The sequence below is a fragment of the Panthera leo genome, chromosome C1, assembly GCF_018350215.1.
Source record: "Panthera leo isolate Ple1 chromosome C1, P.leo_Ple1_pat1.1, whole genome shotgun sequence".
NCBI classification, from domain to species: domain Eukaryota; kingdom Metazoa; phylum Chordata; class Mammalia; order Carnivora; family Felidae; genus Panthera; species Panthera leo.
In genome coordinates, this window is record NC_056686.1 from 159,976,172 (window position 1) to 160,219,964 (window position 243,793).

The 243,793-nt window shown below is 41.3% G+C and overlaps 2 protein-coding genes and 1 long non-coding RNA gene across 5 annotated transcripts; 2 read left to right on the forward strand and 1 right to left on the reverse strand.

The window, feature by feature from the left end:
* Positions 1 to 77,983: 77,983 nt before the first annotated feature.
* ITGA6 (integrin subunit alpha 6) lies at positions 77,984 to 155,131 on the forward strand. 2 transcript variants are annotated; one of them, XM_042949142.1, is made up of 25 exons: positions 77,984 to 78,376; positions 116,232 to 116,356; positions 117,790 to 117,869; positions 119,082 to 119,337; positions 121,465 to 121,596; positions 124,716 to 124,926; positions 125,661 to 125,854; positions 126,001 to 126,089; positions 126,788 to 126,906; positions 129,750 to 129,848; positions 130,301 to 130,362; positions 134,384 to 134,544; positions 134,933 to 135,076; positions 136,678 to 136,793; positions 136,917 to 137,106; positions 137,195 to 137,278; positions 137,376 to 137,455; positions 137,605 to 137,682; positions 137,769 to 137,871; positions 139,164 to 139,337; positions 140,871 to 140,969; positions 141,070 to 141,180; positions 141,280 to 141,378; positions 147,658 to 147,783; positions 153,247 to 155,131. In XM_042949142.1, the coding sequence occupies exons 1-25, from the start codon at positions 78,195 to 78,197 to the stop codon at positions 153,406 to 153,408; spliced, it is 3,276 nt and encodes a 1,091-aa protein (XP_042805076.1). In that variant the 5' UTR covers positions 77,984 to 78,194; the 3' UTR covers positions 153,409 to 155,131. The 2 variants fall into 2 exon arrangements, with proteins under 2 accessions (XP_042805076.1, XP_042805077.1); XM_042949143.1 differs by lacking the exon at positions 153,247 to 155,131 and adding an exon at positions 150,988 to 151,095.
* On the reverse strand, positions 149,981 to 209,509 carry LOC122226249. Of its 2 annotated transcripts, XR_006205528.1 has the most exons (4): positions 208,871 to 209,509; positions 208,558 to 208,644; positions 154,055 to 154,176; positions 149,981 to 153,354 (listed from the first exon to the last, which is right to left on the reverse strand). It is a non-coding gene; the product is annotated as an uncharacterized LOC122226249 (long non-coding RNA). The 2 variants fall into 2 exon arrangements; XR_006205529.1 differs by lacking the exon at positions 208,558 to 208,644.
* Positions 209,510 to 209,711: 202 nt separating this feature from the next.
* On the forward strand, positions 209,712 to 243,244 carry PDK1 (pyruvate dehydrogenase kinase 1). Its single transcript, XM_042949146.1, has 11 exons — positions 209,712 to 209,974; positions 211,850 to 211,991; positions 214,860 to 214,931; positions 217,062 to 217,246; positions 217,527 to 217,622; positions 218,849 to 218,926; positions 220,731 to 220,807; positions 222,619 to 222,717; positions 233,623 to 233,733; positions 237,790 to 237,903; positions 240,625 to 243,244. Exons 1-11 carry the CDS (start codon positions 209,773 to 209,775, stop codon positions 240,763 to 240,765), a joined length of 1,317 nt encoding a protein of 438 aa, XP_042805080.1. The 5' UTR covers positions 209,712 to 209,772; the 3' UTR covers positions 240,766 to 243,244.
* Positions 243,245 to 243,793: the final 549 nt, after the last annotated feature.

Sequence of the window (243,793 nt, forward strand, 5' to 3'; positions counted from 1 at the left end):
ACTTGGTCAGGTATCCTCTCCTGGTCTGAATAGCCATGGCTGAGGTAGAGGGTAAGCGGTGGTGTTTAAACATGGCTGCGGGTGCAGTATCTAAGGGAGGAGGCAGTTCTCAGAGAAAGCAGGTTATTGTGGGCTGAACAGATATCCCAGATATGTTTTCTATAGCTGCTCTTATTTTCTGTGTAACCTATGCATCCCTTTTCCTTTCTCTGTTAATATCTATGTTAATTATTTGTGCAACTGAGTTCTCCTCCATGTTGAAAGTTCCTGGAGACCAGGGACATGGTCCACCCAGTTCTATAAACCAACAGGTTGCCTCATACCATGTCCTGTACCTTATGAGGGTTTCAGTAGAAAACATAAGTAGAATACTTAACATTTCAAACTTGTGTTTCACCAAGATTAGACACACTCTGTTCTAAGACTTAGAATCAATAGAATTTTCAGAGACTTGTGATCAACAGAATGAGAGTTGTCCCTATTCCAAAGGTAAAATAATACTAAGAGAATCTATTTACTGATTTAATCAAATTAAAGAGAGTTTCTTTGATATTAACTTAAGAAAAAGGGAGAAGCTCTTAGTAGAAAGACTTTTCAAGATTCCTTCCGGTGGCCAGATTCATGGATCTCACATAAGAATTTATACATAGAGAAATTAAGTCATGGAGAAATTAAGAGACATACTTTTGGAGCAGTTGTGGGAAGAACTGAGACACAGGTGAGTTCCTCTTCTCAAATCCCCTGCTCCAGCCTTTGGTCTGTCCCTAATGGCTGGTAGTATAGATGTGTGTTTGTGCTGTGTGATGTTCCGGGTAGACACAATGCCCTCATAGGCAAGAAAACAACTTTTGGGGTTGCTGACCATTGCAAAGCATATGACTTTTCCAATTCCATACAACCAGGAAACAATTGGAGTTCTATTTTTATTTTTAATTAAAAAATTTTTTTTTATTTGAGAGAGAGAGAGAGAGAGCATGCCAGTTGGGGAGAGGGACAGAGATAGAATCTCAAACAGGATCCATGCTCAGCGCAGAGCCTGACACAGGGCTCAATCCCATGACTCTGGCATCATGACCCAAGCAGAAACCAACAGTCGGATGTTCAACCGACTCATCTATCCAGATGCCTCTGGAGCTCCATTTTTAAAAAAGAAACCAAATCATTACAGCTTCACTTACTGAGTTGTTTTGTGCATGGTGTTAGCAATATTATATCACTAAAATTTACCAAAATGATTTGAACTTTAAATATTTTTTCCCTAAAACCGCTTAACAGAGCAAGATAGTGGAGGAATGAGCTAAACTCCACTTATCTGAAAACAAACTGGCAAATTTGCTAATGGCCATTTTTCTGTCATTGATTGCTCATCTTGCAAGTTTCTTGTGTCTTAAAAAAACATGCTTTTGAATTCTAGAGTTTGAATGGTAGGTTTGGCATATCAACCCTATTGAAGGGAATGAATATTTATTCCATGGAAGGCAAATTTAAATTCATTTAGACTCAGGTCAGATCACATCCCTTGAAACATAACTATATATAGCGAAGGCTGACATCAAACCCTTCACTGATAAGGCGGGTATCTGTTCTGTCCCTTAACACCACTCCAGCATCTGTGACCCCCGAGGACACCAACCTTGGAAAATGATACTTCTCGCTCCTTCCATTACCCAGCTCATCTATGTGGCCCACGTGGTGGTTGCTGAGCAATCGTAATGAAGATTCCTGCCCTTGTCTGTCCCCATGGCACACTGGAAAGCCACAAATAGGCTTCAAAGTAGCAAGAGGCAGCAAAGGAGCATCACCGGAATGTTGTCATCAGATCTTGGTGTCTTAGGTTCTCTCTATCCTTGGCCCCTCTGGTCCAGGCTTGGGTCCTTCACAGCAAGTCTCATGTTTGACCCCATTGATAAAAGCCAGATGCTGTCTTCATTCAGGCAATTTTAGAGTACGTTAAGAGCGATTCAGACTGTTCTTGTTGACAGGAGATAGTGAGAGAGCTGGTGAGGCAAGTGTGTGGGGTGCTGACCTTGGGGGTATCCAGAGTAGGAATGTCACACAGCCGGTGGGCTCAGGCAGCAGAATGAAAGATGAAACAGAGAGGCTCCAGTGATCTTCTCTGACTAGTCTCCATATGCATCTGTGTATCCTCTGCATCTTGAGGAGGTGGGGAAGGGCCTGAAATGTAATAGAGTCCAGTACTCCACCCACTCCCCCAGCTGTGTCTTATCTATTTCATACCTGTAATGGAATATTTTCAAGGGTGGAGCTTCCAAACCATACCATTATGTATCTGGAGAAGATGGCTATAAAGTTCTATAAAGCTGGAAATGACGTCTATGTCCAAGAGTAGAGGAATGGTTGAATGTGGAACAGCATACGGGATATTACGCGGCTGTCGAAAATTATATTTTCCAAGAATTTCAAGATGTTATGGAAAGATACTGAAAATATTAAGTACAAAAACAAGAAATAAAACTACATATAGCAGCACTCTCAACAATAGCCAAATTATGGAAAGAGCCTAAATGTCCATCAACTGATGAACGGATAAAGAAATTGTGGTTTATATACACAATGGAGTACTACGTGGCAATGAGAAAGAATGAAATGTGGCCTTTTGTAGCAACGTGGATGGAACTGGAGAGTGTGATGCTAAGTGAAATAAGCCATACAGAGAAAGACAGATACCATATGGTTTCACTCTTATGTGGATCCTGAGAAACTTAACAGAAACCCATGGGGGAGGGGAAGGAAAAAAAAAAGACGTTAGAGTGGGAGAGAGCCAAAACATAAGAGACTCTTAAAAACTGAGAACAAACTGAGGGTTGATGGGGGGTGGGAGGTAGGGGAGGGTGGGGGATGGGTATTGAGGAGGGCACCTTTTGGGATGAGCACTGGGTGTTGTATGGAAACCAATTTGACAATAAATTTCATATATTGGAAAAAAAAGAAATAAAACTACTTACAATATACATCTGTGAAATTTTATATGTGATCATATGTGTTTATATGAGCCCACATATATTTGCATTAAAAAGACTAAGACAAACTATTGGTGGTTGATTCACAGTGATTTTTTTTGCGGCAGAAACTCCTGAGAGCTACTAAAATGCCATTTTCTTCTCCTTTTCCAGCCTCACAGTTTATAGGCTAGAAAGACTAGATGTTCCTTTCCCAGTCTCTTTTGTGGGTAGAATTGGCCATATAATCCAGTATGGCCAATGAGATTTTTGAGGACATCTGAGATATTATTTACTTTTCTGGTAAAAGAACAGCACCAATAAGGAAAAGGTCTTTGTTACATTGGCTGCCCCTTCACCATCACCCTGCCCCCTTGCTTTGAATGCGGATTTGTGTTGCTAAAGCTTCAGCAGCCATCTTGGGACCACAAGGCCACGGATAGGAGGGTGAAATGAACACTCTGAGGTTGGTGAAGAAGAAGGTTGGAAAAAGCCTGAGACCTTAACTGTGGGATACCTTTAATTGAGTGATGGGAAATTTTTTTTTTGTTTGTTTAAGCTATTATTAATTAGGTTTTCTATTACTTCCTATTAAATAAATCCTAATGGATACATTTGCTTTCTTTATTATACATTAGTCCAGTGTCTCCCTGAAGCAGCCACTTACCATCTTGATTTCATCCTCAGGGCTATACATTACAAACCCAACCTCCCATTCCTGTGGTGGGATTTTAGATACTTGTAAAGAATTCTTACTTCTCAGGCTTTGACTTTCAAATGTCTCCTCTCTGTAAAGAGAGCTTTCCTACTATTCTTCCCTTCTAATCTTATACTCTAATAAACTTTTGTCTGCTGCTCAAAAAAAAAAAAAAAAAATTCTTACTTCTCTCCCGATGCTTCTTTTCTCCAGGAAAACGGCCTTATTCCTGCCTTATATGGATTGGAGTTCCCTGATCACACTGGGTCATTCATTCTGTCCCCTTTGCCTCCTGCTCAGTGTATAGTGGATAGGCCTGAAGTTGATATCACAGGGGTCTAACCAGGAAGAATGAACCTCCTTGTCTACTTCCCCCACTTCATGTCCCATTTTTCTGCTATAATAGCCTCAGTTCCCATCTGCTTTTGGGGTGCCTCCGTCTGAGTCAAACCCCTGACCCACTTCCATGTGCCTTGTACAGATAGTTTGTTTTATTATTATTTTTTATCTCAAGTGCAGGACATTCCCTTTGTCCTTATTAACTTTCCTCTTATTAAATTCAGGCTGGCATTCTAGCTTGCTGAGAATTTTGTGGATTCTAATTATGCATTTGCTGTTCCTTTCAGCTTCCTGTCCTCTACAAATTTGATAAGCATGCCTCCTGTGTCTTCATTTCAACTCCTTGATAACAAGTGTAACCCAGATGTCAGTTGACGTCACCCTGTGCTCTGAGATCTAAATAAAATTAGCTCAAGCCCCCTATCACACATCCTGTGGGAAGTCAGATGCCCTCCCAAAGATCTTTTGGAAACTCCCAGGGCTTTCGTGGTCACTTGTGGTTCCACATTCCTCCTCCCGCTATCCTCTGGCTCATAAACATCCCACTTCTGTGGCAGGTCTCTCCTCTTAGGTTCGTGCGGACCAGGCCCTTCCCCTGGGCTGTTTTAAAGAAATCGACATTTAGAGGTGTGGCAGATTCTGCTCAAGACATGCAGAGATGGTATGTGTGTAGGGGTGGGTCACGGTTGCAGAACAGGTACTCAAATAGATTTAATAGGTCTCCTCATTCTGTCCTTGAAAGTCCCTCAGTAACACTACCACGGGGACTTTCTTCCTGGCCTCCTTTCCCCATGTACTCCTCAAAACTACCCAGAGAGCAAGGCCTTAGGGTCTCCCATGAACAGCCCTTGTTGTGGAGGGGAGTAGGGGATGGGGAGACCTAAGGCAGGTCCTGGGCAAATTTGTGAGGAGTCAAAGTGCATTTAAGATGTCCCCACCTGAATGCAAACCAGTGCAGCTGCTCTGGAAAACATTATGGAGGTTCCTCAAAAAATTGAAAATAGAACTACCCTATGACCCAGCAATAGCACTACTAAGAATTTATCTAAAGGATACAGGAGTGCTGATGCATAGGGGCACATGTATCCCAATGTTTATAGCAGCACTTTCAACAATATCTAAATTATGGAAAGAGCCTAAATTTCCATCAACTGATGAATGGATAAAGAAGATGTGGTTTATATATACAATGGAATACTATTTGGCAATGAGAAAGAATGAAATCTTGCCACTTGCAGCAATGTTGATGGAACTGGAAGGTATTATGCTGAGTAAAATAAGTCAGTGAGAGAAGGACAGATATCATGTCTTCACTCATATGTGGATCTTGAGAAACTTAACAGAAGACAATGGGAGAAGGGAAGGGGAAAAAAATAGTTATAAACAGAGAGGGAGGGAGGCAAACCATAAGAGACCTTTAAATACAGAGAACAAACTGAGGGTGGATGGGGGTGGGGGGGAGGGGAAAATGGATGATAGGCATTGGGGAGGGCACTTGTTGGGATGAGTACTGGGTGTTGTGTGTAAGCGATGAACCACGGGAATCTACCCCCAAAACCAAGAGCACACCTTACACACTGTATGTTAGCCAAGTTGACAATGTATTAAAAAAAGAGAGATGCCCCCACCCTTCCTTTTTAGTTTATTTTTATTTTTTTTTAATTTTTTTTAACGTTTATTTATTTTTGAGACAGGGAGAGACAGAGCATGAACGGGGGAGGGTCAGAGAGAGGGAGACACAGAATCTGAAGCAGGCTCCAGGCTCTGAGCTGTCAGCACAGAGCCCGACGCGGGGCTTGAACTCACGGACTGTGAGATCATGACCTGAGCCGAAGTCGGCCGCTTAACCAACTGAGCCACCCAGGTGCCCCAGTTTATATTTTAATAATAGAGTCTATTCAACCCCCAAATAACCAAAATATTATTTCACTGTTTATTATGAATTAGATTGAATTGAGTTCCCCCCAAATTCATGCTGAAGCCCTAACCCTTATACCTCAGAATGTGACTACGTTTGAGGATGGGGCCTTTGAAGAGGTGATATTAAGTTAAAAGAGGCTCCTAGGGTGGGCCCTCACTCAATTTAACTGGTGTTTTTTATAGGAAGAGGGGATTTGGACACACAGTGACATCCAGGATGTGTGGGCATAAAGAAAAGACCGTGTGAAGACGCGGCAAGAGGGCTGCTATCTGCTAGCCAAGGAAAACTATCCCGGAGGAAACAAACTTGGCTGGCATCTTGGCCTTGGACTTACTGCCTCTGGGAGACTATGAGAAAATAGATTTCTGTTGTTTAAGCCACCAAGTCTGTGTTTTGTTGCTGCAGCCCTAGCAAATTAATATACCATGTCATCAACGTGAAACAAAACTAAGAATTATAGTGGGTTGAAAGGTGGTCCCCCAAAAGTTATGTCTGCATCCTAACACCTGGAACCTGTGAATGTGACCTTATTTGGAAAAAAGGTGTTTGCAGATGTAATAGACTTAGGGATTTTGAGAGAAATTGTCAGATTATCTGACTGGGCCCTAAATCCCATGACAAGTGTCCTTATGAGAGACAGGAGAAGAGACACAGACGCAAAGAAGAAACCTGCATGACCACAGAGGCAGAGATCAGAGGGTTGCAGCCAGAAGCCAACCATGTGGCCATCCTTCTAAGTGACTGGCTTTGCTCACACCTGATTTCAGTCTTCAAGCCTCCAGAAAGGTTACTAGGAAACTAATATAAGGAGGCGCTTTATGTTCTCTTTTCATTCTTTGAAAGGTGGTGCATGTTTTGTATTTGCAACACAACTCAGTTCAGAATAGCCAAAGTTCATGCTGGTTTATATGGAAAGTCATCCCAGATAGCTGGAGCGAGGGCAGGGGTAGAGGAACAGGGAAGAGGGTCGTGATGCATTCTCAAGCTGGTCACCACTATACCCACCCTTCCTTTGACATGTCACATTTGTATTTCCTGTGCCCACAATGCTTCAGCACCTTCTGGGTATAAGTTGACTCCCAGGGCTCCCACTTATGCTGGGGTTCCCTTCTAAGACAGTGACCCTTTTATCCACCTGGAAACTCCAGACTACCTGTGCGGTCTCTCCCAGGGTGCTGGTGCCCAAAGCCGAGCAGAATGACTGGTATACTGTGGAGTTTCTCTGGTGATGTTCACATGCTGCTCCCTCCCATCAGTAAGGAATCCATGTCCATGCTTCTCCATAGTTCTTTCCCTCTTGTATTGATTGCTAGGGCTTCCGTAACAGAGTACCACAAACTGAGTGGCTTAAACATCAGAAAGTAATTGTCTCTCGGTTCCAGAGGCTGGAGTTCTGAAATCAAGGTTTGGCAGCACTGGTTCCTCCTGATGGCTGTGATGGAGGGCTCTGCTCCTGGGCTTGTAGACGGCTGTCTTCTCCCCATGTCTCTTCACATCGCCTCCCCTTTGGGTGTGGTTGTCCGTGTGTCCAAATTTCTCCTTTCTATAAGGACAGCTCTCATGTTGGATTAGGGCCCTGCATATGACCTCACTTTAACTTGATGACCTCTGCAAAGACTCTATCTCCAAATAAGTTCATATTCTGAGCTTTGCGGAGTGAGGACTCCAACATATCTTTTGGGTGGGGTGTCAAAATTCGGCCTACTGGGGAGCCTAGGTGGCTTAGTTGGTTAAGCATTGGACTTTGGCTCAGGTCATGATCTCGCGGTCTGTGAGTCTGAGCCCTGCGTTGGGCCCTGTGCTGACAGCTCAGAGCCTGGAGCCTGCTTCAGATTCTGTGTCTCCTCTCTCTCTCTGCCCCTCTCCCACTCATGCTCTCTCTCTCTCTCTCAAAAATAAATATTAAAAAAATTTAAAAATTCAAAATTGAACCCATAATAGATGACCTTTTTAGTTTCACTTTATTATCAGGCCCCGTATCTCTGGATTTTACTTGACATCTATGGGTCATTGTATTTCTCTAAATCTAAGTTTGGTTTCCTCCTTTCTAACGTGGGAACAATAATATTTATTTCAAACTATTATAAAGGTTAAATGTGATAAAAAAAATGGAACGTTATACAGTATGAGCTGGTGTTATTATTATTCCCTCCACTACCTCTGCCCTCCATATACCCTGATCAAGGAGTGGAACAATGCCAGCTGGTCCCTGGACTCTGTCACCAAAAGTAAAATAACCCAGGATAGGTAATATGACACAAATCTGAGACAAAACTGGAAATTTTCAAAAGGAACTTTACCAAGGAACAAAATAAAACACAACAAGACACAAAATCATAGAAACAGATCAGTGTATAGAACACCTATGATGAATTTAATATAACAAGGGTAACCCTGGACTGGCTTGGCAGGGATGCGGCTTATAAAGTCCCACGTGCCAGCCCTTTCCCTCTACCTCTGTCTTACCGGCCTCATCACCCCACCTACCACATCAGAAGTCCTTGGCAATGCTAATGGCCCAAGATAAGCCCAGTTATCCAGTCCCATGCTGTCATTCATGACCTCCCCACTGAAGGGAGTCACCTTAGTGTGGATTGGTGCCCCAGCTTGGCTCATTTTTCACTTCCTTCTCTGCATCAGAAGCCTCGTGGTCTAGCCCAAGGCAGTTTCAACCTAGGATATTTTCTTGAGTGAACGGGGAAAATAAATCATAATTTCTTAGCTACTTACAAGTTTTACTTCACCAGTTTTGTTGAGAGTGTACCTACATATGCTCCCTGGGGTGGGGAGATGAGAGCCATCGTTGAGTATTAATAGATGAGGGTTGGACTATTTTCTAATAAAAGTACTGAGGGGAACTGATTGTCATGCTTTCGAGGATTTATTTTTACTGAGATGAAATTCATATAACGTGAAATGAATGTTTTAAACTGAAAAATTCAGTGGCACTTGTATATTCCCAATGTTGTACAGCTACCCCCTCTGTCTTATTCAAAGCATTTTCAGCACCTTAAAAGGAAACCCTGTACTATTAGGCAGTCACTTCCATTGTCTCCTCCCCCCGACACCCCCCCTACCCGTCACCAGCCTCTGTTAGATAACAATCTTCTTTCTGTCTGTATGGATCTTCCTGCTCAGGATATTTCGTGTAAATGGGACCATACCATATGTGACCATTGTGTCTGGTTTCTTTCACTTAGCATAATGTTTTCAAGATTCAACCATGTTGTAGCATGTATCTGCATTTCATTCTTTTTTAAGGCTGAGTAATATTTCATTGCATGGATATGCCACCATGATTTTATTTAGCTAAGTGAGATATGCAGACTGAGCACCAGAACTGACTTCCCCTGGAGTTTTAGAACCTGTGTGAGGAAAAAGAGAGAGGAAGGAAAATGAAATGGGGACCCACAGGGAAAAATGTTGAGAGAAATTATAAATGTTTGAAAAAGACTTCTATGGAGGTTCCAGTGTGTGGTGTAAGGTGTAAAATCCTTTGGCCTTTCTGTGAAATCTTCATTGAAATTGACATCACTAATGTTTTGTGACTGAGATTTATTATTTTTTCCCATATGACAGATTGCTAAGTACAACCTTGAAGTATGGTCAGGGCAAGAACTGAAGTTAGTAATGCCAGTCCCAAGTCATCTGACCTTTTTCTAGAAGGTGACTAAAGCCTTAGCTTCTCAGTAGGGTGGGCACAGATGCTGATTTTGCCACAACGTGCATTCAGCTTGCTTGAGAGCAAAGTCCAGTTTTGGCACATCAGGACATAATTTGACTGCTAACCAGACAAAGAAAACAGACCATCAAATAAGTCAGCTGATCTCTAAATTGAATCTTCTTTTAATCTGTGTAATTGGGCCCATTCTCCCCACCCTCAGCCTCCATATAAATGACCAAGGTGGTGGTGGGGGACATCTGATATGTTCTTTTGCATGAGGAAGGATCTTCTCTGAAAGCAATGGGTTGCTTGACTTCCTTCCCTGAGATGGGTTAGAAAAGAAAGAACTGACTTTTCAATTAAGATTAGATCATGAGGAAGTTCACTGTAGCACAAAAGACAAACCTTTGGCTAACATGAAGGTTTTCTTAATCTGATTAGGTGCCTGGCATTCAGAATCATTTATTGCCTATTGTACAAAATGAAAATGTGCTGAACTTCAGCTGCTTAATAGAACAAATAAAATTATAATTTACTAGGCAAATATATCACAAGAAACAGGCTGTTTTCCTTTGGGGAGCCTGTGATTCAGAGTGCTGAGCCTAGAGACTCATTCAAATTTTGAAGAACCCATAACAACAGATTACAAACAGGTCAGAATCTAGAAAACAGAGCACGCCCTTTCCCAAATTCTTCCTCTGCCCCAGTATTTACCACATCTGGAACACACCAGTTCTGACAGCATTTTTATAGGATTGTTTCAGAGGGCAATCACCTTAAAGCATTCAACTTTTACTATCCAAATTATTCCATCTAGAATGTATAAGAAAGCAGGGGAAGCTGCATTCAACCCCACCTTCCCAACTCTACTTTTCTCCCTTTCTAGGCAGTTAACAGGTCCCAAGAGGTTGCTTTAAGACAGTATGTTCAGAAGCTCTCCGTTTTGTTCATTCTGCTTAACATCTGTTTTCTCTTATCCACAACATCACCTTTCCACTAATACACACACACACACACACACACACACACACACACACACACACACACACTAATTAAAACATGGCTATGGCTTTTCTTTAATAAAGAGGAATAAAGTAGGAACAATGGTGGGCAGAGAGCAGCATGTGGGCTTGGAACTTAAGTGGAGATATGTGTCACTGATAAGGATGGAGAGAGAGGCTGAGTAGGATCTGCCTGACACAATCCAGTCTCTCCCTATCAGTGCCACCTACCTCTGAGCACGGGAGAAGAGATATGAATGCCTGAGAACCATACCCAAAGGGCTATCTTGGACTTGATGCTGATTGAGTACTGATGTTGATTTTCCAGCATCACTCTTCAGAGAAGGAGCATAGAGAAATGAACCCAAGCATAGAAGTGGGTTTGAACTTTAGTACCTGGCTGCTGCACACGGCACTCATCAGTCACAAAGATACCCAGGCAAAGGCACCATGTGCCATATCAACAGTATGGATTTTGTAGCCTTGGGCAGCCATTGAAACCTGTTGTTTGACTAAACCTGTTTATTGACTAAACAGGCTCTAACAACTCCCACATCGTCAAACCTATTTGAATGTTTGCTTTCTTCTTGGGTAAATCCAACATCAGAGGACATCTTCTACCACTCTCCCCTTGGGTGGCCTGCACCAGCCACACTGGCATCCCTGCTGTTCCTTGAACATACCAGGGAGGCTTCTACCCCAGGACCTTTATACTTGACCTTTCTTCTATCCAGGAAGCTTCTATCCAGAGACTCCCTCCCACATAGCTATATATTTGCTCCATTACCTCCTTAGTTAGATCTTTGTTCAAATATCACCCTCATAAAGAGTTCCATCTCTCCCAACTCCTGGCATCTCAAGTTGCTCTGTTTTATCTTTTACTTACTAATTTGTCTCTTGTCTCTTTCTTTGTCTCTGTGAGGGCAGGGAGTTTTGCCTTTTTTGTTCACTGTTGTATCCTCATTACCTAATTTGTATCTGAAATATAGTAGGCCACTAAAGAAGTATTTGTACAATGACTGGATAAATGACTGAAGGTCCTCCTAGAGCCACTTTCCAGGGGGAAGAATGGCATTTCTTCATATCATTAGCACATTTTAAGGAGATTATCACCTAGGACCTCTAATGTGCTTTTGTGATTTCTATAACCACCCAAGTAATGCTTTTTAAAGATATTTATTTTCTGGATGAAAATAACAGAAATATAGGAAATTCTTTCAAGCATTTAGCAGTGCTTCACTGAGCACTCATTTTATGATAAATCCTGTTCTAGGTGCTAGAAATTCCAAAATTAAGACATAATTGTTGATTTCAAAAACCTTCTAATGGGGAAAGAAGAACAAGTGAACAAAAGGGAAAAAGCAACACATATAAGTGTTATAGTGGAGAGTGTGCTATATTGGTCATGGTAAAAGGCTAAGCAGCTATAATAAACAGATTCAACAATTCTGTGGCTTAAAGAAAAACTGAAGTTATCTTATCATCTCACATCACAGCGAGGGTGGGTAGGCAAGATGCTCTGCTCTATAGACTCATTGACAAATCCAGTTTCCTTTCATATTGCTTCCCCTCCATCCTAGGACTTTATTCTTATCTGTGTGCTTGAGGTAGATTAGATTATGTCTTTCCAAATCTCTGTGGAAGGTACATTCTGCTCTTCTTGAATTCAGACTCCATTGAGTGACTCACTTTGGCTAAGGTTGGAATGTTAGTAGGTGTGGCTCAAGCAGAACTCTGAAATGCTTTTGCATGGGTAGGCTTGCTCTCGTGCACCTGTGTCACGATGATGAGAGTTTCCCCTAGGTACTTGCCGCCCTTCCAGCCTGGACCCCAGAGTGAACCCTGTGGAGCAGATCGTATCTCAACCCCAGCAAGGAGTCAGGTCCTGCCAGACCAACAGCTTGAAGTAGGATCGTGTAGCCAACCCTCTGAGAGATCAAATGATTATTGTCTTAAGCCTGAGCTTTGGGGTGATTTGTTACAGAGATAACTCACTGATACAATGGTCAAAGCTGAGTCATTCTGCGTTCATGTTCCAGCTCATGTGAAGGGGATAGAGCATAGAGGAACAATGCATTAAGGCCAAGAAATGGCACAAATCACATCAGCTCAGATTCTCTATTTGGTCAAACATAGCTGCAAGCTAGGTGCGGGCTGGGAATGTTAGTCTCTGGCTGGGCGGCCGTATGTCTGTATTAAAGAACAGGATAGGAGGGCGATGGGCTAGATGGGTGATGGGGATTAAGGAGGGCTTGTTGGGATGAAAACTGGGTGTTATATGTAAGTGATGATTACTGGGTTCTACTCCTAAAACCAATACCACACTGCATGTTAACTAACTTGAATTTAAATAAATACATTTAAAAAAAAGAGGAGAATGAAGTTTAGGGGACAGCTGGCAGTATCTACTGTATGCAGACAATGGAGAAATGCCTTACTCTAGAGAAGGGAGAGGAATAACTAGAAAAGATTCCCTAGGAAGGCAAAATATTGAGCTGAGGTTTTAGGGGATGAGTAGGAGTTTGCCAGATGGAAAAGGACCAGGAAAAACATTCCAAGCAGAAAAAAACAGTGCATACAAAAGGGAAAGATGTATGGGAAACCTTGGCTTGATCATGGGGCAGCAAAGAGACTGGTGTGATTGGAATGTCCTCAGTGCCCCTGGAAGAGGGCGGATGTAAGCATAGGCATAGAGTGACTGACACTTGAGTAGCCAACAAAGCATATAGTTTGTTTGATTTGACTTTCTGTCCCAATAGATCTTTGTGATTCTGACATTGTTACAGGGAAAATTAGACCTGAGGCATATCTTTACAACTGACAAGAGCTGTATGCACTTTTTCCATTCTGATCCCACCCCCACCCCCCACCCCCGCCCTAGCAAATGGGGGATTGGACGTTGCTCCCAAATGAGTGCCACCAGGAGGCTTTGACATGATCCTCACCCTGGGCTATCAGGGAACCACAACACACCTTTTCCAAACCTCCGCATTCCCAGTTTAGACTTCCCATCTCCCCTTCCCCAGATTTTTCTCTCCACCCCTTAGCTCCTGACTTCCACGCAGAAACTAAACGAGGCTGAAAGAGTATCCTTAAACCAAGAAATGGGGCTTGAGATTTTCAACACCTTAATTCCTGGGCAGCACGAACATGTTAAAATGCAGCCTGTCACATGGGATTTGTTGTACGGGAATCATGCCTCTAATAGCTGGATGGACTAACATTTCAGTCCATCATCAAGATATTAGTCCTGTCTCTGGTAAGTCCCTTATAATGGGCTCACTCTGTTTGGGGCTCCGTTTCTGCTTGCTCCCTCTCCCAGACCTGGCTAACAGAAGCTGGAGCCCACATTTTATAGGGCTTCCTGATCTTTATTCCTTTTAAGTGCTCTCCACGGGGGAGAGCTTTATAGAGAGATGAAATTTATGTAGTGTCAGCAGAATCCGGCTCCAGATGCCCCAATGCTGAAAGAATTCTATCAGGCAGGTGCTGCTATGTGTCTGCTTCACTTAGGAGCTGATAAATCGCAGATGTCTTAAGATCTGCGACCATCAGTATCAGGTCCGGATACGATCCTAACTCAGAATTCCTATACTCATCTCCCTGGTGATCTTATAAAACTGCCCAGCTTTCAGAATACTAAGCCAGCCAAATGAAGTAAACTGGGGAAAATTAAAACGCCTTACAAGTCCAGTGTTTTCTACACGACAGCTCATTCTCCTTGTGAATGTTTTGAAAAGTACCCCCATGGCATACTATGCCTGCAGCTACGGCAGGAAGAGAAGGTAGGGAAATATCCCTGCCCTCGGTGCATTCTGTGAGTGTTCGGAAGAAACTCTTGGAACCCGGCTTCCAGACGGCATGATCAGAGGGTTCCCTTTGGGCATTCTGGGCAGCACCTGAGGAACCAGAACCAAGGCGGTGGGCTTCTGGGGCTGATATGGCTGCGGTGGGAAGACTAGGCATGCATCCTGGAAATGTCTTGATTGCCCCCCAGGGTGATGAGCGTTTGCAGCCCAAGGTGGTCCCCAGCTCTTCGCGGACCAGCTCTGCCACAGGTGAGAGCTGAGTGGACCAGGAGAGGCCCCATCCCAGGGCTGCTGCTGTATAGGCTGGCCAGGTAACAGCGTTTATCCAATAGGGATCATGATGGAGACTAACTGGACCAACCTGAGCCTTCTCCTCTCAGGATTTGAATATAAGACACAGCCAGAGAGTAGAGATCCGGCAAAGAAAACAGATCTGAAGAGAAGAGACGGAGTGAGTGGATGAATTTCACGACTGCTGGCATCCTGGAGTAGGAACCAATGAACCTCCAAGACCCAATCGACAGATAGATGATCTGACGCCCAAGACCCAATCGACAGATAGATGATCTGACGCCCAGAGCTGCACTGTATCCCAGTCCAGGGCTCCGTCCACAAAACAAATGCTGTCAGTCAATTTTTTTCTTCTTACGAAGGTACTGCATACATGTTTAGCAGACAATATTCTTTCTTTTTTTTTTTTTTTTTTTTTTTTTTTTTTTTAGCAGACAATATTCTTTGAGGCAAGCAAAGAAAATAATTCTGCCAACTGGAACCAAAAGAGATTTGTCTGCAGGGATTGAGGTAGCTCAGAGAACGTAAGGAAACACTGAAACTCAGGTTTGCACTGCACAGAAGCCAGGGTAGCTTGGAGCTCTTGGTATCAACCAAATGGGGGTGGAAGGCACCCCAGCACTCTTCTGTTCTTGCACATCCCAAGGTGAGAGCCCTACTGGTCCAGCCTGAGTTCCACACGATTCTTGGACTTGGGAGAGCTCGGTAGTCAATGGATGGTCCCTCTAAGACCATACACATTTAGGGAGCAGAAATTTCCCAAAAGGAAATTGGGGAGGGTTTCCTCTGGGAGGAGAAAGATGCTGAGTAGGCAAAACCAAATGATGTTCACTACAAGATTCACTGTGGTGAAGAGGCTTAACATTAAGGACATGAAAATCTCTTGAAATACCACCATCCAAAGATAATCAGCTTGTCACGTTTTGGTCAGTATTTTGCCAGTCTCCTAACGCCCACGTGAAATTTTATAAAAATGGTCATCACTTGTGCCCACCCTCCTCTTTTCCTCTTTTGCTCTCTCTCAGGCCCAGGGCCTCACACACACTGCTGACTTCTACAGTCTTTCCTCATCACTGCCCCTAGCTCAGTGTTTCTCCAAAGATCTGTAATGAAGAGCCAGGTGGGGTTTTGCATTTGTTTCAAATTTTCAATCCGTCCTAATAGTGTTAATAAAATGCAATAAAATTAATTACCAGGGAAACTAAAATTTTAAATTCGGACACATAAAGTACACTCCCCAGTTTTTCATGATTAGATCAGCAGGCATAAAATTACTTTGTTAAACTGTTGTAAAATTTTCTAAATGCTTAATTCTCAATTTGGGTACTTAACCAGGAAGACCGTTCACAGACTTTGTGGAAACTTCTAGAAAGTTCATTTATTTCAAGTATAATTAACATATGGTTAGTTTCAGGTGTACAATATAGTGATTCAACAATCCTATATATTACTCAGTGCTCATCATGATAAGTGTACTCTTAATCCCCTTTAGCTATTTTTTTTTAGTTTATTTATTTATTTGAGAGAGAGAGGGAGAGAGAGAGAGAGAGAGAGAGAGCAAGAGTGGGGGAGGGGCAGAGAGATAGAATCCCAAGCATGCTCCACACTGGCAGCATGGAGCTGCTACGGGGCTCAGACCACAAACCGTGAGATCATGACCTGAGCAGAAATTGAGAGTCAGACGCTTAACCAACTCAACCACCCAGGCACACTCGCTTCACCTATTTTACCCATCTCCCTACTAATTTTCCCTCTGGTAACCATCGTTTGTTTCGTATAGTTAAGAGTCTATTTTTTGGTTTATATCATTTTTTCTTTGTTCCTTGGTTTTATGTCTTAAATTCCACATATGAGTAAAATCATAAGGTACTTGTCTTTCTCTGACTTAATTCACTTAGCATTATGCTCTCTAGATCCATCCATGTTATTGCAAATGACAAATTTCATTATTCTATATGGCTGAGTAATATTCCATTATATATATGTGTGTGTGTATATATATATATATATATACATATATATGTATATATATATATACATATGTGTATATATATATATACATATATATGTATATGGCATGTCTTCTTTATCCATTCATCTGTTGATGGACACTTGGGTTGCTTCCATATCTTGGCTTTTATAAATAATGCTGCAATAAACATAGGAGTGCAGATACCTTTTTGAATTAGTATTTTTGTTTTCCTTGGGTGAATACCGAGTAGTGGAATTACATGTGGTAATTCTATTTTTAATTTTTTGAGGAAACTTCATACTGTTTTCCACGGTGGCTGTACCAGTTTACCTTCCCATCCACAGTGCATGAGGGTTCCTTTTTCTTCACATCCTCTTGGACACTGTTTCTTGTGTTTTTGATTTTAGCCATTCTGACAGGTATGAGGTGATATCTCATTGCAGTTTTGATTTGCATTTCCTGATCATGAGTGAATGCTGAGCATCTTTCCATGTGTCTGTTGGCCATCTGTATGTCTTCTTTGGAGAAATATCTATTCGTGTCTCCCACCCATTTTTTAATTGGATTATGGTTTCAATTCTGTTCTTTTTGGTTTTGAGTTCTTTATAAGTTATTTATATATTTTGTATATTAACCCCTTATTGGATATATCATTTGCAAATATATTCTTCCATTCGGTGGGCTATCTTTTTGTTTTGCTGATGGTTTCCTTCACTGTGTAAAAGCTTTTTCTTTTGATTTAGTCCCAATAATTTAATTTTCCCTTTGTTTCCCTTGCCTGAAGAGACATATCCAGAAAAATTTTTCTACAGCTGATGTCAAAGAGATTACTGCCTATGCTCTCTTCTGGGAATTATATGGTTTCAGGTCTCACATTTAGGTCTTCAGTCCAGTTTGAGTTCATTTTTATGTGTGGTGTAAGAAAGTGGCCCAGTTTCATTCTTTTGCATGTAGATGTCCAGGTTTCCCAACACCATTTGTGGAAGAGACTGTCTTTTTCCCACTGCATATTCTTGCCTCCTTTACTGAAGATAATTGACCATATAATCGTGGGCTTATTTCTGGGCTCTGTACTCTGTTCCATTGATCTATGGGTCAATTTTTGTGCCAGTACCATACCGTTTTGATTACTACTGCTTTGTAGTGTATCTTGAAATCTGGGATTGTGCTGTCTCCAGTTTTGTTCTTCTTTTTTCAAGATTGCTTTGACTATTTGGGATCTTTTGTGGTTCCATACAAAGTTTTGGGGGTGTTTGTTCTAGTTCTGTGAAAAATGCTGTTGGTATTTTGATCGGGATTATATTGCATCTATAGATTGCTTTGTGTATATGGACATTTTAACGATATTTGTTCTCCCAATCCATAAGCATGGAATGTCTTTCCATGTGTATGTGTCGTCTTCAATTTCTTTCATCAATGTGTTATAGTTTTCAGAGTATCAGTTTTTCAGCTATCCTATTGGTCAAAGGAGGTAAGTCTATGTAAACCTGTTTGTCTAAATGAAAACAGAAGTGCCATGTGTCATTAAATTGAAGATACCATAAATTGTAAGATGCATCCTTAGTTCAGCAATGTGAAAATAAGAACTTTAAGACACACCCAGATTTCAGAAATGGTAAAATGCAGCAATAAGAGTCTTTGAACAGATGAAATGTGGTTATTAAAATATCAGTTGTCTGTCTTTTGAATAATGAAAGTCTCCATTGTCTCTGGAGGGAAGATTTTATAGAAATGAAGAATATACATATAACTTGTGTGTTTATATTAGTTACATACACATATTACTCTGTGTATATATGTATCATTATGTCACAGCATATTGACTTTTCTGGTCGTGAATATTTTTACCAAAAAGAGGCTATTTGTGGCTTCTTGTAGTCCTTTGCAGATATTGTCACTGATCTCTCCTCCATTCCTCCAAATTATGTATGTATTTGGTATTCTTATTTCCTCATCTTCACCTTATCCCTGGGTGGTTGAGAATGCTACCCAAGATACTACAGTGAGTGACTCAGTGGAGAATGGCTTTTCTGTCCTCCTCGCCCCCAGGGATCATTGCCCTAGAGCTATACTGGGAGGATCACCCTATAAGGCCATTCAGGAAACTTAACTGGACAGGTCTCACCCTGACTCCATTTTTTTTTTCCGCCTTCATATGGACAACTGATGAGTAAGGGCTGTGACAGAGGAATCAGTATTGCCTGGTCTGAGAAACAATGTCTTTGAAAAGCTTGTAAATTGATTTATGACTATTATCAATGTTCCGAGACTAAACAAAAGCTGCAGCCACAGACTCTAGTGATATATAAATGTGACTCCATGTTAATATCAATGTGAAAGTGCCTCGAAATCTCTTCATGGCCAAATTTATATGTTTTTTCCCCCTAATTGTGACATCTGATCTTACAACTTCTTTGACCTACTGGACATCATTGTGTAGTAATCAGAGTGTATTTCTGTAGATTAAAATATCTATTACTTACAGATTTGGAATTTACCTAACTTGATCCAAAATCATGTTTGACCAGGGCAGGGGTAATCCAATCATACTAGGGATATCAGTATGTAAGGAGTTCGTAATAATGTTTAATAAGACAACAAATGCCGGTAATAATGCCAAGTCTCTCAGGTAAATTAGCAATGCCAGAAGCAATGGAAGACATAGAGCAGTGGAACATTTAGAAAATGGTGGGTCCAGAAAACGTGTCAATTCTTTGATACTAGAAACCATTGTTGACATAAAAACAGTACTAGACCATTAGTGTTCCAGGCCTTCCTACAAACACCTGTGTAGCTGACAATGAAGCCACCCTCTTATCCCGATAGCACTAACCTGATTTCTGGCCACTGGGATCCAGGGATAAAGAAGAGGAAGGAAGAGAAACAAGGCATTTGCCTCAGACCTTCCTCTATTCTTGTCTTTTACTTCCTGGAGCCCCCCCCCCCCCCCCCCCCCCCCCCGGGGCAGCAGTTCTCTCAAGCTGCTTTATCAGGATCCTCCTCAGACTTGCTCAATTTCACTGTGGGCCTTAAGCATTTCAATTACTTTCCTCTTTTTCACCCAGGCAAAACTTTCACTCCCTCTTGGCAGCTGGAAAGCAATCTGATTGAACTGATTGGCACTAGTTTGTGTTTGACTGACCATCCCTATATTGGTCTATTCCCCATGCCTGCCTAACAAAAAAACTCCTCCAAATTATGTCCATGAGGTGGATTGCAGGTATTGAAACAGACAGAAGTGAAAAATATTCAGTTGTGCAGTAGGATAATGTTTAAACACATACCCATAAATATGACATATAAGTAACTATAGTGTAAATATATATTTATATTGTATATCAATTAGATTCTTAGGTGCCAAGCAAGAGAAAGAAATTCTGACTGACAAACAGAAAAAGCATTTACTTAATGGCTGTAGATAAGTCACCGAATCAAAAGGGAAGTTCAAGAAGTCGGTTTTGGACAGGCAGGAATTATGAAGTGTAAGTGGAAGTGGAAGGCATTTTCTAAGCAGCGGAATTGGTGGATGCTTTTAGGAGAAATAGATTCCAACAGTCATGTTATCACTTTGCTTAAAATTCAGAGTCCTGGTGGGGCACCTGGGTGGTGGCTCAGTTGGTTAAGTGTCTGACTTCAGCTCGGGTCATGATCTCACCGTTCGTGGGTCCGAGCCCCACGTCAGGCTCTGTGCTGACAGCTCAGAGCCTGGAGCCTGCTTTGGATTCTGTGTCTCGCTCTCTCTCTCTGCCCCTCCCCTGCTCATGCTCTGTCTCTTTCTGCCTCTCAAAAGTAAATTTAAAAACGTTAAAAAAAAAATTGAAAATTCAGATTCCTGGGAGAGATCAAGAGTCTTGCTTGGGTCGGAGACACTCTCCTTGGCTGGATGTGGGCAAGGTGCCTTGACTGATGGTCCCAACCAAGGAAAGAAGCTAGTTCACTATGATAAAATCAGAGTACTGCTTCCAGAAGAATGGATGGACACCGATGAACTTAGCAGAACCACTGTCTGCTAAGTGTTATAGGTGCCAACTTCCTTGACCAGTGATGCCTGGGAGTGTGTCCTTGGGTTCAGTGCCATATTCTCTAATTTTCACAGCTTCTACCCGTTCTTATTTTAGAACCCACAGCTTCCTGAAAGATCCAAATCAGTTCACACAATAGCTCCTGCAGTAATAGCAGCTCTAATAAAGTGCCTGGTCAGTCCGTACCGCCCTTAGTTCCCTGTTTTTAGTGTGTACAGATCATTGGAAAGTCTGACATGTTCCTGTAAGCGTAGGGAGTGTGGGCTAGGTTGGTTTCCAGATGCAGCACTCTTCATTTTGGGCCTCTAGTCGGTGTTTTAGTTAAAATGAGAAAATCAGGATTAAGTCCAGTGACATTCCCATCCCCCCATAAAACTATAGAGTCCTTTATTTGTGACTGTCGAGTATCTGGCCCCTTAGAATGTGAAGAAACCCTTGCCTTGCTTAAGATAGCTTTCCTGGCAGGTGCCTATTGGAATCCTTATTTAAACAAAGTCTAATTAAGGACCAAGGCAGGAACAGTGCTACAGATTAATATTTAACCAATTGGAAGGGGTAATTGAATGTATATGGGGTTTAGTAACAGATTTGCTGCACAGGTTAACTTGGTCTCTGCCTTGTCAGCACTCTTGGGGCCTCTGTTCCCTAGACTAACTTCTTCCCTTGCCTTCTCACCCTCTTTCCCTATGAAGAACCCAGGAGGAAACATGGAGGGTGAAGCATCAAGCTATGACTTGCTAACCAAAGGCGTAGCTGAATTTAAGTTTAATATTTACTCAGCCAGGAAATGCTCTAATTAAGATTAGCTCTTTAAATCTTAAAGCCCCACCCTAGAAGCACAGAAAAGAGCTCTCCCAAAGGGCTCTGCCCTTAGGGGTGAGTAATTCTTTTCTGCCCTACACCCAGTGTCTTAGAGATCTTCCTTCCAAGCTCAAGTAAGAGTGCAACCAGAATTATGGATTGAATTTTCATGGGATGTCCAGTGGCTTCCAGAATAAGAGCTGGCTCTGTAGATCTCCAATCCTAGATGGCAAAAAAAGAAATAGCTTAATAACTGGGGAAAAAAGATTTTCAATCTAGGGGGCAGTTTTATATAGGAGTAAAAGCAGGAGTCAGATGTCCTGGTCAAATGCTGGTTCCACCAGCGTTTCCTGTGTGACCTTAGAGTGACTCAACTCTTTAAGCCTTGGTTTCCTCTTGGGTAAATTGTAATAATAATATCTACCTCATGGGGTTCTGGAATAAATTAAACAAAATAATCCAGTAAAGTGCATAATAAGTGTGTAAGAATTTATGCTACCATTAATTTAATCATTCCTTCAATCACTCCTTCAAATACTATGCCAAGTCCAAAGTGCACCAAATAATGAGCTAGGTAATGGTAATACAAGGAACTGTCCCTTTGCTGAAGGAGCTCACAGCTTAGTAGGGAAACAATCGTATAAATTTTTCTCCTATGTTGGGATCATTGCAATTGTAAAAGTATGAACTGAAGTGTTATTAAAGGGCAGAAACGGTGTTCTTTCCATAGGGAATTTCAGGAAGGCTTCCCAGTGACATTTAAACTGGGTATTTTAGGAAGTTTAGGACTTTTTCAGGAAGAGGAAAGAGGAAAGGTTATCCTGGAAAGAAGGACATCACAAATAGGAACACAACAGTGAGAAGAAGCCCAGTGTGTTTGGGAAACAACAGAAAATTTGGCTGGAGTGCTAGGGTATAAGGTGGGCATGGTGAGCAAAGAGGCTAGAAAGCCAGGGTCAAGGATGTCATGGACCATATCAAAGTATTTAGACTTTATTTGCATTATGAGATTTCCACTTAGGAAGATAATTCATACAGTAATATAAAAATTGGATGAATAAAGAAGAGACTGGAACCAAGAAAACAGAGAGAAGAATATGGCCACAGTCCAGGCAAGAGAATGAAGACCCAACTCAGGGCCACCACAAGGGGAAAGGAGAAGAAGGTAGAATCAAGAGATATTTAGATGCAACACTTGTCCAGTTTCCTTATAGTAACACTATGAGAAAATCACTTCCCCTTCTACTGCTCCTGGTTCCTTATATCCAAAACTTGTGTTAAGAAGGAGTTTGAGAAAAAATATCTGAAAATGGTTGAGTGTTTCAGAAGATTTGTAATCACTTTTTTTTTTTTTTGGTAATGATTCATAAATATTTACTCCCAAATAATCAAGAATCTGTTAGGTATATCTCCCAACTACCTCTCACACATAGATGTATCAGTTAAATTTGATCCTCTCTTATTCTTCTTATTCCTTCCTCCCTTCCTCCCTCCCTTTTCCCAGGGATTTTAACTAGAGGTTTTTTGTTTTTTGTTTTTTTAACCTGTTCCAATCTCTTGATTAGTTAGGACTCTTGGCTGCAAGTGACAGAAGAATTAGGAGGAGGAAGAAGAAAAGGAGGAGGAGAAAGAGGAAGGCAGTGTGTGTGTGCGTGTGTGTGTGTGTGTGTGTGAAGTTCGTTAGCTTATGTAATTGGGAACTGAAATATCCAGGGGTCTAGTCTCAGCTAGATCCAAGGAGTCAAACACAGATGCCATGAACCAATTATTATTCCCAGAGGGGTGAAATACTCTAATTTGGCAGCGCTGAATCATAAACCCACCTCTGTGGTCTGGAGGACTGAATCGGTTACCAGAAAAATGGGTGTGCGTGAAGTTTTTAGACCAAAAGACACACGTATGACCACAGTCCACTACATGAAGAAACTGGTCAATGAGAATTATGGCAGCCCCTTCTCTTATGCTCTCTGATCTACAATCGTGGATATTTTCAGGCTACAGAAATAAATTTTCTTTGCTAAAAGTTCACGTAGTATAAATAAAAACAGTGTCCTCAGAGTAATTAGCTACAAGTATTGTACTAAAATACTGGGCCATGGTGTGGGGTCAGCTAAGGTGGAAGCACCATTTCATTTGCAACCTGACATTCATGTCACCTACACTCTTGGGGTGTCTTGAATTTATCCTCTGGCTTTTGATGTCAGTCTGAATTCCTGATCATGGCCAACTTTTGTTCTATTTACTACGCATTCTGCTTTACTCTGAAGTTCTTTTCAAACTCAGAGGGAAAGGTTCTAGTACTGACACACTCTTTAGCCTATAGATAAGTTTATACTTTTTCCTGACCTCAATTGCATTCCACATACACACATACACACACACATGCACACACACATGCACACATGTTGGTGTGCTGGAGCCAGCTCCTGAGAGACAATTGTTAAATTTTCAAGAACTCTGAAAGCCAACGGCTAAACACAGCCATTACTAAAATTGATACAAATTTCATAATTACATAAATTATTTTAAAAGCAAAGATAATAGGGGCGCCTGGGGGCTCATTTGGTTAAGTTTCTGACTTCGGCTCAAGTCATGATCTTGTGGTTCATGAGTTCAAGCCCTGCCTCGGGCTCTGTGCTGATAGTTCAGAGCCTGGAGACTGATTCAGATTCTGTGTTTCCTCTCTCTGCCCCTCCCCTGCTCGTGCTCTGTCTCTCTCTCTCTCTCTCTCTCTCTCTCTTTGTCTCTCTCAAAAATAAATAGACATTTAAAAAAAGCAAATATAATAAAAACTCAAAATCCATCACTTCTGAATTATTTACATCTATTATATCTGTATGCTGGGAATACTATATAATAATATACCATGGTATATTTCTTCCCAACTGTGTTTGGTGAAGTCAGCCATTGGTGGCTTGAAATCAGCTATGATGGGAACATTGACATCGTGGAAATCTGAAAATGCTACAGACCAGGGCTTTTTATTTCCCACGGCTGGTTGTTAAACATTTACCAGCACACCACTACACACACACACACACACACACACACACACACACACCCTCTTCTGCTGTAGACTTCTTCTATACTTTTCTTAGCACTGGTCCTTTATATCTCAGGACAACATATCAAGACAACTCTTGTCATGCATCAAAATATTGCAGTATATGCATCATTCACAATTAGGATTATTTACCAAGATAAATACCAAGATATTTATCTGCCTGCTTATTGGGGCAAGCAGATAAACATTATTAGATACCACAGCGCTCAGATTTCTCCTCAGCTCTGTTTAAATTTTTTTTTTTTTTTTTTTTAACGTTTATTTATTTTTGAGACAGAGAGAGACAGAGCATGAACGGGGGAGGGTCACAGAGAGAGGGAGACACAGAATCTGAAACAGGCTCCAGGCTCTGAGCTGTCAGCACAGAGCCCGACGCGGGGCTCGAACCCACAGACCGTGAGATCATGACCTGAGCCGAAGTCGGACGCTTAACCGACCGAGCCACCCAGGCGCCCCTCCTCAGCTCTGTTTAAAGAATTCCATATTGCAAGAGGTCTCACCCAAATAAGATTCCTCCACGTCCTTTCTTAGGCATCACATTTTTTCCTCTAAGACCGCATATAAGAATACTGTTGGCACAGAACCAGCAGTCTTGCCAATTTCCCAAGTCCTTGAAAGAGGGTGTCCTTGGCAGTAGCCAAGGATAAATTTACATTGGATGGCTCTTTTGGCCTTTCTCACTAACAGAAATATATTTATGAATTCAGTGGCTTCACTGTCATATTATTTCCTTGCTTTGTGAAATTAGCCAAGTGTAAGTTCAAAATAGAACCAAATCCTGAATAAACACCGTTTTAAGGTTGATGCAATTTCTTGGTCTCTTTTTGCAAGCTGCAGTTGAAAATATGTATCTAACAGATCAGCCATTTAGGAGGCCAGCCAATGCTATAGACTTTTAATCTACTTAATGGGATAGAGGTTAGGCATAATTAAATATCTCTGAGCTTGCATCTCTCAGTGCAATAAACAAATGACTGAATTGAATCCATCCAGGGGCTAAAATAAGAATCTTTATCAAGGTGGTGGTTTTGAAGGAATAACTCTCCTGGTTGAAGTTAAAAATGGCTTGGCACTTTGGCCAAATGCCTGAAAAATACATACGAATTTTAGCATATTCATAGTAAAGGCACTCCGAGAGAGAGTAGATAGAAAGATGAATTCCCTCATCTTAGTCTTCTCAGAGCCCCAGGAGTTTTCCTTTGTTTGTTTTTGTTTGTTTGTTTGTTTGTTTGTTTTTGGTTTCCATATTGTCCTGTGAACTTTTTGGAATAATGTTGGAGGCCCTGAAGCAGCAAACATCTTGGAATAGCAAACGTCCCGCAAACTCTGACACACTGAAGATTTTCCTACAACTGATTGCTAAAAGGAAGCACTGAGGACAGGCAAAGACTGTGCTTTGAGATTATCTTTTTCTAGAAGGAGGGGGTGCCTAACTCCTGAAATGGTGATGGATCCTCAGGGTCAATGAAGTAGAATTCCAGTGAGGAGCTCACAAGCATGACATCCTACTGTCTCAGATTCTACTTAGAACCGCTGCTCCCAGATCTTGGTGCCAGTTCAACATGGAATTCTCTGTGCTGGTGACATTAGTGACATTAGGCACTCCTGTATGCTACTTTACCTGGGAAGGCTGTGGTGGGAACCGCTGCCTGTGCAGATGTAGCCTTGCATCCCAGATCAACGCTGTTCTCTCCTACCTGTTGACCAGAAAATAATTCATCTCCTTGCTGTCCAATAAAACAGGTAGACAGGATTCCTTGCAGATAGTTCCCTAAGAGAGTCTGTACTGTGTCTGCATAGAGACCTGAACTGCTATGGGCAGTGATCTAAAGGCCAGAGGAAGGGAGTGAGTGAGTGAAGGGAAAGGAGAAGAGGGCTGGGTAATGAGGGTCCTGTGTAAAGACGGACCACGTGAAAGTAAAAAGAACTGCCAAGGGCACTGATGCCCTTGTCTCTAATGTCCCAGGGGTCCCTTCTAAAGTAAAAATGTAACCTTGAGGGCCATTTGTTTGCTTTTTAGAATTAGGGAGTGGAAGAGAGGTGGATGGCCAAGAGATCTTTCCTCACTTCCCCCTTCCTCTCTTTACACATACACATGCGTGTGTGTCCATACGCACACACACACATACAAGTGCATGTGCACACACAAACCTGCACTTTTGTGTAAATACGTGTAAACCCTGAGGTCAGAGCTTGCTTCTGACCATGATTTGCATTTTAGGATATTTTTCTGCATCTCTGCTTTAAGGACACTCTATTGTAAACTTTCGAATTATAGCCTATGTCTGGCGGTCTTTCACCTCTATGTGTCTTTTAAGCCACTGATCCTTGGCACTAAGGCTTTAATATTCTTTTAAATTCTATCCGTGTACTCTGTGTAACAGAACTTGCTTGGGCCCAATACCTATAAAGAGTGAGTGCTTAACAATCGAATAGATTCTGTTTCCTGGTTGACTCCCTTCAAGCCCTGGAGAATGGAATGCCTTGCCCTCACAAGCTGCCTGATAACCCTCAGAGTGGCCCTGTTTGACTAGGGGGATGGGGAGTGGATGAAAGAAGATGGTATTTAAGCTGTGATGACCAAGTCAAGCCCTTGCCTCAGCTCAAACTCTCAGAAAAAATTCTCCCTGAGGAAATGTAGGGATAGGAAGTTTTTGTGAGATCCAGAGGAAGAGGGGACAAGTTCATGACTGACAAATGCGGAGCGACCGACAGAATTGCAGTCTGAAGGAACTGGGCCCAAGACCAGGGCTTGATGGGTGGGAGCCAAGCACTGCAACTGTTCCTTTCACCAACCCGGGGCGCCTACGACGCTTCCTTCTGCCCACTCCTGTATCAAGTACTTCCTACAGCCAGCCCCCTGTGATGGCGCCATCTTTGAAACCCTGGAAGTCCTACTTCTGGGATATCTTCCCAGTTTCCTGGGGCCTGGGGCATGTCTTTCCCTGTGTTGAAGAGGTAACCCAACCCAGTCACACTTTTTAGCATTGTTTCTGAGGTAACAGAGATGAAAGTAGGAAATGGGCGTGACCAACATGGTGCAAGAAGGTCTCTAGGTTACGGGTGCCTTTGTCCAAGCTACTCCTCCCCTGAGGCCTGAGGCTCTCGTGAAGTCCTCAGGGTGGGACGTCTAAGGCATGGGCCCGGAGTCTGAGCTGCTTAGGAGAATTCAGGCAGGGGCAAGCTGAGAACCTTGAGTTGGTTCGGAGCCTCTGAGGTAAAGGCTGCTTGTCTCCAGCTACAACTCTCACAGACCCACTGTGTGTCTTTAAAAAATAAAAATAGCAGGTGAAACCCCAGCTGCTGGGCTCTTTCATGCCACAGCCCCCCACACCTGTGAGACCTTTCCCTGCAGTTTTCCCCACCGCAGGACTTTGTGCTTGGAGGCGATGCCCCTGAGCTGGCATCATCTGCGATTTCTATTTAAAGGCAAATCCCAGACAGTGAAGTATTTGCTGTAAATTATTACAGCAATGTGACACACGGCTTTTCTGCCACTAAGGTCACTCTGCCACAGGCCTTTCGCTTCCTCCTCGATTGCTGTTCATTCCAGGAGGTTTCCTCAATTTCAGCAACTCTTGTGCAGAACCGCCCAGCCGTTTATCACTGGTAATAACCAGGAGAGCTGTGATCTTTTACATCTCCATCCAATGACCTGAGTCTTGGAAGGCTTCCTAAACTCCTTGATCCCCTCGGCCTGGTCAGGGCCTCTCTTCCTTTCTGAGTGCAACAGATCGAGTTCAGATGCAGGGCGCTCCTGCTGCGTAGGAGCTTGTGGGTCACAGCAACGTCCGACAGATTCATTAACATAGCGATCTAGCAATCGAAGGAGAGAAAAGACAGCTGGGTGATTCTGGTGAACGCTGAGCTTGTTCTAAATCCTCATATAGAATCTTGATAGACCCGCCGGCGGAGGATTTGAGGCACTGTTTTGCAACAGAATTTCAGAGAGCCAAAAACAAGGGAATGGAGCCATCAGGACGGAAAGCCACACATTGCAAAGCTTTACTGCAAACAAGCTCAGGTCTGGCGAGAGGAGAGGTCTTAACTCAAATAACTGCATGCAGCTGCCAACTCCGTACCAGGAGGTCAAAGTATTTTTCAATGTTGAATGAAGGCAAGAATTCCTTTTCTCTCCACCAGTGGTTCCCGTTACTTACTCTCTTACGACACAATGACCACCCCCCCCCACCCCCATCCTATCTTTCAGACCCAGAGGAACTTCCTCCAACTTGCAGACATTTCCACAGTTTTTGAGGGACCCACCCTGGCTTTGAGGGTGAAAGCAGGGTGTGTCAATTAAATACAACCTCCAGGTCATGCATTTCTTGAGGAAGCAGGCCTGGGTGTACCTAAATCCATCCCAGTTATTTCCTTGGAATTGTCCAGCCTGTGAGTGCCCTTTTTGACAGGCACCCCTAGCTGGCTTGCATGGTGGCCTGTCAGGTTTGGCCTGTCAGGACACAGGACTCTGGGGTAATTCATAGCCAAGAGAGAACATCAGCATGTAGGGTCTGACCAATGAGCCATCTTGAACTCATAACTACATTTTGGGAACCAAAAACCGTGCATAGAGATTTAAGGAATCCAGCATTCAGATAAAAGAACAATGCTATGAGAGAGGGGAGGGGGGCTGTTTTTTGCCCCACCTACTTTTCTTGGCTACAAATTCTAGAAAACTTTTGGGATTACTTATTCTAAAAGTCTCAGTTGGAAAAAAAAAACCCTGAAGCCTCTCCCCACCAGTGTGTATCTTGGCCAGCCACTTTCTCATACATGAACAAATACATTGGACAAGCATTGGATTTGGGACCTAAAGAAGAACCCAACAAACCCATCACCTTGCCCTACTCTGTGACCACTTATAATCAAACACACTAAGTTGCAGTTTTGCTTTTGAAGTTGTCCTATTTCTCTCTCTTTACAATTTATTTTGGTAATGAATTGCTGTGCAGGAATTTTAATGATAGATGTGTCTGCTCTGTACTGGTCTTCCCTCCTTAGCAGCCCCTGCAGGCTTCTTTTTATCAAAGAGCAAACTGAATACTCATGGCTGCCCTGGTCCCTCCCTAGGGAATCCTGCATCACCTGCTCCTTACTCAGAAAGAGGAACAGTCGCCATTTGTTGGCGGCTGGTAGTCATGGCTGCCTCATGTTAATGATCTGGGTTCTCTTTTCTGTCACAGCAAAACGGGCTGTAAGGCAAGCACAAAGGGAGGCTGAGCAGGATGACTTTGGTGTTTGGAAGCGATCAAGTTGGGGCTGTCTCTTGGAAGCACAATGAGATGGCACAGGTTGGAGGCATAGGGTGGGGAGGGGTGGGCACAGGAGGTGCATGCTTTCCTGCACTGATCCTTCTAAAGGGCTACCAGGCAGGGCTGACTTTTGTACTAACTCCGGGGCTCTCATTCACCTTGGAATTGTGTAAGGCTGGGTCTGGGGTTTGTGGCTTCCCAGGCTTGTGCCTGAGGGGAAAACACTAAAGGATTGGGCAGACCTATGACTCTGCCCCCGTTCCGCCCTCGGCCCCAGCATGCTGCCGTTCAGACTTGAGCCAGGGCCCATCTCTGAGGGCCAAGGTGTGTCCCACGTGGGAGAGAATCTTCTGGTTTTGCCACATACTAAACATCTGGCGAATTATTATATTGTCCCAGTAGAGACCAATGACCAAAAGAAGGCTCATGATCAAGTTTTCAGAACTTGGCCTTTTAAATTGTACTTCACATCCTATGGATTTTCCACCAGAACTTCTACTCTCATTGCTTCCCTGTTCGGCCCAAGCCCATTCATGTGATATCCAAGGTGTAGTTGTGGCTCTGGGGTAGGGGTTGGTTTGTCAGGCTGTCTCAGGTAACGGTGGTGGGGGGGTATTGTAAGAACAGACACAGCAATGCAGGAGATGAGGATTCCACGAGAACCCAGACTAGGGGACAGAGGGTCCTCATGGAAGAGGAAATAGAGTTCAGGAATTGGAAAGATCTAAAATTAGCCTAGGGCCTCTTTTGTTGTTCATTTTGAACTTCCACCATTACAGGGGTAGAGCACTTCTTGTCTTTCCTTGGATTTTCCCAACATCAACACCTGCATCATGGTCCATCCTATGTATCTTTTTCCTATGTTAACAATTTCTGCTAGCCCACAGAGCAGACTTCTCTTTACTTTAGACTTTGGTTCACTCGTAGACTCTCACTGCTCACTGCCAAACAGTGCTCTTACACCTTATCTTCAAGAATCTACAAGAGACAGAATGTGACTGGTCTGGGTTTGCCACCAGCAATCCTCTGGGCCACTCACCAGACTGTGGATTGCCTGCCTAGTCCTGTCTCCTAGCAGTGGGCTTGGGGGTTTTCCCTAGTGGAAGACTGTGAGCTTATGGCACGTGGTGGTTCCCTCCAGAATGTAAGACCAAATGTAAAAAGGAACAAATGAAATTTTCTTTAATTCCACAGCAAGCTGAGAGCACCACTGATCACAAGGCATTTTGGGAGCCTGCTCTTAGCGAGGTTCCTATTACGTATTTCTACCAACAACAGAGCCTGCAGGTTGCTGGCCTGAAAGCAAGGGCCAGCCATTATCTGCCTGCCATTTTGTAAAACAGCAACAACAAAACCCCCAAAGCTTTGCTCAAGGCTGTGAATACTAAAATTTGCCAAAGGAAGCGGTGGGAACTGCATTACTTAAATCCTTTCAAAATTGCCTGAATAAAGCACTTCACTCAGACATAAGGAGAATAGACTGGCGCTGACCCTGCAGGGCATCCATAAGATGACCTCAGAGTTTCTTTCCTGTGTCTGGTTTCTATGAAGGAGAAAGACTGGAGCTGAACCATGAAACAAAGACGGAAGTTCATACCCTCTCCCACCCCCACAACCCCCACAACCTTTAGTCTTTAGCTGGGTTCTGATTCCAGACTGTGTCCACCAAAGAAGTTTTAAAAGCGTCCACACATACTGCCATCCTAAAATATTGTAAGATCATCCTTTCCACTTTAAAGAGAGAATTCATTGCAGAAAGGCTTTCGGGTTCCCATTTCTTCTATAATTCGGGCAGACATCCTCATGAGTGGGCTCGGCCTCATTTTCCCAATTCCTTCCGCTGCCTCAAAACCGCCTCCACCTCATAGCCACCAAACAGTAACAGTCCCCTCACGCCGCTCTACCATATCGGTTAGAAGTCAGGGTTGTTTGCTCTTGGAGATCCAAATAATCACAGGGCAGCTTCTCAGGCAGCAACTGGAATCCAGAAAAGTGAACGCAGAAGGAAACGGATAGCTTTTGCAGGAGGTGTAGTTTTGCCTTCTTTTCTTCTTCCTTCATTCATTCTTTGTTTGGAAAGCAGATAAGGAGGCATTATTTATTGGGAAGGAAGTGTGCGCATTAGCTACCATGGCAACTTATGTAACTATTGGCACTGTTCAGGCCAATTAAGCCCCTTTCATAATGCTCATTTTCTTTCTAGGGGCTGAGAAAGCCACTTAAGTAAGAGACAGATAAGTATCTTACAAGCTCTGAGCATCAGGCTTCAAATGTCCCTCTACTGACTTTCCTGGCAAATCTGTGCACAATGGAGTTTCATTCACTCCAAGCCTCTGGGAAGACCCTGGACCGTAGGCAGCCCTCACCTGTGCTCTGTAGCTCTGGGCAGGGGTCAGTCTTGCTGCCACACCCTTCTGCACCTGCTGCTTCCTCACTCTGCAGTTAGATTCCGAGACTCACTTGTTTGTTTCTATGGAGATCTTCCTTCCCTGGGCTCTTTGCCCAGGCCCTTGGTCCCTGCCATCATACCCCTTTGATGCTAAAACTGTTGGTCTGCCATTCATCTACCTATCAATCCATGCATCCATTGGTTACCTTTCTACTACATTCGAGGTGCTGCATTTGGTGCAGGGGATACTGAGATGAAGAGGCCATGGTTTCTGCCCTCAAGGGACTTGACAGTTTAATGGACAAGGCAAAAAGGCCTGTGATTTTTTACATGAACATATAAAATTCACATCGTATGGAAGATTTATAGTCAACCATTTAATTCCCACTCCTATTGTGCAGATTCCCAGTTCCCCTCCCCACCGACTTCAACCAATTAACTGAAATGCTTCCAGGGATATGCGCAAAAGCACATGCAGGAATCTGGTGGGGGGGGGGGTGGCACACAGTAGATGCCTTCTGGACGTGAGGTTCCTGACAAGGGTAAGTGTACTGAGTCACCCTAACAGTGTCCCCAGCCCTGGTACGCTGGCATACACACTTTTATTCTTTTTGGCTCTCATTTGTACAACTATGGGTTCATCCTCCCAGGCTCCCATACCAGTCCCTAATTGCCTGCTGATCTTGATATATAACTGTTTCCTTAGCTACTTCTTTGGAGGTGGCAAGAGGTCTCCTAAGATTTGCATTCCAAATCACTTCCATTGCTTCTGGGGAGGCCCAACTCCATCATTTCACACTTTATTGGTCATGATGGGTGTTCACCATAAAGTAAAATGTTGGGCATGGAGAAAGGCCACATTGGGTTAAAAATATGGTCATTTATTGAAGAGAGTGTGTGGCTGAGGGCTGGTGGCATAGATAAAATACACACCAATAGAAGATTTCTAAGGTGGATAAATTTTGGATAGGCAGTGGATATTCAGCTCTTACATTCATCCAGTATGCACCAGGACAGCTACACTGGTTGTTAATAGCTGGTGTATTTTCTGATTAGTTGGTGTTATGCCATACAGGTTGGAACTATTTCAGTGATTAATAGCATTAATGTAAATAAATACTTCATGGTACAATTTTAAATGAAGAATGCCTGTATTTTATGTATAATCAATCACATAGATCAGGCCTTGGATTTTAAAAGCATTTCTGAGCCTCTTTAACCTTTCCTTGGAAATTTCTTGGGTAAGAAATGGGGCCAAGCAGGCAGGGCCTTGGGTCTTCCTTTCTCTTGCTTCCACATCCTCAGAGGACCTGCTCTTTTGCATTGAGTTCTGAGTAAGATTTCTTTTCCAGAAAATACTCTGTTAATTAGGCATAAGGTTGAAACCCTATGAGATATATAATTCCAATACTCTGGCAGTGTTTTTATGGGGGCCATGGAGGTGCATGGGGAAGAGCACCTCCTCCAGTCTTGGGGTTCAGGCATGGATCAGGAAAAGCTTTCCATAAAATGTGAATTCTAAATGTGTGTGTAGGGTGAGGTGAGGAGATTATGTACCTCCCAGGCAGAGATAGTAGTATGTGGAATGTCCCAGAAGCAAGGCAAACAAAGTTTAGCTTCTTCAGGACAGTTACAAGGTGTTCAATACGGCTGGAGTGTTTGGTTTCAGATGAGACTGAGAGGTGAGCTAGGTGAGCAGAAGTCAAACCTATGTTCCTGCCTACTCCACTTTGTTGATTTCACATCCTTCAACCAATGATGTCTCTCAAAGTTTTGAACTTCAATTTTTTTTAATGTTTGTTTATTTTTGAGAGAAAGAGTGCAAACAGGGGAGGGGCAGAGAGAGAGGGAGACATAGAATCTGAACAACCTCCAGACTCCGAGCTGTCAGCACAGAGTCCGATGCGGGGCTCAAACTCATGAATGGTGAGATCATGACCTGAGCCGAAGTTGGACGCTTAACCGACTGAACCACCCTGGCAGCCCTCAAACTCTTGAACTTCAAACCTCGTGTGGGTACCATCTGTTCCTCCCTATCTTTTTGACACTGTTGAACTTTGACCCCAACCATGTTCTCAGACCACATGATCCCACCTAAGAGACTAGTCATTGAATCCAGTCAGCTCACCTTTAATGTTTGCTTTTTTGCAGTCTGTGCTAACTCATCAAGTTTCCAGATTCCTAAGCCCCATCAAGCCTAAGGTCTGATTTGTCTATGCCAGGTCCTAAACTTCCTTCCAGTGGCCATGATCTCACTTTCTGGTTCTCATTTGGTTCCTTAGTCAAATCTTTGGAAAAAAGAACTTGCAATGGAACGATAGAGTGACCTCCCAAACACTCAACACCCTACAGCAAGCAAGTGTGGTGTCTTTTGGAAGCCAGTCTTTGGTTACCTACAGTTTCAGTCTGACTAACATTCAAGAATTATTGTGTTCTCCCTTCAGCTAAGATATTTTTTGTACTAAATTGTAGTCCAGGCTACGACACTTTAGCTTATGATCAAAATTTTCATTCGTGGGAAATGATCCATCCTTTCTTTATCACATTGGACTTCTCTTAGTGAAAAGGGATCTCCAAGTTGTGAGAACTGAAAATGCCAGAAATTTCCTCCTGCTGAGCACCATGATGGCTGCCAGCAAGAGAACTTTGGGCTCATCAAAATCGAAGAGCTCAGTTGAAGGTCTTTAAGGAGTTGTGCTTGCTGGTGGAGAAACCATCAGGTTCTGCACTGCTTATTATGGTCTCCAAGCTGTTGATTGTGACAAAGCAAATTTTGTGTACAGGAAACAACCACTTCCCTTCTCCCTTTGGAGGACCGAAAAAAAAAATGATCTTAGATAAGAAGCCATAAATAATTACACAAACAATTACTCAGCCTTTGCCTTTTTTTCTCTTAATCCTTTAATGGTACTTCACCAATAACATCAGACACCATTATTTGCCTTAAGTTTTCACAGTGAATAAAAATAAAAAGAAAATTTAAATATTTCAAGTACTTGGTTTTTAAGGACTTTCATTAGTTGTAAGAAAACAGTGTTATTGATGCATTGCTGGCTCCTAATTTGCAAGCCATGCATGACTATGAAACTGAATGGAAGTTTTTGTTTTTCCCCACGCAAAGAATAAGACCATTTTTACAGTATGTCATTGAGGACATAAATTTTCCAGCTGTATGAAGTGCTTAGATTAAAACTATGCTTTTAGATGTGAACCATAGCTCCAATATTTAGTTTTAACTATCAAAACTTTAAGTTCTCCCACGCCATAAAGAAGTTAAAAGCCAGGTCATTCTCTAAACAGAAGTTGAGTTTTCTAATATACTGTTATTTTTTATGGGACAAAAAGCGATGGCAATGTTTCCTAAATGTTAAGCTTATCCTATGTAACATCCTATAGGAAGTGAGGAATAAGAATGTGCCCCGTCAATGTGAGCAATAAATATTTGCCCTGTGCTCTGTGATAAATTAGACATTTACTGTTTGAAAAATGTTCTGGAAAAATTTTTTAAAAAGAAAAAGCCACTTTACTATGGAGAATGTGACTATCCATTAGCATGAGAAAAGAATTTCCTGACTTGAAGTGACATGAACCAGTTGATTTAATATTTAACATTAGTGTTAATAAACATTTCTAATATTTTATAACCACAAAAATATCTGCTTATAATATGAATGTTCTAATGCTGGATAATACACTGTGACTAGTAAAGCTTACTTCATAGCATTATCAATGTGGAAGCTTCATTTAATGCTCTAAAAGAGTTGTATAATTCTACCTTTTATTCTGTTAAGCCTATTTGTCTCATAGTAGTAGAATTAATTGCATAAATACCCTTCTCTATGCCTCTCTGTGTTCATTATTCATTCACTCTACTTATTGCCTGTTGAGCATCTACAGGGGCCAATCCACTGTTTAAGGTAAGAGGATTCAGGATTCCGAGATAAGTAGAACCTGGTCTTTGCCCTCCAGGAGTAAAACGCAAGTGGAACGGATTGTTTGCTGTGCTCTGACACAAGTGTGAAAAGAATGCAGAGGAACTAAGGAGGAAGCGGGCCTGGAGTAGACAGACAGAGGCCTGGTCCACACAGTCCTTCTACAATGCAGGATTTACTCATGACAGATGAGAAGGTGTCAGGAAAAGGGCCCTGTGTTAGGGATTAGAAGGCTTGGGTTTGGCTCCTTGTTCAGCTTCTTACTAGATTTGTGACCCTGGGAAATTTACTTCAACTCCCCACATTTTCTCATCTACAAAATAGAAATAATAATAGCTGCTCACCCGTCTCACAGAATGTTGGTTTTAAGGCTCAGCTGAGCTAGTGCAAATTAAAACCCTTTTTAAAGATGGTATAGGGGCACCTGGGTGGCTCAGTCGGTGAAGCGTCCTACTTTTGATCTTAGCTCAGGTGTTAATCTCAGGGTCGTGAGTTCAGGCCCCGAGTTGGGCTCCATGTTGGACATGGAGCCTACTTAAAAAGAAAAAAATTAAACAAATAAATAAATATTACACACACACACACACACACACACACACTGTTGAAACTAACAAATTCAGTAAAGTTGCAGGATATAAAATTAATCACAAAAATCTGTTGCATTTGTGTACACAAAAAACAAACAGAGAGGGAAATTAAGAAGACAATCCCATTTACTATTGTATCAAAAAGAATAAAATACCTAGAAGTAATTTAACCAAGGAGGTGAAAGACCTGTACTCTGAAAACTATAAGATGTAATGAAAGAAATTGAGGAGGACACACAAGAAGGGAAAGATATTCCATATTTATAGATTAGAAGAATCAATATTGTTAAAATACCATACTTCCCAAAGCAATCTACAGATTCAGTGCAGTCCCTATCAAATACCAATGAGATTTTTTTCACAGAAATAAAATAATCCTAAAATTTGTATGAAACCATAAAAGACTCAGAATAGCCAAAACAATCTTGTGAAAAAAGAACAAATCTGGAGGCATCAAGCTTCCTGATTTCAAACTATGTTACAAAGCTATAGTAATCAAAACATTATGGCAGTATCATAGAAACAGATACATAGATCAATGAAACAGAATAGAGAGCCCTAAAATAAATGCACACATATATAGTTAATTAATTTGTGACAAAGGAGGCAAGAACACCCATTGGGAAAGGACGGTCTCTTCAACAAATGGTGTTGGGAAAACTAGATAGCCACATGCAAAAGAAAGAAATTTGATCACTTTCTTACACCACACACAAAAATTAACTCAAAATAGGTTAGAGATTTGAGTATAATACCTGAAACCATAAACTCCTAAAAAAAAGCAGGCAGGAGCTCCTTGACACCAGCCTTGGTGATGATGTTTCAAATCTGACACCAAAAGCAAAAGTAACAAAAACAAAAATAAATAAGTGGGATGACATCATACTAAAGAGCTTCTGCCCAGCAAAGGAAACCATCAATAGAATGAAAGGCAACTTATTGAATGGGAGAAAATATTTGCAAATCATATATTTGATGAGGGGCTAGTACCCAAAATTTGTAAAGAACTCATACAGCTCAGCGGCAAAAAACCAATCTGATTAAAAAGTGGACCAAAGAGCGGAGTAGACGTTTTTCCAAAGAAGACATGCAGATGGCCAGCAGATACATGAAAAGATGGTCAAAATCAGGGAAGTGTAAATCAAAACCACAGTAAGATATCACCTCACACCTGTCACAGTGGCTATTATCAAAAAGACAAGAAATAAAAAGTGTTGGCAAGAATGTAGAGAAAAGGGAACCCTTGTGCCCTGGTGGTGGGAATGCAAACTGGGTGCAGCCACTGTGGAAAACAGTATGGAGGTTCCTCAAAAAATTAAAAATAGAACTACCCTATGATCCAGCAATTCCACTTCTGGGTATTTATCCAAAGAAAACAAAAACACTAACTTGAAAAGATATATGTACCTACATGTTCACTGCAGCATTATTTGCAATAGGCAAGACGTGAAAACAACCTAAGTGTCTGTCTGTGGATGCGTGGATAAGGAAGATGTGGGATATATGTATATATATCATATATATATATATATCATATATATATATATGATGTATATACACATATATGCATATATATGTGTATATATATGATGGAATATTATTCAGCCATAAAAAAGAATAAAATCTTGCCATTTGCAATAGCATGGATGGACCTGAAGGGCATTTTGCTAAGTGAAATAAGTCAGACAGAGAAAGACAAATACCGTGTGATCTCTCTTATATGTGGAATCGAACAAAACAACAACAAACAAACCAACCAAGCTCATAGATACAGAAAACAGATCGGTGGTTGCCAGAGAGAGGGTGTAGGGGGGTGGAAGACATGCATGAAGTGGGTCAAAAAAAAAAAAAGGAAAAAAAAGATTATGTGTATAGTTATATAAGATTATATTACATAAATCTCACATTATGGGCACCAGTGTCCAATTTCAAGTATTGTGAATACTTCTGGATCATAACGGGGAGGGGAGATGGAGAATTTAGAGAGGACTTAGAAGAGACAGCTAAGAAGAAAAGACTAAAACGGGAAAGCTGAGACGAGACGTGCAACACAGGAAGGGCGCCAGGTGTTTCCTATCTTTACCAAGACCCAAACAAGAAGAAATGGATTTACACAGCAGCATGAAGGATTTAGGTTAGGAATGATTTTATTTTCTCTAAAGCGCTGTTAAAACACTAAAAGGGCCAGTACAGGAGGGATCTGGTTCTCCTCCTCCTCTGGGAGTCTTTAAAAACAGAAAGAACAGAGCCATCCTACAATAGTGGGTCACCGTTCAATGTGGGGTTCTATAAAGAGAGTTCAAGTACAAGAAATACCCAGGTGATGCTTGGAACATGCACAACCTTAAATTATTCCCTTGGGGAAGAACCAGTATTGGGAGAATTATATCAGGGCCCCATTCACCTTCTGGACAAAGTGGATGGAAAAGATATACCTTCTCCTCTGTAGACCTCTGTTGTTCTTGATTTATGACTTTGTGTAACTTCAGGTGTTTTATGGCAGAACTAGTATAGTCTGAGGGTCATAAGTCATTTGCTTAGGTACACCAAATGTGCCACTGCTTCCTCTTAAGCACTTGTGTTGAGGCTCATTCTTGATAGCGTTCTATGATTTCATCCCCGTGCCATATAGAGAGCCTTACAGGCCTCGTGGACACTGGACTAACTCAAGCCTCTAAGTTTCAGCCTTAACCTCAGTGGAGTGTATTTCAGAGATTTCTGCTTCGTGGCAGGCTGGAAACCAGTTGCGCTGGGACCTGGAGACTTAACTTGCTTATTTTCCAGGTTCTAGAAAGTGAATAAAGTGAAACAGAATCTTTAAAGCACTCAGGTACAGACCTAGTCTAGGCAGAAGGCAAAGGATAGTCTGCACAGCCAGCCCAAACATACTTCCGAGAAACCATATGTGTTGTTGGAATTGTTCTGGAATGTTCTTGAATCTACAGTATGGTTAAATCTGGCTTCCATTCCCCAAAGACATGAGAGTCTGCAAATGAGCAGAGGCCTATGGTGGGTTTGCCACACTGGCTGTGGTTTAGTTCTGTCCTTCTCTGGCTGTGGGAGGAAGAATTCAGAGCCAGAGGATATGCCAACGGGTTCTCTACTGTCCAGGTGTGATATTTGGGTCAGACCCATTCCTGAAATGGCACGACTCTTCCTTATTTCCCATCTGATTACACTGTGGCTTGGAGGATGTGCTGTTTTTCCCACCCTTCCTGATTGGAGTCTGCCTCCGTATTTGTGTAGCCAACAGGGAAAATGGCAGAAGGAGGAGGGAGTTTCTGTCATAACTGGCTATTTTTAGTGGCTCATAAACTTCTCCATATTCCTTTGGCCTGAAGCTACATATGTTTGGTCTCAGCCCAAAGGGAAGTTATTTTGGAAAGTCTGAGCAAAATCCTCTCCACTGCTGCTTGGGTTGGCTAAGGAGACAGAAAAAAATGGGCCTTTGGAAAATCAGGTCTGTAACTGTGGGGATGGTGTGAAACTGGCCACTGGAATCCTATTTGGTCTGTCTTCCACAGCACACCCTAGAGGTGGGGCCACTAGGTTGAACATTTAGGGGTCCTTTCGTAGGCTGCCTTCTAGTCACAGGATAGTGACAGCAGGTTGCCCCTAAGTTGAGGGCTGGTAGCACGGCCATCAGTAGGCTACATTGTGGTGCGAAAGGAGAAAGAACCAGAACCAAACTCAGGAAACTCTTACTAGTTGTGTTGCCTTAGACAGAACTAGTCCCTTCCTAGAGGTCAGTTGATCGTCTACAAAATGAAGGAGATAAACCAGCTCTCAGTTCTAATTCTGCGCTGGGATAAGGGGATGGAAATATATCTCTCTTGGGATGAAAGTACTCAGATGATTGGAGGGAAATTGTCTCCACCCCTAGAGGCACTGCTGGTAAGAAACCACTGAGACCAAAGTTAGGCTTTTCCTATAGCTCATATTAGGAAGAATAAAAACTTGAGGCTCTCAAGCACAAATATATAGAGGACTTCTTGTTTGTGGAGGATGGCTATAAACAAAAATGATGATTTTCATGTAGTCATTCTATATAGTTTCCCAGAATTGAAGCTGTTTATCCATCAAAGCAGATGAAAGCCGAGCTCAACTTTTCCAAAAATGTGAAAAAGTTCATTTATTAATTTATGCATCTATTTATTTCTTCAACTAATATTTATTGGGTGACCACTGATTTTCACCCTTTCCTCTGGGAGTCGGAAAGGAAATGGACAGGGAAAGAAGAAGGTAAGAGAAAAAACTGTTGACTGCCTGGACAGAGAAGGTGGGTTTGGGGCTTTGAGAGCACACTGAGTGTGAAAAAGGTATCCTCCAGGGAGGACCGAGAGCATCACCAAGCAAAGAGAGTGACCAGACACTTAGATTCTGTGTTTGTGCCTCCCACATGCTTCCAGGTTTCAGAGGCAAATCCCTCTCGCCAACTAGCAGAGGTGTTGGGCTCCATTCTCAGGGGCAACTGGCAGGGTGCCACCACACCTACATCAACCTTCTCATTTCCTTGCTCTGTCATCCATTCCCATGGGAAGCTCCGAGTTCCCACACATCCTCAGCCAGGAAGGTCAGCATGAACACATCTGTGTGTACATTGGGGTGTGGCTGATAAGCACCAGCTGCTGGACCCTACTTGGCCCGGAGCAGCACATCCTCTTCCATATCAGCTTCTGCAGCGAACCACAGACCCCATCCCACAAGCCTGCAGGGCCAGATTTAAGAAGGGGAAAATGAAATAGGGCACGGCTCTTGATTAGCTTTCTTGCCAATCAGGCCAGACCGGGTGCTGGCGCTGCTGCTGTCAGAAGCAGAAAAGGGGGAGTGAGTGGTGGCATCCTATTCCTGACACTGTGATGCGAAACCAAGAGAAAGGAACACCTGTACTCTTGCCAACCTGAAAGAATGATACAGCGCATAGCGCAGTCCCTCTTAAGCCTTGGTGTTCATACGGATCGCCTGGGGATCTTGTTGGAAGGCAGGTTCTGAGGCGGCAGATCTGAGATGGGTCTGAGGATTTCTATTTCTAACAAGCACCTAGGTAATGCCTACACTGCCAGTCCATGGCCCCTCCTTTGAATAGCGAGGCTTTATTTAGTCTCCTAGCACCCCTCCTCAGGGGTAGGAATGTGAACATGAGCCAAGCTGGAGCAATGATAATATCTCAACACAAGTCAAGGGGTGGCACATGGCCCCATGTGGGGCCAATCAGAGTTTCTGTGTTTTTAACTTGGGGAGTTGAGGGGCTCAATATGGAATTGAGAGAGGGAAACTCTGTCCTCTTTAGGTGCTGAAGTGTGAGTCAGAGCTGCTAGTAGAAATGATTCCCATCTCACAGAGGACTTGGTCTGAGAAGATGCAGCAGATATATGTGGGAGAAGGGAGAAGGGGGCAGAGAGGATCTTCACAGTGTTCAATGTCCTGGTTCTGGCCGTCCTTAAGGGCAGCTCCGCCTGGCCCTTCCTGTGGTTTTCCTCTGCGAGTCTGCAAATGCCACCTCTGCTTCAATTGGTCGTTCTTAACCTGGCTGCCCATTAGAATCGGATGCTTGAACACCTTACCTGGGGACTCTGCTTCAGTCAGTAGGGGATAGGACTTGGGCACAGATAGGTTGGTTTTTTTTTTTTGGAAGTTTTATTTATATATTTATTTTGAGAGAGAGAGAGAGAGAGAGAGAGAGAGAGAGAGAGAGAGAGAGAGAGAGAATCCCAAGCAGGCTCCTTAGCACAGACCCTGATTCGGTGGAGCTCCAGCTCATGAACCATGAGATCACCACCTGAGCCGTGATCAAGAGTCGGATGCTTAACCGACTGAGCCACCCAGGTAATTTTTAAAGCTTCCCAGGTGATTCTAATGTGCTTCCAAGATGGAGACCCGCTGAGTTATGCTCATTCAAATTGTGTACGTATCCAAAAGCAACTGAGCCCCTGAAATAGGTTCTGGAGAACCACTGAACTTGAAGAGACAGACTGAGCGAGAAGACTGGGACAGACTCTTGAGAAGCAAGTGTCTACAGAGGGCCTGAGGAAAGGGAGGCTGGGGACTACACTCCAGCCCTCAGTGACCTCTCTGGTCCCTAAACTCTGTATGTGCCACAAGAGACCGTCTCTGAATTATGTGTGGAGCTCAGTCTTGTTTTGGTCTTTGTTTCCAACGGGTTAGCTCTCATTCCAGATTGTATGCTCCTTCAGGGCAGGGATGTTATCTGATGCCTCTTTCTTTTCTTCCAAAGTACCAGCCACTCACTGGCATTTCCAAACATGAGGTGATTAATGAATATCCAAGTATGTGCCATAACTGGTTGGTCTCATCTTTCAAAACCAAGTCTCCCCAACTTCTTCCATGATTATGAAGAATTCCTAAGGCAATTTACTATGTTCTTAGCATGTGTTTGGAGGAGGGAAGAGGACTGTTCATCAAGTACTTATTTTATAGTCCTGATCCACATCTTAGTCATAAGAGTGGATGGAATGTGCCAGAAGTGGGCGATTAAGGGGTTTATGAACTCTCTTGTCACTTTAGGTTCGACAGCTTGTCCTCTTGAAATAGAAATAGCTGCTGGTTTTGTGGGCTCCCCCGCCCCAAGGTCAGGCCCTTTTCTCAGAAATACAGTTGCCTTGGAAAACTGACACTCCCTAATGAGTCCTTAACAGCTGTCCGCCGCACAGCAATAGTAATTATTCTGCAGGCTTCTTGCTAAATTCCAGCGATGGTCTTTGCCAGAGCCCAGAACACAAGTGCATTGGAAGTGGTGGGAGCTCACAGAGCTCTTTGGGTGGTATTCTCTCCCCTTCTCTCAGGGGGACTTGCCCTGGGAGGCTTCCAGGTGGATCTTCCACAGCAGATGTGAGGAGACTGGGGAATGTGAATAGATCTCTCAGGCTGAGCCCTAGGGCTGTTCACCCTGATTCGAAGGATCTGAAGCACAATAAGGGACGGAGCCGATAGCTAGGAAGAGACACCAGCCTTGCCAAGAAAAAGCGAAAGTACATAAGAGCTTGTTAATATGTAGAAGATCTTTCACAAATGTAAACACTATCATTCTTCTTCAGTATTATTATATGGGCGAGGGCCTTAATATACGCAAGACAGCTTCTGACCAAAACCCTTAGATCAGAGTCCAGAGCTCAGGTGTGGTCTTGTACACTTCATTCTACCACTAACTTCCCATGTGACAATTCAGTACATTTGTCCAGGCTTCAGATTTCTCACCGCTGGATATTTACCTGTGCTAGCGACTTCTGTGGTGCAGTAAATTACTCCTTATATAAGGTGTCAACAGTCAATAGCCTTCAAATAACATGTATAGGAAACTAGTTACAAGCACTGGCAAGAATGGTAGGGGGCTATTTCCAAGTGACTTGAATCCACGTGGATGTCAGTTCTTTTTATTTTGTGGAGATGCGGCCAAAATAAAAGGCTAATTGGAAGAAATTTGTCCCCCTTATTGCAGCCTCAGTAGATTAAATGGATCCTCTTTGACTTGGCAAGAGAGAGAATTCATTTTCCGACTCATTTCAGAATTTCTGTTGTGCTCTGTTTCTCTGTCCTCCGTCCCCCAGACTCAATGACTTCCAGGGGTGGGTTTTGACCAGAACACCTGGGAAGGGCCTGGGGATGGGGGTCCTAGTGCATTCAGCTGCTGCCTATAGCTTAGTCTGAAAGGGATTTAAGCAAATAGCGTGAGATGCCGATCCAGAGAGCTGCCTCTCTCAGGCCACTCTGTAGAAGTGGAATCACGCCAGTTCTTCCCAGCTGGCTCTGAAATCCTATGCCTCAATGATTGATTTCACCATCTGACTCCAAAAGACTAGCACACTAGGGTAAAACGGATGGCTCTCAAGAGTGTGATAATCCATGCTTCCTGATAAGGTTTCCAAACACCACTCTCCCTGGGTTTTTTTCCTCCTTGGTTGTAGATCTTTCTCTTGAGGCTGAAAACACCCCTCAGTGCTCATTATGATGAAATGGGTTTTACGCCTTTTCCCTTCATGTGCCCACAGCATTGTGTGCGTTCCTGTCTGGTGTCACAAACCATGATGTATTATATTATTTGTGTCATCCTGTATTTAACAATGATCTCCTGAAGGGTGAGAGTCGTGCCTTATTTATTCCTGTACATTCAGCAACTAACAGCATATAGTTCTTAGCACATAGTAAGGGTTAACTAAATGTTACTTGACTGAAGGAACAGCATCAGGGCGTTTTGGTGATTTCCCAGGAAAAATGAGACTACCAAGAGTCAAAATAGTTTTAAAACTTCACGGTGTCAAGGTATCAATAGAGGAAATACTACGAGTTCATACACTGAGTTAACTTTGGCATTGGTATAATAAAATTATGATTAAATTGGTTTTCTTTCTTACCAATAAGACTCCAGGGGTACCTGGGTGGTTCAGTCAGTTAAGCATCTGATTCTTGATCTCAGCTCAGGTCGTGGGCTCAAGCCCCATGATAGGCTTTGTGCTGGGCATGAAGCCTACTTTTAAAAAAATTAAAAAAAAATATCCAAAGTCTCCCAAGATGACATGAAGTAATCCTATGAGGCCTTAAACATGTAGAAGTGAAAAGTTTGTGAGGCGCCTGACTGGCTCAGTCAGTTGAGCATCCGGCTTTTGATTTTGGCTCAGGTTATCATCTCACGGTTTGTGGGTTTGAACCCAATGTCGGGTTCTGTGCTGATAGTGCGGAGTCGGCTTGGGATCCTCTCTCTCCCTCCCTCTCTGCCCCTCTCCTGCTTGTGCTCTATCTCTCTCAAAATAAATAATACACATTTTAAAAAAAGGAGTAAAAAGCCTGTTTGCTCATTTATCCATCCATAAGTATGTGTCACAGGAATAAACGAATGGAAAATGAATCTTTTAATAAACAGAAGACACAAAAGTCCTTTTAATTTTCTTTTTAAACATTTTTTTCAACGTTTATTTATTTTTGAGAGAGACACACACAGAGCATGAGTGGGGGAGGGGCAGAGAGAGAGGGAAGCAGAATCCAAAGCAGGCTCCAGGCTCCAAGCTGTCAGAACAGATCCCAACATGGGGCTTGAACTCATGAACCATGAGATCATGAGATCATGACCTGCATCGAAGTCGGATGCTTAACTGATGCAGCCACCCAGGTGCCCCAGTCCTTTTAATTTTCTTGGAACTCCACTATTAAAAGAAAAACCCTACCTTTAGAAGCGATAATATATGTAAACGTAGTATGGTGTGTGACATGTAAATGTTAGCTACTTTGATTTTGTTAACGTAGATAACGCAACGAGAGCTTCCTCGTTCAGTGCAAATCACAGCGAATGCCAAAAACTCCCCCAACCTTTTGTTAAATTAAAAGCAAATTAAAAAAAAAAAAGTAAATAAAGAATGACTTTGGAAACTTCTCCAGTTAAGCATAGAGAATAATTTCTTAAATCTGAAGTCCTTTCTGTTTTATAGTCATCGTTCTTTAGGAATGCCTTCACACAGCAAGGCAAGAAATAGTCCCTTACATTTATAGATGAAGGAAATTGATGGTCTAGCAGAATTTGGCTCAATCGTAGGTCCCAATCTCTCTTCAGAGAACTAATTCTGAGTTGGTAGCCCGTTAGTTCTTCCTTTTACTTCTGCCTCATTCCCTGTACTTTGCATGGAGCTTGATGAGGACAGTTCTACAGCTGGGATAGTGGGCCCAAAGTCACCTGGAAGATGGGGCTGGATTAGGGACTGAAAGCAGAAACAGGGAGAACAGCCTGCATTGTATTTCTCACTGTGGTCAAAACTCCTGAGCCCATCTGGCTAGTCAGGGAACTAGAGAGGGTCTGATGTTGTTTTCATAACCCTGGTGAGCAACACCTTCTGATAGGGTGCCTGATAGTCCCCTTGCCCTTATCTCAAGTAGTGAAGATGGGGCCCCATGACCCACCCTGGCTTTCCTCTTCCCACCAAGCCTAGATGGGTATAGAGTGCTTCGCTCTGCCTCCTTCTGTCTCTAGGGAGGCACAGTTCCTAGGTACGGTGTCTGGCTTCACGTTATTTTGATGTTTCCTAGATATGGGCAACCAACCACATCCATTTTAAGGATTGTTTTGCGGGGAGCCTGGGTGGCTCAGTCAGTTGAGTGTCTGACTTCGGCTCAGGTCGTGATCTCACCGTTTGTGGGTTCAAGCCCCGCATGGGGCTCTGTGCTGACAGCTCAGAGCCTGGAGCCTGCTTCGGATTCTGTGTCCTGCTCTCTCTCTGCCCCTCCCTCACTCATGCTCTCTCTCTCTCTCTCTCTCTGAAGAATAAATAAAACATTAAAAAAAAAATTTAAGGGTTGTTCTGCTATTTAGGACCAGAAGACAGGAGATGACAAACTTTACAGGGTGCATGGAGCCACCACCTCCAGAGCAAGACTGGAACTGGAGTGAAGGAAAGTGAGGACAAGTCACATAAGTGAAGGTTTAACCCCATCTTTATTTAAAATTTTGATATTTTGTTTATTTTGGATTTTTTTTGCATTAAAATATTAATTATCTGGATTACTGACTTCTTCAGCGACCCCTGACATTTTGGCTGAGCCAACAGTATTTTAGTGAGCAGTACTGTCTGATTAGTTAGCTGTTGAATTGTTTTTTTTGATGGTCTCAGAACATGTCAAGGCACTTCTCTGTCACAGTGAGCCATCTACTCTGAGTTAACATAGACAAAGTACCTGTGCCAGCATAGAGCAGGGACTCAACAAACCACTCTAGGTGCCCTTTCTTCCACCAGACCGTGGAAACATTTCAAAGCTTCAGGGATTCTCCTCCTGAATGAATGTGTTTAAAGCGAATGCGATGGGTAAGCTGTGGTGATCTGTTCTCCCCTGAAATGGAAGGGTTGTTTTTCCTTCTGATGCAAGGAAGCTGTTTGCTCCCCCCTTTGGGCTCCCTCGGCACTTTGTTTCTCCTGGATTATAGTCTTACTCTGCTCCTGTTCCCATGTCCGTCTTCCCAGACTGTGAGTTTCTCTATGCAGGGACACTGTCTCGCATTTCTCCCTAGCCCCAAGTACAGTGCCTGGCCCGGGACCTGCTCAGTAAGTGTTTATGGAGTGAAGGTATCAATTAGGCATTTTTTCTGACGTAGGCGAAATATTTTTGAGAGACACCTTATTCAGTGCTTTTTGTTGGCATGAACTTTTTGCATCAGAAATTCTTTAATAAATCAGGACCGAGTGCTTTCTGTGAACGCTACCTAGCTCTCTCTTCCATGGCATCCGTTTGTGAGAGCTTCGTGTGTGCCCGATCTAGCCATTTAGGAAAGTCCTTAGCCACTGGCCAGAGTGCTTGCCGCTTAAAAACATTATTTTAGTGACTGAAAGTCTCCTTGAATTAATCAGGACCTTTTGGTTTATGAGTAACAGTCTCCAACTCAAATTAGTCTCAAGTGAAAATGAGAAATTAGCTCAAATACCAAAGAATTTGTTATTGGGATGAATATCCGCTCTAGAGGATGAAACGACATCATCAAGACCCCGTCTCTAACCGCTGGTGAAGATGGTCTCCAGCACCCTAAGGCTCACATGCCACCTGCTTCCGGCTCCCAGCGATGAAGAGGTCCTTCATTAAACTCCACCAGAGAAGCCCTGTCAACGACGCCTGGTCAGGCTTCCATCACACGTGTACTTGTGAGCCATCACCGGGGCCTGAGCGAATGGACCACCTCAGATAGGCCTGGGTCACATTCCCATACCTGGGGTGGAAGAGGGGCTGGGAGGGTCAGCTTCGCCTGAGCCACGTGATCTAAGGCCCTCACAGGAAGGGGGGGCTTCATTACAGAAGAATGGGGGTGGTTCTGGACAGGGAAACAATGGATGCTCACTCCACTTGTTACACTGGATTTACTCATTTTCCATTTATTTTTCATTTTTTGCATTCAGTCTTAAGTCCTGCATTAGGTTATTATTGGGACAGTTTTATGGTTTGATGTTTACCTCTTTTTTTTCCCCCTTTGGGCAATCTTTTCAGGCCTTTCTTAAGGTAGCCTGCAGTCCGCTTTTGTTTATTTACCAGGCTTTTATTTCTCCCTTTTTATCCTCAGCTCACAGGTTGGTCTTAGTCATCCAGGGTGTATTTTGGGCTTCTGGTTATTAACAGCAGTGGTGTATGTGTGTGTGTGCGCGCGCACGTGTGTGTGCGTGTGTGTGAGAGTGTGTGCGTGCACGTAGTGTCGTTTCCGATCTTGACTATTGTCAAATGTCACCTCTGACGGCTTCTAGATGGTTTCAACAAGCAGGCTGCCTCTCTGGGCCCGCTCTGATAAGCCCCACTGGATGTACATGGCCTGGGTGCTCACGGGGTGTGTTTGGAGAGGGCACCCCGATTCTCCCGGATATGCACCATGCTCAGTCTCCCAAGGATTTGCGTGTACTGTTATCTCTGTCTGAAATGCCCTTGCCTGGTCAATTTCTACTTGTTCTTTAAGTGTCTAATCAGGCATTGCTTCCTCCAGGAAGCTTTCTAGCCATCCAGCCTGGGCTAGGGACAAGATTCTTTCATAATCAGCGGGTATAGCCTTTTGTGGAGCCAATGGTTTGCTTGTGGAGTCACTTCTGGTTGGTCAGTTATCTTTCTGGAGTGCCTACAGCTAGAGCCCCTTCTCTGAGTTCCACTGAATCTCATATATCTCCCTAGTGTGCCCGGTATCACATCGCTTGGTATTTCTCTGTTTATCTTGCTCTCTGCTGGTAGACGCTCAGCTTCTGGAAAATAGGAACTATATTTTAACACTATTCCTAGTTTCGGGAACATAGTGGGCCTTTGATAAGTGTTTGGAGAATGACCCATTCCCTCCACTCAGAGTCCCTTAAGTTCTGCTGCAGGTCCCTACTGTGCCCAGTGCACACCATTGCCATTTGTCTGTGTGTCTCATTTCCCCTATCGCATTGTACAATTCCTCGCGGTAACTGACTATGTCTTTATGAATACCTGTTATCTGTCACCTCGTCCAGTGGGATATATAGTGGGTGCTAAATAAGTGTAAAAGATATTTTAAACTTATAGCTCTTTAATTAAAACGTTGCAAACTGGCAGATTATTATGTACCCTTTTGTTTGTATCTGTTGAAGTGCTTGGCTAGTTTAATGTGTACTAAGCCATGTGACTTTTGTCAACACTTGATTTGGATGTTCCTTAAATGTCCCCAGGTAGCAGACTATTAAGTAGCATGGCTAGACTTCTCTTACTCTTAGGATGAGAATAAACTCAGAGACAATGAATACAATCTGGGCATTCTGTGCATCACACAACCTTCTTTATGTCCTGAGGTATGTCTTCATTAGGCGCCTTGCAGAGTAGGCCCAAGTCTTTGACTGAGCTGGGGTCTTAAGACCTCAGACTGGTGATGGAGGTGTATGGGTATATGGGGCTAGAGTTTGTGGCCAAAATGAGTGTAGGGGTAAGGGTGGCGTCAAGTTCATACTAGTAGGTGGAGAGCAAGTAGTGGATTCCAAGTAGAGAATCTGGAAGGGAGAGGAAGCTAGGGAGACCCCTGAAGGAAGGTACTGGAAAGACTCCCAGAGGCACCAGGATGCAGCAAGGACCTCGTCACTGCAAACCTGCAATGGAGTCTGTGGGTGGAAAGGGATTGTGAGGGGTAATGGGTGAGCTCTGAAAGGGATAGGAAGGAGTCGGTCTGTTGTCTCTCTGCAGTGGCAAGCTTGAGGGCCACCACAATCATTCCATGGGGGTCAGAGGACACCAAGTAGACAAGTGTACCCTGGGTACGTGTAGCCCGGATCAGTCTCCCCCAGGCCACTTTTGGGGCCTGAAGCTGTGCCAGTCTCATGGAAAGACAGGCTGCAGGTTGGGATTGTTGCTTTTTTTCTAGCTATTCTGAGCAGCCCAGATTCAGACAGCAAAACTCCTCCTCATCCCAGAATGAGGCTGAATCAGCTAGAATAAATATGAATAATAATGTGCCAGAAGCAGTCTGCATAGAGGCGTTCAGGCCCGCCTGGTTACCCAGCCAGTGATTCACGTGAGCTGTCAGTCGATGCACTGAGCGGGAGGGGACGAAACTCCAGGGAAGCAAAGTAGGAAAGCTTGCTTGTACGTTTTTGTGTTTAATTGAGGTAAAGTCCGTATATAACATTACGTTAGCTTCAAATTACAACCTAATAATCTGCTAACTGTATACACTACAAAGTGGTCATACCAGTTGAGTTTCACGGGATACAGTATGGAGAAAACAGACTTGATCCACTTTCCTCTTGGAAGGAGACACTCTCTTTCTTGGCCAGCTTACGTCAGAGTAGAAGATGAGGATTTGATAAAACAATGTCTTTATTTCCTATGTATATTTCTTTGTTCCAAAAAGAGCTCTGATGTGTTTTCATGTTGGGTTCAAAGAAGAGATTATCCTGGAAAATCACAGCTCCTTTGGAAGGGCAACCAGGATGCAAAAACCCTTCTGCTAAATCTTCACCCTGATAAGCTGAGAACTGAGTTCCCTGGCTCAGGTGGCTTTTAATTAAAGCAATTTATATTCAAAGAATGTACGCACATGCAGGATCACACGAAATCAATGAAATCAAGAGAGGAAACGGAAAAAAAAAAAAAAGAATGTAACCAAGTGGCACTTATGTGGAAGGGCAAAAAGAAATTCTTTGTGTTCAATTTCTATTGAGAATATTTGTATACATAGCCTCATTTCAGCCAAAATTCTAAATGTGTTGCATACTGTTTCCTATTCTCCCTCTCTCTGATTGCCCTCCCCCTGCAAAATAAGGCTGAGTTCCGTCCTACGTGAAGCCTAACTCCTTATTTTTCTTACACTTAAACAAGTACACACTTTGAGTGCCTAGGAGGACACATGGAATAATTTTCTGCCCCTTTCTTTCAACCAACTCAGTGAGGATGAGGTATTAATGAGAGTGTCCCCTTAAACAAGCTGCACAGTTTTGTCATTTCCATGAAGCTTGCTGGCATAGAAATATAACCCCACATTCTTTTATGAAACACATAAATGCAATAAAATAGTTGCTTTGCTTCTTTTCTGGAGGCAGAAGGAGAAAAATGTCAAACTCCCATTGTTCAGTGTTTCCAACAGACCTCTTTTGTATAACCGGGATGACTTTCCAGCACAAAGTTCCCAACTGCAGATAATAGCTTAAAAGGCTATCTGAACTCATTCTGTTATGTAGATGAAAGGCAGTCTTTAAAATTAATCTACGGCATCTCTGAATAAAAAAGAAAGGCACTCATCCAACTCATTTCCTTGGGCCAGAGCAGTGAGCAAGCAGAACAAAAATGCCAAAATTCTGCTGCTCCAAAACCAGAGTTTAACATGGCACCAGCACAGCAGATTAGCAACCAGATTTTCGCTTCTGACCTGTCACTGTTTGGAAATATGAAACAGTGTGTTATTATTCAGGGTTATCACTAAATTCAAAGTCAACGTAAGGCATCTGACTAAACGGTGGCGAACCTGTTACTTTGCTGTTTTATAACAAAATGTTTTGCGAGAGATAGATATTTAAAAGGACATAAGTACTCCTTATGTAAATATTGAAGGACTGTCCAAACCAAGGGAAGCAACAGAAAAACAAATTCTGTTCGTTACTTTGGAATAAATGTACTGGGAATGATCTATCACACATCATCCTTGACAATCAGTTTTATTAATAAAATCGTATCTCCAAATGCATTTCTATCACAAGTACTGTAGTAAGGAATCAAATGCAAATACCGGCAAAGCACGGGATTTAAAGACTGAGTTAGGGTCGCCTGGGTGGCTCTGTCGGTTAAGCGTCCGACTTCAGCTCAGGTCATGATCTCACAGTCTGTGGGTTCAAGCCTTGCGTCGGGCTCTGTGCTGACAGCTCAGAGCCTGGAGCCTGCTTCGGATTCTGTGTCCCCCTCTCCCTGACCTTTCTCTGCTCATGCTCTCTCTCTCTCTCTCTCTCTCCCTCCCAAAAATAAATAAATATTAAAAAAATATTAAAAAAAATACTGAGTTAATAACATTAGTTAAAATGGTATCTGCCATGGGGAGCATTCAGGTAAAAAGAATTGAAAGTACTCAGTTCTCAGAAAGAATAAGCATTTAGGGGGATTAGTTACAAGATAATTGTGCAGATCAAGACTGCTCCCCTATTGAGAGCCAAAGCATAAGAGACTCTTAAAAACTGAGAACAAACTGAAGGTTGATGGGGGGTGAGAGGGAGGGGAGGGTGGGTGATGGGTATTGAGGAGGGTACCTTTTGGGATGAGCACTGGGTGTTGTATGGAAACCAATTTGACAATAAATTTCAAATATTGGAAAAAAAAAAGACTGCTCCCCTATGCAAGCAATACATAGGAATATAAGAAAAATACAGATCCCGTTCATACTAAGATGTTGATACACACAAAACATCAACAACATAGGAATATACCTATCTGTAGAAAAAAAACCCCAGTTTCCTTTTGAGACATGTAAGAGGAGGTTTGAATTCTATTTTTCTCCTGGCAAAGATGTAATAATAATATCCATTAGTAAATCAATCCCCTCTAATTAAGCTTTGATTTTTAACAAATTTCTAATGAGAATGCCAATAGGATTTTAGGGAGAACTTGACAAAAATGTTCTAATGTTCGTCTGAAGAAAAAAATCCATGATAAAAGTATCTAGGAAAATCCTGAAAAAGTAGAATAATGATGTAGGATTTGCCCACATTTAAAAATGTATCATAATTATTTTGATCAAAACAATATGGCATTATGGGGCGCCTGGGTGGCTCAGTCAGTTAAGCATCCGACTTCAACTCAGGTCATGATCTCATGGTTTGTGAGTTCGAGTCCCCCATCAGGCTCTGTGCTGATAGCTCAGAGTCTAGAACCTGCTTCGTATTCTGTGTCTCCTCCTCTCTCTGTCCCTCCCATGCTCATGCTCTCTCAATAAATAAACATTAAAAAATTAAAAAAAAACCAATATGGCATTATCACAGGAATAGGTAAATAGGACAGGAATCAGTAACATATTTGGTCACTCCACCAGTTGTCTGGACATGGTAGTGAACACATATAGTTGGGGTTTCTTTCCCCAAAGAGGCTTCTTACCTCCCAGATAAGTACATTTCTACTGGGCATTCTTTCAATTTATTAACAGTGCCTAGAGGTATTCAATGTTTGATGCATAAGTGACTATATTAATAAATGTGCATTGGAAAGAAAACTTTGAATAATGTTAGGATGGTCCACCAGCTTTAAATCTCCGCTTGAGAGTTGCTGACAAAATTCCTTTTCAACGGCTGGCATTAGAATGAGATTTCCTATTTAACAAACCAAACTGCAGCTAATACCTTAGTTAGGTATTTCTCAAATTAAATTAATTTATAGACTGCTTTTCATGGAAAAAAAGCCCAAGTGATGACTTAATTTTTTTTTTAAAGTAACATTACTTAGAGGCGCCTGGGTGGCTCAGTCAGTCGAACATCTGACTGTTGATTTGGGATCAGGTCATGATCCCAGGGTGGTGGGATCGAGCTACATGTCTGGCTCCACGCTGAGCGTTAAGCCTTCTTAAAATTCTCTCCTCTCCTCTGCCCCTCTCCCCCACTCACACTCTCACTCTAAAATAAAAAAAATAATAATAAAGTAACGGTACTTAAATATATATACAAGTAAAACTAGGTATATCCTTTCTAGGTTTATGAATATTAGGCAAGCATAATACCAAAATGCATTTATCAGTTAAACATCCATCTTATAAAACCAGTAAAATCCAAATAAGCAATAGATGGTATTTAATGAAAACTAAATTGCTGGTGTTGGGTTTAATAATAGAAAGATGTGTTTAGCTGTTGTACATTTCACTAGTTGACTTGATTCTTTCAATCTTCAATATGAAGGACCATTGTCTGAGGCTTCCTCGGTGTTACTGCTGTTATTTTTAGTTTCTGCAGTTCTATCCATTGATCCTCTATAGTGGTTGTCCATTGAATTTAGTACATTGCCTAGCATATAATTCGTGTACAATGTTGTGTACAACACTGTAGGTTTGGAATCAGGTCTCATGGAAACACAAATGCATATGCTGAACTCAAGATAGTGTTTGGTCATAAGTGGTCATCCCAATGGTCCAGAACACTCTTGTATTACTTTTCTTAGATTATAATCTAAAAGAAAACTCTGAATTAAAAAATTCTTTCAGAGCTTATAAATCTTAGTTTGAGAAACATTGCCCTAGCCTATTTCAAATAGTAATTGATTTTTTTTTTAATTCCAGAATAAGAGAGCAAATGGGGCAACATTTTGTGATTGCTGTAAATAGATTTTTGAACGTTGATCTATATTTTCAACACCATCTGTGGCATGAACCAACCAATCCTCCTTTGGAGACAGGCACCACTAACCCTACTTTCCAGAACAAGAAATTGAGGCAGTGAACAGCACTTGGGAGCACAGAGAAAATTGTGGTGAAATTTAGATTAGAGGTCGAAGTCGTTTGTATCTCATTGATAGGGAAAGTGAGTGGTAATCACACAAATTGCTAAGCCTTTGGCTTGCTCTGACAATCATTTAGGCTTTACCTCTTTTCTTCTTCTGGCTAAACAGGATTCCTTGATATCTCAGACCACAAGGTACAGAGCCTCGTTGAGCACTTGTGCTAAATACACACTCCCTGTACCTTACCCCCATGTGTCCTATTCAGCTACAAGGGACTCAATGAAAGCTAATAGCTTGTCTGAGACCATGAAAGCCAGCAGTCAGCTTAAAGGTGTTATCCACTTCTAATTACAGACCTGTAAGGGTGAATGCTTACCATGGGGAGCTACTATTCTTTCCCAAGTACAGGTGTCCCTTCTCCTTGAGCAGCCGCCAGGTGCTCAGCAGCTTGGGAGCCCTCATGTAAATAGTACCTCAGGTTACATTGCCTCAACTGCGGCATGTGCAGGCACAGCCCTCAGGTATTTGGGCATGGACCTGCCTTAGTCATAGTAAGACTAGAGAGAATATTCCTTCAAATCAGACGAAGTCATAACCGCTTCCCTAAATATCAGGGGAACATCACCTAGCCATAGTGACTACTATAACCAAAAGAAATCACCAGCAAACATAGAATTCCAAACTGTGCCAAGTCGATTCCTAATTAATGTGAAATAAGATACCATTTATTATGAAATATAACTTTCCTATGTTTGAAACCTTTCTGCAACTCAGCAGAAGAGCACTGAGAAATAATTTCAGTTCCATAATTCTTATTATTAACTCTAGTAAGAGCTGACATCCTATTTTTAAATTACCAAATTTGACCTATTTGCATGTTTGGAGTAACCTGCCCAAACTAGTAAGCCAGGTTGCCCTGTTCCATATCTATATTATTATCATTTTCAGGGTCCCCAAAGTAGGGCCTAATACACTCTTAAGAGGGACTTTGACCTATGATCTTTAATAAGGAGCTTCTTAAATCGTGCAAGGTTTGGAAGGCAAATATTTATAAACATGTTCCTACATGCGTAAAAGGGAGGATGTAAACCTCACTGTTAACAATGATTATCTCAGGGGAGTGGCATTAGACAGGGAGGAAAATGTCACTTTCTGTTTTATACACTTCTATTGTCTCAGTTGCTTTAATAGTGAGCATGTGAGTCATATTCTAACTTTTTAAAAACACTGTTTTTATTTAGAATAATTTCATTCCCTTATGGAAAATGAAACTAGATTCACACTCAATCCAGAGCAAGTATGATTTAAGGCACATTAGAATAAGTTCATTTGAATTGATTGACTTCAGGATGAACTTGTGAACATAGACACAATCTGGGGTAGAACCTCTAGAAGAGGGGGAAGGGATGATTTCTCTCCATTTCTGGATTAGAAGTAGTATGAAGTCAGAGAGACTGCAAGCCCTTGTGTGGAACCTGAGTGGCAGTGACTGGCGACCCTATTAAAGCAGACAAGATCCAGCCTCAGTAGAATGTGATGGCAAAACACAGTCATGAAATCACCTCAGACTCTGCCAGGTGTTTGCTCACAACTTTAGCATCTCTGGGCAAATATAACTTCCATGGATATGTTCCAATGCAAAGCCCTAGGAATTCTAGTGTAGGGGGTTGTGCTTGAAAAAAAGAGCATGTCACCTCTGTGTTGATCTGGCCTGCTAGGGAAAATACTTGGTGAGATTAGGGAGACTCATGATCTAATCCTGATTCTGCCTCTAACCCTTTATGGGTTTCGGTTTCCTCAACTCTGTATACCTGAGACGATTGAATTATACATGATCCCTCAAGTTTCTTTTCATACAAAAGCTTTATGACCTCTAAAGCGGTCCATAAAGCAAGAATTTTGAGTAGTGAGTGCCATACCGTTTCTTTCTCATTAGTAAGAGCACAACTTAAAAAAAAAGCCCAACTTTAATTAAACACAGCAATTCAGTCACATATGTATACGTCATATGTAACATGATATATCGTCAAAGAAAAGTCAGCCTCCCCTGTAGCCTCCCCTGTATTATAGGAATGGAATTGGAGAACCAAGAGAAGTGGTATGCTTCAGGTTTCTCATAAAATAAGCATGGACTTGGAATTAGGATTTAGTCCTCCATGCTCCAACATGGAGACAAAGCTGCCTTCACATCTATCTTCATCAGCACAGTACCTTAGGAATAAGGACCGTGTCACCCATTTTCCTTCAAGTGACACCTTTGCCCAGGGGCAGAGCTCTGCATAGAATGGGCACTCCAAGTTGACACCATGATTGATATTGTGGTCAAGGCATTCCCACTCTGGTAGGGTCCACTCTCAGTTGGGTTCCTGAAGGTAGTTGATGAGTCAGTCTTAGACTGACTGTCAGGTGTCTTCCCCAGGAAGGTCTTGTGAAGACCAGGAAGGACGACTACACATGAAGTGCCTGAACTCTTGGCCACTCTATTTGTCATGCTCAACTCGGGTTACTTCTAAACCGGGATGTGATTTGATGACAGCTACCCCGTTGCATAGTATATTGTACAAAATAAGAGAGCAAAGAGTGACCTTTGGACATCATTTGAAAGGTGAAAGCTAACATGACCACTTCCTCTGACACATGTCCCTATCTGTTTATTTCTTCTTCCTCTCTTTTTCTTCTATACTCTATTTATTTATTCCTTCTCATCTGACTCATGGCTCCCCATGGCACTTCTGGATTGGCATTGGGTGTTTTTGTTGGCAGCCTCAGATCCAAAGATGCTACTGAGTTCTGTTTGTCAACCATGTGAGACTTCCATGTGTTTTCTAAATTTCTTCTTGAACATGTCTCCAGGGCTAGGCAGTCCTTGGCCTTGTGTAACCTGTGAACAGACTCCTCCTCCTATTTGACAGAAGAGATTTGACCAAAGCTCATTCCTACTTCTATGAATACAAGACATAATTGTGATTAAAAACCTTCCATACCTTTGAAGACAATAAAAAGTTACTCAACTTTCTTCTCTCTAGACCAAAGAGCCCCAATTCCTTACAGTTTCACTTATAAGTCATACTTTAATAATTTAAAATTTCTTGAAACACTTGCCAGGAGATCTATATCTTTGTATCTTTTTTTAATTTATTATTATTTTTTTAAGTTTATTTGGGGAGAGACAGAGAGTGCGAGTTGGGGAGGCGCAGAGAGGGAGGCAGAGAATCCCAAGCAGGCTCCGTGCTGCCAGCGCAAAGCCCCATGCTGAGCTTGAACTCATGAAACCATGAGATCATGACCTGAGCCTAAACCGAGAGTTGGATGCTTAACCAAGGCACCATCCAGGCACCCCTATATCTTTTTTATTTTAAAGGATGGCAAAAATGACACTGTGCTAAGTAAGATTTGATTAAAAGAGAGCAGAAAGTTTTTTGAAACCTCTTAAAAAATCATGATTTATATAATACATTCCTTTTCATATAGGTCAGTATTGTATTGTTTCTTTGAAAAATGGTTTCACATAGGTAAAATTATTCTTTAAGTCATTTTTCTTTTTCTCTTCGTGCATCAACATTTCCCTAACCTATTTTGGAGTAGAGAGATTTTGTCCAAAAGTGAATTGCTTTTCGCTCATCTGATTTTCAGGTTAGGTTTTTCTGTTTGCAAGGAACAGAGCCCCTCTTGAGTTCTAATGCCATGGGGCTTGTAAGAGTTCCTGTGGACCACAGTGGAACATGAGCACCGCCAGAATCTGGAGAGGCACAAAGCAAGGCTGTGCTCTGATTTCTCATGTTTGTCTCTCTCCCTTTCTCTTTCACTCTGTATCTCTTCTTCATCCTTCTCTCCCAATGGGCCATCTTGCTCTGCTCACTCAAAGCTTCTGCTCCCCCGTAGCTTTGGCTTGCATGTGTACATGGCCACAATGGCCTCTCATTTCCTTTCCTTACATCATAACTTTTCAACCTGAGTTGCTGTAGCCCACTGGGACACTCTGTTTTCTAGAGAATTGCCAAGAGCAAAGACCTGATAGGCCCACTCCAGCCTATGGACAGACTGTGACCCAAGGGCAGTCCAACACCCCTGGGTCAAGTGTTGGTCCACATCCAATCACCTATGCCGGGCACGTGAGCACATGTAGCGTGGAGTGGCTGATTTGGCACTGTATTTAATAAACATCTCTGGCACATCTAAAGTGAATTGAATAATTTTTATAGAATTATTCCCCCCCTTTTCTGAGAGTTAGTTGGAATTTCCATCGTCTTCCAAGATAGTAACAATTTCACTGAAGTCATTAGCATACTATTAACAATTTCACTGAAGTCATTAGCATACAGAAATTGAGGAAACACAGTCTCTTTTTATCTACCTAATAAATACTGATGCTGAATGAGATAGATTCTAAGAATGAACCCCGTGGGACTCTCTTCAGAACATCACAGGTGGACACTATCCCTACTGACCACTTTGAACTTGTGATTTAAGTCTAGAAGCCATAACTCCAACTCTTACCAAAATAAAATCAAAAGATAATACTTGTTCTTGATTGATAACTTTAAAAAGTCACATATTCTGGGAATTGGTTGGGGGTTGGAGTCATGTATACAGGCTCTGGAGCTGGCCTACTTAGAATCAAAATCTGGCCTTGACACTTCTGATCTGTGTAACTTGGGGGACTTATGTGACCCTGCTGTTTGTACATACGTAAAATGAGACCACTAAGAATATTTTTTATTAAAAAATTTTTTTAAGTTTATTCATTTATTTTTGAGAGAGAGAGAGAGAGCAAGGGAGAGGCAGACAGAGAGGGAAAGAGAGAAAATCCCAAGCAGCCTCTGCACTGTCCAAGCAGAGCCTGAAACAGGGCTCGAACCCACGAACCACGAGATCATGACCTAAGCTGAAACCAAGAGTCGATGCTTAATCAACTGAGCCACCCAGGTGCCCCAGAATATATTTTTTTAAATAACTTCTTTTTAAGTTTATTTAATTATCTTGAGGAAGACAGAGAGAGAGAGAGAGAGCAGGAAAGGGACAGAGAGAGAGAGAGAATCCCAAGCAGGCTCCATGCTGTCAGGGCAGAGTTCGACTCCGGGCTCGAACTCAGGAACTGTAAGATCATGACCTGAGCCAAAATCAAGAGTCCCACTCTTAACCGACTGAGACACTCAGGCGCACCCCACCCCCTCCAGAATATTTCTGATACAGGTTCTCATGAAGATTAAATAAACGAATCAATGTTAAATGTTCGCTGGGAGCTACCTATTACACGGTAAATAAGCCATAATTGTTATTGTTGTGATAAGTAGTGCCACAACTTTTGTTGAATACCGATTGTACAGCTCAAGCTGGTTTGAGGTGGGATTCTGTGATTTTTAAACCATGGTGGTCTTTTTCAAGAAAATGCGGGTGGGTCTCTTGTCACTTTCTCCAAATCAATGCGGCCATGATTTTACTATAGAAAGACTGGAGACTGGTTTGTTTTGCCAAGCCCCTTACAGAATCACATTGGCAATCTCCTGTCATCTTCATATATATTATTTCATTAGTTTCCTGTTATGAATATTTTCATCTGCCTGGGATCAAATTGAGAGCAGTTGCACAGTTTTTGTTGTTTTCCAGAATATTAGATATTTAATTTCATTTATTCCAATTAAAGCGTCCTTCATTTAATATAAAATATTTTTGCAAAGCTGATTCCTTGAATCTTGTAGTGACATTGTTTTTGTTTTGTTTTCCTCTCTATTTCTTCTGGCTATGGTGATTTGAAGCTGTGAGTATGTCGGTGTGGGAGTCTATAGTAAAATAGACACAAGAGACGCTCTTGAATCCAAGTTCACGAAGTGTGAAAAGCCTAATAAAGAAATGTGGTTTTGCTAGTTGTCATCTGAACTAAGCTGCGCAAGTTCTGCTCCAAGGTTCTGTCACACTAAATACACTCATCTTGCTAAGGATACATATCAGGTTCAATGCCTCTAAACAGGCAGCCTCTTCTAACCCAGTGGTAAACATTTTGATTAGTGAGAAGTGTTTCCACATCTGCTTATTTCAAGCTTAAGTGCTTTTCTCCTTCTCACAGAAAAATTGAGATAAGGCAAATATCATCATCTCCATTCACTGCCATTTGCAGTTTCAGCTAGAATGTAAATACAAGGCTCAGAGGACCAGAAAATGCCTTAAATTAACACAGTATTATAACTGCGTTGCCCGATGCTAGGGAGTGATGGGAAATTGGTATTCCTAACGGAGCCGTGGTGAATATTCATTTTTTCCATCTGGAAACTAAACATATGCTATTTAAGAGATTGAAAATTGGTGTGACTTCAGCACTGTAACTATATAAACTTTACAGTCTTGAGGGTGTATTTCACATTAAAAAAATGAACGTGTTGCTGTAAAAGTATACAAATGAGAAATCGAACTGAATTAGCTGCCGGAGCTAATTAAGTCTGTTTTTCAGAGGTGATCTGGGGCACAACCATGTTAAGAAAAAATCATGGGTGGGGACTCAGGACCATACTTTGATCACTATTACGAGGGGCTATAGGAACTTGGAGACGTTCTCTGCCCATTTCTCCACAGGATCTCAGTTTCAACGAGAATTGCCAGAATCTCCCTAGAAATGCAGAATATTGAGGAAATGGAAAGAAACTGAGTAACTCAAAGACACACCTTATACCTTGAATAAAATCCTGGAGTTACACCTTGGATTGAAAGCCTCCTGGGGATTGACAGCTCGTTCCTCTGTTACAACTGCTCTCTGGAAATTAATGGGCTTGGCTTTGTATCTCCAACTGTTCTGCACAAATGAACCAAACTGGGAATCAGTTGGAGTCAGTGAGGCTTAACACAACTCCAGCTATTGTTTACACGGCTCCCATGAAACCCCTGCGCCAAACTGATTAGATTTACAGTTCATTCGATAAGCTTGTCTGCTCATGGCACATAAGGCAGTGAACCTTCTCACAGAATGAAACTAGAGCTGGAGAGAGGGGGAGAAAGGCCTTTCATGAAGAGGGAGGCTGACAGACATTGGTGGGGGATCTTTTGAGTTTTAGGCAGCCTCCCTTCGGCTGGGATTCTTCCGCTCCGTGTTGGAATGACACTTTGGGATTTGCCTTCCTGCTTACCTGACACTCTGCGGCGCCATTTTCAATTTGTTGTCATAATGGATGTATGTAACACTACTGGCCCTAGGCACTAGAAAAGACTCTTAAAGGTAAAATTGGGTCAGGGAGCACCAAGTGGCTCAGCAGAAGCTCTTACGAACCGCACAACACCAGACAGAGCCGCTTTTTGTTCCTCCCCTATCCCCCATGCTAGAGGCTGGGAGAAACCATACAAAGCCTACCCTATTTGCACATGCTTTGGATCTATTATTGAGTGATTGAAAATTAGTCATGGAGCCATGAAATCATCACCCTCAAAACTCTGCCTAGTCACCTTTAAGCAAGTATAACTGCCCTCATTTCTCGAAGATCATGACCCCAAAATTTTGCCAACCACGGCCTAGCACTGTGGATTTGCTCCCACTGAGAAAGATGTCAGAGGACGGACCAGCTGAATAGAAGGTGATGCTCACCATCAGAAGGGTCCCACGTGGGAACTTTATACCTCATCTGTTGTGGTTAGCTGTTGCTGCATCACAAACTACCCTAAAACTTAGTGTCTCAAAACAATAACCGCTGTATGAACATCTTACAATTCTGTGGGTTTGGATTCCAGGCAGGGATTGGCTGAACCCTGCTTTTTCTTCACATGGTCTCCGCTGGGAGTTCTTGGCAGTATTCGGCTGGTGGCTGGGCAGGTTTGTAGGGCCCAAGATAGCTTCACTCCCATAGCTGGCACTTTGCCATGGACAGCTGAAGGCTGGGCTCTGTTGGACCTCTCCCCCTCCATGTGGTCTCGTGGTTCTTGTGCCATAGAAGTTGAACTTCTTGCATAGCTTAGGGCCCAAGAATGAGTGTTCCAAGAGTCCCAGGAATGAGCTGTAAGGCTCCTTACGCTTTAGCCTGGGAAATCTCAGAACATCACATCTGCTCATTTTTATTAGTCAAGAAAATCTCTAAGGCCAGTTCAGATTTAAGGTGAGGGAGTTAGACCCCATCTCTCAATGAGATGAATGTCAAAAAACGTGTGGCCATCTTGAGTCTTCCTCAAACACTTTTTGTGACCTTAGAACTCTAAGAATGAATTCAGTATTACAAGTCATTTCTCAAATCTCTTACCCAATGATGGAAAAAAAAATGGAAGAAAACTCTCAAGAAACCTTTATGCATACACTGAGCATGCACTGAGTGTTTAATAATATTGAGTAAACCTTGGTATGTGCTGAATTCTTAATATTTAGTAACAATTGAGAGATCTATTAAATGGAATATATGATTGAGAGTAATTGCACAGGCTCTAAACAGATAACTCTTGGCTGACAATTTTACTATCAACCTTGAACAAATCCCAGAGAAAATTGATGTTTATATAAAGCAATTTAGTCTGTAAGTATTAAACTCTGGGACTCACACATTGGATGCCTTTTCCCGCTGTTTACCTCATGGTTTGTCATTTATTGCCGTAACCATATGCCCTCACACACACTAACCGTGTCTCCAGAATTCTATGTAAACTATAGTTGTGGCTCTTAACCATAATATATCATCCTTGTAGTGGCAAACAGAAGCCTATTTTCACAGGTCTTTTGATTTTTTTTGTAATAAAAAGTTACATCTGTAGTATTGCTTCAAGCTTGTGAGACTCAGCTGGTCTGCCACGTATACTCAATGCATGCTCTCTCCCAGAAATCCTTTTCTGAGAAGGCCTAGCTGGTATTAAGCTTTCTCCCAGTTCGGCAAGGACAGCTGGGATTGGGAGAAGGCCAGGTGCAGAGACTGTCCCAGTCACACACTGTTGGGTGGACTGGGTGGGGGAGACGGGGGAGATTAGGAAGCATGTCACCTGGACCCTTCCTACTTCAGGTCACTACGTCTTCTTTTTATTTGGGGACTAAAGGACGAGGCACACTGACGGTGGCAGCATTGTGAGCACGCTGGGACAGCAGACCAAGGAGTGAAACCATGGATTTTCCAATTTAGGGGATCTAGCCCTCCAAGGACACTGCTACTTTCTTTGTTCAAAAGGCTTCTGGATTTTCAGCTTTCACTCCCCCCTCTTCCATCCAGCCACCTCTTCACTCTCCCTCTAACCTCCCCCAAATCCTTTGCTAAGAATTTCCGCTCCAGATTATGCAGTCCACTTTCACTTTTTCCTAGCTGTCTTTGAATTGTTGGCGGGATTAGCGCTTTGGAGACCTTGAGTCCAGAATGGTGCCTTGTTAATTGGCTGACTGGAGGAAGGCGTTTTGCATTTCCATGAGAATTCCTGATCTTTAGAGGAATCTGGGGAGGGAGGATGTGCCCTTTGAATAAAGTATACTGTTGGGTATGCTCCATTTTCAGCATATAATACAAGGGTGACACATTTTCTTTAAAAAAAAAAAAAAATGCTTAGGTACCATAGTCAGTCATTTTTTCTAGCTTCCGTGTTCCAGGACTAGTTATTGGTACCAGGGATACAAAGATGAATAAAGCTTGAATAAAGCGACCTCCACACTGAAGGAATTAAGTTTAGTAGCAGGCAGTTTAAAACCAAATTCATTTTAGGGGCGCCTGGGTGGCTCAGTCGGTTAAGCGTCCGACTTCGGCTTAGGTCACGATCTCGCGGTCGGTGGGTTCAAGCCCCGCACTGGGCCCCATAAACGTATTTTTGAGACAGAGAGAGACAGAGTGTGAACAGGGGAGGGACAGAGAGAGAGGGAGACACAGCATCGGAAGCAGGCTCCAGGCTCAGAGCCGTCAGCATGGAGCCCAGTGCGGGGCTTGAACCCACCGACCGCGAGATCGTGACCTAAGCTGAAGTCAACCAACTGAGCCACCCAGGCACCCCTGTAGCAGACAGTTTTGTAAGCAGATGAAACACAGTATCACAAATATGAAGTGGGAGAGAGATGTATGCATACTGTTGATGGAATCTGAACAGATGGACAGGGTGTCTACTTAATGCTACTCTCTTTTTTGAGTATTTATTGTAAGTGGCTAATGGCTAGCATATATATATAGAATATATATATATATATATTCTATATACATCTATATCCTTTTAATTAACATTTGAAAAGATTTCAACTAAGGAATAGATTTTAAAAATACACATAACACTAAAACTGTTTTTCCTGCATTTGAACTATTTACAAAATACAGCTAGAAATTATTTATAACCACTAAAGACATTGCTAGATGACTGTAGCCAGCACATAAAGAAAGCTCAGAGAAATAAAATATTTTGGTTATTTACAGAGTGTAAATTAGGATATTCTAATAGCCCTTCAAAATCAAAGAGCTGACTGTCTCCCACACCCTCTTACCTTCCTTTCAACCAGTGTGGCATTTACCCAAACTTTTCTGTAACCAATAGCAACTGGGGGTGGATTGGCTACTCTGGGAAAGTAAACTTCTGGAGCAATGGCGTGGAGACTCTATTTACTAGTAGGGTCCAAGGCTGAAAAAAAATCCACCCTGGTTCATGGGACTGGGTAGAGAGTGAATCCCCCTGGTTAGCCTTGCTACACTTTCCACCCTTCTGTAAGCAGGAAGAACGTGCACATGTGTTTATGTCTGAACACCCCAACCTAACTGACACAATGTTGCTGGTGGTGGTTTCCTCCCGGAGAACACCTTGGAGGGATATTACTCTTTTTTTTTTTTTAAATGTTTATTTATTTTTGACAGAGAGAGAGAGAGACAGAGTATGAGCGGGGAAGGGGCAGCGAGAGGGGGAGACACAGAATCAGAAACAGGCTCCGGGCTCTGAGCTGTTAGCACAGACCAACGCAGGGCTCCAACTCACAGACCGCGAGATCATGACCTGAGCCGAAGTCAGAGGCTCAACCGACTGAGCCCCCCAGGCGCCCCAGGAGATTACTCTTGGTGACCTGCTACAGTTCCTGGTTTGGGAGGCAGGAAATTTGGTCTTTGTCCACCAAAGCTGAAGGAGACTCTAAAGGTGTGGTGTTGGTTACCAAATCAGAAGTCGAGATATCCTGAGTCTTAATTTGTTCAGAGACCCTGGCATTCTCTGTTAGGAAAAGTCCCTGCTTCAATGTCTCCAGATATAAAATTAGGACAGTGGCTTTGCCTTTTGGAAATGCACTGACTTTCTAAAGATTTTTGAAAGATGAAATGTGATATAAGTGCCAGTGAGCCCATTTTTCTCCTTTTTCACCAGGACTGCCCAGAAATACCTTGTATAAAGCAGAATCATTAGGCCCCTCACTTTTCATCATGTGATCTGGGACAGCAAAGCCATTGTTATAGGAACATTCTCAACTATTAGGTGGTCCAAATTTCTGCATTCTTTTCCTTCTTTGTTATTTGTTCTATACAGTGGTACGTTCACAGGGCAGAATTTATTACCTTGACTTCAAACGTCTTGCTAATGTGCTAACAGAAGCGACTTATTGAATAGTGAGTTCTTAATTATTCATGTGCAAATGGATTGCTTTCCAGATTCAACTGTGAAGAAATTTTGACGTTCAGGGTCTGATTTCTCTGTTAAGCAGCAGGTTCTCTTAACTACCTCGCCAATTGATTTTTCAGTAGTATAAGCTGCTTTAACATTAGCAGCAAGATGTATTCAATAAGCTAAAGTTTCAAACAGAGTAGCAGTGATTTGTTAAGTCGGCCACGGTTTTGGAGGATCTTTATCACTAACGTTTCCCCTGGTTGGACAGACTGTGAAAGGAAGGAGATAAGAATGTGTTTGGAAATGTCCTTCTACTTTTTCTTTTTTAATTTTTTTAATGTTTTATTTTTAAGAGAGAGAGAGAGAGACAGAGTGTGAGCAGGGGAGGGGCAGAGAGAGAAAGACACAGAATCTGAAGAGGCTCCAGGCTCTGAGCTGTCAGCGCACAGCCGGATGCGGGGTTCCAGCTCAGGAACCACAAGATCATGACCTGAGCGGAAGTCGGATGCTTAACTGACTGAGCCACCCAGGCGCCCCTGTCCTTCCACTTTCACCTCATTCTCCCGCCCGGCCTCCTCGCCGGCTGGTCCTCTGAGCTGTTTTTCCCTTTCCAGCTTCTGGTGTGGAGTTTGGGGCCCATCGTTGCTTCCGCAAACACTGTAGGAGGTGCAAGTGGCCCAGAGCTAGTGTGAAGCGTGGACGTACTTGCGCCCAAACGCCAGGCACTGAGAAAGTGCAATGACAGGGACTATTGGCCAAGCTCAAAGGGAAGGAACGGTTTATCTGGACCATTTACATGAAGTGAATGTGGGGTGCAGGTGACCTCATGTACATAGCCTCTCCCCTGTGTTTAATACCCATTGCCTGAAGCCTGCTCTTGTTTTATTTTCTAGAATATTTTCTCCTTCATTTTCATAGCTACTATTTTACTCACTGTGTATTTAATAGTAGGCATTGTGCTCCATACCTCACGTCCATAGTTCATTTAATTCATGTAACAACCCAGGGAGACAAGAATGCTGGACATTTTGTGGATTAGAAAACCGAGTCCTTGAGAAGCAGAGGAAATCGTTCCATCCCCTCAGCGGGGAAATAGGTGAGGCTAAGCTGCCACTCTTGAGTGCTTGCCTTGATCTGAACTGACACACTCCAGACATCACTGGTTTAAGTCCCGACTCGGAATCAGCTTGCTGTTGTTTTTCATTGAAGTTCTTTTTGTAGAAAGCAAAATTTTTTTCTTTACTTTTTTTTTTTTAATGTTTATTATTTATTTTTGAGAGAGGGAGAGAGAGAGACAGAGCACGAGTGGGGGAGGGGCAGAGAGAGAGGGAGACACCAAATCCCAAGCAGGCTTCAGGCTCCACGCTGACAACAGAGAGCTTGATGAGGGGCTTGAACCCAATAACTGTGAAATCATGACCTGGGCCAAAATCAGACTCTTAACCAACTGAGGCACCCAGGCTCCCTAGAAAGCAAAACAATTTTTTCTTTAAAGAAATCAATTTTAAAAATGTCTCCTCAAGGTGCCTGGGTGGCTCAGTCAGTTAAGCGTCTGACTTTGGCTCAGGTCATGATCTCCTGGTTCACTAGTTGGAGCCCCACATCGGGCTCTGTGTTGCCAGCTCAGAGCCTGGACCCTGATTCAGATTCTGTGTCTCCCTCTCTCTCTGCCCCTCCCCCACTCATGCTCTGTCTCTCTCTCTCTCTCAAATAATAAATAAACATTAAAAAAAATTTTTTTTAATGTCTCCTCTAAGTTTGGCCTTTCAGTATATAGAAAATCAATATACAGAAATCCATTGCATTTCTATACACTAATGATGAAGTAGCAGAAAGAGAAATTAAGAGTCCCTTTTATTTTTATTAAATTTTTTTGAAACATTTTTTTTTGGTTTATTTTTTGAGAGACAAAGAGAGACAGAGCACAGGGGAGGGACAGAGAGAGAGGGACACACAAAACCCGAAGCAGGCTCTAGGCTCTGAGCTGTCAACACCAGAGCCCCATGCGGGGCTTGAACCCACCAACTGTGAGATCATGACCTGAGCCGAAGTCATATGCTTAACTGACTAAGCCACCCAGGTGCCCCAAAACAGTCCCATTTATAATTGCGCCAAAAATAAGAAAATACCTAGGGATAAACTTAACCAAGGAGGTGAAAAACTGGTACTCTGAAAACTATAACACATTGATGAAAGAAATTGAAGATGACACATACACATGGAAAGACATTCCATGTTTATGGATTGGGAGAACAAATATCGTTAAAATGTCCATATACACAAAGCAATCTATAGATGCAATATAATCCCAATCAAAATACCAACACCATTTTTCACAGAACTAAAACAAACACCCCCAAAACTTTGCATGGAACCACAAAAGATCCCAAATAGTCAAAGCAATCTTGAAAAAAGAGGGAAAAGAACTGGAGACAGCACAAACCCAGATTTCAAGATACACTACAAAGCAGTAGTAATCAAAACGGTATGGTACTGGCACAAAAAATCGACCCATAGATCAATGGAACAGAGTACAGAGCCCAGAAATAAGCCCGCGATTATATGGTCAATTATCTTCAGTAAAGGAGGCAAGAATATGCAGTGGGAAAAAGACAGTCTCTTCCACAAATGGTGTTGGGAAACCTGGACATCTACATGCAAAAGAATGAAACTGGGCCACTTTCTTACACCACACATAAAAACGAACTCAAATTGGACTGAAGACCTAAATGTGAGACCCGAAACCATATAATTCCCAGAAGAGAGCATAGGCAGTAATCTCTTTGACATCAGCTATAGAAAAATTTTTCTGGATATGTCTCTTCAGGCAAGGGAAACAAAAGGAAAATTAAATTATTGGGACTAAATCAAAAGAAAAAGCTTTTACACAGTGAAGGAAACCATCAGCAAAACAAAAAGCCCACCGAATGGAAGAATATATTTGCAAATGATATATCCAATAAGGGGTTAATATCCAAAATAGATAAAGGACTTATATAACTCAACACCAAAGAAATAAATAATCCAGTTAATAGCGGGCAGAAGACATGAACAGACATTTCTCCGAAGAAGACAGACCATGGCCAACACACACATGAAAAGATGTTCAGTGTCACTTACCATTAAGGAAATACAAATCAAAACTACAACGAGATATCACCTCATACCTGTCATAATGGCTAAAATAAAAAACACAAGAAATATTGCCCAAGAGGATGTGGAGAAAAAGGAACCCTCATGCACTGTGGGTGGGAATGCATATTGGTACAGCCACTGTGGAAAACAGTATAAATGTTCCTTAAAAAGTTAAAAATAGAAATACCATATGATCTAGTAATTTCACTACTGGGTATTTGCCCAAAGAATATGAAAACACTAACACTACATTTCCAAAGATATTTGCACCCCTATATTTATTGCAGCATTATTTACAATAGCCACGTTAAGAGCCAAATGTCCATCAGCAGATGAATGGATAAAGAAGATGTGGTATATTTATACGATGGAATATTACTTAGCCATATAAAAGAATGAAATCTTGCCATTTGCAACAACATAGATAGATCTAGAGGGTATAATCCTAAGTGAAATAAGTCAGAGAAAAACAAATACCATATGATTTCAGTCGTATGTGGAATTTAAGAAAGAAAACAAAAGAACAAAGAAAGGAGACAAACTAAAAACAGACTGTTAAATATAGAGGACAAACCGATGGTTACCAGAGGAGAGATTAGGGGCAGATGGGTGAAATGGGTGAGGGAGGTTACAAGTACACTTATCATGAGGTGCTGGGTGGCTCAGTTTGTTAAGCATCCGACTTCCACTCAGGTCACGATTTTGCAGTTCGTGAGTTCCATCCCTGCATCAGGCCCTGTGCTGACAGCTTAGAGCCTGGAGCCTACTTCAGATTCTATGTCTTCTCTCTCTGCCCCTCCCCTGCTTGTGTTCTGTTTCTCTCTGTGTCTCTAAAAAAATAAATAAACATTAGGAAAGATTAAAAAAAGAGTGATGTATAGAATTGTTGATTCATTATAGTATACACCTGAAACTAATCTAACACTGTATATTAATTACAACTGAATTAAAAGAAAAAAGACTACATTGCATATGGCATGAGCTACACATAACTTCATGTTTGTTTCTGATGATGGTGGGATGGAAAACCAAATTTTCCAAGTGGTGGTTTCGCCTCAGCCTTGGGAGCTCAGTTTTATATTTCACTTGATTCTTTTAAAATTTAGTTTATTTTTGACTGTCTAGCAAAATGTGGCTTCTTGGCTTAGAAAAATTCCCTCAAAACAAACAGTAAGAAAAGAATCCCACCTAAAGTGACCATTTTAACAAGTTCATTGTAAGTGAATTGAAATACTCAAGTGAAATTTATTTTAAAATAGATCTGGGTGAACAACCTTAATACCCACTGATGGATTAATGGATAAAGAAAACATGGTGTGAGTATATATATATTATATGATATATATATATATATATATCATATAATATATATATGTATAGCGGAATATCATTCAGCCATAAAAGAAGGAAATCCTGCCATATATGAGAACATGGATGAAACTTGAGGACATTATGCTAAGTAAGATAAATCAGAGAGAGAAAGACAAATACTGTATCATCTCACTTATATGTGAAATCTAAAAAAAAGAAAACAAAAACCCAAACTCATAGAAACAGAACAGATTGGTGGTTAGCACAAGCTGAGGCGGGGGGGGGAGTGGTGTTCAAAAGGTACAAATTAACTTCCAGTTAATAATATACATATGTTCTGGGGATTTAATGCACAACATGGTGACTCTAGTTAATAATATTGTATTTTATATTTAAAGGTGACTAAGACAGTAAATCTTAAAAGTTCTCATCACCAGGGGAAAAAAAAATCGAACTGTGAAGTGACAGGTGTTAACTAAACTTATTGTGGTGATTATTTCACTAAAAATGTACATAATCTCTGGAAAAATAAATAAAATAGATCTGGGTTTTAAACTAAGGTATAGCTGGAAATTTGGTTTCTCCTGATTCCAGCCAGAGGTAGGTTTGCCCCTATAAAATGTGCTGTGACTTAGAGCAAATAAAACGTCAAACAAAAAACATTTTTAGTGTGGAAGGAAAATCTCTGACCGCTTACATAAAGAGACAAAAAAGCAACATGGAAAACTCTTTTTCATTTTCTGAAACATCAAATCTGCCATTGAATAGTAGAATCCCTATTTGAAAAGTTTACTGTATGTATCTAGCTCACAAAACTGTATGTGTATCATGGGTCAACGCATAACTTGTAAAGGCCAGATTTTGAAAGCTTGTACACAGGTGAAAGTTTTTATTTTAATACAACATTTTAAGTGCTTCAGATTCCATCAACCTTACTAATCCTTAAGGCAAGGCAACTCTTTGGGAGTAGATGCTATCATTATCTCAGAGCTGGGGAAACTGAGGCATAGAGAGATTAAAAGACATGAGGTCATGTGGCCAGTCTGGACACAGAGGCACAATTTGAAGCACGGGGTCCACAGACCATGTGCTCCAGGAAACATGTAAAACCATTAGTGTAATGCAACTACGAAAGGAGAATAAAGAGATGTTTTCAATAGTTAGTTTCCATGTTGCCTAAAAGCAGCAAACATGATGTTCTCTGCAGTTGGTGACGATGAAGTCAGTACAACTGTGAACCTGATAGCAAAATGATTACAGTATTACAGTAGGTCCTAGGAAATGGAAAATATTTCAGGCATGATGGGAGTTTCTCAGAGTTCTCCACAGGTGAACCACAGTTTAAAATTACTTGAAAGCTCCCCTACCAAAGGTAGGATATAGAACAAATAATTTTCTTTTGAAAAGTGTATTGGTAAAACATAATTCAAAAGCTCTCATCTGAGCAAATGTCTGTTCATAGCTTTCATTGCCTTTTTGTTTAAAATTTCCGGTTTGTAGAAGTATCTTCTATGATCTTATAGTCATATTCTTAGGTATTCCTGTTTTCGAATCAGCCTTTTTTGGAACATGACCCGAGTTTGTCATTACTGGATTTGTCGAGCAATTCTTGCAATATGTGTATGCACACACCTCATGCCCTATACGGTCAGCACATCTTTATCATCGAGCTAACTTCCTCCCTTTGCTTCCAGACAAGTGTCTTCTTGTCCCAGATTTATTTTTTCATTAAAACTATGTACCTCTTTCCCCAGGTCTTTACCTCATAATTTTTAGCTTTCTTGGTTCCTTCATTTCTTTTGGTCCTGAAACTGACAATGTCCTCAGCAGATTGTGAAGGTCGTCTACATCTCCCTTTTGAGACTTCTCTTACATTAGCCTAACTCTATTTATCACGGAAATGACAACTGATTCACACAACTTGTTACAGTTAATCAGGAAAAGCTGACAGCCTTCAAAGAGACTATTGTGAAGAGTCTTTGAGTTTGACTCAACTTCAGGTATGTTTGGCATCCTAGGCAGGAGGTAGGTGGAAGGTAGGAGTGTGGTTCAAAGTTTTCCATCTGTCTTGGGCACTCGGCACACTCCAGAACAAGTCACTTATCCTTGTTTTTCCTTATCCCTTCGTTTTCCCACACATCATTCAATTCCATAGCACTCTATAGGTAGTTGCTATTTTAAGTTTAACATTATTTAAAATGTCAATTTGAGCACAATCAATATTTGGGATCAAGTAGATAACTGGCCATTCAAACATCATCTACTAAAACATATCTTGGGATGGAGGCAGCAAACGGTGCACAGAATTACCCTTGGAAGCAAGGAGTGATATTCCAGTGTGGTGAACAGCTGCTATGACACAGGCACACCCCACCAGATGCCCTTGCAACACAAGGGCTTAAGGGTTTAAACCTTTAGTTGCTGTATTGTGGGGGTGGGTCCTAGGAAAGTGGCCAGGGTAGGGGCAGTTGAACTTGGGGAGCTCAGGGCAGAGTTTTTATCAACCAGTTCAGAAGTATTTCAGCAGGCAAACCATAAGAGATTCTTAAATACAGAGGACAACCTGAGGGTTGATGGGGGTTGAGGTAGTAGGGAAAATGGGTGATGGGCATTGAAGAGGGCACTTGTCGGGATGAGCACTGGGTGATATATGTAAGAGATGAGTCACTGGAATCTACTCCTGAAGCCGAGACTACATGGTATGTTAGCTAACTTGAGAATAAATAAAATAAAAAAAATAAATGAAACAATTTACTATCAGGAAAAAAAACTTAAATGTTTTTGAGAATGAGTTAGTACATTAAAGAGAATCAGCATTTATTATGCCTCTACTACAAGCCCTGTATTAGTTTAGAAGATTAAAAATTATAATGTGTTTGCCCTTTTCAAGTTCTTGACTTTAATCATTACCCAAGATTTAAAAATGAAATCACTAGAGAATAAAATAATACCACATTTAACCGTGTAAATATTAAATTTCTAAAATAGAAGACAAAGAGGATGGAAATTCAGTGGAGTGGGAGGAAGATACACAAGGCAGAGGTGGGGCCTTAACTGGACCTTGAACAGGGTAGTGGAATATGTATTAAAGATGATACAAGGCGGTGGGGAGGACTGCATGAGCAATGGCTTAGAGAAGGAAGGAAGCGTTGTTACGCTGGACAGTGTCAGGTGTCAAATCGAGTCGCATTTCAAAATTAAAAAAACAAAGTGTTACTTAAAAAAAAAAAACAAGGGCAACAGTACAGCTGCATCAGTGGCTCTCCCTGAATACCAGCTTGCAGTGAGGCTCACTATACTCTCACTGTAATAGCTCGGATCTGTTTCTCTGGAATAGTAGGTGTTCAACATGAAGAAGAAAGGCTATCTTGCATGAAACATCATAATACAGATGTTTTCCTTAGCTTTCTCAATTAGTTTCCAACAGTTTCTCAATCTCACCACGGTTATTACGCATTCGTTAAAACAGTGTGATCTTCAGCATTGCCCACTGAATTTGAATTCACTGCACCCCACTTTTTTTTGAGATGCTCAAATCACATGGTTTACTCACTCAATTCAAAACACCATGAAAAGCAACAAGAATTTGATGGGGTAATGAATGCACCTGGGATGTGGTACCTGCCAGATGGAAGGACCATACTTCCAGGATTCTAGAATCCTGGGCTATGTTTTGACCCTCCATCTGCGGCATCATCCTTCCTTGCCAATGACGTGGTTACAAGCACTGGAGTTCAAGTTACACAAGGGGCTCAGTAGACGCAAGGTGCTGTAACCAGCACATGCTTGGATATCTATTGGGAAGATATCTGCCCAGTAGCTTGTTGGTCAAGGACTAACCAGCTGAGTGGCTATTTTTGGCAGAATACTGGCCCCCAAAGATGCCCTCGTCTTAGTCCATAGAACTGTGACCATGTAACTTCACATGGCAAAGGGAACTTTGTAGATGTCATAAAGAAGCTTGAGATGGGGAGATTATCTTGCATTATCTGGTGGGCCTGGTGTTAATGACAGGAGGCCTTTTGGGAAAATGGGAGGCAGGGGAGTCAGAGTTAGAGAAGATGTGATAATGGAAGCAGAGTCAGAGAGATAGACTCTGTTTGAAGGTGCTACACTGCTGGCTCTGAAGGTGGAGGAAGGAGCCATAAGCCAAGGAAAAGCAGGTGGCCTCTAGAATTTGGAAAAGCCAAGTGTTAATAGACCAAACTGTGTCCTCCCCTCTGTGGAATTCCTGTTGAAGTCCTCTGCACCCCACTTTTGACAATACTTGACTGGAGTTATTGATTGGAAGAGAAGTAGGACACGCCCCTCTTACCTGAGGGACACACTCTGGCAGTTGTTACCACCGGTGGACCCTTGATGGTGTTCAGGCAGTTTTGTGTGGTGTGGGCTGCTCCCTTGGTACAAATACTCCTTGAGGTGAAGGGGCATCCCTATCCCCATCCCCACGTGCACACACAGTGCTCCAGCTCTTCCCTGGGGCTGTGCTCTGCTTCCCTTTCCAATGCAGGGACATCAGATTCCAAGACAGCCTCCCCAAGGCATTCCAAGAGCCTCAGGCTAGCACTTCTGAAAACTTTTCATGCCATGGGACCCCTTTGGCAGGCTGCCAAAGACCACGAATCCCTTTTCAGAACAAGGTTTTTAAATGCATAAAATAAAATACATGGGATTACAAAGGAAACCAATTATATTGAGATACAATTAACAAAATGTTAAGAAACTTACGTTGTAGCAGTACATGTACTTAAAAAAATTTTTAATATGAAATTTATTGTCACATTGGTTTCCATACAACACCCAGTGCTCATCCCAACAGGTGCCCTCCTCAATACCCATCACCCACCCTGCCCTCCCTCCCACTCCCCATCAACCCTCAGTTTGTTCTCAGTTTTTAAGAGTCTCTTATGTTTTGGCTCCCTCCCTCTCTAACCTCTTTTTTTTTTTTCTCCTTCCCCTCCCCCATGGTCTTCTGTTAAGTTTCTCAGGATCCACATAAGAGTGAAAACATATGGTATCTGTCTTTCTCTGTATGACTTATTTCACTTAGCATAACACTCTCCAGTTCCATCCACGCTGCTACAAAAGGCCAGATTTCGTTCTTTCTCATTGCCACGTAGTATTCCATTGTGTATATAAACCACAATTTCTTTATCCATTCATCAGTTGATGGACATTTAGGCTCTTTCCACAGTTTGGCTATTGTTGAAAGTGCTGCTATAAACATTGGGGTACAAGTGCCCCTATGCATCAGCACTCCTGTATCCCTTGGGTAAATTCCTAGCAGTGCTATTGCTGGGTCATAGGGTAGATCTTTTTTTAATTTTTTGAGGAACCTCCACACTGTTTTCCAGAGTGGCTGCACCAGTTTGCATTCCCACCAACAGTGCAAGAGGGTTCCCATTTCTCCACATCCTCTCCAGCATCTATAGTCTCCTGATGTGTTCATAAAAAATTTTTAATGTTTATTTATTTTTGAGAGAGAGAGCGTGAGAGCAAGAATGGGGGAGGGGCAAAGGGAGAGGGAGACATAAAATCTGAAGCCGGCTCCAGGCTCTAGGCTCTGAGCTGTCAGCACAGAGCCAGGCGAGGCTGGAACTCACAAACCATGTGATCATGACCTGAGAGAAGTCAGAAGCTTAACCGACTGAGCCACTCAGGCGCCCCTATATACTTTTTAATTGACCTATTGCACAACAAGATCTAGTGGAGGGTCTATCTAATGACTGTAATTGAAGATATTGTAACTATGATGTGATGTAAAAAAATCTATGGGTTCTACTGGAGACTAAAGCATAAGTACTTATCCTACTGCCCCTGTGGTGCGTTGCCTACCTTCATAAAGGAAGGAAATGCTAAATGCCAATTAGAGGTTAGTGAAAATAAAAATGTAAACATTTTTTTTGTCATCCAAATTTCACAGTAACTCTGAATTCTCTCTTCCCTGGATAAGAATCCCTGGAGATAAAGTTGCCCCAGAGATCAACACCTCCCTCACTGGAGGCCCCACCCATGCTCTGGAGGCAGGAGCCTTAGGCCACCCACACAGAGCTCAGAGCTGACTCTGGGTGGGGACCTAGTCCCGGCAATTTGGGGGGCAGGAGAGAAGGGCTCCTGAGCCCTTGCCGGTACCACCTTAAACACCCATCCTTTACTGTTGAGGGGCTTCTTCTCAGCTTCAGAGCGCCTACAAACCAAGTTTCAAATTGCTGATAACAGTGTGACTTCTCCCAAAAGCTCTTTTCACCTGGTCAGATCCCTCCCTGGGTGCTCTGGGTCCAGGCTGAGCTTGAGTTTTTCTCATCTGCAAAAGAAATACCCATCTCATAGGAGTGTTCGGAGGGTTAAATGAGATAATAGCTGTGAGCTGTAAATTGTATAGCACCATCAAAGTTTGGGCTATGATCATTTTTGACGGTTAGTTCTTTGAGGGCTGAAAACAATCCATGCAGCTCCCTTCCCCGAGTATCTGGCACGCGTTAAGCGCTCCATAAACACTTGTGAACTGAATGAAGTGCGCATTTGCACGTGGGCTTGGGTCGGCGAGAATCCGCTGCTTAAGGCGATCAGTGCCGGCGCAACACCAGCACGTCTCCTTGCTAACAGATAGTAAACGCCTTTCTGGCTCGGCGCCGAATTGCAACCACAATTCCCAGTGCTTCTTTCCCGAAGGACCCCCCAGACGGGGCTGCTGGGCCGAGAGCTCAAGGCCCACCCCCCAACTCCAGTCTCCCACTCCGGCTTCCGGGCCAGGTAGGCGGCTACCGGAGCGGCCAGGGGCCGGCCGGGGAGGGGCAGCGCGGGGACGCAGCGCAGCCGGGCCGGCCGGGAAGGTGCCGGCTGCGGGCCGGGTGGCGGGCGCGCGAGGAGGGGCCAGAGGGGTGGGGAGGGGCGGGGCCGGCGTCCTCGTCACTTGATAAAACGCCTGCGAGTCTCCAGAGAACAACGGGCTCATTCAGCCACCGGGAGCTGCCCGCGAGGGGGAGCGGCCAGGCGGAGTGCGCAGCTCGTCCCGGGGGTGGGGCCGGGCGCGGTGGCCGGAGGAGACTAAGGTGGCCGCGGCGGCGGCGGCGGCAGCAGCAGCAGCAGCAGCAGCAGCGCGGCAGCCTCGAACCCGGCCCCGAGCGCAGGGCGGCCGCCGCGGCTCCGGCTCCTCTCCACTTGCGCCCGCCCATGGCGGCCGCCGGGCAGCTGTGGCTGCTCTACCTGTCCGCGGGTCTCCTGCCCCGGCTCGGCGCCGCCTTCAACTTGGACACCCGCGAGGACAATGTGATCCGGAAAACTGGGGACCCCGGGAGCCTCTTTGGCTTCTCGCTGGCCATGCACTGGCAGCAAAAGCCCGAGGACAGGCGGCTGTAAGTTCCCCGACTTCCCACCCCCGCCAGGGCGCCGGCCTGCGCGCGAGCAGGGGCGAGGGCGCGCCGCGTTCCCGCCAGCCAGCCCTACCCGTGCGTCTGCCCCGCCCGGGATTCTGCCGGCCCCCGGGGGAGCGCGGCCCGCTGCTCGCCGCCCCGCCCGTCGCGGCGCCTCCCCCCATTTGGCCTTGGAAGCCGGAGGATCCGAGGGCCGAGCCCCGCGGACCCCGGCCCCGGTGCCAGGCGGGGCTGTCCTCGGCCCCGGGAGAGTTTACTTTTTTTTTTTTTTTTTTCTTTTTAAACAAAAGTGCTTTCCGGAGGTCCTTCCCTCCGGGCATGTTTGCTGGGAACCCGGCAGGTGGCACGCTTTGCTGAGCTTCACGTGTATGTTTGGGGCGAGGGTGACCCGGGGTGTAGAGTCGCTGCATCGCTGCTGTGGGCTTGCTGGGAGCGTTGTTCGGAAAGATCCAGGCCTTTCCCAACCGCACACACTACCTGGTTTCCTTGAAGACTCGCGAGCCCGGCAGAAGTTGGAAAGCCACTTTTTATCCTGTCTTGCGTGGCTTTCTCTGAACGGCGGGCGCTCCTCTGGGAGCTATTCTACACCCCAACTTTTTTTTCCAAAAAAAAAAAAAAAAAAAGATGAAATTGACCAAGCACCTGTTCTCATGACTAAGATCAGCTGAGAAAACAAGCCCCTATGAGTGGTGTTCCCGGTACCCCGCCCAGGCCCCCAAGCGCCCGGCGGGGGGGGGGAGGGGTACCTCAAGACACTTTGGGCCCCTGCACTGGGCAGGCCCAAGCTGAAGAGTTAAAGCAAAATGTCCGATCTGGACTGGGGCTTTGCAAACAAGGTTTGGAAATGACCCCCCTCCCCCACCATAGCATAGCGGTGTTCCTCCCGGGAGAAAGTGGAGACTGGCACTGCTTAGCTTCTCCTTTTCTTTCTTAGACGGTGTTGGTTCCCACATGATCAAACTATTTAGGCTGGAGAGGGTTTGGGAGCTTAGTCCGCCCTAATCGCTGTGGGCCTTCATTCTTGATCTGTACTACCGAAAAATAAACTCACAGAAGGTCCCTCCTCCCTCAAGGCTTTTAGTGGAACCGAGGCCCTTCCAGGACCAACAGACCGGAGAAAGCAAAGTGCAGCCCCAGTAAAGAGAAGACTGTGTTTATGAGAGACGAATGGGATTCTAGAGCTGGAGGAAACCTTTTGATTTCTGAGTTAAGAACTTCAGAACTGGTGAATCTTAAAGTCAGGATTTTCTGATAACACCTGCTAGTGAAGCAAAGAAACTAGTAGGGGGTGGGGAGGCCCAGGGCTGGTGGTCTGAGGGCTGGCCAGCTGCTTATACTCTGCCTTCTTTTAGTAGAAATAATTGTCAAGCTGTAAATCTGAAATGAAAGGTGGTTTCTGTTACCTCAGTTAATGGATGACGTTTAGTGTTTCTGAATACTTAGTGTGTAAATGTGCTTCCACCCATATGGAGAGTTTGAACTGGTTAGTGCAGCAATGATTGTGGGCCAGCGGAGGGAATACATTCTGCTTGGTATTCTCTTGACCTGACGCCTACTGAAGGTGATGGCTTCCTTGGAATACTTGTTCCAGCAAACATTGTGAAGGGGAAGTATTGGGGCAAGGAAATATCTGGGATGGAGACTTGCAAAATGTGACTTTAGCCAGGAATCTCTGTCACTACGCAGCATGCCTGCTAAAACTTGTTACTGCTGTTAGAGTCCCCTCCCCTTCTTTTGGTAAAGTATTCCAGCTTCAGGAGCAGCTTTGGTCCTCCCGGGAAAACTACACACACAGGCCATAATCACATCAGTTGTCACCTTTGACTGTAACAGTTGTGGGTGTAAAATAACAGCCAGTGAGATTGAGACCCCACAACTTCTGGTCCAGTGTCCTAAACTCTGCACTCTATAGAAAAGCTCAGTAGGAGTATTTCAGGGAACCGGTGAGAGAGGCCTGAGCTCATATTCCTTCTGGGCCATGTAGCAGCTGTTAATTTATTTTGAACCTTAGTTTCTTTATCTGTAAAATGGAGCTATTACTGCTTAATAAGGTTATTGTAAGGATTAAGAGATAGCACGTACAGTGCTCAATTCCTGCCTGGCATGGATGGGTACTTGCTGACTAAGTGGCTGTTAGTGCTGATAAATTTAGAAGCACTAATTCAGTTCCTACTATGTGCCAGCTATTGGACTGGTGTTAACCATTCTGATTGTGACTGCCAAAGAGCAAAGCCAAAGTTTATTGTACATGGCATGATGGATATCGTAAACTCTTAAGTTACATTTATGAAACCTGTGTTCAAAGCAGTTTAACTTTAATTGGTCATAATTAGACTGATAACAAAAAGTGGATTTGCTGACCAAGGGACTTCATTGAGGCAGGAGAAGTAAAGATGTGTGGGAATATCAGATGAATGCACTGTTACCGAAACTCATAGATTTTTGTGACTTAAATTTTCTACAGTCCTATTTAAATATTTAACACCAATTTGAACTCAAGTTTAGATTTTATAACAGAATAATGTATCTGAGAGCCTTGGAACGTGTTGGGTGTTCCCAGGACTTTGGGGACTATAAAACTGACCTAGAGACTATAAAACTTCAGTCACAGTTTTAGACTGTGCATTAAGGAAGTTTGAGACTCCAAACGATGATGAGATAGTCGTCTGAGTTACCGAGGTCAGGGTCTGCACTCCTTGGGATCTTTCGTTTCTCTTAGATATTTAAGGTTGAGTTACCACCCCTGCCAGGTAGACGGTGCAGGATGACACCTGTGGGTATGTCCGTTCTATGAATCATCACCCTTAGCTCTTCTTGGAAGAGACGGATCTATGTTTGACTATAAAGCAGAAACTAGAAGGAAGAAATCTGTAAGTGCAGTTCTTGTAGAGCAGTTCTGGGTTTTTCCTCGTCCGTTATCTTCTTTTGGGGAACTTTTTGATCCTCGTCATCTTCCAGAGGCTCTCCAGGCCCCTTGTCCCTTCTGACTCTGTGATGTTTGCTTTTGATTTTTCTCAGACTAGTGATGCTCCTGCTTTAAAAATCATTAACTAGAGGTCATCTAGTCCAACTGACTCCCTTTATAGATGAAGAAACTGAAGCTGAAAGTTAAGAAATGTCTGAAGTCTCACAACTGGTTCAGAATCTGAATAGAATCTGGATTTGAACTTGGTGTTTCTGACTTGTGCTCATGCCATCTCCTAAAGGAAAAGTCAGAAATGTCCTTCAGACCTGGAGGAATTGGCCGGCATCTGAGATTTGGAAATGCACTGTGTTATGTTGATTTATTAAACTGCTTCCCATGTGAATCGGGGCTTATCCCTTATCCCTTATCCCTTATCCTGGATAAGGGACAGGATACTTAAGCTGGGACAGGAATCCTTGAAAATTCAACAACCAAGAATGAAGGTCTTGGATGCCTATTATGCCTATTATGCTTCCCTTTCCTTGGGGGTAGCAGAGTCCAAGGGCTACTTTGAGCAGGGAATGGCAAGGGGTTAAATAAAGGGATTTCTTTCTCTCTCTACTCTGAGCTGAAAGAGTGGATTTCACAAGTTACATTGACTGTATGATAGGACTACATGGTATTTTCAAGGCATATGCTAGGTGCTATCAGGCAAAGAAATGAACATAAAACCCCTGCCCTCACATTACCTACAATCCAGCTGGGGAGACTGGTTCATCCTTTGAAAATGGTAGATAACAGTTAAACACAAAACCATCAGAACTGTCAGACACATGATACTAAGTGCTACAGATATTCAAAGGAAGAAGAAATTGCTATAGTGTAGGTTGGACTGAAAAGGCTTTCATGGAGAAATTTAAACTGGCTCCTGAGATAGGATTATGTTCTTTCTTACGATGGGCTGCCTGAGAACCAATCAGTGTTCCACATAAAACTGACCTGGTCAGCTAAACATACAATAGTATTTTCTATTATGTCTCCATTATGCCTCTTGAAAGTGCCAAATAATTCACCGGCCAATTCTGTCCACAGTAGTATGTGGAGCCCAGGTCCCGGGGTAACCATGTGCCATAGCTCCATTTGGTTACCAAAGCTTAAACTAAATCTTAATGTTATTGTTATGCTAAAACAGAGTACAGTACAACTAAGAACACACAGTAACTGCTTCTTTACAAATGTGGAGAGTCTTACAAGAACATTTAACCTGACTCTTAACAAATTATTCATACCATGGGTACTCTGATCTGTTTTTCAAACCCTAAGTCATTACCTGGTTGGTCTCACACCAACCTGTGTTAAAATTAAACTGGTCTATTTATCTTTCTTGCGGAGTCCTAAGATCTCTAAGTCTCCCTGCCCATTTTGGAGCTTTCTCTAATCTCAGGACTCAAGGTGACCGAGCACAGTCCCTGGATGCTGGCCCTGGGCCACATGGCACTGTGAATGCACTCAAGAAAGCAAGCGCTAAGGCACACATCTTGGATGCAACTCTGATCCCTGACTGGCTCCAGTCACCCCTCACTGGGCTTTTTTCAGAAGGGGAGGGAATAAGAGGCAAAGAAAGAAGAACCCGGAAGCTGATCCAAGGCCAGCTGGATAAGGGTCAATTAGAAGAGAGTCCAGGCACAGATACTTAAACTGTGGGTATCCCTTATCCTATCCCAGCTAAGGGATTTTCAGGAGTGATTTTAAATTACATTTGATTTTTGCCTTAAAGGTGGCTGACCCACACTGCAGTGGGTTCTTAGGATTTGTTGGTTGTTATAATGAGACTAGATAGAGATGATGGCTGTAGAACAAGATCCTGAAAGCACTTGGCAAGGATGTGCATGTGTCAAATGGGAGTAAGCATGTGAGGGTACTAGTGAATTGATGGCTAAAGCTTTAGTTATTCATGGCTAGTAAGGGAATCTTGGCTGTGTGTAACTCTAGGGGCCGTGGTGGGGAAGCTGTTGACTTCCTCCAGTGGGAGCTATAGTCTAGATCCCAGTTGTGATTTGGTTGGGACCTTGTGTCAGAAACAGAATTCGGACGGCTTCTTGGGAGGGTGGTCAAGACTCAGCTGCGGTAATGGGCACCAGGGGCAAGGCCAGCCCCCGTTCTTTCTTACCCTTCTGTGTTTGTGTACAACTTGAAAATCAAATAACTTTATATTTGCAAGGAACCTTAGGGATTTTTTTTTAAAGTTTATTTGGGAGAAAGAGTGTGCATGTGTGTGTGCACAAGCAGGGGAAGGGCAGAGAGAGAGCGTCCACGCATGCATGCAGGAAAGAGAATCAATCCTAAGCAGGCTCTACGCTCAGCATGGAGCCTGATGAAGGGCTCTATCTCAAGATCATGCGATCATGACCTGAGCCGAAATCAAGAGTCGGTCACTTAACTGAGCTACCCAGGTGCCCCAGAATATTAGGGATTCTTAAACCTGTTGGCCATCAGGGTAACTTATATAAACATATACTTCTAGGCTCATCCCAGGTCTACTGTATGTGGATGTGATCCAAGAATCTGGTCTTAAAGTTTTCTAGGTTTGAGCCAGATGAGCTTTCCTTTTTTTACACAGAAGATAGCATAATGTAGTGGGTAAGAACAAATCCTAGAGCTATAGTCTAGTTCCCAGCTGGAGCCTAGAGTCAGCTGGGATGAAATTCTGCTCTGCCAGGGGTGCCTGGGTGGCTCAGTCGGTTGAGCGTCCGACTTCGGCTCAGGTCATGATCTCGCAGCTCGTGGGTTCGAGCCCCGCGTCGGGCTCTGTGCTGACGGCCCAGAGCCTGGAGCCTGCTTCTGCTTCTGTGTCTCCCTCTCTCTCTGCCCCTAACCCACTCACATTCTGTCTCTGTCTCTCTCAAAAATAAATAAACATTAAAAAAAAAAAAATTCTGCTCTGCCATTTACTAGCTATGACATTGTGCAGGACAGCTATAATTCTGCACCCGGTTCCAATGTATGGGCTTTTTTTCCCACACACCACCAGTTGGGTAATCCTACAGTATCCAGTTGTGACACCATCTACCTGGAGATAGCATCAAATCCCACAGATTAAGGACTCAGTCCTATAAGACTGCCTTCTCCCACTTCAGATGCCAGTCCCAAGTCCAGGTTGTCACTTGTGCTTGTGATGGATGAGCTGTAGATTGGCGGTTGCTATGACCGCTCTCCTTGGGTTCAATTAATTTGCTGGAATGCCTCACAGAACTCAGAAACATTTTGCTTGCTAGATTACCGGTGTATTATAAAAAAAGTACAGCTCAAGAACAGCCAGATGGAAGGGGTGCGTAGGACAGGGACGAGCTTCCATGCCCTCTCCAGGTGTGCCACCCTCCCTTAAATTTTTACATGTTCACTAAGCAGAGGTTCTCCAAACTCCATCCTTTTGCATTTTTAAGGAGGCTTCATTACATAGGCATGAATGATTAAGTCATTGGCTATTGGTGATTGACCTCAGCCTCCAGCCCCTTTCCTTCACTGGAGGTCAGGAGGGTAGGACTAGGAAGTTCCAACCCTCTAATCAAGCAGTTGGTTCTCATGGCAGTCAGCCCCCATCCTTAAAGTGTGGTCCAAAAGGAACCATGGACAAAGACCAAATATATGTATTTCTTTTTTAAATGTTTTTTTTTAATGTTTTATTTCTGAGACAGAGACAGAGCATGAATGGGGGAGGGTCAGAGAGAGGGAGACACAGAATCCGAAACAGGCTCCAGGCCCTGAGCTGTCAGCACAGAGCCTGATGCGGGACTTGAACTCACGGACCACGAGATCATGACCTGCGCCGAAGTCGGCCGCCCAACCGACTGAGCCACCCAGGCGCCCCTTAAATGTTTATTTTTGAGAGAGAGCGTGAGTGCCCAGGCAGGGGAGGGGCAGAGAGAGAGGGGGACAGAGGATCTGAAGCCAGCTCCATGCTGACAGCAGCAAGCCCCATGCAGGGCTCGAACTCACGAACTGCAAGATCATGACTTGAGCTGAAGTCAGACGCTCAACCAACTCAGCCATCCAGGCACCCCCAAACATATGTATTTCTTACTTTAAATCACAATATCTAATCTGTCTATGCTCTCCTTACACAATTGTAAAGGAGGATAATTGTACCTTAGAATAGTCCTGGCCCAGAATAAGCACTTGGTGTTTGTTAAATAAATGTGGAAACCAAGGCTGTAAGGAGGTGAAGTGACCATGGCACGTTGTTGGGCAGGTTGGTTCTCAATCTACATCTTGCATCCTTCTTGGCCTGTGCAGCATGTGGTTTCTCCTTTTGGGTTTGAGTTTGATCATGGTTAAGTGTACATCCTCCCTTTAATTCCATTCTGTAGTTACCATGTTTGGAAAGTACATCTCCGAGGAACTGTGCCTCGTAGTCTTTTGGTAGCTGCCAAGCAGTAGATGAATACCAGTGTGGTTTCACTATGTGGAGGAGATCAGGAGGCAGACTGGTGCAGGGACAGTGAGGTGCTGGGCGGGCAGTGACTTTGTGCACAGGATACCCTTGGAGCGTGGATTGTGACGTTGCAGGATGCAGTTAATAAGGAACACCAACTGCTCGGTTTCCAGATCTCCTCAGACCTCTGACTTTGGAAGTACCCCCTCACCCTTATCCTTGGGAGACTGGGTAATTTGCACTTCCCCCAGGGCAGGGTTGATGATGATTTCTTTTCCTGGTCCTTTGGCATTAATGTATGGTAGGAAAGCTGGATCTGTTTGTGCAAAGCTGGGTCTGATGGTTCACAGTGAAGCTGCTGAACGTTGAAGGTGCACGGACAAAGTGTGGAAGTAATGTTCTAGCAGATTTCTGTTTCCTAAGCTGGCACTTGGAATTGGAAATGAGTGATCCCTTGGAACTAAATTAAGAGACTAATTGTTAATTAGCCCTGAACTAGGACAGGTAGATTGGCTCTTCACAAGTGTCTGTGCCTATTAGCCTAATAACAGGGTGGAATGATCACCATCTAATCTGCTGCTGTCTGGCTTTTCTGGTTACAGGTAAAGAAAGCAAGACAATCCCAAGTCAGTTTACTCCATAGTTGGTGTGCGTGTAGAATGACTACAGGCCACAGGGTAGCCCAGTCAGACCCCAATTTGCTCTCTCGCTGTGTGTCTGTGTCTTTCTCTCTCTCTCTCCCACACACATGCTGGATGCTAGGGTCAGTTACTGTTGTCACTTTGCCTAATCCCAAATTGGGAGAAAGACTTTAGAAAACATTTAAGACTCTGAAACCAATGAAATTGCACAGAAGGCTGTTCTGAATTGGGGGGGTGGGGCGAGCGTTATTGAAGCAAGCGTGGAAGGCGAAAGCAAGTACCATGAAGCCACAGATGTCTGCTCGCATGTTTATTTGCTAACCAGCAACATATATTTTGTGTGTCGTACAATCCGAAGATTACTTTTTTTTGAAGAACCACTTCAGATATAGTATAGGAAAACCTTTTAGCAAAATATGCTTTCTAAGCCTGGAAGCATAGAAATAAAAATAAACTTTGGAATAATGTGAAAGGGGCACGCTGGTTAATGATATGAAGAATAAACGGAGCACAGAGTAATGCCTGTTTACCCGAGGTCTCTGTTTGCTTTGTTTGGTGATATCAGTGTCACTGTAGTTTCTTCATTTTGTAAAGGACATCGATTTGTACTGAGGTTATTTTAAGCGTGGGTGTGGGGGGAAGTGTACAAATGATGGTAAACATTTCAGGCCCATAAGGGTAGGATGTCACTGAACTAGAAGTCTCTTGAGCCAAATAGCCTCTTGTCTTCGCAGAATTAGAGCCCTTCTCTTTAGGATATACTGCCATTGATAAAGCAGCATGATCTAAAGTTAGCAAGAGGATCCTCATCAAGGTGAATCACAGCCAGGGGTGTGGGATGGTTATTCCTGGTGTGAATGGACCACTTGATTGATAGCAGTGGGATTTTGAAGTCCTGTTTTTCTTTCTATTTGCTGAGGAGAGTAAGCAGCCCTTCCTGGGTCCCCTTCCCACTGATCCATCTGTCAGATGATGGTCTGAGCCCCCTCCAACTGGCAGTGTAGGACCCTCTCATGAGAACAAGGGTTGTTTTTTTTTTTTAACTTTTTGTTTTTCTTTTTAGTGCTTATTTATTTTCGAGAGAGACAGAGACAGAATGAGAGTGGGTTAGGGGCAGAGAGAGAGGGAGACACAGAATCCGACAGGCTCCAGGCTCCGAGCTGTCAGCACAGAGCCCGACGTGGGGCTCGAACTCATGAGCTGTGAGATCATGACCTGAGCCGCAGTCGGACGCTTAACCGACTGAGCCACCCAGGCGCCCCGAGAACGAGGGTGTTTTGAAGTGAAATGGACGTGTTCAGAATTCTGCAAGGCTCTGGTGAGATTGGAGATCAGTAGGAAAAGGTATTTAAAATATGTGGGGTGAAGAGAAGTGTTGAAAACCAATTGACTGGGGCTTAAGGAATCCAGCTTTGCTGGGACACAAATAAACCTAAGAGTTTTCAAACAAGGAGAAGCTTAAAGAGACTCAGATGTGATCAGGTGGATACGTAAAGACATAATTCTAGGAAAATGGCACTTGCCCTTGAGGCCTTCTGGCTGCTCGTGGGACCTGGCCTAGGTGCCAGCACTTAGGACAATATTCAGAAAAAGTTGAGAGGTGACTTAAAGAGCTGGGTAATGAAGAGGTCTCACGTGAACCCACAAATGCAAGAGGTAGGCCTGGACACTGTTGGGCCTTTTAGAGGCTCAAGGACAGAGGACCTGGAGAAGGAGGGTACTGATTTAGATGATCCAAAGCCCAAGGTAGGGCTTTGGGGGCCAGCTGGAAAAGAGTTTTAATGCTTAGGACATGGTAAAGCCAATTCAGATACCATATCCTATCAGCCAGTTCAGAAAGAAATGTGTCTTCTAAGCCTTATATTTAGAAAGGGCCCAGGGCTGCTATAGAGATTATTAGCTGAGGGTGGAGACGTGGAGACGCCTCCTCACTCAGGATGATCCCAGGAGGTGAGGGCTGCAAGATGAGAATCCCCCAAGTTCGGCAGCACCATGATCCAGAAGCCGTCTGAGAAGGTTTTTCACTGTTGTAGGGTAAGAAATTGATCTTTTGTAAGCTCATTTATTTCTATGTGTGCACATTTATGTATAAATGTATAGTTTATGTTTCAACTTAAAGGGATTTTTTTTTTCTCACTTTACCATGACGAACAAGTAAAAACTTAGAGGGGAACGTGCTCTGGACGTCTAGGAGAAACCATAATCAACTTTTTTGGGGTTTTGCTATAGAAGTTGTAAGTTCAACAGATACTCAGTGAGCGTTTACTATGTATTAGGCACTGTTCTAGTGCAGGAGCTATGGCAGCAAATTAAATAGATAAAATCCCTGCTTAGTTCTGTTGGGGGAGACAGACAAATAGGGGTATTATGTTAGAAGGTAGTAAGCAATACAGAGGAAAAGAAAGTGGAGAAAGGAACTGGGGGGTTGTTTGGCAGTAGGTCAGCCGGGGAGGACTTCACTGAGAAGGCAAAACTGCAAGCCATGACAGTATTGGGGGGAAAGAGTGTTTTGGGCAGCAAGAACACCAAGTGCAAAGGTACTGGGGCAGAAGCATGCCTAGCAAATTAAGAACAGCAAGGAAGCCTGTATTTTCCTTGAAGGCAAATTGTGCAGAACCTCATAGATCATTGAAAGACTTTGGCTTTACTCTTGACTGAGGTGGGAATCCATTGCAGGGTTCTGAGAAGAATATGACATGTTCTGACTTAGATTTTAAATGGTTTTCTCTAGCTGCTGGATTGAGCATAGACTCTATGAGGGCAAGGATAGATGTGATACTAATTAAGAGGCTCCTGTAATAATAGATAAGAGATGATGGTAGTTTGGACCAACGTGGTTGCAAATGATTGGATTCTGGATCTATTTTCAAAATGGAGTCAATAGGATGAAGCAAGAGAGAGAAGAAAACAGTATCTTCAGGGTTTTTGGGCTGAGCACCTGGAAGGATAAAGTTGTCCTATGATGGTTTAGGACAGAGCATAAGAGGAATGGATTTTGGGGGAAGAGCAGGAGTTTGATTTTAGACACGTTAGGTTTGAGAGGTTGAGACACCCCAGTGGAGGTGTTGCGTTGGCTGTTGAAGTTGGGGAGGTTTGGGTGGGAGATATGAACAGTACAGTCCTGGGCCTCCTGGTGGACTGAATGATGAATGAGGTCAAGGGAGTGGGAGTAGAGTCTAAGGGCAGAGCTTTAGGGTACTCCTGTGCAGGGGTTAGGGAGAAGGGGGGCATGGCTAGTAAGCAGGAGTAGATGTGCGCTCCTGGAAGTCACGTGATGAAGGCATGTTGGAGAGGGGATGATCCATCAGTTGTGTCAATGACACTGCGAGCTGATTACTGGGATAGCAATGTGGAGGCCATCTGCAACCTGATCAGAGCACTTGTGGAGGTCTGGGAGCCATGCCTGGCTGGAGTGGGTTAGTGAGAATAGAAGAGGAGTTGGAGACAAAAAGTAGGAAGTCAAAATTTTGTTGAAGAGGGGAACAGAGCAAGAATGGAGGAGAAAATGGGGTCAAGAAGGAATTTTATTATTTTTACGGTGGGAGCAATTGATAGTGAGCTGGGCCATTGATGAGGATGATTGAGTAGAAAAGGCAAAGTGAGCGTAGGAGACGGGAGGGTTGTCAGTGTGCTAGCTGGGACCACAGCACAGGTGGCTCATCACACCACAGAGTAAGGGCATACAGATGCAGGCCGGTGGGTTCTTGTCCTGGTGGGAGGCTGCGAGAAGTTTTTTTCTGGTTGCTTCTCATTTCTCATCAATAACAGTAGCTCATTAGCCCAACGTTACTCAATACCTGCGTAGAAGTTTGCCTTGCAGGGGTAAGAACTCCATTCTAGACATAGAGGAATGTGGGATTGGAATCCCCGCTTCTTCACATTCTGTGGATTTGACCTTGGGCGGGTTGCTTGTCCTCCTCAGGAAGGTGGAGGTACTAACGGTACCTACCCCATAGGGTTGTGAAGAGGGAATACAGTGAGGATAAAGCTCTTGGCATAGTGCCTGGCACATCCAGTCAACATCATCTTTTACTGTTGTGGGCCCCTTAGCAGTAAACGCTGCTGTAGCGATCTTGTCTCGACAGTCTGGCAGGCAGCAGATGCTCCTCTGGGGGGTTAGGTCAAAGGTGAAGTTGCCCCACGGGCAGGGCTGTCACCGGAGTTGGGAGCTGTCCGTAGGCAGACAGGAACTATAGTCTCGCCTTGAGGAGAAGAAAGGGAAACATGGGACTTGGAAGAAGGAAGAGAAAATGGCAACACATCAAAATCCTTTAGCCATCTCTAGTTCCTTGTGCTATATTTGAGCTGCAGAAAACTGCAGCTTTTTATTTTGTTCAATTCTTACAAGGCTCATATTAGGTGTTGAGTGAACATCACCCATACGGGAGTATATGCAGCTCCAGGATCTGGAACGGTCTAGGATGGCGTAGTGCCCATGTGTCCATCATCCTCCCGCCGTAGGCATCAGGGCATCGGCAGGCAGGGATGTGCTGTGCAGGGTGGCAGTGAGCCAGGAACACAGCAGGAGTGCTGTCGCCTTGCTTCCTGCTCCTGGGGCCTGGTTGATTGTCTTTGTAATCCTGGTTAACGTATCTAGTGTACCACGGTGTGTATCCAGTCAGAGTGACTTAGGGCCTCGTTGAATTGTCAAGAAGGTAGAAAACTAGACTAAATAACCCTTTGGGGTCTAAAATACTGCCAATTTTCAGCCTCTTCTCACAAGACAAGTGGTATAGGCTAACTGGGTAGCTTGACGTAAATCTGAATCTAAAAGGATATAATAGACTGTCTCTGAAATTATGCAAGAGGGTGACTCATCAGGACCTTATCCTCTATTGCCCTGGGGTGTGCCACAAATTAATTACAGAACATCTCCCTGAGGCAGCATGGTGGTGAGTTATTAAAAAAAAAAAAAAAAAAAGTTATCTCTTTCTAGTGCAGAATGAAATATATGTAAGTTTTTAATCTAAAACATGAGGCTTTAAAGACAGTTTAAGCTTTTAGGCATTTTGGGCTATGCCCCCGTGCATGTTCACCTTCTCCCTGGTCATTCACTGCTTTCGTGGAAGTGGTTGAGAAGCACCCACCAGCCTCCTCTCTATAGAGAGACAGCTGAGACCTAGAATAGTGACAGCTAGATAATGGCAGTGAGGGCCTTGGCACACAGCTGCCTGATGCCTAGTCCCTCTAATGCTGTGCCCTACACTTCTACCTTTTGGTAAAGCAGGCTGTTCTTGGAATTAATCATGGGCCACATAATCTTGCCCTTAATAGAGCAGTGTCCTATGTTTTTAAGTGTCTCTCTGGAATAAGGATAGCAAGTATATAGCCACTGTTGCCCTTTTACCCTGCTAATTGTGGGCACTCCAAGTGAGCATGGCACTTCTTTCAGCCGAGTCTTAGAATTCTCCAGGTCAGCATAAGTTAGCCTCCGCTGGTGAATGGTTGTCTGCACATAAGACAACACCTGTCTGCCTACTTGGTCTGGCCAGATCCCCTGCTATGGAAGGCACTCTCTGTATAAATGTCTGCCTGATGGATATTATCCCTACTGGTTTGAGAGCTTCTTAAGAGCAAGGCTGATAGCTTGTCCATTTTTGGCTCAGATTTCATGGAAATGGGTACCCGGTGGTACTGGTTGAGCTCTTGGAGTTGATTTAATTTCCCAAATACATTAAGGACTTCTAGATAACAGGAAGTGGGATGACCATTTTTTTAAGAATGATTCTTTGGGGCGCCTGGGTGGCTCAGTCGGTTAGGCTGCCGACTTTGGCTCAGGTCACGATCTCGCGGTCTGTGAGTTCGAGCCCCGCGTCAGGCTCTGTGCTGACAGCTCAGAGCCTGGAGCCTGTTTCAGATTCTGTGTCTCCTTCTCTCTGACCCTCCCCTTTCATGCTCTATCTCTCTCTGTCTCAAAATTAAATAAACGTTAAAAAATTTTTTTTAAAAAAAAGAATGATTCTTTCATCTTGGTACTGTTCTTTTGTTTACCATCTTAACGATTTTTAGGTGTACATTTCGGCAGTGTTAAATATAGTCACATGGTTGTGAATACTTTGGTACTTCTTTTAAAAAAATTTTTTTTCAATGTTTATTTATTTTTGAGAGACAGAGACAGAGTGCGAGCAAGGGGAGGGGCAGAGAGAGAGGAGGAGACACAGAATCCGAAGCAGGCTCCAGGCTCTGAGCTGTCAGCACAGAGCCCGACACGGGGCTTGAACCCCCAAACCATGAGATTGTGACCTGAGCCGAAGTTGGCTGCCCAACTGACTGAGCCACCCAGATGCCCCTGGTACTTCTTAAACTTGTTTTGGAGCCACCAGAAATCAGCTTGTCCATGTTATGAGGCCAGAAAATATTGACCCGCTAAACTTAAAATAACTAAGTAGAGACTTGTGCTACACCCTGTCATCTGATAGAATATTCTAATGTAGATTAGTGGCAACGGAATTAAAAGTTTAACAAATTTATGGTAGAAGTTAAAAACCCCCTTGCGTAGCTTAGTGTGTGTTTTCCAGTTTCGGAAGGGCTGCTCCGGTTGGACCCACAGCTGTGCTCCCAGCTCCACGTGTGGAATGCCCAGGCTCCTCAACACCTGCCCTTTGAAAAATCAAAGTAATTGGTTTTCAGTTTCTAACTGAGTGAAAGAGAAAATCGCAGCAAATACCAAGCCTGGCCGTATTCGTTTGTTTGTCACTTATGTCTTGCTGCTCTTCCTAACTCAGCAGCTTTAGAATGAAACCTCCATTTCAGTGGCACCCTGAGGTCAGGTCAGAGTTGAGGTTTGGTCTGACAGTGGCACATTTGCCGGTTGAAGTTTGAAAGGAAGTGTGTGTGTGTGTGTGTGTGTGTGTGTGTGTGTGTGTGTGTTCAGGGAACATCAGATTAGACTAACAGCTGTCCCTAGCAGTATGGTCATCATTAGCTTGTCTTGCACATTCTTTCCTTGTTCCTACCTCCCCACCCCCAGCTTCCTTTAGAGCCATGTTCATCTGTTACCTGGGAGCAGCTTTATTTTCTTTCTCTGTTCCTCATCTCTTTGATTTTTCTAGTGACTAATTTCTCTATTCTGTTTAGCTTAATAAACTCTTTTTATTCTTACTGATGTGTGTATCATGGAATTTCTAGTAAGCTATTTGGGAGCCGTCAGAATAGAAACTCACTGATGGTTCTGAATTGTGGGCCCTCAGAAGGCAGAGAATTGCGTCTGATTTACCTGTGCCTTCCTGGGGCTTTAATGTGGAGCCTGGCACACGTCATTCCTCAAAATAAAACAGAAAAGTGCTTTAAAAGAAATCTAGGCCTATGCACAAGCCATAGATGTTTTCATCTGCACACAAAGAGTGGGCGTATTCTAGTAATATCACCCAATAATGCTTTTGTGGATTTCTTTATCACTGGAATTATTTATCACCTGCAGAAGTTGGCAAGGAACCCAATAAATGACCTAGAAAGGTAGACCATCTCCCTTGTTTTATGGATCAAGGAATGGAGGCCTAGAATTTGTTGTAGGTCATGTAGCCAGCCACTGGTGAAGCTGCCCCTGTGTCCCTCCTCCATCCAGAAGTCTTTGTACACTTGAACCCCCGTCCTCTACCTCCACCCCCAAGCAGGGGTCTGTGTAGTCCATGCTTCTGTTTTTATAAGAGAAGCTTAAGCAGATCTGTTCAAGTCCTACCAAGCCTCTCTGAAAATCTTTTCTCATCAAAAAGAGCTGCCATCTTGAGTCCCTGAGCTAAGCGTTTCTTGATGAGGAGCTGGGCCTGGATTTGCCTTTGACCACAAATCCAGAAGCAGTTATGTGTTCTCTGTATGGATCCCCACACCCTCTGGTATGTTCCTGGACCAGGAGTCCTGGTCGCCTACACTCCTCTCATTCATGCTGTAGATTAGATGAAAGGTGAGGTGCCTGACTCAGGCCATGACTCATTCCTGCTCCTCCCTTTAGCAGGTGGTTACTGCAGAGAGGGTTGGGTAGTGTCCATAGCATGGAAGACTAAGGCATTTAAACCCAGCAGCTATTTATAAATAGCTCTGTATATTGGGATGCCTCTGAACTCGGTAGATTCATCCCCTTCTAAAGGAGGATATGAGGAGTGAGAATTGTGTCGATGTTCTTCTGTAGCTGACATGTTCCCCTGAATGCTATTAGCAGTGTGGACTTTTATGATGAGTGTGCAGCTTCCTCTCTGGTGTCCATGCATTTTACTCTCTAGCTCACTTGACCATGGTGGGAAGCTTGTCCACCTTCTCAGTTGTTTGGATTTCCTCTCCTCAGTATCTTTCAACTTCTGCCCTCCATGTGGACTTGATTGTAATGCCCAGATGGCCAGCACAGTACGGGTTATATGCTTCTTTATTGCTGTGTCCTCATGCCTCTGGAATGGGCTGTAAAAATCAGCTTTTGACTTTTGCCTGCCTGCAGCTGCCTACATAAAGATAGCATGTGTGAGCTTGTCTTCTGCAGTTCTGAGCTTTGCTTTCTTCATGACTTCCAGGCACGGATTTTAACCTCCGTGACCATCTCTGTCCTTTACTCTGCAGGATTTTCAGTGACCCAGTGTTCATTGGCTGACATTATTTTTAAAAGCACATTTAAGTTTATTTTTGAATAGGTAATATAGTCACAGGTACAAATACAAAACCTACAAAAAGATGTGAAGTGAAAATCACCCTCCCACCCCTGGTCTCCAGTTACCCTGTACTTCTCAGAGTCAACCGTTGTTTAACCAGCTTGTTGTGAATCCTTGCACAGGTACTTAAACATTTATAAGCAAATACATGCATTTTGTTTTTACACTTATGGTAACATGCTGTATATATTCTTTTGCACCTTGCTTTTTTTCTCTTGACATGTTTTAGAGCTTGTGTGATGTAAATAAAGAGCTTCTTTGGTATTTAAAAAAAATTTTTTTTTAACGTTTATTTATTATTGAGAGAGAGAGACAGAGCATGAGCATGGGAGGGGCAGAGAGAGAGGGAGACACAGAATCTGAGGCAGGCTCCAGGTTCTGAGCTATCAGCACAGAGCCCGACGCAGGGCTCGAACTCACAGACCGTGAGATCATGACCTGAGCTAAAGTCGGCCGCTCAACTGACTGAGCCACCCAGGCACCCCTCCTTGATATTTTTAAAGTCTGCATACTGTTCGGTTTTAAGAGGGAGCCATGATTAATTTAACCAGTCTGGATGTTCAAGTAATTTCTAATCTTTTGCTGTTAAAAGCAGTGCTGTAGTGAAGAACTTTATACCCTCCTTTGCTTTACCTTAAGTCAAGGGTCAATTCCCAGCATGGTGGTTTGCCCAGCATTGTTTTAATGAACATAGTTGATTCTTGAGGAGTGACTGGCTGCTCTTCGTGACTGCCTATCACGAATGATGTCCTACCATCTGATACTGTCACAGACTACTACCCTGCCATTGGGGTTACTGGAATCTTCTCAACAACTATAATTAACAGTCTTTTAAAAAAATTGTTTTTAATGTTTATTAATTTTGAGAGAAAGAGAGAGACAGTGACAGAGAGTGAGTGACGGAGGGACAGAGAGAGGAAGACCCTGAATCTGAAGAAGAGCCTGGAGCCTCCAGGCTCTGAGCTGTCAGCACAGACTCCCATGGGGCTCTCAAACCCATGAACCGTGAGATCATGACCTGAGTGAGGGTCCGGTGCCTAACCAACTAAGCCACCCAAGTGCCCCTACAATCGACAGTCTTACATTCAAACTGTTGGATTCCTAATGGCTTCAGCATTTGTGCTCCCCCTGTACTTAGACTTGTTAAAAACTATTTGCAAGTCAGAGTGGCATGTTGGAATGTGTGTTAACTGAATACTGATAAGAGCATCACTGCATCAGAGTTTACAAGGTTATTTGATGTTATTTTGTTTGATCCTTGCAACACCCTATGAGAAAATTTAGAACCATTTCACAGATGATACCCAGCTGTACATACATCCAGGCGGTACAGCCAGGATTTGAACCCATCAGGTCTTCTGGTTAACTCCCTCAGTGTTTCCGATTATGGTTTTTGCCTTGGCAGTCTGCTCTGGGACAGGTTAGAAGGTGTGAGCCGTCCCTAGGCGGTAACTGCTACAAGCATGTGCCCTATTGTTCTGACCGCAGCAGGTCCAAGCAGAACTGTTGCTCAGCCAGGGTATGCCGGTGAAGCAGTACTTGTTGTTCGGCTATTGAAATGCTTCTAGTTGGCAAATAGTTATGTCCCAAACCCCCTGAGTGTCCCTTGACAACTGCGCTGGCCGCTCTGCCCGGATGCTCCCGCCATGTTTCCCCACAATCCAGCCACTAAAGGGGAGGTGTCCTAACACAACAGGGGGCTTCTGGGTGCATCTCCAATACTTTGCCACCATCTGTGCTAATTGGTCACTAAATACTTCTAAATATCTTTAAATGCAGGCGTGGAGTGGTAAACAGCATAAATGTTTAGCAGTGTATCTTCTATAAATCTTGTATACACTTCTGAAATGGTATTTTTTTGTTCACAGTATCCTTATTTCTAAATCTTTTTTTTTTTTTTTTTTTTTTTTTTACCTGAAAGACCTCTTTTGGCTTTGCTTTTTTGTGTTGTTTTTGGTGTTGATTGTTCTGCCATAGCGTATAAAAATCAGGGTAGCTGGTTTGAGGTGTCTGGGAACCGGAACTCCTTCTCCCTGCTACTGCACCATGCATAGCCTCAACCTCGTAATCCAGGAGGGCGGCGTCTGAGTTCTAGGGGGACAAACGAGGGGACAAAGAATAGAGCCAAAGGCACACAGGCACCATCTCTTAAAGGAGATTCCTGGAAGCAACAATGTGATACCTTGTCTTGCATCCCCTTTAGCAGGACGGGGTTCTGTGGCACGTCCAGCTGGAAAGGGAGGCTGGCATGAGCTGCCTTTTTTCAGGGTGGCCTGGTGCCTCGGTAATCCTTTCACTGTGGGAAGAGCGGAGAACTGGTCGGTACTGGGCCACAGCCGGCAGCCTCTGGCCCAGCTAAGCCTGTCGTTTCAGTTAGCTCATTTAGAAAATAAACTATGTGATATTAATTTCCTTTTCTAAACATTGAAACATTTGGATTTCCTGAGATATTGGAATAGCAAAATGGATATGGTGACTAACCAGGTGTGTGTTTTTTAAATATACCTTTTGTCTCCCTGGTTTTTATTAATATTTTACTGAAGAATGATGGAAATTGAAAGTCACTTTTTCCTTTGCAAGTAACTATTTGGTACCAGCTTTTAAGAATGACTTTTTTCCCCCTCAAGAGTTAGCACTGATACGATTGATGCATAGTACATTGGGCATATAAAAACCTGCTTGGTAACAACATACTCAAGTCTAGAATTATTACATGTAATAAATTATTTCTAAAATAAACTTCATTCATTTAACTGAGCTTACTGTGTACCTACGGTGTGCCAAGCAGTGTGTGAAGATTGGGGATGGGAGGCTGGGCTCACTGCCCAGCTCGTACAGGTTCTCAGACTTGGATCCTTGAAAGGTCAAGTCACCAGAAGGACACATGTGACTCGATTTGGCAGCCGGGAAGTCAGGTATCTGAAAATTCAGAAGCACAGGAAGTGATCAAATGGCACATTTGACAAGGTCAGGCAGCTGCTTTGTAAAACTAAAGGAATAGTTTTGCTCGGAGACCTTTCATTTTCCCTTTTCTTACTGCAGTGGATAATAGCGTTTTTATTACAGTTCTTTGAGTGATGACATACCAGTAATGATTTGCTTGATCTGCTGAAAAGCTCTTTTCGCTAATGGTATTATTTTTTAAATGAGCTGGTTATGTATTAATACCTATACTTTCTCAATTTTTGTTGATGTGGAATTCTTGGACATTTTAAATAGAGTCTTTTGTGATTTTACCTTATTGGGTGCTAATTATATTTTTCCTTCAGATTATTTAAATCCTTATTCCTGGGAGATTAGAAGCCAGTGTTGCACCAAAGACACTCCAAAAATTGATGCCAGGGATGGAACCAGAAATCCTTCCCCACCCCGTCTCCCTCTTGCTGATCGGACCACTCTCAGTGGCATTCCATTTAAATCATTGAAATCGGTGCCGTGACTTCCCTCTTATTCCCCCGGTAGATGGTCGAGGTTTCTGAGCTGGAAGATGAGGTGAATGCTGGGGATAATAAAAACCCTTTGTGCTTTGTGTGTTTCTTTATTGCATGAGCTCCTTGTTCTTGGTCAGAGACATACCTATTGGAAAATGTACCCAGTCAGGTAGGAACTAGAACCTTCAGGTTCCCACATCACGGGAGCTTCGTAGTCGCTGGCAACTGGATTTAGTTCCGGCATGTGTCTCCAAGGAGCCAGGAAAAAAGTCTCTTGTAAGAGTTTTGGATGGCCAGGATGAGATTATTGGTTTTGTGGCCCACAGAAAGGCAACAGGTATTCTTTGGGCCTCTGTGGCATGGCTCTCAAAGCGCTGTTTTATAGACCTTAGTTATATAACTGGCCATCCTTTTAGAATGTACTTTTTTGTAAAGGTAAATAAATGAAAGTGCTTTGGTGATGTTATCCAGTCAAGCAGAAAGGAGATCTAGGGCGTAGTGGTTTAGAGCAAGATTAGGGAGTATGGGGCACAACTCCTGTTTTACCACTTACCAGCTGTGTGACACTGGACAAGTTACTTGCCCTCTCTGAACCTGCATCCACATTTGTAACATGGGTGGTGATAATGGTATCTGCTTCTTCATGAACTCAGAGTGCCTTGTATATAATAAGAGATGATGGCTGCCAGTGTGTTCTTAATAATAGCTTGTTTGCCCTAATTTGCAGGTCAGGTGTGTATTTATGTGATTTCTTGGAAGGTTATTAGAAATCCAGTCTTTTGAAAGTGAGATTGTAGTTCAAAAGGGAGCCTCAGCCTTTTAATCACCTTTCTGTGTAAACGGGAAAACCTGAAGCAAGGAGGTGAGCAGATTTGTTGCACTTTGAATTTTAACTCATACTTGCCCAACTGGATCAGCCAGTTAGTACAGTTAAATAGCGTTTTGGTTTTTCTTAGCCAAACACTCTTGAGGTCACACACACACAAAATGGGACCAAATTCCTGCCCTTGAGGAGTTTATAGCCTGATTAAAGTGAGGTTGGGAGAAAGCTTACTGTGGGGAGGGTGACACGTGAGGGCAGAATCTTGAAGGCACATTTCTATGTACAGCCTGGAGCTGGAGTCTGGAAGTAGTTGGAGTGGGGCAGGATGGCAGGGAAGTCATGAGGGAAGGCACCGAGGCCTTTGTGTGCTCAGAGAGCAGGGGCAACTTGTGCCCAATGGCTAGGGGCTGGCTGGGTGCAGGGGGTGGCTCTCAGCTGTCACAGGCAGGGGAGGCATGGAGGAAGGTATTAATCAGGCAGTGTCCCAGCCTCGGTTTCTTCACCTCTAGGATGCAGATACCTATCTGGAACATTCGAATAAAAGCATATGTGAATAACTTTAATAAATTACAGTGTCCCACACATGCAAGTGGTTTCCCCCTACTCAGGTTTGCTGCCTCCCTTGCTAAGAAAAGCATTGGGATGCATGAACAGTGTCTACATAGGGTTACAGTCAACCCATGTATTGAAGGCCAAGGCTGTGCCAGGTACTGCTCCAGGTTTTGTATTCAGGGAGCAAGAGAAGACCCCCTGCACCTGTGGACTGGTAGCATTCTGGAGAAAAGGTGGGAAGTTGACACATAAAATGAATATAATTTCAAGCACTGGTAAGGACTGTGGAGGTTATTAGGGTGAATGTAGGGAGTGACTGAGGGAGAGCTCTAGCTAGATAATCAAGGTAGGGTCTCTCTGAGGTGGTGACTGGAGCTGAGCTCCGAGAGATGCAAAGATCCAGGGCAAGAATGTTCTGAGCCCAAGGAAGCAACGGCAGAGACCCTGAGATGGAAACGAGGTTGATGTGTTCAAAGGACAGAAGTCAGGCCAGTGTAGGGGTGGGGAGTGAGAAGGGGCAGATGAAGGGCAGTTCTCATAGTACCTTGCAGAGCACGGCGGCATTTGAATTTTATGTGAGTGGCCATGGGGACCGATGGGAGGGTGATAAGTGGAGGACTGATGTGATGTGCCTTAAGATGTAGAAAGAACAGTGGTTGGGGCACCCGGGTGGTTCAGTTGGTTGAGCGTCCGACCTCGGCTCAGGTCATGATCTCACGGTTTCTGAGTTCGAGCCCTGCATTGGGCTTGCTGCTGTCAGTGCAGAGCCTGCTTCGGATCCTCTGTCCCCCCTCTTTCTCTGCCCCTCTGCCACTTGTGCTGTCTCTCTCAAAAGTAAATGTTAAAAAAAAAAAAAAAGAAGAAGAAAACAGTGGCTGCTCTGTGGAGGATGCACTGGGTGTATAAGAGTAGAAACAGACCAGGTGGAATGATACTGCACTTGTCCAGCTGTGACCAGAGGGTGGCTCCTATAGCAGAGGGGCCCCCGAGAAGTGGGTCAGAGTGAGATGAGGAGGCAGAGCTAAGAGAATGGATGGATGCGTCAGACGTAGGTTTGGAGGGAAAGTGAGCCCTTTCTTCATCCAGGCATGTCCAGTTCCTGCTTGGACAAGATTTGAGGGTCAGACGTGAACTAGACAGGGGAAGTCACAGGCACACTCCTGTCCCTCTCCTCCTAAATAAGGAAAGTGAGCCCACAGTTCAGAGCTCTTGCGGGGCAAGACAGGACTGGTCAGAGTGGACACAGTTCCCAAAGTGAAGAATATATAGGTAACGGACACTTCCCATTAAATTGGGGGGAAAGCGGTTAGAAGGGGCCCTCTCTGCATGGTATCCTCCTAGAATTGTTTAAATCTCTAACAATGAAGAGGAGCCCCCTGGTGCTTAATCTCACTAAGATTCTGCAGGAGTTTGACATTCTGGGGCTTCCTCTCAAACGAGGTAAAGAAATGTGGTTTAGAATTGGACTCAGAAAGAGGTAGTCTGTTTCCTTGGCCTGCTACCCTTGACCTTCTAGTTCCTCTCTCCTTGTGGTTAATTGTTTTCACCATTCCATTCTTGAATGCAGGGCTGTATATAACTGACCATGGCACCTGGGCAGGTCCTCTGTGAACCTTTATCCTTGTTGCCCTAAAATTAGGAAATCAAATGAGATCAAGCTGGGCTTCTTGAGCTCCTCCAGGAAACCAGGGACTGGTGGGGGTTGGTGGGCAGTGGCTATGCCCAGGGGGTACCAGGGCTCAGAGAGAGTATGCATGGCAGCCAGCACTGGAGGAAGCAGAAAGGGCTTTCTTCACTCGTGAGGGGATGCTCAAGTTCAGTGAAGATATAGGGCAGACGTTCTGTGGGAATGGATGGCATTTGCAGAGCGCAGAGACACCAGCCTGGTGGAAAGAATGCACCCAGAGGGTTTATCTGGTTGGAGTCTAGGTGGGTGTGGTTGGAGTCTAGGTGGATGTGGAGGGGGAAGTGACGAATGTACAGGACCAGCTCCAGATGGTGACTTCATATACCACAGTGCCGCCTTATTCAAGGGGGATACGTTCCAAGACCCCCAGCGGATGCCTGGAACCACGGATAGTACCAAACCCTTTACATACTATGTGTTTTCCTATTCCCACTTACCTATGAAGAATTGTCACTTATAAATTAGGCACAGGAAGAGATTAATAACTGATAAAATAGAACAATTATAGCAATATACTGAGATAAAAGTTATGTGAATGTGGTCTCTCTTAAGATACTGTACTCCCCACCCCCCCTTTGTGTAATGAGGTGAGCTAACATGTCTGCGTGATAAGATGAAGTGAGGTGAATGATGTAGGCACTGTGATGCTGTTGAGACTGTGTTAGGCTACTCTTGACCTTCTGATTGTAGTTGGAAGGAGGGTAACCTGCTTGCAGACCGCGATTGACCACAGGTAACTGAGGCTGCAGGAAGAGAAACTGCGGATAAGGGGGACTGTTATATAGGAATAGGTGATTCTCCTGTATTTTCTTATCTGTACAAGCAGCCATGTGGAGAATCCAAAGTGGGTTGAGTTAAAGGCATTCAAAAACATTAGGGCTATGAGTTCTGCATGTTTAAAACCAGAAACAGAGTTCAGATTTCATTTGACAAGTAGAAGTTTCTAAAGCTTTCTCTCAAAACCCATCCAGTGGACTTATTTTGGTGTTTGTCCTTTTGGGTGAGTTGTAGTTGAAGGCATTTATGTTACTTAAAGCTATGTTTTGATACCTTGTAGACCCTCTTTTGACTTTCCAAATGTGTGGGCATCTGGGAAAAACGGCTCACTGTGCAAGGTGTTGCTATGGGTCCCGTTTTGAAAGACTCGTTTCCTCTGCAAATGCATTAGTCAGTAGGAATCACTGGACGGGACCACTGACTCCTCTAATAGGTCAGTTGAGTGGGGAAGTGGGTCAGTCACCGTGTAGGACAGAGCACTCATTCAGTGAGGAGCTCAGGAAATATTTGCTGAATGAATGAAGGAGCGAACAGAGGATTGAAACTGGCAGCCAGCATTTCCATGTCATTTCACTCAAAGGTTTACAGACAAAACTTTTTTGCTTAAAACAGTGTCCCATTAATACAGTCTAACTTTAACATTAGGAAAAACTTTTTTAATGTTTGTTTATTTTTGAGAGAGAAACAGAGTGCAAGTGGGGGAGGGGCAGAGAGAGAGGGAGACCCAGAATCTGAGCTGTCAGCATAGAGCATGACGCTGGGCCTGAACCCACGAGCTGTGAGATCATGACCTGAGCTGAAGTCATACACTTAACTAACTGACTGAGCCACCCGGGCACCCCTCCCTTTTTTTTTCTTTCTTTTTCTTTTTTTTTTTTTTTTTTAGTTTTTAATCATATATATATATATATATATATATATATATATATATATATATTTTAATTTTAAATGTTTATTAGTCTAACTTTTATATTTAAAAATTCACAGTGCAAATGCTTTTTTCAGAAATAAACTAGAGCCCTCAAAGGAGTGTTTGGCTTTCTGGTATTAGGATCTCCCCCATTGTCGGGGTGGCTGGGTGGCTCAGTTGGTCAAGCATCCGACTCTTGGTTTTGGCTCAGGTCATGATCTCATCATGGTTCTTGAGATCGAGCCTTGCATCGGGCTCTGTGCAGACAGTGCAGAGCCTGCTTGGGATTCTCTCTCTTCTCTCTCTGCCCCTCCCCTGCTTGTGCTCTCTCTCTCTCTCTCAAAATAAATAAATAAACTTAAAAAAAAAAAAAAAAAGGATCTCCCCATTGTCCCCTGCCTTTAGAAGGCTGCTTGTAGAAATGGTTGAAGGTTGAAGGTTTCTCAGATTTTAGATCTGCTGTGTTGAAATTGTTAACAGTGAACTTTTAATTGTGTAAATTACTGTATGAACATGGCTTATGTACATATGTATGTATGTATGTATTTATTTTGAGATAGAAAGCACGAGTGAGGGAGGGGCAGAGAGAGAGGGAGCAAGAGAGAATCCCAATCAGGCTCTGCACTGTCAGCCCGCAGCCCGATGCCAGGCTCAAACCTACAAACTGTGAGTTTGTGACCTGAGCCAAAGTCAGATGCTTAACCAACTGAGCCACCCAGGCACCCCTTGTTTATTTATTTTTAAGACTTTTTAAGAAAAATTATTTATTTATTTTTTTGAGGGAGAGAGAATCCCCTGATGTGGGGCTTAAAACCCTGATGTGGGGGGTTTGAAAGAAGCCCCATCTAGTTAAAGGGTCCAGAGTGAGGGAAGAGTTTAACTCAGACTGTGCTCTTGAGACATACTTAACCTCTGCAAAAATGTTTTGGGTTATCACCAAAATTCAAGTTTTTGGTGAAGATGAATAGGGAAGAGGCTGTTTAGCTTTCTTGCCATGGTAGAGAACATAATGCTTATGAAGAAGGTTTAAGGTTTGTGAGGTCAGATGCTTACCCACCTGAGCCATCAAGAGGTCAGATCTTGACCTGAGACTAAATCAACAGTCAGATGCTTACCCACCTGAGCCATCCAGGTGCCCCAAACGTGGCTCATTTATTAAAAATACTTGTTGAGTGTCCTTTAAGGGGTAGGCACTGAGCTGGATGCTGGGGGGTGGATGTAGCAGTGAACAGACAAAATGTGGCCCCTGTCCGCATAGATCTGACCGGGAGGTAAGGGAGGTGAACAGTATGCAAGTGGTCACATTACTAAGCATGGTGATTGCTGTGAAGGAGAGGTAAATGGGAACTTACAAGAGGTGACACCTGGCCTCCTCTGGAAGGTATAGGGAGATTTTTAAGCAGAGACCTCAAGTCTGAGTAGGAGGATTCCAGGGAGAGAGAGGAACATGTGCAAAGGTCCCCAGCCAGGAGACAGCATGTGCTGGAGGGGTTTGAAAGAAGCCCCAACTAGTTAAAGGGTCCAGAGTGAGGGAAGAGTTTAACTCAGACTGTGCTCTTGAGACATACTTAACCTCTGCAAAAATGTTTTGGGTTATCACCAAAATTCAAGTTCTTGGTGAAGATGAATAGGGAAGAGGCTGTTTAGCTTTCTTGCCATGGTAGAGAACATAATGCTTATGAAGAAGTCTGTGTCCTAACCCCTCCACTTCCAAACCTGTGAATGTATTAGGTTAAGTGGCAAAGGGGACTAAAAGTTGCAGATTAAGGTTGCTAATCAAATGACTTTACGAATCAGGAGATGATCCTGGATTATCCAGGTGGGCCCAGTGTAATCGGAGGGCTCCTCTTAATGTGGAAGAGGGAGGCAGAAGAGAGATTGGGAGCTGCACATCTCACTTAACTGCCAGCCTCGCAGAAGGAAGGGACCATGAGTGCAGGAATGCGGGCAGCATAAGATGCTGGCTGGAGTGATGAGACAGATTCTCCCCTAGAACCTTCGGAAAGCAACTGCCGACACTTCGATTTTCACCTCTGAACTGTGCAACTGTAAGATGCTACATTTGTGTCGTCTTAAGCCACCAAGTTGGTGGTAATTTGTTACAGCAGCCATAGAAAACTAGTACACCTGCCCAACTCCAGGTCTCATTGCACAGATGGCTGTTGCCACCAAGTCACTTGGTGGTAACGACCTCTGACAATTTCTTTGCTCTTCTCAGAGCAGCGGAGAGTGGCTCTTATGCATCCTGTCTTGCGGCAGTTAGCTATGATGCTTCTTCAGTAAATATTGATGGTGCACTGCCATGAGCCAGAGCCTGCCCTAGGAGCTTGGGATGAGTCCGAGGGTTCAGAACAGAAGGATCTGTGCTTTTCTAGAGCTTCAATCCATGTGCCTCACAGCCCGACTTACACAGAGGGCTGGTGGGGCAGAGATTTCTAGCTCATGACTGCTGGATAGAACTTTTTGTGAATGCAGAGTTCTCAGATGTATTTTTAAATCTCCAAATGACCAGTCACCAAAATAAGGAAAATTGCTTAAGGTTTCATAACTTTAATAATACATACATACATTTTGGTTGAAAAGCCTAACAGGAGGTATTAGTCTGGTGATTGATTTTTTTCTAGTTGCAAAGGAGAGAGAAGCAGGCCCTCTCTCCCCTGAAGGAATCTAACTCAGGTAGAGTTGCAGGGTTTAGATAAAAGCTTTAATGCCTTTGCTTCTCTTTACCAGATGGAGAAGAGAGAGGAGGAGGAGGGTCTTTAAAGAGAGGGAAGAACCATTAAAAAAAAATGGGGGGGAAGCACCTGGGTGGCTCAGTTGGTTAAGGGTCTGATATGGTCATGATCTCACAGCTTGTGGATTTGAGCCCCGTGTTGGGATCTGTGGGTAGCTCAGAGCCTAGAGCCTGCTTTGGATTCTGTGTCTCCCTTTCTCTTCTCTGCTCCTCACCCCTCCCCACTCAGAAATAAGCATTAAAAAAAAAATTAAAAAAAAAAAAAAAAGAAGAAGAAGGATGAGACGCCTCAGCAATCTGGGCAGGCTACCTGGGTTGCGAGTGGTGGTGCAGGGGTATGGACGTTCCCTGTTGACCACTAGTCCTTGGAAAGCAAGTACCTCTCCCTCCAGCCAGAGGCAGGACAGTGCTTCTATCAGTGGACACCTGGAGAGTCAACCTGGTCGGGGGAGAGAAGCTCTCCTAAGGCCAGTGGAGCTTTGGGGACCAGACAAGCTGTCCCCAGGTAGCCCAGATATATGGGAATTGAACATAGGGCCTCCCAGGCCAGAACATCTCACCAAGTGCTTGTGAAGCCATGGTCAGATCCAACCACACAGCTGGAGTTTTAAGCACAGCATTTTAAAAAAATTTTTTTTTCAACGTTTTTTATTTATTTTTGGGACAGAGAGAGACAGAGCATGAACGGGGGAGGGGCAGAGAGAGAGGGAGACACAGAATCGGAAGCAGGCTCCAGGCTCCGAGCCGTCAGCCCAGAGCCTGACGCGGGGCTCGAACTCAACGGACCTCGAGATCGTGACCTGGCTGAAGTCGGACGCTCAACCGACTGCGCCACCCAGGCGCCCCAAGCACAGCATTTTTAAATTCAAGCCGCTGCATCAGTCCAGTTCTATTGCTAGCACTCTCTCTGAGGCTGGGGTGACTGTATAATTGGTCTACCAAGCTGGGATATTTGTGGGAGTAAGGGGGGGGGGGGGGGGTTCAGGACAACAGGTGTGAATCAGGACTGTCCTGGGAAAACCTGGGGATATGGTCAGCCGAGCTAAGTGCTGAAAGCTTTAACCACACTGTGGATAGTCTGCTGACCAAAAATAACTCCATACAACACGGCCTTTGTGTAGACGGGACTACTCCTTCCAGGAGAGAATGCGTGACCCAGAGGTCTTTCCTGAGATGCCTGTCCACAGCATGGGGACCTCTCTGTCTGGGGGGGTCTTGAAGATTTATTTTCTGTGCACCCTTGAATATAATGAAAGATCTATTTTTTCACCTCCAAATGATTCCACCTTATATGTGAACCCTTATAAAGATGTTCTGTGAGAACTGCCCTCTTGATTACTTTATTTTGAACAACAAAGTTCTGTTTGTTATAAACACATTAGCCTGAAAGGACCTCAATCAGTTATAATTGTGGATGCGGATAGAGGTTAAATTGGTTTTAAAATATTTTAAATAAAATAAATTGCTTTTTAAAAGGAGGCAAAGAAATTTAGCTCCCATTTAGTAATAATTCCTCAGGATTTGACACCATAATTGCAAGTCTTGGATGTTGTTATAAACTTTAAAATGTCCTGGGAATGCTCCTGAAAACTGGGTTAGACCTGGCTTTCAGAAAGTAATGTCAAAGAAGCATATGGAGTTTGAATAAAATCACTTCATGAAATACAAGTAAAACTATTTTTAGGTGTTTAATGTGTTATTTAAAATGTATAAATGATCAGATGTGGTCAATTGATTATCTTCTATATTCATAAAAGCTTACATATACAAATTGGCTAGAAAACCTGTTTTGGATTTTTTTTTTTTTTTTTTTTTCCAATGCAGGGAGTCTTCTAAGTAGGTATACACAGTATATGAGAGAGGGTAGTAATGATAAAGAGGTGTTATGGGAACAGTTGGGAGAAAGACCTCTGCAGACGGCCAGGAAACAAGGCTGGAATGAAGACCTGATTCCTTCAAGAAACTATTGGATTTTGAGTTAAGGTTGCAGATGGTGGGCTGGGTATACAGGGTTTCCCTCCAGGCTCCTCAAGTCTCCATAATGGGTAAGATTAGGTTACTGAGAGACAGGAAGCAGATGGGCTCTGGCTTATGACTGTGACAAAGGGAGGAACCACAGTCTGGAGCACGTCACGTGGGAACTGGGGGGTGGGGGGTGGTCCACCTGTGACGGACCACCCTTGGAATCCTCAGGTAAGGCGGGGGCTGGGGAATGAGGTATATATCTGGAAGGGAAGGTCTGTGTGCAGGACCACAGATGCCAGATAGCATCATCATTCCCCACCTCTGTGCAGAGTATATAGGCTGTTGGCATTTAACACTGTGGCCAGAACCAAAACCAAACCCCATAGCACTCTTTTGGGGGCAGCGGGATGGTCTTAAGAGCTTAACTTGATTGCAACTCAAAAATAAAGAACAGATTCTTGTAGACAAGGAAGCTATGTGTTATTAAAAACCAAAACCAAAAACAACCCAAAGCTAGGTCTTCTGGTGTGAATGCTGGCACCCCAAGAATTCAAGGCTTCCTCCTCTAGCATTTATTTGAAGAGTGGTTTGTAGTCTGACAGCAGCTCCCCACCCACTCAGCCAATAGTGAATCCTGCAGGCCCCACCCGGGACTCCCTTCAGAATTCCTTCTCAGGGTGAGACCAAGCCAAAAATGGACCTTTGAAGACAACACCAACACATGAGAACCAAGAATCATGAGGCATGTGGTGAGAACATAAAAGGGAATGGCTGCAGTAAACCCAGGAAAACACTGGGAAACCGATAATCCAGGAACAGAATGAGACCTGAGGGGGGAAAAACCTAGGTAAAATGCTCAGAGTTTTGAGAACATACTGATCCACAAGTTAATAATAGAGTGCATTGTTATGTAAAAGGCACGATCAGAACCAAGTAAGAGCTTTTGGAGATTACAAACATAACTGCTGAAATTCAGGGTTTTCAATAGAACTATTGGAAAATCAAGTTGAAAAGCCTTAGAGAAGGAAGAAAATGAGAGAAAAGATAGATTAATCCAGGAGGCGTAACACCTGACTAGTTAGGAAGTTCCAGAAAGAGCACAGAAAATAGAACCTGTAAAGTGATAAATGTACCATACGAGTTTCTTAGAAATTTTGTTTTTAATGTTTATTTATTTTTGAGACAGAGACAGAGTATGAATAGGAGAGGGGCAGAGAGAGAGGGAGACACAGAACCTGAAACAGGCTCCAGGCTCTGAGCTGTCAGCACAGAGCCCGACGCGGGGCTCGAACTCACGGACCGCGAGATCATGACCTGAGCTGAAGTCGGACGCTTAACCGACGGAGCCACCCAGGCGTCCCACGAGTTTCTTAGAAATTAATGTTCTAATTCCATTGATCGAGGCCATGCAGTCAGTGCACAGGAAATGAATAAAGGCTCACGTGCAGATACATGGTGGTGGTTGTGTGTTTTGCTGTTGAGAAGGCCCAGGGTAAGTGAAGAACCTAAAAGTTCAAAGAAGTCAAAACTGGACTTCCCTCAGAATTTTCATTGGGTGCTAGAATAACAGCAGTAACATTAAAGTTCTGAAGAAAATGTTTTTCAGCCTAGAAAAACCAACCAAACTATCAATCAAGGGTAAGAGCAGAATAATGACATTTTTGTATATGGAGGGACTAAGTTTACCTGTCATATACTGTCCTGTAGGATGATTTTTAAGAAAATAATTAGAATTAGAGGGAAATCTGTTTTCCAAAGCAGATCAGCCCAGGAGGGCAGTCCTAGGGTGACCCAGTACCACAGCCCTGGAATAATCTGTGTAGTGATGGGAGGTCTGAGGCCTCTGAGGAGGAAACCTGAGCAGAGAAGCAATCCTGATTTAATACAAGGTATGACTGGGGGCTTAGAAACGATGGAGGCTAGAAAAAAGCAAACAAGGTAAGGAAAAGGGCAATGAGAAATGCCAAGAAAAGCAAAAGTCATGGTTCAAATGTGAAGTACACTAAGCCATTGGTAGAATGTAAGAAGTCTATTTGACCTTGGTGCTGGGGACAGTTTCCTTTGAGGCCAAGGACTCTGACTCAGGTCCCAGATAGAAGAAAGAGGATAATTTCAGTGCGGTTTGATTCAACGCTGAATATTTACCTGGTTATGTAAAAGAACAGGTGACCGAGTTATGGTTACACAAGACAAAATGTAAGTGGTAATATAGTCTGATAGTAGTGTAAAAGTTTAGCTAATGGGTGGTGGGACTTGGAAGGGAAAGTTTGGGGGAAAGGGTCAGAATGCTGAAGGCTTCGTCTCCCCAATTCGGGAATGGAGACAGATTTTGTTGAAAGTTGGTGAAGGGAAAATAGAGGGTTAAGTATATTGTGAAACTGTTAAGGGTAACAAATACAAGAACTAAGGTAATACAGTTACTAAACATAGGAGGGAAAGTGCAGTCGTAGTGTAAGTTCTTCCCTTTTCATGTTGCGGGGTCAACAGTTATTGTCCAAAGCTGATAAATCAAGAGATAAAAATATAGGCAGAAGTAATGGAATTATGGAGAAGTAAATACAGACTTTTTTTTCTTTTTTTTTTTAAAGAGGTATACCTAGAGACTGGGGCTTGGGATGAGTTTGGAATCTGTTGCTTTCCATCATAAGTTCTTTCTGTTTGGTTTCTTGTCATTTGTATTTAACAAAAATTAAAAATTGAGTTTGAGGATGGGTTAAATGCAGAGGTGACACAAATCCACGGTAAGGCTGTCTTCTAATTTTCTAATGCTTAATTTGAACAAACTAAGAAGGCTGTGTTTTAAATTAAGCAATAATAGTGTCCTTGTTCTAATGAAGCAATATTTCATGTTTCCTGGGACAGAGTTGCATAGCTAGAGGCAGAATCTTTAATCCTCGAGGAAATGAGTTATTGCCAAAAGCAATGAAGCAAAGCTGCTATTGTGCTTAGAGTTTTAAAAGTGTTCCAGTGTTTAGATCTTTTGGTTGAAGTAGTTATACAAAAGTATACCTGCTCTGTTTGGGGGAGAACTTGCGTATGTGAAATAGGAGTACTTGAAGTTTGAAATAACCTTGTGTGGTTAATGGCATGACAGTGGGTCCCGAATCTTTGTGCTAGGACTTTGATCTGGATTCCAAAAGGACCTTGAATTTTAATACCATACCCTCAGTTTTATGTCATACTTGTGTCATTATTAGCCTTTCATATTGTATTTTACTATTTCAGATTTTATTTCTCATCTTTAAAGATAATGATGATGTGGTTTTGCAGTTGTGAATTTTGTGGGTTTTTTAAAAAGTTTTAGTTATGTAAGTAATCTCTGTACCCAATGTGGGGCTCATACTCGTGACCCAGAGATCAAGAGTCCCACGCTCTATTGGCTGAGCCAGCCAAGTGCCCTGAGTAGTGTATTTAAAATTTTTTAAAAATGTTTATTCATTTTTGAGAGGGGGGGAGGGGCAGAGAGAGAGGGAGACACGGAATCTGAAGCAGGCTCCAGACTCTGAGCTGTCATCACAGAACCTGAAGCGGGGCTTGAACCCCTGAACATGAGATCATGACCTGAGCCGAAGTTGGACGACGCTTAACTGACGGAGCCACCCAGGCGCCTCTGAGTTTTATATTTTAAACGTGGCTTTCCAATATGTTGGAATCCCAGGGCAGTTTTTATGTGATTGCAGCTTCAAAATAGTAAAGGTGATGTTTCACTAGCCCTGTGGAAAGCAATCTGGGAAGTATTTTTTTCCTGTTCCTTTTGGCGCCTAAAACAATCTTAGTTTAAAACTTAGATTCTTGCCCTTCCTTGACAGTTTTTCTTTTGACCTGATATGGGAATAAGCTTCTTAGACCCAGTTCTGTTAATTTCCACCACTTCCCTTTGAAGGCCATAACTTCTATCCGCTGGCCCCTGCCACTTTGAATATGAATTGTTGCTGCTGTTTTGAATTCCTCCATACATGTGGCTTAGTAATAACAGCAGCTGCTATCACTGCTTCTTAAGAGGAAATGAACTCAACAGACCAGCAGCTACTACCTGAGTCCTAGGAGTCGCTGTGGGTGTCCTGGCCATGCCCAGAGAATGTGTGCTGCCTACACCGAAGCAGCCTCTAGGGGCATTGGGGGCAAAGTGAAGAAAACTGGGCTTTGAGCAGAAACTGTGGACTCTGGTGTGACCTCAGGGTTCCTCTACATGAACACTACCCTTTTTGGAGCTGTACCAGTCGGCTAGCTCAGGAGGCTGCTTGTAGTTGAATGGCTTATAGACCAGTGCCCATCCTACAGGACTTAGACGGGACTTTCACCAGGGATGGTATCGTTTGACTGGACACAGCTCTTTTTGAGTATTTGTTCCTGCCAGACATAGCCTCCACTTAGGGGCTGTGACCTCCTGATAAAGGCTGGTTTCGAGCAGAATTAAGAGTTTGCTTATTTCCTGATCCAGAGAAGACCGCTTTCACCTTGAGGATTGAGACGCCTGCCAGTTGTTGAATTTGGTTGGGGTTAGTTACTGTGTTTTTCCATCAAGGTGCTTCCTTGCATTTTCTGTGCTTCTCATTTTATCCAACTTAATTCCACCTGTCCTTCCCTCCCCCACCCCAGTCATTGTTTTCTCGAATTTCCGATTAAGTGTGGGCCCAGGGAACCAGGTGCAGCCAGAGCAGGGGCACCCTTCCGCCCCAGTACTTGCTTGCTGTCTGCTCTTCCTCTGACTGGCTGGGGCCTGAGGCTGGAGGGGGTCTGCTGGGGGGCCCAGAGCACTCAGCCTCCCTCCATCCAGGGTGGGATGGGTTCTGAAGTGGGCTCACTGTGCCAGCTGTCCGGGGACCTGGGAGGAAGGACTGTGGTGGGAACGCGTGCAGGCAAAGCCCACCAGGGGGCGACGTGACCCTTAACGTTGTTCTCCAGGAGTCCATTTCTCGTGTTTGCCAACTTCTCTTCTGTGTTTCCTGCCCCTCCCCACACCCTCAGACCTTCTTGCTGTTTCCATTCTTCTGTATGTCGGCTTTCATCTGCGGCAGTTGCCATGAGCGACATGGGTGGACTCCTCCTGCGAGAGGTTGGTGTCTTTAGCACACATGAAATTTTGCTGTCACAGTTGGCAAACTGGAGTGAAAGCCCTCCCATTTCTCACATGCCTGCTAAAGGCTTGTCTTGGCCACTCTGGATAAGGGGGACAAGTGGAAGGTGGAGGTACTGAGGAGGGAGAGGCCCTACCGTTCTGCCAGGAGAAAGGGGGCTGGGGGAGGTGGCAGGCTTACTCTGGACTGTCCTTGTACGTGGAACAGGAAGTCCGCAAGTGCCTATCCTCTGCAGGGCACGGCAGCCTGGGGCTCTGAGGGGCACCGCGGGTGCGTATGCCTCTGGCCCTTCACCCCAGAACCCCCAACTCCACTGACCAGCTTGCGCCTCCCCAGCCCCGTCTTGTGGCATCACCGATTCTCACCCCTCCGTTTCCTCTGGCTCCTTCCCCCTGCCCGCGGTCAGCCTCTGCAGGTGACAAGCCCCTCATCTGCACCCCCAGCTCTGCTGTGGTCTGGGTGACCCCCTTCCCCGCAGGCAGGTTTTGCCCCCCCCCCCCCCAAGACCGTGCGCAGGATTACCGGTCCCACCCTCGCATGGCCTCTGCCTCCCTCTGGTTTAGTACCTGCTTATGAATCTGCCTCCCTCAGGGCCAGAGTTTTTGGGGGGGAGGGTGCGAGGGCAACCCGTACTCATTCTAGAAGGTTTTTAAATGTTTGTGGAATGAATAAGTGAATGAGTGAACATGAAATAACAAGCCCAGCACCTGCCTTAGCCTCGGGTGTGGATGAGGAGGAGAGGAAGTGGTCAGAGAAGACGCTGTAATAACCTTGGAACTCCCCGGCTGCTCTTTATAGCCTTCCCGTTGCAGTTGGTTACCTTTACAGATAACCTCTTCCCAATCTTCACCCCACCCAATTCCAGCAACGCTTTCACTCCGCCTTCCTTCAACCTTTCCATGTTTTGCTTACATCTGTCAGTTACCAGAGCAATTCTTGTTTCAGTGTTTCATTTGTGTAGGTTTTGCCCTTTCAGCAAAGTTGTAAATGCCTGAAAATCCTGGGTTTTATTTCCTAGGAAGCATCTAACAGGAATGGGAAAAAACATTGCTTCAAAGTAATTTTTTTGTCCTGTCTATATCTGTGTATCTATATAGATATATGCTTATACCTATATCTAGCTGTGAGATCTTAGGGGCAGACTGCTTAACCTCCTTGCAAAGGCGTCTGTTTTCTGTACTGTAAAATTAGGGAGCTAGATGCTTTCTGGTGCCTCCAGTGCTCACATCCTGTGATTCAGCGCTGTTGACCCCAGCGCCTTGCTAGTCCCACCCAGTCCCTGGGTCAGGGTTCCATCCCCATCCTGCCAGGTAATTGAGCTTGCTCACTAACGGTCGAGGCCAGCTCACCTCTCAGTTATTTGTCAGAGCTCCTGGGATCTGGGACAACATTCATGGAATACATGTGCGTGGCAGTCCCTGTGGCCATTGGTCTTGCCTTGACTCTCTGCCAGAAACTTCCAGGCGCTAAGGACCCTGCCTTTGTCCTGCTAAGTCTCATTCCAGTTCTGTGTTTTGGTGTATGCTGTTCATCCCTTCAAATGTAGGACGGGGTTCGAGGTGGAAGCTCACTGTGCGTGCTGTCCAAGGTTCCGGGAGGAAGGACAGCGGTAGGGGCGTGTGTTCCTGCATGAGCCAGCTCTCATTCTGTGACACCTGGCTGCACTCGCCCTCCCTGGACAAAGTCTGGCCCCTCCATTTTTGAGTGCATTTCCTTCTGTTGCACCTGCTGCATTGTATTGGTTTAAATTTTTTGTTGTTGTTTTTGTTAAATCCTTTACTGGGATCATAGAGACAGGTGGTAGAGACTTTTGTTTGTAGGTGGGTTTTTTTCATTTTTCATTTTTATTTAATTTATTTATTTATTATTATTTTTATTTTGCATCTGAGTTTTGTGGGTTTCTTAAAGGCCAGGAGTGGCCTGTTTTCTGCTTGGGGGTTGTTTGTTCACTTTTGTGCATCTAGCCCTCTCCCCCAGCTCCAGCCTTGCTTCTCTCTGTCCAGTCAGGTGTGTTCCTTCTCTTTGTCTCTTTTCCTAGCTGTTCCATGAGTCAGTCAGACCCAAAGATGGTGAGTAAAGAGCATTAGCAACAGGAACCCTGTAGAAAGACAGTAGGACTCTAGAGATCCCTCCTGGCTGTGACACTGAGACTTTAAGGATTGTGGGTTGGGGATAAGGCCCCTTCTTACAGGAGCTAACAACACTGGGGTGGGAGGGAAGAAGAAGGAACATTAAAATACCTAGTATGTAGGTGGCACTGCCCAGACCCTGCCTGTGGTCTCTGTGCCAGGCTGATAGGATGAATGTGGAGGACCCTGTCTGATTCAAGAGCGCCAAAAGTAAGAAGTGATGCAGAAAGGCAGAGAAGGGGACAGAGGGAAATAAATTCAGGCCGGTTGTAACTTGGGCGAGCTTAGGATCTAAATCAGTATTGTTCAAAGATAAGCTGAAGCCTATTTTAAAAACTTGGAGTTTATTTGAGCAAAAATCAATGGGAATCTGGCAGCAGCAAGTTGGAAGTGGTTAGGAGTGCTCTGCCAACAGGAACCAGGGGAAAGACCTACTTACAGGGAGTAAAGAATCAAAGAAAAATTATTTAATCAGCTGTAGCTTAAAGCCTGACTGGCTGTTTGTGATCGGTTGTCCTTGGGTTTGATTTTATAACCTTGAGGCATTTATAGGCTTAGATATTTTTTGCTTACATAGGCTGCCACGTCAATAGAGCCACATCAGCCTAATGGCCTCCTTGTTTCATTAATTTAGCCAGTATGTATACTGAAGATTTAGGGTACCGTTAAAATTACCTTTGAAAAATACCTCAGGAAGGCACAGTGTTAGAAATTGACACATTATTGCTTGTTAAGTTTAACGGGACCATTTTCCCCCCCCTCCCGTGTGGGAGCATTTGTCTGTTAAGTTCCATATGTCCTTGGTTTAGGTTTAGGGGTCATGTTCTATCTATGAAGAGTGTGTCTTTTAAAATACCAGAATCCTACTCAGCAGAGAGGTGCTGATACTATGACAAATGGCTGATACTTTTCGCCTTGTTTGAACAACCCCTCTTCTGAGGCTTGACTTGGCTAGTTGTGCATGTGTGTGTTGCATGAGCCGGTCATGGGACTCGACCTTCATTCTCCCCAGCGTCCAAGCCAGCAGGGCATCTGGGAACTCTTGCCAAAGAATGATTTCCCACATCTCTTGGTTCTGACTGATTGAAATGTTAAGTGTGTTTTAAACTCCAATCCCCCAATTCTCTCTTTTGTCAACAGGTTGCTCGTAGGGGCCCCGCGGGCCGTGGCCCTTCCACTGCAGAGGGCCAACAGAACAGGAGGCTTGTACAGCTGCGACATCACCTCCCGGGGGCCTTGCACACGGATTGAATTTGATAATGATGGTGTGTTCTGTACTGTGTCCACTTGGCCAGCTCGCCCGTATCCCACTTGCCCTTTCCATGAGGGGGGAGGGAGGTCCAAGTATTCTCGGAGAGAGGGCCTGTTTTGATTACATGTCTTGAATTGTTTGGTGGGATGCTTGAAATTGCTGCCCTTCCTAATCCTGCTCTCTAAACTGATATGGTGTATTGAGGTCGCCACCTAGTGATGTGTTGAGGTTCTACAGGAGGCTGTTAAAACTGAATTCACAGCGGCAAGAAAATTGGGCATCGCTCGTACTTAGCTGCCAAAAGTTCTCGCTTGCTGTTAAACTATGTGGGAGAAAGTCTGTTTTAAGTATCAGCTCTCTCTGAAATGAAAACTGACCATCGTGGATAATTTTTCCCTGCTGGCTCAGACAGGCTTGTTTTGTGAGGCCTCCATGCTGAGCAGAGCAGGTAGTGTACTAAGAAGGCTCGAGCGAGCTGGATTTGACATACTTGGTCTAAGTTGATTTGCAGATTCACGTTTATGTGCTTCTCTTGATTTTACATATTTTAGAAATAACATTGGTTTTTTTGTTTTTGTTTTTTTGCTGATTAGCAAATGATACATGTTAATTGTGGGAAACTTGTAAAAAAGACACCAGCCTGTATAAAGAATAAACCAAAAACCCATGGGTAATTTAGACTTAATCACCCTTTAACATTTTGGCTTCTGTCTACTTAAAGTTACTTAGTGTTTGCATTTTTGTAATGATTCAAGATTAAAAATCATACCTGCCTCCTCATTGAGGAAGGCAGAGATTTGGAGACAGGGTCACACAGTAGATTTAGATTGATACCGAAATGAACATACATGATGGTGTTTGTGATATCTCTCTTTCCTCGGGGGAGGGACTAAAAATATATCTATTTTCCTTTTTGACATTGGTAGATAATAAAGTGAATCTGAGGCCTTGCTTCCTATCTCTAATAAAGGAGAGAATGATTCATGCTGTTATGTAACAAATTTGATACTATGTAGAGAACTGCCCATTTTGTGTTAGTTTGGATGATAGCTGGAGTTTGGAAACTGGATTTCTGCATCACTGCTTTTTTAAATACATCTTTGCTTTAAGTGGCATATGGGGGAGGGCTACTTCTTAGCCTTATAATTTTCAAATGCCTTTCTGTACTCAGGACCCTAGGTGTCAGAGAGGATGTAGGGCTACCAAATAGAGCTATATATTTTATTTAAGAATTTTACAGAAGGTTCTTACCAATAACCACTTACCCATTTTCTTAAAATGAGAAATAATTTTTGTGAATTGAGTACATGAATTTACTGAGTAGCAAGACTCAGAATCTGGGCAATTTAGAAACCGTCTTGTATTGTGTTCATCTCTTGTTTATTGGCTGCTCCAGCCACTTTGAAGGTCCTAACTGTGTTATCTCACCTGCTCTGCTTTCCACAGCTGACCCTTCATCAGAAAGCAAGGAAGATCAATGGATGGGGGTCACCGTCCAGAGCCAAGGTCCAGGGGGCAAAGTTGTGGTAAGTGTAGAGAAGCATGTTCATTCCACAATGTCTGAGTGCCTGTTACGTGCCAGCATTAGACATACAGTAGTGAACAAGACTGGCAGAGCCCCTGCCCACACAGAGTTGTACCTTCTAGAAGATTGACTGCTTTAAAGCAGGCATTGTGTCAAGAAGAAATCAAGGCATTATTTTTCCTGTGATTTCTGATGGTCCTTAAAACGCAAAACTAGACATGGTTTCTGTCTCAGGAACTATGTGTCTTTTTCAGAGGAGTTGTTAAAAATGTGGGAATGGTCATGGAAAGTAAGATCAGATAATTTAAAACTTCCTGGTTGTTTATTCTGACAAGTCAAATACAAGTGTAGTGAAGAAAAGAGGTTTGTTAGGTGGCTGTGTGAGATGGCCTTGGTGGTGCCTTCCAGGCTGGCTCATGATCATCCTTGCGTGTCTGTTTCAAAATCTGGTTGCTGTAACAAATTTATACAGGGTTTTGAAAAAAAATGAGAATTTTACTGAACACTAAGTTTTGATATCTAAGGGATCCTTACAGGAAATCAACTTGGGTATTGTAAAGTCTATTCATCCTCTGTTACATGGAGGGTAGCCATGAATATCTTGTAAAATTATAGGGATTATTTCATCTTTTCTGGCAGTATAATTCTCTCTGCCTTTTAAAATAAACTTAATCTCAGAGTTTAGAGTATAAGTTAGGAGTGATTATAAGGAAATAGTGTGGGTAAAAGGGAAATGTTTTTGTCTTAGCTGTCCCCTTAGCTGTGTTTGCCTGATCCCTATGAAAATACGTCTGATTTCTCTCCTCTGGAATGTAATTACATATTTGCACAAACACACTGATGTGAAATTTCATACGGCCATTAAAGCCAATTAAATTAAGAAAATGAAATAAGATATTTCCCATTGTTTATGTGACAGGTAAATTTACAAATAAATTGCCTGTGGATTACAGATTGGCATTCAGTATTTGGACTGGAGCATTATTCTCCAGGTGAGAAGAAGACAGGAGTCCTAGTTCCTATATACTAGATAACGGTCTTCTTAGTGCCACTTGGGGGAACAATTGCTGGTTTAGGATCCAGGCCCAGGATGAGGACATGTTTCACATCCCATTTAGAATTAATCCCTCTTTATTATAAATTGATAAAGTTGTCCATAATAAACCTAAGTTTTGTGGAAATGAATGGGCAGCTTCATTCCATCTGTTTGCAGACATGTGCTCACCGATATGAAAAAAGGCAACACGTCAATACAAAGCAGGAATCCCGCGACATCTTTGGAAGGTGTTACGTCCTGAGTCAGAATCTCAGGATTGAGGATGATATGGATGGAGGAGACTGGAGTTTCTGCGATGGCCGATTGAGAGGCCATGAAAAATTTGGTTCTTGCCAGCAAGGAGTTGCAGCTACTTTCACGAAAGACTTTCATTACATTGTGTTTGGAGCCCCAGGCACTTATAACTGGAAAGGTAGGACATGTACTTATAGCAATAGAGATTAGACTGACTACGTAAATTCTCCTATATGCACCATGATTGAGAACATTTTAAATTGAAACCAAATGTGTTACAAGACACTTGTGTATTATAGAAGTAAGGTAGGATCTTATGATCTCTCAATTATATGATTTCAGAAACAGTGGTGGAAATGTTTGAAGATATTTTTTTCCTTCTCTCAGCAATTTATATTAATACAAGTAGTTAGCCTTTTTCTGTAAGAATATAATAACATTAGTGGGTTTTTTTCTGTTTGTGTTTTCCTGTTTCTTGAAGGTGAAAGTTTTATGTTTTAATGTTAGTAAACATTGCATTTTAAGGTTGTGATCTGAAAACAAAATAATTGGTGTCCTATATAAGTAACAGTGTATTAATACAGATATATCTTTCATTATATATTATCTTAAAAGGCTGTGTTTTACTAATAAAGCAGAAAAGTTAGAAGGGTAGATGAACTAGGGGAATTTTGAGATGATAATTTTAGATAATTTACAGGAAAGTTGTTTAGTGGTATCGTTTAATGATGATTGTGATATAGGTAAAAGGAGACGGAGGGAGGGAAGGGAGAACGGTCCTCAGTTTTGACTGGATGAACCTGGTCAGCTCCTATATAAAGTTTAACTTTTCTGAAGAAATTAGGCAGGCATAGAAAACCAGTATGTTATAAAGGACAATTAACTCTAATGCATAATGAAGAAAAATGTATATGATTTAGACATAAGACTTCTTTTTATTAAAATAAATCCTATGTTATAACATTTTCACTAAGTTAGGAAACACTTAGGAGATGCATTTTAAAAACCTCCCAAGTTTGAATTCCTTTTTAAAAAAATTTTTTGGATGTTTTTATTTATTTTTGAGAGAGAGACAATGTGTGAGCTGGGGAGAGGCAGAGAGAGAGGAAGACACAGAATCTGAAGCAGGCTCCAGGCTCTGAGCTGTCAACACAGAACCTGATGCAGGACTCATATCATGAACCTCGAGATCATGACCTGAGCGAAAGTCAGATGCTTAACTGATTGAACCACCCAGATGCCACCCCCCCTCCCCCTGCTCCCTGCTCAAGTTTGAATTCCTATTAGAAATAATCCTCGAGGGCACCTTCCTCTTTATATCATCCATGTTAACCTTTGGGAGTAATCTCCTTTGGCCTCCCCACCCCCAACATGATGGTATTTGTAAGTTTATACTGACCTAATGAAAGTAACACATTGAATTTAGAAATAGTTCTATTGTAGCAAGAAGAGATGCCATACATAGTAAAATAACAAAAACACCCACCAATTATGTATATATATGTATTTATGGGAAACATGTCTTATATGCTTTATAAACCCTGACTTAAAACGTTATTTATTTATTTATTTAATTTTAGAGCACATGCGAGCAGGGGAGGGGCAGAGGGAGAGAGGGAGAATCTCAAGGAGCCTCTACGCTCAGCACAGAGCCTGATGAGGGGCTCGATTCTATGACCCTGGGATCATGACCCGAGCCAAAATCAAGAGTCAGATGCTCAATTGACTGAGCCATCCAGGTGGCCTGAAATGTTACCATTTTTAAAAAGTCTTGTAATAGGTTTACTATATGAAATTTTCTTAATTCTTAATTGTTAATTGTGAAAATTTTAGAAAGATGAAATCCAGTCTCCTCCATCACATTAAAATGATTTGGAGAAAGGATCAAAACATTTCACTTTTACACTATAGTAAAGTAGGTAAATTGGTATAGGATTGCTACATCAGGCTCCTATAGCTTTTAAAAAGTTATTTTCTGTAGGTTTAGTTAAGTAAACATTCCATTTTCCATCTAGTTGGTGGCATTGTAAAGATAATTCCTAAAAATGCATGGTGCATTTTTTTTAATAACTAGAACAAATTTCTTTGTAAAAATTCACATGAACATGATTTTTTAAACTTTAATGACCTCAAAAGCCCCCTTTCCTTTGCCTTTTCTTCCTCTAGACTTTTCTTCCTATACTACAGTGATAACACGAGGCATGTTTATTAGGAACCATCTCTTTGATTTTGTTTTCATCTTCATTGTTTTTTGTTGTTGTTGTTGTTTTTGTTTTTTTTTGTTTTTGCCATTTCATTCCTGTAGGCATTGTTCGCGTAGAGCAAAAGAATAACACTTTTTTTGACATGAACATCTTTGAAGATGGGCCTTACGAAGTTGGTGGAGAGACTGACCATGACGAAAGTCTAGTTCCTGTTCCTGCTAACAGTTACTTAGGTAGGAACAAGCGTAGCTTGGCGTGCCTGTCTTTTCAGATGCCTCAGTGTGACAGCGCCCTCCCTGGACCTGGACTTGGAGGCTGAGGACGGGCCAGGCGGGACCAGGGGCCTGTGGCTGCTTTGATGGGCAGTCGGGTTTAAGCTTTGGTGATCCTGAGGTAACCTGACTGGTGCCTGGGACCCTTCCCTTCTGACCTGGGCTCCCTCAAGATGGGAAACCTCTTGCATTCAAGCCCATCTCTTGGGCTAGCATCGGCCTCTGTAACCTGAAACAGGCTGTTCATGCAGCGGGGAAAAAAAATGCATGGATGTTATCAGTCAGCTGCGCCATATCCTCTTTCTAGAGATACTCTTGAGAGCTCCGTTTATGAAGTTACTCTGCAGTGGCGGGTCAAAACCTCCACGTCCTTCCTTTGTGACTGTCGATCTTCTAGGGTTGGCCCGGCTTCTGGATCGGGGCCCCCATGTCACGGGACCCCTGGCGGGTGGCACGGCAGCTTTCCAGCGGAAGCTGGGCAGGACTGCTGGAGGACACCCAGATCGTGTCTAAGTGCCAGTTCCCTAACTCCTCAGGCTTGTCTGCATTACTAATGGGCGTCCTAAATCATTCGTGTGCATTATGGTAATTACACAAAGGCTTTTAAAAGCTTTAATTCTTGGTATGAGTTGACATAAAGAATAATTACTGCACATTTCTTGAAAAAAATGTAAAAAAATCTCCTAAACCTAAATAGTAACCTATTTTTTTTTTTTTGAAGTCCCCCTGTGCTAGAGATGTTACTGGAACAATGGAAGATAAGTAAACACAAAGAATAGTTGTTATCAATGTGTTAGTAAACAGATTCTTAAGATGGCCTAATTATGTACATATACATGAATGATCCTGTTAATTTAGGGGAAAAAAACAACTTTTCAGACATTCCTTCCTGCCCCAAAATTAAAAATTTGATGTGAAAGCATACAAGAGAGCAGAGCAAAATTAAATTTACCACTTGTTAAGTGTGGATCATGTGCTCTAAGTCATGTGCTATATTTACTACCTTACAGGTCTTACGTGACCTTCCCAAAAACATTATAAAATAAGTATGATTATCCCTCTTTTGATGATGAAAAAAGTCTATCTTAGGAAGATTAATTTCTTAGTCTAAGGCCACACAGTTACTGATCCCTCAGCCTAGGAGAGAAAGTTTCATGGGAGTGACAGGGTCAGGGTGGGAAGCGGCTGGATTGCATGAGTGCCACCACGTCCATGGCTTCGCAGGACAGGAAAGGATGCCGGTGCCAGCAGTTTGCAGTCTCAATATTAAATATGGTTTTTCTGGATAAATACTGTCAACAAACCCATATTTTATTCGAATATATGTGCTGTCCAATCAAGCGTGTTACTTAGGGGTTATTTGTGACGAGATGTACTTAATTTTAATTTTTTAATGTTTATTTTTGAGAGAGAGAGAAGTATTTAATTGTAAATGAAAATTTGACTTCACGGTCAAGAAACCAGTGGTCTAGTCTTTAAGATAGATGCCCATGGATTTTTGTAAACATAGATGCTATTGGAGCATCTGAAAGGATTCAGCACTTTTTATTAAGCACATTTGCCACTTTGATGAATGGATTTCCTCCAATGTGGGTGTCTCGCGGGGGAAACAGTCAAGTTTGTGTCCTTACATGTTTTGTTGTCCGTGCTGTCTGTGCCTCTGTCATTTCAACGAGTCCGTGGTTTTAAGGAATAAAATGATCAGCTTGGGGTTCGGGAAGCTGGCAAAGAGGGTGTCTTGCTAGATGCGGTGGTGGCCTGGTGGCCTCATCGTCCGGCTGGAGCGGCCCAAGCTCTCGTGCCTCTTACAGAGCGTAATTGCTTTTCCCTTCAATCTCTTCCGTTCCGTGCACGTGTCCAGGCCTGCTGTTTTTGACCAGCGTTTCCTACGCAGATCCTGATCAGTTTGTTTACAAAACACAGCCTCCCAGGGAGCGGTCCAACGTGTCCCCTGATGTGATGATGAATAGCTACCTAGGTTTGTGACCTCTGAGATGACAAATAAATTGTCTTAGTCATGGTCATTTGAGAAATTTTTTTTGGTCCATACAGAGCATCCATCTTTTTATTTTTTATTTCCTTTAAGTGGAGCACACACATGAGATCATGCCACTGTTGAGGCTCTGCTCCTGGATGGTTTTCAGAGCTGGATTCAGTTGCATCACCGTTTTCTAAATTTGGAGCTCATCATATTTTGCCACTCAAACTTCACAATTTGAGAACTACAACAGTAGTGGTGAAGCTTTTTATAAATCCCACTAAAAAGGGGGAGCTTACACCATTCTGCATCCGCCTCACCTTTACATAGCAAGATTTGCTTAATGCGAGTGATTTTGATGGAGGCGTTTACACTCACTTGCTACCAGATCTCAGTCTGTTATCTGACATCCTACCTGATGCTTTATAATCAGGTGTCTCACACGTTCTGCCCTCCGAACAAGTATGTAATTGTCATCAATGACAGCTTGCTCACCTCTATTGTTTATACTGGGTTCTCAAATACTATATCTCACCAGTCATGGTCTTGTTTGCATGTTTGTGTCCAAGAATCAAGTTGGTTCAAAACACTGAAATGTTGCCTGTGGTATACGAATGATGTTAGCATTTGTTCTTGCCTGATTACCAAGGAGATTACTAATCATTATATTATAGCAGAGCCCTGTAACATGCACTCAGGTATGCTGTGTCTGGTTGTATCTCTGTGTATCCTTTCCCGTGATAATTTAGTATCTAGCTTGACCTCCTTTGGCCCACAGTTCCAGTATTAAAATGGGGTTTGAGCAGCTTCTTCAGATGCATGAATGCTTCATGATTCAAGTTACACAGATGTTAAATAGCATAGGTGGTTTCCTTTAAAAGTCTTAATATATTTCCTGAGAGAGCAATGAAGTAGCCTACTTCTTTGTACTTGAGTCAGACCTCTTACCTCTGTAACTCTTTCGTGTTGTAAATGTGATGAGCTGGTAGAGAGGCTCAGAAGGAGCGGGTTGGAAGCCAGAGGAAAAGGTAGTGATGGAGTTACCAATGGTAGATACCTCCTGAAATACGGGGTGATGTGAACTGTTATTTTGTGTTTCTAGGCTTTTCTCTGGACTCAGGAAAGGGCATTGTTTCTAAAGATGAGCTCACTTTCGTGTCCGGTGCTCCAAGAGCCAACCACAGCGGAGCTGTGGTTTTGCTGAAAAGAGACATGAAGTCTGCACATCTTCTCCCTGAGCACATTTTCGACGGGGAGGGTCTGGCATCTTCATTCGGCTATGACGTGGCAGTGGTGGACCTTAACAAAGATGGGTAAGAGGGTCTTAGGTTATTTTACGCTTGCCAAGAAATCGTTGGTTGTTTGGCTTCTTTAGGTCTTGAGAAGAGCCATCCTTTCAGGTTAGTGGATTCCAAAGAGTGTTTTTGCTACCAGGTTTTTACTATCCTGTCACATCTTCGTCACTTGTATTTTGGCAGCAGACCTTCATTGCCCTCCCCATGGTGTAGGATTACATTTCAGTTTTCAGTTTTCAGATCAAAACTCACATTTTGGGTCTGTGAGAATTAAAATTTGGGGGGAAAAAAGTTAACTTGAAAAATGACACCTACATCGTTCTTCTGTGATTTCTTCAGGGGCTGTCAGAGCATCTAGGATGTCCTTTTGAAAGTAGGGATTGGATTGGGGACAGAGTAATAGTTATGGCTGGTGGTGCCATTCTGGGTGGTGGGTGGAGGGGAGTCTGTGCACTCTCGTTCTAACTTGGGGACTGTCTTCAGGTTCTTTGATATTTTTCTTTGGGCATTTATTATGGGCTACCATGTAAAATGTTTTACCTAAGCATAAACATTTACATGCCTAAGCAGTATGTTACCTAAACATTACATAAAAATACCTTAAAATGTTTTAATTGATGAGAAATGAATTCCAGATTTGAGACCCTTGCCACATCCTATCTCTGTGTCCCTAATACCTGGGCTGGAGGTATTCTCCGTGAGCTTGCTGGTATTTTAGCTGATGGTTGTTTTATCCCTCGTTGTATTTTTAGGTGGCAAGATATAGTTATTGGAGCCCCACAGTATTTTGATAGAGATGGAGAGGTCGGAGGTGCGGTGTATGTTTACATTAACCAGCAAGGCAGGTGGAATAATGTGAAGCCAATTCGTCTCAATGGAACCAAAGATTCCATGTTTGGTATTGCAGTAAAAAATATTGGTGACATTAATCAAGATGGCTACCAAGGTAGGTAACAGATTGTGAAACAGTTATGCTGCTCCTAGGTAGATTGATTGTCTAAGATGGTGAGTGCTTATGGCATCATATTTTGAAATGTTATATTGGGACGTTTTTAAAATGTAGCGTTTGTTGAAATGTGATGTCCTCAACAGATATTGCCGTTGGAGCTCCCTATGATGATCTGGGAAAGGTTTTTATCTATCACGGATCCCCGAACGGAATAAACACCAAGCCAACACAGGTAACCAGACAGCCTGGATTTCTACAATAAGGGTCTTAGCTTTTTGCCTTGTAATAGGGCATTTGGGTTTATGTGCATTTTCGTGCTACTCATGTTTTATTTACAAATCTATAATAGTGTGAATTTTGTAGTTAAAAAATGTACCGTTAGAAGATAGCTTGGAAATAGATACAAATGCAATGATGTAGATGTGCTTATTTAAATTGTAAAATTTCTTAGATAAATTACGAGTTGAAGTAATACAAAGGAAAAGATGATTTTGCCGGGACAGCACAAATAGATGGAAATATGATATCTTTCCTTTAGTAGCATACTAAATGGAGGTAAAAATGGGGCAAGTGAAATAGATGATTGTGATTACATGGAGAATTGAGACTCCAAAAATTAAAAATTGCTTTTGAGAAGAATAAGACATTTGGAGAGCAGGCAGAGAGGTTTGTTTGGTATATAGTAAAGAAGCTCATCAAAACTTGTCTCAAAACCTTTGAGATACAATGTAAATCAGATGACTTTTATGAAATAAAATATATAAAGTGTTGGATAACATGTAGACTTAGTTATAACTCATTTATAATTTAGTATCATTTATAAGCGAACTCTTGAACTTCAGTTTAAAAGAAACCATGTGGCTTTTTGAAAGCACAGAGAAGCTCGTTTTGGTGGGCCAGTCGTTCATCCTGATGCCTTGTTCATTTCAGATTCTCGAGGGTAAAACACCTTATTTTGGATATTCAATTGCTGGAAATATGGACCTTGATAGAAATTCCTACCCTGATGTTGCTGTTGGTTCACTCTCAGACTCAGTAACTGTGTTCAGGTATGCGATCTCTGACTTCAGTGAAGCATGTTCAGTAATCTGGTTACACTCAGATTTTGACCCTTTTAATTGAAAATTGTAATACCTGAATTTCAAAGTCAAAAGCTTGTATGAATTTTGAAGATTTTTCTTTTGACAGTGGTATAACAATGTGACAAGACATGTTTTGTAAAATCTTGCTAATTTTGAATTGAGGAAAAAGTCAGAATTGGTGAAAATTCTACTTCATAAATATTTTTAAAACCTTATATTTTGGTAAAAACTGAAACATAAAATTTGACAGGACAAAGCTTATAAGGGAGGAAATAAGCATCCCCTGTATTTAATATCCATTAGTAAGCTCTAAAATCTTGGTTTACATCCTTTTAGTCCTTTGTTTGCTATGAACAGACATGTATATTTTACAAAACCGAGATCATAATGTACATATTGTTTTTAACCTGCTTTTGTCAGTTTGTAATGCATTAGTGGACTTCTTCCATGTAAGCGAGTTTATAATGTACAGGTGTTTTTTCCCCTTTCGTTGAGCACTTTTCTGAAATGAAGTTTATGGCTGCCTATGAGGCATCACATGGCTGGGTCCTAATTTAGTTAAGAACCGCCATACTGTCATTGGATATTTATGTTGCTTTCCAGGTTTGTTTTTGATGATACACAAAGCTGGTAAAATCTTGACTTTTGTTCATGTCCTGCATTATTTCCTTATGATAAATTCCTAAAAGTGAATTTCAAAAGTCAAAGGGCATATGTGTTTTCAGACTTTGGATTCAGATTCACCAAAATGACCTCCAGAAGGGCTACAGTAGTTTGCCCATCACCTTTGCTTGAGTCCCCCTTTTCACTGCTAGGAATCAGCATTAAAAATCATTTATTTCGGGTCACCTGGGTGGCTCGGTTGAGCATCTGACTTTGGCTCAGGTCATGATCTTGCAATCTGTGAGTTCGAGCCTCGGGTCGGGCTCTGGGCTGACAGCTCGGAGCCTGGAGCCTGCTTCCGATTCTGTGTCTCCCTCTCTCTCTGCCCTTCCCCTGCTCATGCTCTTTCTCTCTCTCTCAAAAATAAATAATAAACATTACAAAATAAATAAATAAACTTTAACCAATAAAAATGTTTTAGGCAGAAGTTATGTTAAAATATATCCTTCTGATATTTATGTCACATTAAAGCTTTAATACTATTCTACATGAAATACTCTTGCATCTGTAGCAATTGGTTATAAGATTTTGTGGATTTTTGTCTCTTAAATATGCTCTCAAAACTTTAATTAGAAATATATCTAGAAATATATCTAGAATTTAATTGGAAATATATCTAGCATCTTAGAAACCAGCAGCTGTCTGAAATAACAATAGAAAGGTAAATAATTGAGATAAAAGGAAATCTACAAATGAGAATGTGGGCAGCATTTGTCCTTTTATATAGGCTTCCACCTTGCCCACGAATGTTCTCATGCCTTTCCTAGCCTACCGATAGATGGAGTCCAGAAGTTCCAGCTACCTGTAAGGGATTTGGAATGCTTATCAAACATCTTACCCAAGACGGCTAGGTTACCAGAAGACTGCTGAAGTCAGTCTAACTGGATCCATGTGGTAATAAAACCATGGAACCCATTCTGAGTTCTGGCTGAGGAGTGATGGAGATGCGAGGGGTCTGTCTCCCCATCCACTTACACTCCCAGCCACCGTCTAGTTGGATTTCTTGTACCTGCGGCAGAGCTCAGGATGTGGGCTGGGGGTGACCTCACTGGCTGTGGGGAGTAGGGGAGAAGATGGAAGGGAGAGCAAGGATGTTCTCATATGGTGAGAAGGACCAAAGGTGTGGGATTACAGCTTCTTGAGCATTTGCGAGGTTGGGGTTAAGGCAGGGCAGAAAAAAGGCAAAGGGCTTGAAGTTTCTGCTTACAGAGATACTGTTGGGGCAGAAAAGTTGTGATCCATTCTGGTGGCAAGAGGACAAAGGCTTGAGTCTGGGGATGGGAGCAAGGAAGGGCAAGTGTTTTAGGATGGATATCCGAGAGCTAAGGATTGCCTGTAATAATACAATTCATGTATGTAGAAACCCTGATTGCATCCCAGGGGTTGGGTGTATATGGGGTTTTAACCTTTTTGAACGTATTTTGGCAAATTTAAAACATGTCCATATTCTTTGACTCAGAAGTTCCACTAGGAGTTTATCCTACAGGTAAATTCAAACATGTGCCGAGAAGCAGGTACAAGGATGTTTGTCAGAGCCGGAAGCCTAAAAACAGCATCAAATGTCTACCCATTAGGGACTCGTTAAATAAATGATGTTGTGTGGGGACAGAGCAACACCACCAGCTGCGAGAAACCGTAAACTAGATCTATGGATAGATAGGAGAAGGCCTCTGAAATGTTAGAAAAAGCAACATTCAGAACAAGAAGCAAGTAAAGCTCCCATTGAAGAAAAGCATATGTATGTTTCTATATTTAACTTTAGGTAATATTTTTAACAGAAACACAAAGACCAAATAGGTTTCTGGAAGGACATACATACCAGGCCACTTGGGGGTTTGGATGGGGACAGAGACCTAACACTTACCTGAAAATTCTAGAACTTTTACATATCACACATATTACTTACCATTTAAAAACTCTGCTAAAACTATAAAACATTTTATAATTATAAAATGTTATGTTTAAAACTTAAAAAAAATTTTGTCATCAGGTTTTCAGTGGTATCTGTTATTTTCTTTGGCAGTGGGGAACATTTTTTTCCCCTTCTGGTTTTTAAGATGTTGTAGGCAGCTGATAGCATGTAAATTCATCTCCCACTCAAGGTAGCAAAAGGCTAAGCCTGTGTTTTTTTATTCCTTTGTTTTCAGGTCCCGGCCTGTGATTAATATTCAGAAAACCCTCACCGTAACACCGAACACGATTGATCTCCGCCAGAAAATGTTCTGTGGGGCACCTAGTGGGATATGGTGAGAGCTTTGGCTTTGTGTATGTAACCTCCTTAGTGTTGTGTTTTTGTTTTTTGTTTTTTTAAGTTTCTTAATTTTAAGAGTGAGCATGAGCAGGGGAGAGGCAGAGAGGGAGAGAAACAATCCCAAGCTGAACCTGATGTGGGGCTTGATCTCACGAACTGTGAGATATGACCTCAGCCAAAATTAAGAGTCGGACGCTTAACCGACTGAGCCACCCAGGTACCCATGACCTCCTCAGTTTCACAGCCCTGCTTTATGATGACCCGATTGCCCTGGGGAGCCATAGGCAAGGGTAGACAGAAATGGGCAAAGGGGACAGGGATTCTCAAGTGAATATATAACATTTTACTCATCAGTGGGCAGTGGGGTATTTGAGAGTTGGGGAAAATGGGTTTTTTTTCTGCTGTAGTAATGGATCTTTTAAGGAATATGTGTTTGATTTTATACAGCCTCCAGGTGAAGGCCTGTTTTGAATATACTGCCAAACCCACAGGTTACAATCCTTCGATATGTGAGTACCCAGTACATTTAAAAATTCTGTATTTTCTATCTGCCAGGGTGAAAGTTCTGCATAAATAACGGAAAAATAAAAACTGCAGTGGCCAAGCTGGGTTCATAAATTCGTGTTTACGGAGTTCAGTGTATCTGTTGTCTTCTCTTTAATCAGGAGGGAATAACACTCCATTTGGTCCTCATTTGGATTTTCCAGAGCAGATGGTTTAGGACAGGATGCCTTGGGAGAGCAGTCATTTGCTACCACAACTGTTTCCTCCATTTCTGCCTTTGAAGAGCCATGTGGAAAATTGGTTTTGTGGCTGTGAGGTGGTGGGGGGTGGTTAGAGAAGAGTGAGAGCCACAGCCTGAACATTGCACAGAATTGCCGCCTTAGCTCCTTTTCACTCCCTTGTCCCCTCCCAGAGGCCTCCATGGCCTGGAACACCCACGCTGTGTCCCTGAGTGCAGATTCCTGCAAGGCTGGAAGGCCGGTCTTGAGAATTCAGAGCCCTGGGCTCTGTTCCTGGTTCCAGCTCCGAGGCTGGCCGACCCTGCCGCACAGAGCAAGTCTCTTAACATTTGAGTTTGCATTTTCCTGTCAGTAAGAAAAATGCCTGTAATAGAATTACTACAGAGGATTGTGGTGAGAGCAAAGGAGATGCTGTGGTGAAAGCTGTTTGTCATTTACAAGGTATTATTGTGCTCCCTTTCCCTACAATCCAAACAGGATTTCTGCCCCAGGATTAGACAAGGCTAATGGTACTCTAACAGGAGTTAGAGTTCTGTGTTATGTTTTAGTAACAGCCATGAGTTTTCAGGTGTAAGCCACCTGCTGCAGCTCCAGAGGCAAGACGGGGGCACGGGAATTGAAAGAAAACCATTTCCCAAAGAGCAGGTACAAAGAGTGATGGTGACCTCCATCCTGGGTCAGGCGGTAGTCCCAGAGGCCTGTGGTGAGGGCGTAGCATGCCACCAGGGGCAGCTTTCTGAAGGGACAGGGTGGCGTTCAGTTTTTACTGGAGCTAATGAGCTTTCTTAAGTTTCCTCCTTGTTACCTAAAGTATTACTCCGTTTCTTTATTAACGGTATATCCCTTATGATGTCCCAGGATTTGGCAAACATGTCTGTCTCCACCCAGCTCACAGTGTCATAGGCCCCCTTTTTGTATGTTAAGCCTCCGTCTTTCCATATTTTGAGCCATCCTCAGGCAGTTTCTTTACCTCCCTGATCTCTTTAGGCCCCTCTTCTGGGCTGTCTGCCGCCATAGCCTCTCTCGCTGGGATCTGCAGACCTTGCCTGAAGTGTGCTTGCTGTGGCTGTACCCTTTGCCTTTTGACGTGGCTGGTATTTTAGTCAGTACTGGAAACGATTCTTTGCGTGGCGCCCACTGAGAAGAAAACATCTTCTATGGTCTCTCACACCCCCTCATCCTTTCAGTATCTTTTGTGTTATTTTTACCCAAATGCAGTACCTCACACTTGTCTGTTTGGATAACGGGCGTTTTACCTCTGGGTTTGGAGTAGACTAGAGAGACCAGGAGAAATTGCAATTCTCTGACTAGAGGAGGAGAGGAAATGGGGAGACATCTTTCTCAGTCAGTCAGTCATTTTCCCATACATCTCTGACCACAGACGTGAAACCTCCTCAAGAACTCCCCGTCTCCTCCCACATCAAACATTTCTATACAGTCACGAACTTCATTCTAGCTCTCGTGCAGCAGTTGATGCCCTGTGTATGCAATTCATATTCAGTAACTACTCCATTAACCAAGTGTTTATGAACAACTCCATTAGCCAGGTGTTTACCGATGGCCTAATATGGATAGAACTTTTTTCTGTGAAGACATTTAGAGGGACCCTGTTTTTCATTTCCTGTACTTCCTGTAATTCTAAATCAAATAGAACTTCCACAAAGCTATAGGAGTTGATATATCTCAGATCTGTTCCCAGTGTCTGAGAATGCGAGCTTATTGTTTGATCAGGCTATTTTAACTCCATAGTCCTCAGATGCGGTGTTCCATACATACAGATATTTATAATTGAGCCTTAATGAGTATTCTACTTGGCTTGCCCCTCAAAAGGGCAGCAAAGGTGGCCTGCAAGGATTTTAAGATGATGTGAACTGTCTGGAGGGTTGGGGAAGGTTAGAGTGGGCCTGGTAGATAAACGGTTTTAATGCACCCACACCCTCCCCTACTTTTGCTGTGAGGGGCACTCAGCATGTGAGCCTTCATCTGGTTCATTGTGAAGTTAACAGGTCATTGATAAATGGATGATGTCAAGGCTACAAGGCTAAAATGGAGGCACATTCCATTTGGCAGAAATTATTATTGAAAGTGTCAGTGTTTCTAAATTTTGGTCTCACACATCCGACTGGCTATTGTTTCGGCATAAGAATAACGTCACGTTGTTTGTGCACATGCCTGTGTGTGCATCGGTGTGCATGTTGGTGTTGTACCAGTCACTCCCGCTTCCGTTCGTCTGTTCTAAAAATCATACTTACATCAGGTGTTGTCCTGTTGCTGGGGAACACAGTGGCGGGCAGACCGATGTGGTCCCTGTGTACGCTTTTGCCTGGGGAAGACAGTTGGGCGATCACAGCACAGTAGCTAAGTGCACTGGCTGGGGAAATAGAATACTGTCGGATCCCCCTGGAGAGGCCGGGAAAGTCTTCCTGGAGGAACTGATGTCCACGCTGAGATCTGAAGGAGGAGTCGAGTTAGCCAGGCAGTCAGGGGGAAGTGGAGAGGGAAGGGGTCCAGCTGGCAGAAGAAGAGAGTGACTGAAGCAGAGGCCTAGAGGAAGTGGGAACCTGGACATCTAAGAGGCCTTCATGAAGCAGTTGTCTTGTGTGTTTGTGACAGAGACTTAGAAGCTGGAGCTGCCTCTGTCCCTCACTGTATGATCCTGGGCCAGTCTCCTACCTCTCTGGGTGTCCCATTTCTTCATCTGCAAGAAAAGGGTATTAAAATAGATGCTCTTTGAGGCCTCTTCTGAACTCCAGCATGAATATTAGAACATGGGTGGTTCATTTTCTACATTTTCTGGAGAAGTTTTGTTTTGTTTTGTTTCGTTTTGTTTCTTGAGGCTGCCTTCTGTGGCCCTGTACACACTTTGGTTTTCTTCTCCGCCTGATGGTTAGTGAGTGATTAATGAATGAATGTAAGCTATTTAAATATTGTCCCATAAAGAAACACAGTAGCTACATCAAGCAAACCAGCAGAGAATGCATTCTGAGGTCAAGAAATGAGATTTTGATCGTCCAAATCCTGGCTTGCCCTCTGAGCTCCATTGGTACAGATAATCAGGAACAGAATGTGCCTTCGAGGAGGTTGGAAACTTTGGTTGTGGGAGATACAGTACCTGGGCCCTCTAGCTTCTAAAAGGAATATGTTTTATCTTTTAATTCTTTTAAGTGAAAAGTCTCCTATTAAAAGACTTCTCTAATATCGATTATTCCCATTTGGACAACATTTTATCAGTGCATCTTAAACTTTAACATGTGTAGGAACCACCTGATGGTCCTGTTAAAATGCAGATTCTGGTTAACTAGGTCTGGCTGGGGCTTGAGGTTCTGAATTCCCAACAGACCTGAGGAGACCTGGTTCAGAGACCTTTTGTTAATATGCAGACATGGAACCACATAAGCAACAGACAGCTGAATGGGAATCAGTGTCTGCCTTTAAGGAGTGTTGGATCCCCCATTATCTTTAGTTCTCTAGGAGTTGTTGAAATTTAGCCGGAAATCCTTGGATGCTGCTCAGAGGTTTTGACTTATTCTCGAGCTCCCCCAGGTGGCTCAATGGAAATTTAACTTCAAATAAACTGTTAACAGCAGTGGGCAGGAAAGGACAGCTTGATTTGAAACACCATAAATCAGTCAAAATGTACGTTATCAGGAAATATGAGGAGCAACAAGGGCAATGGGAAAAGTATTCTTCTGCAAGGAACTAAACGCAAAAGGGAACTCCCCATACTTCTGGCTGAACTGTACGTGGATGCATTTAAAGTTCATATGATTTTGTTCATTTTATCTAGCCATTTTGGGTACACTTGAGGCGGAAAAGGAGAGAAGAAAATCTGGGCTGTCATCAAGAGTTCAGTTTCGAAACCAAGGCTCTGAGCCCAAGTATACTCAAGAGCTAACTCTGAACAGGCAGAAGCAGAGTGCGTGCATGGAGGAGACCCTCTGGCTGCAGGTGAGGCCCACAGACAGTCACGTCTGCTGTTAGCACAGAAATTGGGTTTTATGGTGGCATATGTAGATTTCTGAAATTTATGCGAGCGGCTTATTATTCAGTACGAAAGAAAGCATTGCGGGTGCTTAGGGCTCAGCTGGTGAAGTGTCCGACTTCAGCTCAGGTAGAGACCTCATGATTCAGGGGTTCGACTCTGCATTGGGCTCTGTGCTGACAGCTCAGAGCCTGGAGCCTGCTTCGGATTCTGTGTCTTCCTCTCTCTCTGCCCCTTCCCCACTTGTGCTCTCTCTGTCTTTAAAAAATAATAACAAAATAAAAAATAATAAAAAAGGAAATCATTGTTTGCCCAGGAACATTGACACCATGCTTAACTCTGCATACTTTTCAGGAAAATATCAGAGATAAACTACGCCCCATTCCCATAACTGCTTCAGTAGAGATCCAGGAGCCAACCACACGGAGGAGAGTGAATTCACTTCCAGAAATTCTTCCGATTCTGAATTCAAACGAACCCAAGACAGTTCATAGAGATGTAAGTCTTCCTGATTTTTGTATGGCCAAAGCTTTTGCCGTGTTATTATGTTACATCACATGTCTTTGAAGGCAGTATGACTAGTGATTTGCTTTAAAATCTATTCCTTTGTATTAAGTAAAGCTTTTTAATATATGCAAAGTTTGGTTGAGATTTGTTTCCAAAATTAATAGTGAGAATAGAAACATATGGAATACAATTTGGAACCAGAGTATTGTTCTGAATAATTTTTGGCCACTGGAACTTACTGAGACTATAACTGGCAGAACTTACTCTCGCTTCAAGTTTCTCTTGTAGCCATATGTACAAAGAAAAATACATTGCGTTTTACCATTGAGAACATTAAAATGTAGAAAACAAACTTGCTAGTCTGAACATTAAAATCAAGCACCACAGGGGCACCTGGGTGGCTCAGTTGGTTAAGCGTCTCTTGGTTTCCACTCCAGTCATTGATCTCACGGTTCATGGGTTCGAGCCCTGTTGAGCCTGCTTGGGATTCTCCGCCCCTCCCCCTGAGCTTGCTCGCACATGCACGTGCTCTCTCTCTCTCTCTCTCTCAAAAAATAAATACATAAATAAACTCAAAAAAAGTCAAGGCATATAACAATTCAGCAAGGCAGAAAAAGATTAGCCACAAAATAGTCATCTAGTGGCTAATGTAGCCTAGCCTATGTAATCTTGGGAAGAAAAATTAACGTGGCTTGCCGTATGCCTCATATGAGGTGGGGTCTATTTGTTAGGGCTTAGGGTGGTGGCCATACAGGGTTAGGCTGGAGAGCTGTGGCATCTTGGTCTGTCATTGTGCACTTGCTGTCGTAATCCAGTTGGTGCTGGAGCATCCACTCTGAGGCTCTTGGTTCTGGTGGCTCACGGGTGAAGCCTTTCAGCAGGGAGACCTGCTTCAGTCTACACGTTGCCAGTCTTCATTGTCACAAAGTGTGGTTCCTTACACTACCGTACACTTTTTCGTAGACTTTGGATGTTATCATCACGTGAATATTTCTTGTGTCTATTCCTAGCTCTGTAGTCCAGTTAAACATAACAGGCAGGGAGACTGTTTTCCTGTTTATCAGTGTGATTCTTGAGCACCCGTTAGCACTGTACATTTGCTTTCCTGATCTTAAACTCTGTTTCCTCATTTGTACAGTGGAGCCCATAACAATATCCTCCTAAGTCTGTTGTGAGGATTGAGTTAAAATATGTAGTCTTGTGTTAGCATCATCATTATCGTTGGTAATTCTTACAGTATCCCTAGCAAGTAGGGTGGTGGTATCCCCATATTACCTAAGGTGAAACTTAGCCTCTGAAAGGTTAAGTGACTTCCCCCAAGCCACATGGCTAAGTGAGTGGCAGAGCCAGGATTGAACATGGACCTGTGTGGCTGCAGGGCTCACGCTCTTTACTACACCTCAATGCCATGGCCAAAGTGTTCTTAAAGCGTGGTTCTGTTAAAGCCCAGAGTGGGCGTTGGATGCATGGCAAAGTACCTTTGAAGCTTGTGCTGTGGTAACTGTCACACAGGGAAAGGACTGTGCGGAAACAGCCAGTCACTGTTGAGGGTCCTAAATGGCATAAATTACAATGGTTTTGTTTTCCTACAGGTGCACTTCTTAAAAGAGGGATGTGGAGCCGACAATGTATGTAACAGCAACCTTAAACTAGAATATAAATTTTGTACCCGGGAAGGAAATCAAGACAAATTTTCTTATTTACCAATGTAAGAATCGCTCTGTCATCCTAGCAAAAATGACTGCTTTGCAGTGGGTTACTGAAAATGTACTGAGGGCTCTGTCATTTTTCTTGTTTTTTGTGTTTGTTTTTTGCATTGTTTTTTTAATAGTCAAAAAGGTGTCCCAGAACTAGTTCTAAAAGACCAGAAGGACATTGCTTTAGAAATCACAGTGACAAACAGCCCTTCCAATCCAAGGAACCCCACAAAAGACGGCGATGACGCTCATGAAGCTAAACTCATTGCAACTTTTCCGGACACTCTGACTTACTCGGCCTACAGAGAATTGAGGGCTTTCCCTGTAAGTGTTTTTGGAGAGCTGTGAGGAGGAAACACCCAGAGCTGTGCGGCAAGTGAATGCATTGTGATCTCGTGTTTTTTTGTTACAGGAGAAACAGTTGAGTTGTGTTGCCAATCAGAACGGCTCACAAGCAGACTGTGAACTTGGAAATCCTTTTAAAAGAAATTCCAGTGTAGGTGATGCCTTTACATACTGTATTGTACTGTTTTACGTGCCATTACAGTGTTGACATGCTTGATCTCTGGTAACATGTCTTTCTATTTGTTTAGGTGACTTTTTATTTGATTTTAAGTACAACTGAGGTTACCTTTGACACGACGGATCTGGATATTAATCTGAAGCTGGAAACGTAAGCGTTTCTTCAACCTTTCCATTCAGAATTATTTCATGAAAGCACAGCCAAAGAACCAGCTCTGCTCGAACTCCTAAAAGAAGTGTAATTGTAATGAGAAAACTGACGGTTAAAATGAAACCCTATTGTTTCCTTTTCATTTTCAGAACAAGCAATCAAGATAATTTGGCTTCAATTACAGCTACAGCAAAAGTGGTTATTGAACTGCTTTTATCGGTCTCTGGGTAAGTGTTTGTGTTTAGCATAACAAATCAGTGTTTAAAAGAACCATTTACAATCCTGCTAAAACTGGTGTTTTTTAATTTAACAGAGTTGCTAAACCTTCCCAGGTGTATTTTGGAGGAACAGTTGTTGGTGAGCAAGCTATGAAATCTGAAGATGAGGTGGGAAGTTTAATAGAGTATGAGTTCAGGGTGAGTTGAAGCAGTTGGTCTTCCGTATTATATATACTAAAAGCTAACATATACTATATATGGTGATATGTGATGTAATTTTAATAAATGTGGATATGGATTTTAGTATGTAATATCAATATTAAGCAATATTAATAAATAAGCATGATAAATGCTCTGTTAAAAGTGAGTTCACCAATTTTTAAGCAACAGACTGGCTTACGGTAAAAGTTTTATCCTCCACAATGAAGAACACAACCGTCTATTCAACATAGGACTTTCAAAATCCAGTTCAGTTTGGCCATTTTCCTATTAGAGAGTTTTAATGTGTAAGTGGTATAGAGACCAAGGAATGCCTCGCCCCTCCCCAGAGTCTGTCTGTAAAACAAAAATCTCAAAGTACTTCATATCTGGCTTTAGATTGTGTTATGACTCATTTCTTCCTCCACCATAAGGACATCTTTCTTACTGTGTGTGGCTAATGTTCCCTAACATTTCACAAGCCCAGTGCCAGTAAGGAAGACTACTGATTGCTCTGAAGCATTTCAAAATAGGAGTCACACAGTGCCTCTAAGTCTGGTTGGATGAACAGAAACGCGTAGGACAGAGGTGGCTCATACCTCATCCGTGGATTTGGGTCTGAGATGGCAAGAATGTGCCCACCCCTGGCCCCAGCAGGATGAAGGGGTTGAATTCTGTTGTGTGTGTGTGTGTGTCTCAGCATCATAGACACAGCTGCGACAGGTGATGGCGGTGGCCGTGATGATGCCTGCGCAGGGGTGGCTGAGAGCCACGTCTCTGGGCTCCGCAGCTGTCCCCGCGCACAGACACAGAGAACTCGTGCCTCTTTCGGCTTCTGCTGCGGGAAGTTACTGTGTCCCCAGCTTGGACTCCTGATTCACGGCTGTCATAATGGTTTTTACTCAGACTCTGCGTTGTTACCCAAGCCTCCCCTGGGTAGTAGAGGACAGAGGCTGCTTCATGTTTACAGTGGGAGGGGCTTCCCAGAAGCAGGTTATTGGTGACTTCCCCTGAGTGTGTTGAGGGTGTGGCGTATCTGCACCACAGATGCTGTTGTACACGCTAGTTCCTGGGTGGGAATGAGCAATCATTTCTCTTTACCTTTTCTAGGCATCAATCTCTGTTTTGGACCCCATATCGGTAGTCTCAATTTTTGGAGCCTATACTTTCACTGTAGGATTATGCCAGATATTTTGGGTTTTTTTTTTTTCCCCTTGGCAACAGGAGCTGCTACTTAATTTTATGTTGAGAGAATTACACTGAGATATATAATACGTATTATTTTCTAACAGGTTATTAACTTGGGTAAACCTCTTAAAAACCTCGGCACAGCAACCTTGAATATCCAGTGGCCAAAAGAAATTAGCAATGGCAAATGGTTGCTTTATTTGGTGAAAGTAGAATCTAAAGGCTTGGAAAAGATAGCTTGTGAGCCGCAAAGTGAAATAAACTCCCTGAAACTAAAGGTATGTTGATGGATTTATCTCCTGTCTCCATCGCTGTAAATAGGGAAGCTAACCTTTGAGGGGAAAATCATCTTTTTCCTTAGGAAACTGACATAGTGGCATGTTGACTTTTTCTCTGGTGTCAGTTTCTCTGTTACAGTTGAGTATCCAAGTCAGGCTGAGGGTTGCTGCTGATTAGTGATCGTTATGGCAGGGTCATTCAGCACTTGTTGAAGGAAATGACGCTTCCTGGAGTTTTGCAGCCCAGTATGACCTATAAAGAGGACTAGGATATGCTTCTGGGGGTTGGCCAGCCAGTGTTAACTCCCGGGAGAACCAAACTCATTACAAAGGATATTAGCACCTTAGCAAGTGACCTTCAGAGCTTTCATTCTTATTTTTTAAAATAGTAAATACTTAATCGAGTCTTTATTGTGTCTCAGACACTGTGCTAAGCATTTTATTTGCTTTTTCTCATTTCATTCCCTTCCTTTAAGGAATTTTTTTTATCCCTACCACTTCATAGATGAGGAAACTGAGGTTCAGAGAGATTAACGTTTTAAGAATCAGCTCGGCAGCTAAGAGGCAGATTCTGCATTCAAGCTCAGCTCCGCCTGTTTTCAGAGCCTGTGTTCTTAACTGCTCAGTACTGGTGCACGTAACAGGTTTATCATCTATGCTCCAGTTGGAGGATCTGCTTTGTTATTGCATGTCTGTTTCTTTTAAGTTGTAAAGTGACTCGGGTATGACTAGTGTGAACAGTTGGTGGCTTATAGAAGTATCCTCTGTTCATCAACTTTGAAAAACAAGATGGTCCAGGGGTGCCTGGGTGGTTCAGTTAGTTGAGCGTCTCTTGATTATGGCTCAGGTCATGATCCCAGGGTTGTGAGATCGAGCCTCATGTTGGGCTGTGCGCTGAGAGTGGAGCCTGCTTAAGATTCTGTCTCTCTCCCTCTGTGTCCCTCTCCCCAGATCACTCTCTCTCTAAAATAAAATTAAAAAAAAAAAAAAAGAAACCCAAGATGGCCCATTACTCTTAATCCTGTCTTAAGGAAAATGCTATTTTAGAATTCCTTAAGAATTCTTACATGGCTTACTTTTCAGTACTCTACTTTGAATAAGTCACTGACTAGTTCTTTTGCTTTTTTCCTTGTTCTTCAGTGTCATTTATTTATTCAAGATGTGCTGATTTTGTACCATACATTAGTTACTGAGCTGGGTGCTAAAGATAAAGCAATGAAATCTGATGCCTGAACTCAGGGTACTCAGTCTGGTGAGGAGACAGAAGAACATAGAAAGCCTCTTTTTCTTTGCCTGAGTTTTGAAGTCAGAGTGGGAATAAATGACCTTAGTCAATAAACTCGCAATGAGATCGGAACATTTGTGGATTTTACACTTAAATTATTTCTGTGCCTTTGATGACAGGAGACGGGCAGATGTTAATTGCTGATTACGTGAATTTGGCGTTATTTGGGAGGGAGGGCTCAAGGGTTTGTATGCTAGGGACAAAGAATTACATTAAGTAGAACTAGTTTGGATATAATTTCTTTTCAGGAGTCTCACAACTCAAGAAGGAAACGGGAAATTGCTGAAAAACAGACAGATGATGGCAGAAAATTTTCTTTATTTGCTGAAAGAAAATATCAGACCCTTGTAAGTATTTTTTCAAGAGCTGGGACTGTTTGACAGATGGTGGCGGGAAGGTCTTCCCTGTACTGTTGGATTTTAACTGCCCCTCTTGTGTCCTGTCCAGAATTGCAGCATGAACGTGAACTGTGTGAACATAAGCTGTCCGCTGCGAGGGCTGGACAGCAAGGCCTCTGTTGTCCTTCGCTCGAGGTTATGGAACAGCACGTTTCTAGAGGTTTGGTCCTGCCGTGAAGCTGTCCCCTGCAAGTCATTTGCTGTTTCTTAGGACATCTCTCACTTCCTTAATGCATTTGCTAACTTTGTCTCCAAACAGGAATATTCCAAAATGAACTACCTGGACATTCTCGTCCGGGCTTCCATTGATGTCGCTGCCGCTGCTGAGAATATCAAACTGCCACACGCAGGCACTCAGGTGAGAGGTCCCCCTGTCTTGCCTGAACTCGGAGAAAATCACTCTGTCTCTGCCCTGTGCCCCAGCCTGAGGACATGCTACTGTGGCACTCATTTCGCTCACAGCACCGTGACCCCTCCTTTAGGAGAAGTCAGATGATGCTTTAAGGTGCTGCCACCCCAAGCTGTATTTTAATAGAATCATTGGAAAAAGAAGTACCTCTGGGGTCATCTAGTTCTGCAGTGCACGTGGCAGATTGGAGAGCTATTAGCCCCGTGAAAGAATGGGTGCACCTCCCACCTCTGTAGAAACCCCAAGTCTTAGACCATCCCTGATGCCGTAGTCATCGCTGGGAGTGTCCCTGCTGATGGTCACCACCACTTTATGGAGCAGTTCATGGCATGTGTGGCCAGCTGCAGTTATTGGAAAAGATCTCTTTACATGTGAATCCAGAGGTGAATCTTATAAAATCGGTCCCTGGTTATGCACCTTGGCACAAGTCCCAAATGAGCCCTCTCTCTTAGCCACGTAGCAGCCTTTGGAATAACTGAAGGAAACGGAGATGCCCCTTGGACATGCCTTTCCTTCCGTTCAGAGTGAAGCATCCACCTCTTCAGTTACCCGTCATGCCAGGCCCTCTCCTCCTGGGCTGGTGCTGGTCCGACAGTGTGACTCCCACATGGGCAGAGTGTGGACCTGCTGTCTGCCTGGTTCGCCTCACCCTGAGGCCCCGAACTCCAGACACCTCGGCCCCACGCTTCTGTCAGCCTAAAACTTGGTCTTGTGGTGAACATGGGAGACTGTTTGCATTTCTAGTGGCTACGGTTTATGTTCTGCTGAAACTTCCCGGTGTTTTCAAAAGAATGTGCCGTCAAGCTATAGCTCCCATATCCTGTCCTTGAGCAATTTTTAAAAATCTAAATGTATTCCTTTTAATATTTTTTAACGTTTATTTATTTTTGAGAGACAGAGACAGAGTGCAAGTGGGTTAGGGGCAGAGAGAGAGGGAGACACAGAGTCTAAAGCCGGCTGCAGGCTCTGAGCTGTTAGCACAGAGCCTGACGCGGGGCTCAAACCTACCAAGTGCGAGATCGTGACCTGAGCCGAAGTCAGAAGCTTAACTGGCGGAGCCCCCCAGATGCCCCTAAATGCATGTCTTTAAATGTGTCCTTACGTTTTATGTGATTTGCTTGTGGTCTGTCATTTCAGTTCACAGAGTAGTTCTGAGTCTTGATCATTTGCCCTGGTAGTGTTCTATGCCTGCAAGGTTTTATCTTTTTCAAAGCTGAGAGGCATGCCTTCTCTGGCCTCACCCAGGCAACTGAGAAAAATGCTTCACGGGACTGGGAGCAGTGGCTTCAGGGGCACAGTGGAAAGGGTTCCTTGTGGGGGTCTGTAGCCCACAGGGGCTTCTGTCATGCTCTCAAGATACAGTGACTGCATGTCATAGACCAGGATGTTTTACAAGAGACTGAGAAAAAGATTGTGACTTACTATTCTTAAACTGATCTACTGATGTGCCTATAGAAGTGTTTTGGCTTCAGTCCTTTGAGCCAGCAGTGAGCTCTCCTGAGCACTCGTTTCTGAATACATTGATTTTTAGCTGTTAAAACCTATCATCCAAACTAGAACACATTTGTCTTTTTGTCTGGGGCAAATGCTAAACTGGGCAGGATGCTGGGACAAGGGATATAAATTAGGACTGTCCTAGGCTCACCAGGACATACGTCACCCTGGCCTTAGATTATCTTTGCATGTTATTCCAGCCCACCTTTCTGCCTCTTATCAATAAGGCATCATAGAGGACGGTCAGTGGAGCCATAACCTTCCTGAGAAGCCCTTCTCTACCCTGACTGGAGGCAGCTGCGATAGCTTGCTAGAACTTTAAATCAGTAAGCCTGAGGGGCACCTCAGGGTGGCTCAGTTGGTAAGCGTCTGCCTTTTGGTTTCGGCTCAGGTCATGAACTGCTGGTTTGGGAGTTCGAGCACTGCAGTGGTCTCTGTGCTGACAGTGCAGAGACTGCTTGGGAATCTCGCTCCTCTCTCTCCATCCCACTCCTGCTGTGTGCACTCTCTCTCAAAATAAAATAAACACTTAAAAAAAAACAACCAGTAACCCTGAGAATCACTGAGTTTTCAGAGCTGGAAAAAGAAACAACACTTTAGAGGGGATGGATAAACATCATAAAACATTAATAAAATGTCTACAATTTACTAGACATTTTACCTATGTACAGTCATTTAAACCTCAGAAGAATGACAAGGTAGACTTACCCATTTTACCAAAAAGGAAGCAGGCACAGTTGGGATCCTGAGTTGAAACCTATAAGTCTCTGGTTTCAGGGCTCCTATTCTTTGACTCTGTAACGCCTGCTTCCCAGTAAGTCTCCAGATGTCAGATTCCCATGAGAAAACAATCCAAGGAAGGTTGTCTCTGCCTCAGGTCACAGGACCGCCATGTGACGTGAGACCAGACCTTGGGCTCACAGGCCCCCATCAAGTGCTCTTGTTTTCTGGAAGATGATGGGACTAGGGTGCTGGTACCCAGTCTAGTGGCTGGGTCACAAATGAAAGTGAGGTTCTCTGGGGCATTTCATGTAAGGGCTTGGAGAACTCGTGCATGCTAATGGGAAGTGGAGTCTGCTGTGACCCTCCTTGGTTATTTAATAATGGGTGGATTTGTGAATGTATTACTGTTTTGTATCTAGAGTGCATTTCTTTTGAAAATGAAGACATTTTCTTATCTCTAGTCTTCTGGTACGTCTTCTATTGACTCTGATTTCTGAGATACAGCAGCTCAGATATCCATCTACATGTTTCTTTAGTATTTTCTTTAGTATTTAGGTGTACTTTTCCTGGGCCTAAAGATGTGAGCTTAATTCAAGTGTCAGGATGCCTTTCTCTTTATTCCCTCACTTATTGTGGGTTTCTGTTTCATCTTTATCTTAGTCCATCTGTCCTTTCTAGCCTGAAGATCATTTTTCTTTGGAGATAGAAGCAAAGGAGGTTGAGTAATTCAGTCTTGTCTTCTGGTCTTCATATTAAAACTTCTCTTTGCTTACACTCTAGTCCTGGCTAGAAGAAAAGAAAAGGAAGAAAAACAAAAGAACAAAAAAATACCTTTTAGTTTCCTTATAACCCAACCAATTTTAAGAGTGTTCTGATTGCTTCTCAATACATTTTAGCACATTGTTATACTAAAGTCAGAGAGCTGGTCACCTAATTGAACCAGATAAAATGGTTACATTTTAGCATCAATTAAATCCATCCAGTTAACAAGTACTTATTGTGCACACACAGTGCCTTTCCTGCACAAATGCTAGAGAAGCAAAGTTGAATAAGATACAGTGTTGACTGTTAAGAATTTCATGGTCTAGGGGAATGTGAACCAGGAGATAATTGTTGAATTAAGTCAAGGAAGGAAGAGATTGTTTATTGGTTGTATTTATATATCCCCCACTTCATTCCTAAGGAAATTGGAAAAGAGTATCTGCTTCCTCGTTGCCAAAAATAGGTAAAAGGCATATCATTCTTCAGGGGAATGTGATATTCTTCTTTTGGCTTTAAATTCAGAGAATATGAGATCTGGATCCTTTTACAAGATGGGTTTCTGATATGAGGAACGCGCATGAAAGGTGATGATGTCTTTAATAGAGAGTTTTGTGAAAGATATGAAAATCCCTTCATGTGATTTCTTAGATTGATGTTCTAAGAATAGAGAGTACTATGTCAGAGAGTGATTCAGGGGAACCATTCTGGCAGTGAGCAGGCAAATGGGGTCTAAGCACTGCTCACTCATGATGGAATTTAATGCGTCAGCAGAGCTCAAGCCTCATCTTCACATGCATATGTGAAATGTGCAAACGCCTAGATTTTAAAGAACAACCTCCCCCAAATGTTTTTGGAGTTGGAGTAATTTCCACTCCCCTTAACCTGTCACTGTCCATCAATAATAGCTGCTGTGGCAAGATCTGACCAGGCTTTCCAGAGCTCTGGAGGTCACAGCTCACGTCTGGTCTCCCCTTCCCAGTTCTGAGGTCAGCTCCCCCTTGATTCCCAGTCCCAGCTGGGGAATGACTGTCTTAAAAACAAAAGAAAATTTAGGTGAAAGTTTATGGAAAAAACAAAGTCTTGCTGACTCTCCTCTCTCACCTTCCTGGACTGCAGTGTGGCCTTACACACAGCCTGGGTTTGCAGAGCACATCTGCCCTTTACAAGTGTAGCCCTGCCCCTGGCTTCAGTCTTCAGTCTTTGACGCTGAGTTGTTTCACAGTTTCTGAAAGGCTCCAAAATCTGGTTTGAATGGTAGTCAGACTCGGGGCTAGACCTCTCAGCAGGATGTACACTCCACCCCCACCAAATCAAAAATTACCTTGTTCAGCTCTTACACTGTTGGATTGCTGCCATTTATAGGAGTGGTTTCCCCTATTATCAGCCATTTAAAAGGCACTCTGATAACACAGTGTGATTGTGGGGCTGGGTCCCCTGCCACGGACCAGTCTCCACTCTCCACTTCCAGATTTATCAGAACTTATTCTTAAAAATGAGGATGGTCCTTCCAGGTTGTCATCTGGCCCCCAAGTAAATGAGATCATCATAGGCTAATTTTTTTTGTTTGTTTTGGTTTAGAGTAGGCAGGCTTACCAGTCACATCTTGTACGCTATTTCATCACTGGTCTCTCACCATTCTTTCTTCCCACTAAGTGGATACGCCTGTGTTAGACCCAGTAATCAGGGGTGGTTTTAGCTTACAGCTGGGATGCCTTTCCGAAGGGGAATGGAAGGTAGGGAGGATTGAACAAAGGCCCCCCCCCCCCCCCCCCACAGTTGTCTGGCAGTTTGAGAGAAACCTCACTGAGAGCATAACAGGAAACACAGTAGCTGGGAGAGGTGTCAGAGTTGGTGTAACAGGCTGAAAACAGACTTCTTTCCTCTTAAATGTTCAAAGAAAAGCAATTCTTTTGCTTTAAAGTATATTCTGTAAATGAGGCTGAGAAGCTACTTTCTATTATAAGTAGAAAGAGAAGTATTTTAGTGAAGAGGTTTTCTTTTAAAAAGAGAATCACGTAAGTATGGAAGCACAATGTAGACAGACATAGAAGCACTTTTAGGCAGCATCAGGAATTCGATACTAATACAGAGTACTTGACTGAAAACACTTCTCGGAAGCCAAGTACTCACACTTTTTCTTTACCCCTCACCTTACATTCTTGTAATTCAGAAATATCAGAAACCCAACTGGAAGCTCTCTAATCTGTTTACAAAATCCTGTTTGTAGCTATCACCAGGTCTTTTACGTGCTTGGAAAAATAGTCTCCTGGTTTCACAGAAATCCACCTGAATCCTAAACGCACATAACTGAGTTGTTGCAAATTGCTGTAAGCAACTTCTTAGGTTTCTGAATAGACACTATTTCTGTTTAATCGGTATTTGCCAACTATCAAATGGTTAGAGTTTAGGCTTCTCGCCAGCTGCAGCTTACAGCTCTAAGCCCTCTAAGAACAAATCCAGGGCTTACTTTGTCCAAATATATTATTGTAGAACACACATACAAGGCCATTGCAGGAAACCTTACTGTGTATTAGGGTCCTTAGTTGGACATCCTAACGAAAAGTTAAAATGGTATCAGCAATGCAGCTCCATCCCTATTTCCATATTTCACATCATCTTTAAAATCTGAGTGAGGAATGGGGTACCTGGATGGCTCAGTCACTTAAGTGTCCAACTCTTGATTTTGGCTCAGGTCATAATCTCAAGGTTCATGAGCTCAAGCCCCGCATCAGGCTCCGTGCTGACGGTGTGGAGCCTGCTTGGGGTTCTCTCTCTTCGTCTCTCTCTGTCCCTCCCCTGCTCATTCTCTCAAAATAAATATATAAACATTTTTTTAATCTGAGGAATATAGGCTAATTATGGCCTATATTAGCCATTTTGGGCCCTTCTATTTCCATTACTGAAAATGAAAAGAGAAGGTGATCATTCTCAAAAAGATACCAGATTATACAGATGAAACAAGATTGGCTGTGTATTGATGAGTGTTGAAACTTGGTGATGAATAAATGGTTTATTATACAATTTTCTCTACTTTAATTCAATATAAAGGTTTTAAAAAGAGGGGTTAGCAGAAAAAAAAAAAAAAAAACTTTGTCAAAACACAGTCCAGCATTTTCCAGGTTCTGAGACAAGATCTCGTATCAATTAGATCAAAGGCATCTAATTAGGCTGTATTGTTCAAAATGTGTCTGGAACAGAATTAGAACTATGAACCCCACTTACAGTGGTGCTTGCTTTTGTGCCCCATAGGTTCGTGTGACTGTGTTTCCCTCAAAGACCGTAGCTCAATATTCAGGAGTACCCTGGTGGATCATCCTAGTGGCTATACTTGCTGGGATTTTGATGCTTGCTCTCTTAGTGTTTTTACTCTGGAAGGTAAGTCCTGGCTGGCATTTGAGTTTTAATGTTTTTTGAAAAAAGTGAATTTACACTGATAGTCTGTACATTTCTTTGTAATGCTTCCCTTTCCCTAACATTTTATTATAAAGCTTTGCCAACATAGAGCAAACTTGAGAATTTTACAGTGAAACCTGTATATCTACCAAGCACCTTAGATTTAAAGGTATGTCATTTGTACATTATGAGGAGCTTCCTAAATAAAAAAAATCTTGGTGCTTTTCACATAATTTAGCTGTTCGGAAAGTAACAATTTAAAAATTTTACTACTTCAGCGTTTTCTTCATCTTAAATTAGGAATCTAAGCCAAATTGTTGGATATCCCATTAACCTGAACGTGTATCCTTGTTAATTTCAACTTCTGTGAATAAACGGGGCTTACTTACAGTTGCAGCCAGATTAGAAATAGAAAAGCATGAAATTGGGGTACCTGGGTGGCTCAGTTAGTTAAGCATCCGACACTGGATTTCAGCTCAGGTCATGATCTCGCAGTTCGTGAGACCGAGCCCCGTGTCAGGCTCAGCACTGACAGCACAGAGCCTGCTTGGGATTCTCTCTCTCCCTCTCTCTCTCTCTCAAAATAAATAAATAAACATTAAAAACATGAAATTAATAACTCCATTGCAAGGGAGTCCTCATAGCCTCTATCAAACATGAGGAAGATCTGGGTTTAATTTGATGTTCTTCATGAAATATTTGGTCCCGCAAATAAAGTTTAGTATCTTCCCCTTGATTTCTGCCAGTAAATAGTCTACATTACAAAAATATGTGTGTGGGATGGATGCATACTTTTGTTGCCAAAGATTATGACCTATAGATTTTGGACGATTCTAAGTGAGTAAAGGAGGCTCATAGTCCCTTATCGATAATTACAAATTGCAAAAAAACTCTGAAAATTTGTAACGACTTATTTGGGAACAAGACGACACGTGAAGAGAGGCAGTATATACCCTTTACCCTTTATTTAGCAGTTCTGTGAAACTAATGTCTAGATTACAGTGGCATTATGTATGCAGCATGTTACTTTTCTAAGATGCCAAAATTTCTGGATTTCCAGAAAAATTCTGGTCCACAGGATTTTGGGCAAATGATTATGAACCTCTACCAACAATCTCCAGGACCAAACCATCTATATCCTTCCCTTGGATCCAAGTATAATTGACAAGGATTCAGGATATTGTCACTTTCAAATATTGGACATTTCTTTTTTGTTTTATTTTTCCAAGTAACTTCCTTTTCCTAGTGTGAGATAACTTTCTGGTGTCCTCCAAATGTGTGATTGAAGCTTCGTAATTGTTCATGCCAAGACTCCTCCTTGAATTGGACATTAGCCAATCCTACCTCTGATGTTCACTTTAGGCAGTAGGTTTCTCTGGTCAGCACAGCCAGCCATAGGAGATGCTCTGGAAGCTATTTTGGTATCAAAAACTGAATTTGAGGTTTGATATCTGAGGATGGCCTTCGTGTACTCTTGGGAGGAGGTCACAAAGACAGTCTTTTTCAGAGCAGGTCTTATTGGCAGTCTTTAATGAGGGTGAGACATAGCAGTGGGTTGAGAGTTAAGAAGCCCAAGCTATATAATTTTAGGCAAATCATTTCATCTCCCCAGGGCACTGGTTTGTTTTAGCTCTTTAGTACGTACATTGGACTGTGTGATCTCATGGGTTGTTTGTAGCTCTAAAGTATCCAGAACTCAAAAGTGCAACTCAGACAACCTCTATGTCCCCTCCATGAAGATCATTTTTATTACTTTACGGATACTCTTCTTTCTGAAAGTGAACTATTTGTTTTTATATGTTAAAATCCTAGAACTGGAGGGCCAGAGAGGACTGTGGTTCAGTGGCCTTTAAAGTGAGTTTTGCACATCCACATAGGTGCCAAGATGAAGTGAGGCAGGGGAGTTAGTGCAAATATCCCCACTTCAACCAGAGTAGTTCTGGTATCTGCTTTAAATTCCAGGGTATTACACAGGGTTTTGTTGGAAGGTAAAGACAAAAAGTCCTTGAGGCTGGTCCAGTCGCTTTAATTGTGCCAACAAGGATGCTCATGCCTGTGGATATTAAGAATGTTGCCAAACTGCAGGCGGGACCAGGACTTTGGGTTCCTGGCTCATTCCTTCTCCCCACCCTGTTGCCTGGCATGTGTGACTGAAAGTTGGCTGGGTGTGTTCACTGTGTATTAAATGGAGAGAGTCACAAGTAAACCCCAGGATAGAGAGTTTAGATCCGTGCTGCCCATAAAACGCCCTGGGATGATGGAAGTGTTCTGCAGCTGCACTATGCAATGTGTAGTCATGAGACACAGGTGACTACTGAGCACTTGGAATGTGGCTGGTGCAACGGAGGTGTTTTTCATTTAAATTTGAATACTCTCATGTACTTAGTAGTTAGCATGCTATACAAAACAGACCTAGATTTTTACTTTCATGAGTTGCCAGGCCAGGAAGCACAGTTTTCCAGGAGGGCAGGTTTATTTGACCAAGCTATGTTTCAAAGGGCAGTTCCATAGCCTTATGAACAAGTAGACCAAAAAATTTCTCCATCGTTGAATGAAGGAAATTAGAGTAGAAAGTGGAATTACACTTCTGTGTTCATTTAGAGTGACTTAACCTGAAGAACATAGGTTCCTACCACTTAAGGGTTTCTTAGTGGTTCAGAATTTGGGAAAATGACAGCAATCATTCTTTCATGATGGTAAATTCAAATTTATATTGTGATTTACCCACAAATCCAAAGGCCTCAAGTGGATGGCATTTGTTCCATACAAGTTACTGTGAAAGGCAGAAAAATGCAGCATCTTTTTTTATTTGGATTTGTGCTAAATTTTAGAGAACTTCCTTAACCTTTGTCTAAGTAAAACGCAAAAGTCAATCTTTTGCCTGTTTTAGAGTTCATATTCATAATCGTTACAATGATTTTTGTCCTCAGGATTTCTCTTACAAATACAAAAATCAGCTGAGTAATGTCATCTAAGTATTTGACCAGAGACCCATGAGAATTGAGTTGGTTTGGTCGCTGTCCGTGTAACATAGTGCGGTGGCTGTCCAGTTTTGGCTGATCCATCATGGTCTCTTTGTAAATAAACAAGCTATAAATAGAAAACAGGTTAACATCTGAGATTTGCTTTTGTTTAGCTCTTATATACAAAACTGTAAAACTGACTAAATACCTTGCTTCCTTATAGTGTGGTTTCTTCAAGAGAAATAAGAAAGATCATTATGATGCCACATATCACAAGGCTGAGATCCATGCTCAGCCATCTGATAAAGAGAGGCTTACTTCTGATGCATAGTATTGATCTACTTCTGTAATTGGTAATTGATCAATGTTTTTTAATTGCTAGCTGTGGGACGTGCTATGGTTGTGGTGGCTAACTTTAAGAGCAACAGCTTGCTGTGTGTGTCCCATTAACAGATGTTTCCAAATGTCCACACTGGCTTGCCTTGCTTGGATTTATTTTATTTCACTTGAAAGCTCAGGGTCTTTTTATTTTTTAGAAATGCACAAAGAATCTTTTGTTGCAGGTGAGTTATTCTGTGTTGTTGTCAAACATCACCCACAGCAATGAAGAAGATTGTAATCTATGTACACACAAAAGGAGGCATTAGCCCTCCACAGTAGCCCAGTTTGCCATGTGTTGTCAATCTAGTACCTAGCATCCCACTTGGAATTTCAAAGATGAATAAGAAATCGTGACAGGTTTCTTGTCCATTTTGGAATTTCCCACAGATAGAAGCTTGTGTTGACTGCCTAATTAACCTGTTGCATGTTGGAAACATTGTGTTTCTCCTGAAGAGAAGGCTTTCTCACTGTCTTTTTTGATCTTGCTATAAAGTGATGGGGGAAGGCTTGGAATGCTTTTATTGTTGCTCAGAAATTGTTTTATGCTAGCTAAGCATGCAACTTCCTTTTCCTGCTTATTTACTACAGGTCAAAGACCATTACAACAAACTATGACTGTTGTTGACATGGTGGACATGATGGCCAATTTCAGAAGATGGTTCTATACTAAAGTGACCTTCATTATGCAAAATTCTAATATAAAAATGATCTGGACAGTTACTATTTCAATGTTGTTGTAATGGAGTTTGACCTTGTTTCATGTTCCTAGAGATTTTACTCAACTTTGGTTCTTGGTTGATTTTAAGTTCATGTATTTTGCTTCTCTTGTGTGTAGATCCATGGAAACAGGAATTGGTGATAATTCCTTTTTCCATTTCTCTGGGCATGAGAGGATAGAATTACTCCATAATCCCTTTCCATGGCATTGTCATGATGAACCCCAGCATTTCCATTTCAGTTTTACATACCACCCTTGATTTCCTCCTTTGTCTAAATGAAGCAAGAGCCACGTTTTGTAATTGATAGGTATTTTGGCTTTTTGCACAGAATAATTATGGAGTCCAATGTAGAAATGGCCTTAGAACAAAATGTCTTGGTCAGTTTTTCCTATTGATTTAGTGATGCCTGGATATAATTTTACTTTGCCCTGTGACATTTTTATAACATCTAAATGTTCCATTCCTGTTACGTGATACAAATTGACCCTTCCAACTGTCTTCATCTTCCATCTGCATTTTTAAATTGAAAACACATCTGTTTCATTAAATGTATATTTTATTCATTTTAAAAATTCAGTTTCAGTAAAAAACTTCCTAATATGTTCTCAATAAAAATCTACTTTTGATCAGATTGAATATTTTTTTAAAATGAATAAAATATATATTCATTAATAATTTAAGTGTAAATTTCTTTTGCCAAAAAAAGAAATCAGTGGTGCTCGAAAATTCAATGTAGTGCTACTGTCCTCAAGTTCTTTGTGGTACACGATTGATTTTATTACAGGACACAGTTACTACATGATTTATTAATGAAACAGCTTAATTTATAAGCACAACAGGAAATCCAGGCAGTGTAAATTGCCTGGTAGCTAATGAGAGATATGTGCTGAGCCTTGGAGGAGAGAAGATTCTTAAAGTGGCCCATTTGAACACTGGCATATTTAAATAGTAATTTGTAAAATATTTGTGATCTGATTCCATTTTGTTAGTGGGAAAGGGGTATGAATAATCTTTGGTTTATGGCCTTTACTAGAATATCATTTTTAAAGACCAATCTTTTTAACCTGAAAATTAGATCTTTAACATATAATATTGTGATTATAAAAAATGGAAGCATTTTTCCATAACTCTTAAGTTAGTAGAGACACAGTGGAAAAACGGACTTTTCTTCCAATGTTACAGCTGTCTTCTCTTCTGTTCATCCCCACTGCTGGTATGTCTTTTGGACCTACTAGTTCCTTCTTAAAAGAAACCATGTTTATTTTTTCCCCCTTCATCCAAAGGTAGGCGTAGCTGAACAGAAAGCTTAGACATTCCCATTTTGTGCATTTGCTTTTCTTGAGATACTTAGTTTGTTTCTGTTTCTCTTTCCCCTTCGTCAGTGCGGATTCTTTAAACGCTCTAGGTACGATGATAGCGTTCCCCGATACCATGCTGTGAGGATCCGGAAGGAAGAGCGGGAGATCAAAGATGAAAAATATAATGATAACCTTGAAAAAAAACAGTGGATCACAAGGTGGAATGAAAATGAAAGCTACTCTTAAAGGGGGCCAGAAAAAGCTTCACAGTTCCCAAACTGCATCCTCCCCCTCCCAACTCAAATCAAAACGGACTTAAAAGGCTGCTCCATCCCTGGAATATTAACTTCAGACAGACTACACACAGTACGAACTGAGCAGTTTCAACTGTGGACGTGGTCATGTAGCCTGAGGCTCCGGTTTTGCACAGCCAAATTTAAGACTGTTGGAATGGATTTTTCTTTCACTGCCTTAATTTAACTTTCCGGGTTGCCTTTGTTGTTTTGGTGTGGCTGACTTACACGTGCCGGGAAAGGGACCGCCGGGTGGCGCTCACGTGACATCTTCCCGCTTAGCCTAGCTGAAGAGGGCTCCCGGTCTCTGTGCTAACAGAGTGGCCGTCCTAACCTGGCGCTGCCTCTGCACACGTTGTTCCCGTAGGACTCGAGAACTCGCAAGTTAACTGTCCCTCATCACAAGACTATGCCGTCGGGGGAGTTGTATTTCGATTTAAAGTGCTATTCTTAAATGTGCAATAGGTGATGTTGCCATCCTGCCATCTTTTCCCATTTCCTAGATGTGTGAATACTCACACTAGATAACATACAGGTTTCATGCTTCCTTTTCACTAAAACACACAGGTGCAACAGACTTGAATGCTAGTTATACTTACTTGTATATGGTATTTATTTTTTCTTCTTTATAAACCATTTTGTTATTGACAGGCCAAAGATTCTCTTCCAGTTGGATTAAACCATCAGAATTAGAACCTGGATTGTCACTGGTTTGGATTTACTGCAAAACAAAACAAAACAAAACAAAACAAAACAAAAAACAACATTCCTTATAAAGTTCCTACTGCATCTCCCTTCATGACAGCCCTCACGCCTTCCTCCAGACCCAAAATGTTTAAGAAATAGGAATTAACCATAGAGGTTTAATCCTTACCACACAGTGGATATTTCTGAGTTTGGAGCCCTGTGTGATGTGTCCTGCATTTTGTGCTGTAACTTTCAGGAACCCTTGGAAATAATGTGTTCGTTTGCTGAACTTCAGTGCAGTTTAGTCCTTACTGCAAGTATTGTATAATCAGGACTTGAAAGAAATGGTGGGTGCCTCTGGCAGATCCAGACTGATCCAGCGTGAGACTACTGAGTATCTGATACCGAAAGTCAGAACATCATGGCTTTTAAGTTTTTAAATGTTGGAAACAGTGAGTCAATGTTCTGTCTTTAACTTCGTTTCCTCCCCTAATCTGTATTCCCCCAAATTACTTTGGGACTGCACTAACCACAATTTTAAATGGCTTAATTATAAGAATGAAGTGGCATTTTTATACATTCAACAGAGATTGAATAGATAGTAAAGCTGAATTTAAAAAATTTTCAAAATGTTGTCATATGGGGAATAATAGCAAGCAGGTGCTAATTTGTTTGCATATAGTATAAGCAGTGTCTCAATCTTTCAAAAGAACAAAATACAGCTATATGTGCCATTTTTGCTGTGGAGCTTTTTTTTTTTTCTTTTCAGAAATCGTATGCCCTTAAGATACTCTTGTTGTACTTTGGGATTTTCATTCACAAAGACAGTTTTACAAATGATACTTTGTTTACAAAAATTTCTCTAAAATCGGTCATACCAGTGTTTGAAATCTCAATTTCTTCCTTAGGTAACTTGTAACCTAATGCACTGTCTTTCTAGGTTGCTAAGAAGCTGGTATTCTGAGTGTTACAGACCTTTGTTATAAAAATGAATAAAAGGGAGGGAGGAGGTGGAAGGGCAGTTCAACAACAATGAAACAAGAATGTAGTGGTGTTTATTGTTAAAAATGTCATCTCAAGTCAAGTCACTGGTCTGTTTGCATTTGATACATTTTAATACTAACTAGCACTGTAAAATTATTTCATGATTAGAAAATACCTGTGGATATTTGTATAAAAGTGTGAAATAAATTTTTTATGAAAGTGTTCATTGCTTAGTAACACCACATTATATATGTGAAACAAACTCTAAAATTATAACCTGAATGGTTTTATTCCATGGAGCCAAACTAAAGTATTTGAGGTTTTTATTTTATATGATTGAGGGTTTTCTTTTTTTCCTTTGGGCTCTACTGTTCAGTTGATGTCAAAAGAAAATGATCTTAAAGATGGTTTATTCAAGATGCCTACAAATTGAGAGATGTTGTTTAGCAATGACACCATGGAACAAAGAGTAAAAGTTCTTAGGGCAAAGTTGCTTTCTTCTTAGAAGGTATTTTGGATATGACATGTGTCATTACTGATCACCAAGGACTGATCTGGCAGAATTGACCTGTCTGAAAATATTTTCTTCACCAAAGGATTTTGTTTAGATTTAAGCAATTTTATGAACCTTTTCTAGCTGGTTTATCACAATCTAATAAATAAAAATAAGGCATGTATGTAGTGCTCAGATAACACAGCATGCACTGGCCTGAATAATTTTCCAATGCAAAATATACTGTCTAGTAAATTAATAGTTTTCTATTTGGTATTATATAGTGAATTGTAGTCTTAGTTCTCTGAAGATCAGACAGGTATTACCACCCAAAGAAATGTGATTGGTAGTTTTTAATGACAGACCAGTGGCTGTGAACCTCTTATTCACAGTCCCAAGGATCCGCCCCGATTAATTACTACAGTGTGTAATCACTCAGAGTGTCAGTAGCTGTGGCCTGGCTAGGGTGATGGCATAAATGACTTGCACTGGACATCATGCCAATGCTTTATAGGACGCCAGGGATTCTACCCCTTTCTCTCCCTCTTACAAAATCGTACAGGAATGCCTAGAAATGACAGTTGTAGAGTAATGGGATCCATTTACAAACACTGACGTTTTGTTGTTGGTTACAGATTACTTGCCACAACCACACCCTGGGTCCTGCCCTTGGGGTTGAGACTATTTTGGAATATGGGGCAGATGTAAGTGGGAATGCTTTAAATTGTCCAGACCAGGGGAGTAAGGATAAGACCAAGCCTTCTACTCTAAATGAAAATATCTTATTGAGAACTGATCTCCAGTACACTAACCTATGAAAGGACAATGTGGGAAGACAGACTGGGATTAACAGATTGTTTTGTTTTGAAGAAAAGAGTGAAATGCTATAGGTGGCTGGGTTCCACATGAATACAACCTGAGGGCTAAGAAAACAGGAACGTATGAAAGTTGTGATCAGGTGGGGTAGCATAAAGTAAATGATTACAGGCAATTCTATAACACCTAAGGGTAGGGTCCAGTCATGGCTCAACCACCAAGGAGAAGGCAAGGTTCAAAGAGATGAAGAAAATGAACTTCAGAATGATTTCAAAACCGTAGCTATCGCAAAAAAAAGCTAGTAGGCCTCTGTTCTTCTAGTAGTTCCTGCTTCTGGTCAAATGGCAAGTGTTTTCTTTCTCTTTCTTTCTCTTAAAAAAAAAAAAAGGTTTTGCTGACTCTAAAAGGCCCAGCTGTTAGAATGGGGAGCACTGAGTGCTGAGTACCAGGGCTGAGGCCAGGTGTGCAAAGGCGATAACAACAGACCTATCTAGAGGGACAGTTGTGAAAGGATTCATGGTTAAATCCTCCAAGAATAAGTGAATTATAAAACACAAATCAGAGTGAGAAAACTGGTCTAGCACAGTGTGAGGGTGGAGAAGGTGCCACAAAGTATATAACCAGCCAGGGAATGGTTAACGAGGACCCTGGAGTAAAGGAGTCAAGTGCAAATTTTATAAGTCAGTGGAGCTCATGGGCATCAGTCTCTGCCCTTCTGATGCCATCTCTCAGGCTGTCTGTTGCATGGAAATGGGCAGCAACAGACCCATGTTAGCAGAGATCAGATAAAATTTCCTACTATTCATTCTTCTAGAACATTCACAAAAAAGTCTCAAACTATAGGGATGACATTACTTCTTTTGTTATCCAGAGCTTAGCAGATAAGCATTCAATTCACCAATAACCAGTAGATAGATTTAAGTGAATATTCTGCTAACACCCTGTCATTGTGAAATGGAGATAGATGTAGTTTAACTGTTTCTTCCAGTTGGAAGTAAAACTTCTAAGGATGGTAATAGACTCTGGGGATACACATACAAATGAGACCTCTTATAGGAAGCTTACCTAAAACAACAGATGGCAAACCAAAGCAATCTTGAGAAAGAACAGAGCTAAAGGGATGTATCCCAGATATACTATGAATCTATAATAATCATAACACTACGGTACAAGCACAAAAAAAAAGACCTATATCGATGAAACAAAAGAGAGCCTAGAAATAAATCCAAACTTACCAGTTTATGACAAAGGAAGCAGAAATATACAACAGGGAAAAGACAGTCTTAATAAATGGTGCTGGGAAAACTAGTTTCTTACACCATACACAAAAACTCAAAATGGATTAAAGACCTAAATGGGAGACATGAAATCCTAACTCCTAGAAGAAAACCTACGTAGTAATCTCTGACATCAGCCTTAGTTAGCAACATTCTTCTGGCCAGGTTTTCTCAGGCAAGGGAAACAAAAGCAAAAATAATCTATTGGGACTATGCCAAGATCAAAAGCATTTGCACAGTGAAGGAACTGACAAAAGGAAAAGGCAACCTGTTGAATGGGAGAAGATATTTGCAAATGAAACATCCAATAAGGGGATTATATACAAAATATATAAAGAATTCTACAACTTGACACCAAAAATAGAAATAATCCAATTAAAAATGAGCAGAGGACCTAAATAGACACTTTTCCAAACAAGACACGTGGCTAACAGATACATGAAAAGATGCTTAACATCACTAAATATCAGGGAAATCCAAATCAAATCATAATCAGATATCACCTCACACCTATCACACCTGTCAGAATGGCTAGTATCAAAAACACAAGAAACAAGTAAGTGTTGGTAGGGATGTGGAGAAAAGGGAACCCTCATGTGCTATTGGTGGGAATGTGACTTCGTGCAGCCACTGTGGAAAATAGTACGGAGGTTCCTCAAATTAGAAATACCATATGATTCAGTAATTCCATTACTGGATATTTACTCAAAGAAAAAAATACTAATTTAAAAAGACACAGACACCCCTATGTTTACTTCAGCATTGTTTACAATAGCCAAGATATGGAAGCAACCTCAGTGTCCACTGATAGACGAATGGATAAAGAAGATGCGGTATTTACGTTCTGTGGAATATTAGTCATAAAAAAATGAGATCTTGCCATTTGTGACAACATGGGTGGACCTAGAGCACATTATGCTAAGTGAAGTAAGTCAGAGAAAGACAGATGCCATATAATTTCACTTATATGTGGAATATAAGAAACAAAGCAAAGCAGAGACAGATGACCACAGAGAATTGGTGGTTGCCAGAGGGAAAGGGGGTGTGGGGAGGAAACAAGAAAATGGGTGAAGGGGAGTGGGAGATGGAGGCTTTCAGTTATGGAATGTGTAAGTCACAGGGATGAAAGGTACAGCAGAGGTAATACAGTCATTAATACTGTCATAGCATTTTATGGTGACAGATGGCATCTATACTTGTGATGAGCACAGCATAATGTATAGACTTGTCTACTATGTTGTATACCTGTAACTAACACCATGTGTTAACTATACCTTGATTTAAAAAAAAAATCACACACACACACACACACACGCACACACAAATTCTCTATCATTACCACAGTCCTCCCCATACCTTTTATCTGACCTCTAAGAATGGGAGAGGATCTTAACAAAAGTATGATTTATTTTCTTTTATGGTCATTTTTGGGTAGAAGTATGCAATAGTTTGGGTTTCTTCGTTATGTGAAGCTATTATAATTCACTTATTTTGACATTCAATAGTCATAACCTGTTAAAGTACCTATTACAGGCCAACGTCTATGGAAGGCGATAGAGATACAGAAGTAACACAGACTTGATTCTTGTTCTTGTGGAACTTACCATATGATAACTAATACTTAATCAAAAAAGTGGTTGGATGGCATGATAGCTAATTTATACTTTTAAATACAAAATCCACTGTGTTTTGTCTACATAATGATATTACTTACCAGATCTTGTATAGAATGAACCAAAAATCATAATCAGCATTTGTGAAAAAGTTATTCCCAAAGAGTAAAATAATGTAATGGATGCTTTCAGTAGGAATCAATTTGTGTTCTTTCCCTTTCTTTTAACTCTTACCAGTAGTGTAATAAAATACTGCAATACTTAAAAGACTCTAAGAAAGAAAAATGTTTAGATAAAACAACAGATGGTGCTGTCAAACACAGATGAACTCACTTTATAGAAGTAACAGAATTTAAAATCTTGGATTAAGATATCAATGGTTGACGTAAGAGGAGTACCTGATCCTATGTAGGTAGAACTTGCCTTCAGAACCAACCCCGTTCCCGGAAAATTTGGAATAGTCATTCTCAACCTGGGCTGCACATTTGAATTTCTAAGGAACATAAAATTTTAAAAAATCCCAATGCTTAGACATGCCAGATAGACTCTGTTAGAATCTCAGGATGGGACCCATGCATCAGTGCTGTTCAAGGCTCCCCACATGACTCAAAGTGCAGCTGATGTTGACAGCTGCTTTAGAAGTCACTGGGTGGCCTGGATATTTATGGAAAGGGCTCTTCACTCAAGGGAAATGCCTCGTTTCTGCTTATGGTGCTTCCACCGCACCAGCAACAAAAGCTGAGAAGCCAGAGGCATATTTGCCATAGAGAGGAAGCGAGTGGTCAGGGTGTATAAGAGCAAGGCTCGAGCCACACTGCTGAGTGTGAACTGGCTTCTGCTCCTAGAATATAACCTGGTGAGTGACTGACATGTTTGTGCCCCAGGTTCCTCATCTATAAAACAGGACTGATAGTAGGAACCTCACAGGTTCTTTAAAAAATATATATTTTTAATTATATAGAGAGAGCATGAGCAAGGGGAGAGGGACAGAGGGAGAAAGAATCTGAAGCACGTTCCACGCTGAGCATGGAGCCCAATGCAGGGCTCAATCCCACGACCTTGGGATCATGACCTGAGCCAAAATCAAGAGTCGGACGCTCAACCCACTGAGCCACTCAAATGCCCCTCTCATAGGTTCTGGTAAAGAGTAAATGAGATGATTCGGAAGTGCTTGTTAAATGTTTTTGTAATTACACTTGTTTGTTATGTAGAATCATAACACATTAAATAAAGTAGGAAGGAAGTACAGAAATCTAGTTTTACTTCCTCATTTCACAGATGGGGAGGCATAGTTTCTTTTGATTCTCACTGACCTTCTGTCTCACTCTTCAATGTCTATCATACCCCATGATTTACTAGTGGGTGTTATAGCTACAACCTACAAACTTAAGTACCTTTAACTACAAAGTACTGTGAACTGAAGTCTTGAATTTGAACTGCTTATCAACACAGGTTACTTTGTACAATAAGACTGACCTTATTTCTGTGTCTTACCCCTTAATACAATAACCGTAATGCAGGCTGGGGTTGGGGCATTCACACAAAGTCAGTGTGTAGGCATCTTGAAACTGCTTTGTACTGATTTTGGATTTTTTTTTTCTGAAATGGAAGAATGTAAAAAAAGCAGATTCTTTTTTTAAAATGCTTTCTCAGTTCTTTATACACACTATCAATTCTTTGGTTTCCTTTAGTGGGAGGGTGCCCTACCGTTTTGTTGCTTATTACCTTTATTGCTATGCAGAAGAGGAAATGCTCACATTTGTGCTTGACTTACATCATGAACATTAAAGATTAGAGTTTACTATTGGAAGAACAGCTTGAAAACTCCCATTTCTCCCTCTGACATGTCATAATGCACAGACTGAAAGACTTATTAAAGGCAAAAATGAAAAAATGAGCACTTTCCCCTAGGAAGACAGGTTCTGCTTCATCAAATTACTGACAGAACCCAAGTTCTAGGGCACCTGCCTCACAGAGAAAGCTACTTCTGGTTAGGAAGTCTCAATCAGCAGAGTGGCTATGAGCAGACTCCTCATACTTTAACAAGCCAAGAATCACCTGGAGATCTTGTGAAGATGAAGGTTCTGATTCAGGCAGTCTGCAACAGAGCCTAAGAATCAACATTTCTAACAAGCTCCAGGTGCTGCAAACCTGCTGGTCCATGGATTACACTTTGGGTAGCAATGGTTTCAGGGATAAGTCTTTGTCTAAGTTACTTCTCTGCCACTTCCTACTTGTGTGACCTTGGACAAATATGCTAACCCCTGACTTCTGGGGAAGAAGGCAGAGTAGGAGGATCCTAGCCTCATTTTGTTCCACAGATACAACTAGATAACACCCACATCAGTGTAAATAACCCGGAAGAACAAACAAAACCCAAAACCAGGAGAAGAAAACAATAAAGATTAGAGCAGAAATAAATGATATAGAAACTAAAAAAACAATACAGCAGATCAATGATAACAGGAGCTGGTCCTTTGAAAAGGTCAACAAAATTGATAAACCTCTAGCAGATTCGGGGGGAGAGGAGGTAGAGAACTCAAAATCACAAATGAAAGAGTAGAGATAACAACAAACACCAAATAAATACAAAGGATTCTAAGAGAACTATGAAAAACTATATGCCAACAAATTGGACAACCTAGAAGAAATGAATAAATTCCTAGAAACATGTAGCCTACAAAAACTGAAGCAGGAGAAGATAGAAAATTTGAACAGACTGATTACCAACAATGAAATGGAGGCAATAATCAAAAACTCCCAACAAACAAAAGTCCAGAACTAGACAGCTTCACAGGCAAATTCTACATAACATTTAAAGAAGAGCTAATACCTATTATTTTCAAACCATTCCCATAAGGAAAAATTCCAAAATCATTCTATGAAGTCAGCATTTACCCTGATACCAAAACCAAAGACACCACCAAAAAAGGGAACTATAGGCCAGTATCTCTGATGAACATAGATGCAAAAATTCTCAACAATTAGCAACCTGAATCCAACAATACATTTAAAAATCATTCAACATAATCAACTGCAATTTATTCCCAGGATGCAAGGGTGGCTCAATATTTGCAAATCAATCAGTGTGATACATCACATCAATAAGAGGATAAAAACCATAGGATCATTTCAATAGATGCAGAAAAAGCATTTGACAAAGTACAATATCCATTCATGATAAAAACCCTCAACAAAATTTTACAGGGAACATAAAATAGGCATTATATGAAAACATAAAAAAAGCGTTATATGAAAAACCACAGTGAACATCACACTCAGTGGGGAAATGCTCTCAGGAGAGGTCAGGAACAAGACAAAGATGTCCACTCTCACCACTTTTATTCAACATAATACTAGAAGTCCTAGCCACAGCAATCCGACAACAAAAAGGAAATAAAAGGCATCCAAATTGGTGAAATAAGTAAAACTTTCATTATTTGAAGCTAACATGATACTATATATAGAAAACTAAAAAGACTCCACCAAAAAACTTCTAGAACTGATAAATGAATTCAGTAAAGTCACAGTATATAAAATCGATGTACAGAAACCCATTGCATTTCTATACACTAATAATGAAGCAGAAAGAGAAATTAAGAAAACAATCCCATTTACCAAAAATAATAAAATACTTAGGAATAAACTTAACTAAAGAGGTGAAAGACTTGTACTCTGAAAACTGTAAAATATTGATGAAAGAAATTGAAGATGGCACAAAGAAATGGAAAGACCCTCCATGCTCATAGATTGGAAGAACAAATATTGTTCAAGTCTCTATACTACTCAAAGAAGTCTATGGATTTAATACAATCCATATCAAAATACCAACAGCATTTTTCACAGAACTAAAGCAAACAATCCTAAAGTTTGTATGGAACCACAGAAGACTCCGAACAGCCAAAGCAATTTTTAAAAAGAACAAAACTGGAGGTATCCCAATCCCAGATTTCAAGATATACTACAAAGCTGTAGTAATCCAAACAGTATGGTACTGGCACAAAAACAGACACAGAGATCAAAAGAACAAAGAGCCCATAAATAAACCCATGATTATATGGTCAATTAATCTTCAACAAAGGAGGCAAGAATATGCAATGGTAAAAAAGACAGTCTTTTCAACAAATGGTGCTGGGAAATCTGGAACAGCTACATGCAAAAAAAATGAAACTGGAACACTTTCTTACACTATACACAAAGATAAAGTAAATGGATTAGGGACCTAAATGTGAGACTTGAAACCATAGAAATCCTAGAAGAGAACACAGGAAGTAATTTTTCTGGTATCAGACATAGCAACATTTTCCTAAATAGGTCTCCTGAAGCAAGAGAACATAAACAAAAATAAACTTTTGGGACTACATCAAAGTAAAAAGCTCCTGCACAAAAAAGGACACCACCAACAAAACTAAAAGACAACCTACTGAATGGGAGAAGATATCTGCAAATGATACACCTGCCTGATAAGGGGTTAATATCCAAAAAATATAAAGATCTTATACAACCCAACACCAAACAAATAATCCAATTAAAAATGGGCAGAAGAGGGGCCTCTGGGTAGCTCAGTTGGTTAAGCGTCTGACTCTTAGTTTTGGTTCAGGTCATGATCTCACAGTTCATGAGATTGAGCCCTGTGTTGGGCTCTATGCTAACAGCACAGAACCTGCTTGGGATCCTCTCTTCCTCTCTCTCTCTGCCCCTCCCTTGCTTGCATGCACTCTCTCTCTCTCAAGATATATAAACTTTAAAAAAATGGGCAGAAGATATGAACAGACATTTCTCCAAAGAAGACATACATGTGGCCAACAGACACATGAAAAGATGCTCAACATCTCCCATCAACAGGGAAATGCAAATCAAAACCACAATGAGATATCACCTCACACCTGTCAGAATGGCTAAAACCAACAATACAAGAAAAAAATAGGTGTTGGCAAGGATGTAGAGAAAAAGGAACCCTCATGCACTGTTGGTGGGAATGCAAACTGGTGCAGCCAACTGGTACAGTATGAAGTTTCCTCAAAAAGTTGAAAATAGAACTACTCTATGATCCAGTAATCATACTACTGGGTGTTTACCCAAAGAATATGAAAACACTAACTCAAGGGGATATAACTATGGAAGCAGCCCAAGTATCCATCAACAGATGAATGGATAAAGAAGACATACTGGAAATTGAAATTAAAAAAAAAAATTGCTAACCCCTAATAACTTAATTTCTTCATCTGTAAAATGGCATATGGAATAACCAGGCCCCTAGGAAACAGACTCTATCCTACTCACCTCTATACAACCTCCAACCCCCTAACATCCTCAAACATGTAGATAAAGAGCATTGGGGGCACATTTTAATCTTTCTTATATCTGAGTGCATAGTATTCACTATATTGACAGAATAATGACATTGGCCTTTGTGGCCCATGCCTTCAGGATACATGCCCTGCTAGAAGCAAAATTCCATTACAATGAACACCATTAGAACTGAATGAGGAACAATATGCCAGTTCTTGTTGATGACCCACAGAAACACTGATATATCGGTCTGGTTATAGTGACTTCTCTAAGTCTGTAAGGAAACAGAAAGATTGAAATAAGGCTCAGGATGACTCCAAGAGTTAAGCTTTTGCAATTCGACATTTCCTTTTTCAAGCAGCAACTGTTCTTCAGTTTTCCTCTGCCTATTCCCACCAACTACTCCTGCCAGAAAACATAAAAACAAAGAAAATGCCTCAGCCATTGTGATAATTAACTGTGGATTGGCTTGTTCAACCTCTATTCCACCCTTCTGGTTGGAAAAGCTAAGTAGACATTTCCAGACTCCCTTGTAGCTAGGGTTTTGCATGTGAGTTAGAGACTATGAATGCATACCTTCATTTGAGATCTGAAAGGTAAACTCACAGTGGGTATTTCTACTAATGAGCATGGCTGTGGAGATCAAAATTTCAGTGTTGGGAGCCTTCTAGCTTTCTGAGTATCAGAGCAGGGTTAACTGGTGGTGGTGTCTTCATTCATTTTCCTCGCCTTGGACTGCAGCTACAAGTATATGTCTTCATCTGAACTTCCAGCAACTTCCCCAAAGCTTCTCAGGTAGATCATTATTCTAGAAATTATCCTCAGAGGCCCAGCCTAGAACTCACCTTAGTCTATTTTGTATACATGTAATTTCCTGAATTAAATCCCTTCATGCCAATAATAGTTAGAGTGACTTCTGTTTTATTCACTGAACTCTGACTAATATGGCCACTCACCCAAAGAAAATGCTAAAGAGCTAAGAAACTGAAAGAGAACATAGGTACTAAGGATGTGGCTGCCTTCTTCCAGCTACTTGCCAGATTCAGAATACTTTTGCTGTTTTTAAGATCAACTTGATTTTCTAAGATTTATGTCCAATAAACTCATATTCAGGTGAATCTTATTTCTTTTTTCTAAATCTCCTCTAAGAGAAGGTGGAAATGTATACATGCATTACCTGACTTAGAAAAGAAACATCACCAAATAAGAGGAATAAAAAAGAGAAAAATGTGAATAATCATTATTCTTTAAATTTCAGAATGTCACATTTCATGGACTGGATGTGTTCATTATATCCCAGTAAGGAATTCTAGCAATAATGAAAAAATATTCAGTAAGAAATTTGTAAGTACAAATACACTATAAGAAAACATGTTTCCAGTCTGCAGAACATGGAAACAGATAATCAGTGTGTGTTGTTTTCCCCTGCCCAGCATCCTTTCTTTGAGTGAAAGGATCTGCTGTGTTCTTTGGGGATCCTTCCCGCTCCTAAATCAGTGGGAGAGATTGTGTGTGTGTGTTGGGGGGGGGGTGTACATCACCAAACCTATTCCCAATTTCTAGGAGTGGAAACATGCCCCATGCTTGGCCAATCAGAGTCAATCTTGGTGCTTCTCTAGAGCAATTAAGGAGAGAGGTGCTCATTAGGGAGATTTTGCCAATCTAGGACTGCTGTAGGCTGGTGCTACTTTGTCCATCTCTGTCATTACAAGGATACAGTCAGTCTTGTGAAGCCAACACCAAAGAAAACAGAGATGAAATATGGGGAGGAAGACAGGGGAGAAGAAGGAGGGCAGGATACACTCTGACGCTCTGGTTCCACCTGACGATTTTTCAGTGACTTGAGACAAAATAGTCTCTTTTTATTTAAGGAAGTTTGAGTTGGCTTTTCCGTACCGGACTCTCCAAGAGTCCTGCCTAATACAAAGTAAAACCTGTCAACTCCATGACATCACTGACAGGATTATCTAAAGTAGATAAATATTTGGTTATTCTGAATTTCCTTTCTTTACATGGTTTATACAGTGGGCTTATCCCACCTTTCCCTTTAGCTTCAGCTGTATTCTGTTTCCTGCTTCACACACACAAAAAAGTAAATTATCATAGAAGGATTTTCTCAATTTCCTGCTTAGATTTGGGCGGTGGTCTAAGTTACTTTAACAAACATGTTCTCTCCACTAGGCTATATAGCCTTAGCATTCTCCAATGTAAAAACAAAACAAAACAAAACAAAACAAAAATCCGACACACACAAAAAACCCACAAAATGATTTCATTAGTTAGTGCCTGTAGCATAAAGAGTGCTCAATAAGAGAAACAGCCATAATCACTTAAGACAATGAGCAGCTCAGCCAAGGTTACAGAGTTAGAAAGTGGAGATGCCTTGATTCCAACCTATGTCTGCCCACATCAATTCCACACATTTCTCAAACACACTGTAATGCATCCCAATCAGAGACAGGTTCCTCAGGCAAACCTCCAGTCCTCTAGGACTCTATTCAGTTACTTAACTTCTCCCTCTTTATATACAGTTTGGCTCACTGGTCCCTCAGCTCCAGCATTTAGACATACTCAAAACCTTCCCTTTGTAAAATACATGAATAAACCAATTCAACTCCATGGTACTTCCCAATGACTGTATTTATTTACAGTTATCTTTACTTCCCCACTCCTATTCTCATAAAACCACTCATTCCAAAGCCATCAACATTTTGGTTAAGTCTAAAGCATACTTCTCAGTTCTCATCTTACCTGACTGCTGAGGAGTATCTAAAGCAGTGTTGAATGCCCCCTCATTTTTGAAAGCACTCTTCCTTCAGTTTCTACTAGTGATCATCACTTAAACGCAGTTGCATTGGAGAATTGTCTCTGGCTTCCTACCTTCCCTAGGTGATCTCAATAATTCCAATTATCATTTTCATTAGAGACAGTGAGTTATCTCTGTAAGGGCCAATGTCAGACCTTCCCAAGATGGACCACTTTGGCATGGACTATCTGGTCAAGGTCCTCTCTATGTCCCATTGTTTCTGAATGGCCCAGAAAACATTTGTTTACCAAACATTTACTCCTTTTCATCCTCCTGTGAATGGTATTCCTTCCCTTTGAAGTCCCAGACCCCTACCATTCTCCTTAGTTCAGGATGAGATATATACCTCATTTTGCCTGACTTTGGAATCTCATGTCTATGTGGATTCTCTGTACATATAAAATGAAATTTCATTTTCAGCTCTGTCTCATGCCTATTTAATTCTTAGTTCAGTTAGAAGAACCTTGAAGGGCACAGTAAAATTTCTTCCTCCCCAACAGCTAGCAAAGTCAGCAGGATACTTCAACTTTGTGGACAACTTTGTGGAAGCTTGCCCCAGTACTGCTTCAATTGATATTCTTGGGCATTTGACATACATACAGCAGAAGGTAAGTTTTCTTACTGTGTCAGCCTCCCAGAATTTCTGTCTGCAGGGTCCAATGGAACAAGATTTCTCTTTCTAAATTTATTTATTTTTTAAAAATTTTTTTCTTCTTTTAATTTTATTCATTTTTGAGAAAAAGTGAGGGAGAGCAAGCAGGGGAGGGACAGAGAGAGAGAGGGAGACACAGAATGCAAGTAGGCTCCAGGTTGTGAACTGTCAGCACAGAGCCCAATGCAGGGCTCAAACCCACGAACTGTGAGATCATGACCTAAGCCAAAGTTGGGACACTCCACCAACTGAGCCACCTGAGCCACCCAGGCGCCCCTCTTTCTAAATTAGATTAGCAGGAGAAAATATTTGTGAAAACTAGTTCCTTGGACTTAGCAACTCTTGCTAAATTTGGTAGAGTACTCTTGGTTTGATTAATCCATTTCCTCCCAGAGATGGTCTTTGTTCTCATCTTTGTCTGTTATGCTGTTTGTCATTAAAAGGAAAAACCATAGGGCAAGAATGCAGGCATAGGCCCTATTATAAGTCTGCTGTTCAACCTGGCCTCACAGATTGTTGAGTTCATGGTTCTTACCAGACTGGCATCTGTTTAGATAAACTTTGCTGTTAATGTACATACACATGAGGAAAAGGGTGTTGCTAAGGGACATCTTGGAAACCAAAGCCACAAAATAGTTGGGTATGGGTTGCACACTCAAAAGCTGTTAGAGTGCCTGCCACCTAACTCAAAGACTCCTGTGTTAGGATATGTTGGTCATATCGTATCCATCAACTCACAGAATGGGTTAGATGGAGACTAGGTCACCTGTCCACTTCAAGCAAACTTCCATGCAACATGGTACACTGTAAAACACCACACAATCTCTAACTCCATGGCACATCCCTCAATATGTTGGGCTCCAAGAGACCCGTGGCTTAGCTAAAGCTGTTAAATGTGCACATAAGAAAAATTAGATGAGGTTTTCCTTTCATCTTGTATGTCCTGAGAGCTTGGCATAAGCTCTGAAGGATGTATGGACCAGTGTACATCTGGGGGATAGCTGAATAGGCTGTGGACTCAAACTTAGGGAATTAAAAATTTGGGTGAAGTTTTGGCTTGGTAAGTCATCCTATTCTGTTCAAAGTAGGGAAAACACGTGATTCCCTGTGTTTTGACACAGCTGTTTAAAAACAGAGTCCCTCATAGTTCTTATCTGACTGCACCAGCTCTCAGGGAAGTTTGTCATAAAGAGGTCCCGGACTATAAGAAATCTTTGTTGTCTCGACCTTCGTTGCTTGTTAATGCTGCAAAGTCCCTTTCCGGTGGCACCTGCCTGGTGTCACAGATCGGCAAATCTGTGACTGGAGGCATCTCACGTTCTGGGGGAAGACCAGGGACACTGTTTTACTAAACACCATCCTTACTGCCTATACAGTGAAGGCCTTTGTTTTCTTAGGAACTTTTGGATCATGAAGCTGCATCATTCATCTATTCCCTAAGAACGCCCCTTGTATCTTTGGTTAAGCCATTAAAAGGCTTATTGGTTTGAGACACTACTAATAGATCCTACTTGCCAATGGCCAGATGATGGATCCTTTAAGTTGGCTATATTTGAAAGAAAAAAAATCTTTATGGAGAGCTCTCAATTGTCTTATTAGTATAATAGCTAGCATTAGGGGCTCCTTTGACAAGATAAAAGAACAGAAATTACACTTAAGATAAAAATTAATGGCCATGACTATGAATTTTAGTAAAGCACTTTACTAAACTGGATTTGGGAGGCTAGAAGGAGAAGCTGGAAGGGGTAGCAGTACTACTCAATGCCAATTACAGGAAGACTTGTCAATTGCAGATCATGACAGAACCATCAACAGAAAAGAGTCATCCATGACAGATTCCAACAGGGAAAGACATTGCATTTCCTAGAAGAAATCAACTACCTCAGCAGCTCAGCCAATGAGAAACTGTCATCACCCTAAACTCTTGCTTTTCTCCAATGGACTTTCCTTCAGAACAACTCCTCTAAAATTCCTCCCTCTTCTGGATAAAAGAAGATTCTTCTCCTTTGTTTGTTAGACTTCCTTATGGTTCTGCCATAGCTTGTTTGTCCCAAATAGCAATTCTCTGTTATTCTTGAATAAACCCACTTTGCTGGTAAAATAACTGACAGTTTTATTTTGAAGGTTAACATTACTTGGTAATCAGAGGTGGGATCCTCAGAAGACCCCCCAACAACCTTAAGGTTGATGAGCAAACAGGTGCTCATCAGAGCCCACAGAGCCAACTGGACTACTCACTGCTTTTTTGCTGACCTTGGAGTTTGAGGGTAATTTTCTCCCAGATTTCAAGTTCCACTCTTTGTGTTTGAGCTCTCCAAGCTTTATTTGGGTTCTATTTTTTTTTTTTTTTTTAATTTTATTTTTGGGACAGAGAGAGACAGAGCATGAACGGGGGAGGGGCAGAGAGAGAGGGAGACACAGAATCGGAAACAGGCTCCAGGCTCCGAGCCATCAGCCCAGAGCCTGACGCGGGGCTCGAACTCACGGACCGTGAGATCATGACCTGGCTGAAGTCGGACGCTTAACCGACTGCGCCACCCAGGCGCCCCATTTGGGTTCTATTAAAGACTTGGTTCTTTCTGAGAGTATTCCTTTGGCCTTCAGTTAACCCCTTTTTGGAAGCAGACTGTTCCTGTTGGAACTGTGCCAGTTTTTGGTCTGACTCCCATTTTTGTGAGTGGACTATACTTGTTGGAACTGTGCCTGTTGGGATTGCACTAGCCTTTGATCCAATCCCTTTTTGGAACCAGACTGTCCCTAATGAAAAATGTGCTGACCTTTGTTCCAGCTCCTGATTGGAACCAAACTGTTCCTATTGTAACTGTGCTAGCCTGTGGTCATTTCTTTTTGGAACTGGACTGTTCCTAGTGGAACTGTGCTTGCCTTTGGTCTGACTTCTTTTTGGAACTGGACTGTTCTATTGGAACTGTGCTAGTCTTTGGTCCGATTCCTTCTGGAATGATGCTGTGACTACTGAAACTGTGCTGTTTAGGAATTTTTCTTCCTACTCTAGAGAAAAACCTCTAAGAAATGGGATCCCAGCTACCAAAATGCTTTGAGGGCATCCTGCCTTATTGGATCCCAATTTTATGTTTAAAGACTATGATCCCTCCTCCTGTGCATTTCTAACTAAATGGATGGACTTAACCAAAAGTAATTTAGAACGTCAATGGCCATTATGGGGAACTTTCAATCTCCCAAACTTGTTTTTCTCCAAATTAAGTTAGAGAGCCACAGCTTCTAAAACAAACTAAACTAAATGGGAATGCATACTTTAATTGGTACCTTAGGCTTCCAAATGTTTTCAGGATTCTCCTTGCAAAATACTATTTCTACAGAAAGAAGTCGAAATGTCTTCCAAGGCCTCTTTTTCACCTCCCTCATCTTCTTTGCAGACCTGTGGCACCCACCTTGTGCTCAAGGCCTGCCTCCAGCACTATTTTCTTTTTGCTGGACTTCCCTTTTCCTCCAAACTTCTCCCCATTTTCTCCTTTCCTGAACCTTTTAAAACCTGTTACTTTAAAGTTAAGTCTTCTGAGGAACTAAGGAAACCCCAAGATTCTTACATTCTCTGGACTAAGCTGAATTGGGAGCCACAGTTAAAGAGTTCTCTAAAGTAACTAAAGGGCCCCCATAAGTTTACTGAAGAATTTAACATAGTTATTCAAACCTACCAACCTGATTTTTCTCAGATTTACGTCAATTAGTCCACATGCTTAGTGAAGGGTAGGCCACACACTGGATGAAAATAGCCCACTGGGAACCTCCTGAAGGGGACCTAGAGATGCAAACCCCTAACTTTTGGTAAGACGCTAGAATACTCACTAGACACATCCACCAAACAAATATAGTAGTTTTTCCTAAGCTGCCGACTGGAACAAAATTCAGGCTTGCACACAAAAATCCTGATGAACCTGTTTGTGACTATTACAATCAACTCCAAATTGTCTTTAAAGAAAATTCTGGTCTTCCTTTAGATACTGAATCCACCTGGGAAGCGTTCAAATCTATGTATACTACTGGGTTGAACTGGGATCTTTCTCTTTCAGTTAAAAGGACCAGGATGGAAGGAGAACCTGCCTACTTCAGATTTAGTTAATATGGCAAACCAGCTCGTTCACCCCCTAGATGAGTCATCTAAAAGAAAGACTGCTTAAAATTCTTACTTTTCAACTCCAGCAATTAAGGCCTGTAAACAAAACCAAAAGCCCCCTAATTTCTGCTATTATTGCAGAGAGCATGGGCACTGGAAAAAAGATTGTTATAAACTTAAGCATTCCAGGCACCTCCAGCTGTCTTATCATTCTTTCCAATGTCCTCCTAATTCCCAATGATGGGGCTCCAAGGAACCACAGAGTCTTCTCTCAGCCCTCCTTCTTACTAGGCTTGGAGAAACCACTCTCCAGATTGGGAATGAATATCTCTCTGTCCATACTGACACACTCTTTGTACACAACCCCACAGCTATAAAGCAGCCCCTGCCTTGGAGTACCAAAACCAGTTCAAATAGCAGGGGTCTCTAATAAACCTCAATAGGTTCTTGCATCTGAACCTATTCTCTTCTAAGGTCCTCTGAGAGATACACATGCTTTTGTCTTTAGTTCTTCTGTCCCTATTTATTTACTGGGCCTGAAATTTCTTAGAAAAGAAGTATCATGCTAGAATTTCTTTCTGCCAAACGGGGGAAATAATTCTAGAAATTGACAGTAGTAATCAAAATAGCCAGTCAGGGGAATTAAATGACCCTTTGACATCTTTTATTTGTTCTGTCTCTGACAGCACTATAGCTGACTCTGGAGACACTGATTATTCTTATTGGATCAGCTACCATCTTCTTTATGGGAAAAATCTTAAACTGATACTGGTAGAATCTATAGTGTACCTCCCACCAAGATTCAAATAGATCCTGGGGGCGCCTGGGTGGCTCAGTCATCTAAGCATCCGCCTCTTGATTTCGGCTCAAGTCATGGTCTCACAGCTCGTGAGCTAGAGCCCCGCATCAGGCTCTGCATTACAGTGCAAAGCCTGTTTGGAAATCTCTCTCTCCCTCTCTCTCTGCCTCTCCCTTGCTTGTGGTCTCTCCCCTAAAATAAATGAATAAACCCTAAAAAATAAAAGATTCAATCCTTCAAATCATTTCCCTGGAATTAATCAATACCCTATTAAAAAAAAAAAAGAGGCCCTTCAAGGCATCAAGCCCATAATAGAAGGTAACAAGGCTCAGTGCCTCATTATTTCCTCTACTAGTCCATGAAATACCCCTACTTTACCTGTGAAAAAATCCAATGGCTAAGGGTGCAGGTTTGTGCAGAACCTCTAAGCAGTAAGTAACACTGTTATCCCTTGGCATGCAGTTGTTCCTACCCCCATATGCTACAGACATCCACTCCCACTGGAAGAAAAATTTTCACTGTAACTGACCTATTCAGTGCATTTTTAGTATTCCAGTTGATAAAGACAGAAAATATCTTTTGCTTTCACTTGGGAAGAATGGAAATATACCTGCACAGTTATATCCCAGGGTTTGATAGAGCGTCCTTACTTTTCACAAATACTAAAAACTGATTTAGATGAGGGGCTCCTGGATGGCTCAGTTGGTAAAGCATGCGACTCTTGATCTTGGGGTCATTCGGGCCCCAAGTTGGAGGTAGTGTTTACTTAAAAATTTTTTATAAAGCTGATTTGGATGATAGAAAGTTTTCTGCAGGCTCTACTTTGTTATACATAGATGATTTGCTTCTCTGTTCCCCTTCTAAAACCTCTTCACAGGAAGATAACACCCACCTATTAAAACTTCCGGCCCTAAAGGAATGTAAAGTCTGAAGAAAACTGAAGTGGCTCAAATTCAGGTTTGACACTTAGGGCACCTCACTCATCTTGGGGAAAGAACTACATTTAGATCCAGGTAGACCTCAAGGAATCCTGAACTTCCCCAAACCTAAAACTAAGCACCAATTATGAGGTTTTCTTGGACTGGTCAGCTACTGTTGAAACTAGATTCCAAGATTCTCTCTTATGGCTCAATCTCTATATGCTTTACTAAAAAATGACTAACCTCATCCCATTATTTGGTAAGATCAGGAAAATATAGCTTTTGAGACTTTAAAGAAAAGCCTAATACAGCCCCTTGCCCTCAGACATCCTAATTATCAACTTCCCTTTTTCCTCTTTATATATGAGAGGGAAGGAAATGCCCTTGGAGTGCTCACCCCAAAACACACACCATTACTGACCACAGAGTAATTATAGCCAGCAGCTTGACCGTGTGGCATGGGGATATCATCCCTCCCTCACAGCCATTCCTGCCACTGCCCTTTTAGTTAAGGTCACTGAAGAAATAATCATGGGATCCTCTTTACCCATCCTTGTACTTTAGCCCAGAGTAAAACTGTAAACATTTATACTGATAGTATGCTATTCAGGTAGCTCTTGAATTTGGAATAGTATGTAAACAATGAGGATTTTGTTTTTTTACCTCCAATGGGGATAAAGTTAAAAATGGCTCCTACGTTCAAAATGTATTAAATGCCATACTTTTGCTGGCTGCTCTGGCTATTATCAAAGTCTCTGGGCATTCCAGACTACACTCTCTGGAGGCACAGTGAACCACTTCACTGATATCATACCACCAAAAACACTGCTTTCAAGGAAACCAACAGCTAAATCTCTGGCATGGTCAATTTGGATATTCTTCCAAATGATAATTTGGAAAAACTGGCAAGAGATATCCAACAATCGTTCCCAGAGAGGGAAAAACAATATGAAATCTAGTAACAATTGGTTCAAAAATAAAGAACTCTGATTTGCACCAAATAACAATCTGACCCTATCAGAAATTCTAAAATCCCCGCTATTTCCTGTATAATTATTTTATATTTTGTATTTTGTTGCCTATACATGCATTAAGCCATTGGTCTACTGATAAAATGATAGCATTCATGAACCAGTATCGGTAGAGAAATATTAATAAGGCTACAAAAACTGTCTATCTCACTTGTCCCACCTGTCCAAAGTATAATCCAGGGAAACCTGTTCACAAAGTGGATTTCACACAGCTTCCCTGTCTCATGGATGTAAACATGTTTTAGTCATGGTGTATGTTTCTCACTGAACTGAAGCTTTCTTATTCACAGGCCAGTGCTGCTTTTGTAGGTAAAATTTGGTTAGAAAAGATTATCCCTACCAGGGGAACCCCTCTTGAACTTCATTATGATGAGGAAGCCCATTTTAGCAGTCAGATACTTCAATAATTCTCTGCTCTTTGGCTGGTTTTACAATACTTTCATTGTGCACACCAGCCTCAATCATCAGGGTTAGTCAAACACACCAATAGCATTAAGACTCAACTGCCAAAATCTGTAGAGACCCTCGAAATACCATAGCCCAAAGCAGTGCCATTTGTCCTTCTAAATCTATCAACTCCCTATGGAACTCGTAGGCTCTCATCCTTTGAGATAGTCGCAGATGTCCAATGTACTTTGGCCCCTGCCTCCTTTGACCCACAGTAGGTAAAGGAGATATACTTTACAATATTGTAAAGGCCTAACTGCTTCTATTAAAATAATCATGCTATGGTAGACCAATCTTTTCACAATCCACTCAGGGAGACAAAGATCTTAAGCATAATACCTTGCAACCTATTGGAAGACACTTCCAGGAAGACTCTCTTCAAACTCACTGGAAGGGCCCTTATCAGGTATTGCTAATCAATGATTGTGCTGTCAAACTCCAAGGAATAGACTCCTAGATTCATGTGACATACCTAACCAACGTACCAAACCCTGACTGGACCTGCACACCATCTGGTGACCTGAAAGTAAATATTTCTCAGAATTGAAGCAGAAGACATCTGATGAGACAGCTTCCCCAAGATGTCTGGATCAGACCTATCTATCTTTCTCTCACTGTTTGCTTCTACTATCTCTTTTGTGGAAACAGTGCCAATGTCTGCATTTCCCAAACCCTTGCCAAAGGGACAATACCTCTTCTCTTGACCACAGCCTTTTGGAAATAACCTTGTCATGATCTCATGACAAATATTTTCACTTGCTCCTTCTGAAGGATTAGAAGGTTCAAGATTCACAAAAGTCTTTTTTCATCTAGACTATTAACTGACTCTGGATTCTTATCCATATTCATGGTTCCCAGATTCATAACTTTTCAGACTATATTATTGATAACATTTAGTTCCAAATAATGCTTTTGAAATAACAAACATTTTTGTTTTTTTTTAATTTTTTTTTAACATTTATTTATTTTTGAGACAGAGCGAGACAGAGCATGAATGGGGGAGGGGAAGAGAGAGGGAGACACAGAATCTGAAACAGGCTCCAGGCTCTGAGCTGTCAGCACAGAGCCTGACGCGGGGCTTGAACTCACGGACCGTGAGATCATGACCTGAGCCGAAGCCGGCCACTCAGCCGACTGAGCCACCCAGGCGCCCCATTGAAATAACAAACATTTAATACATCCTTGAAGCTTTGCTATTTTCATTGCAAAAAGCTCATTATATTGCTTCATAATTATACCTGCATCGTATTTTCCCAAATGCACTAGGTTAACTCTTTCAGTATGTTCCTGCAGTATTACTATTCTGCTTTCATGGCCCCTTTAAGCAAAGACTTTCAGGAGGCGTACATCATTTGCCTTGATGGAAAAAACCCCTAAGTCTGAATAAATTCCAATAGATGTTTAAATTGGTACTTTCAGACCTAGTGTCCTGGTGTAGAGCTATCATACAATTTGGAATTATTATGTTACTTCTTCTGTTCTATATAATTATTTTATATTTTTTTGCCTGTGAAACTTTTACAATAATGATGTACCCAATAAAGAGATGGTTTCCAATGCTTATGATCTTGATACATATGAACTATTGATGATAAGTGCCTGAGAATTCTCTCTCCTAACTTACCCTGTTATTCAAATGTGGCCTTGTTTCCAACTGCTCTGCTCTTTCCCTCTGACACAGGGAAAGGTCTTTCTTGGCACAGAGGGGCAAAACCACTAAATACAAAAAAACAAACAACTGATTTTTGATCAGTCATGCTTTCAGAAAAAAATCTTGATCAAAAGGGGGGACATGTGAAAATTAATAAAGGGAAACCACTAAAATGGACTTGGGATGTTAGAAGGGGAGGCAGAAAGGGGGAGCAGTACCACTCAATGAAAATTTCAGGAAGACTTTTCAGTTACAGACCTCAACAAAAGAACCATCAACAAGAAAGAATCATCCATGACTGATCCTAACAGAGAAAGACATACACCACATTTCCTACAAGAAATTGGCTAGTCCAGCAACTCAGCCAATGAGAAATTGTCATCACTCTGAACTGTTGATTTTCTCCAATCGACTTTCATCCAAAACAACCCCTTCCAATTTCCTCCCTCTTTTCCATAAAATATTCATCTCCTTTGTTTGTTGGACTTCCCTGCAGTTTTGACATATTTGCTTGTCCCGAACTGCAATTCTCTGTTATGCCCAAATAAACTCATTTTGCTGGTAAAAAAAACCAACAGTTTTATTTTTAAGGTTAAAACAACAACATAAATCCCCCTTCTTAAAATCCAGCCACATTAGCCTGCTTTAAATTCCCTCTTCCGTACAGGCTTTAGAGAGAGCACTCTGGCTGAATCTCTAGGTCCGAAGTGTACAGGTTACTCATATAAATGCTGAAAGCCAAAAAGTGAATTTAACAAAAGTGCCTAGGACTGGTAGTCTCACTTTGCTTCTACTTTCCAGGGCTCTGTAATCAGGTTCTGCCAGCTTCAGGCATTCCAACGCAATGTCCTTTGCAGGTGTACCCTAGACCTCCCACCACAAAGAATTCATGTTCCCTGGACAGCAACAGATCTTTGAAATGATAAAGCCCTTTACCTCCACTTTCAAAAGATCCTACCAAATTTAGAGAGGAATTAGAAAGGTTGGTAGCCATTCACAAGCGTCCCCTACCCCATCCCACTGGAGGAAACAGATGACTCTTCTACAAATTATCTCCAAAAGGCCAATATTCAGGAGTTGAACTGTGTACTTAGGAAAAAGGCTTTATTAAAATGCTTTATACAGACTTTATAAAGCATAAATCTTTAAGTTCCCATTTTAATTAAAAATCTTCCTGAAATAAAGAAGCAAGTTTAATTAAAAAGGTAAGTCAAGCCCTTAATATTCAGGCTGCAATCCAGTTCTCTGGGGGAATTAAAAACAAATTGCTTTGTTGTAAGAATCTCTACAAAACCAGAAATACAACTGTAAAAACAAGTCAAAGCCCATCTATCTTTACCAATCCCCCAAACCTCACCTATTCCTCTCAAAATGCTTATTGATACAAAAGATCAGGATAGTGGAACAAAACTGTCCTGTACTTAAGAAAGGTAAATTTTAGGGGCGCCTGGGTGGCGCAGTCGGTTAAGCGTCCGACTTCAGCCAGGTCACGATCTCGCGGTCCGTGAGTTCGAGCCCCGCATCAGGCTCTGGGCTGATGGCTCGGAGCCTGGAGCCTGTTTCTGATTCTGTGTCTCCCTCTCTCTCTGCCCCTCCCCCGTTCATGCTCTGTCTCTCTCTGTCCCAAAAAATAAATTAAAAAAAAAAACTTTAAAAAAAAAAAAAAAAAAAAAAAAAAAAGAAAGGTAAATTTTAAATGGCAATTACTCGGGAACTCTTAGGAAAAAAGAATTCTTTTTTTGCATTCTTTTTCTATTCCTTAAAATTATAAATCTTGTTATGTCTTTGAACTATAAATATAGCTCATACCACCTAAGATTGATGAACAGAAAGGGGGGAAAGAGGGCTTTTAAAATACAAACTGCTAGGGCACCTCGCTGATTCAGTCAGTAGAGAAGGGTCCTGAGTTCGAGCCTCACGTTGGGGATAGATTTTACAAAAAATAAAAAAGGCAAATTGCTGAAAGTGTTCCAGCATCTCTGATAATAGGTGTATATGCCCCAAGTCTTAACCTTGAAAAAAGCTTTGATACTTTCTCTGTGCCTTTGTGATGTCAATTTTCTATCCCTATTTTCCCTAGGACTGAAGAGCCATTTTTTGAAATGTAAACTTTAGGGAGAAATTTTTCATGAGAAATTACAAAAAAAAAGAGAGAAAGAGACAGAAAGACAGAAGATAGATACGTATTTGGAAATTGGGCCTATAATGCCATATCCACGAAAATTAGTAAAAACAAAAGCTATTAGATTTTTGTTTGTATCTGTGTGTTTATATGTGTGTCCATAAATATGGTGCAAACGTCAGATATTTTCTCTACCTCCAAATGGCATTGTGAAAATGAATCTGTAACAGAGCTATGTTTACTTGGTTCTAATGCAAGTGCTTGTAAGGATTGCTCATTCTAAGACTCTCAGAAAGATAGAAACTGACCCAAATGGTTTTAGAGGTCATGTGATCTGGGAACATATCTAGTATTAAAACTAATTTAGAGTTGTTGGTTTAATTAAGATAGAGATGTCTTTAGAGTTATCAGCATTGAATATAAAACTTTGTTGTGCCTGTGTTTCCTGAAAGTTGAATAAGTTTGTTATCTCTGTTGCAAAATTTGTCAGAAAGAAAAAAAACTTAGCACAACTTTGATGCCTCATAAAGCTTTGTGGGTAATCTAAACATAATTGTTAAGAACAAGTAAATTAAATAGGTATAAATAAGATAAGAAAGTTTATAGGTAAACTTTTGAACAGCTTCCAAAATATTTTTGGTAATCTTGAAGTTTTGCTAAGTTAAATGATAAGTTAAATTCACTATCTAGAGCATTTCCAAATAAAGTAAAATAATGAACATTAAGTACAGAACGTAGGTTTATCTATTTTTCTCTTATTACAGAGAAACAAAAGATAAATTTGGGTCTGTTGGTAAACATATTTTGTGCTTAATTAAAAGATTATACTGTGAAGATGCACATGTTTCTAGAAACCATGAAACGAATTCATAAATTTGCCAGTATAAAGAATACCGGTGAAACAGTTCACAATTGCTTACTACTTAGATTTCACTAGAAATTAAGGTTTTGTCACCAGTAAGACCAAAAAACCTGACCTTACTGCCCACCTGCATGTATGTACTCACCTTTATCCCACATTTTTCCTTAACTACTTCTTTCCAGCTTATCTTTCTTTTAACTTGGGCAAAAGACCCAATGGGCATAGCATCCTGTGATGGAAACCGAAACTACCCCTCAAGCAATAATGACTGCCCTGATGAAGAGCTCCAGCCAGCCCAGACCACCCTGACCAGTTTGAGCTCATACCCTGACTCATACCTGCGCAAATGGACCACAGAGTGACCAAAAATTACCTTTATTTCATTTTAATGCTAAAATCTCTGCTCTTCTCTGCCTGAGGAACACAAGCCTCATTAACATAACATACAATGCACGTATAGGCATGTTTCTGTAAGGTACATGTAGGAACCTTATACCTGACTCTACATAGGATGACAAGGCTTCCCTTTCTAAATATTCATCCTAACCCTAAATAAAGGGAACCCATTCATCCTTGCTCAGGTAGTCATAGTTTCGGAAGTTATTCCTTGTGACCTTGTTTGCTGCAAATAAAGATTCCTTTGCGTGACAACTCTACCTGGTTGGTCCCTACCTGTAACTCAGCAAGAAGCAAATTCATGTTAGTTCAAATATAGTTTCTAAGAGTTAAGAATTCTAATAAGTGTAATTAAAACTACTGGCAATGTGAGGAGTTAAGATGGTGGAGCAGTAGGGGAGTCTACGCTTGCCTCATCCCTCAAGTACGGCTAGATAAAAATCAAATCATTCTGAACACCCAGGAAATCAATCTGAGAACTGAGAGAACACAGTGCACAACTAGAAGAAGCAAAGAGGCCACATGTCATGGAAGGCAGGAGGTACAGAGACATGATTTGGGGGAGAAAAAAATTATGGTGCTGCTGAGGGAAGGGAACCCTGACCACAGGGAGAGAGAGAGAGAGAGAGTGAGAGCACACAATGTGCAGGGGACTACAAAAGAAAAATACTTCCCAAAGCCTTTGATGGGGAAAACGAGAGGGCCTGATTATTGCAAGCTTTTATAAGCAGTGGAGCTCAAAGTCTCAAGTTTTGGAAGTCCACACCGTCTCCAGGGTGGAGCCCGGCAGGCGTAGTGGTGCTCCTGTCAAGAAGGAGAGCAGAGGTCCAGGAGCAGACAGCATGCTCTGAGGATCCCCTGGGTGGCACTGGGAGAGACATTTCCTCTTCTTGGAGTGCATTTGGGAGAGGTGGCACTGTCTCTCAGGGGACAAAAGAGTGGGGAGGCACTATTGCGCTGCCCTGTTCATTAGCATAGGAACAGAGACACCTGCTGAGGGCAGCTAACCTGGACGATGGCTTTCTGCTGCACTTTACCATAAACTTCAAGCCCCTGTGTGTTTGTGCAACTGCCCTTCTGGGACAAACTAGCACCAGGCACAGCACAGTGAGACCCTCCCCCAGAGGATCAGCACAAGACTGTGCTGTGCCTAGTCACTAAAATTTGGAGTTTTGAAACCCAGCCAGTACATCTGAGATTAAACAGGAGCACTACACCACCAGGTGGGCAGATGGCTCGGACACAGAATGAAGACAAGGATCAGAGGGATACCTGGGACACACGAGGGGAGATTGTTTGCCTTTCTGTGAGGGCTTCCTGGAGGTGGGTGTGAACTCGCCTCTCCGGTGATGAGAGAGTGGGCTGATGCAATTTTTACCCCCACCAATCAGCACAGATAGACTTTAGTGACCAGCACAGCCCCCACAATGGAGGCTTGAACCACTGACACGAAGCCTCACCTCCCTGTGCTCTATAGATGTTTTACTTGGGCAAGTGTGCCTAAGAGCCAGAGCAGCAGCAGGCCTCTCCCTCAAAAGACCAGCAGAAACCTCCTACACACACAGGGTCTACTGACCAAAAAGTGCTGTAAATCTTCAGTTCAAGTGGAAATAGGACATAGCCTCTTTTAACAAACAGACCAAAACACACCTCGTTAAAACTTGCCACACACTGGACAAGGTCCAAGCACTCTCCACTACAGGCAAGGAGAAATTCTGCAGAGGACTGACCTGAGGGAAAGAGCACCCAAAACACAACAGCAGAATCCACATAGCATATACCAGAAACACTTCCTGAAGTGCCAGGCCCTGGAGAGTATATGACCTTTTCTTAATATAGCCATTACTCTCAGGAGCAGGAAACATAACAGACTTTCCTAACACATAGAAGCCAGAGATCTAGATAAAATGCCAAGATGGAGGAATTCATCCCAAAAGAAAGAACAAGAAAAGGTCACAGCCAGGGATCTAATCAAAATGGATATAAGCAATATGCCTGAACCAGAATTTAAAACAAGAATCAGGACACTTGGGTAGCTCAGTCGGTTAAGCATCTGACTCTTGCTTTCAGCTCAGATCATGATCTCATGGTTCATGAGATCCAGCCCATGCTATCAGCACGGAGCCTGCTCAGAATTCTCTCTCTCTTCTCTCTCTGCCTCCCCCCTCACTTGTGCTCTCTCTCTCTCTCTTTCTCTCTAAAAATAAATAAATATTTTAAAAAATAAATAAAACAACAATCATGAAGATACTAACTGGGCTTGAGAAAAGCATGGAAAACATCAGGGAGTTCCTTACTGCAGAGATAAAAATCTAAAACCAAGTCAGGACAAAATTAAAAAAAAAAACAAAACACTATAACCGAGATATGAAACCCACTGGATGCAATGACAAGGATGGAAGAATCAGAGGAACGAATAAGTCATATAGAAGATAAAATTATGGAAAATAATGAAGCTGAAAAGAAGAGGAAAAGAAAAATATTGGATCATGAATGTAGATTTAAGAAACTCAATGACTCCATAAAGCATAATAGCATTCGTATCATAGGAGTCCCAGAAGAAGAAGAGAGGGAAAAGGGGGCAGAAGGTTTATTTGAGCAAATTATACCTGAAAATGTCCTTAATATGAAGAAGGAAACAGATATCCAAATCCAGGATGGCACAGAGAATTCCCATCAAAATCAACAAAAGCAGGACAACACCAAGACATATCCTAGTAAAATTCGCAGAATACAAAGATAAAAAAAATCTTGAAAGCAGCAAGGGAAAAGAAATCCCTAACCTACAAGGGAAGACAAATAAGATTAACATCAGTTCTCTCCACAGAAACTTGGCCAGAAAGGAGATGCATGACACACTCAATGTGCTAAATGGGGAAACTATGCAGCCAAGAATCCTTTATCCAGTAAGGCTGTCATTCAGAATAGAAAGAGGGATAAACAGTTTCCCAGACAAACAAAATGTAAAGGAGGTCATGACCGCTAAACCAGCCCTGCAAAAAATATTAAAGGTGACTCTTTGAGTGGGAAATAAAGACCAAAAGGAACACAGACTAGAAAGGAACAGAGACAATCTCCGGAAACAATGACTTTATGGGTAATACAATGGCACTAAATTCATGTCTGTCAGTAATCACTTTGCATGTAAAAGGATGAAATGTTCTAATCAAAATACACAGGTTATCAGAATGGATAAAAAAAAAGACCCTTCAGTATGCTGCTTACAAGAGACTCATTTTAGACCCAAAGACACCTCCAGACTGAAAGTGAGGGGATGGAGAACCATTTATCATGCTAACAGACACCAAAAGAAACCTAGAGTAGCCATACTTATATCAGACAAACTAGATTTTATAATATTTTTAATGTTTATTTATTTTTGAGACAGAGATAGACAGAGCAAAAACAGGGGAGGGGCAGAGAGAGAGGGAGACACAGAATCCAAAGCAGGCTCCAGGCTCTGCCAACACAGAACCCAATGCAGGGCTCAAACCCACAAACTGCAAGATCCACAACCTGAGCCAAAGTTGGACGCTCAACCGACGAGCCATCCAAGCGCCCAAGACAAACTAGATTTTAAACCAAAGATTGTGGGGCGCCTGGGTGGCTTGGTCGGTTAAGCGTCCGACTTCGGCTCAGGTCATGATCTCACAGTCTGTGGGTTCGAGCCCCGCGTCAGGCTCTGAGCTGACAGCTCAGAGCCTGGAGCCCGTTTCAGATTCTGTGTCTCCCTCTCTCTGTGACCCTCCCCCGTTCATGCTCTGTCTCTCTCTGTCTCAAAAATAAATAAACGTTAAAAAAAAAAATTATAAAAAAAATTATAAAAAAAAAAATAAACCAAAGATTGTAACATGAAATGAAGGATACTATATCATAATAAAGGGGTCTATCCAACAAGGAGATCTAACAATTTTAAATATTTAAATATCTGTCCACTTACAGCAATGGACAGATCATCTAAGCAGAAGACCAACAAAGAAACAAGGACTTTGAATGAAACACTGGGCCAGATGGATTTAATAGATATATTTAGAGCATTTTATCCTAAAGCTATATTTACAGCATTTTATCCTAAAGCTGAGCACCATACACATTCAAGTGCACATGGAACATTCTCCACAATAGATCACATACTGTGTCTCAAATCAGGCCTCAACAATACAAAAATCCTGAGATATATCATGCATATTTTCCAACCACAATGCTATGAAACTTGTTGAATTCAACCACAAGAAAAAAATTTGGAAAGACCACAAATACATGGAGGTTAAAGAACATCCTACTAAAGAATGAATGGGTTAACTAGGAGATAAAAGAAAAAATAAAAATACATGGAATAAGTGAAAATTAAAACATGACATGGGCCCCTGGGTGGCTCAGTCTAACTTCAGCTCAGGTCATGATCTCACAGTTCAGGAGTTCAAGCTCCACATTGGGCTCTCTGCTGTCAGCACAGAGCCTGCTTCTGATCCTCTGTTTCCCTCTCTCTCTGCCTCACCCCTGCTCACACTCTCTCCCAAAAATAAATAAACATTTTTTTAAAAAAGAAAACACAATAGTCCACAACCTTTGAGATGCAGCAAAGGGAGTCATAGAGGGAAGTATATAACTATACAGTCTACCTCAAGAAGCAAGAAAAGTCTCAAGTGTACAACTTAACCTTATGCCTAAAGGAGCTGGAAAAAGGAAAGAAAATAAAGCCTAAACCACCAGAAGAAGGTAAATAATAAAAATTAGAGCATCAATAAATGATACAGAAATTTTTTAAAAAAGTAGAAAAACCAATGAAACTAGGAGCTGGTTCTTTGAAAGAATTAACAACATTGATAAACCCCTAGCCAAACTTATCAAAAAGAAAACAGGAAGGACCCAAATAAATAAAATCATTAATGAAAGAGGAGAGATCACAACCAACACTGCAGAAATACAAGCGATTTTAAAAGAACATCATGACCAATTATATACCAACAAATTAGGCAATCTGAGAGAAATGGATAAATTCCTAGTAATATATAAACTATCAAAACTGAAACAGGAAGAAAGAGAAAATCTGAACAGACCCATAACCAGCAAAGGAATATAATCAGTAATCAAAAATCTCCCAATAAACAAGAGTCCAAGGCTGGATGGCTTCCCATGAGAATTCTACCAAACATTTACAGAGTTAATATCTATTCTTCTCAAACTGTTCCAAAAAATGGAAACAGAAGGAAAACTTCAAAACTCAGTCTATGAGGCCAATTTTACCTTGTTTCCGAAACCAGACAAAGACCCCACTAAAAAGGAACACAGGCCAATATCTCTGATAAACATGGATGCAAAAATTCTCAACAAAATACTAGAAAATGGAATCCAAAAGTACACCATGATCAAGTGGGATTTATTCCTGGACTACAGGGCTGGCTCACTATTCACAAATCAATCAATGTGATACACCACATTAATAAAAGAAAGGATAAGAACCATATCATCCTGTCAATAGATGGAAAAAAAGCATTTGACAAAGTACAGCATCCATTCTTGATTAAAACCCTCAGCAAAGTAGGGATAGGGAATCCACGTCAACATCATAAAGATCATATATGAAACACTCACAGCTAATATCACCCTCAGTGGGGAAAAACTGAGAGCTTTCCCACTAAGATCAGGAACGTAACAGGGATGTCCACTCTCACCATTGTTATTTAACGTAGTACTGGAAATTCTAGCTTCAGCAATCAGACAACACAAAGAAATAAAAGGCATCCAAATTAGCAAGGAAGAAGTCAAACTTTCACTACTCACAGACAACATAACACTATGTAGAAAACCCGAAAGATTCCACTAAATAATTGGTAGAACTGGTACATGAATTCATCAAAGTCACAGGATACAAAATCAATGCACAGAAATCTCCTGCATTTCTCCACACCAATAATGAAGCAGCAGAAAGAGAAATCAAGGAATTGATTCCATTTACAATTGCACCAAAACCCACAATATACCTAGGAATAAACCTAACCAAAGAGGTTAAAGATCTGTACTCTGAAAACTATGGACTTGTGAAAGAAATTGAAGATAACACAAAGAAATGGAAAAACATTCCATGCTCATAAGAACAAATATTGTAAAATGTGTACTTCCCAAAGAAATAAACACATTTAATGTAATCCGTATCAAGATATCATCAGCATTTTTCACAGAGCTAGAACAAACAATCCTAAAATTTGTATGGAACCAGAAAAGACCCCAAATAGCCAAAGCAATCCTGAAAAAGAAACCCAAAGCTGGAGGCATCATAATCCTGGACTTCAAGCTGTATTACAAAGCTGTAATCATCAAGACAGTATGGTACTGCACAGAAACAGACATATAGATCAATGGAACAGAATAGAAAACCCAGAAATGGACCCACAACTATATGGTTAACTAATCTTCAACAAAGCAGGAAAGAATATCCAATGGAAACAAGACAGTCTCTTCAACAAATGGTGTTGGGAAAACTGGACAGCAACATGCAGAAGAATTAAACTGGACCACTTTCTTACACCATACACAAAAATCAATTCAAAATGGATGAAACACCTAAATGGAAGACAGGAAACCATCAAAATCCCAGAAGAGAACACAAAAACCTTTTTGACATTGGCTGCAGCAACTTCTTACTAGTCACGTCTCCAGAGGCAAGGGAAACAAAAGCAAAAATGAACTATTGATACTTCATCAAGATGTAAAGCATCTGCTTAGCAAAGGAAACAATCAACAAAACTAAAAGGCAATCAACAGAATGGGAGAAGATATTTGCAAACAACATATCTCATAAAGAGTTAGTATCCAAAATGTAAAAGAACTTAAACTCAACACCCAAAAAACAAATAATGCAGTGAAGAAATGGGCAAAAGGCATGAATGGACAATTTTCCGTAGAAAACATCCAAATGGCTAACAGACCCATGAAAAAATACTGAACATCAATCATCATCAGGGAAATACCAATCAAAACCATAATAAGATACCACATCATACCTTTTGGCTTGTTATTACATAAAACTGAGGATACTGAGTCTAATGGTAAATGTGCTTTATGTTTTATTGCAAGTTGTACTATGAAAAGAAAAAAACATGTTTCTAAAAATTATAAAATGTCCTCATAAATTTTAGATCTAAAGAATTCTGGTTTAACAGTTCACAATTGCTTACTACTTAATTTTCACCAGGGTCTAAGGTTTCTAAGTTTCTAAAAGTTCTATTTACATTCTGCTAAATGTAATTAAGACTGATAGAAATGACAAAGAAAGCATGTAGGAAGGTAGGAGATATGCTAAAAGATATGAAAAAAAATACATTTTTATCAAAGCAAAAGGAAATAATTTTGTTCTAAAATGAGACTGGTTATTCAGAGAAGGCTTAGGACAAAATTTCAATGAAAAACAAAGTTGTAGAAGGTTTGTGAAGGGAAAGCTTTGGAAAAGAATTTTATATGTAGTTAGAACTAAGACTGAAATGAATGAATTAAAAGTACACTGGTAGGGGCACCTGGGTGGCTCAGTCAGTTAAGCATCTGACTTCGCCTCAGGTCATGATCTTGCAGTTCATGAGTTTGAGCCTTGTGTCAGGCTCTGTGCTGACAGCTCAGAGCCTGGAGCCTGCTTCAGATTCTGTGTCTCCCAATCTCTCTCTACCCCTCCCCCACTTGCACTCTCTCTCAAAAATAAATAAACATTAAAAAAATAAATAAATAGAAGTACACTGGTATAAGATTGAAATTCAATTGGTGTGCTCCTGATAGAAATTGTAAACAAAGTTTTTTTCTTTTTCCTTTATCTTCCCAGAAAACCAAAGTGTCTATGTTTTATCTTTACCAGGTCTTTGATTACTTAGGAAAACTGAAACTTCTCAATGTTTAAGGAGCTAAGTTTGACTAGCACTTATATAAACTTCTATAGAATCTCTTATTACCACCTTGGTTAAATAATTAAATATTAAGTTGTGTAATAATCTGTAATCATATTTAGGTATGTGCTTTAAAACTTTCTGAGGTTTTTGACAAAATTCCCAAGATTCAAATTCTAAATGGAAGTCTTTCTTACTTTTATTTAGTCTCATTTGTTTGGTATGTTTAAGTTACATGGGAAGCACCATCAAACAAACAATGAAAAGACCTTTCTAGGTTATATTGTATAGGTAAAGGCCAGAACTGTTTTAGAAATTATTTGAAATTCCTAAAGTTTTAATATGTTCTGGTATAAGGTCATCATTTGACATTCTAATTATTGAAATGTTATATATCATAGAAACAACCAGATTTCCTTGTTAACTGTATTATAATGAACTCTCATCAGATTTTTAACCATGGCCACTTTTATTTATAGTTATTGTCCTTATGCTCTTGAGAAATGTGTTTCATGTTCAAGATTCATAAAAAGAATTTTCTAACAAACATAGGTTTTTGATATCTTTAAGATCATAAAACTTAACTGGGTAAGAATCCCTGGAACTGGGGCACCTGGGTGGCTCAGTCGGTTAAGCTGCCGACTTTGGCTCAGGTCATGATCTCACGGTCCGTGAGTTCGAGCCCCGCGTCGGGCTCTGTGCTGACAGCTTGGAGCCTGGCGCCTGCTTTGGATTCTGTGTCTCCCTCTCTCTGACCCTCCCCCGTTCATGCTCTGTCTCTGTCTCAAAAATAAATAAACGTTAAAAAAATAAAAAATAAAAAAAAAAAGAATCCCTGGAACTATTAAGGATACTGCCTTCAAACAATAAAAATTAATAACATTGGACTAAATGAACTGAGGAAGATGACTATAGTTTTTATGACTCTTATTTCAAACATTGCTGGTTCTATTATGTTTGCTCTTCCAGATTTAAGGAAGTTTTCTCTTACCTATGACTTATACAAATATGATAAAGTATTCCTTTGTGTACAAATTGAGACATTTATCTTTTCTCCCTCGAGGATTCAGCAACTCTCTGTGAGTATTCTTTCATGGCAGTTATAATTATTTGCATAAGTTCAGTGAGAATCTGCTCTCCTTGCAACAAGACACCACTGGAAACATTGGTTATATTACCAAGGCCTTGACTGGAATGTCATATTTGACAAAAACATGCATAGACTCATACGACCAGATAGCTTTAAGGACCTAAGGTTGACTTTATGGAGCCAACAGAGTCCCCTTGGAAATGTTAACTGTTCATCACAGGGTTCCCAGCAGCTTTACCAGGTGAGTAAAGAATGTCACTTCCTCACAGGTACAGGAAACCTCAGGATATTTGGGGGACCTCAAGAGGAAGAATTTACCCAAATCTATAGGTATTGCAGGCAAATCTGATGGCAAGTCTTTGGCTTGGCTTCTGGCCTTGAGAGGCTGTTAAAGGCTCAATCTGAAATTCCTTATAAAAGTTCCAGCAAAGCAGATTACAATAAAACTTATATGGTCAATCATTATTCTTACTGAGTTTATTGAAATAATTAGGCCAAGTTTATTAAAACTGGACTTATTTCACAAACAAACTAGTCTTGATTTGGCTATCTTTGATGGAAAATAGGGTGGCTTTAGAGAAAAATTATGTTTTAATAACACATCTTTGTCAATGTTAGATTCTAGTTCTGATTGTCCTTTAGTTTTTGCTGTTTGCCTATAAAACTGGGTTAGATTCTAAATTCTGATGTCCTTGAATATCTGGTTATGACTCTCCAAACTAAGATTTCCAATCTTCTCCCATTCTATTGACTTAAAATCATTAAAAACTAAAACTGCTCTTTTTCCTACAGCCCTGCAAACTGAAGCTGGATAACTCGATGAAAACTTCAGAGAAGTTGTCACAAAACACATATAGATAGTCAACAGTGCCTATTGCTCTATGGGCCACTCAAAAGTATCACCAGAAACATTTAAACTATAATCCAAAAGGACCCATCAGACTGCCACTGCCTGCTCCCACTCCATTTCAGGATGCTTAGAGCCTGACATCTAGAAATCTTCTCACTGGCAACACTCAGGACTCAGACACTGGGTTTGTAAGTTGCTCCACTCACTAACCTGTTTTCCTTTTGTTTCCATAGACATGCCTCTTATGTATTACCCGACTGCTTGCTAAATAAGGCAGAGTGTATATGTGATGGCTAACACAGCACCTACCTGTATTAGTCCTGGGCAGTAAGAATCCATATACATAAAATCAGGCAACAAGTCACTTGGCTACGAGATGCCCTTGACTACATTCTTACAAAAATCTGGAAGTCTTCACAATGACTAACACACTGTGCTGTGTATGAATCAATTCATCTGGAGAAGTTAAAGAAGCCTACAGGTCACCAGGGCAGTAGCTAACCAGACCACGATTCTCCATAAATCCACCCCTACCTCCTCCTTCCTGGTGGGATTCCTTATTCTCCTAGTTTCCAGGCCTTTCATGGTTATACCCTCTTCTTGGACCCTTAATAACCACACTTCTTATTCTGATGTATAGACCTCGTATCCTAAATTACTAACAAAATTTATTTCCTCTTGACTCATCCAGGTGAATCTCCAGATGGTGGTCCACAACTACCCTGAAAGGAATCCAGAAACAAATGACTATCAACACCCACTACACCAAGCCACAACTTCCTTCTATTCCCTACTGCCCATCCAGGTTTCCTACAATTTAGATAGCAAGGAATTCTGGAGCCCTCAGGCAGGGTCAACATCCCATACCAGCATGAGGTAGTTACAGAAGATAGACCATCACCCAATTTTCCCTTAAAAGGTATTAGGGCCCAGAGTCCTTGATGGGGGAATGTTAAAGTAGGCAGTTAGGTTCCAACAGGAAAGAAGTCTTGGGCAGCTACTGGGAAATCAGAGGCCCATCCTGGCAGCACTCCACAAGAAGCCAGATCAAACCAGACAGGCCCAAGATGGTAGATGCCATGACAGGAAACCCCTGCCCAAATAAGCAAGAAAAGGCACGAAACCTTGCTTCCAAGAAATCCCTGCCCTTAGTAATGAATATTCCACCCCCTCGTTAACAACTGTCAATAAAAGATAGAAATCCAACCCCCAGGATGTGCAGTTCTCTCTCTCTTAAGCTCACCCACTTTAAAAAACTTGCCCATTTGTGTTGCTCATTTGCTGTCTCATGTTTGTTCTTGAATTTTTTCTTGTGACAAGACCAAGAACCTTTAGCAACATCTCTGGGACAGGCTGAGTTGAGGCCCCAGTTCACCCAGCAACACCATGAAATCAGTGTTCCCCAATCACTGCCCACCTAAGCTCCAGCCATTTTACCAAAGCTCCAGCCATCCCCCCAAAGTGGCCCCGGTGTGATGCACAGAGGGATACCGAGGAACAGTGAGGACTGTAACTCCAGCCATGTCACCAAGGCAACATAGGCAGAAAGCACACCAGGGCACACCAGGGCCACACCTGCTTTAGCCCCTGACAATGTGTGGAACAGCCCCTTGTGTGGAACACCTAGGACCCCCCAGCCTGCACCCACTTTACCTCCAGCTGTCCTGCCATAGACCTCCTGCATGGAGCACCTTGAGACCTCCCAGCCTACAGTGCATCAACTCCAGGTCTGCTGCTAGAGAGAGTGGCCTCCACTCCACACAGGGAGTGGCCCAGGATCACTTGGCCTGCACCTGCTTCAGCTCCTGCTATCTCGTTAGGTAGTCTCCTGCATGTGACACCCTGGGACCCTCCTGGACTGTGCTGACTTCAGCTTCAACTATCCTTCCAGGGTGCCCCTGGCCCACACCTACTTCAGCTCCAACAGAAAACCAAAGCTACCAGGCACATTCTGGTAGGGAAAGTTCCTTTCAAAGCTAAGGGAAGTAGCTATTTGTCTAATTCATTGAAACAAACACAGAAAGTCAAACAAAATAGAGGAATATGTTCCAAATAAAAGAATAAGACAAGACTTCAGAAAAAGAACTAAACAAAACAGAGACATGCAATCTACCTGATAAAGAGTTCAAAATAATGACCATAAAGATGCTTTCTGGAGTGAAGAGTGGATGAACTGTGTTAGAATTTCAACAAAGAGGCAGAAAATATAAAAATGAACCAATCAGAATTGAAGAATACAATAACTGAAGTGAAAAAAAATACCTAGAGGGAATCAACAGCAGGTGAGGGGATGCAGAAGAATGAGTGATCTGAAAAACAGGATAATGGAAAGTACCCAAGCTGAACAGAAAAAAAAAAAAAGAATTAAAAAAATGAGGATAGGTTAAGGAATTTCTGGGATAAATCAGATATACAAACTTTGCATTATAGAGCTACCAGAAGAAGAGGTGGGGGTGGGGGTGGGGGTGGCAGAAAACTTATTTGAAAAAATAATAGCTGAAAACTTCCCTAACTTGGGGAAGGAAACAGACATCTAGATGGAAGCAGAGACAGCCCCAAACAAGATGAATTCAAGGAGGTTCATACCAAGACAAATAATAATTAAAATGCCAAAGGTTAAAGATATAAGTGAATCTTAAAATAGCAAGAGAAAAACAACAAGTAATGTACAAGGGATCTCCCGTATGGCTATCAGCTCATTTTTCAGCAGAAACGTAGACCAGAAAGGTGTGGCATGATATATTCAAAGTGCTAAAAGGGGAAAAAAACCCTACAACCAAGAACACTCTATCAATAAAATTATCACTCAGAATTAAAGGAGAGATAAAGAGTTTCCCAGACAAAAGTTAAAAGGTCATCACTAATAAACTAAACTGGCATTACAAGAAATATAAAAGGGACTTAAGTGGAAAAGAAAAATATGAAAGGAAAAACATGAAAGAAAAAAGCAAACATACAATAAGAGTAAAAGCAAACATACAATAAGAGTAGTAGATCGATCATTAATACAGCTACTGTAAAGGCTGAAAGTAGTAAAATTGATTATATCTAAAAAATGTTACAGGAGTCACACACACAAAAAAAAGATGTACAATATTACATCGTGTACATAAAACATGGAGAAGGTTGGAAAAATGTAACGCTAGAATGTGTTCAAACTTAAGCGACCATCAACTTAATATAGACTGCTATATATTTAGGATGTTATATATGAACATATGGGAACCACAAACCAAAAACCTATCATAGACACACAAAAATTAAAGAGAAAGAACCAAAGCATAAAAATAAATAAAGTCAGACAGCAACATGCAGAAGAATGAAACTAGACCACTTTCTTACACCATTCACAAAAATAAACTCAAAATGGATAAAGGACCTGAATGTGAGACAGGAAACCATCAAAACCCTAGAGGACAAAGCAGGAAAAAACCTCTCTGACCTCAGCCGCAGTAATTTCTTACTTGACACATCTCCAAAGGCAAGGGAATTAAAAGCAAAAATGAACTATTGGGACCTCATGAAGATAAAAAGCTTCTGCAAAGGAAACAATCAACAAAACTAAAAGGCAACAGAGGGAATGGGAAAAGATATTTGCAAATGACATATCAGACAAAGGGCTAGTATCCAAAATCTATAAAGAACTTACCAAACTCCATACCCGAAAAACAAATAATCCAGTGAAGAAATGGGCAGAAGACATGAATAGACACTTCTCTAAAGAAGACATCCAAATGGCCAACAGGCACATGAAAAGATGCTCAACGTTGCTCCTCATCAGGGAAATACAAATCAAAACCACACTGAGATATCACCTCAAGCCAGTCAGAGTGGCCAAAATGAACAAATCAGGAGACTATAGATACTGGAGAGGATGTGGAGAAATGGGAACCCTCTTGCACTGTTGGTGGGAATGCAAACTGGTGTAGCCACTCTGGAAAACAGTGTGGAGGTTCCCCCCAAAATTAAAAAAAGATCTACCCTATGACCCAGCAATAGCACTGCTAGGAATTTACCCAAGGGATACAGGAGTGCTGATGCATAGGGGCACTTGTACCCCAATGTTTATAGCAGCACTCTCAACAATAGCCAAATTATGGAAAGAGCCTAAATGTCCATCAACTGACGAATGGATAAAGAAATTGTGGTTTATATACACAATGGAATACGACTTGGCAATGAAAAGAGAATGAAATATGGCCTTTTGTAGCAACGTGGATGGAACTGGAGAGTGTTATGCCAAGTGAAATAAGTCATACAGAGAAAGACAGATACCATATGTTTTCACTCTTTTGTGGATCCTGAGAAACTTAACAGAAGACCATGGGGGAGGGGAAGGAGGAAAAAAAAAAAGTTAGAGAGGGAGGAAGCCAAACCATAAGAGACTTTTAAAAACTGAGAACTGAGGGTTGATGGGGGGTGGGAGGGAGGAGTGGGTGGGTGATGGGTATTAAGGAGGGCACCTGTTGGAATGAGCACTGGGTGTTGTATGGAAACCAATTTGACAATAAATTTCATATTAAAAATAAATAAATAAATAAATAAATGAAAAAATAAAGTCATCAATCACAAGGGAAGAGAGCCAAGAAGAGAAAAAAATGAAACTCCAAAAACAACCAGAAAGCCATTAACTAAATGGCAATAAGTACATCAAGAATTACTTTATTTATTTATTTATCTATCTATCTATCTATCTATCTTGACAGAGAGACAGAGCACATGAGCAACAGAAGGCCAGAGAGAGAAGGAAAGACAGAATCCCAAGCAGGCTCTGCACTTCCAGCGCAGAGCCCAACCTGGAGCTTGAACCCACGAACTGTGAGATTATGATTTAAGTCAAGAGCCAGATGCTTAACTGACTGAGCCACTCAGGCTCCCCATCATCAATAATTACTTTAAATATAAATTATCTAAATGTTCTAATCAAAAGACATAGATGACTGGATTAAAAAACAAGACCCATCTATTTGCTGCCTAAAAGAGACTCGCTTCAGACCTAAAGACATATATACAGACTGAAAATGAAGGGACATAAAAAGATATTTTATTCAAATGTAAGTAAAAAAGAAAGCTGGAGAGCAATACTTATAACAGACAAAATAGACTTTAAAATGAAGACTGTACAGAGAGACAAAGGCATTACATAATGATAAAGGAATCCATCAAGAGAATATAACAATTGTAAATATCTATGTACCCAACACAGAAGCATCTAAATACATGAAGCAATTAACAACTGACATAAAGGGATAATACAATAATAGTAGGAGACTTGAGCATCCCACTTACATCAATGGATAGATCATCCAGCCAAAAAAATCAGTAAGAAAATAGTGGCTTTAAATGACACATTAGACCAAATCGACTTAACAGATAGATACAGAACAATTCATCCCCAAACATCAGAATACACGTTCTTTTCAAGTGCCCAAGGAACATTGTCCAGGAGAGATCACATGTTAGACCATGAAACAAGCCTCAAAACATTTATGAACACCAAAATCAGGCACCTGGTGGCTCAGACGGTGAAGCATCCGACTTCAGCTCAGGTCATGATCTTGCAGTTCATGAGTTTGAGCCCTGCATCAGGCTGTCTGCTGTCAGCACAGAACCCACTTTGGATCATCTGTCTCTCTCTCTCTTTGCCCCTCTCTGCTCACATGCTCTCTCTCTCTCTCAAATATAAAACATTTGGGGGGGGGGGGGGAAAGCTTGTCACTTTAAGAACACCAAAATCATATCAAGCATCTTTTCCAACCATGATGGTATGAAACTAGAAATCAATTTAAAAGAAAACTGGAAAGGGGTGCTTGGGTGGCTCAGTCGGTTAAGCCTCTGACTTCAGCTCAGGTCATGATCTCATGGTTCATAGGTTCGAGCTCCGCGTCAGGCTCTGTGCTGACAGCTCAGAGCCTAGAGCCTGCTTCCGATTCTGTGTCTCCCTCTCTGTCCCTCCCCTGCTCATGCTCTGTCTCTCAAAAATAAATAAACATTAAAAAAAAATTTTTTTTAACTGGAAAAAGCACAAACACATGGAGGCTAAACAACATGTTACTAAGTAACCAATGGTTCAATGAAGAAATCAAAGAAGAAATTAAAAAAATGCATGTAGACAAATGAAAATGGAAACACAATGGTCCAAAATCTTAGGGACATAGTAAGAGCAGTTCTAAAAGGGAGGTTTATAACACCACAGGCCTCCCTCAAGAAACCAGAAAAATCTCAAACAATCCAACTTTCCACTTGAAGGAAGTAGAAAAAGAAGAACAAAGCCCAAAGTTAGTAGGAGGAAGAAAATAACAAAGATTAGACCAGAAATGAATGAAATAGAGATTAAAAAACAATAGAAAATATTAATGAAGGGTGTCTGCGTGGCTCAGTCGGTTGAGTGCCTGACTTTGGCTCAGGTCATGATATTATGGTTCGTGAGTTTAAGGCCCACATTGGGCACACGGCTGTCAGTGCAGAGCACACTTTGGATCCTCTGTTTCCCTCTCTCTGCCACACCCCCCTGCCCACTCACACTCTTTCAAAAATAAATAAAATAAAAAAACATTAAAAAAAATCAATGAAACCAAGAACTGGCTCTTTCAAAAGATAACAAAATTGATAAACCTTTAGCCAGCCTCACAAGGAAAAAAAGTAGAGGACCTAAGTAAATTAAATCAGAAACAGAAGAACAGATGGGGCCCCTGGGTGGCTCAGTCGGTTAAGCATCTGACTTTGGCTCAGGTGGTGATCTCATGGGTCATGATTTCAAGCACCACATCAGGCTCTGTACTGACAGCTCAGAGCCTGGAGCCTGCTTCAGATTCTGTGTCTCCCTCTCTCTCAAAGAATGAGTAAACATTAAAAAAAAATTTTTTTAAAAAGAAAAAGAAACAGAAGAACAGAAATAACAACTGACATCACAGGAATACAAAGCATTCTAAGAGACTAGCAAAAAAAAAAATTATATGACAACAAATTGGGCAACTTAGAAGAAATGGATAAATTCCTAGAAACATATAATCTTCCAGGACTGAATCAGGAAAAAGTAGAAAATCTGAACAGACTGATTACTAGTAACAAAGTTGAATCAATAATCAAAAAACTCCCAACAAACAATAGCCCTGGATCAGATGGTTTCACAGGTGAATTTTATCAAATATTTAAAGAAAAATTAATACCAATTCTTCTCAAATTATTTCAAAAAATAGAAGAGGAAGGAAAATTTCCAAATTCATTCCAAGAGGCCGGCATTACTCTGATACAGAACCAAAGACACTAAAAAATAAGAAAACTACAGACCAAGATCTTTGATGAACACAGGTGCAAAAGATCCTCAACAAAATTCTAGCAAACCAAATTCAACAATACATCAAAAGGACCATTCACCAAAATCAGGTGGGATTTATTCCAAGGATGAAAAGATGATTCAATATCCGCAAATCGATCAACATAATATATCACATTCAAAAACGAAGGATAAAAGCCATATGATCACCTCAATAAATGCACCAAAAGCATTTGACAAAATACAACATTCATAAAAAAAGCTCTTAACAAAGTGGACACAGAAAAAACATACCTCAAAATAATAAACACCATATAGGACCAAGCCAATGCTAACATTTTACACAATGGTGAAAACTGAAAGCTTTTCCCCTAATATGAGGAACAAGACAGGATATCCATTTTCACTACTTTTATTCAACATAGTACTGGAAGTTTTAGCCATAGCAATCAGACAAGAAAAAGAAATAAAAGGTATCCAAATTGGTAAGGAAGAAGTGAAACTGTCACTATTTGCAGATGACATGATACTATATATCCCTAAAGACTCCACCAAAAAAATATTAAACTAATAAATTAATTCAATAAAGTTTCAGGATACAAAATTAATATATGGAAATCTGTTGCATTTCTATACAGTAATAATGAAGTAGGAAAAAAAAGAAATTAACAAAACAGTCCCATTTACCATTGCACCAAAAAAATAAAATACCTAGGGATAAATTTAACAAAGGAGATGAACTATCTATACTCTGAAAACTATAAGACACTGATGAAAGAAATTGAAGATAACATAAACAAATGGAAAGATATAACATGCTCATGGACTAGAAGAATTAATATTGTAAAAATGTCCATATATTGAAGCAATCTACAGATTCAGGAGAATTCCTATCAAAATACCAATAATATTTTTCACAAAACTAGAACAAATTTGTATGGAACTTTAAAGATCCCAAATAGCCAAAGCAATCTTGAGAAAGAACAACAGTGGAGGTATCACAATCCCAAATTTCAAGCTATCCTACAAAGCTATAGTAATCAAAACAGTATAGTGCTGGCATAAAAACAGACCCATAGATCAACAGAACAGGATGGGGAGCCCAAATATAAACCCATGCTTATATGGCCAATTAATCTATGACAAAGGTGACAAGAATATACAGTGGGGAAAAGACAGTCTCTTCAATAAAAGGTGTTGGAAGAACTGGACAGGTATGTGCAAAAGAATAAAACTGGACTACTTTCCCAGAACACATAAAAATAAACTCAAAATGAATTAAAGACCTCAATGTGTGACCTGGAACCATAAAGCCCTGAGGACAAAATAGGCAGTAATCTCCCAGACATCAGCCTTAGCAACATATTTATGGCTATGTCTCCTCAGCCAAAAGAAACAAAAAGCAAAATTAAACTACTGGGACTACAACAAAATTAAAAGGTTTTATAAGTAAAAAAAAAAAAAAAAAAAAAAAAATCAACAAAATGAAAGGCAACCTATTGAATGGGATAAGATATCCGCAAATGACATATCTAATAAGGGGTTAATATCCAAAATATATAAAGAACTTACACAATTCAACACCAAAAATACAAATAATCCAATTTAAAACATAGGCAGAAGACCTGAACAGATATTTTTCCAAAGAAAATATACAGATGATCAGTAGACACATAAAAAGATGCTCAATATGACAAATCATCAGGAAAATGCAAATCAAACCACAAGGGATCACCTCAGACCAGTCAGAATAGCTAGTATCAAAAGACAAGCAATAACAAGTCTTGGTGAGGATATGGAATATAGAGAACCCTCACACACTGTTGGTGGGTATATTGGTGCAACTACTGTGGAAACAGAATGGAGATGCCTCAAAAAATTTAAAATATAAATATCATATGATTCAGTAATTTCACTACTGAATATTTACTCAAAGAAAACAAAAACACAAATTCAGAAAGATATATGTATCTCTATGCTTACTGTAACATTATTTACAATAGCCAAGATATGAAAGCAGCTCAAGTGTCCATCAATAGATGATTAGATAAAGAAAATATGGTATACATATATAATGGAATATTATTCAGCCATAAAGAGAATGAGATCTTGCCTTTGTGACATCGATGGACCTAGATGGCATTATGCTAAGTGAAATAGGATAGAGAAAGACAAATACCGTATGATTTCACTTATATGTGGAATATAAAAAAAAAAAAAATAAGCAAACAAAAACAGAATAGAAACTATTCATAAATACAGAGAACAAACTCTTGATTACCATATGGGGGGACGCGGGTTGCAGGATGGACAAAATAGGCAAAGAGGATTGAGAGGTACAAACTTCTGGGTATAAAACAAATAAGTCACTGAGATGAAAGTACAGCATAGGGAATATAGTCGATGATACTGTAATAACATTGTATGGTGACATATTGTAACTACACTCATTGTGGCGAGCATTGCATAAGTATGGAACTGCTGATTTGCTATGTTGCATACCTGAAACTAATATAACACATAACTATACTTCAATAATAGAAAAAAATTTTAATTTTACTCAGTTGAATTTTTCTTCAAATTTTGTTCGAGAAGGCAAATGTATATAAGAAAATATCATGCTCCAGTGGAATATAAAGCATTGCTTAGAGCATAACTTTCTAAAGGGTCTGATTCTGATTCATCATTCTCTTGGAGCTATTTCTAACTCTGCAAATTGTAGATAAGTGATAATGCAAAATTATGCTTGCCTATATCCATGAAAATAAATTGTCAGATGGAGGGTTTCTGATTCCTAAAAGGAAAAAAGCCAATTTTGATGCCCTTTGCAAATTCACTTCTGTTTTCCTTTTTTTTGAGTTCTCCTTTGAACTGGTTGTAACATCTTTTCTGGTTGCCTCATTTAATTAATGTCTTAAATTTTTGGCATGTTCATTTTATTATTATTATTTTTTAGCTTTGCTGAAGTAAAACTGACAAAATTGTAAGATTTAAAGTATACATGGGGTGCCTGGGTGGCTCAGCCGAGCGTCTGACTTCAGCTCAGGTCATGATCTCATGATTCATGGGTTCAGGGCCTGCGTCAGGCTCTGTGCTGACACCTCAGAGCCTGAAGCCTGCTTTGGATTCTGTCTACCTCTCTCTCTGCCCCTCACCCACTCATGCTCTCTCTCTCTCAAAAATAAATAAACATTAAAAAAATATTTTTTAAGTATACAATGTGATAATGACATGTTCATTTTATAACTACTTTCAAAGCCTTGATTTTACCTTTTTCACCTTTCTGTAAGTAAGTAAGTAAGTAAATAAATAAATAAATATTTTTTAAAAAGGTGTCCAATTTGCCTTTGGGCTACACATGCAAATGAAGTTGAAATATTATGAAGTGCAGAGCCTGTGTGCATTTCTTGGAAAAGGAATAAACCATTTCAATCAGTAGCTCAAACCATCTCTCCAGAAATCAGAACAAAGAATTAACCTTGCAAGAGACCCTCTCTTAAAACAAGACGTTCTTGTCTTTACTACCTTACCCTACACAACAACCCAATCTTGCCATAAAGAAAGAAGGCAAGTTTGACTCAGAGGGAAACCAAATTTATTGATTTGTACAGGACCTAAGGCACAGAAACTCTTCTGTAATTCCTTGGCACCCTAGAGTCCCAAATCCAAATTCAGCTATTATTCTTAGCTGGATTCCTGCTGATGCAACCTGGGTTACAGTAACTGACCCTTCCTCAGCTTTCTTTTCAATCCCACCCAGACTCACAATTTCTTTTTGCATTTCCATTTAAAGGGAGACAATTGCCATGGACTCACATACCATAAGGCTACTACGAGTCCTCCTCAATATTTCCCCAAGTCCTTAAAGCCACCCTAGACCCCATAACCTCTACCCAAGCTTCCACACTAGTGCAGTATGTTGATGACCTTTTACTCTGTAATTAAACTAACTCGGGAGCTCTTATAACTTCTTCATTCTCTTAAAGGCAATAGCTGAACAAGGCCATAAAACCTTTAAATCTAAATATCAGTGGGTACATGCAACTGTTATCTCTTCAGTATATGCGATACGTCAGGGCATTCAAAACCTCACTCCATGGGGCATCTGGGTTGCTCAGTAGGTGAAGCGTCTGACTTAGGCTCAGGTCATTATCTCACTGCTTGTGAGTTCAAGCCCTGCATCGGACTCTGTGCAGACGGCTGGGAGCCTGGAGCCTGCTTCAGATTCTGTCTCCTTCTCTCTGCCCCTCCCCTGCTCATGCTTTGTCTCTCTCTCTCTCTCTCTCTCCCTGAAATATAAAATAAAAACATAAAAAATATATATATTCCAAAATGCCTTGAGTCATTTTGCCCAGCCCTCTCCCCAAAACAGTTAAATGAATTTTTAGGGGCAGAGGGCTACTGCCACCAACAGATTCCTAATTTTGCAGTTTTTGTTAAACCTTTGTATGCTCTTGTCTCAGATATCACCCCAGAGCCCATTTTCTGGCTTTCAGAGGCATTAACCTCTTTTGAAGACATAAAATCAGCTCTGTCCACACTTCTGACATACCTAATTTTGACACACCTTTCCATTCATACAGCCATGAAAACAATGGCTTTGCTGCAGGCACTCTTGGACAACCTTTTGCCTCTCCTGAATGGCCAACAGCATATTTCTCACGCCAATTAGACCCTGTGGCATCAGGTATGCCTCCATGCTTACATGCAATGGCTACAGCTTCCACCTTGATGGGCAAACCCCCTACTCTTACATTAGGCTTCCCCATTCACCTATGTGTTCCCCATGCTGTGTTTGCTCTCTTACAAGTTCTTAAGTCACAGCATCTCTCTACCCAATGACAGACCACTTATGAATGATTAAGCTCTCTTGACTAACCCATTAACTTACATCACGGAAGAACTTTAAATCCAGTTACCTTACTAACCTCTCTGATAATGGAGAGCCCCACTCTATTCCCCACGATTGTCTTACAACTGTAAGTATGATCTCAAAACCACAAGAGTGTCTCTCAGACATCCCTCTAGATAATCCAGACTTACTTCCGTTTTGTGATGGCTCCTGTAAACAAAATTTCCAGGGAAACATAATCATTGGTTGTGCCATAATTTCCCCCCATAAAACACTTGGAGGCATATTTTTTGCTCACAGTAAAATAGCCCAAGTGGCTGAACTCCTAGCTCTTACTAGAGCTTATATACTGGTGGAAGGGGAAAACTGCTACTATTTACACGGATTCTGGAATCTGCCATGCTGTTGGCATAATCTGGAAATTTCATGGATTCTTAACTTTGGTGGATACTCCCATTGTTAATGGGCTCATAACTGCTGACCTATTATGAGCTATACACCTCCCTTCTAAAATTACCATTATTCACTACTGAGTTCATACTAAGGAAACTGATAGTGTATCTTTAGGAAACCACAGAGCTAACAGAGCTGCTAAATATGCAGCCCAAAACATACCACTCCCCCATCCTCAATCCACCCAGTTTTTAACCCTACCTTTATCCCTGACTCATATTATTAATTATCATACAAATGCCCTCCAATTTTAAAAGACAATTACATACAAAAGGGTGGAAATAATTATCAGATGGATTATATATATTGGGTCAAATGGACTCCTTGTAGCCCCTTTTCTTATAACCTTTTGGCTAGCACTTATCTCCCACCAAATGGGACACAAGTGCGTGAAAGTCAATGAAGGGAAACCTCACTAAAAGGAAGTTGGGAGGTTTGGCTGGGGGAGCTCTCACACTCTACCTCTCATTTTCAATTACAGAACCAACAGGAAGTCTGCAACTCAAAGCCACTTTCCTTGGTAGCAGCTCAGCTACCAAGAGACAGTCACAAATCAGCCAATGAAAAGCCACTATATACTTCAAACTCCCAGTTTACTCTAACGGGCTTTTCGCTTATAACAGCCCTCCCAACTTCCCCCCTCCCCTCTATAAAAGAGCACCCCTCTTCTTGTTCTGCAGACTTGCCTATGGTTTTGCCACAAACTGCTTGTCCCAAACTGCAATTCCCTGCTTTTCCCACATAAACCCATTTGCTCTGATAAAACAACTGGCAGCTTATTTTTATTTTTTTTTTTTATTTTTTTAAAATTTTTTTTTTTTTTCAACGTTTTTTATTTATTTTTTTTGGGACAGAGAGAGACAGAGCATGAACGGGGGAGGGGCAGAGAGAGAGGGAGACACAGAATCGGAAACAGGCTCCAGGCTCCGAGCCATCAGCCCAGAGCCTGATGCGGGGCTCGAACTCACGGACCGCGAGATCGTGACCTGGCTGAAGTCGGACGCTTAACCGACTGCGCCACCCAGGCGCCCCTGGCAGCTTATTTTTAAAGTTAACCTGTGCAAACAGATTAATTAAGGAACTAAAAAAAACAATTGGTTCTGCCGTGGCATCCGTAAAATTTCTGACCAAATTATCTCCCAGAGTACTACTCATACATCTTACCAAATCAGCATGCCCCTAAGAAGTCCTCTTAGGCCCACAATGCCCTTTATGACATTTTAAATGGATTTTATAGACTCACCCCCCACCTTGAGCTATTCTCCCTATTTGGCTATTATCTGCCTATTTAGTGAAGGGTCTGAATGCTACCTGACTGTGTAGACTGTATGCTACACTGATGTGCTCACGCCACAACAGTGGTAAAGAAATTAGTAGCTGAGATTATTCCTCATTTGACATTCCTTTATGGACTGAGTTAAACGAAGGAACTCATTTTATAGCAGAGATAAACCGCCTGCTTGCAAAAACTCTGGGGCACTCATTAAAATTTCACATCCCCTATTAACCTCAATCATCAGAGCAAATGGAACATAAAAATCTAGATCTAAAAAGAACCTTAGAAAAGATGTGTCAAGAAACTGACTTAAATGGCCAGAAGAACCAAACTTGGTCTTTATTAAAATCCAGAATACTCCAATACTCCATATAGGAGACATGGATTGATCTCTTTTAAAACAATGTTTGGGGGGCGCCTGGGTGGCTTGGTCGGTTAGGCGTCCGACTTCGGCTCAGGTCATGATCTCACGGTCCGTGAGTTCGAGCCCCGCGTCGGGCTCTGTGCTGACAGCTCAGAGCCTGGAGCCTGTTTCAGATTCTGTGTCTCCCTCTCTCTCTGCCCCTCCCCTGTTCATGCTCTGTCCCTCTCTGTCTCAAAAATAAATAAATGTTTAAAAAAAAAATAAAATAAAACAGTGTTTGGTCGGGGCGCCTGAGTGGCTCAGTTGGTTAAGCTTTGGACTCCTGATCTTGGCTCAGGTCGTGATCTCAGGGTTCATGAGATGGAGCCCTGCATAGGGCTCTGCACTGCCAGTGCAGAGCCTGCTTGGAATTCTCTCTCTCTCCCTCTCTCTCTGCCCCTCCCCTGCTCACATACTCTGTCTCTCTCAAAATAAAACATTAAAAAAAAAAAAAAAAAAGCCCAAACTGGTCTTTGTTCCTGCTAATGTAAACATCTGATGGACTGAGCAAGGGAGACAGGTAAATAATAAGGTGTGATATCCATGATCAGAAGAAAGTTACTCTGCCTTTTTCCCTGGTGAGTTACATGGGCCGCAGAAAATCTCTACAGAAGCTCAAAGACTATCCCTTGTCAGGGTGAAAACAATAGCTGAAGATTTTTCCTGTTACATTGAAAACAGACCTGCCACTGGACTTCTCCTGGATGACATACCAAGCTAGTATTACAACCAAACTCTGTGTTTGATGCTGAAAATGGCATTTTCTTTTTTTTTTTTTTTTTTTTTTTTTTCGAAAATGGCATTTTTAAACTTGGCAAGGAGATTAAAAATAACTCTAGCATAAAAGTTTGCCAAATCACCAAACGGGTTTACATATCAGCTGCCCCTCTTGTTAGACTGCCCAATACCACACACTATATTTGGGTGGATCAGAATTGCAGATTTCTTTGGCTCGATGACAGCAGTAAGCTTTATAGCTGCCAGAACCAAACTATAGACCTCCTACATCACTATTTCACAACCTGTTCTGCTCTCATAGACTGACAGGAAAAATAGAGATGTATGGATATTAACATTATCAATGGCAAAGGTCATGGAATACTCCAGACTTTAAAAATTACAGGTTTCAGGGTGCCTGGGTGGCTCAGTGGGTTGAGCATCCGACTTCAGCTCAGGTCATGATCTCATGGTTCATGGGTTCAAGCCTCGCATCGGGCTCTGCACTGACAGCTTAGAACCTGGAGCCTGCTTCAGATTCTGTGTCTTCCTCTCTCTCTGCCCCTCCCCCTCTCAAAAATAAATAAACATTAAAAAAAGAAACTACAGGTTTCAAGGGTGCCTGGGTAGGTTGAGTGTCCCACTCTTGATTTGGGCTTAGGTCATGATCCCAGGGTCATGGGATCAAGTTCCGGGTCAGGCTCTGCACTGAGTGTGGAGCCTGCTTAAAATTCTCTCTCCTTCTCCTCCGGCCCCTCTCCCCTGCTTGCACTCGTTAGCTTTCTATTTAAAAAAAAAAAAAAAAAAAAAAAAAAAAATGACAGGTTCCAACCTAACCTTGTCTGTAAATCATACCCCTCTTTTTTATTTTTAAGTTTATTTATTTATTTTGAGAGAGAGAAAGAACATAAGCAGGGAAGGGGCAGAGAGAGAGGGAGAGAGAGAATCCCAAGCAGGCCCCACCCAAACTGTCACCATGGAGCCAGAAGCGGGGCTTAATCCTATAAACCCTGAGTGTTGACCTGAGTGGAAATCAAGAGTCTGATGCTGAACTGACTGAGCCATCCAGGTGCCCCAATCATAACCCCTTTTTATCTTATGTAGCAACAAAGTACATAAAGGGTTCCCACCTAAGTTTTCAGGACAATGTGGGTTCAGACCTGCCTCCTTCTGTCACTAAATACTCCACCTTACATGCCAAATTATAAACTTGGGTTCCTTTGTTCATAAAATTATGTCACACAAACACGCCTCTCAAAAAAATCATAGAAATTCTGCTTGTATATCTCAAGCCCACCTTCTTTTCAGCTTTAAGGGTTTTCATTCCCAAATCTTGGAGATTATGAATTAGAAAAGGCAATCCTAAATCTCTCTCTGTAGTAGAATAGTTCAATACCACTATGCAAACTTTGAAAACTCCAGTCAGAAGTTAATAGCTTAGCCTCTTTGGTACTGCAAAATCGTCATGCCCTACACACACTGGCAGCTCAGCAAGGAGGAGCTCCCTGGTGAAAAATGTTGCATCCGTGTAAACCAAAGGGGACAAATAATACCTAACTTAAATCTGTCATAATAAAGGATTAATATTTGTCATCAGATAAATGAAACAGTAATATTTACTGGACGGATCTATTTCTGGGGTTGGGAGGCTGGCTTAATGGGATGTGGGGAAATGCGCTCTGATTTGTTCTTCTGTTTGCTTCCTCATTCTAATCTACGTGCTTTTTTTTCCTCTTTGCAGATCTCCTACCGCTCACTAGCTCAGTTTCTCTCTCCACAGTCACCAGCTCAGCTTTTCATATTGAAACTCCCAGGGAAGTTTCAGAGGGAACTGGAGAGGCCCAGGGCAGGCTGCCCCCAAAATGTGCCACATGGCATATTGGTTATTTTGAATTGAAGCTACTTGGAAAAAGCACAAACACATGGAGGCTAAACAACATGTTACTAAGCACAACATGTTACTAAGTAACCAATGGTTACATGAGGCTACTTGGGAAATAGCCAGTGTAAGGACACAGACCTTCCTCTGTCCCCCACCCCCACCACCCCCTAGGCAGAAAATAAACCTTCCTTATGAAAGTTACCTTCCCTGTACTAAGAAGTAAAAAGACAACCTTATCACCAGAGATAGAGATTTTAAAGCTGAGAAAGTTGTAGAAACAAACCTTGTCACTTTTATTTTAAGTTTATTTAGACAGGGTGGAGGGGCAGATAGAGAGGGAGAGAGAAAATCCCAAGCAGGTTCCCCACTGCCAGGGCAGAGCCTAATGTGGGGCTCAAACCCACGAACTGTGAAATTACGACCTGAGCCAATATCAAGAATCAGAAGTTTAACCAACTGAGCCACCCAGGCAAACCTTGTTACTTTTTACTAATCTAAAACCTCAGCCCAAATTCTTAGAATTCCTAATTAAAACTCTCAAACATTTATTTTCTTTATCCTGTTAATTCCTCACAAATTTATTGTCTTTTTGTCTAAAATGTATAAAAACTGCGAGTCTTGGTCATTTCTTTGGATCTTGATTTCATTATTGGGTCTCCATATGCGCCTAATGAATTGGGTTTTTCTCCTGTTAATCTGTCTCATGTCAATTTAATTCCTAAACCAGCTGGAAAACCTGGCAGGGAAGGACATTTTTTTCCTTCCCTAAAACTGCTTCCCCTAAGATATTTTTACCAATCGTCGGGTTAATAGATCCCTGAAAAACTCTAATGTTCTCTCCAGCTTCTGGACAGTAAGCCTTTGACCAAAAAGTAAAATGTTGATACCATTTTTAATGTGTTTTCATAGAATCACTCTCTGGATATTGAGCAGAAGTTTGGTGGTGAAGATACTTTGGAGAAAAAAAAATATTTTAATAAACAGCTGAGTTAGTTTCTGGGAGAACAAAGTTGCTAAAATAAATCCCAAGATTCTTGCTGGGCCTTTGTACTTCCACACAAGTCAGTGTTCAGCTGAATCCCTCCACCTGCTCAGGTGGAAAGCAGCAGAGTTGCAAACAGTGGTTGAAGGAGCTGAATAATACTATGCATAACCTTTAAGATTTTGGAGCTTCTATCCCAGTGATTGCTGGAGCTATACATGCATTCATATTTTACTGATAAACTACCCAGGAAAAAGTAATTTTGTTTCATCTAAGACATACCTAAGTACTGGGGATGGATAGAGGGGGAAGTCGCAGTGGAGAGGAGGGACAGCAGTGGTGATTTTCAGCACAGATTGCAACTTTTGTAGCTCTAGGGCATTAACCAATGTAAGAAATTGTCTAGTCTTATATTCACTACAGGCAGTTCCTGACTTTCAACAGTTCAACTTATGATTTTTCTACTTTACAATGCAGCAAAAGCGATATCCATTCAGTGGAAATCATACCTTGAATGTTGATGTTTTCCCAAGCAAGACGCAACGTGGTACAATCTTCTTTCGTGATGCTGTGTATCAGCAGCTCCAACTCCAAGTCTGCCACATAATCACCAGGGTAAACAACCGATGTACTTACAACCATCCTGTTTTTCACTTTCAGTACAGTATTCAATAAGGTGCATGTTCTTATAAAATAGGCTTTGTGTTAAGAGGATTTTGCCCAACTGTAGGCTAATGGAAGTGTTCTGAGCACATTCAAGGTCCACTAGGCTAGGTTACGACGCTGGATAAGTTAACCGTATTAAATGCGTTTTCAACTAACCATATCCAGAGGTGCCCCATCGTCTAAGTCGAGGAAGACGGAGCAGAAGAGGAAAGGATGGAGCAGCCAAACTGTGAGGCTGAGAAGACAGTTAAAGTCAGTCAGTCAAGGAGAGGGACCCTTTAAGTACTTTGCTGACCGTGCCCGAAGACTTGTCACCTAAGACTTGAAGTTGGGTTGCCAATCATCTTCTGGGTCTGCAGTCGCTGACAACATTTAGGGCCACATTCCCCCTTGTTCATCCGTATTTTTGTACCACTGCTTGGCAAGGGTCAGATCCTGAAGCTCTCCGGGTCTTGGCTCCTTCACCTGTAAAATGTGGGGTTTGTATCACAGAGGAGAGTTTCTGGAAAGCGCTCGGACAGCCAGCACACAGGTGTGGGAAGCGAAGCGCGGCCCAGTCCTTCAGCCTTTTGGCTGAGGCCGGAGAGGCACAGATAGCAGGAAGGTGGGGTGTGCTCGGAGAGAGCGTGGGAAGGGGGCATATCAGTAAGCGAGGGCGCCTTAGGGGCTCGGGCGCCACGGCCACCTACGGGCTTCCTAGCTGCAGGGCGGGCCGGGGACTGAAGAAGCCTAGGCTCCTCCCGCACCCACGGCTTCCCGCCGGCAGACCTGCGCACGCTCTCCCCGCCCCACTGCTCGCCGGCACCGCCCCGGCGCACGGAGGCTGGACTTTAGCACAGGGGCGGACCCCACTCCCGCTCCCGCCTCTCTCCCCGCCTCCCTCTCTGGGTCCCGCCCCGCGGCGCAGGGGGCCGGGCTCCGGCGAGGGGGGCGGTGGCCGCGGCGGTGACAGCCGCTCCCCGCCCCCGAGGGTCGCCACGTCCCTCACGTACCGCCCGGCCGAGGCGCTGAGCGGCGACCTGGCTACCCCAGCTCCGGCTCCTCCGGCGGGGCTCGGCATGAGGCTGGCGCGGCTGCTTCGCGGAGCCGCCTCGGCCGGCCCGGGCTCCGGGCTGCGCGCGGCCAGCCCCGGCGCCAGCCGCAGCCTCACCTCGGACTCGGCCTCCGGGCCGGCGCCCGAAAGCGGCGTTCCGGGCCAGGTGGACTTCTACGCGCGCTTCTCGCCGTCCCCGCTCTCTATGAAGCAGTTCCTGGACTTCGGTGAGTGCGGCCCGGGCCTAGGGCCTTTGTGCGCGGCCCTGCTCGGGGAAATGCGGCCCCTGACCCGGGACGGGCCCGGCCCTCGCTGGCCCCCTCTCACCTCTGGCGCACCCCTCCTTCTTAACGTCTCCCCGCCCCCCCCCCCCCCCCCCCAACGCTGTAGGTGTTTCCTTCCTCCCTTGCGGACAGATCCCCAAGCTCAGGTGCACGCGCTGGCGGGCGGGATAAATAACCGGGGGCGTGTGCCTTTTTATTGTGTATTGTTGAAAAACAAACCTGGAGGGCCGCGGGCGGAATGACCTCCCGCCTTTCAGCGCACGTGCGGAGCCGCGCTCTCTGCCAGGCGCCTTCCGAAGAGTAGAGCTCCGGCTGGAGGCAAGTGTGCTGCACACTCCCGGGAGTCGTGTTCGGATTCTGCACAGTGATGATAAATGCTCAGTTTTGTAGACGATGATTGCATAAAATTGGCGCGATGATAGGGGAAGCAGGTTATAACTGGCCCAATTGTTTCATAGAATGTTTTCCTTGCCACTTGCTTAATAGTGTTTCCACCAACAGCACATTCATTTCATCATCAGCAAGTAAGTGTTGAGCACACGTAAAGTGCGTGAGCACTAGACGTGGGGATTGCCACATTTCACCCTGTAGAGGCGACTGTCCACTTTCCTCGTCTTCCGGTGGGCCCTTCCTGGTTTTCTCTAGAAAGGATGCAACAGATTGCAGAGAAATTGCAAAGTTAGACTTATAACTTTGACTTCTCATATGGAGGCGTGGTGGGGGGGGGAGGGAAAACTAATAAACTCGAATAAAGTCATAACATTTCAGTAGAAAAAGTTACCTTCTGCATTGTGAGTACTGTTAAGTCAGTAATGGATCTCTGGTGGGCTCAAAAGATATCAGCTTAGCTGGCAGCTTTATCTTAAAATTGTGGTGTACAGAGGCGAACTCTTTTTGGCGCAAAGCCCTCGGTTTTCTTTGTTGTTACTTTAAAATGACTGTAGTGTGATTAAGGGGTGAATTTGGCCTTGTTCACAGTATGCCATTAAACTTTCACAAGAAAGTGTTTTCCTTTAATTCGGTAATTACTGCTAGGAACGATCTAGTTTTGGCTAAGGCTGCCTTTCTAAAACAGCAAGATGACATTTGTGAGTTCAAAATGCATTGCTGAAATAACATGATTTTTTAGTTTAACTTTCAATAGAACTGCTTGTCAAAGGACATTCTACAACTGTTCTGCTTAGTAGCTTGGTACAGGAGTGGAGGAAGAGCAGGATGCTTACCAGGAATCAGACTATTGAATAAGACCTGGGGGTGGGGGTTAGGGGAGGGGGAGCTTGAAGATGGTTGCTGAACAGGTATTGGTATTCTTTGCTTTCTGTTGCCTGAAATCCCTCCTGTACATCAGCTCTTTGCTTATCGTGGTTCCCACGCACATGACCAAATTTCTCTGTTTATATTGGACAGGTATTCATTTCTTACAAACCTGGAGTTAGGAAACAGATTTTCTAAATAATAGCATCCAGTTAATAGGCTTTGGCAGGTCCTGCTGTAAATTAGACTCTGCACCTTGTTCAGACTTGCTCAGGTTACCTTGGTGCTAAGATAATCACAGGAAGGATGCAAGTGATGGAGAGGGGAGAGTATCTTCACTGCTCTACAAAGCGATTGGAATGTCACGACTTAGGTCATTTAGGATGCCTCACAACCCTGCTGACTGGGTTATCTCATCCCTTTCGTCCTCATTCCCTGTCATGAAGGTGATGCTACTACCACTCTGACGTTGCCAAGTAACTCCCTCTGCGTTTCTCCCTGCCTCTTGGCTTCTACTGCCTTATGGGCTCTACTTACTGCTGTTCCCACCTTGTTTCGTTTTAGGATCTATGAATGCTTGTGAAAAGACCTCATTTATGTTTCTGCGGCAAGAGCTGCCTGTTAGATTGGCAAATATAATGAAGGAAATAAGTCTACTCCCAGATAATCTTCTCAGGACTCCATCAGTTCAGTTAGTCCAAAGCTGGTAAGATTCCCATCTTGTGTTTGCAATTTCAATGGACTTACGGACTTTACTCAAGGTGAAAGCAAATACTCTTTTACTCTTCAGTGGATTCTTACGGTAGTAACAGCATTCCTCCACCTCTTTTTGGGTGTGTCTGGGCTTGTCCCCTGAATCCTGGACTCTACCACTCCTTGACTTTGAGAAAACAAACAAACAACCAATCAGAACTGCATAGAAATACACACACTAAATTTAAGATTTCTAATATTAAATCTGTAGGGATGTTATGTTATAATAAAAAATATCTACAAAAAATATATGTCTACCATTTGTTGATGGCTAGGGATTTATAGGCATTACCTTTAATCCCTTTGACAACTCTGCCCATTAGGTATTATTATCATCATTTACAGATGAGGAAATTGAAGCACCTACTGGCCTTTTGCCAAAGGTAGTACCATTCATAGTGGAGGTAGGATTCAAGCCCAGATTTGTTTCTTTCTACTGTACCATGCTCTAGTCAGAATGATAAAATGTATTAAAGTGTGTATATATTTTTGAATAAACTGAATTTATTTTACTGTAGTATATCTTTGTCAAACACAAAAGTTAAAATCTTTATTCTCCCATTTTAAAGTAATTAGAAATTAGTGGAATCATATAAGAAACTATGCTGTCTTCCAAAATATGACAGTAGAGGTATTAAGGGTATGAACATATACGTGGCCATTTAAATACAGCCTTTCTTGAAAAATAAGATAAAAACAGAGAGGGAGGCAAACCATAAGAGAGTCTTAAATATGGGGAACAAACTGGGGGTTGCTGTTGGGTGGGGGGGGATGGGCTAAATGGATGAGGGACATTAAGGAGGGCACTTGTTGGGATGAGCACTGGGTGTTATATGTAAGTGATGAATCACTGAATTCTACTCCTGACACCATTATTACACTGTATGTTAACTAACTTGGATTTAAATTAAAAAATAAATAAATACGGCCTTTCTTGTTAATGTTATTAATTTAAAAGTGTAATTCTTTTAAGCACTATACATTTCAAATAAAAGAGTTTGCCAGAGTTCAGTCTTAAATGGAAAATAAAAATTAGCTGCAAGATTTTTCCCAGTTCTGATTCATGGAGATCTTAGCACTTTTTTGTAGCCATTATAGTTTGTAGGAGAAGCTGATCTAACTTCAACTTTAAAAACCAAGCAAAAGAAGTATGACTGCTATAATATGTGATAATGAGATGCTATCTGGTTCAAGTATGGAACAATTATGAGTGTGGTTTAAAGAAGAGGCATTTGTTTTAGGAACTCTGATGGAATCTAAAGGAGAACATATAATTTTCTATGGAAGCTTATTTCTGTTTTTTAAAATTCTTCACTGAAAATAGAATATGCTGCATCTTGAAATCTGTTCTGTGCCTAACATGTTGTCAGTGCTCAACCGTCTCTTGAATTAAGAGCGTAGTTTTTCTTGCCAGGGAAGAGAAAAGGGGTAAAGCAAACGTCAGAATCACTTGACTTTGGAATGCTTTGGACTGAAGAGAGGCACACACTGCTTGTCAAGAACAGCTTTCCAAATCAACATATGGATTTACAGATCTTACAAACACTTTCATTGCTCCTGGATGCCTACTAAAGACAGTTGTAGATAACAGTGCCCACAGACCAGCCAAAGCAGAGCCTATATAATTGAAAGTCATTGAATAGTAGTGAGGTGTTTTCAGCTCCGGCCCTGTACTGCCATTATGCTTGGCCGCATGACCTTGACAAAGTCATTTGGCTTTCCTCATTTTGTTCCTTCCTTAACGGGTGATTTGCTACCGTGAATTGTTAGATAAATTAAAAACCTACATTTGTATGACTTCTGTTTTTGTTCAGCTCTGTTGAAAAGAACTATGTGGTAAGTTATAGGCTTTTAACAAATACTTGTTGATGGTACACAAACTATTAACCTGGAGAGTGCTTGCTTCTGAAGGACAGACAGCCACCTTCAGCTCCAGCTGGTCATTGCCACTGCGGAAGTACCATCCACATCATCTGGTTTTTGTTTGTTTAAAGAAAAGCCACAAGTCTAGATTTTTAATGTAGAATCTCCCAATTTTGAAAGATTGCAACTAATTAAAAATTTTGTAAAGCACCAAAGCCCTAGAAGGTCTGTAGGGTTTTAAAACACAGGTTTTAAGCTAGACTCATAGACTGAGGTAGGTGTTCCTCCACATTTCGCTGAGACTAAGACAAATTAAGTCATTTCCCTCAGATCACATAGTTACTGGTAACAGACTCGATTCTTATGACAATCAGCATTTCTACTGTATAGTGGTAAATTTAAGAAATTGAAAAGCTATTTTATTTTATTTATTTATTTATTTATTTTTTTATTTTATTTTATTTTTTTTAATGGTTATTTATTTTTGAGACAGAGAGAGACAGAGCATGAATGGGGGAGGGGCAGAGAGAGAGGGAGACACAGAATCTGAAACAGGCTCCAGGCTCTGAGCTGTCAGCACAGAGCCCGACGCGGGGCTCAAACCCACGGACCGTGAGATCATGACCTGAGCCAAAGTCAGACGCTTAACTGACCAAGCCACCCAGGCACCCCGAAAAGCTATTTTAGAGTATAGAACTTAAGAATAAAAGAAGTAGGAAATCTGAAAACTCTAAAATGTAACCTATGTTCTTAGGAGAAAATGTGCACCTTCTATTACTTTATGCCAGGCACTTTGCTCAAAGGTGGATGGGTATAAAAATCCTACTTCAACCATAATTCATAGCACTATTCTAAATTAAAAATTAAGAGATGGGTAAAAATACCTTTTGAGTATTTTCATAATATTGAAATTTCAAAATGTGAAAAAACAAATTTACCCTACTGATTTGCATTTTAGGTATATTCAGAGTCTTCAGGAGCTTCTTGAATTTAAAGACAAAAGTGCTGAAGATGCTAAAACTATTTATGAGTAAGTACATGATTTTGACCCTATTCGGAACACAATTTTTTTTAAATTTTTTTTTTTAACATTTATTCATTTTTGAGAGTGAGAGAGAGCATGAGCTGGGGAGGGGCAGAGAGAGAGAGAGGGAGACACAGAATCCAAAGCAGGCTCCCGGCTCTGAGCTGTCAGCACAGAGCACAACCCGGGGCTCAAACTCACGGACAGTGAGATCATGACCTGAGCTGAAGTCGGACGCTCTTAAACATCATGTAAAAAATATAAATGTATTGAACTTAAACTTGCTATTGGGTCACTTTAGGGAAATTAACTTTTAGTTTCTCACCACTTGAGAACATACAGTAGTACATGTGTCTATAGCAGCTCATACAAGTAAGACAAATATTGTAAAACAGTGAATATAAGAAAAGACAGTTCAAGTCTGATGATTAGGGAAAATCCAGAAATGGCCTTGGTGCCATTTGGATGATAGGGGACTGGTGAGAGGACTCTATCTGGAGAGCTCAGGTGAACATTCAGCTGCAGCCAGTCATTACCAATGCAGAGACATTATTCAGATTGTCTGATTTTTTTTGTGTGTTAAAAGCAGTAAGTTTAGATTTTTAATGTAAAATCTCCCCCAATTTTGAAGATTGCAACTAATTTTAAAAAGTTGTTTTAACACCGAAGGCCTACAACACACCTCTGTGGTCTCACTTTCTGACCTCTGTAAGATGATGAAAATAATATGACAAATGTAATAACCAGTGTACCAGAATTGATAAACCCAGGTAGTCCCCTCAGGCAGTTATCTGCTTATTCTGATGAATGTTGCTCAGAACTTAAAGCCCACCTCTTTTGTTGTCCCCAGAGTCTATTGCACATTTTTTTTTTAACTGTCTTTAAACATGATGGCAACATTTCACCTTTTAAACATAATTGGGTCTGAAAATAACATCAAGGATTCACTCTCTGCCTAGCTTTGAAGCACACTGTATATTTAATCTTTAAAACAGTGCTCTTGAGTTAATGCTATCTGTGCACAAAGAAGTTAAGTAACTTAAGGTAGCATTAAAATCACATAGCCAACTAGTGTGATGGGATCAGGATTTGAACCTAAGCACCTGCACTTAAAAATAAACGTACACTATAGAACCTTCTGAAAATAGCTAGTCAGAGCTGAATCTAAAAAATAAGGTGAGCAATCAAGCAGAATAATCCTGTTTTGGGTTTTAAAAGAGAGAGGTGAAATAAAGGGGTGATTAGGAATGCTGAGTGTTTGTTGTTTTTGAGGAGTTTTGTTGTTTGTATCTTGGATTAACAGTTTGGTTTTGAAGCAGATTACAAACTAGGAATTCCAAAAATATTTTGAGCGATGAGAGCATCACTGGAATAAGTTGATAGTACTCAAGATGATGACTTTGAATGGGAAAGCACTCATTCAGAAGTGTAAATTCTGATGGGTATGTTACAAGATGGATTTTATTTCGTAATTAAGACTTCTTTTCTCTTTTATCTAGATCTTTAAATTAACCATGCAATAAATGTCTTCTAAATGACAGAAGTGGGAAGGCTGGATGACTTGAAAATTTTTCTTTTAACACAACAGTTGACTTTTTCTCTCCCATTTTTAAACTTCTAGGATCAGCGACATTAAAATTCCTTTTACTTTTCTGTTCTCAGTAGTGCTTTCTCTCTTGGAACCATAGGGAATAGTTCCAAAACAGACGGGCTTTATTGGCTTATTCATCTTCATTCCTCACAGAGCTGTGTTCACTAGAAGCAAGCACTCTCTGTCTTCTCTTATGCTGAACGTCCGTGGAATACTGTCCTCGTAGGGAATGCTCAAACGATCTTAGTTGATGATGGTTAAAGCAAACCCTTAACATTTTTAGGATTGTGTTTTGTGGCAGCCTTACTTTTAGGAGTTCCAAGAAAATAATTAAGTTTCAAAATTTTTATTTTGGAGGTCTTTATATTCTATATTCTATATATTGATGATCTGAAATAAAGTTAAATAAGCAGAAGAAAACATGCACTGATGCTTTTTTACTGAAGTGGGGATTTCTTGCCTAGAAAAGGTTGGTTAAACGTAGATTTTAGTATTAAATTCACTTGTCAAAATATTTGGCTGTTTTGACGGACAGGTTTGTTTAGCTTTACAGATACTGTGATTCGGATCAGGAACCGACACAATGATGTTATTCCTACGATGGCCCAGGGAGTGATTGAATACAAGGAGAGCTTCGGGGTGGATCCTGTCACCAGCCAGAATGTTCAGTACTTTTTGGATCGCTTCTACATGAGTCGCATTTCAATTAGAATGTTACTCAATCAGCACTGTAAGTATCTAGAAGTCAGGAGAAGAAGCAAAATAAAATGAATGTGTTGGTATATTTTAAGTTTATTTAGAAAACTTCCCTTTAATAAACATTTAATTTGGCTTTTTTGTGTGTATTAAGTAAATAGGCTGTCATGCAAAGGAGGTATTCTTATTGAATGTAAAATACTATGTTTAAAAAAAGTGTCTGTTCTACTGTTTGGCACCATTCAGAGACACAGTATTCAAATCAGGAAAAGGGCATTAGAGAGTTTAGCTTATTTTGTTTGTTTGTTTGATAGCTTTATTGTTTGGTGGAAAAAGCAAAGGAAGCCCGTCTCATCGAAAACACATTGGAAGCATAAATCCAAACTGCAATGTAGTTGAAGTTATTAAAGGTAAATGCTTACATTTCTCCTTTCATGAAGGATGCAAAAATCAAAATTATTGAGTGTTAATTCATGCCAATAAAACAATTACTTATATCTTGAGATAAAACATTAGGAACAAATGCAAGGATTTGAGAATAATTTTATGATGTTAATTGTATATTATGTATAGGATGAATATTATGTTGATCCAATGCTTTGTTAGGCAAAGTATGGTGATACTGTGAGGGCACCTGTTTCACTTCAAAAAGATTCAAGCTCCACCTCCCCCTGCTTTCTAATTCCCTGTACTAGGAGCCATAATCTGTAATAGTTTGGTTTGCATCTTTCCACACTTTTTTCTGTTTATACCACATATACTCATATATGTACATATGTATATATGTAATTGTTGTTCTTACATTGTTTGCTTTGGGAAAATGGATGCTGTATGTATATTTTTCTATAAGCTTAGAGCCATCACACCACGTTCAGTACATATGGAAATACCTTAGGTTTTTGGGTGGCTTAATGGGTATTTCAGAATGTATTAATCCATCCTTCTATTGATGCATATTTAGGTTTTAATTTTTTTTTAACCAGTAATACTGAAGTGAACATCTTTAGACATGTGCTGACTTTACTAGTATTTTAGAAGGCAAGATTCTTAGAATTTAAGACATTTAAAATGCATTTAGGGGCACCTGGGTGGCTCAGTCAGTTAAACGTCTGGCTCTTGATTTTGGCTCAGGTCGTGATCTCACGGTTCATGAGATTGAGCCCCATTTCGGGCTTTGGACTAATGGTGCAGAACCTGCTTGAGATTCTCTCTCCCTCTCTCTGCCCCTCCTCCCCTCCCTCAAAATAAATAAACTTAAAAAAAATTTTTTTTAAGCTAAAATGCATTTAAAATTTTGATACCTCCAAAAAGGTATCAAACAATGAATTCCTAAACTTTTACCAACTCTATATGTTATGTGTATTGTAAATATTTTCTTCACCCTGCTGTTTTTACTTTGTTCACGGTGTCTTTTTCTTTATGAATGTTTTTATTTTCTTAGAATCATATCTGTCATTTTTCCTTTATGGCTGTTAGGTTTTATCATGTCATACCTTCTCCAAACTAAGACTGGTAAATTATATTTTCTTCCATAAATGGTTTTAAAATTTCGTTTATCAATAGTATTGCCATCTTAATGCATGATATAGAAATACATTTATTTTAATGCTTTTTTTTTTGTTTTGATTTACACTAGATGGCTATGAAAATGCTAGGCGTCTATGTGATTTGTATTATATTAATTCTCCTGAACTAGAACTTGAAGAACTAAATGGTAAGCCTGATGATATCTTTTTCTGAATGATTAGTGTTGTGATTATCTGAGAAGGAATGATAAGAAGAATTTAGATTTGTTTTAATATAAAAGGACTTTTCATAAACTCTTTCACTGAATATGAAAGCTGAGGGAGAACAATCATGTTAAAAATATGTGTGTGTGTGTGTGTGTGTGTGTGTGTGCGCGCGCGTGTGCATGTGTGCGTGTATGTGTGTAATTAGTTGAATTCTGTCTGAAAAGCATTTTGGCTTCTTCCTCGTTTTGTTTATGTTCAATTGATAATGTTGATTCTTTCCTTATTTTTGTGGGTTTTCTTTTTGGTTAGTTTGGTTAGAAAAAAATGATGCCAAGAAAATTATATTTGACTTTTATATGCACTTCAATAATGTAGAATTGAAGAATTTAAGAATTCCACTAACTGAGTGGTGAATCATTTTTATTATTGAGGAAGTAAAAAGACTGGGGGTGTAAAGAGGAAAGAAAGATGCTGATCTGTTTGAGAATCTGTTAATCTCTGATGGTCTTTTCACCCTGACTAGTAGTGTGCCTTTTGGACAAAACAATTTCAGATATCTTGGAAGGAGATTGATAAGTTTCTCTGTGTTTCTGAGGGGTAGTGTAGTTTTGTAGAGGGAAAAACAGTTACTAAGTGAAGATGACCCTTTAAGAAGAATAAAATTAAGTAGGGTTTTCCTAAACTGTATTCTGGAACATATAGTGGGAGAGCAATAAAGAAGTTACTCAATTTAAAATAGAACTGCTTGGTGTTTTTCTAAAGCCATATTAACTTTTGTTTCATAACAATACCATTCAGTAAATGAGAATCACAATGCAGAGATGATATTTATACCTGAACTGCTGTGAGCATGTTCTAGGTGTCCCATCCATGTTTCTGTGGGGTGGTTTATTCAGAGGAGAGTCCAATTTATTGGGTCAGTTGGAATTCTAAGGTAGGGTGAGGCTTATTGCTTTGCTCTACTTTAAGTTCTGTTTTACATACAACCTGCCCCCCTCACCACATCCCCAACTGGCCTTCTAAATTTAATAAAATGTTTGAATGTAGAATTTGTATCCCTTGATAAATTGATGCTAACTTAATTTTTGTTTTAATTCAAATCTATATACATAGAAATGCCTGAAATAAAACAGAAAACATTCCACATGGGAGAAACATTCAAAAAAATGACTTTAAAAAAAAAAAGTTTTTTTTTTTTTTTTATGTTTATGTGAGTTGGACCATGGAACTTATAGACTTTAATACTTGTTTTGGTACTCTGTATTTAAGAGTCTCTTATGGTTTGCCTTCCAATGGGGGCTGGGGGAGAAGGGAAAATGGGTGATGGGAATTGAGGAGGGCACTTGTTAGGATGAGCACTGGGTGTTGTATGTAAGTGATGAACCCCGGGAATCTATCCCCAAAACCAAGAGCACACCTTACACACTGTATGTTAGCCAATTTGACAATAAATTACATTGAAAAAATTCTTGCTTTGGAAAGTAAAATTCTGGCCTAAAGGCTGAGTGTCCTTTAAAAAGACTCACCATCATAGAGGAAATAGGAAGCTGGGTTGGCTAGATTGTCATTCAGGGTCGCAAGAATGACTGCAAACTCATGTTGTCACTGTCATATGTGAATGTGGGGTCAAACACTAATATACTGAAGAACTGGGGTGACAGTTCTCTCCCGAATAATAGTGTCCTCCATAGTAAATGTTTTCTTTTCATCACTACACAATATATACTTTAAAATGCTTGAAGCACATCTCTCTGTACTTTTATATTTTTCTCTTCTGCTCTGTAGCAAAATCACCAGGACAGCCAATACAAGTGGTTTATGTACCATCCCATCTCTATCACATGGTGTTTGAACTTTTCAAGGTTTGTAAAATAGTATTGCATAACCTTTATCAGTCCTTTTCTGAGGTTAGGGATCTGCTCTGAAAATTAAGTACTCTACCAGGTTTTCCTCAGTTTCATTAAAAGATGTCATTTCATGCTCAGTGTCGTGTCACGTTGCTGGAGATCAGCCTTTTGTCAACACTGATGGACATCTCAGTGTAGCAGTCAGCTCATACTGGGAAGTCAGAAAGACCTGGGCTTGAATTCCAGGTCTTGATACATACGTGACCATGGGAAAATCAGTCAACCTTTTTGAGCCTTAGTTTCCTCTTCTGTGAAATGAGGATAATACTATCCAGGTTATGATGATTGGGAATAGCATACTAAATGTCCAGTACAATGACAACTCATTATAGGTGCTCAATAAGCTATATTAATATTTTTTAAAAATGGAATATTTAGAAGAGTAATTTTCAATTTTCCACCCTTAAAAAACCAGAGTCCCACTATTATATTTTTTTTTCTTTGAAAAAGTCATTTATATTGACTTATAGGGCTTCTGCTATCATATTTGCTCCTTACAACAAATTTCAAAAGCTAAATAAAATGAGTCTAGTAATGTTGAGAGTACTCTTTTCCCAAATAACGCACCAATGACAACTGGCTAATGGATAGAAAAGTGAGTGAGGAGAAGTGGTACAGGTCCCTGTGGCTAAAAATGACTGCCCTAAATCAAGCTGATAGTCTCTCTGACTTTAGTTAACATGTCTTCAGCCAGCAGCAAACGGCTAGAAGAGGTGGCTTTCAGCCTGACGATGAAAAAGAAAAATACACTGAAACACAGAAAATCTAACAATATCATAGAACAGCAGGAGTGCAAGAATGCTCTTTTGTTCTAGGACATCAAGAACGTATCTAATACCTTACAAAAATCTTTCTCAAAGTGGGAAAATAAATAAGCAATGGCACTTAAAGGATTAAGATTAATTTTTTTCCTTAAAATTTCAGTTACATAAAGGTCTTATTCCCCATGATGCTTAATAAAATAAATAACCATATTATAAAACAGATTTTATATAATGTCAATAATAATGTCAATAATCTTAAGTAGCCTTTGGTAGAGATTATAGCATCCCCAGGGATACTTAATCCTAATGTGTATGTCAGGGCCACACACTCTGAATTTTTAGGAGTGTTTTTAAAAAATTTAGTTTAAAAAATTTTTTAAATTCGGTCCCATCTTTTGCCTTTTTAACTGTATCTAGTTTTATCAATTTCTCCTCCATTGCTACATGTCATGTTATCTTTTAGCGCTCATAATATATTGGCATTGTGTACTGTGTATCCTTTAGGAACTGATCAAAACTAGGGATATTTACAGTGTAAATCAAACTAGTGATGAATTGGATTAGTTTCTACATCATAAAACCATTGCTGTGAATACTACATGAAAAATTTTTTCCTTAATTTATGGCAATTAAAATGATTCCTAAAAATAGAGACAAAACTCTTTTCAAAAAATAAGTTATTATCTACTAAACTATAAAAATATTTGGATAGAATTTTCAGCTTTAATGTAAACTATTTAAGTGTTGAGATGCCTGGTTTTGGAAAATATGCAACCTGGATTTGGTTGAAATCTTTAAGTCAAAGTATTTCACCAGTCGTCCAAAATGGACAATAATTTTTTTAAAGTAATTCTTTAAATATAATTATAAGAATTATACTTTGGCATATTTCCAGCAAATTAAAAATTTTTTAATTTCAAATGGTGCCTATGTGTTTGAAAATCAGAATTAGTTTCTTCTTTTTTAAAGTTGTGTTTTGAACGGAACCCTAATGTATTTCAGAACGCGATGCGAGCGACGATGGAGCACCATGCTGACAAAGGTGTTTACCCTCCTGTTCAAGTCCACGTCACACTGGGTAACGAGGATTTGACTGTGAAGGTAAATGCTCCCCGGCATTGTTTTGTTTGTTTCGTTGATGTACAGGCATGCACATAATTTCTTGAAGACGTAATTTATTCTTAGAAAGAGATCTTATCTCTAATAGCTAATAAGCACGTTGCTTCATTTATCTGGCAGATTATGGAATTATCCCTTGAGTCTCTTTCTATTCTGGTCTGTAATCCAGATGATGCAAGTAAAAATAAATCCTGAAAACACAGTTTAGCAGTCATCATGAATATCTACTTTGATAAAATATATGGGGCGCCTGGGTGGCGCAGTCGGTTAAGCGTCCGACTTCAGCCAGGTCACGATCTCGCGGTCTGTGAGTTCGAGCCCCGCGTCAGGCTCTGGGCTGATGGCTCGGAGCCTGGAGCCTGTTTCCGATTCTGTGTCTCCCTCTCTCTCTGCCCCTCCCCCGTTCATGCTCTGTCTCTCTCTGTCCCAAAAATAAATAAAAAACGTTGAAAAAAAAATTTAAAAAAAAAAAAAAAAAAAAAAAAAAAAAAAAAAAGAAAAATAAAGATAAAATATATATATATATTTTTAGAATTTAACATTTATTTATTTTTAAGACAGAGAGAGAGAGAGAGAGAGCATGAACAGGGGAGGGTCAGAGAAAGAGGGAGACACAGAATCTGAAACAGGCTCCAGGCTCTGAGCTGTCAGCACAGAGCCCGACGCGGGGCTCGAACCCACAGACTGCGAGATCATGACCTGAGCTGAAGTCGGACGCTTAACCGACTGAGCCACCCAGGTGCCCCTACTTTGATAAAATATTTGAGTGTTTGCAGTGTTACATAGATAGCGTATAACTTTTCATTTTTAAGTAATGTTTTTCAATCTACTTTTATATCATTTCATTTGATTCTCATAATGGCTCTTTAACAAAGGAGCACAGGTAATTTTATTGTCAATTTTACAGGTGAGGAAACTAAGACACAGTGATGAGCTCATAATTAATTACCCAACTAATAAATGTAACAGGACATGAAGTCAGGCTCTCTGACCCCAGAGAGCCTTCTTTAGATAGTTTAGTTTCTTAGAGTATGAATATGCTCTTTTTTAAATAATCCTTTTAAATTTTGTTTTAAAGTAATAAATGCAAAGAGTATAAAAATCAAATATATTAGTTCCTGGCCATTTGTAGGCCACTACTCAGAGATAATCTTTTAGTTATTTTTTCTGGGATTTATTGATGTATTTTTAGTAGTATTCTGATATCGCTATTTCTGAAATTTGAAAATTTTCAACAGCAAATACTAGCTTTCTGTTATGATAGCTTAGAAATTAGCTCTTGTAGAGCACCTCCCCTCCCCAACACAGCCTTAGTTGCTATTTTCCCAGTTTTAAGTTCATACATGAAATTCTGGATTGAAAATAATCATCTTGATGAATTTTGAAGGCATCTACTGTTACTTTTTTAAAAAGTGTATAATTCAGTGGTTTTTAGAATACAAAGTTGTGCTACCATACCACTAATTTCAGAACATTTTCATCACTCCCAAGAAAAACCTCAATACCCATTAGCAGTCACTCCCCAACTTCTCCTACTCCCCAGTCTTTGGCAGCCACTAATCTACTTTCTGTATATGGATTTCCCCATTTTGGACATTTCATAAAAATGGAATTATACAATATGTGATCTTTAGTGACTGACTTCTGCCACTTACTATAATGTTATAGCATGTATTAGTTCTTCATTCCTTTTTGTGGTTGAATAATACTGTTAGTATTTTGTTTATCCATTCATCAAGTTGATGGACATCTGGGTTTGTGTTGTGAGAAGACTTTGATAACTCGTTCAATCTCTTCATTTATTATCAGTCTATTCAGATTCTGTATTTCTTCCCGAGGTAGTTTCGATACTTTAGGCCTTTCTAAGAATTTGTCCATTTCACCTAGGTTGTTTAATTTGTTGGCATAGAATTATTCATAGTATTTCCTCATAATCCTTTTTATTTTTGTAGGATTGGTAGTAATGTCCCCACTTTCATTCTTGACTTCATCAATTTGAGTTCTCCCTTTTTTCTTGGTCAGTCTTGCTAAAAGCTTGTCAATTTTGTTAATCTTTCCAAAAAAACAAAACTTTTGTTGAGTTTTTGCCATTGTTTTTCTAGTCTTTATTTCATTAATTTCTACTCTCATGTTTGTTCTTTCTTTCTTTTCCTTGCTTTTGAGTTATTTTGCTTTTTTTTAGTTTTTTTTTTGTTTTGTTTTGTTTTTTTGCTTTTTTTTAATTTCTTAAGGTGGATTTTAGGTTATTGATTTGAGACCTTTTATAGCTATACATTTTCCTCTAAGTACTGCTTTCTTTCTATCCCATAAGTTTTTTGTTTTATTTTATTTTTTTAACATTTATTCATTTTTGAAAGGCAGAGAGAGAGAGCACAAGCAGGGGAGGGGTGCAGAGAGAAAGGGAGACACAGGATCTGAAGCAGGCTCCAGGCTCTGAGCTGTCAGCACAGAGCCTGACGTGGGGCTCAAACTTACAAACTGTGAGATCATGACCTGAGCTGAAGTCAGATGGCTTAACCAACTAGCCACCCAGGTGCCCCGTATCCCATAAGTTTTTTTATGGTGTGTTTTCATTTTTATTCATCTCAAAGTATTTTCTAATTTCTCTTGTGATTTCTTCTTTGACCCATTGTTTCTTTAGGAGTATGTTGTTTAATTTATATATATTTGTTAATTCCCACATTTTGTTCTGTTATTGACACCTAATTTCATTCCATTGTGGTTAGAAATACAGTTTGTATGATTTCAGTCCTTTAACATTTATTGAGACTTGTTTTATGGCTAACATATTGTCTATCCTGGGAAGTGTTCATGTGTACTTTTGAGAAAATGTGTATTCTGCTATTGTTGGATAGAGTGTTCTATAGATAGTTGTTGGGCCTAATTGGTTTATAATGTTACTCAAATCTTCTATTTTCTTGTTGATCCGCTATCTAGTTGTCATATCTATTATTGAAAGTGGGGTATTAAAGTCTCCAACTACTATGGTTGACTTGTCTATTTCTCCTTTCAATTCTGTCAGTTTTTGCTTTATGCATTTTGGAGCTCTGAGGTTAAGTGTATATATGTTTATGATTTTATATCTTCTTGATGTATTCATCTTTTATCATTGTAAAATGTCCATCTTGGTCTCTGATAATAATTTTTGTCTTAAAGTGTATTTTTATCTGATATTAGTATAACCACTCAAGCTTTGTTTTGGTTTCTGTTTCCGTAGCGTATCTTTTTCCAAGATTTTTCTTTTAGCCTATTTGTGTCTTTGAATCTAAAGTGTGTCTCTTCTAGACAACATATGGTTAGATTATGCTTTTTTTTAATCCAGCCAGCCAGTGTCCATCTTTTAATTGGAGTGTTCAAGTCAGTTACATTTAACATAATTATTGTTAATATAGAATTTATGTTTGCCATTTTGTCATTTGTTTTGTATATATTTTATGTCTCTTTGATTTTTTATTTCTGTATTACTGATGCCTTTTTTTGTTCAAATGATACTTTCTGGTGTACCATTTTAATTTCCTCCTTGTTTCTTTTTATATTTCTTTGAGTTATTTTCTTGGTGTTGTCCCAGGATTACAATTAATATAGTGATTTATTTATAACAATTCAGAGTCAATTCAGATTAATACCAACTAAATTTCAATAGTATAGACATACTTTGTTCCTGTATAGGTCCATTCCTTCCCCCTCCCCATCCTCTGTACTGTTATTGTCATAAAACATACATTTTTATACACTGTGTGTTCATCTACACAGATTTATAATTATTCCTTTCTGAAATTATCTTTTAAATAAGGTAGGAGAAAACAGTTACATGCAAAAAATACACACATACTATCTTTTATATTTACCTATGTAATTCTTTTTCCTGGTGCTCTTTATTTCTTCATATGGATTTTAGTTATTGTCTAATGTTCTTTCATTTCAGGCTAAAGGAATCTCTTTAGTATTTCTTTATAGAGCAGGTCTACCAGTGATGAACTCTCTCAGTTTTTGCTTACTTGAGAATGTCTTAATTTCTCTTTCATTTTTGAAGAACAGTTTAGCTAAATATAGGATTTTTTGGTTAATACTTTTTTTTCAGCACTTTAAATATGTTAATCCTACTGCCTCTGGTCTCCCCAGTTTCTGATGAGAAATCAGTTGTTAATCTTTTTAGGATCTGTTGTATGTGATGAATCACTTGCTGCTTTTAAGATTCTTCTTGGTTTTTGACAGTTTTATTATGATTTGTCCAGGTATGGATCTATTTGAGTTCATTATACTTGGCATTTGATGAACATCATCTTTTTTTTTTTTTAAGTTTATTTACTTTCACAGAGTGAGAGAGCAAAAGCGTGAGTGGGTAGGGACAGAGAGAGAAGGAGAGAGAGAATCCCAAGCAAGCTCCATGTTGACAGTGCAGAGCCTGGTGTGGGGCTCGATCCCACAAACCATGAGACCATGACCTGAGCCAAAATCAAGAGTTGGACGCTCAACCAACTGAGCCACCCAGGCACCTTGATGAAAATCATCATTTTAATCAAAATTGGGAAGTATTTTGCCTTCATTTCTTAAGATGTTCTTTCTGCCCCCTCTTCCATCTCCTCTTCTGGGATTTCTGGTACATCTTGGTACACTTGATAGGGTCACACAGGTCTCTGGTCTCTGACACATTTTTTTTTTCTTCTTCTTTTTCTTTTTTTTTTTTTCCATTTTTCTTTATTTTTTTTTTCTTTCTGTCTCAGACTGGATAATTTCAATTGAGTTATCTTCACTGTCACTGATTCTTTTTTCCACATGTTCAAATCTGCTATTGAGCTCTTGTGAATTTTTCATTTCAGTTATAATATACTTCTCAACTCTTGAATTTCAGTTTGGTTCTCTTATATAATTTATATATATATTTTATTGCTGTTCTCTATTTGGGGAGATATCATCCTCTAACTTCAGTACTTTTAAAATGGTTTCCTTTAGTTCTTTCAAAATATTTAAAATAGCTGACTTAAAGTCATTAGTTTCCTCAGATATAGTGTCTCTTGATTCCGTTTTTTCCCCTGTGCATGGGCCATACATTTTTCTTTGCATCTCTTGTAATTTCTATTGAAAATTAGACATTCAAAATAACATAATGTGACAACTCTGAAGATCACATACTTACCCTCTCCCAAAGATTGGTTGTTTTGTTTGTTTAGTGACTGTTTAAACTATTTCTGTAAAGTCTTTATTCTGTAATGTGTATGGCCACATATACTTGGTTAGCTTAGTGATCAACTTATGATTGGACTGAGAGTTCCTTAAATACCTGCTGTCTTCCAGTCTTTGTAAAGGGGCTCCGTGTGTATATTGGGGCACACTTTCAACACTCAACCCAGCAGTTAACAACTTCAAATTAACTTTGAGGTCCTTTACAGAACCTCAAGGTCAGTCAGAAATGAAACCTTTCCTGAACGTGAACATAGCCCTGCACATAAGCATGACCTTCTAGATTTCCAGGATATCCCTGAGCTTTTGTAAGCCCCTAAAGACATCTCATTCCCTCGCTTCTCCTATTAAGGTTTTTAGTTAATTTATTGTTTGCCTTAACTGTTGTACACTGCTTTAGGCAAACTTCAGGTTAATCAATTATCTCTAATTGTTTTTGACATATTTCTGAGGATCAGGGGTGGGTGTATACAAGACATTTTGCACTGGGGAGCTCAAAATCAGGCCAAAGAAAGATAGCCTTCCCAGCGGCTGCCAGGATGCCAGTTTCACTCTGATTGCATGTTATTGATGGGAGTGGAGATGGGGGTGGGAATAAGCCAAGTTAAAACACCACAGAGTCCACTGGTTTTGTTTTGCCTAAGTGTTCCCTAAATTGCTGCAAACCTTTGGTTAATTTTGGAGTTCTGAACAAATTTGATTCTGACAGTATTTGCCTTTTTCTTGGTGCTTTCATGGATGAGAGACTCCTTTTTCTACAATTTTTGCTGATGTCCCTCTTGCTATTCTTTTTGAGAAGACTTTTGCTTATTCCATTTCCTGTTCCTTCATAGAGGCCCAGTTTTAGATGTCAGGCTTTAGTGTTTTGTTTGTTTTAACTGAAGCTTTTAAGATCTTTTCTTCAGCTCTGTTCTGAAATTTCATAATGATGTGACTTGGTATGGGTTTTTTCTTACTCATTGGTCCAGGCCCTTAGAATTTCCGTTGTGTCCTTGGCACTTTCTTCCCTACTGCTTCACTTTTTGATAGTCTTATTTGGAGGATGCTGGTCTTCATGAATTGATCCCTGATTTTCCTTATCCTTTTCTCCTGCTTTTTATCTCTTTAAACTTTTCATTCTACTCTGTGAGATGTCCTTGACTTTGAATTTCCAACTCTTCTATTGAATTTTCATTTCCATGATCTTATGTAAATTTCCAGGAACTCTTTGTTTTTTATTATTCCTTTTTTAGAGCATTCTGTTTCAGTTTTATCTTCTATTATCACTCTGAGGGTAGTAATAATAGCTGTATTTTTTTAAAAAATTAGTATGCCGGGCGCCTGGGTGGCTCAGTCGTTTGAGTGTCCAACTTCAGCTCAGGTCATGATCTCGCTATTCATGGGTTTGAGCCCTGCATCAGGCTCTATGCTGACAGCTCAGAGCCTGGAGCCTGATTTGGTGTCTCCCTCTTTCTCTGCTCCTACCCCACTCGTGCTCTGTCTCTGTCTCTCTTTCAAAAATAAATAAACGTTAAAAAAAATTTTTTTAATTAGTATACCTTAACTCTCTACACTTTTCCCTCTGAATTTCTTTTTTCTGTTTAACTCTCTTGGCTGTTCATTTAAAAAGAGTGAGACACAAATAAATATATGGCAGATACCATCTGTGTGCTAAAAATGTAATGGGAATGCATCACTTTTTTTCAGCCCAGATGCTAAAGTATGTCTATTTTTTAGTTGTGTGTCAGCTATTTGCTCATTAAGGTTTACTTGATTCAAAGTAAGTCCCACATGTCTTCTGCTTTGGGGCCTCAGTTGTGCTACAGTAGTGTCTTTCTCATACCTTTTTCTGTTTCTCTTTCATGTGTTTTTACATGTTGGTCTGTAGCTGTTTTCTTTCACTTGTGGTCATCCATCACAGCATAGATCAAGATTCACTGAGGTCTTAGACACTTAGCAGAGATTTGTCCTGTGCTGGTGGACAGGCTCTGTTTGGGGAATCTGTCTCTTTGGTGTAAAGAAAGCTTTATAATGACGTGGCAGTTCCATTCCTAAGTGTATACACCAAAGGACTGAGAACAGATATTCAAGCTAAAACTTACACAAGAAGGTTCATAGCAGCATTATTCATAATAGCCAAAAACTGGAAATGGCCCAGATGTCCATCAACTAAAAAACAGATCAACAAAATGTGATATAGCCACATAATGGAATATTATTGGGCCATAAAAGGAATGAAGTATTGGTATCTGCTACAACGTGGCTGCTACAACACTGGAAAGATGACACTAAGTAAAAGAAACCAATCACAAAAAACACATACAATTCTATATATGTGAAATGTCCAAAGTGGGCAAATGTATAAAGACAAGAAAAGGACTAATGTTTTCTTAGGAGTGTGATCAGTAAAGAGTCCAGGATTTCTTTTTGAAGTAATGAAAATAATCTAAAATTTGTGGTGATGGTTGTACATATCTGTGACTGTATTAAAAACCATTCAGCTTTTACATTTTACATAGGTGAATTTTATGGCATGTGAATTATTTCAATAAACTTGTTTTTTAAAAAAAGAAAGAAAGGCTCATAAGGGTCTTGAACAGACTGTTCTAGAGGTCTCTAAAAACTCTACCCATATTAGGCATAGTCACTTGACTGCACCTGCTCCTGTTATCTCTACTCCTATTAAATGCTTGCTTTAATTTTCTTCAGTAGAGTTTTCATCCCTATCACTAATACTAGATTTTCAGGCTCAAGGTCTGCTTTTAACATATTTATACAGATATGTAGAGAGAAAAATAATGCTGAATGATATGTATTAAAAAGTCAACAGGATGGCTTAAAGTTGAGTTTTTATGTAGTCTTTTTTTTTTTAATGTTTATTTATTTATTTTGAGAGAGAGAGAGAGAGAGAGCAGGGGAGGGGCAGAGAGAGAGAGAGAATCCCAGGCAGGCTCTGCGTTGTCATTGCAGAGGCCAGTGTGTGACTCAGTCTCATGAACTGAGCCAAAATTAAGAGGCGGGTTCCTGAGTGAGCCCCCCAGGTACCCCTATATAGTCTTTATCCCATTCTTTTAGCTTATTCAAATTTTTGACATTTTTCACCTTTTTTCTCCTCTGCTAAGAATCCTGTGAGACAATTGTTTTTTTCCAGCATTCGAATGGAGCTGCTCTTTCAGATTTGATGTATTTACTGTATTCAGTAAATAACATAAATGTTACAGCCACATCTTTTAAATTAAAATGTAAATGTCTTGGTTCATACCCTGTTGGTGATTTTACAAACTTGACATTGATAAACTCTTGAGTAAGAAACCTCAGGAGCTCTGGGTGAGTTTAGGGTTAATAAATCTCTTTCCTTTAGAGCTGTCATCAAGTTAGTAGTGGTTCATTTCCCTTGGACCTGAAATTCACGTGAATTAGCCCAGGGAGGCCAGTGTTATTGGGAACAGGAAGTTAGGGATAGTAACTCTTGGTTAGATGACATTGAGATGTGGTGATTTCACACACTAAAGAGAAAACTTTGAACATAATTGCCAGACTTCTTTTTCTAAGGCTTTTTGTTGACGTTACTCTACACCATGATCTCTTTCATAATCTCTTGATATTTCCTTTATGTAGGATTGTTCCCGTGATTCTAGATTTTTTTTCTTCAAATTATCTTAATCAGAAAATTTTTAATTTTCACATCTTTCTCAATATATTTGTTGTCAGTCTTCCATTCTTAAATATGTACTGACCAACCGTCTGTCCTTCTCTACTATTAATCCCTCCTTCCCTTTTTCCACAGAACTCAAATACTCTGGTGTAATATCATTTGGTACAATTCTCTTGGAAACTCTTTTGACCACTTTAAAAATCTGCTGGTTCCAGTTTATTATGTTTTTGGCTGCAAAACAAAAAGGGGTTACCTTTCTCAGTTTTTAACTACATTCCTATGGCTTAATTTACCCCCTTCACCTCTAATAAGATGACACTTCTCAAAGTCACCTCTGTCCTTTATGCTCAGCTCTCTGCTTTTCTAATACTGGCCTCTGGCTAGAAATCACTTCTTGTTTCCTACAAGATTGCTATAATCTGTCTGGCCAAAGGTTAAGGAAAACCAGGAAGTACTTATTGAAGTCTACCTTTTAATCGTAATATCTATTCTAATATATTTAGTTAATATTTATGGAACACCCACGCTTCTTATTCATGTTACCAGCAAACGTGCAGCAGAGCATTAAAGAATGAATAATTAACAAATTGATGGATCTCAGAAAATACTCAGCTCTTTATTAATCTTACTAAAATAAATCTCATCACTGGGCTTTGAATTCAAAGCCAAGAACAATTTCAAGCACGTGTACATACAGGTTCTGATTAAAGTCTTTATATATTTTTGCCTTATATTGTAATTTTCTAATTGTAGATATATCAAAGGCAAGCCATCAAATGGTATTTCAAAGCAGATTTTTATTTTAAAAATTAAAATATCTATGTAACTTTTATTATGAAAGTAGTATATATACATACTGTAAAGATATTTAAAGATCATATAAAAACTCAACTATAATCCGTCTAGCCTATTGACTTTTTTTTTTTAATAACGTGCTTTTAAACTTATTTGTGACCAAGTCTTTACTTTTATTTTTTTTACTTTTTTTAAGTATCTCTGCACCCAGCATGGGGCTCCAACTCACGACCCTGAGATCAAGAGTCAGGATGCTTTACCAACTAAGCCAGCCAGACATCCCTAGCCTAGTGACTTTTTAACCATTCAGCGCTATCTATCTATCTATTCATTTGTTCATTCATTCATATACACACATATGTTAAAGCAGATTTGTTTATGACAACTGTATAATGTCATAGATAGTAAAATCAATTTAGATTTTGTGACAAAAGAAAATAACTGTAATAGATGAGAATGTAAACTATAAATAGGAAATAAGACCATATTAACTATGAAGGAAACAGAATGAAATAGTCTGTAAATAAATTACTAAATTCCACCTACCGTATGATTTGAGTTGAGAAATGACATTAGAACAATATAAAGACCAGTGTACTTTAAAAACTCACCAGAAAGCTGTCTGGGGTTCTGTGCAGCTGAACAATGTCTTGTGGACCTCTTTCATGCCAGTATATACAGTTCAACATTATATGTAATGGCTCAATAGTATTCTATTTTAGAATGTGCATTAGTTTACTTAAATAGTCCTCCATTAAGATTGTAATCCACTTAGCGGAGCCTTCGATACCTCAGTTGGTAGAGCGGAGGACTGTAGATTGTAATCCACTTTTAGCTATTCTACATAGTGCTGTGATGGATATCCTCATACATACTTTGCATACTTCTAGGGAAAGCACTGTTGGGTCAAAGTGTACATGCATTTTGAATCTGATTGTCAAACCACCCACCAGAAAGGACTAACAAATTTATTGTTACATCCAAGATAGACTTAGTTTATGCCCCATTCTGTTCCCACCGTACTATTTGTGTGTGACTTGAGTAAATATACAGAGCCACAGCATTGACTCTGTATTGTGATGCAGTTTGTTATGTGTTAGAATTGTCCATACTGGAGGAGTTGTATGAAGTCTACCAGTGAGGAAACTGCTTACACTCGTAACTTGGATTGCATGGTACTCGTTTTTGAAAAGCAGTATTCTCCAGCCAGCAGTTGTGTGTTGGTGTTTTGCTGTTTATGGGACTTGGTCATAGGGCATGATCCTTTCTCACCGTAGATGAGTGACCGAGGAGGTGGTGTTCCTTTGAGGAAAATTGACAGACTCTTCAACTACATGTACTCAACTGCACCCCGGCCTCGTGTTGAGACATCTCGAGCAGTGCCCCTGGTATGTGATCAAGAAATAGTGAAGTACAAAAAAGAAAAAGAAAAGAAAAGAAAGAATGAAGTGTGTTTTTGTGAATTGCCAAAAAAATAAATCAAATAAGTACCAAATAAATTACCAAATAAATCAGGTAAGCGCTTGTGTAGGGTACCCCTAAGGAAGAAAGGAAGCTAATAGAAAAACACTTTCCTCTAAATTTAAACAGCCTTTGGCTGGTTTCTTCTTTTGATTGAAAAGAGCACGAGACATGGGGCGCCTGGGTGGTTTGGTCAGTTGAGCGTCTGACTTCGGCTCAGGTCATGATCTCACAGTTCGTGAGTTCGAGCCCAACGTCAGGCTTGTGCTGACAGCTCAGAGCCTGGAGACTGCTTCGGATTCTGTGTCTCCCTCTCTCTGTCTGCCCCTCCCCTGCTCACTCTGTGTCTCTTTCTCTCAAAAGTAAATTTTAAAACATTAAAAATTTTTTTTAATTTTTTATTTATTAAAAAAAATTTTTTTAATGTTTATTTATTATTGAGAGACAGAGAGAGACAGAGCATGAACATGGGAGGGGCAGAAAGAGGAGGAGACAGAATCCAAAGCAGGCTTCAGGCTCTGAGCTGTCAGCACAAGCCCAACATGGGGCTCGAACTCACAAACCGCAAGATCATGACCTGAGCTGATTGGACGCTCAGCCAACTGAGCCACCCAGGTGCCCCAAAAAAAATGTTTTTAAAAGAAAAGAGCACAAGACAAAGTATTGTTTTACAGTTCTCGTTGCCTCACTTGATAGTGATGTGTCAATAGTGTTCATGTGGTTAACCATGTTTTGATACACCATCTCTAACGTGAAGACTAAATTACCGGTTTTACTAGCATTTGGCCAACACTGATTTAATCTTCAGTGTTGGTTTCTTTTTCCTCAAGTACTGATAATTAGAAAGAACTCGGGCGCCTGGGTGGCGCAGTCGGTTAAGCGTCCGACTTCAGCCAGGTCACGATCTCGCGGTCTGTGAGTTCGAGCCCCGCGTCAGGCTCTGGGCTGATGGCTCGGAGCCTGGAGCCTGTTTCCGATTCTGTGTCTCCCTCTCTCTCTGCCCCTCCCCCGTTCATGCTCTGTCTCTCTCTCTGTCCCAAAAATAAATAAAAAACGTTGAAAAAAATTTAAAAAAAAAAAAAAAAAAAAAAAAAAAAAAATTAGAAAGAACTCATATTCTAGACTCAGAAAAAAGACTAGAGTGCTGATCATCTAATCACCAGCCTGGAAAAGGCTCAAATTATTTTTGTTGTGATGGTGGTTTTTATTGATCTCAGCTACCTATTTTCAGATATAATGTGATCAGCTTTTGAACTGGTTCCATCCTTGTCCTCTAACCCCTAGAAAAGCACTTTGCCAAATCTCTGACCTGTAACTCTGGAAGAGCTGTTCTTCTGGGCTTTAAAACTTCTCTGACATATGCATTGGGGTTATGCAGTAACATGATGACATACAGTACCAGATGGGTCTATTTTAGGTTCTTTCTAAGAAGTTCCTAGAAGGACTTTATTCTAACAGTTTTACTTGTTACACAGCACAGATTCTGTCATTACAACTGTAATATAGTTCATGTTCTTACCATACTTTTAAAATGATTACTCCAGGGATGTGCTTCTCAAATTGAGATACATGTGCATCCATGTGCCAACAGGCAGACATGGTCAAATAATAAACAGGAGCATCTTCTTAGATTCTTAGCTATACCGCTTCGTAATAACTATTGTAGAATTTTTATGAAGAGTGGCATAGAATACCAGTCCAGACTCTGGATCAAAACTGTCTGATTCCCTTCCCCACTCCACTCTATCCTGGCTGTATAGCTTTGAGAAAATTATTGAACTTTTAATGCTGTAGTTTTCCTAACTTTAAAAATCAAGTTATTGTGAGGATTGAGTTAATATATGTAGAATTACTTTTTATGGTGCCTGGCACGTAGTAAATGCCGTATAAGTGTTTGTTATTTAGGATGCAACACTTATGTGAATTTTTAAGAAAACAAGAGGTATGGCATGGCACAGGCTTCTCTGTACATCGACACAGACTTACCAAGGCTAAGACCACCATTAGGCTCTTACAGAGCTTCCCTCCTCGTGTCACAGCCACTTTGTAAGTAGACCCAGTAAGCCAGCACTGGGACAGCTGGAGAAGTGCTGCTTGACATCCACGGGTGTGACCATCTCATCTGCCTGGTTACTGAGTGCTTCCTCCATGTGGACACCTCCTGGTGGGCATCTGCATGGACAGAATATCTTCACAGTGGAAGCCTGTTCAGAGACAACCATCCACATTTCTCTCTTCTAGACCTTCTTCTCATTAGTTACCCAGTTTTGTTCTAAGTCCCTGACCGGCCAGCCAGCTTCCTTGCCACTGCCTGTGAGTCCCTGTAGTTGCAGAACTCCCAGCTCTGCCCGCTGGTAGGATTCACTTCACGCCCACCTTTCAGGCCTGCCTCTGAGAAGGGTCGTAGCGAAAGGGCAGTCCACTTTGGCTGGTGCTGGCAAACATGTAGGTCGTGGGTGCACCAGGCCCATGGTGTTCTCTTTCCCTGTTAACTGTTTATAGGGGAAGCCCTGTGAGTCCCTGTGTGTGGTTGAGGTAGAGGCAGGTGATCAAGTAGATCAGGTACCACGGGATCCTGAGCCACATGGCTTGTGCAGTTTCCTAGAGGCTATTTCTGGGACCATTTAATGCATCAGTCAGGGTCCCAACCAAGGAACGAAATAGCTCATTCAAATTATAATGCAAGGAAGGCATATTGACAAACAAATTACAGAGCTACGGGCATGGGTAGTATAGGGATCCAGGGCTGGCAGCATAGAGCTGTTCCCACCCTGAATCAAAGGGAGAAGGAGAAGTTGGCAGAACCCAGAAGAAGAGATAGTAACAGAGCAGCTGCTTACACTCAGTGGTCCAGCCCCAAGGGAAGCAACTCAACAGGAAGGAAGCAGAGGAATAAATATCCTGACTTGACTCCCCCTGAACTCCTACAGACTTCCCCATTGGCTGGACCCACTGGAAGCAGAGGGCAGGGGGATCCACTGATATAATCCTCCCAGGGCAAGAAGTAATGTGGAGAATGGGTTGTTGATTTGGAGGGATAAACAGAAACTCTGGTTGGAAAAGTCAAGTAATAAATGGTAGAGGTAGGTAAAGCCAGAGCCTGCATTTGTTAATAGCATTCTGATTACCGAATCCACATAAACTCTTAACTGAAGTGTTAACATGGAATATCATCGAACATCTGACTTGGTGATAAAAACTGTTTTTACATTTGTCCAAATGTTTTGCTTTGCATTAAAGAATCTGTAGGATTTATTCAGGTAAAGAAGGCCATTCCAGATACTGGGAACAGGATGAACAAAGACACAGAAGTGAAAACTAACATTTGTTTGAGGAACTTAAGAGCAGGAGATTTGGTTCAGCTGGACTGGAAGGTGGGAGGCAGAGACCTGGTCTGATCAGGTCTTGAAAGCTCTTTTTAGAAGCTTGAATTTTATCTCAAGGCAGTGGGTTGGGGATGGCGGGTGGGTAGGGCGTGGTGTTAGCGGTGATGTGCTTTGTAGGTTTTTAAGCAGGGAAGTGACTTGTCAGTGAGTAGGAAAGTGGACCTATTATTGATCTATCCAGGTTCAGAACACAGGCTGGAAATTCATGGTATGAAGTCAAAAGATGTATGTATCTCTGAGGCTGCAACAAAGCTTTTTCTACTCTTGCTCCTAAGAGAAAGAACATGTTTTATGTGATATTGCCGAAAGCAATACTGGGATACTGTAGAGCATGGCAGCGAAGAAAAGCAATGTGTTGTTCTAGATCTACAGGAGTCATTCTACAGAAAAAAGAATGAGTTTTAAATGACCAGCGGGGAGTCATCTAATGTAGTACCCAACTAGGCTTCCGTCTGATCAGTATTAGTAGTTAGGTATTAATGATCTCTTACATGCAGGCTCTGATAGCCATGGGATACTCAGAAGCATTTATTTTAACTAGAAAAGTATTTTACTGTGTGGCTTTCTGAATAGAATTTCATTTTTCTCATCAAACAGGCTGGTTTTGGTTATGGATTGCCCATATCACGTCTTTATGCCCAGTACTTCCAAGGAGACCTAAAGCTATATTCTCTAGAGGGTTATGGGACAGATGCAGTTATCTACATTAAGGTAATAACATAGTCTTTTCGATTTAATAATACTTCTTTTGGTTATGAGAAAAGATGCCAATATGTAGCTTTAATGAAATTTTCTTTTACCTCATTGCTATTAAAATATAAGAATGTGGTTTTTATGTAGGATCTCATCTATATTCACAAATGATCTCTTTGACTATGGGAAAAGACACACTCTAATCTGAAATGATCAGGACTATGGTTGTTAGAAAAAAAGTCAGGTTGAAGTGGGGAATCATATACCACCTCATGCTAGTCAGAGTGGCTAAAATGAACAAATCAGGAGACTATAGATGCTGGAGAGGATATGGAGAAACGAGAACCCTCTTGCACTGTTGGTGGGAATGCAAACTGATGCAGCCATTCTGGAAAACAGTGTGGAGGTTCCTCAAAAAATTAAAAATAGATCTACCCTATGACCCAGCAACAGCACTGCTAGGAATTTACCCAAGGGATACTGGAGTGCTGATGCATAGAGGCACTTGTACCCCAATGTTTATAGCAGCACTCTCAACAATAACCAAATTATGGAAACAGCCTAAATGTCCATCAGCTGATGAATGGATAAAGAAATTGTGGTTTATATACACAATGGAGTACTACATGGCAATGAGAAAGAACGAAATATGGCCCTTTGTAGCAACATGGATGGAACTGGAGAGTGTTATGCTAAGTGAAATAAGTCATACAGAGAAAGACAGATACCATATGTTTTCAGTCTTATGTGGATCCTGAGAAACTTAACAGAAGGCCATGGGGGAGGGGAAGGGGAAAAAAAAAAGTTAGAGAGGGAGAAAGCCAAACCATAAGAGACTCTTAAAAACTGAGAATAAACTGAGGGTTGATGGGGGGTGGGAGGGAGGGGAAAGTGGGTAATGGGCATTGAGGAGGGCACCTGTTGGGATGAGCGCTGGGTGTTGTATGGAAATCAATTTGACAATAAATTTCATATTAAAAAAATGAAGTGGGGAATCATAAAAAGTTATATATCATAGAAGTTTAATTTTAATATAAAACACATGAATGGACATTGATCCACCAATCTTTTTTTGATGTACTGCCATGGTCTTTTCTTTGAATAGGAGTCTGCAGATTCAAGTTTCAGTAGTCTTTCTTGCAGAAGCTATACTTATAATGCATTGTTTTGATTTCTTTAAACAAAGAAACAATCAAGTGCATAATCCTTTCTTATTTATATGTAGTCCCTTACAGATGTCTTCTGACTCGGATTTGATGGCAATTTTTATGTGACTTTCCTTCATAAGTCTTTCCAAAGCATTCATCTTAGTTTTCAAAGAACCTGCCCCCACCCTTGTTTTTCATTTTGTTTAAGCAGTACTTGTTTAGTACTTGATTACATTATGTAATTACAATGATAGAAGTGCCTAACAGATTTGGGAACAAGACAGGTGATTCTTGGTAAGCATATAGCTCACCTTGTGGGAGCACAAGCAGTTAGCCTACTGGCCTGTGATGTTCCATGTGTTTATGCAAAGATCAGCATATTTTACAGGGTTAGAGTACTGAGCCCCATCAGCCCACTGGTACCTCATAGAGTGACTCAAGTTTCTTGGTCTGGCCACTAGATGGCACCTATTTTATAGGAAATGCTGAAGACTGTATATTGGAAAAACTAAATTTATCTGAAAAGGTTAAATTCTTCCAAGATAATAATTTTTTTTTTAACCAGCTCAATTGTGAGTAACTTTAAAAGGGTGACATGAAGGTAACATTTTTATTAGCAAATGTAACATTTTTGATCTAGCCTACACAAGAATAAGGGGTTCTGGCAGTTCTGGCATATTTAAAGAGAATATATAGGTGAAAGGTTTTTAATTCCACTTTGGAAAAAAATAGAAGACAGGAATCTTATAAAATCATTAAAATCAGTGTCAAAGACCTTCCTTACCATTATCGGAAAGAGATTTCCTGTTTAATATTTGCTGCATCTTAATACCTGTGGCTTAACGTTGAATTCCTGCTAAAATATCTTAACTTGAAGAAGATCAGGAAAAACATAGTCTATCTCAGATTCCACTGATTTACAGGAAACTGAAATAGAACAGTGAATTAATGGTGATGGTATGTTGGAAACATGGAATTATGCACAATGCAGAAATCCCATATGCCATAACAAATTGGTGGCTTTAATGGTAGGAGAAGAAACACAGGATCAAACCCAAGGCCAAGAATTTTTCAAGCAAAAGCCAAGATGCCTTAGACATAGTTTTGTATTTATCGAGAATCTTTTTAGGATGGCTGCTGAAAAAAATAGTATTTCTTCTAACAAATAATTGAAATAGAGTTCATTAAATGATTGTATAATTATATGTTAAGGTACATATGTCAATTTTTATGCTTTTACACTTAACTGATTTTTTCAGTTAACCAAGGTCTCGGTCGTGTTTTTATAAGAGGCATCTCCTTTCCCTGTGTAAAATTTCAATCCAGCAGCTTCCAGGCTGGCTGGACAATTACTGCAAACAAAACAGTAAAGCAATATGCACACCCAGCAGCGCAATAGACTTAGTAAATAACGCGTTTCAAATATGTACACTGTTTCATAATGTACGTACATGCTGTTAATCATTAGTAAAATACGAATCCAATAAAGTACTGTTTAATTCGTAATGACCTTTTTGCCATTGTATATTTTCTCAAATAGTGGATTCTAAAAAAAAAGCGCCAGACTTTTAAGTCTTGCTCTTTCTTTCAGGCTCTGTCAACAGACTCGATAGAAAGACTCCCGGTGTATAACAAAGCTGCCTGGAAGCACTACAACACCAACCACGAGGCTGATGACTGGTGCGTCCCTAGCAGAGAACCAAAAGACATGACAACATTTCGCAGTGCCTAGATCCGTTCGGGACACCTGGAAAATCCAAATGTGGCTTCTGTATTAAATTTGGAAGGGATGATGTTCAGAACCACATTATACCAAATACGTCATGTGTTATTTTCAGAATTAACTATTTGGGTAGAATAGATGGAAAGTGAATTCCATTTATGTCCGTCAAGGCTACTAAAGGATGAAATCGTACCTATTTTACACTTATATTTTCACAGTTAATTGAGCATATTTTTAAACACCTGTAGTTTTGGTCAACTTTTCTCTTTATGGTAGACTTCAGAAGCATGGAAGTCTTTGGGTTTCTATGGAAAGCTGTGTGTGTGTGTGTGTGTGTGTGTGTGTGTGTGTGTGTGTGTGTTTCAAAGAACTTTTCGTTCATGTCTGCTAGAAACATTTTCTTCATAATACTGATTAGCTAGTTAGCCATCCTTCTGTTTTTTGGAGTTGTGCCATCCTTCATTAGTGTGTAATGACAGCTGTAATAAGACAGTCTTCAGATGTACTGACTCTAAGTGAAGCAGAAAACAGTTGTCGTGTTAGTGAAGCAGCAGCCACCTTTCAGCCTCTACCTGCACTGTCTTCACTCTGAAGGTGATTTATCATTTTTTAGTTTCATTGCAAGGGATTGTAATAAGTTCCCTGTGAAGCTAAGCCAAGATTGTAGGCAGTCTCCCCTGAATGTGCTTCTTGTGATTAATGCAGGGGGAAATTTTTATACTAAAAACAAACTAGCAGCTGCTAAAATTCTAGAAAAGAAATTGAGGGCAAAGCAGTGAGTCCCCAAAATTGAACTATAGATTATCGAGATTATCTGTGGGAACTTTTGAGACAGAGAGCTTTTCTGGGTTCTACTCCAGACATACAGAATCAGACTGTCTGTGGCTGGAGCCCAGGAATCTCAATCTTTAAAACGCTTCCCAGATGAGTCTGATGCCTCGCCCAGTTAGGAAACCACTCTTTTGAAGTGAGTGACCATACCACATTTCCTAAAGTAACAGAGATCTTTAGGTTTTGATTCTCACTTACTGAAAGGTCAGACTTCTAGACTCCAGGAAAGACCAGCACTCTCAGGCCTGGTGCAATTAAAAGCATAATTAAAAGCTGGAGACAAATTGACTGTGTGAGAACAGTCAAGTAACCAAAGGATCAGAACCATAAATGGACAAGTATTGACAAAGAACATATATTTTATAAGAAATGTTTAGATTCTGTTGTCAGGAAAACTTCAGCTAGGGCTTAGTAACAATTCTTTGCATTCATATGGTAATTTGCAGTTTACCAGTACTTTGGTATATTATGATAACTCTGTTGGGCCTTAAAACAGTTACAGAGCTGGTGGTATCATCCTTGATTGGAGACTCAGGGTGGTCCAAAGTTGCACAGAATGTGAGGCAGGGCCTGAGCTCTACCCGCTGATCGCTGTCAGCCGCCAAGTCTGGGAGACCATGAAGTTAGAGGACCTTGTGAGTCATACCTCATCATTTAAGGTGACAGGGAAATATAGTGAAAATAAATTTAAGGTAAGATCTTAAATGTTTAAAGAACAGCTTTACTACTTAAACGTGGGGAACTTACATTGGGTCGAAACACCTCACTTTCAAAAGGATTAAATTAGTTTAACAATTCTAACACATTTGTAAACTGGAAGGGATGTAATAGGGCAGTTAGTCCGGGATCCTCACTTGAGAGGTGATAGTCCTGAGACTTGGGGTGTGTGGTTTGCCCAGGGGTTCTTAGCTAATTCGACCAAATGTTGGAAAAAGAGATCTTTTACCTAATCTATTGTTCCTTAATTATGGATTTTGTGAAAAGTAATAGGATATGCTAGTGGATGATTTATATTAGTTAACAGTGTTATAACTTTTTAGCTTTAAATTACACCTTTTTTGTAATGATGAAATATTTTAGAATTCTTTGAATCAAAATACTCTTTCCTAAATAAGACATTTGTATAACTGACATAAACTTGATGTTTTACTTACAAAACACTTTCTCTCCCCCCACCCAAAATTAAAGGAAAAGTGAAATGTTTTCCTTTAGCTTCTTTTTAAGGTATAACAACTTTTTTACCTTGTTATGTGGTAATGGACAAAAGATTACATACAAAAATATTTGGGGGGTAGCATTCGCCTCGATGGTTTCAAATCATTGTGCTCCTTGAAAAGTTTTTAGATTCTTAGGCTGTTTCGTCCACCAGCATTTAATGTGATGCCATGTAGCTATAAAAATATACTGAAGGATAAGCAGTGGATACTAAGTGATTTTTATAATCTGGGCATTTAATGAATGTGCCAGCATTTTTTAGGAAGAATCGCAAAAATATCCTCCCTATACTTAAATTACTGGCTGGCTTTAGATGTCTTCATACTTAATAGTGATCACTTCCTTGCACTGAAGTTTTTACATGAAGATGTTTAAGTGGAAGTCTACCATATTATTTTATAAAATGTTTTGTGTGTGACAATAAACTGAAAACATGAATTAACTCTTATTTTGAAAATTAATTGGGTCAATTTAGGTTTTCAAAATATACCTTTTAAATTAGAATCTCTTCCATCATCAGGTGTTGATGTTCTGTAAGCGTTCAAAATGTGGCTAGGTGGCTTACACCCAAGTCTCACTATCTTCAGTAGAGGAGATTTTTGGAACTTGATCTCCAATGTGTATATTCTAATGGAGAAAGCAAAAGGTGGAATTTGTATGGTTTGAGTTATCCTAGATTTTCACTGTCCAAACATCCACAGAAGACTGACTACATTAGTGAAGATCTTCTGTTGTGTGATTTTTGAAAGGTTATATTAATGTGCCCTTTGAATAAGTTTTCACAATGTAAGTAACTGTAGGAAAGGTCTTAATTTAACCAGTATTACCCTCTGTACCAGTTGAAAATTCAGAACTAAATCTAGTCAAAGACAGATTCCTATCTTATTCCTGAATAATGGGATATGACCACAACTTCCCTTTGTTGTTAAATCCAGCAAATTCTTTTCTTTTTTAATTTGTTTAATGCTTATTTATTTTTGAGACACAGAGC

Excerpts from the sequence above, each read along its gene's own strand:
- ITGA6 (XM_042949142.1), top strand. The coding sequence starts at position 78,195 with ATGGCGGCCGCCGGGCAGCTGTGGCTGCTCTACCTGTCCGCGGGTCTC. Across the intron at positions 125,855-126,000 it reads TAATCAAGATGGCTACCAAG|ATATTGCCGTTGGAGCTCCC; the intron begins GTAGGTAACAGA and ends TGTCCTCAACAG. Across the intron at positions 126,090-126,787 it reads TAAACACCAAGCCAACACAG|ATTCTCGAGGGTAAAACACC; the intron begins GTAACCAGACAG and ends TGTTCATTTCAG.
- PDK1 (XM_042949146.1), top strand. The coding sequence starts at position 209,773 with ATGAGGCTGGCGCGGCTGCTTCGCGGAGCCGCCTCGGCCGGCCCGGGC. Across the intron at positions 209,975-211,849 it reads GAAGCAGTTCCTGGACTTCG|GATCTATGAATGCTTGTGAA; the intron begins GTGAGTGCGGCC and ends GTTTCGTTTTAG. Across the intron at positions 218,927-220,730 it reads AGAACTTGAAGAACTAAATG|CAAAATCACCAGGACAGCCA; the intron begins GTAAGCCTGATG and ends TCTGCTCTGTAG.